The sequence below is a fragment of the Astatotilapia calliptera genome, chromosome 19, assembly GCF_964374335.1.
Source record: "Astatotilapia calliptera chromosome 19, fAstCal68.1, whole genome shotgun sequence".
NCBI classification, from domain to species: Eukaryota; Metazoa; Chordata; class Actinopteri; order Cichliformes; family Cichlidae; genus Astatotilapia; species Astatotilapia calliptera.
In genome coordinates, this window is record NC_137440.1 from 9,216,319 (window position 1) to 9,418,929 (window position 202,611).

Below are 202,611 nucleotides of genomic sequence, written 5' to 3' on the forward strand. Positions count from 1 at the left end.
AATAGCACCACCCCATATTTAAAAATCCACTTTAGGGTCACACTTTTCCTTTAAAGTGTGAAAAGGAAAAGAAACCTAACAGACCCTCGAGGAGCTTCTGCTGTCAGTCGAACAGAGTCCGACTTTTACCCTGAATTAACCTGAGTGACCCGCCTCACCATCTGAGCATTCCCACTCACACAGGTAAAAACAATAAGCCAAGCTGTGGGGTCCTCAACATGTGCCACACCCACAGAAACAGACACCCACAGAAACAGACACCTCTGCTAAAACGCTGCAGGTGAGCAGGTGGAGTGGAGCTCAGCACTGTCTCAATTCAGGGGCTGCGTCCTCCTAAGGACCCGGCCTTCACAGTCTACGTGGGCCGGGTCTTCCAAAGACCGAGAAGGCCGGAAGTGAGAGGCTGTGAGATGGGACGGTCTAGCCTTCAGATTTGAGCCACCAGTGGAGTTTAATAAACGCGGCCGTCTGCTCCTTGCTATCTAAAATATAACAGGACACTGGAGTAAACTCTCAGGCATCTCACACTTCTGTTTAATCAGTTTTCTGTTTGATGTTTATTCAGCTGTGTGAAAAAAAAAATTGGCTGGACCGCGCTATGAATTCTGGGATAAGGTGGGCCACGAAGGACACACCCGACCCATCCTTCAAATTCTGGAAAAAGGAGGATGCATTTGGCTGTATTAGGAGGAGTCCACAGCCTTCGTCATGTTGTCGTTGTTATCGGCAACGACAACAAATGCGGCCTCCGGAGGATGCAGCCTTGGAATTGGGACACAGCCACTGTCTGGGTCTGAGCTTCCTTTACTCAGGAGAGGAGACACAGCAGCATCCTTCTTGAAAGGAGGGGAGAGGTAAGTATAGTAAATTTGTGGTCCTCCTACCTAAACGTGGGACACACATACATACACAGAGGTCTGCTGCTGTGTTTCATAACTGAATCTGACTTCAGATCAGCGGAAAGATGAACAAATGTTTAAAATAAAATCTAAATAAAAAGTTTTTTTATTATTTGTGAAAATGAAACTTAAACTTTGATAATTGTTTACTACCGTTTTTATTCCAAAGTATCCGAGTACTCTTAATCAGGAGGCAGAGGATGAAACTACCTGAACTATGAATCCCACCAGCAGGTGGCGGTCATGCGCAGTGAGTAGACACACAATCCACGTGTCAGTCCAAACGAAACGGCATGAGACTGGAATCACATTTATCCAGTGATGGGATACGTTTGACGTTTAGCGTGTTTGGGGTGTGTAGTTAGTGTGTAGTGTTGTGGATAGTTTTGTGTTGTGTGTCAGAACAATGAGGCGACTGTTGTCTCCAGGTAGAAACAGGAGTGATACACCTGCTGCTGTCAGACCTGCAGGTATCAGGCTGTGATGTTCTCCTTTGGAGTGGCACAAATAATTTGTCTTATTAAATGCAGAACAGCTGATTGTTCTGTAAACAGTTTTAAGTGGTTATAAAAAAAGGGTAAAAGGTAAATTGCTGCAAATAACTTTGTTTGCAAAACTTGTGCATATGATTTTAAAACTGACAAATATTTGCATTTAAAGTTATGAAATATGATTCAACGAACTCTCAGATTTTATGTTTTTTGTCTGATTCTAGATCAATGTTGTTAATACAGTTTGTCAAAATGAAAACATGACTGTAAATTCAGACATGTGAGGTTGTGCTGAAAAGGATGAGACCAAACACGGCAAATAAACAGTTTTTAAAGGTGAAATGTGGAGGAAACATCAAAGTGGTTAAAATGGCCAATTATACCCTGGACCTCAGAGGGTTAAAAGTTTATTTTAAGTAACACAATAGTTACTTTTCAAGTAATTAATTACTTTTAGAATCTTGTAACTCAGTTACTAACTCAGTTACTTTTTTGAAGAAGTAACTAGTAACTATAATTAATTATTTAAGTAACTTGCCCAACACTGCATTTATCCATCAACTGGAAGACTTTATTAAAGAGAGCCGAGTTTACACACAGCAGAACCCAGCAGGCTTCCTTTCACACTCCACCTGATGGAGGTGAGCACCTGGAACATATGGAGCGCCAGGACTGCCATAATGAATTAATTAAATACACCATTAAATAATTAATTAAATGTGGCAATAATTAATTAAAATTGGAATTAATTAATTAAATAAATAGTTATGATACATGTAATTAATTAATTATTGACACATTTAATTAATTATTGACACATTTAATTAATTATTTAATGATATATTTATTTATTTCATTTTGGCAGTCCTGGTGCCTGGCTCTCATCATGAAATAATTTTATCTGTCAGCCTCACCCATCAAACTCAGGGGGCGGGGTTAACGCTGATCGAGTCAAAACCATTGCTTTGGCCTGGTGGCCATTGTTTCTAGCACACAACAACCGGCATGTGGAAGCTAACAGAACTGAACTTTGAAAAACCCTGTTTGTGTGTCACCAAATACCGTTTTAATATTTTTTTAGCCGAGAATGTAGTGGTTTAATCTTCATGTGTCTGGTCGGTTTGTCAAGATACAGCCTCTTTGCAAAAGTGCTTCGATGATTTCGGAGATGTCTGCCCAGTCTCACGGCAAAGCGTGGGATAGACCCGTTCGCCTCGCAAGCAATCCCACCGACAAAGCGCAGGCCCCGGTACACAGCTGTAGTAACCCCCGCTGACTTCTTTTACTGAGGTTATATTTATCGGTGTTTTATTTCCTGAAGTTCTTATGTGTCCTACGTGTTTCAGTCGCCAATTCTGAATTCTAACTAACATTAAAAACATGTTTAAGGAGGAGAGAGAGCAAATAAATCTGTTTAACATCTGATCTTTGGGTTTTTGTTCAGTAATCAGCGTGACCTGTGTATAAACACATAAAAGAGATAACGTTGGTGTTTCTGTCATGTAGTAACTGCTGGCTTTAACTGTACAAAGGTTGTTCGACACTATGAAACACATACAGACTTCATGATGTTCGGCTAATATTTTTATAGTGAATATTAATCATGCTGACCTCGCTCTGTACACCACGCAGCGAGGTCAGCATATCCACGATATCCTCAGCTCCATGAGTTAACACAAAGTTTCCCAGCTGACTATCTAACTGCCAACTATTCCAGAGACGTGAAAATATACAGCATAAAGAAAAGTGTAAGAGACTCGACAGCAGATTAGAATAACAGTTATACATTTAATAAATCACCAAATGAATCCAAGAAATGAGCAAACCTGTTCCGACAATTTGAGTTTGTATTCCCTCAGCTGCAGACTCGCTGCTGTTTAAATGTTTGAAAAGGAAGATTAGATATAAAAAACGTCAAACATAGACTCAGTCTGCCTTCACATTTGATATGAGGCCAGCACGTATAGTGGCTGTGTCCTGTTTTAAGATCATACATGTAAAATTGTCGTCTGACCTCCGTCGATCCAGCCGCTCAGAGTCCGTGGTTACCATGGTTACTGCATAAGCAGCTATAATGTTAACAGCTGGCACTGAGGAAACCTCCCGGCAGCATGGGTGTTTATGTTTTTCATCGCAAAAGAACTGTCTGAATGGTTAACTGAAGTTAACTTGGATAAATTATAGTTAAGGAGTATCACAGATAACACCTACGTGAGCTGTGCGACTGTTCACCACTACACTGAAATCAGCAGGCTGTTACTGAAATACACGTGCTATATCATAAACTATGATATAAATAGGGAGGTCCTATTAACATGTTTAGTTTTAAAGGACACCTTCCTGCCTTTAGTCTCCTTCATGAGCAGTATTAGTTTTCTTCTAACATCCAGAAGTCTGCACGATGTGTTTCATAGTTTGTAACAAGCCTTTGACAGGTAAACATAACATGACCGAAAAAGCAAAAAAAAAAAAAAAAGAGAGAGAGAGAGAGAGAGAGAGAGAGAGAGAGAGAGAGAGAGAGAGAGAGAGAGAGAGAGAGAGAGAGAGAGAGAGAGAGAGAGAGAGAGAGAGAGAGAGAGAGAGAGAGAGTGTTGACATAAGAAGAGAAAATGCTCTCAATTATGGAGACAGGCAAATGGTTCATTTATGTTTGATGTGTGTTTATTCCTCCCTAAATATCGTCGGTGAAGTTCGCCATGCATGTCAGAATTTCCTGCGCATTTTTATACGTCTGCCAACAGAGAGAGAGAAAAAAAATCACATTCTAACAGACAGCTGGTGCTTAGAATACAGTTGAATAACTATTAAAAAACAGATGATATTTAGATGATAGTTCAGTCTAACACATGTGCCAGTGAACCATTAAACGTCTGTGAAACTATGCAGTTATGAAACGTAACTTTAACCTCAGCCAAACCGATTTGCTCAGTTGTAAATAAAACAGCGAAGTAAACGTGACCCGACAGACAGAACCTGAGTGAATGAAGTCCAGCGTTTAACCACTGAGAGCTAAAACTCAGCTGAGGTTTCAAAGCTGTGTGCCGGTGATTGGACATCAGCCGCTGATGAAGCTGGTTCGCCTATAAAGTGCTCTGTAAGGAAACAAGCTCCAGCAGCTCTGCGCTCGGGGAAAACACTATATTTACATATCTTGTGCAGAAAAATGCGCTGACATTGCGTTATATCGAGCACCGGCTGCCCAGTTAAATTGTGACTATCACCAGGTAACGTAGGCGTGTTTCTTGAATTAGCAGCAGGTGTTAAACAGCTGACAGATGAGGAGGATGCAGCATGCAGGTAAACTGAGGGTCTGTTGAGCTGATCGCTGGTTTCGTGAGAAAAATGTCAGCTCGTTCTTTATGTTACAGAAGCACAGAGACACAAGACCAGGCAGAAAGAGACGATCGTTCGGTGAAAATGAGAATCTGCGAATGCAACATGTGGAACACGGAGAGTGGAATATGTAAACAAACCAGTTAACGTAACCCCCTGGGTGCACTCTGCATGCTAATTGTTAGCAGAGCTAGTGAAATCTCTGAAAACATCTGAGCACTTTTGCAAACATGTTCTATGTTGACAACCTGTTGACGACCAGACATAAGGCGCGACATTCGCGGCTAAAACACTGTTAAAAGTGTAGCTGGTGACAGAAAAACGGGGTATTTTAAAACTACACCACCACCATTGCTGCCTGTGATTTGATCTGCATTCTGGGATACCTGGCTGCCCCAAGTCTACACAAGCAATCGATTATCTAGGATCGACCTGTTTTGACTTACTTTGCACGGCAACCAATCAAATGTTAGAGAAGCTGCATGGGCAGCGTTAACCCCGCCCCCTGAGTTTGATGGGTGAGGCTGACAGATAAAATTATTTCATGATGAGAGCCAGGCGCCAGGACTGCCAAAATGAAATAAATAAATATATCATTAAATAATTAATTAAATGTGTCAACAATTAATTAAATGTGTCAACAATTAATTAAAATGTGAAATACATAAATAATTAATTAAATGTGTCAATAATTAATTAATTACATGTGTTATAACTATTTATTTAATTAATTAATTCCAATTTTAATTAATTATTGACACATTAAATTAATTATTTAATGGTTTATTTAATTAATTCATTATGGCAGTCCTGGCGCTCCATAGAAACAGACCAAGTCTGGGGTTCGCAAACCAGATGAAAACAGAAACGTCCACAAACATTAAACCACAATACAACACATGAAACACATATTTATATTTGTCCTATAACTAATTCAATAACACATAGATGTCAACCACACTATTTAAAGTAAAACTCTCCCCTAACTCACACTTTGGTTCGCTCCAGGAGCTCACGAGCAGGTGATTGGGCTGCAAAGGAAAACACCAGGGAGGCGAGTACTGTTAGCACACTGCTCTTAAAACACAAAGAATTTTGGTTACAGACCAATGATAGAACTCAGGTTCTTCTTCCTGACACAAGTATGATGTCCACTCACTCTGTGTATTCACTTAGGCTATGTTCACTCTGCAGGTCTTAATGCTCAATTCCGATTTTTGGATCAAATCCGATTTTTTTTTTTGTCTGCTCGTTCACACTACAAAAAAATGCGACAGCAAATGCGCTCTAGTGTGAACGCTCAAAGCGGCCCGCATGCGCAAAACAAGACGTCACACACAGCGCGCTCTGTTTAGACCCAGAGCAACAGTATGTTTGGTGATGGCCTTAATATAAAGACTTCGGACTTTACGTTTCCCAATTTTTGCTTTAAGGTATAAAGTTATTTTGTTATCTACATACGTCCTAATAATGATCCTTATTGCTGTTTTAGAGGAGCGGTGCTTCAAAGGATAGCTGCAGATTTCTGTCAGAATCTGCAGGTTATACAGTACAAATAAAATGTTCACGTTTCTCCAACGTTGTCTTCCCAACAGTTTCACTGACATCTACACTGGATGGCCAGGAAGCGTTCGCGATGTCTTCTCGGCGCTGATAATCGGCGTCTGTCTTGTGTCAGTGACGTAAAAGACGGATTTAATGCTACATGACCATCAAACAGCAGCCGCTTTATAAAACATCAGATATGTATCGGATTCAGGACCACATACGAAAGTGACCCAGATCGGATTTGAAAATATCGGATTTGTGCCGTTCACACTGTCACACCATGATCGGATATGGGTCGCAGAGGGTCACAAAAGTCGGATTGGATGCGCTTTCGCCTGCAGTGTGAACGTAGCCATAGATACCAGCTAATGACCTAATAAAGAATCACTACCACAAATGTGTTTCTTTTTTTATTTAGTTGTTAAAATATCAATCACTCAAATGAATACAAATACAGGTGCGTGATGGAACCCCTGGCCTCCGTTACACACCTGTATCATCTGAGCTTGTATATGAGGAGCAGGATTTTAAACTCAGGATTTAACAGGGAGCCTCAGTAAATCAGTAACAGTCATCCCAGCAACACTTCTCACCCTCCACTGAGGACAACTGCTTATCCAGACTCGTTACTTCCCCCAGGGAGCAACTGCATTAAAGAAAAGTAAGTCATTATATTACTTTGGTGCTACCGTGTCCATCTCTTCACGTCCACACTCCTACAGCTGCTCCACTATCGCCCTGCCCCTGCACACCACCCAAAACCAGCTGAGTACGTACAGATAACTGAAGAGCCTGTAACTGTAATGTGATTACCTAATCCATGCAGTAATCACATTACTGAAAACAGTAATGTGATTACTGTGATGTGTTCTGTTCCAACACTGTATGAGTAATGAAATTAAATTAAATGAATGTGAAACTGAAGTCACTATTTTTTTTAACAGGAGAATAAAATTTGGATGAAAAAGTAAAACTAATGAAACTAAATGGAAATAAAATTAGTAAAATTAAAAGTGACATGAAAACTTTTCCAAAGGAAATTGAAATAATTTAGCAACTATGATGTCAAAGAAAACGGTAAAAAAAAAAACCTGAAGCAAAAATATTGCAATGAACTGTCAAAATCAATCGACTGAAACACACTGATCATTGATTAAAGCCGTTATTCCAAAGTATCCGAGTACTCCGCATCAGGCGGAAACTACCTGAACTCTGATGTCACACCAGCAGGTGGCGGTCATGCGCAGTAAAAAAACAAAACCCCACACACACCACCGGTATCATCTGTGAAACAACTGAAAGTCAGCTGCACTTCCGGTTTGAATCCCACTGATATGATTAAATATAATGACGCCCATAAATATTTACTAGAAAAGAAATAAAGAAAACAACAACGAAACAAATGGAAAAATGTGTCATAATAAAAATGTTAAAAGAAATATAAGAAAACATGGAATGGGCTGAAACAAAGTAAAACAAAAATTATTTATAGATTAAAAGCAGAAAATATGAACCAAACTGAAGAAAAAGTAATTCTGGTGTTTTTAAATAACATCTGTAAGAATAATGCAAAAAAAGGTGTGTTTAACAGAGTTATTGTAGTGCCTAATTAGTTTTTATTCCGTTTTGACTCAGTTTTCAGTCACTTTTAATTTTAGTTCAGTTTTATTTAATCATAATAACACTGCTATTTAATGAAACTGATTATTTATTTTAGTTAATTAGAATGTGTTTTTATTTTCATATTTAGTTTTATTTAACTATAATAACCCTGCTATTTAATGATAATGAAATTTTAGTTTAGCGTGTAACTTTTATTGTGAAGGCGCATCCGGCCCGCGCGACCTCGCGCTGGGTAAATTGGCGGGTCGGAGTTTGTGGGAAAACAAACGGAGGAGAAGTTTTCCCGGAGTGTCGAGCTATTCTCCTTTGTTTTCATGATCTTCATCAGTCACTCCTCCTCCTCTTGGTCCGCTGGGCAGTGAGGCTCCCGTGACGGACAGACCGAGCCGGAGGAAGAGGAGGATGCGGAGATGAAGCTGCTGCTGTGGATCGTCGTGTTATCCCTGCGGAGCCCCGCGGGGAGCTGTGGGAGCGGTGAGTGTCCCGGGGGTCGTGGGCAGTTAGCACAGGAGCTAATGCGACCGCTTTACATCCGCCGAACTCCGCCCGAAAATTGTCAGATTTAAAGATTTTACCGCCTGTCAGACACTCACAGGGTTAGGCTCACCTGACGCTCCGAGGTGATGGAGCCTCTCAGTAAATCGGCAACGCGAGTCACACCAAGCAGCGTTTATCTGAAGCTGGTTCGCTTTTTTTCTAACGTACAGACCCCTGCTCTGACCCGAACCCGTGACAACTTCACATTTTAACCGAGTTCTTTCTGGTTTGTTGCGTTCGCGACGATTTACCTTCAGGCTCGTGACAAACTAAAGAGGTCATGCCATGAAGTCATTTACAGCACGTGGAGCAGCTCGCAGACACATTATATCGGGCAGTTCTTAAATGGAGTTTGGTGTGGGGACTCGTAAACAGAGGTCAGGGGGGCAAAGTGCAGCTTTCCGGGCTGATACTGAAGCCGTGGGCTTCGGGAAGCTTTTATGGTCCCCGAGTCATGATGTGAAGCTGTCAGTCATTTTATTCAGGACCCACGTCACTGCGGGTGTGTTGCAACTCACCTGTAAACATGCGCGCGCACACACTGCAGAATAACCAGAGTTCCTCAGGTTAAATCATCAGACTTCTCAGCACAGCTCTGAGTTCATGTCCTCAGGTTTCAAGTAAAAAATAATCTAAACTCTTTTATTGATATCACGTCTAAATCCCGAAGTTTCAGGATCACATGAACACCTGTAGCGCCTCACCTGTTTGTGTGTCAGACTGAACCACAGAGTTAGTCTGCTCACAGGGGCGGAGCATTGATTAGTATTGGTTATTGGTATTTTTACTGATGCTTCGCCCAGTGCACCATTACGTCATCCTTCCAGGAAGTGATGACTGCTGCCTTGTGATGTCATCAGCGCATAGAAAGGCTTTCACCTGGCTGCTCTCTGATTGGATCTGATGTTTGATTGGGTTTCAGTCAGACTTTCAAAATAAAAGCAGTTGAACTGTTTGAGCTCCTGTATTTTCATGAACCCTTTAAATGTTCAGATTATTGATCAGTGATCGGGGAGAGACTGAAGGAAGATAAAATAATAGATTCTCAGGCAGCTTCTGAATGAAGTTCTTATGGAGGACGTCAGTGATGATGAGGCTGTTCCAGAAAGTTCAGAGAAGTGTGTTAAGTTTGAGATGAAACACTGCTGCGTGGAAAACACACACACACACAGATCTGCTGATGAAAACGTGTTAAACTTTCAGTATGACAAAAGAAATGATTCAGACTGAAGAGCTTGGGTGAATGGATCAAGCCGACTCCTCCTACTCCAGCAGGTGTGGTGTTCACAAAGCATCCGTCCAATCAGACGGTGTCTCAGGGGAACGAGGTGCGGCTGGGCTGTGCAGTAGAAGGCGTGACGGAGCCGGAGATCACCTGGATGAAGGATGGCGAGAAGCTGTACAGCACAGATCAGGTGTTCCTCACACTGGGAGAGCAGCACTGGGAGACATCACACAGGTGCAGAACACTCAGTCGATCAATGTTTTTCTACTAACGTTTCGTTTGATTTCCTGAAAGTGCTTTTCAGACTGGGGGGCGGGGCTGCCAGAGTGCTGTGATGTCATCGTACTGTCAAACCACATTTGTCTCTTCGTTTAATTATCAGCCAGCGGCGCTCACTCCGCGGCTGCTTCCTGCTGACTCAGCCGGAGGTTATTCCTTCAGTGTGAAGCATCACAGTCTCCCTTCTAAAAGGGAAGAAACACAATATTAAAGTTTTTAGGCTAAATCCACTGTAAGAAAGCAGCTTTGAACTCTATCTCCTTCCAACACCACCTCCTCCATCTGTGTCGCTCCTTTAAAAGGTGAAATGAAAAGCCCACTGACATCTGGCGGAGGCGATCCTAGGTTTGATTCCAGGCTGCAGGTGTTCGGACTCCAGACTGAGCGCTTCCTCCTCCGTGATCTGACAGGACGCCCAAAGAGGAAAAAGTGGGCATGCTGCTGAAATTCAGCACCTGGCCTGATGATGGCGCTGTGGCTGTTTCAGTGACTAAACAAAGACTCAATGGGCCTGATTTGCTTATCGTCACAGTAACACCAACCACTCCACCCTCTGGTCCAAATTTGGTCCCTTCCTGCTACGTGAGGTGCAGATGTTTGAAGCAGAGCCCTCAGCTCGTGGATCCAAAGCTCTCATGAACCTTGCTCTGTGCTGGGCCGGTGCTGTGTGACTGTTATTGGGTCTGATGTTGTGGTCTGTTTCAGTGTGAAGTCGGTCCAGCAGCAGGATGCGGGTCAGTACTGGTGTGAGGTGGAGTTCCACGGCCTGACCTTCTCCTCTGAGCGAGCCTGGATTACAGTGGAAGGTGAGGACCCTGAACATGGTCGCCTCCTCCTCACGTTTCCCATCATGCTCCAGGTTCACCTCCTCTTCTTCCTGCAGGAGTTCCTCACTTCACCCAGGAGCCTCAGGATGTGGCGATGTTCGCCGGCACACCCTTCAACCTGACCTGTGCCGCCATCGGCCCCCCCGAGCCCGTGGAGGTGCTGTGGTGGCTGGGAGGAGTCCAGGAGGGGGAGCCCAGACCCTCACCTTCCATCCTTCACGTCCCAGGTCAGAGAAAAATGACATCCAGGTGCATCATGGGAAAGGTCCTCAAGTATCAACCAGCCTGTGGGAGGAGCTACAGTGTGCCATTTAAATTCAGAAACGTTATTACTGAAATGATAAAACACACACACCTGTTTGATAAATGAGTAAGACACAGCTTTATGACCCCATTATTCAGCAGTTAACGACACGCCAATGCACGCACGCACGCACGCACGCACGCACACACACACACACACACACACACACAAGCTGGATTTAATCCACAGGTCGGTTTAACTGGAGCCAGATCACGCCGTGTTTCTCCAGATTAAAGTTCTCCCACACAGCCTCAGCTGATTCATACCTAAAATATCTCTGATATTCAGAGTGTGTGGTGTGTGTGTGTGTGTGTGTGTGTGTGTGGGGGGGGGGGGGGGGGGGTGTTTGCAGTGGGAGAAACGTCATCAGCTGACCTCTTCAGTTTACAAACAGCACATGTGCAGTGATTCAGGCTACGTCCACACTGGCCCGGATGGATTTGAAAATGGCATTTTTGTCTGAAAGCGCTCCGCCTCCACACTATCAGTCGTTTTCACAGAGTTGTGCGTCCACATTGAAACGGTCGAAAATGCCTACGTTCCAGTCCTGCGCATGCGTGAAACGCAAGAAGACTCGACCTGCCTCATTTCTCTCTGCCGCCTATTTACTTTCCGGCTCTTTTGAAGTGTCGCGGCAAAATGTCGAGGAAAAGCAGCGAGTTTGTTAAATGGACTCGCAATGAGGTGGAGTCGTTGCTGCGAGTAACACAAAGGTACAAAGTTGCAAAAGCGAGTGAAAAGAATGTGAAGAACAGCTCTCTGGAGCACGTGCAGACTGATGTTCATCTTTAACAGGACTGTCAGAGCAGCTGCTGTATAACGCCATCTTAGTTTAATTGGTCACATGACTGCATCACATGACTAACGTGTCATTGTTTTCAAAAAGTCTCAGTTTTCCACACTGTGACACGAAAGCACCGTTTTCAAAACGCTGCGTTGTCCTTGAGCCAAAACGCCGTCTCAGTGTGGACAGGAGGCCAAAACTGAGAGAAAATGATGCGTTTTCAAACGAAAACGTGTTAGTGTGGACGTAGCCTGATACTCGCACCACTGACTCACGATAGGCTGGGACAGACCTTCCCAAAGTGTGGGGCCCGCCCCCTAGGGGGGCGCAGAGCCATTGCAAGGGGGGGCGCGGCATGAAAAGGGAAAAAAAACACAACACAACGCTTGGACACTGCTAGCACGGGACGCCCACACAAACGCAAAGCAGGAGATGAAGCATCGCTGAATATGTTTCCAAACCAACTTCATTCTAAGCCAAAGACTAGAAAATATGGTGAAGCAAATCTTCCCTTTGGCTTCACCTGCACAGGTGCTGAGGTAGGTCTCCCTGCATTATTGGTTTTCCCTGCATCGGGAGCAGCGCTGGGCTGTTCAAATCACAGACAAACAGGATCCCACATTCTTGATTTTTAGTTCACAAACACTTGTTGTAATGACTAACTACTCCTGACATTTAGCTCTTTATACAGTAAAGTTACAGCAGGTTACAAATAACATCAGGCTGATCCTGCCACAATTTGTTCCCCCGGTTCAAATCATGGACTAACAGGATCCCACAGCTGTTATTTTTTTGAACACATTTTGCACAGAGAGGCATTTTTGGAAAATGTATTGATGCAATGTTGAATATTATTACACAGGAAAAAACAACTACATGTAAAATAATCACACCGTGACGCCTCTGCCTTTGTGAATGGAGGGACAGTAACTGTGTGTGTATGTAAGCTGTAAAACCTGCAGACAGAGACAAAATACTGTTTATCTGCTATTCTGCAATTCCTCTCATGTAAGCAATAATGTGGTGCACAGCTGACGTGAAAAAAGGCACATACCTTTGACGTTGTGTGACGAACTCTGTATTCCTCGTCCACACGGAAACGCAAAAAATGAGTTTTAAAAAAAAATGTGCGCGAGCGAGGGGGGGCGCGAACATTTTTCTGTAAAACAAAGGGGGGCCCAGCGAAAAAGTTTGGGAACCACTGGGCTGGGAGGTCAGTTTATGATCACTGATATGCAAACTGATTTATCACTGATCAGTGTCCATGAGTCCCATTCACAGAGAGTTGAATGGCTGCAATCACAGCATGTAAGATGGTGACAGATGGAGCCTTAGGCCCCTCCTCCATTCAGAGATAGTCTTTCCCTTTTCACGTAAATGGCCTCCTTGACTCCGCCCTCAAACCAGCGTTCCTCTCTGTCCAGGATGTTACATCCTCATCACTGAAAGAGTGTCCACTGGCCTGTAGGTGTGAACAGACTGCAAAGTCCTGGCCTGATGAGGTGGCTCTTCTGTGTTGGTCCATCCTCTTCACCAGAGGTTGCTTGGTTTCCCCGATGTATAAATCCTGCCAATCCTCCTGCACTTAACTGCGTACACTATGTTACTCTGTGTCGGGGGACCCGATCCTTGGGGTGGACCAGTGTTTAGGATTTAAAATCCACAGAGATGCGGTGTTTAGAGAAAAAGTGTTTCAGCTGGCACGCACGGGATCACTGAGGGTTTTCAGGCAGGCAGCAGTTGTCCTTCTATCCTGGATAAACACATTTACTAAGGGCCTTCTGGATGTGCTGCTCTCCTGCTGTCAGCTCACGCCCAGTGTTCTCACACTCAGCTTCAGTGTAAATGGAAGCTTTACACACGCGCACACACAGTTTCTTGTGTCATCTGTGTTAAACTACATCACCCATAATGCGCCTGGAGCTCCTCTGTGTGTGCGATTAATGTGTGTGTGTGCGCGCAGGTGTGAACAGCAGCATCAAGTTTTACTGTGAAGCGAAGAATGCCAGGGGCGTCTCCGTGTCCAGAACTGGAACCGCTCACATCAAAGGTGAGGCCACACCCACACAGGTGTACGTTGAGCTCTGATTGCATGGCTATGTGTGGGCGTGGCTTGTAAACAGTGTGCCTTTGTGTCTCAGAGCTGCCAGAGGCTCCGGTCAGCCTGCAAATCGTTGGGATGGTGGATAACAACGTAACGTTGTCATGGAAACCGGGAGTCACTGGTCACTCTGAACTGTCCACCTGCATCGTCCAGGTAATGCACACCTTACCCTCATACCTCACCTGTAGGCCTCAAAAAGGTCCTCACTCCCCCCCCCCCCCCCCTCTGAACCAGGTGTCGAGGCGCTCCACCCGCAGGTGGGACCTCCCACAGCGGGAGGTCCAGGTTCCTCCTCACCTCCACACTCTGACTGGTCTGAGGAGTCATGCCAACTACAGCACCAGGGTCTCCTGTGTGAACGAGGTGGGGGCGTCGCCCTTCTCACCCTGGCTGCACTTTCACACACCTGAAGCAGGTAAGACAGGTGCGCTGACCGTTACCTGCAGCAAACATGTGACCGTGTCATGTGACCAGCTGGTGTCTTACTACCTCACAGTTTAGTCAGTAAACACGAGCTACAGCTGTGTGTGTGTGTGTGTGTGTGTGTGTGTGTGTGTGTATTTGGGAAGATTCCAGTCCTCGGCGTACAATCAGCTTTTGTTTGTGTCCTAAATCCAGTGTGAGGCCTGCAGCAGGGCCAGCGGCGCCTCCTGCAGGCGGAGCTCACACTGGGCCCTTTGAGCCACAGTGACCCACATTCAGCTGCAGGCCTGAGCAGCTGAGCACAGAGACAAACACCCAGTAAAACACGGCAGGAGAATAGAAACCAATAGAATCGATAGAACCAGAGGAATCAGTTGATGTGCGGTCCGAGTTTTTGTTGGCTCGTATGTGCTTTTATGTACATGTGACTGTGAGTCTGTGTGTCCCGCCTCAGTGCCCTCCGCGGCCCCCAGGAATCTGACATTTGACCTCTCGGAGCAGCAGCTGTTTCTGAAGTGGGCGGAGCTTCAGGTGGACGAGCTGCAGGGTCGACTGTTGGCCTACAAGGTGCAGTGGACTGTGGGAGGAGAGGCTCAGGTGAGACAGTCGTACCTGTCTCTCCAATGTGATTGGAGGTAGAAGGTGACGGTGATGATGTCATTATCTCTGCCTGCAGGAGCCACTCCTCTTTAAGGAGAACTCCGCCCACCTCTCTGGAGGTGGTCGTTTCTTTAACGCGTCCTTCCAGGTGGCGGCCTGCACGGCGGTGGGCTGTGGGCCGTGGAGCTCCCCGGTGCTGCTGCTGCCCCCTTCAGGTACTCTCAGACATGACATCAGCTCTGATGTCACCGCGGGGTGTTTGAAGGACATTGATGGATTGATTGTTGCCTGGCTGCTCTCTCAGCGCAGGTCCGGGTCCCGCGGAGCCACATGTGGGTCGGTCTGCTGCTCGGCCTCCTGGTCGCCACCATCGTCGGGCTGCTGCTGGCTGTCGTCGCTCAGCGCCGCGGGAAGGAGATGCAGTTTGGGTACGAACGTGTTCACGCACACCACTGACCTTACTGCAGCACGCCTTCCTGCGTCCACAGACGCGCTGCAGCAGTTTATTTATCCACAGCTGAAAGTAGTCCCAAACAGACGCAACATGTGAACTTTTAAAGATGTTTCTGTACGTTTCCACGTGTGAACCAATGAGCTGCCAGCATCAGGCCTGTGGCTGTTTCTCTCATGTGTTTTCATGCTTCCAGCTCGGCCTTCAAGTCTCCGGGTGCAGAGACCTCAGTGTCCTTCACAGCAGCGCGGTCCTTCAACAGGAACGTGACGGACCTGCAGGAGTCCACCTGTGAGTGTGAGCACGCTCAGTGTGTTTGTTGATCGACACGATGTTGAGTCAAGTGACAGACGATGAACACGGGAATGTGTATCAGACCTCGTTGCCTGTGTCTCCCCCCAGTGGACGGTCTCTGCATCAACGACGAGCTGAAGAATAAACTGAAGGACGTTTTGATTTCTGAGCGGCGGCTGACGCTCGGACACATGCTGGGAAAAGGTATCGCTATGACAACAAATGAGACGTGTAAACAGGAACTGTCAGCAAACTCCTCACCTTCTCTTGTAATCAGAGCGACAAACACTAATTTATGAATTGATGTGGGTTGTTTTGTTTTTTTAAATGAAACTAAATCACATGATTCGCGCTGATGTCACCTGACCTTTTATATAGATGGGTGACAGTCAGGTGGTGGGAACACGACAGAAACACCTGTATAACCTCAGCTCTGTGTGTGTGTGTGTACAAAATACAACAGAGTGCTGAGTGTGAGGAAACTCCAAGAGTCAGGAGGTCACAAGCACACACACAAAATGTTTAAAAATATCAATATTCATTGAACGTGTCAGAAAATAATTTGTAGAATATGTTAAAACATAAATAAAAGTGCAATAAAATAACAAATGCAAACAGAAAATCACGGTGTGTTTACCTGTGCAGGTGAGTTCGGCTCAGTGCGTGAGGCCTTCCTGAAGACTGAGGACTCGTCTGTCCAGAAGGTGGCGGTCAAAGTACTGAAATGTGAGTTGTACTCTTCTTCTTCTTCTTCTCCTTCTTTAAGCAGCCGATGTGTTGAATAACCAGATCACGTGACTTCCTCCAGCTGACATCACCTCGTCAGGTGACATCGAGCAGTGTCTGAAGGAGGCGGCCTACATGAAGGACTTCCACCATCCCAACGTCATCCAGCTCATCGGTAACCCCGCCCACCACACAGTGGTTAACCGGAGGTCAAAGGTCAGGCAGCGTGATTAATGTGCCGATCTGTCCAATAGGAGTGAGCCTCCACCGGCGTCCCGGCCAGCGGCTGCCGATCCCGATGGTGGTTCTGCCGTTCATGAAGCACGGAGACCTGCACACCTTCCTGCTGCTGTCCAGGCTGGGAGACGAGCCGTTTGTAAGACACGCCCTGATCGATAGCTGATCAATAACCGCGCTATGCTTTGATCAATAACCAATGTGCCTCTGCATTAGGACCTGTCTCTGCACACGCTGGTCCGGTTCATGTTGGACATCTCGCAGGGAATGGAGTATCTGAGCAGCAAGAACATCATCCACAGAGACCTCGCCGCCAGAAACTGCATGTCAGTCCGCCAATCGCAGCCAACCAGTCGATCAATGATCTGATTCGCTTCAGATAGTCGTTGTTGTTGTGAGTTTAAATGAGGAGGAGGAGTGGCAGCAATCTTCCACTCCAGCCAAACGTTGAGAGTCTGCTGTTGCTGGTGCTCTGTCATGTGTGTCACATTCAGCGCGTCTACATGGAAGTGAAACTTTAAAGATGAAGGATAAAACTGAGTGTAGGGGGCGCTGTGCCGGCCTTAGCGAGCTCTGTGTGTGTGTTTCAGGCTGAACGAGGACATGACTGTGTGTGTGGCAGACTTCGGCCTCTCTAAGAAGATCTACAGTGGCGATTATTACCGTCAGGGCTCCGTCTCCAAACTGCCCGTCAAGTGGATCGCTCTGGAGAGTCTGGCTGACAACGTGTACACCACGCAGAGCGATGTGGTACGCACGCACACACCTGGGACACACAGACGTCTGTGACGTAGCTGTCCCAGATTACAGATCCTGATTCAGAGCAGAGGACATTTCAGGCTCTTTTCTTTTTTAGTTTCTGCTGATAGTCACGTTCAGACAGCCTGAAAACGATGCCTGGCGGCAGCTCGACACTGTGATTCATAAAAATCCATCCTGACAGATCCATGAGCTGACATGTCTCAGCACTTATTGTAAGTTTGCTGATCAAGCAGAAGGCGAGTGCTGATGCGAGCACGCAGGGACGCTTTGTTCTCTGCAAATGGTAAAAATGGTAAATGGCCTGCATTTGTATAGCGCTTTTCTAGTCCTTAAGGACCCCAAAGCGCTTTACACTACATTCAGTCATTCACCCATCCACACACACATTCACACACTGGTGATAGCAAGCTACATTGTAGCCACAGCTGCCCTGGGGCGCACTGACAGAGGCGAGGCTGCCGGACACTGGTGCCACCGGGCCCTCTGACCACCACCAGTAGGCAAACACGGGGTTAGTATCTTGCCCAAGGATATTTGGCATGCAGCTAGGAGGCAGCCTGAGATCAAACCACCGACCTTCAGATTAGTGGCTGACCTGCTCTGCCACCTGAGCTACAGCCACCCCACTGTAAAGACGATATGACCTGAGAGGAGGCGCCGCTGAGTTTGTGGCATCAGTGAACCTGCAGCAGCTTAACGCTGAGACGGGTTTAAACTAGAGATGGACCGATCCGATGTTACGTATCGGTCCGATACTGACGTAAATTACTGGATCGGATATCGGAGAGAAATAAAAAATGTAATCCGATCCGTTAAATATCAAAAAAGCACCTCACAAAACTTGCAACATGGCGTAACTCAGCACGTCGCAGCAGTGTGCTCACGTGATAGAGCAGCTGTGTGTATTTGTAGCCTCAAACCAGCATTTCATCTCCGAGGAACTTTTCCCAGAGAGAAGTAAAGCAAGTGTGTAAGTTCATCTCTGAATGTTTGTAAAGCATTCCAGCCTTAAGCTTAACAACCGATATATGGAGCGACTGCCTCTCCCTCTCCTGTTGCTACTTCAATCATGAAACTGATCAATGATCAGCTGATCGGCTTTTCTGTCGTGACTCCGTCTCTCTTGATTGTTTTTGGCCCACTTTGCACCAGAAAGAGAGAAACCAGCGGCTGAACAACAGCAGCACGTTTAAGCTTGATCAGCTGTTGTTAGAATTTATTTAATATTACTTTCTACACCAGGATCCTTTTCTACGTAGCTGACGGCTGGTAACTGTGCAGGGGCGGATCTAGCAAAGTTTAGCCAGGGGGGCCGATAGGGCATTAACAGGGAAAAGGGGGCACAAAGACATACTTTTCTTTCTTGTTCTCATTTAAAATGTCTAGCTTTTAATAAATAATTATCTGAATCTTACACCCAAAGTTTTAGTCTGATGTAAAATATATATAAGTCAATTACTGTATATAGTAACTGTTAAGTCTAATATACCCTAGTAAGCTATAGTACTTTTTACTTTGGGAAAGTACCATCTGTGCAGTCTGCAATTTTGTTGAAGAAAGATGTTGAATCTATTTAATTATTCTTGAAAAATAATTTATTTCTGTGCATTTTTTTTTCACACTGCATCAAATTAGAGTTGATTATGTCGATTAAGCATCAGGAGGTGGTATTTTTTTTGCTGGGAGTTTGCAGCCCTATTAGTTAGGTTGCTTAATATTTCTGCTAAGTACTCTTTAAAATACCAGAATAGGGAGGATGGAGCAGGTTTAAGTTTATTAGATTGATCAGTTTTGCTGAACTTTGAAATATTTTGGGTGCTGTGTGTTTTTTACAGAACAGAATAACAGAATAGCTTTAGTGTTGTTGTTTATTTAAACCTGAGTATGAACTTATACAAAATGCAGCAAGATATTAAGAAAACAGTTTGATTAAAAAACACTATATCGGATTTATATCAGTATCGGACATAAAAAAGTGGTATCGTGCCATCTCTAGTTTAAACACACCTGTGCAGGTGGTTTCTGCTGTCACCTCATCACAGCTGTAGTGCTCGTTACTGCCATCTGCTGATGAGGAGTGAAGCTGTGACATAAACACTACCTTACGTCAGCAGACCAGCTCTTTGTCACATGATTAGATTGTCATGGAAACAAACTAAAGGAACATGTTAGGAGTAAAATAATGACTTTAAAAGTTTCAGGTGTGTGCACTCAGCGAATGATGACCTTCTGTGTGTGTGTGTGTGTGTGTCAGTGGGCGTTTGGCGTGACGATGTGGGAGATCATGACTCGCGGTCAGACTCCGTATCCTGGCGTGGAAAATTCGGAGATCTACGAGTTCCTGATCAAAGGAGAACGTCTGAAGAAGCCGGCCGACTGCAGAGACGACATGTGAGTGTGTACACAACGACACAAACAACATACTGAAGAAACAACAACACAGAGAACGAAACCCCTTTCAAAATAAAGCTGATCACGTCAGCTGTGTGCACTCTTTAACCTCTTTCTTCTTCTGTGGTTGTCAGATATGAGATCATGCACAGCTGCTGGAGTCCTGTCCCTAAATGTCGGCCCAGCTTCCAGCAGCTGGTCGGCCAGCTGGAGGCGCTGTGGGTCAGCCTGTTGCCCGCCTCCCCTCAGAAGGAGCCGTTATTCTACGTCAACCTGGAGGGCGACAATGGCGAGCATGGGGAAGGAGCCCGGGCCCAAGGGCCTGAGGAGGCGGCGGCGGCTTCAAACTGGGGCGTCCCATGGCAGCGGCAGGTGGAGCACGAGGAGAAAGACTGGCTGATTGGGTCTGGGGCGGCGTTTGCCATCGGTGGTGACTACAGGTACATCACCGGCCCCTGTGGAGTCTCCGAGGAGGAGGCAGGGGGAAGGTGGCCCACAGACACGTTACAGGAGGAGGCGAGGGACGAAGATGACGACGACGTCGTCATCAACGTGTGACACAGACTGGCCAATCTCAGCGCTCCTCCGTCAGCTGATCAGACTCACTTTAAGGCACGGAGCAGCGGGCGGGTGGAGACGCACTGAGGGACAATCACGACCACTCCTCCCACTACGTTTCAGAACAAAGAGTCAAAGGATCCATTAAGGAGTCGATCAGCAGGTGAATCGGTAACGGAGGGAGATGCTGTTAGTCACCGAGAGGAAACAGAAGGGGGCGCCGAAACGCCTCACATTCATTTCATTAATAAACGTTTTATTTTCAGATCAGTAAATCAATAATTCACGTTTTATTGATCGATCAGCAGCCGCTTCTTTGTTCGATGATTAATCACTTGCTGTTAATTAATCGATTAATCAGCCTGGATATTTTCTTTGCAGCTTGTGTTTTAGAGGACATTACCATTTAGGTCTGGAGCTGTGCTTTTATTTTGAAAGACTGGGGGTTTCCTGAACACACCTGTGACCCTTACATGGGCCGGGAACCTCCAATTGGACAACCCTGCACTGAACCTGTATTAACAGGGAAACATTTCAGGTTTGACCTTCCTGCTGAAGCTCCTCTCACAAAGCATTTTTCTGAAGCGCTTTGATTTTAGTTTATGATGTGTTGAGAAATTATGGGATGTGTGAAAGCTGCTGGACGTGTCCTGTGAGGCCTCTGTGACCTACATGTGCCTTCTATTGGTTTCTTCTTCACGGTGTGTCCCACCCTCTGTCAGTGTCTCTCTGCTGCCCCCGGTGGTGGCTGTTGCTGTAACAGTGAAGCTGTGTTTTGTTATTACTGAATTAACTTGAAGTTTTAATGGTGACAGACTTAACTGATTTATTGATTTGTTGATCCTGGTTCGCGTTCGTGTCTGCAGTGTCTTGTGTTGCTATGACGACACTCTTACCTCTGTGTGTGATGTCTCACTGACTTCAGGTCTGTAAGAAAGTGATAATTAAATAAAGTGTTTCCTGTTTTCTGCGCTTTGTCTTCTGATCTGAGGTCAGATTGAAAACAGCCGTGGTCAGTAAAAATCAGCGTCCAGCTCTGTGAAATCATTTCAGTTTCATCGTTTACTGCCCTTTTTCAAATTCAAAAATAATCAGACAAATATTTATCGACAGGTTTGCAGCTCTTCAAATAAAATGGATCAAAATAAAATCTTTACTAAGGAATAAATGTACTAAAATACGGGGTAAAGATCAAGTCAGGTATTTAAAATGTAAAACGAAAAAATGAGGTAAAAGAGACAGGAAGTGATGTCACACCACAGGGCGGGTTTGTTTCTTCCACATGATTCTTCGTACTTTATTTACCGCATGCCCATCAATAACAGCTGACAGTCATTTCACACCTCTAAACAGACTCGTATTCAGCCGTAACACCTCGAGCTGTGTCAGTGAGCCGGTGATGTCTTAACCTGAGTCTGTGGTCTCTGCTAGGGCTGTGCGATATGACCAAAATCTCATATCCCGATATAAGAATTATATCGTCCGATAACGATATAAATCACAAAAAATAAATTCAGCTCGACTTGCATGAAGTGTTTTCAGCTGGGCGTCGTGTACCTGGAGTCGGGCGTTTTAACAGATGCATGAAATGATACATTTTTAGACATAAGTTGTAACGACTGCCGTTTTCTTTGTATTTATTACACGGCGTGCTGCGGGGAAAAGCCTGTTCTAACGTTTGAGTCTTCCGTTTATTTTTTAGCACCTGGCGTCTTTTTTTTACTTCTCATCCGTAAATAATCTGCTCTTTCACGTGATTCAGTTTATTTTGAAAAGTCTCAACAGGATCTTGAGCTTTATTGTGAAAGGTTTATGTGGAACATAAACAAGCGGACACGCGGTGGTTTTACCGCGTGTCCACCTGTGTCCGCTAACGACAACGCATAAAAACAGGCGCTTGTCCGTCCGTAGTGTGGTTATATTAAATATAAGAGAAAGAGAGAACTTTAAGAAATGAATATAGCCTCTACAGTGACCATCAAAACGATGAAAAAATATTGCCGTAAACAGTTTATTTTGCGACACCACGAAACAAACGATAGCGTAAAATGAAACGATAGACGTTCTTATATCGTCATCCGATATATATCGTTACATCGAACAGCCCTAGTCTCTGCCCCTCCCTGACTGCGGCTCTGCTGGCCAAAATCAGACTGTACATAAAGGATGGATGTAAAAGTAACACCTGCATCCTGTTTAATCCGGGGCTGACTCTGAAGTCTGATTGGACAGAAGCCAGCTGATCTGTGAGCTCGCTGAAGTTTTTCCAGACGCGTTTTAGGACAGGAAGCGGTTAAGATGGTAACCTCTGACCTCACAGTTCAGCTCCATCATTCATTTACAGTCTGTGGTCTGAAGGACTGAGACTTGGTCCCTGGCGTTTATTCACTCCAGCAGGGGGCGCTCTGCTGCAGCGCCTGACATTTCCGCTGCTGACATGTCATGTGACAGGAAGCTGAAGGGCGTAGAGGCGACGGCTCAGGTTATTGATTATGATGTGACGGTAATCTGACGTGTGACACATGTTCAGTGTTAGTGATGTAAAACCTTTTACTGTTGTCAGGTTTTAGGCTTACAAATATTTAAAATAACCTCATATTGGACAGATTTGTGATGTCATTCAGCAGGTGTGTGTATGTGAGTGTGTCGCTGTGATTGTGAACACTAAACCTGCAGGGCAGCCTCGCCGTGTGGCGCCGCTCTGCTTCCTGATAACTGTGATGTAACTGCTCTGAACATGAGTTATGATATCATCAGGGTGGAGCTGCTTCCTATTAGCTGATTGGAGGACCGTGTTGCTTTTGTTTAACATGACATTTAGAGAACACCACACTGCTCCACCTGCGCCTGGTCTCCAGGCGGCGCTCTGATGGAAGCAGAACGTTCCTGCAGGTCGGTGAGAAACGAACCGTGTGAATAAACGGGAAAACACATGAAGACCGTCACACTGAGCTTCAGCATCAAGTGCGGCACTTAGGCCCCGCCCATTGGTTAAGACAGCGATCCCAAGTCTCTGAGACGGGTCGTGGTTCTGTGCTGTGATTGGACGTTTCACTGCTGGTTTGTTCATTGTTTACGTCGGTTGTGATGCAAACAAGAGCGGCTTAACTCTATGGCCAAAGCTATACTATGTTCTGATTTTGGATTTGGATTTAATGTATATAAAGGCTAATTCTACTCACTTATACATTATCCTGTTTTGAATGTAGAATTTTGTTTTTTGTTGTAAAATCTAATATTCATGCAACAAAGTAGAGCGCTAACTTAGCAGCTAGTGTGAATTTGCTTAGGTAGCAGGTTGTATAAACAGACACTATGGGTTTAACACAGGTATAACTATCTGCTAATCAGTGTTAACATGAACTGAAATATCATTAAGATAATTTAATGGGTTAACTTAAAGGGTGAATTTATACCTAAATTCGACCTATTGATCATACTACAGTGCAAACATGCTTATATCTGCCCTAAATCTGTGCAGTTTAGTCCTTTAGTCTATAGAGCTGGCCATCTTCTGGAGCCAGTCTTAAGTGGCAATGCATTTCTTTTCAGCTCCAGAAGTTGCTCTCTGTTTCTCTGTCTATACTAACGACTGTGACTATGCTAACTGGGATAATAAGGATGGTGGCTAGGGTTATAAGGAAGGCCAAAGCAGTCCCTAATGCTATGTCTTAAGTGTAACATTGCTATGTCTTGTCTTTATAGTGCCAGAGTTGGGAGGAATACCTTAACTCTAATTCACAACAGCAAAACTATGTTGGTTTACTACACAAAAGAGAAAAAAAAAAAGCGGCTTAACTCTGAAGGAGCAGCTGAGCGTGCCGACAGACCTGAAGACACAACGACACAAACCATAAACTGACCAATCAGGTCGCTGTGATGACAGCTGTGACATCACAGCAAGAGATGAACCTTCATGGTTTCTTAAATATGAGGATCTGGTGTACTGATGACATCACAGCGCTGCGATTAGTCAGTTTGGTTAACATCGGAAACTCCACGATGATCAGCTGATTACAGCGTTAATCCCAGTTCGCTGTGGTTCTTCAGACTTCACACAGAAACAGACGGTGTGGAGGAGGCCGCACAGGAGGTGGTGCCACAGGAGGCGGCGCCACAGGACAGGAGGAGGCGCCACAGGACAGGAGGAGGCCGCACAGACCTGTGGAGAGGATCAGGATGGAGGTTTTGGGAGGTGTTCAGCGCTGGGACAGAAGCTGGATATTTCACACTTTCATAGACACGCTTGTTCTCAGACTGACCCTCTGCATGTTTCCACGTGGACCTGATCACCTGTCAATGACTGTTATTGATCACTGCTGCAGAAGCTGAAGCCTCACCTGCCACCAGGGACGTTTGAGCTGCAGGTGAAGTTTGGCTAAACTAGAAGATCAAAAATACTAAAATACCTGCTCAAGGCAATACAACCCTACCTGTGCAGAAATGTTGGTCAAAAAAGAAAGAATAACGCAGCAAAAAAGTAGCAGATAGCTGTGCGCACCATCGACGAGGTTAAATCTCAGTTTTCCTCAGGTAAACGCAGAGTTTCTTCTTTAAAACGCCAACATGTGACCAAAGGCCGACGCCCAGAGTGGCTTGTCGTGGGGAGCGTCAGGGAGCAGACTCTGGAGAAACCTCACTGCTGTTCCCGTGCAGACTTAAGCGCTGTCCTGACCTCACGGTTTCCTCCAATCAGGCTGAGAGATGTTTAAACGAGGTGTCAGGTGTTTACCGGCCAATGTTTGAACTCCAGGTAGAAAGTGTGAGCTGAGTTTACCTGACAGGCGCATTTCCCCAGGACAAACACTAACATTGTGGAGGTTCTGGTTCCAGCTACCTGTCACACTCCATAGTGATTGTTTATCCAGGTGTTTTACAGTCTGTCTTCGCAGCTGTGGTTTCCAGATATTTTGTGCTCAAAGGTCTCCAGAGTTTCAGAGCACACCTGTACTCGTACCTGCGCCATCACACGGAGATGCTGCAGAAACCTGAGAATAAAATTCTATACACACACACACACACACACACACACACACACACACACGAGTGTTTTTCTTTTTACCTGTTCTTAACGCGCCCACACAGACCGCGAGATTTCACAGGACGCAAAATTTTGATGAAGCTCAACATTTGGATTTTTTTGCTGTGAATAAACAGATCTGACCAATCAGATCGCTGCACTTGTACTCGTATCCCAAAGCGCGCACCGTCACTGAACACACATGCGACTCGGCAACACTAAAATAATCCTCACTCACCGCTCGCTGCTGCTCCAGACTGAAACGATCCCTCCTGGGATCAAACCAGGAAACCTGCTGCTGAACGCGTGAATCCAAAAATTCTGAATTTCCTGTTATCTTCATCAGGCTCCGCGTGTGAAGCCCTCTGCATCTACACCTTATAAAAGCCTCCACCCTTTACAGTTAACCACAGCCCGCTGAGTCCTTCACTATGTCCATGAAGCTTCACCCTCCTCCTCCTCCAGGCTGCAAGTCCGACCGTGCAGAGCTCTCACACACACCTGATCACCACGCCTGTACTTTCATTCTTCATAACAACGTTATGTTAAACTGCAGAAGCCCGGGGGCAGGTATGCAGGTGACACTGAGGTCAGAGGCACACACTTGTGCTTAAAACAGAGAGACAAAGTAATCAGAGGACTCCTATTAAACACTGGACACACTGTTACCTGCACTACATGTTTTATTGTAATAGATTACTTATTCACGAGCTGTGTCACGTGACTTACCTGTGAGTGTTATAAATGAGTGCATTTATAACGTGCCGGGTGGGCGGCAGCCACACCTGGCTAACTTAGTGTTAGCCGTGAGCTAACGGGGCACCTGGTGAACCCCGTACGCACAAAATAAAGCGCGCACACAGACACAGGAACGCGCAGTATCAGTGCGGGCTGAATGATCCAGCTGTGGTCACGTGAGTAGTGTGGCGGCAGCTGTGGTTCCCGTGCTGTGGCTCGGTTCCGCTTCGGAGTGTGACTAAACAGAGTCAGCTCGCCCCAAGCCCGCGGCCCGAGTCCGGGTCGAACCGACGGCACGGAGCCCCGGGAGGCGGCGGGCTGGCCGCCTGGGATCAAGCCGCGCCGCGGGGTCTCACCGGAGTCATCTTTGTGTTCTCGGAAGGCACGTTCGAGTCCCGCGGTCGCTCACGGGTCTCCGACGGCCGCTGCTCACGGGGATTCCTGCCGTCACAGCCAGGTTGCGGCCCCAAGATGGCGGCGGAGGCTGCGCAGTACTGGCGGAGGTGACGTGACTGCGGAGGACGCCGCGTGCGCTGTTGTTTGCCTCCCACCATTAAAGACTCTCCGCGGCCAGGCCGACCACCGAACCCGAACAACGGATCCACGGAGCCCCTCGGAAGCGCCGGGCGCGCGGGGGCGAACACAAGGTAACGATTGCGTCGGTACCGGAGCGCGTGGCCGAGCTTCGGGGTGACGGCAGCCACGGTGAGCTCGGTGAGGCCTGCGGCTAGCTGCTCTCTGAGGGCGGCACGGAGCACAACGAGCCCAGCGGAACCGAGACCGAACCTCCGCGTCCGCGCGCTGCTTCACCGGAACCTCGGGTGTCTGTGAGCACGTGCAGTTTAAAGGGCAGGTTAGCACGCGGCTCCTGCGGATGTGTTTATATCCAGGAGGCCAGGTGAGGGCAGATGGGTCATGGTTAGGGGCGGAACAAGGCCGAGGGCCTCAGTTTGTAGTTTTTAGTGTGGGGTTAGGGCGGGAAAGTAGCACAGAGCTAGCAGGCTGCACAGTGTCTGCGCCCTGAATGTTTCTGAGATGCTCTGACCTCAGCTCTGCCACGTTCACGGGTGAGTTAAACTAAAGTCAGCAGCTCCAGCGCCCAGAGACCTCCTCAGTGTCCCTCAGACCTCCTGCTGCTACCCAGGGCTTGATGTGGCTGTGTTTTAGAGCTTCCTGTAAGAGTCTGCGTTACTTGTTAAAAACTGACTACTTGGACTTCATTGTAACACCTGCAGAAAGCACACCTTAGTATGCAATCCTGTCAAGACTTCTGTTTTCTTCAGGTGGCATAATAGCTGCAATGCTAACATGTTAGCAGATAGCAGCTAACCTGCCCAGTTAGCGTGAACACTACAGTGCTAAAGTATATGAGACTTAAGATAGCACAGTTACCTGTTACGAAGCCTGCAGTTTGACATTTTTGACCACACATGACTGCGAGTGCTAGCACTGGCTAGCTCACCAGAATTCGTTATTCACTCATTATGACTGTTATACATCTTATGTGGTTAGCACAATGAAATTCAATTTAGTAGGTCGTCAGCAGGTTACACCTGTGTCAGGTAAACATCCTGCAACATGACATCACACACCCTGTGACCATACCTGACTGTATTTGGATGTGACGTGGCGGTAGGCATTATCAGCTAGCACTTTCAGGCTAACGTGATTGCAATCAGGATGTCAGTTTCAGCAATGATAACACAAAATGTTTCAGTAAATGTTCGTCCAGAGTAGAGCAGGGTGATATGACCAAAAATAGTTATCACGATATACATTTGAAAATTTGCGATAACGATATAACTGACGATATAATTGACACGAGACAAAATGCTTTACAACTCCACAATTTTATTAGTGCAAAACCCCCATCAATGTATTTTCACTTAAACAAGCAGCTGTTTTTTATATGCAATAAAGTTATATAAAAATGTAACAGTGCAAATGCAAATTCGTTGCTGACAGTTTAACCAAAAGGCATTTCCAGTGGAAACTGACCGACATATCCTCAGCATAACCATGTATAATATCCACAAAACTTAAAAAGAGGTTATACACACACAATACGGTAATATTATGTTGAAGCACAGTACGTATCACTCCGCGGTACAGCGGTGCGGCTTCGTAGCTCAGCAAAGTCATACTGAAACCTTTGACAGATTTTCGAGCGCCGTGTACATAAAATTGTTTCAAGGTCAGTAAACACAACCAGAGTTCATACATAAGGCACACGGGATTATAAGGGGCACTGTCAACTTTCAGAAAAATCAAAGGATTGATTTTAAGTGTGCCGTATTTTCCAAACAACACGGTAATAACGACGGCCCGCTAGCATGCTCTACCGAAAATAGTGCTTTGTTGTGTATCTGACGGACGAAAACTAAACCAGTTCCACACCAGTGAAGCTGCAGCATTTTTACAAACCAGTTCTGGTTCATCTGTTTCATTCAATGATCCGCTTTCGCTCTTCTCATTCTGCATTGCCGCCATGTGCGTATGTAAACAAAGGCACTGCGCATGCGCGTTTTACACATATTCTATCGCGATATTTCGTTTTCCTATCGTTGCCCAAAATTACACCGTATTACCGTGAACGGTATGAGATAGCCCAGCCCCAGTCCAGAGTATTTTTTGTGAGGTTGAAGCTCAGCCCGCTCTGGCTTCTTGTCGTGTCCTTTGTGATGACGGGACATGATTTTGTGTCACGTTCCTGATTCAGCGTGGAACCCAAACTGAAACACGCACTTTTAAAATGAATGTATATAGAAACATATTTATGCACAGCTATTGATTCACCATAATGTCCACCATGTCTTGTTGTGTTTTTATAGCAGAATCTGTGATTTTGTTTCGTTTCTGTTGTTCATCAGTTAAAAATCATCTAGTTATTGAACTTAAAAAACGTCTTTCCCGTGATGTCTGGTCGCTGCCGCTCTCTCCCCGTGTGATCGCTAGCTAAGCTTACAGAGGTCTCCGCTGCAAGGGCCTGCCTCCACCCAAAAGCTTTAACAGACTCTGGTGTATATGAAGCATACGATGGATAAGAAAACCATGTTTGCGTCTAAAGATTCAGTGGTGATCGTGTTACTGAGGTCAGTGTTTGCTGATTTACAACAAGAAATAAAGGCCTGTTTAATCTGTGCAGCAGAGGAAAGAATAAAAATAACAGAGAAACGATTCCCCTATCAGCAAACTGGCAATACACATGCACACAGATGATGGTGCTTGTCTGATATTTTCATTGGTGCCTGCTCTGTTAAGTAACTGGTCAGTAACCAGCATTGAACTTAACGGTCTGAATTAGGGCTGCCACGATTAGTCAACTTGTCAAGATTACATCGACGATCAAAATCGTCGACACCTCGTTTGAAGCTTTGTAAGATCCCAGAAGACGCAGGAATAAGCAGACGTCTATTACCCACCAGCTCGATAGCTAGCCGAGAGGTCCGAGCCTCGAAAACAGTGTACTCCCCGCACATCGTTTTCAGACCCCCGCGGTCTTTCGCTACTCAGGTTAAACATGATATATAAACAGTGTAGGGACTAATGCGTTACAGTAACTACGTTATTATTGTGGTAATGAGCACGGTAACTAGTTATTATGCCAAAATCAGTAAAGCATTTATTGTTACTGGGATTTAGATGGGGTCGTTACTCGTTACTACTTGTGTTGCGTTCGACTGACCTCGGAAATCGGAACACCGACCTGGGAATGATGTCACACTCGACTAAATAGCGTTTTGGTTAGCGCCAGGGCGACACCCTCAAACATGGTTGTTTTGCTAACCCTCTACAAAAACAAATTACTACTAAACACATATGCAGCTCATCTGCAGTCTAGAATCTAGCTAGACTCATGGCGTCAGTCGACGACGGTCCAGTTGTTTGTTTTAGGATCCACTGCTTCTTCCTAGTGATAGATTAGATTAGATTTATAACACTGCTGCATCAACCCCAAAATGACGTGTTTGCATTTGTAGAGGGTTGAAACAATAGAAATAGATTAAAACAGACAGGAAAAAAAAGTGACACATAAAACAAACATCGTTAATTTCTAATTTAGTTTCATTAATTTCATCATTAACTTGCACTCACACTGCCATTAGGTGGCACAGTGCAGTGTGGCAGGATAGTGCTAACATGTAAGCAAGCTAGAACACTGGCATCCTTGCTGGAAGCAACACATTAATAAGAGAATTCTACGGTGGCCCTGAGAGGCCAAACGGACCGCAACTTCAGAAAACACTTGCAAAAAGAAAAATGCTGCAAAAAGAAAATGCTGCAAAAAGAAAAACGCTGCAAAAAGCACACACAACACAACGGAAATGTTTCTGGGGAGACAATAACCGGACGGACCAGTTGCACGAACCAAAAAATGCTAACAAGTGCACTGGGACTGGGAGACACTTCAAAGAAGTGGAAGCGGAGCAGCCGAAGAGTAAACTTTCAAAAGTAAGTAGTAAATATCATGTCACTTATTTATGTGCAAATGTTTAATAATGAAGAACATTAAAACATTACTGTTGGCCACATGTCGGCAAAGTTATGTGACATTAGTGATGTTTGTACTTTCAGCGTTTACTTTGTTTGAAATCCTGTACCTCGCTCTCTCTCTAGCTCTCTCTCTCTCGCTCTCTATATATATATCTATATATATCTATCTCTTACAGAGAATGTGATGATTTTGTGGATAATTAAAGTCAGTCATATATCCACAAACACAACAAGCTAAAAGTCAGTGATGCTGCTCGGTTTGCAGTCCTGAATATCGCGGCACAAGCAGGATTCACTGCACTGTTAATGTTAGCTATGTTATATTTCTGCCTCTGTTCGGTGGTGTCGAGCCAAACGGACTTTAACATGTGTTTGAACGAGCTGACGGTTCACTCGTTAAGCTGAAAGAAAGATGCTTTAATCACAGGAGTCACACATGTGTCCACTGTACCATCTGGGAACTCTTCTTGTTTCGTAATAACACACACAAATCCTCCTTCTCTGGTGCTGTTTTGTAGCAGTGTATACACCTGAGACTGTCACCTGTCTGTCTGTCTGTCCTGCACTCTCTCTGTTTCTTTCTCTCTGATTGTGGAATAAAAGTATGAACATGTGTTTATAAGTTACACTTGTGTTTGAATCCTGCAGCTTATCACACATTTGATTTCCATGTGTGACAACTGCAAGTGTCCAGAGTGAGGACAGACTGAGGGACCCACTGCTGCTCATCAGCTGTGAGGCTTTGCACCCCTGATGATACACCAGGACAAACTCAGCAGTGTGTGAGGAAGAGGAGGAGGAAGAGCCAGCAGCAGCTGACAGATGGAGAGCATAGACAGACTGTTCCCTGTTTGTGAAGGACTGCTAGGAAAGTTTAGAATAACTAATTGTCTGTCCTGAATCAGTCTTATTAGGTAATGTTCAAATAATTTGATCATTCCAGTGTTTTCAGTGTGGGAGAAAGTACTCAGGGCCTTCAAGTTACACACTATGAAAGGCAGCAACAAGTTTTATATTCAGAAACCTAAAGTATGTATCAGCAGCAGAATGGAGCTAAAAATAAATGTTTGTTTCAGTTCTATGAAGCTTTGAGTATTTTGGATTAGTAGCACTGCTGTGTGTGTTGCATCATATTGCTGTAATTGTTTATATGCTTTATATATTCTGAGCTAAGTTGATCTATAGTGTTACATCATATTCTGTAAGGATGTTATGTGTTTGTAGACTTTCTGCCCAGTTTGACCCATTTAGCAGAAGTCAGCCTGTTTAAGGCTCTGATATCTATTCTGTGTGACTTAAAGCAGTTATGACATGGTCTGATTTTCTCACCCAATAAAGGAATATTTCATACATCAGTCTACTCTTCATTCTATCAGACACAGTTATCACAGCTCGTACATTTCCTTTTTACACATGTATGTAAGCATTGAGCCAAATTTAGTAATGCCAGCATACTGAAGGAACGACATTTGTCTCTTATATACAGTGGGGCAAAAAAGTATTTAGACAGCCACCGATTGTGCAAGTTCCCCCACCTAAAATGATGACAGAGGTCAGTAATTTGCACCAGAGGTACACTTCAACTGTGAGAGACAGAATGTGAAAAAAAAAATCCATGACTTCACATGGTAGGATTTGTAAAGAATTTATTCGTAAATCAGGGTGGAAAATAAGTATTTGGTCAATAACAAAAATACAACTCAATACTTTGTAACATAACCTTTGTTGGCAATAACAGAGGTCAAACGTTTACTATAGGTCTTTACCAGGTTTGCACACACAGTAGCTGGTATTTTGGCCCATTCCTCCATGCAGATCTTCTCGAGAGCAGTGATGTTTTGGGGCTGTCGCCGAGCAACACGGACTTTCAACTCCCGCCACAGATTTTCTATGGGGTTGAGGTCTGGAGACTGGCTAGGCCACTCCAGGACTTTCAAATGCTTCTTACGGAGCCACTCCTTTGTTGCCCGGGCGGTGTGTTTTGGATCATTGTCATGTTGGAAGACCCAGCCTCGTTTCATCTTCAAAGTTCTCACTGATGGAAGGAGGTTTTGGCTCGAAATCTCACGATACATGGCCCCATTCATTCTGTCCTTAACACGGATCAGTCGTCCTGTCCCCTTGGCAGAAAAACAGCCCCATAGCATGATGTTTCCACCCCCATGCTTCACAGTAGGTATGGTGTTCTTGGGATGCAACTCGGTATTCTTCTTCCTCCAAACACGACGAGTTGAGTTTATACCAAAAAGTTCTACTTTGGTTTCATCTGACCACATGACATTCTCCCAATCCTCTGCTGTATCATCCATGTGCTCTCTGGCAAACTTCAGACGGGCCTGGACATGCACTGGCTTCAGCAGCGGAACACGTCTGGCACTGCGGGATTTGATTCCCTGCCGTTGTAGTGTGTTACTGATGGTGACCTTTGTTACTTTGGTCCCAGCTCTCTGCAGGTCATTCACCAGGTCCCCCCGTGTGGTTCTGGGATCTTTGCTCACTGTTCTCATGATCATTTTGACCCCACGGGATGAGATCTTGCGTGGAGCCCCAGATCGAGGGAGATTATCAGTGGTCTTGTATGTCTTCCATTTTCTGATGATTGCTCCCACAGTTGATTTTTTCACACCAAGCTGCTTGCCTATTGTAGATTCACTCTTCCCAGTCTGGTGCAGGTCTACAATACTTTTCCTGGTATCCTTCGAAAGCTCTTTGGTCTTGGCCATGGCGGAGTTTGGAGTCTGACTGTTTGAGGCTGTGGACAGGTGTCTTTTATACAGATGATGAGTTCAAACAGGTGCCATTCATACAGGTAACGAGTGGGGGACAGAAAAGCTTCTTACAGAAGACGTTACAGGTCTGTGAGAGCCAGAGATTTTCCTTGTTTGAGGTGACCAAATACTTATTTTCCACCCTGATTTACGAATGAATTCTTTACAAATCCTACCATGTGAATTCATGGATTTTTTTTTTTTTTTTCACATTCTGTCTCTCACAGTTGAAGTGTACCTCTGGTGCAAATTACTGACCTCTGTCATCATTTTAAGTGGGGGAACTTGCACAATCGGTGGCTGACTAAATACTTTTTTGCCCCACTGTATAATACATCTATAGAGACACTGTCAAAGATACTTGAGTGTCTTTGAGTGAAGATTTAAGGTGATAGGAAATATAAATAGCTGCAACTTGAATCTTTACTGAAGCTCAGTATTTGGCACAGAGTTCATGTTCACTGCTGTAATGTATCGACCGGGCTCAGGGGGTTGGGAAGCGTATCTGTAACCGGAAGGTCGCCGGTTCGATCCCCGGGCTCTCTGTCCTGGTCGTTGTGTCCTTGGGCAAGACATTTTACCCTACTTGCCTACTGGTGTTGGCCAGAGGGGCCGATGGCGCGATATGGCAGCCTCGCTTCTGTCAGTCTGCCCCAGGGCAGCTGTGGCTACAACCGTAGCTTGCCTCCACCAGCGTGTGAATGTGAGAGTGAATGAATAGTGGCATTGTAAAGCGCTTTGGGTGCCTTGAAAAGCGCTATATAAATCCAATCCATTATTATTATTATTATTATTATTATCATAATAATCTGACAATAACTATAATATTGGCCATATTGTATATACATTACCACAGTGAGATGATTTTAGTCTCATGAACAACATCAGCTAATTGTTATTTACTAACTAATCTTGAAATGACTGTTCAGCACAGGAATGAAGCCCAACTATCATGTTTTACAGTCCTGTGGTCTCAGCCTCAGATACTCAACTAATCAAAGTGATGTCATAAAACATGAACGAACAATAAAACATTTTGTTCTCCTTCATTTCTGTCAAACAAAGCTGTATGAAACGTTTCCAGCTGTTAGTATCATGGTTGCTAGGCGACCTGGGCAGCGCAACGGAGGCTAGACCGTCCCATTTCACAAGCCTCGCACTTCCGGCCTCAGCGGTCTTTAAGTACGCGGCCCTTGAGGACTGTTAAGGCTGCAGACCCTGAATTGGGATACAGCCATACATACATGTTTTGGTTTGTGCAACTGGTCCGTCCGGTTATTGTCTCCTCAGAAACATTTCCGTTGTGTGTGCTTTTGCAGCGTTTTTCTTTTTGCAGCGTTTTTCTTTTGCAAGTGTTTTATGAAGTTGCAGTCCGTTTGGCCTCTCAGGGCCACCGTAGAATTCTGAGTAAAACCAAAGTAACGAAGTAACATAGTTACTTTGAAAGTAACGAAGTAACATAGTTCTTTCAAAAGTAAGTTACCCAACACTGTATATACGTCACTCAGATAACTTAAAAATGTTATTGTTGGGCTTTTTTCAGTGTTTTATGTGTTCCTGAGTAAATCGGTTTGGCTGAGATTAAGTTCTGGTTTTCACACAGTTGAATAAACGTCAAACAGAAAACGGATTAAACAGAAGTGTGAGATGGTCGAGTTTACTCCAGCGTCCTGTTATATTTTAGACAGCAAGGAGCAGACGGCCGAGTTTATTAAACTCCACCAAGACAGCGGTGACGTAAATCTGAAGCCTAGACCGTCCAATTTCACAGCCCTTTACTTCCGGCCTACCCGACCTTCTGAGGACCCGGCCCACGTAGACCGCGAAGGCCGGGTCCTCAGGAGCTAAAGTCTGTGTGAGGGGGTCTTTGATATCCTCTCCAGGGCTCACGGTCCTGACAGCTCAGCTTTGTGATCCAGGTGCATCCTGTGGTTCTGTGTGGAGAATTCGGGCATTAACGAAACCATCGGATGATGTTTTAACACATCACCGGACTCTGTTTGAGCATCTTGTGCAGCTGTTATTGACTCTGTGCTTCTTGTTTTCAGGATGCTGTCCTGACCTGTCGTGCAGATGAATAAACTCCAGGATCCTCGTTGGACCTGTTCATGGCTTCTAAGAAGAAGCAGAAAAACATGGTGTTCCATCAGGAAAGGGCGACCACCCCTGCAACAGCAACCGCTGCCAGCAGCCCCCCTTTGTCATGGTGCGTCACCCCGAAACCCGGGAAGGCGAGCGAAGGCGGGGTGGAGCAGGCTGTCAGGAGGGGCACTGAGCAGAAACATCCCGCCAGCGAAAAGCCTCAGTCGGACACTCTGCCACCGGAGAACACCTGCGGGGGCATCACAGTGACCCTGGAGAACCACAGCATGTGGAACGTGTTCTTCAGATGTGGAACAGAGATGATTCTGACCGAACAAGGCAGCAGGATGTTCCCCTACTGCCGCTTCCGCATCTCCGGCCTGCAGCCATCCAGGAGGTACACTCTGATGATGGACGTCCAGCCATTAGACAACAGTCACTATAGATGGACCGGCAAGAACTGGCAAGCTGATGGTAAAGGAACACGGCATGCAAAGAGTCAGCCTTTTGCTCATCTAGAGTCCCCGGCGACGGGCCAACACTGGATGCAGAGTCCGGTGTCCTTTTACAGGATGAAGCTCACAAACAACATCTCAGACCGAGACGGGAACACTATTCTGCATCCGATGCACCGCTACCTACCGCGACTGCACGTGGTCCAGACAGACAAAGCTGCTAAAGACATAAAACTGAGTGATCCCGGTGTCATTACCTTCTCATTCCCCCAGACTGAATTCATGGCGGTCACAGCCTATCAGAACGCTCGGTTTGTTCAGCTGAAGGTCAACTACAACCCGTTCACTAAGGGACTGAAGGAGGACGGGTCTGGTTCATGGGGAGGAAAACTGAAAGCGAACTCTGGGGATCCGTTCCATAAACAAGGAGGATTTGCTGAGCAGTTTCCTGTGAAGGAGAGCCTGAGGTCTTTGCTGGCAAGCCACAAACCTCGAGCCTCCAAATCAGTGGAGTCCAAACCTTCAGTGCCCGGAGACCTCAAAGACAGTTCCACTACAAACAGAGATCCGCCTGCTGCCATGCCCCCCGGGCAGATTTTGGGGTAAGACTTTGATTCTTTAGTTTCTCTGTACTGAGTATCAGGTGTGTAAGAAAGACGTGTTTCCAGTCAGCCAGCGGACTTCCTGTGTTTAGGCTCATGTTAACCGTCGGTGTGTCGTAATCGTTCTTCCACTGACGAGCACCTCCAGAGAAATATCTCTGTGTGCCACAGCAGCTGGGGTGGGTCTGTTAGGTAGTGGAGAGAGTGGATTACCTCTGAGAAACCCACCACCAGCCCAACTGCTGCTGTCCACCTCAGCCACCTGTGTGAGCTACACATCAAGCTTTAGTTTCATGCACAAACTACAAATCGATGGTGACATGAATAAATGTTTGATGGATCTCCACCTTCCTGCTGAAAACTCAAAAACTGTTTGCAGAGATTTTAAATTGGTGGAGAGATGCTGTACTTGTTTAGAACTAAAAGGGCCAGAGTTCCAGAGAAACTAGAAAGTAAAAGTTCTTCAATGGGAGCAGTTTTGGGGCAACGTTTGAATTTTGAGGGTCTTTGGTTCCCCACCGAACCAAGGGCGTCTTGTTCTGATTGTCCATCAGAATATTCAGGAAAGCGTTACACACCGTTTCCTGATCTTTAGTGTCTTACCTTGAACACACTTATTTTTTTATCTGTTCCATAACGACAGCACAAAGCAGTCTGTGATGGTCCCAGTTACTTGCTGTAAATGTTCAGCTCTGGTTCATGAAGCCCAGCAGGTGTTCGCACCCAGTACTTTAGCGTCTGAATTATGGGATGGTTTTTGGTTTGTTTTGCTCCTGGCAGTCTGTGGGTATCATAGAAGCAGTCACACATGACTGAATATCTGTTAATTCAATTCAATTTTATTTATACAGCACCAAATCACAACAGCAGTCGCCTCAAGGTGCTATATATTGTACAGTAGATCCTACAATAATACATGCAGACAAAAACCCAACAATCACATGACCCCCTATGAGCAAGCACTTTGGCGACAGTGGGAAGGAAAAACTCCCTTTGAACAGGAAGAAACCTCTGGCAGAACCAGGCTCAGGGAGGGGCGGGGCCATCTGCTGTGATTGGTTGGGGTGAGAGAAGGAAGACAGGATAAAGACATGCTGTGGAAGAGAGACAGAGATTAATAACAGATATGATTCAATGCAGAGAGGCCTGTTGACACACAGTGAGTGAGAAAGGTGACTGGAAAGGAAAAACTCAATGCAATGATTATTAGGACATCTAGAACCGAGCTCTCCCTGGAATTCTTCCCCTGGATAAATGACTGAACATTTATCTGCAAACTTGAGTTGCTGTGTGACCTGCAGACCTGGTTGTAGATCTAGGTCTGCAACCAGGTGCTAACCACATCTTTGTCCGTGTTCCAGCCAAGGAACTCAGAGACTACCTGGCAGGTTCTGTCCTCTTGATGTCGAGTTCTCCTCTTCACCATCAGCCAATCAGCTAACACAGCGGTTAACGGCAAATCAGACGTGTCACAGCCTCCATGATGGTGGTTGTTTGGTGCATTCAAAACTGAAGTTGGAGGAGATGTTTGTGACATCGTTACACTGCAGGAGAATCATAAAGGCTGAGGTGGCGGGTCAGTTTGCGGTTCTTCTATTCCCTGGAGAACCGTTCTGCATGAGTAAAAGTGAATAAAACCATGAAAATAAGATTATTAAGGGATTTTTAAATGCTTAAAAAAAGAAGAAACAGTGCTCCGAAGCCTTTACTTGATTTATTTTTTTTTAAAGTTAGACAAATACAACATCACAGAGAATCAGAGATCCCAAACCCCTTTGCACAGGAGGAAACGGGCTAATTTTAGCTCCATGTATGAAGCTTGATTGTAAACAGTCCTCTCAACGAGTTTAATGCTGCAGGTTTTGATTGACCTCATAAATAACACCGATGTCACTAATCCAGTGTTTTCGTTTGCTTTGCCTCAGCAGCGTCTCACGTCCAGCTCAGAAGTTGTTCTCGGAGCTGATTCGTGAAGCTCACGTTTCACTGCAGAGATGCAACCTGGAGCAGCTCGGCATCAATCACAGCGCCTCTCTCAGAGCAGAGCAAACCAACACTAAGAACTCGAGTGTAAAAGCTAAAGGACGAGAAGCCCTTAAAGACAGTACATGTGTTAAAGCACCTCCAAGGAAATGTGAAATAAGAGGGACCATTAAGGACGACGGGCAGTCGCTGAATTCACTAAACTGTAACGATGGTGTTGGGAGGGGTGGTCCTGGTCGTGCTGCTCCAGAAGTATCCCAGAACTCCTCTGAGGACTTGGAGCACCGACCTAACCCAGACGCTACAACAGAGACAGCCATGAAGCAGCACAAGCGGCCGGCTCGGCTGCCTCTGCCGGCGCTCGCTCTCTTTCTGAGGCAGCACTCTAAAAAGACAAAGAACAAACCGGACTCTCTGGCCCCGGCAGCTCCTCCTGAGCGCCTGTCCGTATTGGCCAGTTCTGCTGCTTCTTTTGCACATCCGCTTTGGGAAGGTACCGCCGGTGCAGCATATCCCTCCAAGGATCTCGGCAGCCTGAAGCCCGACCTCACGACCTCCGGATGTACAGATCCTCTAGCTGACATGGTTTTTAATGTCTCTGGACAAACCGTGTCTCCTCAGCAGCCCGGTCCAGCTGCTGCTGCACATCTGCTGGGTCCAAGAACTGACGACCGCTCGGCTCGCGTTTCCGAAAGCCCGGGCCCAGAGCCGAGAGGCCCTGACAGTACCCAAGTGTTACCCGGCTTAAACCAGCCATTCTGCTCCCTCGGGGCATCTCTTACTACCTCTTCACTGCCTCCTACTGCCCCCCCGCCCCTCCACACAGTGTTATGTTCCCCGAACTCACCACAAACACCACCTGAATCATCGACACCACCTTTAGACTCCCCCACCCTGAGGTCTTCGCTTCCTGACCCAGAGTGTTCGTCCTTCGGCTATGAGCCGATGTCTCCTGCGAGTTCTCCAGAACCTTTACCTCACCTGCCGGCCTCGATCGCTTTAGAGCTCGACTCTGCGGCCTCTGAAGCATGTGATGCAGCAGGACCTCCTGAAGACTCGCAGGACACCGAAGACCCGTCTGTGTTTAAATGGCATACAGTGTTACCTCCACCCGAGTCCTTCGTAGACACGTCATTCACAACATTTCAGCCTCCACCGCAGACTTTACCTGAGGACCCTGAACCACAGAGTCCAAACACCTCCATGCCTGCTCCTGATCCTCCGGCATCTTTCCCAGAGAGCGAACAGTCGCTGCCCTTCCCCGCAGAGCTATCCCCACTCGCCCTTCAACTGCCTCTGTCGCCAACCTTCTCGTCAATAGACGGCGACGGACTCTCTCCCACGCCTTCACTCGCTGACCTCGTGCAGTTTTTGTCCAATGACGTCGACCTCGGGATGGGGGTGGAGTTTTCGAACACTGAGGCGGCGGCTGTTCCCTGCTTACCTGTGACAGAAACACATGAACCTTCTCAGCAGGTCCATCCGCTCCCAGCCAGAAAACCCTGCAAGCGAAAGAAGGAGGTTCGGCAGCGAAGGCTTGGCAAGAGCGAGGTGGAGCAGGAGGTGGACAACTCCACCTACAGGAGCATGCAGCCGAACCTGGAGGAAGTGGAGGAGCAGTTATTCATCTCTTTCACTTCAAAGGTAACGTTGGATAGATAACTGATCATAAACCACCATAATACAGCATGCATACTAAGGGTTAACACACAGCCCCTGTTTCAGGAGGCTCTTAAGCTCCACCTGGCCGACTCCTCCGACAGGCCGGCTCCACGGCCCACACCTGACGGTCAAAGAACTGCAGACTCACCTGAGGGCGGTGACCGGTTGGACATAAGCGATGAACAAAGCTCCGACTTAAACCCATCCAAACCCAAAGCGGAGAGTCTGGCAGAGATGATCGCTTCCTTCCAGAAGATTCTGCTGAGAGACTTGAAGCTCATGAAGCACAGGCAGGTCATCCACCCTGTGCTGCAGGAAGGTACGATCCCCTGGTTCCTGTTTGCAGGCAGCAGGTAGAAGCTCTCTGTTCTGTCTCTGACTGCTTTTGTTCTTCTCTGTGAAAGTCGGTCTGAAGATGAACCTGCTGGACCCGTCTCTGGCCATTGACCTACAGTACCTGGGAGTCCGCCTGCCCTTCCCCCTGCCGGGCGCCAGCATGGAGCCGCTGTCAACGTCTCAAGGTGAGCATGAGCACGAACAAGCAAAGTGTCCTGACTCACCTGTGCCTGAACACCCAGCCTGAGCAGAACACCTGCGAGTCCGTTTACAGGTAACAGCTCCGCCTGTGTTCTCTTCTGTTTCAGGTGTTTCTGCTGCATTTGTGTCCCGAACAGGAAAAACCACAGACGTCACTCAGATTAAAGGTTGGAGAGCGAAGTTCACGTTGTCTGAGACTCCGCCCACACCTTCAGCCTGCAGACCTGAAGGTGCTTTTCTACGCCATGTGCTCACAGCTGGTTATAGTTTTGTTGTTTTTCAGCTCGGCTCCAGCCGCGCTGGGCCGTGTGCTGGTCTAACTGGTTTGTGTTGAATCCTGCAGCCGGTTCGAGTTCAGAGCCGCAGAAGAAGAACCTGTCGGCGTTCTGCAGCGACATGCTGGACGAGTATCTGGAGAGTGAGGGGAAGCTGATCGACGAGCGTGCCGCCAGCTTCTCCCAGCCGCCGGTGGAGCCGCTGGTGTACGAGCTGCCCACCAGGAGTACCAGCTACGTCCGGACCCTGGACCACGTCCTGAAGAAGCAGACCGCCGACCCCGCCTCCTCTGACCTCATATCTGGGTTCATTCCCCCTTCCAAGAGGCCCCGCTTCAAAGAGCCTAAACCAGGCCGGAGGGGTGAGAGGAAGCAGAAAGGTTCTAAACAGAGCAAACTCAGACCAGAACCTGCAGCTGCTCTGGGTCCTGAACCCAGTCAACTGGAACCTCAGCAGCCTGTGGGCCACGCCCCCTCAGCGCCTCCATCACGCCCAGATTCAAACCCCATCAAGAGGCGGAGGAGGCTCAAACCCAGGACCTCATCTCAGACCCTCAGTCCCTCTAGGGCCACAGTGCCCCCATCGGTTATGTCCAGGGACCTGGCCCCGCTGGAGTCGGACTCTGAGCTGGGGGGCGGGCAGAGCGAGGACGGCGGCAGGAGTCGGCGCCAGCCGATGACCCGTGCTCTGCAAAAACAGAAGGTCCTGGAAGACGGTGCCGTGTGGGAAGGCCTGCGCCGGACCAGCATCACTACGGAGAGGGCCGCCATCGCCCTCACGTCCCTCTTCACTCAGACGGTGAGCATTCATTGGCTGCAGCATCTCCTAGAGGGTGGGGGTGAAAGTGCAGCTCAGTGTAAAACAGCTGTTTGTTTTTGTGATAAATGATCATTTTAATGTTCTCTTTGAAAAATACTGCAGGAACTTTGTGCTGTGTGAGTTTAAATGATGTGAAGGGCAAACTAACAGGTGTTTATTACAGACCAGTAATAACAACCACACACTGTTAATAATCACGGACTATTAAAGATAATTAGACACTATTACAAGGTTACAACCAATGTTCCCTCTAAGCTGGCAGGTGTCTGCGCACAGAAAAAAAATCTAACCTGAATTGAAATTAAAATTAATACGTTAACGATTCTGTTCTTCAGTGTTAGTCAGTGAGTGTCTGGCTGCTCCCGTATGGGATCAGAACGATGCCACCTTATCCCAAAGTCCAGCCGATGATGCGATTCACATTCGTATATACCAGTTTTTAAATTGTGTTGATCGGCCACGTAAAACCAGAGTTACGATAAAAATATCTGCAATGTTTGGTTTTCTTCCTGAATACTGTCGTTGTTTATATTTACTGCGGGAAGAAACGGTAAAAACCGCGTTTTATAGGGAAAACGCTCGAAAGCCTGTGAGCAAAGACAAAACCCAAACTCCTCCTACCCTCCCGTTTGCTATTGGTGCAAAAATGTACCATGTCGACCAATCAAAAAATGATATGGCAACATGGCACTTAGTAGTTTAGGAAGGGGGAAGTTTTAGGAGTGACAGCGTGTTTGAGATGTGAGAGATTTGAGACGTTTAGCGTGTTTTGGTCTAAAGTTAGTGTGTTGTCTTGTGTAGTTAGTGTGTAGTTAGTGTGTAGTGTAGTCAGTAGTTTTGTTGTGTGTGTCAGAACAATGAGGCGACTGCTGTGTTACAGGTGTTACAGCAGTGATACATCTGCTGTTGTCAGGCCTGCAGGTATCAGGCTGTTGTTCTCCTTCATCTCATCATCAATCATCATATAATTAATTGCCCAACATTGGTCATTATTTACTGTATTTTGCAGACAGTTGCAGACTCTCTCCCAGACCACAGACTCATAATACAGTCAGCTTTATACAAAAAAAAGGTTGTTTTCAAAATTGGAGTTAAAGTTATTTTTACTTCCAATAGTGTTAACATGCTACACAGGTCAGTGACTACATTTTTGTTTTACATTCTCATTGTAAGTGGGCTGAAGCAGTTAATTAAAAGTCGTCTAACATAAATGCTGTAATTTGATTATTTTAACCGTAACCTGGATGATTCGATGCCGGCGTGACTACAGCGCACACGTCCAAGAGACCGCTCAGGTAAAGTAATTACAGATTAGTGAGCAGTGGTGCGGTGCTCTCGTGCCGAGCCTTAAACAAACTCTGGGTTATCTGCGTTTATTTAAAGGTCAAAAACTAAAGTAGACATGTTGACTGTGTGACGCTGCTATCAACAGGAAGCACAGATGTCATGTGACAGGAAATCAGTGCAACACAAGCAAGAAAAAAAAACGAATGCGAAACACTCATGAGGAAGTGGGCAGATTTTCACGCACGTTTAGAATAAACAGGTCTGACGTTCTTCTTCAGGGTTTCGTGAGCGAGAACCCGACGGCGCCGATCCAGCTGAGCCGCAGACGAGCGCCGCCGTGTCTGAACGAGTTCTGCCGGCTGGGCTGCGTCTGCCTCGGCCTCTCCCGCGACTCCAGGATCAGCCACTGCGGCCGGCCAGCGTGCATGTTCGGCTGCAGCTGCCTCAAACAGAAGGTGGTCCTCCTCAAGAACCTGGACGGGTCCGACTCCAGCCCCTCCTCACACCACGGGAGCACCAAGAAGAAGAGGAGGATGAAGATGGCCTACGGTGAGTCTCTGCGGTTCACGGTTTAAGCGTCAGAGAAGCATAGATAAAAATAATAACCCCGTGGTCATGTCGCAGTTCTGAAGGAGGCGGACAGCGTCTCCCAGCCTGCCGAGCGGGTCCGGACTCTGTGGAGGAGGGATCTCGGGCGCTCGGATCCAGAGCCGGTACGCATGCCTGAGGCGGCTCCACAGACCCGCCCTGCGGTAAGGACCTGTTTAAACATGGACGTAGCACTTTAAAGGCCGTTCCGCACATTTATCCGCTGCACAAACTACTCGTTTCTTTGTTTCCAGAAGGTCCGAGAAGATCACCGCAGCTGCGCCAGAGTCCGAGGATACTCCAGAAAGATCCGGAAACAGAAGGTAAGCCAGCAGTTCCTGAGGGAACGAGGCTCTTACTGTAAATGTTTGTTCTGCTGTGATTTGTGCCATTACCTGATTCATTGCCAGGTGAAACCGACACCGTCTGTCCACCGGGAGGCAACCAAAGGCACCGTCCGACCTGATCGGCCGAAGCCCCACAAGGTGAAGAAGCTGAAGAAGACCTCTAAGCCTCCTGCAGGTGCGTTCACGCTGCTGCTCTCCCATCAGCCCCTGCTGCCATGTTTTCTGTCCTTTCATGGAGGTTTCCTCTGCAGGTGAAGCCCTTCAGGCTCCGACTCCCTCCGAGCCTCCTCCGAGTCCTCCTGCTGAGCCGACCCCGAAGCCATCGAAGCGTCTCTTCATCAGGGCCGACTTTAAGTGGAAGAGCGAGGCCGACCGGACCCTCGTGCTGATGGAGCTGTGCGAGGCGATGGCTCAGAACCGGCTAGACCGCCCGTTCTGGATCAAGAACTTCCTCATCCATCCCACCGGCCAGTCTGTGGAAGGCAGCGGCGCCGAGCGCTGCATCCAGTACCACGTCAAGATATCCAGATCCGCGCTGAAGGCGAGGAAATCGACAGCGCCGCGCAGACAGGTGGGTGCCGTCGCAGCCTCCTCTGTAATGGTGCATTTTCATTGATAAGTCATAAAGGTGGTAGAAATGTTTCTGATTGGTTGAGTCTGAGTTTCAGAAACAGTCCTGCCAGCTGATTGGTTAGCTGCTGGGCTGTTTCCACCAATCACAGCTGCGTTCACCTGTGAAACAAATGAGCTTTAGTTTATGTGGTCACCATTTCCTGTCATCCAGAAAATGACCGCAACGCCTGTAACCATGGTTACGCGTGTGTCACAGTGATAAACTCGCCTGACGTGTGATGGTTGATTACACCTCATGTCTTTCAGGTGGATGCAGCATGGGTGGGCAGGAAGGTGGAGCCTCTGAAGGAACGTAACATGAAGAAGGAGCACAGAATGCAGGAGGCGGAGCCTGTGGAGGACTGGCAGAGGGAGGTGGAGGAAGATGACATCACAGAGGAGGATGGCTTCACGGATCAACAGGTGGACGATTGGACAGAGAGCAGTGGACAGGAAGTGACGTCAGAGGCGAAGGTCAACATGGCTCTGCCTTTCCTGACGGGAATCTCGCCTGCCGGCTTCCTCTCAGCCAATAGGAAAGCGCCGGGAGGAACGGACCAGCCAATCAAGGTAAGAATGAGCTGAGCCCCTCATCTGGGACTCTCCTCAGCTCTTTCTGGGACAGTGGCGCGGCTGCCCCTCTGTTGGTCTTCCTTGGTCTCTTGTGTTCTGGGGGCCTCTGGATGTCTGGAGTCTTGATCTCCTCCATACCTGCTTCATGCCCTGGTGGACGGGGCTGTGGCCCCCCCACACCCTCTAGCAGATCATTACATGAAGGAACCTTTTAAAAACGAGCGCATCCATGCTCACAGGTGTACACACGGGTGCTCACACACACAAACTACACCCTTTTTGGCTCCTACCTCAAAGCACACTGTGCGCTGTCGATCTTACGTGCTGCACAATAATGTTTAATATTTAGTATTTACTGTTATATTCACATAGATCATTGTGATGTTGTTTATTCTATTACTCTCGTTTTCTTCTGCTTGTTTTCTCTTTTCTCTTTCTCAACAGGTGATCCAGGTGATTCATAGATGTATTTTGTGTTTTTTTTGTTTGTTTTTGTTTTTTGCCCTTTATCCCACTGGGGATAGGTTAATTGGATAACCCAAATTGTCACTAGGTGTGAATGTGCGAATGAAAGTGAGTGCGATTGGTTGTCTGTCCCTGTATGTTGGTCCTGCGACAGACTGGCGACCTGTCCAGGGTGTACCCCGCCTCTCGCCCTATGACAGCTGGGATAGGGTCCAGTGCCCCCCGCGACCCTGAAAAAGGATAAGCGGAAGCGAATGGATGGCCCTTTATCCCCGTCCCTCTGCCCCGCTGTTTTTCTTTCTTTTCCCCAGTCAAGTCTGTCTCATATTTAGCAAGTGAAAATAAATAAAATAAACAATAAAAGGTGAATCAAATGGACCATTACGGCAAAGCTGGGATGGTCCATCTGGTAAAGTAAATCTGTTGGGCATCTTTATTCGCCTTTAGACAAAAATTCTGATGCAAAAGAGCCAAACGGGACAGGTGGGGAAAAAAGAATGAGCTGAGCTTCTTCACACGCTCGTCACGATGTCACCCTTAATTTCTATCTGTGTTTGCTGACCTGTGACCTGGGCGGAGCGTCACCAGCATCACGATTAACCTGCCGCTCGCCACTCACCTGACTCTCCCTCCGTGTCGTCCTGCAGGTGAACGGGAAGCTCTACCCGCTGGCTAAGATCCAGCTGGGGAGGATGGGGGCGCTCCACCCGGCCAACCGGCTGGCGGCCTACCTGACGGGACGGGTGAGCTCATCCCGTCAGCAGCAGCCATCTCTGCGACCCCCCTCCTCCACCTCTGCTCGGAGGTCGGGGCCGACGCCTCTTGACGTCTCCTCAGCTTCCTCTGTGGTCTCTGACCTTGCTGTGACCACCACAAGCGCAGCGGCCACTACAGCCTCTCCCACTGTCACCACCACTGCTTCCTCTTTTGTGACCCCACCTGGAGCGGTCCCACCGCTCACCCTCCTGACCTCCATCACAGGTGAGCGTTTCCGTGTGATAGTCTGCCTTTGATCAATAAATAATCTCTGTTTCTGCCTGATCGATCAATAAAGTATTGATGAATCCGTCTGTGCTCAGAGTCTCTGTCCAGCAGCTCGCCAGCGCCACCTGTTAATCCATCTCCAGGCACAGCGACCCCTAAAGCCCCTCAGGTAGTGCTGATTAAGGTCCCGCCTCCCCCTGGGACGGTTCCTGTCGTGGCCCCTCGTCCTCCGGGCCCCGCCCCCGGGTCTCAGAGGATGCTCCTGAAGCCGGTCCAGATGGTTTCCGGCGTCCAGTTTTACCGCCGACCCGACGGGAAACTGGTCAAGCTGGTCCCCGTCAGCCAGCTGAGGGCGGTCATGCCCACTTCGCCTGCACAGCCAGGTGAGTCTGCAGACCTTGGGGATGGGCGGGGCGTATCTGAGGTTAAACTAAAATCTTGATTGTGATTCTGTCCCTGCAGGTCCTTCCTCCTCCTCGCTCCTCTCCCCTGTGGCCCACACAGTCAGTCCCCAGGCTCCGCCTCTGCCCTCCTCGCCGTCCCTGAGCTCTGGCTTCCTGTCTCAGAAGGGCACCTGTACCTTTAAGATCCTCCCTGCCGACTCCAGCCTGGACCCCATCATTGTCACTTGTGCCAAAGCTCCGCCCAAGACCCCGACCAAGGTGCTAACGGTGCCAGGCTCCTTCACCCTGCTGCAGACACACCCCTCCAACCCCCCCATGACCCCAGTGAAGCTCCTGTCGCTCAAAGCCCCCGTGCCTCATGGCGCCGAGAAGGGTGTCGAAGGCGCAACGGCATCTGTGGTCGCCACGGGAGCAGGGGGGCTGATCTTCAAATGTACACCACCTCAAATCTCGCCCACCATCCAGATACCCTCAGAGGGCAATCCCACATCCCCACTTTCGTTAGGGTTGAAGGTCATGCCTGCGCCACCGCCAGGTCCTCAACCTGAGGCGGCTCAGGACCCAGTGGAGCTGGACATCATCTGCGTGGATGAGAAGCCACATGTTACCACGGAGACACAGTCGTTAGAGGTGACGTCAAGCAGTGAGACGGAAAACTCGTCAGACTTCAGAGAGTCAGAGAGCGACGATGAGAGGGCGCCGCTCGCCAACAACACGGTAGGAAGGCGAAAAGGAAATACACACACATGAAGAAGATCTCACACACTTCCTGCTCACAGATGTGTCTGCGTGTGTGTACTGCAGCGCCTCCTCCACACGGCGTTGGAGCGGCTGCGTCGGGTGCGGCTGCGTGAGCTGTTGGAGCGTCTGAGGAGGACGGTGGGACAGTCGGGGGAGAAGACGTCAAAGGTCTCGACGCTGAAGACGGTCAGTAAATGAACGCTTCTGATTGGTCGGTGGATAGGTGGGTTGGAGGGTAACGAGTGGTGCTGTCTGCTTGCAGGCGGTGGAGGTGATCCAGGAGCTGAGGAGGAAGGAGTCACAGCTGAAGAGGAAGAAGAGGAGGCTGAGGAGGAGGCGGGATGAGTACCTGTGGAGCATCGCGCCGTCAGCAGGTGAGAGGCAGAAAGACTCAGGTGGGTCATGTGACCCTGACAGTGGCCTGGTTATTGGGAACGTCAGCACCGAGCAGGAGACGAGACAGAGCGATGTCATGTTCACGCAGGAACTATACAGCTTAGGGGGCGTGACCAGGACATGCTCTACAGCCAATCATGTGAAGATTAATCAACCGCTGCGTCCCGATAATGAATGAATAGTTTAGTACGCCCCATCAGCAATGTGCGCCAGAGGTCAGCTGACAGCCGCTGGACTTGGAAGTTGCTGGGGGCGTCGCCTAATGACTGACGAAGGATGTGATGCTGACAGCGTGCGCTCTCTCACCTGTAAAATCCACACGATCAATAAAACTGCGGTTAACACGACCACGTGACAGATTTAGCATCATGTTTATCAAAGTGTTTATTTATTCAGGTGTCAGACGGGTCCTCAGGGCGGCGCTACAGGACGCCTCTGACACAGTCAGGAAGCTGACGCAACGATGCTGTGATGATGCCGACGGTGATGATGGCGGTGATGAATCTGTGGCTTGGTGAACCGTAAAGCTGCTCTATACTCTGGCGAGTAGTCGTTCAGTTCTCTGATCGTCCCGGAGCGTTTCTGACAGCGAGCAGGCGGATGTCGCCTCCAGCGCGTGTTTTTTAAACTCTACTGAGAAACTGCGAGACAGGCATGCGATGACTTCCTGTTTGAAGACGCGTCTCTGACTCGTGTGTCTGCTTCTTATTTAGATCCAATCAAACCAACAGCAGCAGTGATGGCGGCGGCGCCAGAACTTTTGGATGAGCCGACAGTTATCTCATCAGATGAAGAACGAGTGGTTGTCACGGACAGCGATGTAAGAAACCATCATGGAAATTCATCTTTAACTCACTCTGACCACAGGAAGCTCCCTAAGTGTTTATTTTTTCAAAATAAAAGCACAGCTTTACAGGGAATAATTTATGGGAAAACGGAGATGAGGAGAGTGAGAGAAGCGAACTTAATTTATATGAAAAAGCAAGAAGTAGCAGGAAGTGAGACTAGGATTAAAAACCCTGGGATTAAATGTGACCCTGATCAGGTAAAGAAAAGTTCAGAATGAAGTTTAAAGAGTTTGATGAGATTTAAAATGAAGATGAGGAAACGAATGAAGATTTCAAAAACAAGCGTCAGGTGGGATTAACTGTCAGACTGTGCTTACAAAGAGCTTTGATTATTGATCGGTTGAACTTGAAGCCCGTCCAGCCATGCCTCACCCAAGGCGTCTGTGTTTGTGCCAGGTGGAGCAAGAAGATGATGAAGGTTGGGGCGTTGCCACGGAGACGGTGGGAGTGAACAGTTGGCTGGCGAGGAAGAGGAGGAGCTCAGAGTAAGAACCTTCCCTCGGCTCTCCGGGGGTCACCTGACTCCAAAAAGAACTACAGTAGAGAAAAAGGGGGCGGGGATAAAACCAAATATGAAACAACAACCACTGTGAGGACGCTGCCCCACGGTGGTGGAAGTTGTAACTGCTCACCTGGTGGAGGTCAAAGGAACTGTAGGTTAGTGGGCCCGTGTTTAAAGTGTCTCTTCATGTTTTCAGGCTGAAGGAGGTGACAGCTCCTCGCGCCGGCTCTGCCCTCCTCGCGGCTCTCAGATCGGCCACGAGCAGCTCAGACTCTCCTCAGGAGCTACTGCTGGAGCAGGTAACCAGGAAACACCTGTAAATCATCAGAGGTGCTCTTAGCTCCTCCTCCTCTGATCAGGAACCTCCCGGGTTTCCTTCAATTTCTCGCTGATCACTGCGATTTAAACGCAGAGGGGGAGGGGCTGTCGACGCTCCGCTGATGAAGACGAGCCTGACGTTTTCTCTGCTTTTCTGTGTTCGAGGCTCGACACGAGATCGAGGCGCTGCAGTCGGAGATGGAGGACCTGAAGAGTCTGAGGACGAGTCTGACGCAGCAGAGGGACGGACACGTCAGGGACATCTGCAGCAGAACAGGTGAGGCGTAGGTTCATCGTGTGAAGCTGAAAACTCAAAGAGCTCTATGAACCCCAAGGCCTCGAAGACCTACCTGCTCATCTGGAGGCGGAGCTCTAACCCGTTGGTGTGTTTGGCTGCAGGTAAGAGCGAGCGGAGGATCCTGAGGAAGCTGCAGCAGTTTTCGTCCGAGCAGGAGAGGCGGCAAGCACCCAATCAGGTCACAGCAGGGGGCGGGACTTCTGCTCCTCCACCTGCGGGCAGCGATGGGTGTGGAGCAGGTGACAAGGTCGACAACATTATCGCGACAACAGCAGCCCAACAGAAGTCCACAGATGCCCCTCCTACTTCTGTTTCTGCCCCACCCACTCCTACACCTGTCCAAGTGTCATCGGCCCACAATGCACCTGTGGACACGAAGCGTTCAAGGACTATTCCGAACATCCTGTCTCGCAGTAAGACTCAGGCTCCGCCTCCATCTGTGATCACAAAGGCCGCAGAAGGTGAGACCAAGACCTGTGAGCTCCTAATGAAATGATGGATTATTCCACTGAGTAATGCAAATGTCTGTGATTGTGTTTGTGAAATATTCAGGTTTAAGTTTTTAAAGGAAATGTTTTTTTATGTGAAAAATGAATAATGTAAGATACAGTCAAAGGTCAGGTAACAGGAGGCAGGCTTCTGTGTCCGACCTGATGTCGCTCCTGTCATTGTGATTGGTTTGTGGAAAAAGCTTCTATTTTTATATTTTTAAATAGTAACGTAATTTAGTAAACAGTGTTTTTATCTTGTTTCACGTTTAAACGCCGAACGTGGTGCGTTAAAAAACAACGTGAGATTTTACGGATCTGGGGCCCGTTCTTCGTACCTCGCTAAGTAAGTTAGCTGGATTTGATTGTTGACGATTTCGCGTGATCCTGGATCGTTCGGTTCCCCGAAGCTCATCCGGGACTTGCTGCCATAGCAACAGAGCCGTAAGCGTAAACCTGCTCGGGAGCAGGTTTACTTTATGTAAACAGGATTAGATCGCGGCCACTCAGGTATGTCCGCTTCATTTATACAAAAGCAACAGCGATATTCCACCACTGTTTCACCATAAATAAATAACATCAATGTAACTAAAGATAATGCAGTACTTGATCCTTGTATTGATGTCACACAGATACATACAGGTCATTTCCTAAAAAAGGGAAATGTACTATTAACATTCTATTACATGTATGTGATTATTACAGATGTAATTCATATTTCAGAGTAGCAATTGCAAATTACTTCGTGTAATCAAGCTGAGAGACCACGGCTATAAAAGCGAAGGTGGATTTGGGAAGTCTGTCGCAGCCATGTCCTGTCCGTATACGCGAGCCACCCATTGCGGAAGGTGCAAGATTGATAAGGAGAGTCCTCAGAATTCAGCGTATATTGCGGGACAGACAGGATCCTTTAGCTCAGCGCGACAGTGTGCTCATAGAGAGATATCGATTTTCCCATGAGGGTATTATTTACTTAACCAACTTGTTGACGAGGGGGTGCAGGACCACCACCTGTCTTTTTTTTGCTCTGCCCTTTTCTTGGTTGCTGTTATGAACAAACAAACAGATTATTTCAGGGTCTCTTTCCAAGAGACTAAAAGCAATATAAGTGATAAATATTACCAGTCTGTAGAATATTCTTATATTTCACTTTTACTTGTTCCCATGTTCTAGTGGGTCCTGTTGTGGCTCTAATGTGTAAGGGGATATAATATAACATAATATAATATAATGTAATATAATATTGGATAATATAGTGTAATATAATAAATCTACCCTACCGCCTACTGGTGTTGGCCAGAGGGGCCGATGGCGCCATATGGCAGCCTGGCTTCTGTCAGTCTGCCCCAGGGCAGCTGTGGCTACAACCATAGCTGCCTCCACCAGTGTGTGAATGTGAGAGTGACTGAATAGTGGCATTGTAAAGCGCTTTGGGTGCCTTGAAAAGCGCTATATCAATCCAATCCATTATTATTGTTATTATTAAATCACTTACGAGTTTAATTTGTCAGCAACTTTCTGCCAGCCCTCTCTCCTTGCTTTTGCAGCCGTTGCAGTGTTCCCTTGCGTTTTAATTAAACTCTGAAACTCCTGAAATCCCTCACTCAAGAGTTCTTGCTCTGCTGCCGAAAAATACCGAGCGCTCTCCTTCGACATTTTCGCCGACCAATCAGAGGGTTGCCGATCAATGTTTCTACTATCGATGCGTAGCCCCTTTTACGACACCCAGTGATCTCACATTACTTCATCCAGCTGTACTAATCGTCAACAGCAGGTGTGTTCGGAGAACCGGAATAGCGAGCTCAAAGTTAGCGCGATGATTTGGTCTTGGATGTGTCATTTGATCTTGGATGTAGTAAGCGACGTACGAAGAACGGGCCCCTGAAGCGTAACCTACATAAACGCTGAGCGTTCATCCTCAACAAACCGACTGGAAAACAACGAGCTGCTGACACGAAGCGACGAGTAAGAAACAGTTTGTGGGTTCGTCCGTTGTCAGGAGAACGGTTTATTGTCCGGCCGCGCTCGTACTCGTGTCAGGATGTCAGGCGGGCAGTTTGAGCTGGGACGACATCAGCGCTCAGCTGCGTGTCTGACGTAAAACGCTATTTTATGATTTCATTGCATATTCAGTACAAGTGTGCGATTTGAGCTACAAGCACGCTGCCAAATGCAGTGATGTGATTGGTCAGATCTGTTTATCTGAAACATCAGAAAAATCGAGCTTGGTTCGTATTTTCCGCACTATAAGGCGCATTGAGACAAACCGCTGTTGCCTTGAGTGTGTAGAGACTGTAGAGACACTTCTACCTGCTGTGAATGTGACTGTAAAGTGCTTTGTGGTCTTTAGGGACTAAGTAAAGCGCTATACAAATACAGACCATTTACCATTTGTTCTCTGTCCAATAACCCACTGTTCAGTTTTGTCCTCTAACTGCGGCCATCGCGCCGTGTTCCCTCAGAAACTCCTCTTGTTCTAGGTCATCTTCTTGCTTCCTCCACTTGCACACCATCGACTCAATAATGCCGAATCGTCTCGCAGCTGCTCTATTTCCATTTTCTACTCTGATTGCTCGGAGTTTAAAATCCGCTTCGTAAGCGTGTCTCTTCGCTGGTGCCATTTTGAAGTCGTCGTACACACACAACACGGTAATGTTGAGTTAAAGCACAGTACGTATTACTCTGCAAGGCTCCTGGCAATGGTAACCGTAACGCTCTGAGAAGTGGCACTACATTTTTATTTATTTATTTTTGACAGATTTTTGAGCATCGTGTAGCCATAAAATCGGTTCGAGGTCAGTAAGCACAAACCAAAACTCATACATAAGGTGCACTGTCGATTTTTGTGAAGATTCAAGGCTTTTACCTACGCCTTATAGTGCGGTAAATACGGTACCATAAATTCGTCCTGTGAACGGCTGCATTAAGAAAAGGTGAGTCTCACCCGGGGGTGCTGACTCCATGTAAACAGGGTGGCTGCTGTCGGCTGATCTATTCAATAGAATAGAATAGAATATCCTTTATTGTCGTTGTACATGTACAACAAAATTATGGGTGCTGCACGCGGCTGTGCAGGAGCAGACAAGAGGAAAGCCCCCAGTGGAGAGTCTGTGTGAGTGACCCGAGTGATGAGGTCACCGTCACAACAAAGCATTGAAGCAAAGACTCGACAGATCGTTGCAGATTAAAACTAATTAGTTTGTTTTTTAAGTTTTCAGATTAAACTTCCTGTTTTCCTTCACCTGTTCGCCCAGGTAATCCTCCAGGTGACCCGTCGTCCTTTCAGAGTCTCGTTCCAGCTGATCTTCTCTCTGTGGTCGGGGCACCGTTACCCAGGCAACCAGTCCTTACCCTGAATGCTGTGAGAGCGGGTTCAATGGTGCTGCAGCCGGCGCCGTCTCCAGGTACTGACACGTGGAGCCTGAACGCTCTCTGGTTGGCTGTGCTTTTATTTAGAAACTCAGATGTTTCTGTTTTGTGTGTAGGCTTGGCCTCAGTCACCCTAAACATTCCCACTCTGACCAGTCAGCAGATCCATCTCACCCCACTGCTCTGCCCACCGGCCAGGCCTCTCGCCGTCACCAACCTGACAGGTAACCAACACTCTCCTCCTCGGTTTTATTTGTCCTCGAGGCCAAACAAACATTCTTGGATATCATTTCCAAGCGGAATGAGCGGTTGTGCAGGCGCCGCCTGTTCGTATCTGTGAAAGACGGCGTGAAGAGAAGTTCAGTCACGCAGGTTTTAAACACGAGTGTGAAAAATTCACCTTGAATCACTCAGCAACGGCGCTAAGAGGACGATAGCGGCGACCTGTCCAACAGCTCTGATCTTGCCGTGACGCCGCGTACAGTCCGCAAAGCTTCGCTCCGAATATCTCATAACAGGAAGCAGGACAGCTTACCGTGAACCGCTGCCCTTTGCGCCTAGCTCACACTTTTTTCTCTCTCTCTCTCTCAGCTCCACCCACATTCACACAGCATTGGTAAGCTCCTCCTCCTTCCGGGTCGGACTCATTAGCATCTGTCAGATGGACAAATTAAACCAAAAAACCCTCCGAGAAATACAAAAACGTTGTTATTGTAACGGCATATGATTGGTTGTTTGGCCGATCAGCTGATCATCTGTTTACTCTTCCAGGCTCCAGCCTCAGCGGGGTGCTGAAACTCATTCAGACCAACACACAACAGCAGGCTCCGCCTCCAACCCATCAGCTGCTCCCTGGTCTTCCGGCTCCTCCTCTAGAGGTCTGCGATGCATCATCTAAGTCCTCAGATCGAATCATACACCAGGACCAGACTCCACCCCTCGGTGAGGTCACACCTGCATCCTGGTCGTATTGCGGCTCTGACAGCCAAACAGAGGAGAGAGAGGCGAAGCCTGAGAGCAGGGGCGAGAACAAGAGCCTGCCGTCGCTCCTCGATGAGTTTGTCTTCCTTAATCAGCAGGTGGAAAAAAACCAGGACGCTGCAGCGGTGGATGGAGCTGACGAGGAAGGACACACCCACAGCCCCTGGATGCTGCAGCTGGACTCAGACTCTGACACAGATGGGGTTGGGCCTAACCTCAATACAGAAACGATGTTGACCACTTCAGGCAGTCCTAAAGGAGGCGTGCTGGCCCCGCCCCCTCTGCTGCAGATGAAGGTGGGCGGAGCCAAAGTGGCAAGCCCAGGCAACAGGGAAAGAGAGGGCACAGTGGCAGGGGGAGAAGAGGGGCAAGGGCACAGGGGCGTGGCCTGGAGGCCGATGCCGAGGCTGGTTCCTCTGGGATTAAGAGGAAACGCCCCCAGCTGACATCACACGCAGAAATAATGATGTCACAGCAGCTGCACCTTCCTGGTTGGGTCCTGATGGGAGTTGGCACATTGGGAGGAAAAAAAGAAAAGCATAGACTGATTGTGGCGCTTCTATGGTAACAATCAGTTATCGTTTGTGGATTACTAAGGATCAATATTCAGGTATTGATTGGTTTGGAACAGGGCGACGGTGTCCTGGTTTTCCGACGCGCTGACCGGAAAAAACGCAGACGCTGCTTCTGAAAAATATGGAAGTGCCTTAAACCTGCGTTCTACCTGACAGCCACCAGGGGGCAACACTGCAGTTCTGTCCTATAGAAGTCTGCAGCACGACGCTGCTCTGACCTCTGTACACGCTTCATGCTGAGTTCATGTATCTCAATCATGTCTTTCAAAATGGAGGATCAGCTGTGGTGTTTTGTTGATTGCTCATTGGCTAATGACTCGTCAGTCACTATGTTATCCAGTGAGTGAGCGGTTTCATGGTCAGACCCGCCCCTCTTCCTCGCAGCCAAGATAGTGGGGATTTCAGTTTTTAAAAATGTCTGTTGAACCTGTCACATCTGTCTTTGAAAGAGTTACTGTAGCATCCTGTTTTCAGTGGCTGCATTCAGAGAAACTTGATGGCGTGCTGAGGAAGAAGCCCTGTCCCCACAGAATGTTCTGATGTTGCGTTCAAATGTCTTCCTGTTTGTATCGGCGCCAGGTGAGCCGAGAGACGCCTTCACAGGTTGCAAGTTCATGTCTGAGAGTGGCGTCCACGTCACAAAGAGAGCGCATTCGGGCTACTCGCCTCCAAACGTTCATACTTTATTCTGAAGGTCCAGCTATTGTTTCCTGCTTTTATTTTTTTTATTTAAAGGAACTTTGTGAAAGCGGTCAGTGTCTCACCATGGTGGAATGTTTCAGTTTCTTCATGTTTTGCAGGAAAAACGCAGTCATCACAGGGGACTCACCTGGACTCACCTTTTCTTTTTCTTAATGCCTATTTCTACATGTTTACCTCAGCTGTCCTAACAGCTGGAAGGAAAACAGGTACCAATAAAAGTTAAATATTTGAGTCTGCATCCTACTTTTATTCAACAAAAGGTTTCCCGGTGTGTTTGATGAGTTTCTCACCTGAAACTTTCAAGTTAAAGCTGAGTTTTCTGATTCAGAGTACCTGAACACATCATCCAGCAAACGAGGAAAAATAAATAATCAGTAAAAAAAAAGTTTCTATCCAGATGAGTTGTTTGAGTTTCTGATTTAAAGTGTTTGATTTATTTTGGCTCACCATCGATTTTTATGGCGTCATTACAGGTAAGTTACGGCTAATATAGGAAAAAAAGAAGCTGCGGTTAGTGTCCGGTGCCGCTGAGAGGCGCTTATGCTCTGCGCTAACAGTGAAGACGCGTCATCCGACTTCTGACACGCGACACCGGACGATGACTGTCAAAGTAAAAGCATCGCATCTTAAGAAAAAAACAACTTTCGAAAGAAAAATCTTGTTTCATGTCAATAAAAGTAAGTGATCAGTAAATCTTGCTTTTGAGGCATTGCTGTGTTCAATCCGAAGTAATGTCCATGCTAAATGAGCTAATGATAACAGCTGTGATTGGACTGTAGCGTCTAAATTATTTGAGAGAACGTGTTTATTTTGAAAGGTGTGACCGGAAGTGCGGGTGTCGCGTGCGGCATTGACACTAACGGATCGCCGCTCTGATCAGTCCGGTCCCGGTCGTCCCGTTTCCTCGCTGCGGGGGAGGACTACGATGCGGAACGGCGGCCCGGAACAGCGCAGAACCGAACCAGGACCGTGCTCACGGAACACCCGGTCCGGCCCGGCTCTGAAGGCATGGCGGCGCAGAGCAGCCGCTGAGAGCCGCAGCTAGCCGGCGGCTAACGGCGCGATGGCCGCGGACGGAACGATCCGCAGCCGCATCAGGAGCCTGCTGCGCTCCCCGTCCATCAAACTGCGGCGGAGCGGCACCGGCGCGCGGCACAGGCGCGAGCTCAGCGACAAGGTGCGCGCGACTGACACACACACGGAACCTATTGTGTTTCTGCTGGAGTCTGGTGGTTTTATTGTTTAATTGTTTCTAACTGATAAATAGAGCTTATTCTAACTGACATTAGCTGTCGTCTGTTTTTATTGAATTTTTTAAAATTGATTGTTTAAAATTCAACATTTTTATTTTCTCATCATTGCTGTTATCGGTGCAAAACACACACCTGAACTGGTCTGTGTGGAAAATAAGGACCCTCCCTGATGACCTTTCCTCTGATGGTCCTCATAAAGACCTTTGACTGGTCCTCATTTTGTTCTCAGATGCCAAACACTGTGCTAAACAGGCTCTCTGTTTCTGCAGATGTTCTCACTGTATGGAGCAGTCTTTGGTTCAAAGTGCCTCCTCCTCCTCCTCCTTTGTAAATATGGTCCTTGCTGTCTGAAAGCATTTTTGTGCACCAAACCATCCTGAATCACAAGATTTGTGCTGTAGACTTGTGCGGACGCTCACATTGTGAGAACCTGTCTGTCCCGTCCAGCTGGTCTATCACCTGCGGGCCCCTTCATCTGTTAGCAGCTTCACTTCCCACAATCCTTTGTGTGCCTGCTGATTTACTGGGACACGCCCCACCTGTTCTGGTCATGTTGTGGGAACGCATACTTGTTCACACAACTGCATTGTGGGGACTTTGCCGTTTGTCCCCATTGAAATTGAAATGGAGAGCAGAGACTCAGCAGTGAGGCTGTTTGTGCTCCTTGGAGACGATCTTTGTTATGGGGACATTGCAGCCCAGTTTGGGCTTCACATTAGAATCATGTCGTGTTAATGCAGTGGTGTCCAGGCTGAGCTCAGCGGCCCTTTCAGAGGCTTATTAGTGTCAGCAGTAAAGTTTACTGGATGGATACACGCACATCCATGGCGTTTAATGGAAGACTAAAAGTTTCTGAGCACAGGCAGGAGTGAGAAGCAGTTGTAGATAAACTGAAATTACACATTAAAACAATATGAGCTCAAACCGAAAGACCGTGGCACCTTTGAGCCACTCGGATGCGAGCCTTTCCTGTCGGCAAGCTCGTCACGTCTCTGACGACTGACGCAGCGTCTCACTGTTCCTGAGTAGTTTCTCCTGAATCGCCATTCAGAGGCAAAGAAAATCACTTGCTACTTGCCCGGCGAGCGGCGTCCTGCAGACTCGCCTGATGATTCATCCTCGTGGTTTCTTTTAATCTGATTGGACGGTTTGGAGGAAAGCGTTCGTGCTGAGCTGAGAGGGCCAAAAACTGTGAAATCATGAATAGAGTTTGGTGCAGGGGGAGGGGAGTCATGTGAGGAGGACACACACACACACACACACTCTCTCTCTCTCTCTCTCTGTGCTGTTAGTTTAGCATCTGGCCGCTCAGCAGTCAGACTGAGCAGCAGGACATTTTCTGGCAGCATGGAGGCAGAAGTAAGTGTGTGTGTGTGTGTGAGAGAGAGAGAGAGAGACTCGGTCTCTGTGCGTTGACGCTGGCGCTCCTCTCTGACCTCTGACCTGCCTAATTTCAGTCTGTCAGTGATCAGTGATCTGATCAATAATCTGATCACTGAAGGCTCTCTGCAGAGCAGTGCTGCTTTTGTTGTGAACAGAAACAGCTTTGTGTGTGTCCCAAAGCATCATGTGAGCTGTAGTGTTTAAATCAGCAGGTGGGGCCTGCCGCTCGCGGCGCTGTCACTCCTGTGAAAGAAAGATCAACACGAACACATTCGCAGGAGTTAACCTGTCACGTTCTGGCCTTTGCCCTTCAGGTGACCTTGGAGAAGGTTCTGGGAATCACAGCACCGGGGAACCGAGCGCTGGCCTGTGACCCCCGGAGTGGACTGGTGGCGTATCCAGCAGGGTGAGAGAGCACTGAGGGCTAATGGGAAAACGGTGACTTTAGTTATGCCAAATTTGGGTTTTTTTCTGTCACAGCTGATGATGATGAAATGATATGATGATGGTAGTCATGGCGATGGCTGACCTGACGAAGATGAGGTCATATACAATAGAAAAGAATAGAATAGCCCTTTAAGCCCTCGGAGAGGTCCCCTCAGGAAAACTGTTCACGTGTGTTTTTTTTACCGGGTTGATGTCGTCCATCCTCCACCCCTCCTGCCACTCCTCCACGTCTCTCCGAGTTGTACAGTTGGCTGTCTCGAGGTACAAAGGAAGAGGCTCCTGCTCCTGAGGAGGAGGAGGAGCCAGCCTGATCAGGCTGTTAGGCTGTTCCTCCAGCTGGTGTTACTGGTGTGTTTCAAATGACTCCTTCATAATAAATACAAGCATCACACTGCTTATTCTTATTGCGTATTTATGAACGTTTATCAAACATGATGTAAAAATCTACATTTGAAAATATTCAGTCAGCCATCAAAAACAAATGTGACTGAAAATAACACGACAGCTGAGAAAAGCAGATGCACTTCGTTTCCGTTGTTCCTGCTCCAGGTGCAGGAGTCACGTTTATGAGTGACGGATGGTGCTGCCTCCGCCTCCTGGCCCCGGATAAACGGAAGAAGATGGATGTTATTATCTATCTGTCTTACTCAGGAAGCCTACAGTGGCTGAGTCTCAGGGACTAAACTCCTTCAGCTCATTTTTGTAGCACGATTTTATTTCATAAACATATTTATTCACGAAGATTAAGGATGCAGGAATTCCCGTCATTTAAACACAGGCGCAAACACTGAAGCCTAGACCGGAGTCATTTTCCAAAATTCATCAACAGTGCTGCACGCCACCAACAACTCCACATTTAGTACCTGCCTGCAGCTCCACAGGACTCCACCCAGCAGCACCTGTCATAAACTCTTCATGTTCTGTGTCATGATTTACTTTTCCTGCCACATGTGCCACAAACCACCTCGACTGCTTACGATCACATATTATCAAATGTCAGTCAGCTCAGGTGAGCCGTGGCGCATCTATGCAGCCTTATGTTGCATATCATTGTGACAGGTGGAAGAAGTATTTTTCACAATAAATAAGTTACTTTATGCTGTGTTCCTCTTAACGATTAAATTCAAATTCACCCCAAATTACTAAAATGCTGATATTTCAATAAGAGCATCGATTCTAGAACGTAAATATCTGACATCGTCCATGATGTTCAGCAGCATGAGTCCAGCTTCTCCAGCCCAGACTCCTGTTTGGATGTACTGCCCTGTGGTGCAGCAGTGCTGCCACCCAGACTGGAGCTGCCGCCCAGACTGGATGTCCTGGTCTCTGTGAGGCAGCTGCCAGTCCGGGTCACCGGGTAGGGTCCAGGAGGAGGATCCTGACTGTGCTGCTTTCTTATCGAGGTGAAACAGGTGGAGGATAGCATCCTCGACTCCAACATTTGCCCGATAGCCAAATTCTTGGGGTGGGCATGCTTAACCTGCGCCCCGAGGACGATCCACTGCACAGGAAGTGTGTGATAACAGGAAGAGGCCTGATGCTGCAGCATCAGCTAGGCTCTGAGTCGTTACCACGGCGTGAGCAGACACACAGAAGAAACAGTCAGTTTGAGATGATCCAGATGATCCTCAGGTGAAACGATCCACTAGCGCAGTGAGGTCATTAACACACGTTTAACAGCTGCTGAGACACGAACAGACTAAAGGAGGCGGTCAGTGTGAGGGGAGAGCTCTGAAAACACTTTTATCATCATCATCATCATTATTGCTTGTTGTTATAGATGGCAGATCTTAGAAGCAGACACAGCGTTCACACTGAAGCGAGCTCACATGTTTATCTGCACTCAGTAAACTGCAGTAAGGTTAACGTGTTCATCCAGATCCTTCTCAGGGGGGTGGAGCCTATCCCAGAAACAACAGTCTCAGCATGTGATTGGATAGTGGGAAGTCTCATCTCAATCTGTGACTTAGCCGATGACATGCACACTAACTCATTTTAGGATTTAGACGTATGTCTGAAACCACGATCAGAAGACCTCGGCAGACGGCGATGAGCCTGTACAAGTGGGTGGAGCTGAGCAGCGGCGACGCCGTGTGAAACAAAACAGAGACGCATTTTAGTCACAAAAGAACCCAGAAAAACTTCCTTTATGAGAACAATCACAGGTCAGAGGTCACGGTGCTCTGTGAGTCGGAGTCCAGAGGAATGATGGGAATGTCACCGGGGTTCTGGGAAGGCGTCCAGTTTCCAGGATTTTATGCTGTGCAATCAGCCGCAGGCACGGGAGGAGGGGCTGCTGATTGGTCCATTTGTGTGGAGCTGCGCTTTCAGGTCACGGCTGACGAAGCGCCGTTTAAACACAGTGACAGGAAGTGGGTCAGTGCAGCGGCGGCGTGAATATGGGTTAATGTGAGGGAGTGCATGAAGGCCGGCGGCACTACAGAAGAAGAACACGCAGTTTGATTCTCTGCATCCACAGTACTGTGTTACTGCAGCTTGTACTGCGTTACTGCAGCTTGTACTGTGTTACTGCAGAATGTACTGCGTTACTGTAGCTTGTACTGTGTTACTGTAGCTTGTACTGTGTTACTGCAGAATGTACTGTGTTACTGCAGAATGTACTGCGTTACTGTAGCTTGTACTGTGTTACTGCAGAATGTACTGCGTTACTGTAGCTTGTACTGTGTTACTGCAGAATGTACTGCGTTACTGCAGAATATACTGTGTTACTGCAGAATGTACTGCTTTACTGCAGAATGTACTGCGTTATTGCAGAATATACTGCGTTACTGCAGCTTGTACTGTGTTACTGCAGAATGTACTGTTACTGCAGAATGTACTGTGTTACTGCAGAATATACTGTGTTACTGCAGAATGTACTGTGTTACTGCAGAATGTACTGCGTTACTGCAGAAATTACTGCGTTACTGCAGCTTGTACTGCGTTACTGCAGCTTGTACTGCGTTACTGCAGCTTGTACTGTGTTACTGCAGAAATTACTGCGTTACTGCTCGCCCACGTACGTCTACTGATTAAACCCAGTTGCTTGGTGCTGTGTGTGGGCTTGACCACGGTGCCACGGCTAACAGCTACACAGCTAACGAGTACACGAAGGCTAAAAAATGTCCATCAGCATCTCCCGTGAACCTCCTACATGTTTCCATGACGATAAACTAAATAAACGCTCTCTGCCGCATCAAGCGCTGCCACCATCAGGCCACACTGAGAACTGCAGCAGCTTCACTGAGGTTTAACTGTCTTTATGTCCTCCTCTATCTGTGAAGGAGGCGCAGTCGACTCTGTGTGTGTGTGTGTGTGTGTGTGTGTGTGTGTGTGTGTGTGTGTGTGTGTGTGTGTGTGTGTGTGTGTGTGTGCGTGCGTGCGCGTGTGTGTGTGTGTGTGTGCGTGTGTGTGTGAGAGGAAGACTGTAACTGGCTGCTGATTCAGCGGCTTCCAGACGAACAGTCAGCAGCACGACATGTTTATCTGCACACACACACACACACACACACACACACACACACACACACACACACACACACACACACATCACTAGCAGGTCCGGATCCGCCTCAGCAACAAAGCTGTTTTGCTTTGATGAACTGATCCGACCAATAAGGCGTCAGCGGGTAGTTGTTCGTGGCTGCTCCTTTAATCTGCTGCAGGCTTCACAGCTGATCTCACACACACACAGACTCACACACAGACAGACACATGTATAATCCCTGTGTGTGTGTGAGTCATCTAGCTGTGTGTGTGTGTGAGCTCTCCTGGCTCTGTGTTACAGCTCACTCGTTGATCTCAGGTCTGTTTCAGAGCAGCCGTCTGCACGTGCTCATTGGCTCTCTGTGGGTTCCACAGTGACTCTACCTGCCGCTGACGTCCGCTGCACCCTGGTGACCTCTTCAGGGTCAAGTTTAGGTGAACATGGAGCTTTTTATAAACACGGGTGACGTGTTTGGAAGCATGAGGTCCTGATGGGGTCTCTGTGGATCTGCTGGATGAAGGCTGAGCTCGGACGCACACAGTCACCAAACAGACGCACATTAGAGCTGCTCTGTTTTACAGGGGAGGTCAGGCAGGTCCACACTGCCTTCGTGTCCTGTGGGAGAATTGAGTGCTCTGCAGTGTGACTGCAGGTGTGTGACCCACATCCATGAGTTTCATTTACAGAGTGTGTGTGTGAACGCTAAGGGTGGTGTGTGCGTGAGGGCGTGTTTATGGATGTCAAGTCTGCACAGCAGGTCTGACCGCCATCTTTAAACCTTCTCTGAAGCCATGCTGACACAGTCCTGTGTGTGAGCTGTGGGCAACCGCTCCCACACAGGTACCATCCAATCGGAAGAAGAGCTGTTCACATGTGAGCTCTTCACACAGGTGTGCCCTGAACACAAACCGCACAGACAAAAGTGTTTTCAGTGAACGCAGACAGAAGCTCAGACGGCTGACAGAGGGGGCGTGAGTGAGGGGAGGAGAATCAAACCTGCTGTTGCAGGTAACCGTGCACGGTAAAATTGATGCTTCTGAGTAACCACAGGTGCAGGGGGGGGGCACTGAGTCTCATTTATTTAACATGAACATAAAGAGAACCACGGCGGGGGGGTTGACATAAACAATGGTCTGAGATAGTCACAGGGAGGAAACACCTGCACAGGTGTCTCAGGACTTGTACCGCCCACTTACTGCAGCACGCTGACCATCTCTGTTCATCAGCTGACAGGAAACAAAGCTGCTTACAGCAGGTGTGGTTTCCATGGCTACCTGTTCACAGGTTGTAGTAGTCTCCTCAGGATCATTGGCTGTATCCCAATTCAGGGTCTGCAGCCTCAACGGTCCTCAAGGGCCGCGTACTCAAAGACCGCTGAGGCCGGAAGTGCGAGGCTTGTGAAATGGGACGGTCTAGCCTCCGTCGCGCTGCCCAGGTTGCCTAGCAACCATGATAGCTGGAAACGTGTGGTTGACAGAAATGAACGAGAACACATTTTGTTCGTTTGTTTGTTTCTACGTGAGCTTTGTGTGATTTAATAAGTATCTGAGACTGAGACCACAAGACTGTAAATCATGATTGTTGGGCTTCATTTCTGTACTGAACAGTCATTTAAGATTAGCTAGTACATAACAATTAGCTGATGTCGTTCATGAGACTAAAGTCAGTGTAAATATGAGATGGCCAATATTATAGTTATTATATTAAATCATTATTAGTTATTACAGCAGTGAGTTTGAACTCTGTGTCAAATACTGAGCTTCAGTAAAGATTTAAGTTGCAGTTATTTATATTTCCTGTCACCTTAAATCTTCACTCAAAGACACTCAAGTATCTTTGACAGTGTATCTATAGATGTATTATATATATAAGAGACAAATGTCGTTCCTTCAGTATGCTGGCATTACTAAATTTGGCTCAATGCTTACATACATGTGTAAAAAGGAAATGTACGAGCTGTGATAACTGTGTCTGATAGAATGAAGAGTAGACTGATGTATGAAATATTCCTTTATTGGGTGAGAAAATCAGACCATGTCATAACTGCTTTAAGTCACACAGAATAGATATCAGAGCCTTAAACAGGCTGACTTCTGCTAAATGGGTCAAACTGGGCAGAAAGTCTACAAACACATAACATCCTTACAGAATATGATGTAACACTATAGATCAACTTAGCTCAGAATATATAAAGCATATAAACAATTACAGCAATATAATGCAACACACACAGCAGTGCTACTAATCCAAAATACTCAAAGCTTCATAGAACTGAAACAAACATTTATTTTTAGCTCCATTCTGCTGCTGATACAGACTTTAGGTTTCTGAACATTAAACTTGTTGCTGCCTTTCATAGTGTGTAACTTGAAGGCCCTGAGTACTTTCTCCCACACTGAAAACACTGGAATGATAAAATTATTTGAACATTACCTAATAAGACTGATTCAGGACAGACAATTAGTTATTCTAAACTTTCCTAGCAGTCCTTCACAAACAGGGAACAGTCTGTCTATTCTCTCCATCTGTCAGCTGCTGCTGGCTCTTCCTCCTCCTCTTCCTCACACACTGCTGAGTTTGTCCTGGTGGATCAATAGGGGTGCAAAGCCTCACAGCTGATGAGCAGCAGTGGGTCCCTCAGTCTGTCCTCACTCTGGACACTTGCAGTTGTCACACATGGAAATCAAATGTGTGATAAGCTGCAGGATTCAAACACAAGTGTGACTTATAAACACATGTTCATACTTTTATTCCACAATCAGAGAGAAAGAAATAGAGAGAGTGCAGGACAGACAGACAGGTGACAGTCTCAGGTGTATACACTGCTACACAACAGCACCAGAGAAGGAGGATTTAGTGTTTGTGTCATTATGAGTGCTAAACAAGAAGAGTTCCCAGATGGTACAGTAGACACATGTGTGACTGCTGTGATTAAAGCATCTTTCTTTCAGCTTAACGAGTGAACCGTCAGCTCGTTCAAACACACGTTAAAGTCCGTTTGGCTCGACACCACCGAACAGAGGCAGCAATATAACATAGCTAACATTAACAGTGCAGTGAATCCTGCTTGTGCCGTGATATTCAGGACTGCAAACCGAGCAGCATCACTGACTTTCAGCTTGTTGTGTTTGTGGATATATGACTGACTTTAATTATCCACATTCTCTGTAAGATTAAGGTCGACTATTGTATTATTATATTTTAATAGCTTTAAAAGCAAGTAAAAGCTGAACGTACAACCATCACTAATGGCAAATAACTTTGCCGACATGTGGCCAACAGTAATGTTTTAATGTTCCTCATTATTAAACATTTTCACATAAATAAGTGACATAATATTCACTACTTACTTTTGAAAGTTTACTCTTCGGCTGCTCCGCTTCTGCCGTCTGCGGCAAAATTATCCACACCGACTGCCGCGCTATGAATTGTGGGATATATGGGACCGCGAAGTCTACGCCGCCACATCCTTAAAATTCAGGGAAATGAAGGACGCATTTGAGGGCCGCATTTCGAGTAGCCTTTGAATTGGGACAGCTTTCGGCGCGCCACTGTGCCTTAAACCCTGGATTGGGATGCAGCCATAAACTGCTTATTGTTTCAGGGTTTTTAATCTCCCAGAATGCTCTGCTCCTTCTTCTTCTTGGTGAATTTTGCTTTAGAAACAGAATCGACGTGGGATTGTTGCTTGTGCCTGACTCCGTCTGCAGCTTCCTGCTAACGCTTGAAGTGGGGAAACTTGGGAGGTTTTTACTTTGAAAACCTGGCATTGCTGAGCATCCTGTTTATTTTATAAAATTAAGTCTGACCTTTTGTTTTGCAAAATTCACATATTTAAGGCATGTTGGTAACAGCCAATAGCTAACTGAAAGCTTTTATTTTGAAACTGTGAGATTTTCCTCCATCTCCAAAAGTTGATTCTGTTCATCTGGATGTTTTCAGTGGGAGAAACGTTTCGTCACTCATCCAGGTGACTTCTTCAGTCTCAGCTGACTGCAGGTTTCCACAATCTTATAAACAGGACATTTGCATAATGACATTGTTCCTTCAGTGGGCTGGTTTCAATAGTTCATCCTATTGCCCCATCCTCGGGCAATCTGGTCATTAAGTCTGATGTCACTAGCCGTGTCTTGGCCTAAACTCCGCTGCAGGTCCATATATCAAACGATCACTATGGCAGTGGTCCCCAACCTTTTTTGCGCCACGGACCGGTTTATGCCCGACAATATTTTCACGGACCGGCCTTTAAGGTGTCGCGGATAAATACAACAAAATAAAACTAGTACCGGTACCGAAAAAAAGAAGATTTATTCATAACACACGTGAAAAGACCAAGGAAAGCCGAGTAAACGATAAAAATGATAACAAAATAACGCTGAAAACCGATAAAAACCCTGAAAACTATACATTTCACACCTGAGCCTCAACTCTCGCAGCCCGGTACCAAACAACTCACAGACCGGTACCGGTCCGAGGCCCGGGGGTTGGGGACTGCTGCACTATGGTATTATGAGAGTTGAAAAACTGTCTAAATCCTTTCATCTTTAATAAAATGATCAGCGTTCTGCTCTACCAGGTGTAACAATTGAGTTTAACATCCAGGCATCAATGAAAACGGAATTTATGACATTTAACGGAGTTAGAAGTTAGCAGGAAGTTAGCTCACTAGCTTCTATCTAACTACAATATAGCATGTCCTGACTGCGGGGTTTTGGAAACAAATTCAAACGTACAGCTCTGCTATCACTTCCAACATAAATGAAGACAGAAAACTAAACAGCAGTGACGTTTGTAGGGTTACTGAAGTTAGGCTAGCTGGTATATAATGATGTGCTATGTGACCGCTAGCGACACAGCTATGTTAGCATAATATAAACAAGCTAACTTTTTTTCCACTCGATAAAAGTTAACGTGAGTGTTCTCGGTGGTCAGGAACAAATGTAATCGCATGGCAGGATGCTGTAAAAGGACCAAACTTCAGCCAGGAGAACAACTGAGATAATCCATCCACAATACGAGGTTAGTCATTCATATACTGCTGCATGGGCTGGGCTGTAGTTACATCCTAAGGTTTTAAAAACTGAGCTTAAATAAATGATTAGCGGTAATAAAAGCCGAGGGAGGTCAACGGTGATCACTGACTGTTTTAGGAGCTTTTTGAGATTAAATAGAAGAAAATACATAACATTAAACATGTTAACAACACAAAAGCCATATTAAACGCAGACTACTTTAGGCCCGGAAGTAGGATTCGTCACGTCATCACTTAACAATCGGATTGAAGGAAAACCGTCCCAGGTCTTTTATTTTGGAAACCAGACAACTTTCTCTGCCTTCCTGTTAGGGCTGCCACGATTAGTCGACTAGTCACGACTAATTTAATAGTCGACGCATCGTTTGAAGCTTTGTAAGAACCTGAAAGACGCAGGAATAAGTAGTAGGATTTAAGAGTGTAATAACGGACTGAAACAGAAGATGGCAGCACTGCATGTACAAGGATGCCAGCTGCCGTTAAACCCCGAAGAAGAAGAAGAAGCTGTGTCCCAGAATTCATAGCGCAGCCCAGCTCAGTTTCCAACAATGGCGGCAGCTAATTAGTTTTAATATTACTCTTATTATTCTTTCTGGGTCACAAAATAAACGTTTAACATATTTTCAGGTGAGAATGTAGCTGTGTAAACCTCAAATATCTGCTCAATTTGTCAAGACACCACATATTTTCAAAAGCGCTCCGATGTTTTCGGAGACGTCTGTTACCCACTAGCTCGATAGCTAGCCGGGGGCAAGGCTCACTAGAGCCGTGAGAACACCGGACTCCCAGCAAATCGTTTTCAAACCCACCGCCGTCTTTCACTATTCAGGTTAAACATGATATATAAGTCACTTAGATAACTTAAAAATGTTATTGTTTGGCTTTATTTAGTATTTTATTTGTTCCTGAGTAAATCGGTTTGGCTGAGATTAAAGTTATAGTTTTTACACAGCTGAATAAACAGCTGATTATCAGAAGTGTGAGATGCTCCAGAATTTACTCCGGTGTCCTGTTATACTTTAGATAGCAAGGAGTTTATTAAACTTCACCGAAACAATCTGCAAATTTCATTAAAATTTAATAAACTATCATCTTGTCTTTATTTTTAGTTAGCACAGACCTTAAACACTTAAAGCTGTAAGCTAATAATAGTTATATAAGAGCAGATGCTACTGGTGCAATAAGCTGTACGTTTTACATCCAATGAATGATGATCTGATTAGTCGACTAATCGCAAAAATAATCGGTGACTAGTCGACTATCAAAATAATCGTTTGTGGCAGCCCTACTTCCTGTGAATGAGTGTTTTGATCATGTTACCTGGCCGTGTCATTGCAGGTGTGTGGTCGTGCTGCTGAATCCACGGAAGAACAAACAGCATCACATCTTCAACAGCTCCAGGTAAGACTCCAGCAGCCAATCAGATCACACTTCTTGTCTGCTTCTGTAAGGAAAACATGGAATAAAGACCGTTTCCTGTTACAGGAAGGCAATCACGACGCTGGCATTTTCGCCGGACGGGAAGTATGTGGTCACAGGAGAGGTAAGCATGCCACGACAGCGCTCAGGTGTTCACCTGGTGCCTCAGGTGAGAGATGATGCTTATTTTTTTCCTTCTTGTCTTCCACAGAGTGGTCACATGCCGGCAGTCCGGGTCTGGGAGGTATCAGAGTGCATTCAGGTGTGCGAGCTGCAGGAACATAAATATGGCATTGCGTGCGTGGCGTTCTCTCCAAATGGGAAGTACATTGTCAGCGTGGGCTACCAGCACGACATGGTGGTCAACGTATGGAACTGGAAGGTGACGGAGGCGTGGCCGAGTGCACCTGAGAGATGCCACCTGAGAAAAGGTCTTCGTGCTCACCTGCTGCTGTCTGTCCGTTTCAGAAAAACGTAGTCGTGGCGTCCAATAAGGTGTCCAGCAAAGTGACCGCCGTCTCCTTCTCGGATGACAGCTCCTACTTCGTTACCGCTGGAAACCGACACGTCAAGTTCTGGTACCTGGACCACGCCAAGACCTGCAAGGTTCCCGCGTGACCGCCCACCTAAAGATTGATTGGCTGGGACTTCCTGTGCGGTTACTGATGGTTTCTGTGTCTGCAGGTGAACGCCACCGTGCCCTTGCTCGGGCGCTCGGGACTGCTCGGCGAGCTGAGGAATAACTTCTTCAGTGATGTGGCGTGTGGGCGGGGCAGACAAGCCGCCTCCACCTTCTGCATCACCTCCTCCGGCCTGCTGTGCGAGTTCAACGACCGGCGGCTCCTCGACAAGTGGGTGGAGTTAAGGGTGAGTGCGTGCGGCCTGATAGCAGGCGTCTACACAGTGGTCGCGTGATGTCACTGTTTCTGCTCTAATGCTCTGCTTCCTCCTCTGCTTCCTGCGCAGAGGGTCGACTCTGTCGCCGTAAGTCCTCGTCCCACCTCAGCCCGCCGCGAATACATCCCACACACACACGCCGCCACCAAACGTGTTTACGTTGTTTCATTTCAAACTCTGCCCTTCACCACAGCTCCTCCCACCACAGCAGCTGACTGTGTGACATCATTATTAATCACAATGTTCATTTGCTATTGATCCTCTCTGACACGGCGCCGTGGCGGCTGAATGGCGAGGAGCGATTTTTACAGCAGTAAAACGTTTCTGGTGACAAAGATCAGACACACCCACTCCCTTCATCTCACCCTCATTGGTCAATTTCAAACGAGGTCCACGTTTAACTACCTCATGGCTGTAACATCACCCACTCTGGCACGTTACCCTCTCCATCGCAGCACCGTCCTGCACTGCAGTAGTATCAGCACTTTAGCGTTAGTACTGCAGTATTACTGCATTCTGTCACAGCTCAGGTGGAGGTGCGTGTACTTACCTGTCCGTGTGTCCTCAGACGTCTCAGGCCACCTGTCTGTGTGTCACTGATGACTTCATCTTCTGTGGCTGCTCCGATGGGACGGTTCGAGCCTTCAGCCCCGCCAACCTGCACTTCCTGTGCACCCTGCCCCGGCCACACTGCCTTGGCGTTGATGTCGCCAGTATGGTGGAAGCCAGGTAACACACACCTGTACCTTATTTTACTACAGCTTACTGTAGTCGGTATGTAGCCCCACTATAGTGCACGTTAGCCCGTAGTAGTCGTCACTGAGAATGCCGTCGCCATGTTTAGCTGACAAACACGTGTCAGAGGTCACATGGCGCCAGTCTGCACATCTTTGTTTAAACACAGAACAGGAAACCTGGTTTTTACTTAGAGCTCAGCTGATCGTGGAAACAGTTTCCATGGAAACCGCAGCTCTCATTGTTCTTCCTCTTTGTCTTCGTCAGTCAGCTGTTCTCCTGCAGGCCGGAGTCTCGTTACCCAGACACCGTGGCAGTGACCTACGACCCCGCCAATCGCTGGCTGTCATGTGTCTACAACGACCACAGCGTTTATGTTTGGGATATCCGCGATCTCCGTGACCCCCGCAAGGCGGGAAAACTTTACTCCGCCCTCTATCACTCATCCTGTGTGTGGAGCCTGGAGGTCAGTGTGCTGGTTTTACTGATGTAATGGGGCCTTGCTCATACATTGAAACCGTGGGGGCGTAACAGTGTGTCATCGATGTCTGTGTTTGTGAGGATATTTTGTGTGGTTAAACCTGTTGTTACTGACCTTGGTTTTAAGTTGGACAGTGATTTTAAATTGGACAACCAAATCAGAGCAGTGGTGAAGTCCAGTTTTTATCATTTAAGGCGACTGGCAAGAGTAAAATCTTTTCTTTCGAGGCAGCACCTTGAAACAGTGATCCATGCTTTCATTTCTTCTCGCCTGGACGACTGTAACTCACTTTATGTGGGGGTCAGTCAGTTGTTGCTCTCACGTCTGCAGCTGGTTCAAAATGCGGCTGCACGAATCCTAACAGGAACTCGAAAAAGAGAGCATATAACCCCCGTGCTAGCCTCTCTGCACTGGCTGCCTGTGTCTTTTAGAGTTCATTTTAAAATTCTTATGTTTGTTTTTAAATGCCTTCGCAGTCTTGCCCCGCCCTACCTATTTGAGCTTCTTCATCCCCACACACCCTGTCGGTCTCTCAGGTCAGCTGACCAGCTGCTCCTGGAGGTACCGAGATCCAGGAGGAAGCTCAGAGGGGGCGGGGCCTTCTCTATTGTGGCTCCAAAATTATGGAATAATTTGCCCTTGCACGTTAGAGAGGCCCCTTCACTGTCCACTTTTAAATCACGTCTTAAAACCCACTTTTATTCCTTGGCTTTTAACCTCAGTGAGACTTAGTTTCTCTTTTAATTGAAGTAGTTATTTAATTAATGATTTCACTCTTCTTTTATTTGGTTTTTACTTATATCTCATGTAATTTTATTTTACAGTTCCAATGTACAGCACTTTGTGTCAGCTGTGGTTGTTTTAAAGTGCTTTATAAATAAAGTTGATGATGATGATGGTTCTCAGACCGTCAGCAGCTCAGACTCGGCTACTCGTTGTGTAGTTTTGTGTCGGACGTGTTCATACTGCCAAACAAAGCTAACGAGTGTGCTACCTCACAAACAGAGCACAGCCTGGCCTCGGTCACGCCCTCCCGACAGGTTAAAGTTTATAGACGTGTGTCGTGAAGCTCAGCGTCTGAGGGGAAACGGGTACAGGTGTGGTGCACAGGTGTGAGCTCTAACCTCGGTAAAATTTTACTCTCCAACCACACTCTGAGCTCTGTGAGTAAATCATCCACCAGGCGGGGATTACTCTGCCTCCAGCTGTGCCGCCTCCACCCAACAGCAGGACCCAGAGTTTGGACAGTAATCCAAACTCTGGATTACTGTGTGTACAAAGTCTGCTAACCTGTGTCTCACCTGTCACTGTTGTGCAGATGTACCCCGAGGGTGGAGGAGAAAAAGGAGGAGGTGGTAAAACGTGCCTTCCCCGCGGCTCCTTCCTGTCCTGCTCCTCAGATAACACCATCCGACTGTGGAGCATTGACGGGCACAGCGCCCTCCACAGGAACATCCTGAGCAACGTAGGACAGCACGCACCTGCACATCGTACACCTACACCTGTGCTACACTGACCTATGGCCTCTGTCCCCGCAGGACCTGCAGAAGGTCGTGTACGTGGACGACAACGTAACTGGCCTCCTGGACACGGAGAGCGTCAGCATTGCTGCGGGTACGGAGAAGGCGGGGTCATCGGTGACAGAGGGGCAGCAGGTGGACCAGAGCAGAGCGGGCATTAGGACCCTGAGAGTCAGCCCCGATGGACATCACCTGGCCTCTGGAGATCGCACAGGGATCCTCAGGTGAGTGGAGGTGGGCAGGTCGCCACGGAAAAGGTGCGTGTGCGTTGGTGTGACGTTGGTGTGACGTCGATGTGTTTTAGGATCCACGACCTAGACGGCATGGCGGAAATTCTGAACGTTCAGGCTCACGACTCCGACATCCTCTGCCTCGAGTTCTCCAAACCGGACACAGGTGAGAAACCATCCCAGACCAGTGCGGGAACACAACGCAGCGCTGGAAACAGTTCAGTTTTTGAAGACAGTTTAAATATATCCTAAAGAAAAGATATAAATACTTTAAAGATATTTTCACTCTGTGAAACTAACGCTGTGCTATAAACCCAACATCCGTTTTTATTCCCTGATGGAAAACTAAAATATTCCATCACCGCTCTTATTTTGAAATGGGTTTTATTCATAGCTTTATTGTAAAAAATGTTCTCCTCATGCTAATGAAGCCTTGAATGTACAGCCAACGATTACTGAAAGGACCCCTTAAAGAAGGGGTTCCAACTCCAGGCCTCGAGGGCCGGTGTCCTGCAGGTTTTAGATCTCACCCTGGGTCAACACACCTGAGTCCAGCCTCTGGACACGAGGTCATTCAGCCATTTAAATCAGCTGTGCTGAATCAGGGACGCGTCTGCAGGACACCGGCACTCGAGGCCTGGAGATGGAGATGGACACCCCTGCCATAAAGGGAGGAAACGTAGACGCTTACGATACCTGACATTATCCCCGCCCCTCCCCCTGCTGGTTTGACTTGATTTTGAAGGTCAGAGCTCAGTCTTACAGATTAGTTGTCCTCTGACTCGAGGTCCTTTGTTTCTCTTCCTCTTGGAAAACAAAAAGCTCGTCCTTTTTGCTGAGTCGACATCTCTTTACAGGAAGTGATGCCACTGGAGCTTGTTAAATTGGTATGTGTGTAATTATGTGTTTCTGTGGTTGTGAGTGTTCCTTTCTGACTTACAGCCGGCTCCGTCTGTGGTTTTCAGTCATTTTGGACCGTTGGTGTCCCTGCAGAGAGAATTTCCTGTGTTCCACCACATAAACCTGCAACATCCAACTAGCAAGACTGACCTCAGATTTTCAAAATAAAAGTACTTGTGTTTCTGTAAATTGGCCCTTATTTTCAGGACGCGTAAAAGTGAGGTCATTTTGCTGTGTGTTTGGTTTTACACCATTTTCTGTTTTGTGTGAAAGGACGCTCTAAAGTTATAAAGAGAGTGGGAGAGTTTTATCTGTGAGAAGAGCTGCTGACATAAGCTAATGTAGTTAAAGTCAGCCGTGTGCTTCCATGATTTACACCCACACGGTGCTCGTTATAACTGACTTTACCATCGCGAACGGCTAAAAGCAGACGCTAACGTGGTGCAGTGGTGGCTGGGCCGCAGCGTATGCGTTATTTTTGTGCCACTATTCTGAGCGCATGTAAAAAAAAAAATTTGCAGGTGCACACACGTACACACACAATGTGTTGCTCGCGCTCTCAACATTTCTGCCCGTGTGCGCTCAACTCTTTCTCTACACCGTTATATTTGTGCCACAAAACCAGCCAATCACAGACTTGGATGCAAAAAAATCTGAGAAAATCAAAACAAAAGGGTTGAGCACGCACAGGCAGAAATGTTGAGAGCGCGAGCAACACATTGCGAGCAGGCGCAAATGCAAAAACTGAGCGAGAGGGGCTGCTGTTGTGTGTGTGTGTGTGTGTGTGTGTGTGTGTGTGTGTGTGTGTGTGTGTGTGTGTGTGTGTATAATAGCAAACACTGAAATACAGTTTTTGCACGCAGCAATGAATTTTATTCACTCAAATTCTTTTCTTTGCTGAAAATAAATTTCTCCTCAAAATGCAACACTTGCACCTGCAAACTTTTTTTTACGTGCACTCAGAATAGTGGCACAAAAATAACGCCATAGCAGCGCCATGCTGGCCTTCAGACATGTCTTCATCCTCCTCCAGAGGTTCATTAGATTATTGGAGTCACACAGATGAAGCCACAGCTGTGTGTGTGTGTGTGTGTGCGTGCACCCGCCTTGGCGGTTTGTGGGGACTCTATTTTTGACTGCAGCGAGGCATTGGGGGAGGGGGCGGGGCTCTTTTGTGCTTTGAGTCAGCTGATTACAGCAGGTCCTTTTAACACCGAGATAAATATCAGCGTGAAAATGTTCACTCAGACTTCCTATTGGCTTGTGTGATGTGATGTCAGACAAGGAGAAACGCAGGTTAGCGATAAAGGGCTAACGTTTCCCTCAGCTTTGTCTTGTAGGCGTTACGGCGATCAGACCGTTCACCGTTGTGACACTTAAGGGCGTTTAAAGAGAACGTTGGTCCAACCACATTTACGCGTCTCTCTCAGGTCTCCAGTTATTGGCCACGGCCGGCCGGGACCGTCTGATCCACGTCCTGGATGTGGGCAGAGATTACAGCCTGGTTCAGACTCTGGATGAGCACTCGTCCTCCATCACTGCCGTCAGATTTGCTGGTACTGTCTGACCTTTGACCTCTTTTACCCTCTACCCCTTGCTGCTGTAAGTTTGCTGCTAGCGTCTAACCTGTGATGTTCTTCTTCCTGTCTGTCAGCCAATGAGGGGAAGGTGAGGATGATCAGCTGCGGCGCCGATAAGAGTGTCTACTTTCGCACGGCTCAGCAGGTGAGACAGAGGCCCGTGTGAGTACACATTAGTACTTCTGAACATATTAATAGTACCTGTAGCGGAGTAATAGTACTGCTGAGTGTCGCGCTCGTGGCTCCGTCACTGATCCGAGGTCAGTTGAATGCAGTTTTCGTTCACGTGTTTCCAGGTGAAATGATGTAAAATAAACTCCTTCTGGTACTTCGTGGTCATGTGGTGCTTCCTCTTCTCTCTGCTCCTCCTCAGACAGGGGAGGGATTGGAGTTCACGCGGACGCATCACGCCGTCAGGAAGACGACGCTGTACGACATGGACGTCGAGCCGACCGGGACGTACGCAGCGGTGGGCTGTCAGGACCGCAGCATCAGGTAACGGCCGACCGATGAAAGGTTGTGACCAACTACAACTCCCATGATGCAGTCTGCCTGCAGGCGTCTAGTCAGTGATCAGCAGAAGCCGTTTCAAAGCTGGAACTGAAAAGTGACTAGCAATCAGCCAATCAGACGCTGGATGAGCCTGGACTTTAATCCACCTTTAGCTCAGATCAGTCAGATTACCCAGCAGCCAGTGGGAGTAGCAGGATTAACCACCTCCTCCTTCTCTCTGGGTTCTTTCTTCCTTCTGTATGTTTACAGCACCTTCCAAAGTATTTCACATTAAAAGCAGCAAACCCAGAGAAGCAGAAACCAAATGACTTTCACATTAAAAGCCCCACTTTTAGGGGAAAGGCTTCATGTATTGATTATCTATCAGTGGGGACGATCCGACCAGTCATGCTGCCCCCTGCACTGGTGTTTCCTGTTCCTGTGAATGGTTTTGATGGGATTAGTTCAGAGTTGACTTGTTCAACCTTCTGCAGCTCCAAACGGAAGCGTTTCTCAGCTTCGAGCTGGTTTTCTGAACATACCTGCGCGTTGTGGATGTAAACACATGAATGTGTACAAATACACACGGGTGTATCACATGTTTGTTTGGATTTAAACCTTTACTGGCGCTCCCATTCACTGCCATGCAAACTTCCGGCAGCTTCCTTCCTGCTTTAAGGTGCGTTGCTGCCACCTTATGGCTGTAAGTGTCATTACATCCAGGAAGTAGTTTTATTTTTCTGGTGAGGTCTGTGGCAGCTGGTCTCCGGTCGCTTCATCCCCTCACTTCCTGTCTGTGGATCATGTTTTTAGTTTGTAAATACTGCTGCCGATGATGATGATAATCACGATGATGGTGGAGTGCTGTGTCTCACCCTGCAGGATCTTTAACATCAGTAACGGGAAACAGAAGAAGCTCTACAAAGGCTCTCAGGGCGAAGACGGGACGCTCATTAAGGTCAGAAAGGTGTGGGTACCATGATGATGTTTCCATGGGAACAGGGACATACAATAACCGACTCCTCTTGCGTCCTCAGGTGCAGATAGACCCGTCGGGGCTCTTCATCGCCACCTCCTGCTCAGACAAGAACATTGGCATCTTCGACCTGTACTCAGGAGAGTGCGTGGCCACCATGTTCGGACACTCGGGTCAGTCGCCGTCAGTTACAGACACGATTAATGACTGCTGACAGCAGAGCCAGTTCTTTCAAAGCTTTATTTAAAACCAGAGCTTTTACACACGGCTGTGATTCCAGTAAAGTTATTTCAAATCTGGCCCTTTTTCTTCCTGTTCCAGAGATCATAACGGGGTTAAAGTTCAGCAATGACTGCAGACACCTGATCACCGTGTCAGGAGACAGGTACGCCTCACCTGAACCCCCCGCACCCACCCACAGCCCTCCACACCTTTATTAACCCTCTGGGTTTGTTCAAAATCACGACCCTTTCAGCTTGTTCGTGGCCAAAAGTGGCCACCAACAGATTAGGTCTGTAATTTTTATTATTTTTATGTTTTTTTGCCATTTTTTCTGCATAAAGCTTTTAACTAACTTCAGTTCTTGTCATAAATATAAAATAATTATTACTTTTTAACCCTTTAAACACCAGTTTGTTTGCCCACTGCACTAGCTGGAAGACAACCTCAAATCTCGCAATTTTATATAATTGCATTGCTACTGAAATTTCTTGTATTATTAATAGTAGAGTCTGGGGCATGTAATTGATTCACATCAACACTGATTATAATGCATTGTTATTTTTGTGCATAAAAACTCCCTCTCAGCTTGTTCGTGGCCAAAAATGGCCACCCCTTGTTTACATTTACAAAATGCTATAAAATTCATATATATTAAGAAAAAATTCCACTTTTTTTTACTTGAATTTTTAGATTAGCATCAGTGCTGTTCATGATAATCTAAATTTTATTCAAATCCGGAATTTTAACCCTTTAAATACCAGTTAGATCACATAATTGTAATGAATTAAATAGGAATAAAAGCATAAAATCCCCATTTTTTTCTAAATAATACATGCAAACTGATTTATTTTCTAACCATGGTGGAGGTTAGATGCGTAGCAATAATTAAAAGTATCAATGAGTTTTATGCATCTTTGTTTTTTTGTGCAGTGACAGAAAAACAAAAAAACTCCCTCTCAGCTTGTTCGTGGCCAAAAATGTCCACCCCCTGTTTATGTTTACAAAATGCTATAAAATTCATATATATTAAAACATTTTTCTACTTTCATTGACTTGATTTTTTAAAACCAAAATATAATTCAAATTCAGATATTATACCCTTTGAATACCAGTCAGATTATGTATTATTATAGTAAAAATAGTAATAAAGTTCACATTTTTAGCATATGAATGATGAAACCTAATATTTTTTTTTATCATCATTGCAGGTCAGTAACAGTGATTTATTTTTACTTTTTTTCTTTTTGGAGGGGGGGGGGTTGAATGGCCAAAAAGAAAATCACACATGGTGTGTTAGTGGCCAGAAAGGCAGTTTAATGACCAAATAACCACTGAAATGACCAATAAAATGATTGAACTTTATATTCCAGTGTGCTTCTGTGTGCATCTTCATTAGCAGCAGGATGTACTAGCCACAGTAGAGTGGTTTTTGTAGGCACACTTTCTGCACCTGGTGCAAGGGGCTGCTGTTCCAATCCTGGAGGTGCACCTTTTGCACCTTCTTCTCATTTCGTTGGTGGGGTGTGGGTCACACTCTGGGTCACACTCTGGTTCAGACTACTGTATCTTGAGATCAATGGCAGAAGTGGCTGAGAATCAGGGACAAGGGTGTCTTGCAGTTGTTGAGGTCACCAGCATGTGTCCCAGCTCTCCCAGGATCACTCTTCATCTGTAGGTTGTAGAGGACTCCCCCACTTCAGTGAACTTGTTTCCGGTGGGACAAAGGCATCGTATCCCGAGACATCCAGGAGATTGGAGAGAAGAGCCATCAGCCATCAGTTAGTTTTCCTGCTACAACTCGAGGTGCCAACACCCTCTAAGTTATCCAAGCAATATTTGTGCCTATTGTAGTCCAGGATTGCCTCTTGCTTTCACGCATCCTTTATTCCCCATCACTGACTGCTGGTTCCTTGTGTGTTGCTGTCAAATGAAGCACATTCCTCCGTTGCTTTGGCATGTGGGATATTGCTGTGGTAGTTTTGGTGAAGCCAAAGACAGACAACAAAATCTTCCTCTGTTGCAACTGGAGGAGCTGGGGAGGAAGCTCTGGGCCAGTTTTCATCTGAGGAGTTCCTCTGCCAAGGTGCCCGAAGGAAAGACGTTGTCCTCGGAGCTCCTCCGTCAGTTGGAGTCTGAACCCCATGCCTTTTTTTACTTGAGAACTTCCAGTGTTGTCATCCAACATGCTATGTATTGCTTTATTCTGGTGTAGGCTCACATCTCCACTTCATCTATAATCCTCCAATCTTCACACCTTCACCTCCCGTGTAAGGGTGCACAGCAGCCAAAAGATCTCCTTTGTTATAAAAAAAGTCAAAAGTAGATCTCAGGCTGCTAATGCAGGAAACGGCATACAGGGCGACTCCTGGTTTGATACCAGTGGGTACTGGATTGTAGAGCAGTCTCTCTTCAGTTGTGGGACCCACATGGTTTTCCTTTCACGAGGGATCCACTCAGTCACCGGCTCCTCGTTCTCAGAAAATGCTCCTATGTTCTTTTCCATCAGCTGCTTGGCCTCCACCTCCATGCCCCTCGACCCCAATCCTCCCCCAAAGAAGAGGATTCAGGCAATGGCTAGTACTCAACATCAGTGGTGATGCAGTCAGCCTCTTTGGAGATTGTCCCCTCATTTTCTGGAGAGGAAGTTTCTTCATCTTGGGCAGATGTCTTTTCTTCAAGGACAGAGGACTGCTTGCTGTCCTTGCTCTCTGACCATCATACAGACAGTGCTTGAAGCAGTGATGACTTTCTTGCCATATAGCCAGAATAAATGATTTCTAGAGTTAATATTTTGGGTATGGTATCTTTTATGAAAAATACAAGAGTAAAAGTGCTTTTAACATGCGCTTCAAAGCTAAGTTTGACTGGGAACCTCAAAGCTCATTGTAATGTAAAGCTATGTAATGTTTGATGCATCATTATTTATTCCAGTCTATCTTGCAAATACATGTTTGTGCTGCAATGTCATGCACAAACACAAACTATTAGATCCTTAAGACCAAACCTATGTCAAAATTGTTTCATTATTCTGGTCCATTGGAGTGTGGTAGGCCATCAAAGGCCGCTACTAGAAACTCTGAATATTACATGAAATCGCTTGATTGGCCAAAAATGGGTAAATGATGTAATTTGGTAAAAAACATTAAAAACTACAATTTTTTTTGTGTTGAGTTCAGAATGAAAGCAATTTGACCTAAATCACATGATATAGTACTGTCAATAACAAGGACTCAATAAAGGTGGTTATAATGGGTTTCAATTGGCCAAAAATGGCCACGATAGAGTCAAGAGGAACAATTTGGTGTACAGTGAATATTATTGACATTATTAAGGAGCTGATGTTGAAAATTAAAAAATCTGAGAAAAATACACACCTGTGGGAAGTTTCATTCCATTAACAGAACAAAGATGGTTGAAAAAAGGTCACAATTAGGTTATGGTTATGGTTATGTTTAGGGTCAGGGTCAGGGTAAGCGGCTAGGGAAAACATTATGTCAATGAGGTGTCCCCACAAGGATATAAATACACACGTGTATGTCTGTGTGTGTGCGTGTGTGTAGCTGTATCTTCGTGTGGCGTCTGAGTCCAGAGCTCACCATCAGGATGAGGCAGCGTCTCGCTGACCTTAGACCCCCCTGCAGCAATCCCAGTTCCCAGAGTGCACCTCAGCAGCGAGCCGTGAAGCTCAGGTAAACGTGATGATGATGTTCAGACTCACCTGAAGAAAACAAACCAAACTCTGCGATCAAACGCATCCATGAAAACAAAAAACCTGACCCACAGTCAGCCTGATTTAAAATAAAATAACCTGCAGTGAGCTTGACCTCTGTGACCTCTGTCCTGAATCCTGGTGTGAGGTCACATGGTCGCGGCTCTGCATGCTGACTTGAACTTAAGTGTTTGTGCGGCAGGGAGGCGTCAACGACTCCTGTGGTCACCATGTTGTCTGACAGTGACAAGGAGGAGGAGGAGGGGGAGGAGCTTGGCTGTCCGTACTCGGACACAGCAGGAAATGTGCAACAGGAAACAGGTGTGTTAGAAATTGAATGACTCGATGGATTTGTCAGAGGTCAGGTGACCTGCACTGACAACGTTTCTTGTTTCTTCCCCTCAGAGGCGTCTGATGAGGTGTACAGCAGCAGGAAGGTTGGTGCATGTGACCTTTGACCTTTAACTGATTATTTCATTCTGTTTCGTTGTTGGGATGAAACAGCTCATTAAATGGTTTTTACCTGAAGGGGGCGCTCTAGCGAGTCCGTCCTCGTGAGAGAGAGTTGTTGTTTTTTTATATATTTGTAGTTTTCATTGGCGATCTTGTACAAAGAATTTACAGAAGGAACTTTACAACATGCAAATAGCCAACAGAATTTCAATTTCTCAAAACTGTAGTAAGATGTAAGTAATAGTTCCCAGTTGTATTTCTCTAATTTATTATTATCATGATTATTATGATGATGTCACCCTGGTTGGGCGGGAACCCTGTACCAAAAGCAAACCATCTTAGCATCAATTCTGCCTTGTTAAGCTTGTTCTCTCGGCACACCTCCTTCCAGATCTTAAAAGTTGATTTTATCCAGGGATCATCAGGATCTTTCAAACGCGACTTTAGTTTACCGTCTGCTACTATGGCTTGGATTGGAGGGCCATTAGTAGCTCGTTCTTCTGTGTCTTTCCACCGAGATTTAAACAAAGAATCACATAAACAAACTCATGGCCGTAGCCGGGCAGAATAATAACAGTCCTTCAGACATGGTAAATATGGACTGCCCCTGTCCTTTGGTAATTGTAGTGTACTGTACTGGGTTTTTTCCCCAACCATAAATAGCGGGAAACTATCTTGTCCCATTCCACGAATTGTTGTTTCGGGATTTCAGTGGGGAGAGTTTGGAAAAGATAAAGCAGGCGTGGTAGATCGTTATTGATTCTGTTCATTAGGCCTAAAGCTCCACCTCGTTAAATCCGACTTCAGATAAAAAGATAGTTTTTTTTTGTTTGTTTTTTGTTTTTTTTAAAGTATCTTAAGCTCATCGGCAAAATTTGCATTTACATATTTATGTCTAATAAGCTCTATGACAGAAACAAGTTAAGCTCCTCTAATAAACATAGTACGTATGTAACAACAGGTGTGACGTTAGAACGAACACTCAAATGTATAACAGACAGCTGCTGGGTTTGAGAACTGAACTAATGTTTAAAATATGATCTGATGATGTAACCCAAGCAGATATTTGAAGGGCTTCTGTTTGTGACTCAGCAGGATGGGGGCTTATCTGGGGCGCGACTCCCTCGCCGGCGCTGGTCCAGGAGGATGTGCGACGCTGACGGGGTTCTGATGGTGAAGTCCATGCTGGACCTGAGACTGCTGGACTCTTTCTGCCCCGACAAGCAGGCGGAGGTCAGGACACTCAGAGACACTATTCAAAAAAAACACCCGCAAGTGATTAACTAGCATTAACGGTCCTGTTTATTCTGTGAAGACACGCCCACTTGATGTTAGCCACTCCCACTGCAGCAAGATGAGGAAGGGTCAAGGTGCGGAGGAGCTTCACAGGACCAATCAGGAGCTTGGGAGCACCATCAGCCTGCAGGTTTGTGTATGTCAGGGGCGTCTCTCACTGTGATCTGGGAGGGGCGCAGCTGGTAAAAAAAATTAATAAGCCCCTCCCCCACACTCTCTCTCTGCCCCACACCCTGTTTCTCTCTCACTCACACCCTGTCGCTCCCACACGCTGGTGTGGGGAGAGAGACAGACTCCCACACCCTCTCTCTGCCGCACACCCTGTCTCTCTCTCGCTCCGCCTCACCCTTCCTGTCTCCCTCCCTTATACAGTCACACACTTCCTGTCTAACATTAACACTCCGATGGATTCAGTATCTTGCCCAGTTATACTTGGCGTGCAGACTGGGATTGAACCACTGAGTAACAGCAGGAAGTTCTTCGTGGGTTTGATGCTGCTTTGTGGCTCCAGCTCTGAAGGGCACTGTGAGCTGAACCTTACTCAGATGTGTGATGTCATCCTGTACATACAGGTACACAGACCAGAGTTTATCCTCCTGTCCAATCAGAGCGCAGACAGAGAGAACCCAGTGCTGTATCCGGACCAATGGGAGGACAGAGTGAGCCTGGCAGGCAGGTAGGACTGCTTCCTGTCCTGAGAATTCACAGATGACGTTAGCTTTTACCAGCAAATAAGCCCCTCCCCCTGCTGTCAGTGAGTTCCAGGTGAAGGAGGCGTGTCCTGCTGCTGAAGGTGCACGGCCGGACAAACCGAGTCCCGACAGCGGCTGCTCGCTGGGATTCAGCTCCAGACTGTCGAGTCCCAGCAGACCTGCAGGATACGGTGAGATGCACTCACCTGTCTGTGAGCCGCCTCGCTGCTGCTTCCTCTCACCTGTCTTTATCAGCCCAACCCTCTTCTTCTGCCCATCAGACTCGGAGCCCACAGAGCTTCTCAGCATGGACGGAAACTCCTCTGAGCTGGAGGACGAGGAAGACAGAGGACCAGGTGGCGGGGAGTGCAGGAAACCCGTACCCCAGACTCCCGACCAGGAGGCGTTCCTGAAGGAGCACTTTGTGACGCTCGCTGACCTTTCTGCCTCAGGTACGGCGGCAGAGCTTAGCAACTGATTTCAGCATTTTTCCTCCCAGTCCTAAGCGACAGGATTTGAATCACAGCAGACTCACCTACACCTGAACATGTGACCTGTGTGTTGACAGGAAGTCCGAGCAGAGCGTCTCACAGCTCCAGTGAGAGTCTGAGCATCTCGTCCAGGTTCCTCACCCAAAGCACAGCCACAAGGTAGGATTACCGTCACACACAGGTCAATAATTACACACACACACAGGTCCATTTAAACCAAACTTTATTGAAAAACGATAACAGCTTCCTGAATGCAGACGTGCAGCTCAGCTATGGGACAGGAGAATACTTGTTGTAGACACAGTGTGGCCTGAACACTGACTCTGTGGGGTCTCCACGCACACGTGTGGTAGATCACTCAGACCTTTTTTCTCTCGCTCTCTCAGCCGGACCGTGCTTCCTCTCCCATCTCGGACCTCGGGGGCTGGTGCGGGGGAGCCAAAGACTCGTCCGCTGGTCTCCGAGGTCCGACCTCTGATGGAAGAGAGCCAGAGGCAGGACGGGAAGGTGCCGTGGACCCAGGACCAAACCCAAAAACAGAACCAGGCTCAGGCCACCTCATTTCAGGACCAAGCCCAGCCTCCCCATGGTTCAAACCAGCTCCGCATCCTAGAGGAGGAGACCCCCTCGACCCAGCAGGTCCACCGACCCTCCCCGCTCAAGAAGAAGGCCCAAACTGCAGTGGAGTGCAGGAGGAACCAGGGACCGACAGCCCGGGCTGCTGCCTCCCATCTGAACTCTGCTGGACTTCGAAAGGCTCAGTCAGTCCACAGCCTGCTGACTGACACAGGTAACACTCAGATCACCACACAAACAGGTAAACAGCACAAGAACCAAAAGAGACTGTGGACCCCCAAGCAGCTGCATACACTGTACACCTGAGTATGAGCGCTCACCTGGACATAAAGAAGCTAAATTAAAGCTAGCAGGCTAACCACACCCACGTTGGCTGTGACTGTAGAAATTAAATGTTACGTCTTTGATTTGAGCCAGTAAAACCAACGCTGTTTGATATAAGTTAGCACTGTGGCTCTGTTAACTTCATTTATGCCACATGTGTCAAAGTCAAGGCCCGCGGGCCACATCACATCCGCGAGATCATTTTATACAGAGTTATTATTATTGTTATGCATGGCCCAGCGATATGAGGCGCTAATAATATACAAACTACAGATCCCATAATGCAGCGCTGCATCCTCCTTGGCTAGGCTAACTGGGAACATTCCCACGTCAATCAAGTCAAACTTCTGTTATTGAAGCTAGCTGCTCACAATGGTGGAGAGAAAAGTTGATTCTGAAAGCAGAGCCTTTCAGCGCCAGTGGGAGGCTAAATATATGTTTACAGACAGGCTGGTAAACCCGTGTGTCTTATTAGTGGAGCTAATGTGGCTGTAATGAAGGAATTTAATTTAAGACGGCACTACGAGACAAAACATCAGGATAAGCTGTCTGTGAAGGTTCTCAGTCATCCAGGTCATCGTAGTCAAAGGAGCTTGCAAAGAAAAGCGTCTGGACGTCTTTAAGTTGCTTGAAGACGTTTCACCTCTCATCTGAGAAGCTTCTTCAGTTCTAAGGTCAAATGGTGGAGAGTCCCAGATATAACCTAGTGGGAGTGACCCCCCACAGAGGGACAAAAGGACCCCCTGATGATCCTCTAATCGCCTGACCCAAGGTGTGAAACTGGGTGTGGGTCCCAATCAGCCAGGGTTTCGGGTGAGTTCATTGTGAAACCTGGCCCCACCCTATCATGTGATTTCCTGAGGTCAGACGGCCCAGGATGTGAGTGGGCGTTAAGGCGTCTGGGAAGGGATCTCAAAACTGGATTATAGATGGCAGAGAGTTGGTGTCGTAAACCCCCGCCTCTGTTCAAAGATGGTCGCTCACAGTGGACATAGATGGATTCTTTCACTCCTCTTTCAAACCATCTGTCCTCTCTGTCCAAAATGTGAACGTTGGCATCCTCGAAAGAGTGACCTTTGACCTTTAGATGCAGATGGACTGCAGAGTCTTGTCCTGTGGAGGTGGCTCTTCTGTGTTGTGCCATGCGCTTGTGAACCTTAGAACTGAAGAAGCTTCTCGGATGAGAGGTGAAACGTCTTCAAGCAAATCAAAGAAGTCCAGACGCTTTTCTTTCCAAGCTCCTTTGACGTCAGGATAAGCTGAAAAACCTAAACGCAGAAACTACAGGAAGTAGAAGAGCTAAAGAAGAATCTGACATTTCAGCAGACGTTTGTCACCAGAGCAAAATAACAAAGTGAAGCTGTCACAAATGCACCAGTGCAACCTGCCTCACTTTCCCTGTTGCAGTAATGTTGAACCAAGTCAGCGCACTTTGCTGAGCTGCACCTGTGCAGATTCAGATGCAGCTGCAGTGTAATGATGCACTCAGGGAAAGTACGACACTGAATGGCCCACACAGTTTATTAGCTCCACTCCTGCAGCAACGCCCAGCTCCGTCTACATGCGGCTCCAACCTTGTGTTTGCTCTCATTTATTTTTTCTAGGGTTTTGGCAGCATGTTCATATTTCTAACTTGCATAATTTTGACAGGATATATTTTTATGAAGAGCAAAATATTTAAAGTTAAAGTTTATTTTTTTAAATTTATTTAATCTGTAATAATATTCCTGTCTGTTTTTATTCACATTTATGTTTAAAAAACATTGTTTTAGTGTTCAATAAATGTTTATCTTCTTTGGCCCGCGACCTGAAGTTGGCCTTGAGTTTTGGCCCCCTGTGCGATTGAGTTTGACGCCCCTGCTTTATGCGTTAACAAGCAGCTCACGTTAGCTGGCAAGAATTTAACACACTGCATAAATTTGGTGGCAGTTCATGACGTTACCTGATGAATTTGAAAGTGTCCAGTTCCAGCTCTCAGGATAAGATGTTACTGCAAAGATGGCTCACAGCTTGTTTCACACTATTTCCTCCGACTCAAGTTTTGAAATATTTGTATATCAGCAACATTTCAGTCTGCAGGATCTTTTACTCTAAACGGGCTGGCTTATGGCTAGTGTTAGCTAACGTTAGCTTGCTGTGTGATGTCAGAGTTTCTGTGTTGTGACTCCAACTCGTTAGCTACTCCGCAGACTGTTGAACCAATCAGAGAAGGTCTCGACTATTCACACACTGGAGATTAAAAACACGGAGGGCCACGGGGGGAAACGGTCTCAGTGTTACTCTGAGTTTACATGTTTTGTTGGACCTAATTACATCACTTCCTGTCTCTCTCATCATCAGGTGACTCCGCCATCTCCCAGATGATCTCTCGTCCCTTCAGAGAGGAGGTGCCCCCTCAGCTGCTCCTTCCCCCTGAGCGTCCCGTCACCCTTCCCAGCACCCCCAGACGCCCCCCATCTACGGCACCTCCCCTTCAGAGACCAAGCCCTGCCTCCCCGAGGTCCCCATCACAGGAAACTGCTGCCGCTCTGGCCGCCACCACCCCGAGGAAGTCTTCGTCATCCTCCCTGACTGCATCGGGGCCGCGCTCCTACATGAGCCCCACCGCCAGCTCCATGGCTAAGATGTCCCGCTCTGTCTCCATGGGCGATGGCCTTAACGTCCCCGAACCCACTGACGACCTGGCAGTGACATCACCGACTCCTTCATCTCAAATCAAAGAGACTCCACCTCCTGTTGTCGCCGTGGTTCCCTCTGTTACTCTGGCCACGCCCCCTCACGCAGCTGTGGTCCCAGTTGTCGTCTCTTCGTCTTGCTCCTCGTTTCTGGGGAACCATGGTAACCAGATGCCCCCACCCACCCGCTGTCTCCAGGCTCGCGTCTCCAGTAGCAGCAGGCCGCTTCCTGACAAACCCTCCCTCCCCCCTTTCTCAACGGTGTCCTCATCCTCCTCGCAGCCTCCTCCGGTATCCGTCTCCCCCCTGACTCCCGCACGACAAGAAGCGGGGCCTCCTACAGACGGCGGCGCCGGGCAGATGGACGACGCAGGTTTGGACTCTAACCCTCCTCCTCTTCATCCCTTCATCCTGTCATCTCTTTGGCTCCTCCTCCTCCTCACCCTTCCTCTCCTGTGTGACGGGTGAGACGTTTCTGTCGTCTCTGCTTTCATCGCATCATTGTTTACAGTCTGTTTTTAAATAAATAAAACGACGCTCGAGTGACCTCACCTGCTGCTTTCTCTTTATGCAGACGAGCCAATCAGTGTGGAGAGCTGCAGGGCTCTGACCAATGAGCTGCAGAGCTGCTTTAAGAAAGCGACGCACCTGTACAGGAGAGTGAGTAACAAACTCCGCCCACCTTACCATCTATGTTTGATGGTCACAGCAGTATTCACCTCTCCTCCTCTTCTTCCAGGTGAGTGGCTCCTCCTCAGATGAGTCCGCCCTCGACCAGCACCAGATGTCCCGCGTCCTATCAGAGGCCTTCCAGGCGATGAAGGCGGAGCTTGACGCCCTGCCGCTCGGCATGCTGGCAGCGGAGGGGGGGCTGGGAGGTGTGGGAGAGGTGAAGACGGCAGCGCTTCTGGAGGAGTACTCGCTGCTACTCCTGCAGGCGGTTCACAGGAGGATCAACAGCAGCACCTGAGCCCCGTCCCTCTAACCCCGCCCCCCTCCGGAAGGATCTGAAGCCATTTTGTTTTTAAACTGATGCAATGATCTTATTCGTTTTTATCAAAGACGTTTCTCGTTCCTCGAACTTCCCAGCGGCCGTCAGTCTGAAGGAGCGATCGGATTATTGATCGCCGTTAGACTGAGCAATACCACACTTTGTGATCTGATGCTAGGACTTTGTATTTATTGTGATGATGAGCTGTTACACTACTGACTCCGCCCCCTCGCCTCACGCCGACCGGCCCTGCTTTTACCGCGGTCGTGCATTTTGATGTCTTCGGGTGTTTGTGGGGATAAATTTGTAGTTTGAAACGTTTTCATGTTTTTTTGTCACGTTTAATAAAAGTTTCAGACTCGCTGTGATCTCAGACTTTACTGCAGAACAAACAAGAATCAGCAGGTCTGTTAAAACTTTATTGATCGATAGACGAGAACGCTATTTCACTGACTGCTACATTCACAGGGGCGGGGCTAAAATCACGCTCCTCCTGAGACTTTTCCATGAAATGATCACTGGAGCAGAAACAGCAGCAGTGAGACTCGTTAAACCTGTTTACAGGATCATTTCCTCCGCTTTACGTTATATTAAAGAGTAAAGAGTAAAGTTTGCGTTATTAAGGGCGTGGCCTCTTTCATCCCACTTCCTGTTCGCTCTGCCGTACAAAGGTTGGATAATCTGGGTGCATCCCAGGACGTCGCCATCACAGGTGGAACAGCAGGAAGCCGGAGAACACGCTGAAGTTTCGCGAGTCGTCATAGAGGCGGTAGCTGGCCGGCAGGCCGAGGTGCACCCGGTCGCCCTCCTCTAGCTGCAGACACACGGCGTTGCTTGTGGAGGCGTAGCCGCCGTGGTCGTTCAGGTCGAGGCTGAAGACGATCGGCTTGTCGTTCTTGTACAGGTACAGGCCCATGTAGCCTTTCAGGTAATCTGCAGCCGTGAAGCTGAAGACGTACAGTCCGCTGACAGGAGCCGTGAAAACACCTGAGGACCAGCACAGGTGTTAATCAGACAAGCACCTCAGGGAGGAGCTCCACCCCCTCCACCTTTGACAATATTAATATAATTCTGCAGTCAAACATATGTTACGTGGAGCTGAATATTTCAGCGTCATGTGGGCGGCACGCTCTACCTGCTGTCTGGTTGTAGGCTTCGCCAATGTTGGTGATGATTTTGGAGAAGATCAGAGTTGTTTCTTCATCAAACGGTCCCACTGACCCTGAATCGGTCAGACCGGCTGAAAACGCCACCCTGAGCTCACCTAGAAGAGACAGATGTGATGTTTAACCCACAACTGGCTGGTGAGGACATCTAAAGTGCCGCAGGCGTGGCTGACCTGCTTCCTCGGACGAGGCGCTCAGCTGGTTCAGCCTGACCTGCAGCTCTGAGAGAAAACATTCAGATGTGATTCAAGTTAATCGGACGCAGAAAGCTTCGAGGTCGTTCGTTACCATCAGCGCGTCTCTGTGCCGCCGTCAGTCGGTCCGAAACAGACTCCAGCTCAGCGGCTCGCACTGAAAACAGAGCGTGACACTGTGAACTCGGATAAACGCCATCAGACCTCCCGACAGTCCGGCAACGTAACAGAGGTCACCTGTGTTTTGTGTCGTCAGCTCGTCCACCTGCCGCTTGGTGACGTTCAGTCTGAGCTTCGTGGCCAACAGCTCGATGTCACGGCCTGAAAACAGTTTTTATTTTAATGACCTGCAGAACAAATGAGACCCCGACCTTCATCTGCGTCTTCAGCTGTAAACATCTGCTCTGCAAGCTGAGCAACAGCAACAATAAACAGTGGTGTGTAGGGTGCTACGCGTCACCTCAGTGTCACTTCATGTCTGACTGAGAGCTTTAATGAGCGACTCTTGAAACCTCAGGTAGGAGCTGATGACGGTACCTGCAGCACGAGTGTCCAGCTGTTCCAGCTGTGTCTCAGAGGATCTCAATCTGACATCCACGGCTGCACAACAAACCACTTTGTCATCGTTCACACAGAATTTCTAAACAGGTTCTCAGTTTCCGCTTTGCTTTAAAATGTCTACAGTTGGTACAAAGGTGTGACGTTAACCTTCGTGTGTTACCTGTGTGCTCAGACAGCAGCTGCTCCAGCTGTTTGTCTCCACGTCTCAGCCTGGTGAACATCTCTAAACAGAAACAGCAGCTGTGAGCGTGCTCAGAGCGATTCTCACTGCGTGCTCTCTGACAGCTGTACCTGTGTTCAGGTTGCCCTGCAGGCTCGCGCTCGCGCTCACGTTTGTCTGCAGCTTCGTCAGTTTGGAGCTTTGATCTGAAACGTGAACAGTAGACAAACAAAGGGCCCTCACACACATACGCTTCCTTTCACCGGAGATTTCATTCACTTACCTGATGTTTCAGTCTGCAGCTCGTGGATCTGATGCTCTGTGGAGTTTAGTTTAAGCTGCAGCTGCTTCACTGAGTCGGTCTGAGCTGGAAACAGCACAGGAAACACATCACAGGTCTGACAGCGACACATCGAGTGTGAATGACAGGTTAGTCTCTGTTTAGACGCAGACGACACTCCGATCTCTGTCCTGGGAGATGATCCTGAGTGTGTCTGGCCTGAATGTTGTTAAACTGAAACGGAGACAGATGCTGCAACAATCACCAGCACGTATGTGTCCACAGAGTGATCAACATGCTCAGTTTTCATCTCAGTCTGAATCGTCAACACCACACAATCATTTTTGTCAGTGTCGACCAATCAAAGCACTGGGAGGAGGAGCCGTTTGTTTTATCTCATCATTCTGTCAGCGTCCAAACTCACTGTTTATACCGACGGTAAATCAGAGGATTTTCAAAATAAATCTTATTTATTCATTACTGAAACTGTTGAAGCTTCCAGGGAAGCATTAAAATTTTCTTCAGTTTCAGCTTCAAAGTTCAGTGTTTGCTACATAAAGTTGCAACACTTCACTCTGTTTGTGTGGATGTAACGTTCATGTATCGCATGAGCATTTGTACAACATGCCAGTCTGAAAGCTTCGTGTGTTACCTGTGTGCTCAGCCTTCAGCTGTTCCAGCCGTTTTTCACCATCTCTCAGTTGGTTCATAATCTCTGCAAAGTAAAGTAAACACGGTTGATGGTTCTTCAGGGAACCTTGTTAGATCCTTACATGACTGAATGTTTCTCTCTGCTCTGGCTGTATGAAGGTTTACAATCAAAGGTGGGCACACATGACTAAAGTATCCCATTAAACTAAACTGATCCAAATAGCAACTTGTTCAAAATCGTTGTTGATCAGTGTGATCGAAGCAGCTCTGAAACAGAAGCGTCTGGACTTCCAAAAAGCTTCTTCAGTCCTAGGGTCAAATGGTGGAGAGTCCCTGAGAGGGTCGTGGACCAACTATTGATCCTCTACCTAATCACACAAACCAAGGTGTGAAAACAGGTGTGGGTCCCAATCAGCCAGGATGAGACCTGGCCCCACCCTATCATGTGATTTCCTGAGGTGAGGATGTGAGTGGGCGTTAAGGCGTCTGGGAAGGATCTCAGACTGGATTATAGATGGCAGACAGATGGTGTCGTAAGCCCCGCCCTGCGTTCAAAGACTGTTGTTCACAGTGAACACAGATGCTTCTTTCACTCCTCTTTCAAACCGTCTGTCTTCTCTGTCCAACATGTGAACATTGGCATCCTCGAAAGAGTGACCTTTGACCTTTAGATGCAGATGGACTTCCATGTCTTGTCCCGTGGAGGTGGCTCTTCTATGTTGTGGCTGTTTGGTGGTGCCAGTGTAGGTCTGAGCTCCGCACAGCTACGTTGCTGAGTTTGTGTTGAACCAGTGTGTGTGTCCGAGTGTGTGTCTGAAGTACACTCTTCTGAGCGTTGCAGCGTCCCTTTAATAGCATCGCACAAACTCTCTGTATCTTTTCAGTTACAGCGCCCAGCCGGGCTGTTTCTGGGCAGACTTTACTGTTCCAGGAGGACGCTTCGTCCTTCTGCACCCCAGCAGGTAACAGAGTGAAACATGGTCAGGCCACGCAGCTTTCACCAGATCATGCTGACGCACGCACGCAGGCGCGCACACACGCTTTATCTATGCAAACACAAATCCTACAGTGAAGTTCGAACAGCTAAATCTAAATGTGAGGATAAACTACAGTTTTCGTACACAAAGTCAGATGTTGGATGAATATGAATAAGACGATATCACCAGACCAGGCAGGAAACTGTGTTTGCCGTACTGCGGCCATGTGAGATGAACTTGGGATCTCGTTTCCTTAGAAATGCTTCAAATATGCGACCGCTCGCAGTCAGCTGCCATCTTGGTGCATCAAGAAGCGCTAAGAGTTGCAATATTCAGCAGACTGAGATGAACTGGAAATAACCTTCACCAGTGTGATGATGACTGTGTCAGTCAAATCACGGTTGCTGGCTCCGCCCTGTGCAGTCACCTTGTGAGGCAAAGTGCTCGCACCGAGGCGGAGCACTCGACCTCAGGCTGACCAGTTTACAGCCACTTAGTGAATGCGACGTGGGCAGCACCAAATGTTCCCAGACACAAAAGAGTTCCGCCTTTTTTACTGTAGTGTGACGGAGCCATGAAGAGTTCCTCTGAGAACCAGCTCGGTTCAGGATGAAGTCAAAGTCAGAGTGTGTTACCTGTGTGCTCAGACAGCAGCTGTTCCAGCTGTTTGTCTCTCAGCCTGGTGAACATCTCTAAACAGAAACAGCAGCTGTGAGCGTGCTCAGAGCGATTCTCACTGCGTGCTCTCTGACAGCTGTACCTGTGTTCAGGTTGCCCTGCAGGCTCGCGCTCGCGCTCACGTTTGTCTGCAGCTTCGTCAGTTTGGAGCTTTGATCTGAAACGTGAACAGTAGACAAACAAAGGGCCCTCACACACATACGCTTCCTTTCACCGGAGATTTCATTCACTTACCTGATGTTTCAGTCTGCAGCTCGTGGATCTGATGCTCTGTGGAGTTTAGTTTAAGCTGCAGCTGCTTCACTGAGTCGGTCTGAGCTGGAAACAGCACAGGAAACACATCACAGGTAAACTGAGAGCAGCTGCATGCTGTCACATGTTGCACCCTCAGATCACCTGACTTGCCTGTGCCGGTCAGCTCCAGCTGCTGCACCTGACTCTTCACAGCCAACAGGTTTTCTTCCCACGAGGCTGTGACAGCTGAGAGGGGAGGAGACGATCCCAGTTATGCAGAAACTCTTCACCTTTACTGGATCAGAGCTCGTTTATGAACACAGGACTGGAGCGCGTCCTTCACACGTCTTCAGCAGCTGTCTGAGGGACACGCTCTCCAGTCGACACGGACGCAGTTTATCGTGTTACAGCAGACAGATCTGATCATTGGACACAACATCTGGATCCAGCCAACACCGATGAAACAAACAGGTTGGTGAACATCTGGAAAGGTGAGCTCTGAGGTCAGCTGCAGCTGCTGCAGGTAACTCACACCTGTGGACCGACTCACCTGAGGTTTGTGTGTGCAGCTCATCCAAGCGGCGTTCAGCCTCACTCAGCCTGCTGCCGAGCGCCGAAACCTCCGCCGACTCCACTGAAATGTGAGAACAAAAGCGATGGAGGGTCGGTGAAACATGTTTGATGACGAACGGCTTCAACAGTAATCTACGGACACGAGCACTCGCAGAGATGCTCTCCGTGAACGTGTTTGCTTCCTCGCAGTAACATAAACACGCTGGCGCTCGTTTCTCTGTGCGTCTTGCTGCATCAGACTATAAATCTCACGGCGTACTTCCGTCTCAGTTTCATGCACACAACGGTGAGAATTAACTTAATTGTGTTTTTCTAATCTTCTCTCCTGGCTCTCGGCGGAGGCAGTCGCATCTTCTCCGGTCTCCTCTCCCTTATCTTCGTCTCATCTCGGAGACGCTCTCCGCGTGTTCTCTAAGAATAACAAGGAATTATGGATTTGATCAACTGGTCTCTAAACACTACTAACACCCTCTCGATGAGAAACCTGGGTGCTGGGAGCCTGATCCTCCTGCAGGAACGTGCGCTGCCGGATTGGCACGACACCGGCGCATCGTGTGTCTGCCAACACTCTCAGAGGAGGACATTGAAGACATCGACCTGTTCTGGGCTGTGATAACGGGCTTCCTGCTGATTGGAGCTGCTCGGCCCTGGCGTATCGACGAATAATGAAAACCTGTTACAGCTGCTCAAAATCCCACGAGCACTCACACTGTTAACTGAACACAGTCTGGATAAAATCATGGAGAAGCTCACAACTCTGCAACGGGAGAGCTAGAATTGATAGGATTATGAGAGCTGCTCCATCCCACTTTGGACACATTTATTAACCCTCATAATGTCCTCCCGATTTCCACACACCTGTGGTCCTCAGGGGTCAAAAATGTCCCCATCTGCTTTGATTGATACTTAATTAATATGAAGTGGATTTTTCCCTACTTTTTATTAAAACTTAATTCAAACATTTTGACACATTTTTTTTTATTCCATTTCAAATTTAAATCTGATAAAAAACCTCATAAAAATGAATTTTTTCTTTGTTTTTGGGTAAAAAATAAATTAAATCATCAGTTATTGTGATTATTGTTTCACAACCAGAGTCGGTTGCTTTAACAGATGATCACAGACGGGTTTATGTCAAAGTTAATTTAGAAAGCTGTTTTTAAACTACTTCAAGTTTTTTACTGGCAGCAAATAATCACATCTGTTGTCCTCTGGGCTCAAAAATGACCCCGTTTGCTTTGACTGTTTATAAAAGCAACAAGTATAAAATATCATCCATCTCTGTGTTTCAAGGTTTTATTCAACTTTATTCCAACTCATTGCCTGACAGTTTTCTATATTTTGGCATGGTAGGAACACCAGGGCATGAGTCTGAGTGAAGGCAAACTTTCATGAGGACAAAGGCGTGTCCATATTTGACCCAAGTGCAGGAGGAAGCTCAGGTTCATTCCTCTGCACTGGTCCCATCATGGACAGCTTTCTTTCTGCAGTTGCAGGCCAAGGGTCATATACAGTAAACAAGCTGTTACTGGTGATTGTTTTCTTTTGGAAACCTGCAATGTTAGGGACAACTCGCGTGTCCTGACTGCAGGACAGACGGTTTGCCATCGTACACGAGCATGTTCCATGTACAGCTGGACCTGCATCACATGCTGCTCATGTTTTTATCTCATAGCTCCCTGGTTTACTTGGATGTTCTGTTGGAGGGGACAGAGTCCTCTGAAGGGGACTTGGTGCTCATACAGTCACATCAGTACCAGGATCTTACATCACAGCAGGAGGAACACCCACTTGTTCCATACACCTCATGGGAGCACGTTTGTGTCATGAACGACGATCATCTATTGTGTCTTTATCAAGAAATTATGTCCTTTTTGTGCTTCTATGATTAATCTTGTGTCAGCATGAAAACTTCTCTACCAGACTCAGGATGTCATAAACTGGCCGTAGCGACTCTACTGGATGCACGGCAGTAAGAATCAACACACCCACATATGCCTACAGCTGCATTCGGTCCATTTTTCTTCCTCTCTTGTTGTCCCTCCTTGTTCATCATTGAGTTGGCTGTAGAGCAGGTCATCTGCTAATTGGATGGTTGTTGGTTCAATCTCTGTGTGCTCTAGTCTGGAGTTCTTACCAAGGTGTCCTTGGGCAAGTTACTGAACCCCAACTTGGTCTCTGATGCATCCATTGGCATGTGAACGTTAAAAAGCAGAATACAAGCAGAATACACTGTGTATAATGCTTTCAGTACTCGAGTAGAAAAGCCACTGAAGGAGTATGGGACCTGGCACATGTGCTTGGACTGTGGTAGATCATCTTTCTCTGAGGCACATGAGAGAGTCAGGCATCGTCTGTCACTGGGAAGGTTAGAAGACCAGATCAGTGTTTCCTCACGTTACTGCAAATATTCCTCTGTCTCAGCTGATTCCTCTTTCCTGCTTGATTCTTTGTCTTCATCATAATTGAAATGGATGATGTGTAGTCCTCTGACACATCTTCTATTTCAGTTTCACATTCTGAAAATTCAAGAAACTTCAAGAAGCCCAGTCACTTTCTCTCCAAGCTCCTCAGACTACCATGTCCTGGATGCCTGAGAACCTACTTGAACATAGTTCAGATTCTTCATCACTTTTCTTCACTTCACAGCCTTCTTCCACTTCTGCAGGTGGCTGATGTGCTTTTTCAGAGAAAGGGTAGCATGTGCTCTAAATATTGACAATATTTTCTATATCTTCTAACCCTGGATCTTCCTGAACATTGATTCTCCCTCCTCATTATACTAGAGGACAATATGTGCTTTGTCCTACTGGTCATTGCTTTGCACAACATGGTAAAAAAAAGTATGCTCATCAAAGTATGCAAATCTCCAGTGCAATGGAGGCTTGTGAGCATACTTTCTGTGTATGTATTATTGTAGAGTCTACCTTACAATACGAAACACTTTGATGCGGCTGTTGTTGTGATTCGGTGCTGTATAAATAAAATTTCATTGAATATAGAGCACCTGCCTCCTCATTGTGCTGCCTGTTGTTGTTGTTATGACCAGTGCTTGACCCCACACATCAGTGATCCAAGATCAAAGATGTATGAAAGCAGTATGTTGTGAAAATACAGCTCTTTGCAACACTTTGTACTTTGGGGTCATTTTTGTCCTACGAGGACCACCAATGTTATAAAATCCAATAAAAATCCCATAAATAAATCAAATTACTTAAAACTTATTCCAATCATGCATAGCATAGTAATGAATAACGTCTGTTATTTTCAGACCATTTGATGAATAAAAAACACATTTTTGATAGCAAAAGATTTCTTTAGAGGACAAAAATGACCCAAGGACAACACCAAACCCCCCAAAATATGACTATCCAGAGTTGGGACCAGGAAGCAGAGTTGCAGTCTTACACGCCTCTCTGCAGCTTCTCTCCTCCTGCTAACCCCCAAAACCCATCTCCATAGTATGGAAGCCCATTTCCGCCACTTAAAAAAAAAAAAGATCCATAACTCAAAATTTCGAGTTGCTTTTCTCAAAATTTTGAGTTAATAAATCGAAATTTCGAGTTAGCGCTGCCAATCAGTAATCTACGTGAATGATGTCATTTCCTTGTTACCTGGAAGCTGAAGCCCTCAGCTACAAATGCTACAGCTAAGCTACCGGTATTACATCCAGTCGTGAATGCAGAGATTGCTGAGTGTTTTCAGCCTGGCTTCACAAATGATGAAATCCCCGTGTTATTAGCTGAATCACATGGTGTTACTATCAGCAAACGTACTCGCGAAAGCGCCAATTTGTTGGGATCCGTTTTTGAGAGCGCGTTCCTCTGCGCCATATGCTTCCGGGTAACAAGAAAGCGACCTCATTCACATATATTTTTGATTGGGAGAGCTAACTCGAAATTTTGAGAAAAGTAACTCGAAATTTTGAGTTATGGATACTAGCTGTTTTTGTTTTGTTTTTTATTCAGTGGCGGAAACGGGCTTCCATACCATAGAGACTGTGTCAGCTCCCAAACAGACGAAAAACAAACTAAAAACCAGCAACAAACAACTTAAACATAAACACAAAGAAAGAACAATACAGTATCCACATCTGAACCAAAGAGTAAAACAGTGAAATGTGGATGATTAAATATTAGGTCTCTCTCCTCCAAGTCTCTGTTAGTACATGACTTAATAATTGATCAACAAATTGATTTACTCTGCCTTACAGAAACCTGGTTGCAGCAGGATGATTATGTTAGTTTAAATGAATCAACACCCCCGAGTCATTCTAACTACCAGAAACCTCGAAGCACAGGCCGGGGGGGGCGGTGTGGCAGCAAAGTTTGATAGAGAGGTTCACTGTGAAATAATGTGTCCTAAACTAGCCTGCAAATTCTTGCACAGTGGGAAACAAAAGTGAGGCGACCGTTGTTGTGAATAACACTGAATTGGGACCAGTGATGGACATGCAGTTGTTCGCCCTAAACCCAAACAATCACGAGCTTCCTCCACCAGCTGGAAGCTCCGAGGCTGAAACTAGAACAACAATTGAGGAGTTTTTCCTGTTCTCCCTTCAGGAGCTCAGTCTGAGTTCGTTTTTCTCCTCGTCTTTCCTCATATTGTGTATTTCCATCATTCTTCCTCTCTGACCGGTCTTCTTTATGTGATGTTTGCATAATGTACGGTCTGAAGGGTAAGGTGGCGCTGGAACGCCGACACCTTAACCCGGTTTCCTTCGGGATCAATAAAGTTGAATGAAATGAAATCTCTCTGAACTCTGATGTGAAATCATTCCCTGCAGGACGAACGGATGCTGCACCTGGTGAGGAGCTGAGCTGCAGCAGCGACTTCAGTCCACCCCGCAGAGCTGCAAACAACACGCCCACCCGGCAGCGTCACTCTGCACATGAACAGCTGATCAGCTGACTCACCTTCAGCGTCAGCGCTCAGCTCCTCCAGACGGGCGCCCAGTCGAGCCTCCAGCTCCAACATGTCAGGCGTCAGAGACGAGGCGTTGGAGGCCGGAAACTCTGCAAAGTGTCGACATGCAACATTAAACGCTCAGGTGGGCGGGGACAAAATGAAATTTTAGTCGGAAAACAATAGCGCCCCCGGTGGTGATGGTTTAAACATTCAGCATCAATTATAAAAATCACCTTTAAAAATCTCAGACGGGAGCTTTTTATTAATTTTTTTAAATTTATGTTTGATTAGTTTTCTTATTTATACAACATGTACAACAAATTCAATTTAATCACCGTGAGGGGGAAAGCAAAACCAAAGCGAACAACAACAGAAGAGACAAACGGACCAAAACAAGACCAAACAAAACACAAGAACAAACAAACAAACCAAGAAATACAATGACATTATACAAAATCGGACCTCCCATTTTGTACATATTTCAACCATTTCAACCAATATTCTTCAAATGAGTCCGCCTGGCACTTTAGCCTAAAAGTTAGTCTTTCTATAACAAAAATATTATATATCACATCAATCCATCCATCTATGGTAGGAATATCCTCTTTAATCCAAAGGCGAGTTATGGCCTTTTTGCAAGCTACCGACAGCACACTGAACAAATACTTATCCGGTTTGCATAGATTAAGACTCTCTAGGTTGCCTAGGTACAACAATGCAAAATGAAATTGTATTTTCTTTTGGAAGATTGTTTCCATGACCTTGTCCTTATGTATTTCCTTCCAAAATGGAACCACACGGGGACCTTCCCAAAAAATGTGGAAATGATTTGATGTTGCATGTCCACAATGCCTCCAGCATGTTGTATTCTGAGATTTTTGGGCTGGGGTAATAAAATAACGAAATACATTCTTCCAGCTGAATTCCCTCCACGAGGGGGAGCTTGTTACTGACCACTGCTGCCTACAAACCCATCCCATTCCTCTCCTGTTAGGAATAGATTGCTCTCCGTTTCCCATCTTCCTTTAACATATCTTGTATCATGACCCCATAGATTGATCAGTGAACAATATAATTTGGAAATAATTTTTTGATAGGGTGCATCTCTATACGCGTTCTCGAATATATTTATAATCTCTTCATTCCCAGTCGATAACTGAGAATTTTTTAGCTTTTTATTCAGGAAGTCCCTCAGTTGCAAATATCTAAATAAAGATCTTGATTTTGCAACCCGAATTTTTTCTTAAGGTCTTGGAAACTCATCACTTTTCCATTTTTCAACAAGGTACTGTATGTGGTGAGACCTTTATTTGCCCATGTTTTGAATGTCGAGTCGATCTTGCTAGGCAAAAATTCTGGGTCATATGCAAACCATTTAAGGAATCCGGCCCTCTGGTTTAATTGGTACTTTTTAAGTACTCTTTCCCATATTTTTATTGAACTTACTATCCAAGGGTTGCCCGGGTCTCCCAGGAGTCGTAACTCTGAAGGATCTCCTATCAGTGCCCCGACAGGAAAATTACCTCCCAAGGACAATTCCACTTCCTTCCATCTTGAACAGTATCCAGGTTTACACCAGCCCACCAGATTTCTTATTTGTGTTGCCCTGTAGTAGTCCTGTAGGCAAGGGAAGCCTAATCCTCCTTTATCTTTGGGAAGCTGAAGTGTTTTGAACTTAACTCTTGGCTTTTTACCCTGATTTTATCTGTTTTGATTTTATATACTGTTTTGTTTGTTTGTTAATTAGTTAAGCTTAAATTTCAAAACTTACATTAACTATCTACTGTTCTGATTTTATCTGTTTTGATTTTACATACTGTTTTGTTTGTTTGCTTGTTTGTTAAGTGGGTTAGAGCTCTGGGTAGCTCCCCAGCTGGGTCTAGAGAGTATTTTAAATTCAGGGAATTTAAAATAGAAAGTAGCTCGTCCACAGAAGGACTGGTAGCTCCCCTTACGATAAGGGTTCAGATCGCGCGAACAGGTGTGAAATGTGTGTGTTTAGTTAGTTAGTTTGTTTGCTTGTTTTAATCAATTTTAAATCATACTTTTTATTTGTTTTTGTTTCTAATGTCTCTGTAAAGCACTTTGAATCACCTTGTTGTTGAATTGTGCTATACAAATAAATTTGCCTTGCCTTGCCCATATAAATCTTGAGAGGGTCCTATCCCACTCTACAAAGTATCTATCAGGGTTTTCTATAGAAACAGACTGGAATAAGTACAATATCTTTGGGAGCATATTCATTTTTATGATGTCCACTCTAGAAGAGATGCTTAGATAAGGGATTAATGACCATCTGCTAATATCTAGCATGATATCTTTTTTAAGTAGGGAGTAGTTGATTTCTTCCAAACTGGTTATATCCATTGATAAATTTATGCCCAGATATTTGATAGTTCTTTTGTCCCAGCTTAGTTTGTATTTGTTGAGCAGATTTGGGGGGGGGGGGGGGGGGGGGGGGCTATAAAAGCTACTAAGAACTTGTGTTTTTTGTATATTCAATTTATATCCCAAGTATAGCCCATACTCCTTTAACACTGACATGAGCTCCATAAGTGATTCGGTAGGTTTTGATAAGTAAACCAAAACATCATCTGCAAACAAGGCCAATTTCTGCTCACTTCCAGCGATATTAATCCCTTTTACGTTACCATTCTGCCTAATCCTTTGAGCCAATGGCTCTATAAAAATAGCAAATAAGAGTGGACTCAGTGGGTCTTGTGGACCTTTCAAGCTTAAAAGCATCTGAAAGTTCACCATTAATCTTTATTTTTGCAGTTGGGCTATTATACAAGGCCCTCAATATAGTGATGATGGACCCATTAAACCCAAATCTAAGCATTGCTTGGAATAAAAATTCCCATCTCAAGGAGTCGAAAGCTTTTTCAGCAACTAGACTCAATAATATAGCTGGTATTTTATTTAAATTAATATGTCTAATAATTTGCAGAGTTCTCTTAACACTATCATGGGTTTGGCGCGACCTAACAAATCCAGTTTGATCTAGGTTTATTATCCTTGGGATGATCCCTTCAAGTCTCCGTGCTATGATTGACGTAAACAATTTGTAATCTACATTTAATACACTTATTGGCCTGTAGTTGGAACATTCTAGTTTGTCTTTATCAGAGCTTTATCGGGAGCTTTTTAAAGGTGATTTTTTAAGCCGACCCTCGAGTCAGCAGGACAGGAAGCGAATCTGACCTGAGATCTGCTGCCTCAGCTCCTCCATCAGACTCTCGGTGTTACACAGTCTGGCCGCCAACACTGAAAACGAGCAAACACACACAGGAAGTTTACACACAACTGCTTGACAAAATAAAATGGTGGAGACTTTTAGTCTGAAATTTTTCTGAGGAAGTACAACTGAATGTCAGTGTGAGCAGCGCCCCCCAGTGGCCACACAGCGTCACCAGTCAGTAGAAACACAACTTCCTGTTTTTCATCATAAGTCTGGCTCACAGCCACAGACTGTATATAAAAGATGTACACCCTTTATGTCCATCTTTAAATACCGTCAGTGGGACTTCCTGCTTCAAAGAAAAGTTGGTTAATCTATGAAATTAGAACTAAGTCACCAAACAGTGAGTGCTTGATGATGATGATGACCTGCGTTCTTCCTCCTCAGCTGCTCCACGGTGCTCTCGCTCGCCCTCAGTCTCGTCTGCAGGAACGGCAGCTCCGCCGCCAGAGCTGCAGACACAGCAGTAACCCAGTGTAAGGTCCACAAACCTGCGAGCCGCTGCTCAGGTGACGACGAGGGTCCGAGACTCACCCGAGTTCTTCTTCTTCAGGTCGTCCGTCGAGCGCTCGCTGCTGTTCAGCCTGGACTGAAGTGTCGACACGTCGGCGGCTCGAGCTGAGGGACGACACAGGACATCAGAACCACCTCGGACTTAGAGGCCGAAGAATCTGATCCAGGACCGAACCCAGGCCAGGTTCGGTCCTGGATCCAGAACGGGACTCTGACCAGACCCAGACGAGATGGCATAAGTACTCACGTTCTGTACTTAAGTAGAAGTACAGATACTGTTGGAAATGCTGAGAGCTCCAGCAGACACCTGGATTTAACCAGATGTGAGCAGATGTTTCGTGAGTTGTCCATCCTCTACACTGACAGTCTGCTGTTCATGCTGTCTTTGTATTAGACTGTGCACCAGTCACACACTGTTCTTTGCTTTAAACCATCGCAGTACAAACTAACCTGTTTATCCTGCAGAGGTTTTGCATGCAGGCTTCAGTCCCTCTAACGCACAGATGTCCAACTCCAGGCCTCGAGGGCCGGCGTCCTGCAGGTTTAGATGTGCCCAATTCAAATTTTTAAATGAACTCCTCAACATGTCCTGAAGTTCTCCAGAGGCCTGGTAATGAACTCATCAGGTGATTCAGGTGTGTTGACCCAGGGTGAGATCTAAAACCTGCAGGACACCGGCCCTCGAGGCCTGGAGTTCAGGTCAGTTCATTTTTATTTCAAACATGTGCTTTCACAATCATTACAAAATATCATTCCATTATTTGTTTGAAAAGGAGCAGAAGTATTTACTTATTTGTCCCCACCCCCTCAAGCTTTACCTCTCATTCATTTAATTTTCTTTTAGTCTTAGGCTACGTCCACACGTACCCGGATATCTTTGAAAACTCAGATTTTTCTATGCATTTGCACCTTTCGTCCACATGTAAACGGCGTTTTTGGTCACTGAAAACGGAGATTTTTAAAAACTCCAGCCAGGGTGGAGATTTTTGAAAACTCCGTTTTTGCATTTACGTGTGGACGAGAAAAACGGAGAAAATGCAGAAAACGCAGCATCAAAGGTGTGCGCCTTTTTTGACGTCACAGTGTGCGCCACGTTATTGTTTGGGTGAAATGAATTTCTACAATACTGTTACTGTTAATTGTACTCTCTGCAGTGTTTAAATGCTTACATATACACACACACAGTTACTGTCCCTCCTAGGGATGGGTATCGTTTAGGTTTTATCCGATACCGGTGCCAAACTGGTACTTTTGAAACTGTGCCGGTGCTCAAACGGTGCTCAAAGAATGGAGAACACAAACTTTGTCCAAAAACCTCTCATGTTCAGCTGTTTTTTGTAAAAAGATAACAATGTTAGCCTTTTCTGCAGCTGTGGGGCATATATGGCATCACTCTTGGCTGGAAGCAGTGCTTAAACAATGGAAAAAAACACACAAACTTTGTCCAAAATCCTCTCATGTTTAACTGTTTTCCACTTTTTCTTTGGTCATTTTAGCCTTTTTGGCCAGGGTGAAGGGAGTATCTGCCATCAAACAAGAAGACAGCTGCATGTAGCTATGATGATGTTTGCTAGTTCACCTTACATGCATTAATTTAATAATAATGGATTGGATTTACATAGCGCTTTTCAAGGCACCCAAAGCGCTTTACAATGCCACTATTCATTCACTCTCGCATTCACACACTGGTGGAGGCAGCTACAGTTGTAGCCACAGCTGCCCTGGGGCAGACTGACAGAAGCGAGGCTGCCATATCGCGCCATCGGTCCCTCTGGCCGCCCCTAGGCGGTAGGGTAAAGTGTCTTGCCCAAGGACACAACGACCAGGACAGAGAGCCCGGGGATCGAACCGGCGACCTTCCAGTTACAGATACGCTTCCCAACCCCCTGAGCCACAGTCGCCCCAACAACGTGGTTAGCCTACTCAACATAAATTACACACGAACAACATTAAGCTACAAGAAGAACGGCTGCTGCTGCCATCGTCATCCTCATCATTTCTGCTACACTGACAGGGCTAGGGGCCAGGACTCTCCTCTTCTGGTTTTTGGGGGATGTTGCTAACTCCGGGTCTGTTAACAGGCAACCCAACCGCAGTAGATGTGCTCGGTGTGAGGTCTCGCAGCAAGCTATCAAATACGGCGCATTTTTCGGCTTTTAAAAAAACCCGCTATGCGTCGCCAGGTGTTTCATCGGATTCAAGGTGTTACCTCCTTTGCACAGTATCACCTTAAAGCACTTGTTGCTGCTGAGTTTGCATCTTTTGCTGTGAAGTACAGCCAGACTTTTGACCGCTTCGCCTTGGGCATTTTTAATCTGTAGCTGTGCTCTAAAAGAACGTACGTACCTGGACCCGCCTACTGTCCTCGGAAACGTAAAATGATTGTGTCACAGCTCAGGAAAATAAAGCACCGAAATGTGCGCTGCTTTTCGGTCTGGTTACTACCGTTTATGTCAGAACCGGTGCCGTCATGGCACCGGATACCGGTACCCATCCCTAGTCCCTCCACACATACAACTCGGTTCTGCTTGTCGCTACCCGATCCGTACCGGAAACCTGATCGGTACCCCGCATGCGCGAAAGGTGTCTACTTCCAGTCGAAGCATTTTACGATAGTTACGGGTCAGAGTATCTGTTAAGATGTTAAGAATAACAAGTATCTCTTAAAATGTTTCCGATAATGAAACATTTAATATAATGTAGACAAAAACAAATAAAAAGATAGCGACAGATCAGAACTCCCGATCCGTACCGCGCATGTGCAGGGGTTTTCTTCTTCTTCTGTTGGTTTAATGGCAGTGTACTCCCCAGTGTACGAGGATACTGCCCCCTGCTGACCGAGTGAATGAACCCTATTGTAAACTGAATTGGCGTCATTACAAACGTGTGTTAAATTTGATTTAGTGATAGTCGAGTTTGTTTATGCTTGTCTGTGCGGAAAGGATTGTTGGAATAGTGATGATAATGTCCGCTATCACTGTCAGTTGCCAGTAAACACTTCATCTGGCTGCTGAATCTTCACGTGACACATTACAAAGTCTGTATTATTAACTCTGTCATTAGGCACCATTCTTCTTGTTTTATGGCGCTTTTGTTTTTTACTTATTTGTCCCCACCCCCTCAGGTTTGACCTCTCATTCATTTAATTTTCTTTTAGTCTTAAATTAAACAAACAACATATGAAACAAAAGTAAAGCAAAACAAACCAAGCATGCAGAAATCAAAACAAGAAATAAGCAAGCCCCACCACAGTACAGTTTCTTTCATATGAAAAAGACAGAATGTGTAAATTTGCAGATTCACAAGTTATGGAAAAACAAACAAACAAAAAGAACAACAACACCATTACCAGCAACAGCACCGTCCTGGGTTAACCCCGTTTTCTTCATTCTTGTACTCATTTAAAATTAGGTTTTTATATTTTAAACTGTTTTATGTTTTTACTTTCTTTTATTTCTTCAGTTAGACTGTTCCATAATTTAACTCCTGCAATTGAGATAGACATCGTTTTTAAAGTCGTTCTAGCACTTTGTATTTTTAAATTCCACTTCCCTCTTAAGTTATACCCACCGTCTCTTTCTATGAACCATTTACAGATTTCTTTTGGAAGCAATTTATTTCTTACTTTATACATTATTTGCGCTGTTTTAAGCTTCACCAAGTCTTGGAATTTAATAGCTTGCATTTTGACAAAGAGTGCATTTGTATGGTCCCTGTACCCACATTATTATTAATCTAATGGCCCTTTTCTGTATTATAGTTATTGTTAGTGTGTTACTTTTGTATGTTTACCCAGACCTCGACACAGTAGCTCATATATGGCAGTAGTAAAGCACAGTATAACATATGTTCTGATCCAACATGTGCTTTGCTTTCCCCACGACGGCCCCGTGCCAGTTTCCCCCGAACATCAGTGCTGTGTGGCTTCCAGCTCGTGGTCAATGATCACCCCAAGATATTTTATTTCATTGACTCTTTCTAAACATACATTGTCAACACATATTTCTACACTGATGTTTTTCTTTTGGTTTTCAAACAACATAAATCTGGTTTTATCGAGATTCAATGATAATTTATTTATATCAAACCACTTCTTTAATATCGTTAATTCCTGTGTGATCATCTCCAAAACCTGTGGCAATTCCCCACCTGCACACAGTATATTTGTGTCATCTGCAAATATTACAAACTTTAACATCTCCGATACTCTGCAGATATCATTTAAGTACATAATAAACATTTTTGGACCCAGTACTGAACCTTGAGGTACTCCACAAGCTATATCCATCAAATTAGATTTATATTCATTTATTTGTACATATTGTTGCCTATTCTCTACATGGATTTTTACCCAGTCCAAAACCACTCCCCTAAACCCGTACTTTTCCAGTTTGTTATTAGAATTTCATGATTAACAGCATCAAACGCCTTCTTTAGATCTAAGAAAACGAGTGCGTACCTCTTATTATCCACACGTTCTGTCATCTCTTCCATTAAATCTATCAGTGCCAAAGCTGTTGACCTGTTGATCTGAACCCATACTCACCATCTGTCATTAATTCATGTTTTTCCACAAAACTGCCAAATCTTTTTATGAAGAGTTTTCCAGTATCTTAGAGAACTGGGAGAGTATTGACACTGGTCTATAGTTTGTAAAGTGATGCCTTTCACCAGTTTTGTAAATGGGAATAACTTTAGCAAAACCGCTGTTTGAAACGACAAGTTGAACATATATTTTAATGGTTTTACAACACCATCAATCTTTACTGTTACCATATCAATATCAGTCCAGTCTGTACTGGTTTTGTTCTCTATGTCATGAATCTCTTTCTCTTCCACTGCGCTTAAAAACATTGAGCTTCTATTGCTTTCAGTATTTTCACCAGTGTCCCATCAACCTTTATTTCTTCTGCCAGTTTTGGCCCTATGTTTACGAAGAATTCATTAAAGCCATTTACTATCTCTTCCATGTTATTAATACTTCTTGTCCCTCTATAAAGTACCCATCGTTATTCCCTGATCCATCTTTGATTACACTGTTTAATACGTTCCAGATATCTCTTGTGTTATCTTTATTGTGTTCCAACCTTTTAATGAAATACTCTGTTTTACAGGATCTCATTATATTAGTTCATTTATTTTTGTAAGTTTTATACTTCCTTTCAGTTTCCATGGTTCTCTTTTTTATCAATGCTCGATATAGGGGATTCTTTTTTTGCTGGTATTTTGTAGTCCTCCGTGGTCTTCCTGCATAGTTGTTTTCCTGTTGATTTCAATTACTGGACAGTTTTTATCAAGTAACGTGTTAAATGTTCTCAAGAATCCTTTGTAAGCTTTATTAACTTCGACCCCCCCGCTCGAACACGAAGCTCTCAACCTACAGCTCCAGCTTTGCCTCTTCTGCCTCTTGTTATGCGACAGCCTCTAGTGATTAATACACGAACAGGTTCCTGCTGTTTAGGCTCAAAACAGTTTGATGTTTTTCGCCTACCTGAGGACAGCAGGACTCACCTGTGCTACACCAGCTAAACTCACTGCACCACCTCTCAGTCTGAGGAGCAGCTATGACACTTAATGTGACGGAGGAGGCCTCACCTTTGCTTTGCTCCTCCAGCTCCTCTACCCTCCCCCTCAGCTCCTCCGCCTGTCGGAGCGCTTCCTCCTTCAGTCCCTCCAGGCTCCGTCTCTGCTGCTCGGCCTGCACCTCTCCATCCCTCAGCCAGCTCTCCACCCTCCTCAGGATCTGACGCCGGCCCACCTCCTCCGCCTTCAGGCTCAGCACCAGCTCCTTCAGCCCTCGCAGTTCATCCCAGAGGATGGGGAGGGCCTGGGAGATGACCGCCGGCGGGGGGACAGAAGCCTCCGACTGGCCCCGACTGACAGAGCAGCAGAGCAGCAGAAACAGAGCAGCAGACCTTCTCGCCATTGTCCTCCACCTGCAGAAATCCTTCAGCACAAGGGCGAGGGGGTGGAGTCTCCCCACAAACACGATTCAAAACAAACAAGCAGAAAACACAAAACTGCAGTTTGTAAAAGTGGGTGTTACTAACAAGAATAATAAGAGCGAAAGCAGAGCAGCTTCACCCGCTTCCTCCTGAGCCCTGCGCTCCATAAGCAGCTTACCCAAAGAAGAAAGGCTGCTTGCACTCACTTGGCATCCAGTAATCATTCGCCTCACAATAAAAAGGCTTTTCAGACCTTTCTCAGTCACGGCTTCCCACATGCTCCAACCCAGATAATCATGCAAAGAATTCCAAGTGTGAAAGAAAGAACTGTGGTTCACCTTCAGCCTTTATGAATCCGAGCACTGTTTCAACAGCTACGCTCTCACGTCCTCCTGCGCGTCAGAAAACAGCTGACAGCTGCAATAACTGCTCACTGAGCCATAATAACTCAACGGTACCAGGGTGGGTAACCGGAGTAACGTTGAACCCGAGGGCGGGTAACCGGAGTAACGTTGAACCCGAGGGCAGGTAACCGGAATAACGTTGAACCCGAGGGCAGGTAACCGGAATAACGTTGAACCCGAGGGCGGGTAACCGGAATAACGTTGAACCTGAGGGCGGGTAACCGGAATAACTTTAACCTAGCATCCAAACGACAGCGGCCCTTACAACTCAAAATCGCAGCTCAGCTCAGGTGTGTGCACGTTGTGTGATTTGCAAAATAAAGTGCAGCTGACAGGAATCGTGTTAAAACCTGATCTGTCGCTGCTCAGGGATTCATCCACATCAGTAAGAGTGTAAATGAATACAGACAAAAGAGCTCTCCATCAAAAAGAGAATGAAAGAGAGGCAGTCAAAGGAGAGAGCAGGGGTCAGTTAAAGTGTAGTTTAAATAAGGTTTAGTTTGTACTTACACCTGCTGAGACTGAAGGCTGCATGGTGCTCTCAGGGACACAGAAAGCAGATCTGGGGTCAGATTCATCTGATACTGGCTAGAAATAAAATAAGAACTGTTTAGTACACTCACAACGAAAGAAAACGAACACATGTAAACTCCGCGTCAGGGAAGGTAAACCTTCACTACAAGCACACCTGAAGGAAGCCCAGGTGGGTCAGGAGGACCGTGGTAACGGATGGTTGCACTCATTACAGTCACTCTGTACAGTTCACGATCCTGCAGGTGGGCGTCAGCAGCATGCAGTGAAGTAAACCTGCAGATGTGACGAATGCCTGTTGGATGAATGAACGGCACCACACATCCCAAAACATTTTCATTAACTTTGACTGTAACAAGCTTTGTTGGCCCCGGGCCGGCCCTGTTGTTCCGTCTCCACCCGTTTTGTTTTTCCACCAACCGTGCTGCTCGCCTGGTCTGACCTGTGCCACGAACACTATGCAGCCTGGGATCCCTGTGACATCACTGGAACTGCTCAGTCGTGTGAAATCATCACCTGTCCGTGCTCACCTTGTGCTTGCTGTGACAGCCTAATAAACAGACCCATCAGCTGGAGCCGTCCAATCAGACAGCCTGAGCTCAGGTGTTCACACCTGCAGAGCACAAGCAGCAGACGCTGACGTCCCGCCAGCATCGGCGGGTGAAGTCTTTAAATCTATCAACACAGCACGCCGTGGCGTGAATCGTGCGGTTACTGTGGAGATGCTGTGAGTCCTCACACACACGGCTATTACAGGTGTACACTCACCTGTGCTTCAATCCACCTGCAGGCACAGGTGAAGCTGCCTGTACAGCATGTGGATGTCAGCACCTCCTGTGGCCCATGGACCCTGAGGTTAAAGGTCAACGCACGCACACTCTATTAAAAACTCAACTTCAGATTCAAAAAGCAGAAACAGGATTTTATTTCAAACGTCACACAAACTGAAACACTTCAAATAAAACATGTTCGTCCATAAACCGCCATCATCATCAATCCCACTTCAGAGTCACCAGCTCAGCGAAAAAGCGTGAGGCGGCTCGGTCTAGGTTTGATTCCAGCTGCTCTGTGATGGCAGCTCGATTTTCTAAACTGGAGCCAATCAGAAGAGACAATGATGCACGCTCCGCCCACAGGAAGAAACTTTTTTTTTTGAATGAGGCTGAAAATGTACAAGAAAAACTGAAAATAGTGTTTTAATAAAAATGAGTCAGGCTTGGAGTGGCCTCGGCGCCGGAGCACAATCCTCCAATCAGAGCGCATGTTGACCTCGTGGCATCCTGCAGTCTGCTGAATGCGAGCGCTTCCAGTTTCTCATCACGACCTTAAAGGTCACAAAGGACACGTCAGGTCACCGTGACGCCGACACGTTGGAGACTGAGCCACGCCTGTGCGTGGAGCTTACTGCAGAGAATTTATTGCAAAAGAGCTCCGCCCCTCCAGACTGCAACAACCTCGTCCAATCAGAGACTGAGCGGCTCCGCGATACGACCTCACAGTAGGAGAAAAAAAGTTAAACCAATCAAATCAGCAGTGACGCGTCAGCAGGACCTCTCAGCTCCTCAAACAGTACGTTTCTATTTGCAGAGTCTGAAGCGCTGATGGTGACCTCTGACCCCTGAGATCCAAACAAGCCCCAGGACTCCGCAGGGTCAGCGCTGGCCGGTGTAGGTTCTGAGCCAGGAGCTGACTGAGGCGGCGGCAGACGAGATCATCCCTCCGGTGTTGGCGGCGGGCTGCGAGACCTGCAGGGCACTCTGGGAAAGATCCATGGACTGCAGGAGGACAGAGGAGGAAGAGGAGAGGTTAGAGGTCACGAGGCGGAGCCCCGTAACTCTTCTGCACTGATGTCTGACCTATGGAGGTCAAAGTGACTCCTCCCCTCAGGCGCCCCCGCCCGCTGCTGCTCTAAGCGCGAGTCGTCCTTCACACCGAGTTAATAACCGATCGATAATAAGGGTTACGGATCTAAATGATCGAGCAGCTCGGCACAAACGCCTCAGGTGTGTTTACCTGTGAGGGGATATCACAGAACCGCGGGCTGGGCACCGTCTCCCAGTCCGTCCCCAGGTCTGTCTCGTCGTCCGTCACCGCTTCGTCTCCGCTCTCCTCCGCCGGCCCCTCCGCCTCCGGCTCCACGAACTCCATGGACTCCTCCAGGTCGGCGCACACCTCGAACGGACCCGTCCTGAAGCACACGGGTAAACACTGCGTCACTCTCAATCAGCAGATCGCACCCACATTTTCCTGAAATCAAACACTTCACCCCCTCACCTGCCCAGGCTGTCGTTGTCAGGGGCAACCAGAAACACGATGTTCCTCAGGGTGTGATGGAGGTGGAGCTTCTCGCTGTCAACGTGCTGAACACAGAGAAAGGGGGTGAGAGGCGGGAACACAGATGGATCAATCAATCAGAATCAGTCCTGCTGCGTCTCAGAGTCCTCTCGACACAGAAGACGGACAAACAAACAGCGTGCGAGTCTCACCTGAGAGAAGCACAGGTGGAGCACGTTGGTGTTGAGCTTGCTCAGAGCTCGGGTGAAGCGGTAGCGGCTCAGATTGTCTCCGCAGAACTCGCTGAGAAAACAAACAGCACAGAGCGAAGATTAAAGATGGACGCCGCGACATCGGCGAAATCGACCTACCGCTGAGTGGCGCCACTTTTCAAACGTTCCCACCTGTTGCAGAGCTTCTTGGGCAGGTTGACGTCCAGCATGTGGGACAAGATGGTGACGAGCTGCGTGGTGTAGCAGAGGGCGGCGCTGATGGTGTGAGCCGGGTTAATGTGGTCCAGCTCTGTGGCAAAAGGAGGTCAAAGGTCAGGACAGGGTCACCTGAAACCTTTTCAAATGAAAGTTTTCTGAGCACCCACATAAAAATACTCATTATTAAAAAAATTACAAGTAAATTAAGTATTTTAAAATAATTTTAAAATAAAAACAGACGAGTTATAATAACCATGATTTATATTATTATTATTATTATTATTATTATTGGGCGATCGTGGCTCAAGAGTTGGCAGTTCGTCGGAAGGTTAATCGGAAGGTTGCCGGTTCGAGCCCCGGCTCGGACAGTCTCGGTCGTTGTGTCCCTGGGCAAGACACTTCACCTACCGCCTGCTGGTGTTGGCCAGAGGGGCCGATGGCGCAATATGGCAGCCTCGCCTCTGTCAGTCTGCCCCAGGGCAGCTGTGGCTACAACTGTAGCTGCCTCCACCAGTGTGTGAATGTGAGAGTGAATGAATAGTGGAACTGTAAAGCGCTTTGAGGGCCTCGAAAAGCGCTATATAAATGCAATCCATCATCATCATCATAACAACAACATCATCATCAGATAAATACAAGAACAAACTTCTGGCTGAGAAGAAATCTGAACTCAGGGAAAAAATGAGATCAGTTATCAGTACGACCACTAAAGCTCCGCCTCCTCACTCTTCACCTGGGCCCTGATTGGTGCTCTTCTCCTCCACCCAGCTGTAGTAAGCGGAGCAGTCTCCGTTGCTGGGCAGGGCCACAGGGGGCCCCGTGATGCTGATGCTTGTCTCTCCGTTCTGGTCGTCCCAGATCCAGCGTCCCGACAGGTAGGTGGTCCTCCGGGCCTCGGCCAGCTCGCTCACCGTGCTCGAGGTCAGCGGGTCGCACTCAGCCAGGACGTCCGCGGGGTCTCTAATAGATACACGTAGGGGCAGAGAGTGGGATGACAACACGTTTGCTCCATCAGTCCCATCAGAGCGGTTCCTGAAACTCAGAAGGCTCCACCCCCTACCTGCTGCCCAGTTTCTCCTCCTGCATGGGGAAGATGTGGGTGGTAAGGTCGCGGATGTGCTCCCGCCGCAGTGCGGCGAGCTGGCTCAGTCGGCTCTGCAGGTCTCGACTGCGTTTCTCCATCAGCTCACCGAGGCGCCGGTTGTGGCGCTCGATCTTGTCGCGTTTCTCACCGTGGCGAACGGCCCGGCGCTGCAGCCGCTGGACGTCCTCCTGACACCTGGAGAGGCGCTCATTATCTGCGGCAGGAGGGGCAAACGGGTCACGCGACAGCTCACGAACCGTGTCAGTTTTAAACCTGCTGACTCTCACCGTGCCTCGCCTCCTCGTTGCCCCAGGCAACCGCCTCCTTTAGCTGCTCCACCTTCATCTTACACGACATGATCTTCCATTTCTGAGGACAACACACAGATACATCAATTTCTTCCGAACTGGCTTTTAATCAGATTTGAACTTTAATCTGAATGTTCACATTTTTATTTATGCAAACAAGTTAAAACATCTGAATTTATTTCTCTCGTTTCTGCCTCTCAGCTCTCGGCCGATGTTTGGAGGTCAGAGGTGCCACACAGATGCACCTGACGTGCTCTCGGAGAGGATGGGAGGAGCTACAGCGCATTAAAAACTGCAGGTGAGCTCACTGAAGGTAACATTACAGAGCAGAGGAGCGATAAGGAGGCAGCCACGTGCCTGAACGCACACCTATGCAGCTGTGAACTCACCATCTCGTCAGCCAGCAGCTTCCTGTTCATGGCCTGCACAACGCTGTGAGGACAGAAGATGTCACAGGTTATCGCCACAGCTGCTGTTACCAAAAAAACACAAACATCTGCAACACCTGCACAGGTGCTGCCTCAAACAGCTTCACTCGCCCTCCCTCAGTCCACAGCCGTTTGTGACATCACCTGTACCTGTGAGCAGCAGGTTTTACCTCTGCTGCAGCTGCTCCTTCTCCCCCTTCAGCTTCTTCAGCCGCTCAAGCTTCTCAGTGTACCTGCAGACAAACAGCAGATGAGTTCACCTGCAGTAGATAAAGCCTCACACCTGAGAGGATTTTACAGTTTCAGAACCAGAAGCTTGTGGGGATAGGTTAATTGATAAATCCAAATTGCCACTAGGTGTGAATGTGCAAGTGAATGTGAGTGCGAATGGTTGTATGTCCCTGTGTGTTGGCCCTGCGACAGACTGGCGACCTGTCCAGGGTGTACCCCGCCTCTCGCCCTATGACAGCTGGGATAGGCTCCAGCGCCCCCCACGACCCTGAAAAGGATAAGCGGAAGCGAATGGATGAATGGATGGAGAACCAGAAGCCAGCAGAACCAGACAGTCTGATTAAACCCAGCACACCTCTGCAACAGCTGCAGTAACAAAGAGAAGGGGGGCCTGAGGTCATCTCACTGACTCCAGCCTGGGAAACGTCTAACCGGAGCATATGACCTCACTCCAGGGCTCGCAAAATCGCTAGCCCGACGTCCCGGGGCTAGCGATTTTTCCAGTCGGGCTACCAAAATCTCTCTTTGCCCTGCCCGTCGGGCTATCATAGGAAGGAAAAATATATGTCAATGCTTTTGCATTCTTTCGGAAATGTAGCTGGGTAATTATGTCATTGGCATCGGTGAGCCACTGTCAATATGTGACATATTGAAGTCGCGTTTGAATTTGCGCTTGTTTTTTGCTTTCACTTTGCAATCGAGCGAACTGTGTATAGAGAGCGACAGCACTGATTGGTGAGTGGTGATAATTTCGCACCAATTCCTCTGACATCGTCTTATCAATCGTTAGCTTACTATGCAAACATGACAAGTGAAATCTCACGCAGCAAGCTTAAACATGTGAGAGGTTGATCGCGCAGAGAATCGCTGAGCGTTATGTGAGTGCGTGTGTAAAAGCAGCAGATATACACTGAACAAAAATATAAACGCAACACTTTTGTTTTTGCTCCCATTCCCCATGGGATGGACGTAGAGACCTAAAATTCATTCCAGATACACAATATAACCATCCCTCCCAAACAGTGGTCACAAATCAGTCCAAATGTGTGGTAGTGGGCACATCTGCTATATTGAGATAATCCATCCCACCTCACAGGTGTGCCACATCAGGATGCTGATCTGACATCATGAGTAGTGCACAGGTGTACCTCAGACTGCCCACAACAAAAGGCCACCCTGGAATGTGCAGTTTTTTGCGCTATTGGGGGTCTGGGGACCCAGAACCGGTCAGTATCTGGTGTGACCACCATTTGCCTCATGCAGTGCAACACATCGTCGCATGGAGTCTATCAGATTGTCAATTGTGGCCTGTGGAATGTTGGTCCACTCCTCTTCAATGGCTGTGCGAGGTTGTTGGATATTCGTGGGAACTGGTACACGCTGTCGTATACGCCGGTCAAGCACATCCCGAACATGCTCAATGGGTGACATGTCCGGTGAGTATGCTGGCCATGCAAGAACTGGGACATTCTCAGCTGCCATCTGCCCTGAACAATGTGAACCATGATTCATCCGTGAAGCGCACACCTCTCCAACGTGCCAGACGCCATCGAATGTGAGCATTTGCCCACACAAGTCTGTTACGGCGACGAGCTGGAGTCAGGTCAAGACCCCAATGAGGACGACGGGCATGCAGTTGAGCGTCCCTGAGACGGTTTCTGACAGTTTGTGCAGAAATTGTTTGGTTGTGCAAACCAATTGTTCCAGCAGCTGTCTGGGTGGCTGGTCTCAGACGATCTTGGAGGTGAACCTGCTTGATGTGGAGGTCCTGGGCTGGTGTGGTTACACGAGGTCTGCGGTTGTGAGGCCGGTTGGATGTGCTGCCATATTCTCTGAAACGCCTGTGGAGACGGCTTATGGTTGAGAAATGAACATTCAATGCACGGGCGACAGATCTGGTTGACATTCCTGCTGTCAGCATGGCAATTGCACGCTCCCTCATTGCTTGTGGCATCTGTGGCATTTTGCTGTGAGACAAAACTGCACATTCCAGGGTGGCCTTTTGTTGTGGGCAGTCTGAGGTACACCTGTGCACTACTCATGATGTCAGATCAGCATCCTGATGTGGCACACCTGTGAGGTGGGGTGGATTATCTCAATATAGCAGATGTGCCCACTACCACACATTTGGACTGATTTGTGACCACTGTTTGGGAGGGATGGTTATATTGTGTATCTGGAATGAATTTTAGGTCTCTACGTCCATCCCATGGGGAATGGGAGCAGTAACAAAGGTGTTGCGTTTATATTTTTGTTCAGTGTATATTTTAGTTCTGCTGAGCCAAATAAGACAGGTCAAGGTGAAGAAGTAACAGCCAAAGAAAAGCTTACCACAAAACGGAAAAGTTATGACAAATCAGACTATAAGGCAAAAAGAAAGTGCAGCTTTATGGTTTCATGGACAAAATAATTTCTGTGGCTGCAACATGACGAGCTAAATAACCAGAGCTGCACATAAGTGGTCCGCAGGTGCGCATTCAGAATCAGAATACTTTATTGATCCCTGGGGGAAATTTTTTGTTACAGTGCTCCGTTATAAACAAACATTAACAAGACAGACAATACGCTAACTAAGAATAGTACAATATATACATATATACACGCACACATAAAGTCACTTATTAATAAATAGCTGAGAAAGAAACATGTGTAGCTATAGCAGTAAACAGTGTGTTGGGTGGAGGAGTTGTACAGGGAGCCACAGGCAGGAATGATTTCCTGTGTCGTTCAGTGGTGCATTATGGGTAATCTCAGTCTCTCACTGAGCGTGCTCCTGTGACTGACCAGCATGTCATGGAGAGGGTGGGAGGTGTTATCCAACATTGTCTTTATCTTGGACAGCATCCGCCTCTCCGACACACCTTGAGGGAGTCCAGCTCCATCCCCACAACATTACTGGCCTTACAGATCAGTTTATCGAGTCTGTTGGCATCTGCGACCCTCAGCCTTGGTGCAGAATGTGCCGTGAAAATCCCACTCTAGCGGACAAAAACACTGCCTTTTATATGGACGCAAACGCGCGTTGCAACTTCTTATCTGGTGCGCGTCTTTTATTTTGACAGCGAATGCGAACATGTGGACCGCTTATGTGCATCCGTGTAAACAACATAATGTTCTGCCGAGTGTGTTGTTGGTTTTCCCTCGATTTCTGAGTCGACAAGCGTCTTTGTTACTGTGACCAGTCATTTTAAGAAAGGCCCCCATTAGAACCCATGAGAAATGCATTATTGCTCAGTCTGCAATATCTTTCCCGGAACAAACACCAATTGCAAATAGAACAGCGTACTATGTTGCAAAGAGTGAACTACCACTGGCAAAATTTAGCAGTCTTTGCAAACTTCAAAAAGCAAATGGCCTAGATCTTGGTTCCACTTGTCTCTTACCCGTGACTTCAGTGGAAATTTCAAATTCAGGATCTGACACAGACTGATTCATGTCCTACACAGTTCTTACAAGTTCATAGAAATTTCTGTTCAATTAGAACCAAGTATTTGAGTTGATGATTGTAATTTTTATACAATGTTGTTTGTGTGAATTTGTGTTTCAACAATTTTTTGATTAATGGTTTGTTTCCGTTACAATATTATACTTTAATGTATAATATTGTAACGGAAACAAAACATCAATCAAAAAATTGCTCTTTTTTTATTCGGGCTACTTAAATTTATTTTGGGCTACCAAAAACTGAAGAGTCCCTGCCCGAAGGGCTACCAGGGATTTTGAACTTTTGCGAGCCCTGCACTGTAACACAGCAGCTAGCCACCAGGCTAACAATACCAGAGCAGGTCAACACACGATAACCTGAGACCTAGCAGACTTACAAAACTGAGCTAACCGGCCAAATAAAGCTTAAAAAGGCTAACAGGCTAACCGAGGCTAATCTAGCTGAGCTAACAGTAACAAATGTTGATACAAAGGCTAACCGAGCTAACAGGCTACCTGAAAGTTACTTAGCTAACCACCGTTAGCTGCTAATGCTAAGCGCCGTTTTCAGGTTAGTTTACACCTTTTTAAAGACGAGACGGTGCGACTGTGGAGTATTAGCGTGTCACACCTCCGGTCATTACACCGTAACTTCTGACGTTTGAGAAAATAAAGAAGAGTTTCTGATTTTAACAATAATCGCGCTTCGATTTAGCTGAAACACCTGTTTCACCACAGCAGTGTTATTTGGGCTCCAGGCTTCGGCTAATGTCCCCACCAACAGAGCAGTCAGACAAAGAAAGCCGTAAAAAGCGTTTTTTTAAGACGCAGTCGGTGCTCACAACGACGCCGAACGGCACCGACAGCTCCCGTTAACCCCAGGCGAAACGGAGCAGCTCCCCGGTGCTGCGTGTCCGCAGAGGAACGTAGGAACGGGAAACTTTGAGCGTGCGTCGGTGGAATTCGGCTCCGGTGTTTACCTCTCTGTGTTCCTGCCGTCGAAGTACACAAAGTCTCCGGCCTGCACGCAGCGAGCGCAGGTAAGCCTGCGGCGGGAGGTGCTGCACAGAGGGCAGCGCTCCACGGCTACGTACAGCCCCTCCGCGTCGTCCACGGACTCCAGCATAACGCAGCCTTGCGCGGAATGGGCCGAGCAGCCCTGCGCGGAATGGGCCGAGGCCGGCAGTGGAGGGCGCGGTGACGGCCGGGCCGCAGAGGCTGGAGCGGGCCGGGCCGGGCCGGCGGAGGACGCCATGCTAGCTGCGCTGTCTGCGGCTCCGCGAAGGTCGGCCTGCCGCTAACGTCTCATAGTTTAGAGCCAACGCACAGCTGTAACCCGAGGACAGACCGCCACTTCCTCTTTCTAACAGCGTGACGGGTTTGTTTATCTGATGGCGTCACGGGTGGGCGGGGTCAGGCATACGTCACCATAAAAACATGGGAGGTTGTTAAAAGTAATTCTGCTCACAGAGCTCAACGTGAACGACTCATCAGGTGATCGGAGAGTTGGTGGTTCGATTCCTGGCTTCCACATCTGCATGCCAAATATCCTTATAGAGGATACGAACCCCGGGTCACTCTCTGATGCTCCGTCGGAGTGTGGATGTTGTACAAAGCACCGAGTGCTGCATAAGAATCAGTCCATTTATTCTGTGAAGTTTTCATGAACTCTGCAGCCCCCACGGAGATTTAAACACGAGCCTCCCATTGGGTCATTACTAGGTCATTACTGCAGGGATTAATAGGTTTAACAATTTCTATGACTCTGTGGTGGCCTCAGCCATCTTTTATGGTGTGGTCTACTGGGGCGGCAGCATCTCTGCCGGGGACAGGAAGAGACTGAACAGGCTGATCAGAAGGGCCAGCTCTGTTCTAGGATGGCCTCTGGACCCAGTGGAGGTGGTGAGTGACAGGAGAACGGCGGCTAAGCTTTCATTCCTGTTGGACAACATCTCCCAGCCCATGCAGGAGACTGACAGCACTGAGCAGCTCCTTCAGTGGCTGCAGCACCCACGGTGACTCTACAACAAAGACTCCAACTGATCAAACACATCCACACATGTGCAATACTCTTTTCTGACAAAGTTGCATTTTTACTCAGTTGTTTAAAGCACTTGAATTTATTTATTTTTATCCTATTGTATATTTTATTCTATTCTGTACAGTTGTGTATAGTATATTATTCTTATTGTATTCCAGTGTTCTTTAATTTTTGCTATACAACTTTGCACTGTCCACTTTTTGCTGTGACAAAACAAATTTCCCACGTGTGGGACTAAAAGTTTCTTTTCTTATCGTAACTGGGAACAGCCGAAAAGCTCCCAAACTCAGTTTCATCATAACAACAATTAACTCACAAAAAAAGTCAGCTTCAGTGAATAGGTGAGGATCTCAGAGAGGAGCACTCTCAGATGTCTTAAAAAAAAAAAACCCAAAAAAAAATAAATAAAAACCTGTGGGGCGACATGTGCTGTGACTGTGGGAAATTAGAAGGATCCAATTATTGGTGCTCTTCGAGCAAACAAAATCACGAGTGAAACGTGGAAGGACAGAAGTGAACCATCATCTCCGATCGTCTCCAGGCTGGGAAAGGTTGCGTGGGCTGATGAGCTCCTGGCCGAGGTAACTCGTGCCTCAAGTCTACAGCGCAGGTTATGATCCAATCAGGTTTTAGTTCAGCCACATCATATGACCTACAAAGTTATTCGTCTGTGGGGTTTAGTTTACAGATGACAGACAAATGAAACGATACCACAGCAGTGCACGCCGTCCTCACAGCTACAGGTGGGCCAATGAACTGTCAGCGTGAGACTGAGGGTTTGTTGCTGCTGCGTGTTTGTCCAGGATCGTCAAAGACTCGAACCTGAGCCCAGTTCACAAAACGAAGGCCGTCTCTGAATGTCTGATCAGTCAGGTGAAGGCCTGCCCTTCAGAATAAAACCGCTGTAATGTTTTTCAGAATAAAAGTTTGAAAGCCATCTTGAAAGGTTATGAAGAGCAGTTTGTTGGAATAACGTAATCCAGATGAGACTGTCTTTTTGTATCTGGTGTGTTTCCCACAATTACAGAAGCTCAGGTGTGAAAAGCTCAGTATTAAATTTGGGGTTTTGAGTGACACCTTCTTCCAAACTGTTCCTGCGCTCCAGCTTCAACCGCTCAGTAAAGATGGTTTTAAGGGCCGTACAACGTACACAGAAACCTTGATTATTTTCAACAGCTGATGTCTCCACATTTATTCACTCAGTGGAAATGTGTGTATGAAAACACTGAAGTCACATGACTCTTAGAAAACAGATTCTCAGGATGGTGAACTCTTGAGCACAGACTAAAACATATCCCATCCCATAACTCTGCAGAGCGACTCAAAGTAAAACATATTTAGCCCAAATATCGAATCAGATATGTACACAGGAACAGGAAGTGCCGCTCTCACTGCTTCCTGAAGCCCTTCAGGATTGGATAAATGTTCTCGAACGCTTCGTAGATCTCGGCTCGCTCTTTGGCTCCTGGAAGGCAACAGCTCGGTGATTAGCACGGTGTCATTCGGTCCCATTTCATGATTATAAGAGTCACATTTCTGAGACATTTTCAAAATAAAATACAGCATGGATAGAAAGCAGCCGGTGTTACGTCATCATTTAGTCATGTTTCTACAGTTTTTTTTTTTGCAGGAAGTCGTTTTTTTAAGATCAGATCCACATTTTGGACTTAGCAACAAATTGAAGACACGACAGATTTTCAGTTTACTTTGTATTTCAAAGATATTTTAAAGATCATATCATTTTCTTTAAATAGGATCGTTTTGGCCTCTTAATTGGATAGAGACAGTGGGCACAGAGCACAGGTCGGACTTGAAACCCAGCCGCTACTTTGTGGCCACGCCCCTCGCCGGTAAAGGTGAGCTGGTGCCCTTTAAGATCATGTGACTGCAGTCATTTTGTAAATGAAAGGCCTGTTTGCAGATCTGTGTTGAACGACAGACTTAATAATGATTTCATACGAAGAAGAGTTTTGTCTGTAATCTGGTGACAGATCAGTGCTGAAGCTTCAGTTTGTGTCTGTGCTGATGAACTCGGACGTGTGGAGGCGATTACCCGTCAGAACCACCTTCCCCGACACAAAGATGAGCAGGACGATTCGAGGCTTCACCATCCGGTAGATAAGTCCCGGAAACAGCTCCGGCTCGTAACTGTGGAGGGAATGCAGCGCCGGTCTGAGGAGCGCTTTAAATCAAGGTTAAACACCACGGGGATCAGGTGCGCTTCTTACCTGCTGAACTGCTGGTGGGTCAGAACCAGTCCTTCCAGTCTGATAGGGAAGCACACGTCACAGCTGGCCACCATGTTCTGGATCTTGAACTCCAGGAAGCGGGCGGGGAAACCGAGTTTCTGCACCACCCGGGCGTACTTCCGGGCCGCCAGGCGCGACTGCTCCTCACTGCACGTGCTCAGACACAGACGTGAGGGAGATTACGCTTTAACACAGCATGCTGCTCACACCTGAACCATCTGCGTGATGGACTGACCTCTTGGCTCCTGTGCACACCATCTTCCCAGAGCTGAAGATCAGAGCTGTTGTTCGTGGCTCGCGGATCCTCATGATGACCGCAGCGAAGCGCTGAAATGACACGAGAGCGATGAACCCCGCTGAATGGCGTGGGATTCAGATCAGAATTTTCAGCGATGTCAGTACCTTTGGGTTGTACTCTGCGTTTCGGGCCTGCAGGGCGATGAACTTCAGATCCAGCGGACAGCCCAGATTCACCGTGGAGACGATGTTCCTGCACAGGAAGCAAAGCAGGAAGTGAAGGTTAACCCGTGCCCCATGTCTGAAACCCACCACTCACACGACAGTTCGGACGCCTGCGAGCAAGATTAGTTTAAAGGCACCTTTTGTTATTATCACCACCAGGGGGCGGCGTTTCACCTGTGGGCGCTGCCTCGGTGCTCTGTCACAGCAGTTATTTCTTCACTTCCTGCTGTACTCAGGACTTTACAGTCATGAGCTTTAACCTTGTCACTACCCGATCCGTACCGGAAACCCGATCGGTACCCCGCATGAGCGAAAGGTGTCTACTTCCGGTCGAAGCATTTTACGATAGTTACAGGTCAGAGTATCTGTTAAGGGTGGCTGTAGCTCAGGTGGCAGAGCAGGTCAGCCACTAATCAGAAGGTCAGTGGTTCGATCCCAGGCTGCACCCTGGCTGCATGCCAAATATCCTTGGGCAAGATACTAACCCCGTGTTTGCCTACTGGTGGTGGTCAGATGGCCCGGTGGCGCCTGTGTCCGGCAGCCTCGCCTCTGTCAGTGTGCCCCAGGGCAGCTGTGGCTACAATGTAGCTTGCTATCTCCAGTGTGTGAATGTGTGTGTGAATGGGTGGATGACTGAATGTAGTGTAAAGCGCTTTGGGGTCCTATGGAAAAAGCGCTATACAAATGCAGGCCATTTACCATTTAAGATGTTAAGAATAACAAGTATCTCTTAAAATGTTTCCGATAATGAAACATTTAATATAATGTAGACAAAAACAAAAAAATAAAAAGATAGTGACAGATCGGGACTCCCAAACCTTACTGCGCATGTGCAAAGTCGGACCGTACAAATCGGGTCTACCCTGTCACTACCCGATCCGTACCGGAAACCCGATCGGTACCCCGCATGCGCAAATCTTACGTCACTTCCTCTCTTTGCCAACATTGCGACATTCAATATATTTGAATGATACGGTTAGCGCCCAGTTAGCTCCTAGCATTTCTCAACAGCTCTGCCTCCTTTTCGACTACCGGGACATTTAAACAATGGATAATCCGTATCCGCAACAAATTTTTGCTTTTTTCCTCAACAGAGAGCGTTCCCCGATTGAACAACAGCGCCATAAAATAAGAAGAATGGCGCCTAATGACAGAGTTAATAATACAGACTTTATAATATGTCACGTGAAGATTCAGCAGCCAGATGAAGTGTTTACTGGCAACTGACAGTGATAGCGGACATTAACAGAATCAGAATACTTTATTGATCCCTGGGGGAAATTATTTTTTGTTACAGTGCTCCATTATAAACCAACATTAAGACAAGACAGACAATACACTAACTAAGAATAGTACAATATATACATATATATACATACATAAGTCACTCATAAATAAATAGCTGAAAAAGAAACATGTGTAGTTATAGCAGCAAACAGTGTGTTAAGGGTTCATTCGCTCAGTCAGCAGGTGGCGGTATCCTCGTACACTGGGAGTACACTGCCATTAAACGGTACGGATCGGGTAGACCCGATTTGCACGGTCCGACTTTGCACATGCGCAGTAAGGATTGGGAGTCCCGATCTGTCACTATCTTTTTATTTTTGTCTACATTATATTAAATGTTTCATTATCGGAAACATTTTAAGAGATACTTGTTATTCTTAACATCTTAACAGATACTCTGACCTGTAACTATCGTAAAATGCTTCGACCGGAAGTAGACACCTTTCGCGCATGCGGGGTACCGATCGGGTTTCCGGTACGGATCAGGTAGTGACATACCTGATCCGTACCGTGCATGTGCAGGGGTTTTCTTCTTCTTCTGTTCGTTTAATGGCAGTGTACTCCCCAGTGTACGAGGATACCGCCACCTGCTGACTGAGCGAATGAACCCTATTGTAAACTGAATTAGCGTCATTACAAACGTGTGTTAAATGTGATTTAGTGATAATCGAATGTGTTTAAGCTTGTCTGTGTGGAGAGGATTGTTGGAAAAGTGATGATAATGTCCGCTATCACTGTCAATTGCCAGTAAACACTTCATCTGGCTGCTGAATCTTCGCGTGACATATTATAAAGTCTGTATTATTAACTCTGTCATTAGGCACCATTCTTCTTATTTTACGGCGCTGTTGTTCAGTCGGGGAACGCTCTCTGTTGAGGAGAAAAGCAAAAATTTGTTGCGGATACGGATTATCCATTGTTTAAATGTCCCGGTAGTCGAAAAGGAGGCAGAGCTGTTGAGAAATGCTAGGAGCTAACTGGGCGCTAACCGTATCATTCAAATATATTGAATGTCGCAATGTTGGCAAAGAGAGGAAGTGACGTAAGATGTGCGCATGCGGGGTACTGATCGGGTTTCCGGTACGGATCGGGTAGTGACAAACCTCAGTGACTGTTTTTCTCTTCCAGTTGTCATCAGACCAGGTGTGGATTAATGACATCACAGCCACACCTTTCTGATCCAGATTGTATTATTGCACAACTGGTTTTCAAAGCAATCCTGTTAATCATTTACTGCACTAAAATTCTGCTTTTTTGACCGCGTCACTGGAAAGAAAAACACAGCGCACCTATGCAGGTCACCCTCAGTTCTGATTGGCTGTCTCCTGGAAGCCTTCCGAGGTGCTGGGATTATGGGGAGTTTTAATACTGTATGAGAACACCAGATGAAGAACGGCTTCCGTGTTGTTCAGCAGTGACTTACTGTAACTGCGGGATGATTCCTGACCTCTCTGTCACAGGTGTCACGGGGGTCATAGGGGTCATGGGGGTCATGGGATAGAAGGGGGAGGCCCTGGTCCCCGCTCCTGATGTGGACACCTCCTGTGTGCCCTCGGTGGTTGTGGATTCCTGGGAGTTGTGGTCCACACCAACACCGCTGTCCTGAGACACGTCCAGAGCTGCAGACCCGCCTTCCTCTCCTGGAATAACATGGCGTACAGGTGAGACACTAATGTCACTGGCTGCTAGGTCGTACACACCCACTGTCTGCTGATGTCATACCTGATACGTCATGTCTCGGTTCCTCCTGTGTGCTAAGTTCATCGGGAAGGAAACTGAGGTCAAGCTCATCACCGGCCTCACCGCTCACTCCAGACTTCTCTGATGGGTAGGCGGGGTCCTGTGCCAATTGGGAGGGGTCCTGTGGAATGAGGGCAGGGCTTTGAAGACCAAGCCCCTCCCCCAGCATAAAGCCAGAGTCCTACAGGAGAAAGAAGCCTGAATAAGAGTTTGATTATACATTTGTGTTTGAGTAATGCCACCTGTACCATCTGTCATTTTTTCCAGGTTCATCTCTTATTTAATTACCACCAGTTTCATTAATGATTACTAGGGATGGGTAAAGGTATCCGGTGCCATGACCAGACCGAAAAGCAGCACATTTCGGTGCTTTATTTCGGTGCTTTTTTTTTTCCTGAGCTGTGATACACTTCTAGCCAATCATTTTACGTTTCCGAGGATAATAGGCGGGTCCAGGTACGTACGTTCTTTTAGAGCAGAGCTACAGATTAAAAATGCCCAAGGTGAAGCAGTCAAAAGTCTGGCTGTACTTCACAGCAAAATAAGCAAACTCAGCAGCCTGCAACAAGTGCTTTAAGCTGATACTGTGATACTGTCAAAGGAGGTAACACCTCGAATCTGACAAAACACCTGGCGACGCATAGCGTTTTTTTTTAAAGCTGAGAAATGCGCCATATTTGATAGCTTGCTGCAAGACCTCACACCAAGCACATCTACTGCGGGTGTAGCCGTAGCCCTGCCAGTGTAGCAGAAATGATGACGGATGATGATGGCAGCAGCAGCCGTTCTTCTCTGCGTGAGTAGCTTAATGTTGTTCGTGTGTAATTTACATTGAGTAGGCTAACCACGTTATTACATTAATGCATGTAAGGTGAACTAGCAAACACCGTCGTAGTTACATGCGGCTGTCTACTTGTTTGATAGCAGATGCTCCCTTCACCCTGGCCCAAAAGGCTAAAATGACCAAAGAAAAAGTGGAAAACAATTAAACATGAGAGGTTTTTGGACAAAGTTTGTGTTTTTTTCCCCATTGTTTAAGCACTGCTTTCAGCCAAGAGTGATGCCATATATGCCCCATAGCTGCAGAAAAGGCTAACATTGTTATCTTTTTTACAAAAAAAAAAAAAAACAACACAGCTGAACACGAGGTTTTTGGACCAATTGTGTGTTCTCCATTCTTTAAGCACCGGCACCGTTTCAAAAGTACCGGTTTGGCACCGGTATCGGATAAAACCTAAACGATACCCATCCCTAATGATTACATTTACTGATTTGTTCTCAGATGACTCGCACTAGTTTTTTGATAGTTGTGCAGCTCCTGTTCACTTTGAATGGGTTTGCACGTAAGGGTGACGTTCTTCCTCTCAGTTCAGGACTGTCTGCAGGATTTTGAACACACATTAACACTTTTCACAGATCTGAGATGTGAGCCGAACGAGCACAGACGGGAAACAGTCATTCAGTACAGAAGCTCAGAGGACCCAGAGCTGGCCTTCAGTACCAAATCTACACTCGACTGCTGGTTTACTTCATGTTTCATGGCTTTCGTTTTTACAGATGTGCGCTGAAGATCGGCTACTCTGGCTTTCACTGCACATTTTCTGTTTTAATGAGCAGAACAAACTTTTTTTAGAGGCTCAGGCGGAGGACTGAAGACCAGAGAGAGTCCAGACTCACCCAAACCTGCTGACATCACCTCTTTCTCACACTCACGTTTGCAATGGAGTCTTCAAAGTAACGCTCCAAAGCCGACTCGTCCATGACGCCACAGCATTTGACCTGATCCAGGTAACCATCGACAGCCTGATCCAGACCGGATCTCAGCACAGGTGCGTCCAATCAAGCACTCAGCTGCTGACAGCTTCCTGTTTGCTGCTCAGACTCAAACAGGCTCAGCTCCCAGGATAACAGCATTCACAGGCTGCTCCTGTCTGTCAAATTATCATGTTTATTTTCACCTGTGGGGGGTGGAGCCTCACACACAAACTTCCTTTTTGTTTCCTCTCACTTTTCTGCTTCTCCACTGATTTTTCTGATGAAGCAGAAAAAAAGAGAAGACACCCCCGACAGTGATGCATATTTCACTTCATTTTTGAATAAAGGTTTAAAGAAGATCACGTGGTGTTTCACTACTCTGCTGGGGGTCGTGCACATGCTCCCACCCAGTGGCACTCCTAGCCCCCCCCCGAAACCCTCAAATTTCTTGATATTCACTTATAATCCCCTCTGTTAGTCCCTGATATTTATAATTGAGTGATCTCTGTATATTAGTGCTATTGCTTACATGTGTAAAATCTGTAACATAATGTATTGTTTGGAGTTTACTCTGTTACTGTTGCTATTTTTACCATTTCTTCTTGGAGCAACTGTAACACATCATTTCCTTAGGGATTAATAAAGTATTCTGATTCTGATTGTTTCAGGATGACCTGTTATTATCCAGTCACACATCTGCTTACCTGCATCTGTTGCTCGTTTCTCCGCCTCTTCTTTTCTCTTTTTTTTCTAAACTGAGCTCCTGATGGCTTTGAACTTTTCTTGTCCATCTTACATTGGTTTAATTTTGCACTCCAGTATGAACACCCATCATTGTGTGTGAGACTTTAAATCATCAAACTGTAAATTATAAATTTTAAATTGTTATTGATCCCTTTACCCCGAGTCATAAAGTGTATGTTTATTTTCTTACTCCTCTTATATTTATTGTTTGTTTACTTGCACTGCTGTAACTGGAGCCTCGTCGTCTCGTCTCTCTGGACTGTATGTAGCGGAGATGACAATAAAGTTTACTTTGACTTCAGCAGCGAGCAGGCGCACCGAGGAAAAACATCGGTGCAAATGATAAGTCTGCATCATGATGTCTGGTGTTTTCATGTTTGTTGGTTTGTTTTTATTTTGTTTTATATTTGGCCTGGTTTGAATCCTATTTGCATGAACGATGCTTTTCTGTGGCTACCTCTACAGTTCCTCTTCTACTTTTTCTTGCCTATGGTGTGCCACAAGGTTCAGTTTTGGGGCCTTTATTGTTCTTGCTGTATTTACTTCCTCTTCAGCACTTATTGAGGACTTTTAAGGACATTTCTTATCACTGCTATGCCGATGATATTCAGTTATATACAGTGTTGGGACTAACGTGTTAAGTAACACGTTACAGTAACTACATTATTATTGTGGTAACGAGCACGGTAACTAGTTATTAAGCCAAAACCAGGAACACGTTACTCGTTACTGGGATTTAGATAGGCTCGTTATTCGTTACTTCGTGTGGTGGCTATCGCATTAGCATTAGCATTAGCAAGTGGTGGAGGCCAGCAGGTGGATGAGGGAAAAGGGAGGCAAGAGGAGAGACCCGAGGGATTCAGAGAAAATATTACGCGTTTCTTATTGAGGTAAAAAGGAACAGTTTGTCCCGGACTTCAGCTACAATGAAAAAGACACAAAGCTGGAGTTATACTGTGTCTTTGCTGCACAGCTGCCTCTTCTCCTCCTGTTCTCTCCCCTCCCTCTCCTGTTTCTACTTCAATCATGAAACTGATCAATGATCAGCTGATCGGCTTTTCTCTCTTGTTTGTTTATCGCCCACTTTGCGCCAGAAAGAGGAAACCAGCGGATGTCGCGCTAAACAACAGCAGCACTTTTAAGCTTGATCAGCTGTTGTTAGAATTTATTTAATATTAATTTCTAGTATCAGCTGATGTTTGCTGGAGCCACAGCTGTAAACCTGCTGGTCATGATATCGGTTTGGTTATGTGATGAGAGGGAAACATGAAGATGAAACCAGGAGACGTCTTTACTGAATCATCAGAGCTGAACAGGTGATGGAGAAACAGGTTTACCTTTTAGGTGACATGAATGAGTTGAAGTTATGAACTGTTTCTGAGAGACAAATAACACCAGGATCCTTTTCTTTGTAGCTGACAGCTGGTAACTGTGCAGGGGCGGGTCTAGCAAAGTTTTGCCAGGGGGCCAGGTAGGGCATTAACAGGGAAAGGGGGGCACAAAGAAATACTTTCTTATTCTCATTTAAAATGTCTCGCTCTTAATAAATAATTATCTGAATCTTACAACAAACAAGGTTCAAGGTTCTTTATTTGTCACCTTGAACCGATTGATAGATTGATGCATATATACCATCAGAACAGTGTACATCACTGTCACAACAGTGTTTGATTTCATTCAAAGGCTTTATGATTTTTCCTATAATGGCGGCCGGTCTCTAGTCAAAACGCCCGGGACTATTTTTTGTCCCAGTCCAGCCCTGTATGCAGCTCATCTGCAGTCTGGTGTTGCCTACATCTTCCTATTCAGAAGGCAGAATTTCTGAGTTCTGAGTACAATCAAAAGCACCACGACTGCAGTTTTTGTGTTGGATGTAAAAAGCGCACATGACGCTGTGACGTAGGCTAGAATCATGGCGGCGGTCAACGATGGTCCAGGCGTGGGATTTCTCTCGTGGAAATATGAACATTATCTTTTCCTTTCTGTTGGTAGGTGGCACAGTGCACTGTGGCAGGATAGTGCTAACATGTAAGCTACAAGACTGGCAGTCTGGCTGGGTATCCAGTTACGGAGGCAACACATTAACAAGAGAATTCTGAGTAAAACCAAAGTTACTTTCCCTAGTAACTAGTTACTCTGAAAGTAACAAGTAACTTAAAGTAACAGAGTTACTTTTGATAGAAGTAACTAGTAATGTAACTAAGTTACTAATTTAAAGTAACTTACCCAACACTGGTTATATATCTCCTTTAAGCCCCAAGATGCTTCCAAGCTACAGATTTTGCATAAGTGCATAGACTCCATTAGATGTTGGATGGCTGGAAACTTTCTTCAACTAAATGAGGAGAAGACTGAAGTCCTTGTTTGTGCTTCTAAAAATTTGTACCTAGAGTTATGGAAAACTTGGGTCCACTTGCTACATTTGAATAGAATAGAATTCAACTTTATTGTCATTGTACATGCACGGGTACAGGGCAACGAAATGCAGTTTGCATCCATCCAGAAGTGCTTTAGTGATATAGATATATTACAATATATATTAGCAATAATATAGATATGTAAGTATATTACAGAAATGGGTCTATTATGGTATGTTATAATGTACACGGTATGAAGTATGTTGTGAATATTCTATAACTATAAGTATGTACAGGCTATGAACAGGATATAAATATGAAAAACTATACAGAATATGAAATAAATAACTTTGCAGAAATCTGAGATATACAGTTATACAGAAATGGGAACTATGCAAGTCGTAAACAGTTGTAGGGTTAAAAATTATCGTATGTACAGAAAGATTATTTACACAGCTATACAGTAGTGCAGTTAAGATAAGTGAGGGTGTGGATAATTTCTACAGAGGCTATATAAAGTGCTAGTGGTTGTGAGTGGTGGTTCAGTCCATGTTATTATTGTGTGTTTGAGGGTACAGTTGTCCATTGTGGGTGTGTGTATGTTCAGTCCATGTGTTAACGTGGGTCAGATGTCAGGAGGCAGAGTTCAGGAGTCTGACAGCTGTGGGGAAGAAGCTGTTCCGGTACCTGGTGGTCTTAGTCCGGAGGCTCCTGTAGCGCCTCCCAGAGGGCAGGAGGGTGAAGAGTCCATGTGATGGGTGACTGGGGTCTTTGATGATTTTCCCAGCCCTTTTCAGACACCGCTTCCTGTAGATGTCTTTTATGGCAGGAAGTGGTGCTCCGGCGATGCGCTGGGCAGTTATCACGACCCTCTGCAACGCCTTCCGGTCCGAGGCAGAGCAGTTCCCGTACCAGACTGTTATACAGTTGGTCAGGATGCTCTCGATGGTGCAGCAATAGAAGTTCACCAGGATGTCTGAGGACAGGTGGTTCTTCCTCAAAGTCCTCAAGAAGAAGAGGCGCTGGTGAGCCTTCTTGACCAGCTTGGAGCAGTTGGTCGTCCAGATGAGATCCTCGGAGATGTGGACTCCCAGGAACTTGAAGCTGCTCACACGCTCCACAGCGGTCCCCTTAATGTGGATGGGTGGATGTGGGTCAGCATTTCTCCTGTAGTCCACGATGAGCTCCTTGGTCTTCTCGGTGTTAAGCAGCAGGTTGTTTGTGTCGCACCACTCAGCCAGACGATCCACCTCCTCCCTGTAGGCGGCCTCATCGTTGTCACTGATGAGGCCAATCACCGTGGTGTCATCTGCAAACTTAATGATGGTGTTGGTTGCTAAACCTTCTATCAGGAGCCTTGGTGTTACCATTGACTCAGCTCTGACTTTGGACGCTCATGTAAAATCTCTGGTTCGCTCCTGTATTTATCACTTGAGAAACATTGCTAAGCTGAGTCATATTGTATCGTGCTCCGAATTGGAAGTTGTCATTCATGCATTTGTTTCATCTCGTCCGGATTATTCTAATTCTTTGTTTACTTGTTTATGTAAAGCCTCTTTGGAGCGTCTGCAAGTCGTTCAGAACGCTGCTGCAAAGCTTCTGACCAAGTCCTCCAAGTCCTCCCATGTCACACCCCTGCTGATCCAGCTGCACTGGCTCCCCGTTAAATTCACAATCCACTTTAAGGTTTTGACCTTGACTTTCAGGGCTCTGCATGGACAAGCACCAACATATATAAGTGAACTTTTACATCCATACATTCCCAGCAGGTCCCTGAGGTCATGTGACTAGGGCTTGCTGGCTGAAAACACACAAGGCTGAAAACAAAAGGCGACTTTTGTGACTGTGGCCCCCAGACTGTGGAACTGTCTCCCTTTGAGCCTGAGATCTGTGGACTCAGTGGTCGCTTTTAAAAAACAGCTAAAAACTCATCTTTTTAAACTTGCTTTTGGTTGATTTTTATGTTTTAGCTTCTGTGAAGCACTTTGTGATTTTTATCTTGAAAGGTGCTATATAAATAAAATTGTACATACTTATTTTGCGAGTTGGTTATTAGGCGCTGCTCCAGCCACCCAGAGAACCCCCCGCCGCCTCGCCCTCTCCTCCCTGCAGCGGGCGCTCCTCGCAACCGGAGGGCGCCCTTACTCCCAGCAAAAGGCCGTAAGAACACCGATGGGTGCCATTCCCAAAATTCGCTGGCATGACGTCGGGGCAGCATCAGTACGAGCAACTTTTTTTGGCCGATGCCCGTGATGCCGCCCTGGGCAAATGCCCATGTGGCCCATAAGAGAAACCGCTACTGCTCCCACCTGACAATAAAGTGTCTCAGGCAGCGAGCCTCAGCCTGAGCCACGGAGCAGCAGCTGGGACTGAATATTTTATGCCTGATTATTATCTGGATCATGATCAGCGGATTTATCGGCGCTCTGGATCAATAACTGCTTATGTGCTGCTGCAGTCCCTCCTCCCGCCAGCAGGGGGAATCCTGCTCTCACATCAAACAGCGCAGGAACCCTCAATCTCTGCGCATGCTCACCGGAAGTAAACAAATCAGCATGGCAGCACGCTGCTTGGAAAGAAGCGATCGGCAGTATTGATGATAAACGTATCGATACAGTTATTGTCGCTGCTGAGGGGAGGAGTTGATCATCGATCAACTGATGGTTTAATCAGTCAGCTGCAGGATGGAAGCAGTGAGGAATCGACTGGCCGAGTGTTCACAGGAGGCTCACGGTGAGGCTCACAGAACCGATCCGAGCATTGATCACAGATAGGTGACAGCTTCGGCTCTGGGACTATTTCTTTTGCCACAGAAAGTAGATCCGACTCAGAGCGGCTCACAGCGCATGCTCGTTATCGGGCTGAATGTTTGATGTTTACCTGTTTGGTTGAATTACACATGTGACACACCTGCCCTGCTGTGAGGGGAGGGGTCATAAAACTACAGACTGTATATCCAGACCCACCCATCAGCAGATTAATAACTAACCTGGCCGTCTGCTTCCTGTCACGTGATGCCGTTGGTCTCTTAAACACACCTGACAACATGCAGATCCTTCCACTGCTGAGAGGCTGTGCAGAGGTCAGCGAAAGAAGTCTGGATGATTAAAAATGGAGGGCAGGGGCTGAGGTGGGGCCTCCTTTTGCAGGGCAGACTTTGCTGAGTGAGTGGGTAAGATGTGTTTTTCATTCGTTTCCATGGTTTCAGCTTAAATGTCGCTGTGGTGACCCTTGCTGTCCTTACTGGTCTGTGTCAGCTTGTGAACCTGGAATATCATGACCAACCACGTCGAGTGTGGGCGGGGCTTTAGAGTTCTCCAGACTGTCATTAGAGGTGTGATCATGTAGTTTTACCGAGCAAACAGGAAATAAGCTCACGTGATTATAATATGAATGACCAATGCTGACATCAGTGCCCCACCCACCCATGTATCTCAGGTGTTTGCTTATCAATCAGCATTGCTGATCACTGATTACTTTTCAGATCTGTACCTGAACCAATCGGTGCCCTACCTGGACGGGCCACCTGAGCCGCTGCAGTTCCACCGTGACTGGATCGCTCCAAACAAGCCCTGCATCATCCGCAACGCCTTCAGCCACTGGCCAGCCCTGGCCAAGTGGAGCCCTGACTATCTGAGGTATGCAAGCCCCACCCACCCTTGTCACTATGGTAACAGGTCAGCTCCTAATAAATGAAGTCAGGATTAGTTCATCCAGATAAGAGAGAGATATTCTGTGGAGCTCGTGCATCATCATTTTCAGGCTCGAAGGCGCTCAGCTGTCCTCGTCAGGTGTAGATGTCACATGATTGTTTTTTTTCTCTGCAGGGAGAAGGTGGGGTCAAAGGTCATAAGCGTGGCAGTGACTCCAAATGGCTACGCCGACGCGGTAAATGGAGATCGATTTGTGATGCCTGAAGAGAGACAGATGAGCTTCTCCTCTGTTCTTGACATCATCGAGGGGAAGGTGAGACTGCACGCTGCTGTCCGAATGGCCCTGCATGAATGCCACCTTACTAATAAAGTTGTCTTGATTGAATGTGCAGGTGGACAAAGGGGGCGGAGTCTTCTATGTCCAGAAGCAGTGCTCCAACCTGCTGCAGGAGCTGCCCGAGCTCACTGCTGACGTACAGCCGCACATTGCCTGGATGAGCACGGCACTTGGTGAGCTGTTAGTCTGTCTGCGATGTTGACCAATCAGAGTGTCTCTCACAGATTTGCAGAATCCACAAACATCGCAGGAAGTCGAGAGCATCACAATCCAGTCTGTGAAAATGATGTGTGCGTGATGACGGTGATCTTCACAGGAAGCAGTTTCAGTGCGTTTCCTGTCAACTGGTCTCTCCATCTCCACCTTTGCGGAGAAAACAGGTCCAGCCGAACTCCATAATTAACCTCAGTGTGTGAAGAGGACTCTCCATTTACATGCACAAACTGGAGTCTATTAGATAGATATGATACAAACCACTGCAGCACAGTACCTGTAATACCTACAGCATGTTCTAATCGCTCTAATGGGATATTATGGTCGACAGTATCGAACGCTGCACTGAGGTCTAGCAGGACAAGCACAGAGATGAGTCCACTGTCAGAGGCCATAAGACGATCATTTGTAACCTTCACTAAGAAATTGAATTATTATGATATAACAATTATTGAATGAAATTAAAATCAATTATTAAATCAAAAAGCTCAGCGGAGCAGATCCAGCAGCTTCTGTTTTGATTAAAGAGGAAAATAAATCATCATGGTAGGGAAGGACCCCCCTCCCCGCTTTTGAATAACACACTGCCCTCCATGTTTCTCCTCCTGTCGTCCTTGCCGCAGTAACTGTGTAACCCAGAGGGGGACCCACCCCAGTTTGACCACCAGCTGATCTGACTGTTATCCTACTGTTTTCTCCTTTCAGGAAAGCTGCCGGACGCTGTGAACTTTTGGCTCGGAGAGGCGAACGCCATCACCTCCAGTGAGACCCACGCCTTGATCTCACTCTCTCACTCACACGCGAGTTGCGGCGTGGTGATGCTGATGCGTATTTCTGTGTTTCAGTGCACAAAGATCACTACGAGAATCTTTACTGCGTCGTCTCTGGAGAGAAACACTTTGTTTTGATGCCGCCCACAGACCGCCCTTTCATCCCCTATGGTAACCACCAAGTCTTCTCTACAGCAATAACCATCCACCTGTGGTAACCATGGTAACTATCTCCGCAGGTTTGTTCCAACCAGCCGTTTACCATCAGAGAGATGACGGCGAGTTCGAGGTCATCGATCAGAGCGACTCAGAGATGGTGCGTTCAGGTTTTCTTGTAAGGCTACGTCCACACTAATGCGTCTTCGTTTGAAAACGCAACGTTTTCTCTCAGTCTTGGCCTCACTGAGACGCAGCATTTTGAAAACACGACAGAGCTGTCCCGTTGTAGTTGGACACAACGCAGACTTTCTAAAATCACTTTGTACATGCTGCATAGCTTTTCTTCAGTTCCTTTAATTCTCACTCAGTTTTGTGCAGGACTGGAACCTAAGTGTTTTCACAACCCTCAAATCTATCCGGGCTAGTGTGGACGCAGCCTAAGTCTCAGCACCTAATTTCAAACCACACACCTCCATGACTCCCCCTCCCAGGTCCCATGGATCCCTCTGGACCCACTGAACCCGGACCTGGAGCGGTTCCCGCAGTACCGCCGGGCGCGGCCGCTCCACTGCAGCGTGAAGGCCGGAGAGATGCTGTACTTGCCGTCGCTGTGGTTCCACCACGTACAGCAGTCACACGGCTGCATCGCAGGTACCTGAACGTACCACGCTGTGTTTAACTTTACTTTGATCAATAATGGACAGACACGAGCAGATAATCGATCAGATAATCTCAGTGAGGCCTTCACACTAAACACATCCGCTCCCGTTTTGTCTGCAGTGAACTTCTGGTACGACATGGACTACGACATCAAGTACAACTACTTTCAACTGCTGGAGGCTCTGTGTGAGGTCACAAGGTCCACGTGACATCACAGCGACAGTGCCACATGGCCAATGAAGTTTTGTTTCTGTGGTGTTTGCAGGTCAAAGTTGGTCAGAAAATACATTTGACTAAAGCTCCTCTCCTTCATCGTTGGAGTCGTCATCAGCAGCCCAGCCATGGTTTCCCACGATTCTTTATTCACTTTGAGAATAAAATTTATTGTTCTGTCACTGAAAACTTCATCAATAACGTTCACCTGGCGTGGATTGATTCCACTTCCTGTTAGTGCCTTTGAACGAGCTGCGGATCAATAAAAATAAAAGTCAAACTTTCTCTTTGTGAATTTAACATTTGAATTACTGACAGTTTCTTTCCCTGAACGGCCGCTGCCTGCGGAGGTCGAGAAGTTAACGAAGGAAGGACCGACACAGACCAGAAACAATGAAAAAAGCTCTTTATTAAAGCACAGAAAAACGGAGCAGACAAACGACACACTCTAAAACTCTCAATCACCGACTCCACGCTCAAGGCCTCGATTCATCAATGATTATCAATCAGCTGATCGCACAGGAAACAAACACTCAAATGTAAACAAACAAGGTGCACAGAGAGGTCGTCGACCCCTGAAGCTCCACCCACTCACCCATCTCTCAGCCTCCATCAGTCAGGTGATCATCAGGAACCTCTGCATCTCAGAATCAAAAAGATGAAGCTTAATCAATAAGCCAATCAGCTGATCGATCAGTAAGAGGGTCAGATAAACCTGCAGAAAGTTCAGGAAGCCAAATTTTATTTTAAACAAGTCAAAACAAGGACCCGCCCACAATTATTCCTGAACAGCTGATTGATCAGCTGGGCCAATCAATCAGACATAATGATGATCAATAAACTTCTTCTACTGTGATAAAACAAAGTTTCTTTAAAAACTGGCGCATGACCTCAGAGGGAACATTGACCATGCAGCTGTTTTAGGCTCCGCCCCTGAGGGAGGGAGGTGGAGGAAAAGTTTAGCCATCCTGATTGGTGCAGACGTGGAGGTGTCGGGTGGATTTCCGTCATGGTTACAGACGTCCGACTAATAAAGTTTCATCTGTTTTAAGAAATATATATTTATAAGTTTCTGACAACAGGAAACGGGACATGGGGGCGAGACGCGTGATGACCACCTGCTCTGCTCCCACCAGACGCTGCTCAGACGGACAGCTGCTGAGTCATATTTTTACTTTTCATCGCTTTGATGCTGCTATCAGATAACTCTATGTGCCCTTATTTTGAAAGTTCAGCTGTTGCTAACCAGTTAGACCCACCCCTTCCTGTGTAAAAAAAAAAAAAAAAAAAAAAAAAAAAAAAAAAAAATCTAATTATCGGGTCATACATCTCTGCAAAAACATGAAGCAGTCTACTTAGCTTCTGTTTTCAAATTAAAAGTTGAAGGAAACCCACAGTTAGGACGTTTTTTTTCTGTTGGTGATCGTGATCAATAAAGTTCAGGATTTCAGGCCTTTTGACCAATCAATCCCTCTGAGATGCAAATTGTTTTTGTTATTATTTTGCATTATTTTGGAGGTACGGCTCCTGTTTGTAAAAATAAATGAATAAAGGCTGAATTTGAATAAATATTATCGATAACTCAGCCTCATCAATACGATGATCAGGAACCAGCCAGTGAGGAAGAGTCCTGGCTGAGACCCCTCCTCCAAACCTGATCACTGATCAGTGAGTGATATCGATCTGCAGATCAGAGCATGGAGGCTGTGGGGGGGAGGGGTGAGCAGCAGGCGGCGCCGCAAGGCCAGCGCTCCGTCAGACGCAGGGAGATGCTCAAACATCTAATCGATCAGCAATCAATAATCAGAATCAGTCACTACGTCTGCCGGAGCACCGATCTTTAACCTAAACATCATCCAGCTTAAAGTTCCATGGCTTTTTGATTTGTGGGCGTGGTATCCTGCGTGAAAGCGTTCTGATTGGACGCTGCTGACATCACACACAAAGAGCACAAACAGCCTCTGCCCGGCACACACTCACAATCAGTCGTCATGGTTACTCCTGCGGTAGATGGGCACATTAATGCTGTGGAATGCCGGGACCCAGCGGTTGTCATGGAGACCCACATTGCAGCCAGGCGTGTCCCTGCGGGCGCCATGGCAGCACATCCAGTACCCTGGGCCATACGGCAACGCCTGGCAGTACGGCTTGTGGTGCCAGCGGCACAGCGACACATCGCCGCGCCCGTAACGCTTCTTGCACTGCTTGCAGGGATCGTCACGGTAACGGGGGTCTGACACCCACAGCGAGTCAGCGGGCCGCACGCCGTAGTTCTCGATGATGAACTTGAAGTAACTGCAGGTGCACTTGAGCGCGGCAAGGCTCTGCGTCGGCAGCAGTAGGAAGATCTTGACGAGCAGGTGGTGCGGCAGCGCTGTCAGGTACGGCTGCGGCTCCAGCAGCTGCTGCAGCCGCTGACGCTTCTCAAGGAAGTCCTGCGACGCCGACGCACGCCACACCAGAGGCGCCGAGGCAGGGTTGCTAACTACGCCAGCATCCTCAGTTCCTCTCCTCCTAGTCTTCTCTGATTGGCTGTCAGTACTGCAGGGGGAGGGCTTAAAAGGTTGAAGCACATAGGTGGCTCTGTGGCATGGGGGGTGGTGTGCCGAGTGTGTGGGGGAGGGGGTGGAGTCTTCGCATTTCTCAGGTGTTGGAGACAAAAACAATAAGCCAGGCACAGGCTCCTCCTCCTCAGAGGGCGGGGCCTTAAGGTGAGTCTCTGTTACAGTGCGCTCCCTCTCCACACCTGCAGCCTCCTCCGACTTGACCAGCTCACCTGAAAGGGGCGTGGTCAAAGCTGAGGCCGGAAGACAGCCGACTGGTTCCCTGCTCAGACACTGAGCTGCAGGTGATGATGGTGACGCAGGCTGGCTGGGGGTGGAGCTGTGACCTGTGGCAGCGGCGAGCAGCACACGCCCCGCTGTCCTCCGCAGGCTGTTGCTACGTGACAGGTTGCCCTCTGCCCGCCGCCTAAGACATTTAGACTCTAGTCTCGCCACCATATCTGACACTCTGATGCTTTCTGGCTCCTCCCCCCTGTGCTCCGAGCCGTCCCTGAGCTTGGTGGGCGGGGCTCTGGAGAGCATGATAGTGGTGCAGCTCCTCTGGAGAGCGAGCACAGGTTTGGAGTCCAGCTGCTGCTCACTTACTCTCTGCTCCAGAAACGCCACCATGTCCACCACTGACACTTTCAGGTCCGCCTCCTCTGCTGTCCCCAGTTCGCCACCACACTGCTGACCGGAGTTCGGGCGCTGCGGAGCAGGTCTGAGGCCACAAGCACTCTGGTCTTGCTGAAGGTTTTGGGTGTTTCCGGACCGGCGGCGCCGTTTGGCGGTACAGTTTTCATCCCAGCTGCCCTTTGCCTTCACGGCTCGTGACAGCCCCGTCCCAACGCTGTAGTTGGTGCATGGTGCCGGCGCCCTGTCCCTGCTGTTCGCAGCACACTCGCCACCTCCGGCACTATCTTCTCGTCCCCTCTCTGAAACAAAGATGGCGATCTTCTCGCGGACGTGTCCGGGTTTGATGACGGTCCAGACATCCAGCGGCGTGTCGGCATCCTCAGCGGCAGTCTGGAACAGTTTGGGCGTGTTGTTCTCGCAGCCTGGCGGCAGCAGTGGGAAGTGCTGCAGGGTGGTGCCGGACTGCGTCTTGAGGCAGAGCGACGTCATGCTGCTTGTGATGGCGTTTGCTGGGCATCGCAGCGTGTTGGCGGAGATTACACTGAATGGGAAGCGGCTGCTGCTGCCATGGTTACCAGTGTACGTCCTGAGCAGCCCCCCCTGCTGGCTCACAAACAGACTGCTCCGCTGCGTCCCCGTCTGAACGCCGGACGCATCGAGACGCAGCTCTGAACGCACGAGCTTCGGGTAAGACTTCAGGTGCATGATGGTCCTGTGGGGAGACAGAGAGGTCACATGATTAAAACCCAACCGAGATATTGACTTATCAAAATAAAAAGACCCCAGGAAATTATCGACATGTTTGGCATTCAGATTTTCAAAATAAAAGTCAGATAGAGGTGTTTCCTGTGGGTGCGTCTCAGATCAGAGCAGGTCAGACTCTCTCCGAGGTGATTCTGAGATATTTCATCACCCGATCGTGGTGTAAACATTTCAACACGAGATCACGTCAGAGCTGATCTGAGGTCAGGCTTCCTCTCCTCCTCATGAAGAACGCCTTATTAGTCCGAGGGAGGGCCACACTGGTTTTACTGGAACACTTTACCTCTGCTCGTAAAACTGGGATGTGGAGGAGGCCCATGGACTTCCTGTTACTCAGGTGAAGGCGGCACCTTTTTGCCTCAGTAATGAACAAACTCATGTGTGTTTATGGTCAGCGCCCTGACAGACTGCAGCTCCTCTCGCGTCCACCGGGGGCTGCTGTAACTCTCCTCCTTCAAGCGAATAAGAAAAGCTTGTTGCTTATGTTTGGTGGTGGGGGACAGCTGATATGAAAGGGGGGGGGGGGGGGGGGGAGTCAGTTGCAGAGACCAAAAACACACATGTTCAGCTCCCTTTGATGTGCACACTGCCTCACTGTGGGCGTCACAGGAACTGCAGGTTTAAACCGGATAATTTGGATTTGTTTGTTCTTCGTTCTTCACTTGCCCTCCTCATGTTTCTTGACCACATGTACCGAGCATGTGCAGAAACGCATGTTTTTAACGTTTTGGGTGGTGGATGCCATCATGACGAAGGCTCGGTGCAGCAGCATTACCTCAGCGCTCGGCTGGGCCCGAGCCCGCAGACACGCCCGCACAGATGTGGAGGAAACCACGACAGCTTCATGCTCTCGGCTATCAGTCGCATGGACTCGCATGTGTGTGACGTGTTCAGGACACTGATTATGTTTATGATCGGTTATTGATTGGAGAGGACAAAACGATCTGTGCGCTCAGACACAGACAGAGTGAGAAACTTTGACTCTAATTTTGTCTGAATGTGTTTAATGAGTCATTTTACTTCACAGGGACTTTTTTTTTTTAACCTCCTAGGACCTGCGTCCACATATGTGGACATCACATTTTGGGTTATTTAGACTAAAATACTCAATTTTGCTCTACAAGGGCCTGATATCCACTTACAAGGACATTATACTGCCACTGTTCTATCAACATTTTAAAACGAATATCCTCATATGTGCCTCTGATTTTTCTTAGAAACAAAAATCAGGTTAAAAAAAAAACAAAAAAAAAAAACAAACAAACCTTGTAATTCTTTGTTTTTACATTTATCGGGTCCCAATGAGCCCAAATATCAAAAAGAAATTAAAAATTAATTAATTAAATTTTAAAGTTAATTTAATGAGGATTTTTTTCTTTTTCAGTGATTTTATTCTGTTCATTTCATTTTTTGTGTTTATTGAACATTCGGGATAAATAAAGTCAATCTCACCCGGCGCTGATCATTACTTGTTTTCAGTGAAGCCATGTCACCTGGCCAACAGTCACATGACCGGCAGAGTTCCCTGTCACGCCTGCGTCTCAGCCGTTCAGGGTGAGACACAGGGTTTTAATAGTTTTGCAATTTTAATTAGTTTTTATTTTGATTTAGTTTTGACTTCAGATTTTCAATTTTATATCAGTTTTAATTAGTTTTTACCAATTGTTTGCTAGTTTAGTTTAGTTTTTATTTTTTGAAAATCCTTAATTTCAGTTTAGTTTTGATTAGTTTCAGTTATAGTTTTAGTTGTTTGCAATAATTAAGTATAACAAAATCGCAGTTTCATCATATCAGTCATTCTCTTCTGCTTATCCTTGGGTATGTTGCTATTCCAGCTACTATACCCTGCACAGGTCGCCTGTCTGTCGCAGGGCTAACACGCAGAGACAGACAACTCACATTCCCACCTATGGGTTCTTTAAATAAATAAATAAATAAATAAATAAATAAATACATAAAGGCAGATGAACAACCATTGATACCAGGCAACTATAAAATGTATATCTTGGCCCCAATGAGACTATTAACTCTTGCACCACCGCGTGTTCGTAATTTTGGTTCAAGTGAATTGATAAACTTTTTGAAGGCAATTGACTCACACAGTTATGTAGATATCCCCGTCCTGTTGTCTCGGGATGCATCACGCTGCCTTGCCTGGGGTTAGCTTCTGTTTTCTGGGGATGAGGGTTGAGTGTGCTCCCTTACCTTCTCAAGGTAAGCTAGGTTAGCCTTCTTGTGTGAGCTTTTCAAGTGCACTTTAAGGTTTGTGGGATTTTTCCCTTTAGAAATGTCCCTCATAATTTGTCTCTTTCCACTACAAGACACTTGCTTTATCCAAAACACAGTCATACTCAAAGTAATCCCAAATTGGACTCTGGCGCTTTCTCCTGACTTTTCCTGACACGATTCTGCACGTGGACAGAGCAGCAACACAGAAACACTGGAAACTAAACTTCATTTTCACCCTTGACTATTGTAGGACACGCACACATCAATGAAAACTAAACACATTTTTGCTATAAATTCAGTTCATTTTAGTTAGTTTTCCTTTTTTTGTTTTTATTTCCGTTAACGAAAATGTTTTTTCACTTCTAGTTTTCGTTAACGATAATAACCTTGGTGAGACTAGACAGATTAAAGGAGCGCCATCAGGTTTACAGCTGTGAGTGAAGGAGGACCTTCCTGCTCCCCGACGGCCGTGTCAGGTTCTTTCTGGGAGAACATAGTCTTCCTCGGGCTCAGCTGAGGGAACACCGAGGTGTTCCCAGACCAGCTGAGAGACATTATGTGTCCAACGCGTCCTCCCAGTAGGACATGTCTGAACCCCTCAGCTGGACTCATCTCTGAACTGAACCCGCACAGGTGACGAGACAACGCCCGCATTCATGAATTTAAAGCAGGATTTTAATACTGCAGCAGCAGCATCGCCGTAAGAACAGCTTTCCCAGCAGATAAAAGCTGTTTTAAAGCCCATTATGAATAAAGTTGGCTTGGATAAACCCTGCAAATACCAGCCGGGCCGTGCAGACAGCTTCGTGTGAAGTGTCCCGCGTGCACAGAGCTTATACAACCTTGTGAAGCTTACAGAGGCAGGACGCACTCAGAGCTCTGGGTTTGCAGGATGACCTCAGTGATGATGTAACCCGTGAAAAAGGTGTGTTTGTACGAACACATCACAGTTACACAACCGTGCTCAGAAACAAAAAGCCCGTTTGAACACAGTAGCAGTGAAGTCGGCTCTCATCCAATCAGATGCGGATCCACAGCGAGACGAGCTAAGGTTTCTGAGCGAGAGGAGTTTGGTTTCCAGGCCGTCAGCACTGCGCCTGAGAACAATTAGGATTACACAAACCGCAGCAGGGCGGCCAATCAGAGCCAGGTATAAAACACACTGGGAGCACACGGAGGTCAGAGGTCACACGCATGCAGCGAGGGATGAGGCACAGCTGTGTCATCAGCAGCGTTTCTGAGGTATTCATGTCCTGGTCAGCTCTTTAGATTCAAAACAGCCGCCCAGTGGTGTTTCAAGATGGCTGCCGAGGTGGTGATGTGAACAAACTGATCCAGAATCAGAACCCGGAGCTCTGATCTGTCGCACAGCATCTTGGGAGTTGTATTCATGTGTTTCTCTACGTCACTTTTACACAATGCTAACTGTGTTTACCTCCACTCTGTGTGCTGATTGGCCGGTGGTGGTGCTGGGGGGCGTGGTACTGGTTTGAGTGACAGCTCCGCTGATCCTTCAGCTTCACATTTCTCAGACGTTCGCCTTGACTCCTCCCACACAGGAAGCTAAACCAGGCGCTGTTTCTCCTGCGCCAAGGTCTCCAAAGGAGTCAGGATGTGACCGCACACACACACACACCCTGCAGGAAAAAACAAGCACACACCAACACATCAGTGACTCACACACACACACACACACCTGAGGTCACGGCCCAGGTGTATAATCCTCACACCGTAAGCAGCTTCATAATCATCAATATCTTCAAAATGAAATGAAAACATGTTCTACAACAGCTGGATCAGACATGCAGACTCAGACTGGGAGGACTGGGAGTGAACCAGCAGGGCCAGAAGTCAGTTTACGACACGCGGAGCAGCAGCGAGCTCACAGCCTGCAGGAAAAGCTCACCGTTCATCAGACAAACCTGCAGCTTGCGTCTATAGTGAGACACCAGCTCATGATACCTGACAGCCAATCAGCTGCCAGCTCTGTCCTCTCTGTCTATATAAGGAGCCGGTCACAGTGTGTTCAGTACACACACAGGCGCACAAACACAAGAGTGCGCACTGGTGTGCGTTTGTGCTGTTGAAGCAGGAAACTGTAAATATTTCAAAATAAAAGCTGACAGTTTAGTGACCAGCCGTTTCTCCTCACAGCTTCATAGCTGATTAATTCCCGCCACGTCTCCCAGCTGAGACGATCTGCAGGTGCTTCCTGCTCCCACAACAGGAAGAGTTCAGGAGAAACCTGAATGACATGGACCTGCTCACCTGCACAGGTGTGACAGGACTGCAGGTGTCCTGTAGCCTCACGTTTTCACCCCTTTCTGCTCAACACGTAAAAAAAGGACGGCAGGGATAGCTCAGTAGGTAGAGTGGGGGGCCCATGATCAGAAGGTGGGGGGTTTGATTCCCCTGAAGAGCTACCCTGAGGCATCCCTGAGCAAGGTACCATCTCTACACACTGCTCCCCGGGCGCCCAATGGCTGCCCACTGCTTCACTGAGTGAATGGGCTAAATGCAGAGAGGAATTTCCCCACGGGGATTAATAAAGTACACTTTGTTCTTTTTCTTTCTTGACTCTGTTCCTTCAAGCGTCAAAGATTATGATAAGAAATGATTACCGATCAGCTGATTGATTAACCACACACACACCGAGGAGCCCGAGCGGGGGATGGAGTGGAGGCATTTCCCTCCTCCCTCTCCTGAAACCACCTCCTGCTGCTGGATCTGCAGCTTCCTTCTCTTTTGTTTGACGTGAACCAGTCAGAGACATCCTGATCAGGATCAATACACAAGCCGAGTCAGTCTAAACAGGGATCATTTCAAAGCTTTGTTAATGCTAATGAGCCAGATGCTGACTCTGATTAAAGAACAGACAGCGAGCTTATGCTGGAGCACTGCAGGCCTCATTATTTACTGTGTTAACAGGAGATTATTGATTGTTTGGGGATTTTACGATGATACTGAAGTTTTTATATTCCACCTTCCCCTGATGGAACACTGATCCAGCAGCCTGAGGCCGTCAGGTCTGATCTGACACGGGCGAAAGTAAAGATAAACAAACACCAACATCTGCCTATGGTTTCATCTCTAAGACATGCTGCCGTCCACCGAGTGGCGTTCTAACTGTGTCCCAGCCTGTCCGACGCCTGTTCCCTTCAGGGTGAGCAGGAGCACTCAAGCACGTGACCTCATTTACATTTGTAACATTCATGATAATAATCTGTATGACATCTCCACAAAAAGTTGATTAGAATCCAAATAAATTGTGTCACACTGCAGATCTGTAACTCTGCAGTGTCCTGAGCCTTCAAATTAAAAGCTTCTTTAGATCAGTGATTAATCATTAGCATCTTTAGTGCTGAGTCACTGATCAGGAGCCTAAAACATTCTGTACAAATGACAGAGGTCTGTGTTTCAGGCCACTGATTCTTCTATTTACTTAACCAGGAAACCCCTGAGACTAAAGTCCATTTACAGCCAAGAAAGCACCACATTAACAGGTTATATGAGTGGTCAGGTTTAACACAAGCAGAGGAGGGAGCTGCTGAGGAACAAGGTCCTGATGGCTTCTCCAGCAGAGGCTCAAAGTCCTGTGAAGACCCCGAGGATCCTGAAGAGGAGCGAGTATCACAAAAACTGTGTTCACTCACATGCTGTGATCTCCACGGGCTGAAGACAGAGACACCAGCTGATAACGTCCACACACACACACAGACAGAGTGTTTGTGGGCTCTGACTCATCTCAGGGTGTGACAGAGTTTAGAGGAATGTGTGTTTCTAAAGTGATTTTATAATCATCATGAGGACATTAGACCCTGTGGGAGCTCAGTCTCAGATCAGACCGGGGCAGACTCGGGCCAAACCGACCGCCAGCTGCTGAGTCTGCACTCCGAGGCTAACAGCTAGCAGCTAACAGCCTGTAAACTTCCCACCCTCCTGGGCCTCCGCCCTGCTAACGGCGAACATTAATCGGTAACCCAGCTGGGAGCGGCTTGGAGCTCCGCCACACCCGCAGCCACACTCGGTAAACAAAGTGTCCTGCACAAGTGCGCTGTTTACAAACAAACAACCGAGCTACACGAAAACAAACTTCGCTGCCGCAGCGCTAGTTAGCATGCTACTAGCTGCAGCCGCTCGCTCTCATTAAACACCTGGCTAACTAGCTAGCGTCTGCAGCTAACTAGCGGGGAGCAGAGGAGGACGGAGCGGCACGTCGATACTCCAGAGGACACGGAGGAAGTTTGAGGAGACGCTGCGGGTGGAGATCGGATCGTTTCCACCCCCACACCGACACCCAGCAGCGGCCCCGAGCCGCGGACTCTCGGAGAGGAGAGGCCGCGGGTCGCACTGACCTGAAGGAGGAAGCTGAGTCCGTCCACTGGGGAGCTCCGCTGGCAGCGACCGCAGACGGTGCAGTCCTCCGGTCCGGGGTGTCCTGACTGTCCGTAGCCCAGCTGCTGTCGGTGCCTTCGCTTCGCCGGTGCGTGGACCCACTTTTAAACTGTTTAACGCTTAAACGCAGCACGGAGGTGCGCGCTCCTCACCTAACTACATAGTAAAGCTCCCGATCGAGCACGCGCACGTCAACCTGCGGCTGTGCGTAATGACGTAGCAGTCCTAGCCTGAGCATCAACAACATGTAGGTTCGGTTTTAGCGACACCCAGAGGGCCGACACGCTTCATCAGTATGGACGATGATGGCTCAACGGCACGAAGGCAAGAAGGTCCCGGGTTTGAATCCGAGCAGGGTTCCAGGTCTGTGCTAAGCACCTCACAAGAACGGACTTTACACTTTACGTGTTGAGACTGAAAAGCCACGGAGTTCACCCGAAATAACCCAAAAGACTAAAGGTGTACATCCACAGAGACAGCAGGTCAGCTGATCACAGCCTGCACACCAACACAATCCTCTGCAGCTCTCAGTAGAAATGATCGTTAGTTTGATTGTTTTCCCCACACGGAATCATTACACTGATCTTCGGGTTGCCGGTTCGAGCCATGACTCGGACAGTCTCGCTGGTTGTGTCCTTGGACAAGACACTTCACCTACCGCCTGCTTTGAGGGCCCCGAAAGCGCTATATAAATGCAATCCCTTATTATTATTAAAAGCGGTTTCCAATCAGTGCATCATCCATAAAAACATTTTAAAAAATCTTTATGTATTAGAAGTAAAGAGAGTCTGTACTTTTGCCACCTCTGTGAATGACTCAGGTAAACTCTTCCTCAGAGTTACTGGCTGTGCTGACACGCTAACTTTAAAGTAATTCTATATTTTTTCGAGTGTATGTAGGAGAACTAGGGACACATTTGTTCCTGAATGTAGCTCTGACAGTCCGTCATAGATTTCTTTCTTTGTTTGCATGTTTTCCCACGTGTCTGCACGGCTTCTCTCCGGCTACCTCCAACAGTCAGTTCCACACTGCTGGTCAGTGTTTGTCAAGTTACTTGAAAGAAGTAATCCTGATTACTTCCCCAAAAAAGTAATCCAGTTACTTTACTGATTACTTATTTTCTAAAGTAATTAATTACTTAGTTACTTTTTAAAAACACGATTTACAACCTGAAGAGGTGATAAAGCGATAGATCTTTCAGCCCAGTTCTACTTTTTCTACATAATCCATCATACAAAATGTAATCAAATGGAAAATTCTCTTTTTTTAACTTGTTTTATCAGTTTTAATCTTTTAACTTTATGCATCAAGCAAAAATTTAATTATATGCAACATTCTCTGAGTTGAATAAATTAGTTTAACATTTAAACCTATTTTCTGCACATTCCAGCACATAAAATAAAATATTTTTTATGTTTACACTCAGTCTTTCAAATAGATGCAAGTAAAACACAGCAGAAAATAGGGCTGGGCGATATGACCCAAAATTCATATCTCGATATTTTTTAGCTGGATGGCGATATAAGATATATATCTCGATTTTTTTTTTAAAAGCCATAAGTTAAGAACAAAAAGAGAGTTCCTAGTCACACTGTGTCCCAGATGTCACACGGGCACTTTTATTTACATACAGCGTAGATGTACATGAAGAAATTACTCAAAAATAAATTATCAGCATTTATTAAATAATCATGGTCCATAAATAAAAGAAAACAATGTTGTTTTTGTGCATAACAAAAAGCTCACAATTGTGCAGTCAAAATGTAAACTAATAGACGCTGAGCATAATAACAAAGAGACAGATTTCAGAGCTGCACCACGTCTCTGAACAGGTCCTTATACACACACAGTACGTATCACTCCGCGAGGCTCCTCCTCGGTAGCCGTAATCCTCCGACAATCCATCAAGTGGTGCAGCTCCGTAGCTTAGCAAAGTCATATTAAAACATTTTTTGACAGATTGCTGAGCGCTGTGTACCACATAAAATCGGTTCGCGGTCAGTAAGCACAACCAGAATTCATACATAAGGCGCACTGTCGATTTTTGAGAAAATGAAAGGATTTTAGGCCGTGCAGCCCCTCCTGGCTGCATGTCGTTAGCGCGGTTAGCTCGCTAGCGCGGTTAGCTCGCTAACACGTTGACGCCGTCCAGCCCCACGCACGGTAACTCGCTAACGGAGATATTCCGCTTTCATCTTGTCATTGCCTGTAGTGATGGGCAGATGAAGCCCCATGAAGCACTGGAGCTTTTCATCCAATTGGTTCACCCCAACGCGAAGCTTCATGAAGCTTCATTTGCTCTAGCAGGACACCTACTGGACGTAAAAATAATAGCTGGCATGAATTTGAAGAGTGTGGCATTTTGCACACAGCCTGTAAATGTCAACAACAAAAGGAGTGTGTAAAACATGTATATTGTAGTGATGGCAGTATACTGTGTATATTTATGCTGGCAGTATGGAAAATGATTATTTGCGGCAAAGTTCGAACCGCTTCATGAACCAGTCACGTGGTACAGCCGGGCAGCGAGGCTTCGGACGTCATCATTTTCAGCTCCTCCCATAAATGAAGCAAGCCTCGATACGCGCTTCGCGGAAACGCCCCCTCCATTACTCGACACACGCTCCGAAGCCTCGATACAGAACGTCCCATCACTAATTGCCTGCAGGTGAAGCTAAGGGGGAGGGGGGAGTTGTGTTCAGTGAAGGAGAGGTGAGGCCGAGTAACGTTGCGTAGAGACAAAAGTGGACGAAAGAGAGGTATACCTGCGGCTCCACAAGTATAATTATAACGTAACATAGACTATATCGATATAAACGATATTGTCACATCTTATATCTCGTATGAAAATATATCGATATTTTTAAAAAACTCGATATATCGCCCAGCCCTAGCAGAACATAAATAAAGTCAAAGACTCAGTGGTCCTGTTGCTCTATTTTCATCTGTAAAGCAGGACTGCTGTAGGCGGAGGTTTGCCCTGATGCAGGTGTGCCGCGGTCAGTTGAAGAATCCGCGAGTTTTTCTGTGAGTTTCCCATTACGTCGTAGCGCACTCGGTGCCTGCTTGGAAGTTTAGGGGGTCTTTCGCTGTAAAAAGAAGTTTTCTTCCCACGCACGATGGACGCTAACGTTTTTGTCACTTTTTATGGAATCAAACTCAAAGTAAGGTCAGTACTTCCACGCTTTAAACGCTGCATGCTCATACTCTCTCCCACAATCGATATATGATCCACTGTTGATCTGCACACAGCTGTTGTTACTAACGGCGCACTCGCTTACGTCACTGTCGTGAGACATTCTCGCAAAAAAAATCACAGTTTTAGTAACGCAGCGTTCCTACGGGAAAGTAACGGTAATCTAATTACCGTTTTTGCAATAGTAATCCCTTACTTTACTCGTTACTCGAAAAAAGTAATCAGATTACAGATTGCAGTAACGCGGCCCATCTCTGCTGCTGGTAGGTGTGAATGTGAATACCCACGGCGAACCCCGCTTCTCACCTTATGGGGTCGAGGATGGGCTCCAGGCCCCCTGAATTGGATAAGCTGAAGTAAATGGATGGAAGAAAAATGAATTTATTTAAATGTGAATCCAAAACCTTTGCTTGTCACTAAGCTGCCAGGCTCTGAAGCCACGATGCCATTCTTCCTCTCTGTAGTTGTTATGAAGGGGAAACGTCTCTGGACCAGTTTCTTACATTAGGCTGTAAACATGTTTATTTTAACATGGGAATCTGAAGGGACGACTCACCGCTGGACAGTGTTGGGGAGTAACGGAATACATGTACCGCCGTTACGTATTTAAAATACAAAATATGAGTAACTGTATTCCCTTACAGTTACCGTTTAAACAGGTGGTATTCAGAATACAGTTACTTTGTTGAAATAAATGGATTACACTGCGGTACTTTCCTGTTTCATTTTGTCGTGGGTCAGGACTGTTTGGGTTTTGTTTGACAGCTACGTTCTGTTGTTCCAGGCGGCAGCGTTACGGTTGCCATGGTTACAGGGTGACGCTCACTCTCTCTCTGCGACTGTGTGTTTCCTGGGTGAGAGAGCGCCTTTTCGTTGTTGTTGTGCTAAGCTAACAGGCAGAATGCTACTAGCATAGCTCTAAAGAATGTAGCATCATGGGCAGTGTAGTCCGTGCTGCAGGGAGAATGGACTGCCATACACGTTATGTGTCTGTGAGCGCGAGGAGGGAGAAAAAGGGGAGTGGAAAGGTACGAGTTGTCATCGAGCAAAAACGGGAGCTGGAAGCATGTAAATATAATAATAACCACTGCAGCCAAGAAGAGTGCCTGACGAGCCCAGTTGTAAGTAAGCTATTAAGACTCGACTGTACACCGTGTTCGTGTTTTCCTCCGAAAACAATAAGTTCCGTTGGAGCAGTCTTTCAACGCCTCTCTCTGTCTCTCGCAAGAAAAGTTGACCCACACAACAAAGTAAAGCTATTTTTCGGCTACGAGCCGACAGGGACCCCGCCGTATTAGTCAGAGGTCCCTTTACTACAGTTCGGAGTCGCGGACCTTCAGTAATAGTAATAAATCACACAGCAATAGTACATTCACGTTGTTGTAAAAACCATGATAATATATTAAGTAATCCAAAGTATTCAGAATACGTTACTGTCATTGAGTAACGTAACGGAATACGTTACAGAATACATTTTGGGGCATGTATTCTGTATTTTGTAATGGAATACATTTTAAAAGTAACCTTCCCAACACTGCCGCTGGAGCCCCTGCTGGACATTAGAGGAACTGCAGGCTGAACGTTTCTGTCAGGTGATAAATAAAACTGGGTATCATCCGCACAGCAATGAAAAATATGCAGTGTTTTCTAAAAGTGTTGTTCCCAGAACATAACCCCGTGGAGCTTCGTGTAAAAAAACATTCCTTGTTTACGTGAACAAACTTAAGCAAGAGGAGGAAACAAAAAAGTGTCAGACTTTTTTCTCAGAATTCTGATTTTGAAAAAAATACGTCCACACTTTTTTTTTTCCAGTGGCCCTGATCCTCGTCCCTATAAACTGGAAGATTCAGCCACTCCAGTGCTTCCTGTAACACCAACGCTGTGTTGGAGTCTCTGTTTGAAGCTGCATTAAATGCTGCACTGACATCTCTGCTGTCAGAGGCCATAAGACGGTCTCTGGTAACGCTCACTCACTCCTCTGCAGATGACCCCAGCTGTTTTAAAACTCCTGTTTGAAGAGTTTGTCGTGGTTTAACTAGGCTCATCATTTTCAGGCATCCAGGCAGGACACAGAAATAAGCACAAAACCCAGAATATGAAGTCTTTATTCATTAGACACCTGAACAGAAACATGTGGAAGAATCAAAGCATCTGCTGATGATCACCTTCAAACATTCACTGATAATTTCCTCCTGACTGATCTCTGCTGGGTCAGCAGCCTGTCTCAGGGCAACATCTCCAAGTTGACCCTGGACAGCGTGAGGTCGTAGTAGATGTTGAGTCTCTTGATGTCTCTCAGGTTGGTGATACGATGCTTGAAGTCCAGCATGTGAGAGTTGTTGACAGCTACCTTTAACTCCGTGTTGGTGCACAGGATCTTGATCTGGAAGAGAAACATGAGAGACTGTTGTTGGTGTCATCTCCGCCTCACAGAAATCAAACTGAGGATTTTTTTTTAAGCTGTCTGACCTCAAAATTCTGCCCCGGCACAAACGGGAAGTGCTGCAGCTCCCTCTCCTCTTTGCCCCACTTTTCACCGATGCAGCTGTTTCTGATAATCACCTTCTTGCCGCCCTCGTTGAAGCGAGGGTTGAAGTGGAAGGCGATGTCACGAGCTGTGGCCAGGTCCACCGTGATCCTGATGAATCACAGAGACCTCAGTGAATTACTGACTCTATTAGAGCTTCTCCTCCATCAGGATCTGATTATCTGGATCAATCGTTTCTCTTTTTGGCCAATGTTAATGCGGCGTTAAGCGAAGCAAGTCTGATTTTGCTTCACTGAAACAAGCAAACGAATGCAAACAAATGAAAGTGTAGCTGATGCCTGACCTCGCTCATCCTTGTTAAGGTGAACGAGACACCAGCTGTCCTCACATCTCTCGTTGTTTTTTAATCATGTGTTCACAGCAAACATGAAGGTTTTGTGTGATTATACCTAAAGTTTGTCCAATGAGGTGACATGAGTGCGTTACTACGGGTAACAGCTCACTGTCTTCTTCTACTGCCCTGCTTTCATTACTGTTACTCAGTAATGACTGGATTTAACCACTGTCAGTTTATCGCTCTGTGCTTCCTGTTTACTCTGCTCTACACCCGCCTGCTCGCTTCGTTAGTCTGACCTCTGCTCTCTCGTCACTATGTGACATCACAGCATTCGTACTGACTTGTCAGCATTGGGTTTGATAGTTCCAGCGATGGTGATCAGCAGCTTGTCGTACACTCCTTGAGGCAGAGGCATATTGAAGGGAACCGTCTGTCAAGAAGAAAACAGCTGTTTACTACATCTGTCCTTCTGCCTGTCCTCTGTTTCCGTCTCTGTTTGGCTCACCAGATTCTGCTGGGGTGCAACAGGAGGAGTGGGTCCAGGTCCGGGTGAAGGGCCTGGACCTGGACCCCAAGGTCCGCTGGGCTGGCTGGGGCCTTGGGGCCAGGTAGGGTTAGCAGGCTGACCTCCAGGCCAGGCTGGAGCAGTGGAACCTCCGGGCCAGGTGGGCTGGTTGGGCTGACCTGAGGTTTCAGTGGAGGCAAAAGTCATTTCCACAAACATTCACCTGTTTATTTAACCTGCGAACATCCACCTGGGCACCACAGGCTAACGTCCACACATAACCCCAGATGGAAGCTGCGAACGGCAATGGCAAAATAACTGTAGGAGACTGTTTGACAGGTGACACCCCACCCTAACCTTAGACAGGTAGAAGGTGACCTGGTGGATGTAAAGAGGCTGCTATTAATGAGGCCTCGTGAAGACTGAAGTCCCTTCAGAGACGTGACTGTCAGAGGTCAGTAAAAGTCTCATTTCTCTACAGCGGAGGGTTGGGCTTGTGCTTGGGTTGATCAAGTCAAGTCAGGTGGCTTCATTGTCATTTCAACCATGTGCAGAGTGAAAGGTGTGAAACTCACCGTCAGATTTTCAAACCTCTTACCTGGCCACGCGGGTGCATTGGGCTGTCCGGGCCAGAGACCTCCTCCTGCTTGGTTGTTTCCACCACCGGGCCAGAGACCTCCTCCTGCTGCTGACTGGGTGGTGCCACCATCAAGAGCGTCTGAGAGCTGCAGACACCCAGAAGCAAAGAAACCCTGAGCTCGTTTTGTCCTCGGGACGGTTTCTGACTGAGCACAGTCCCTGAAACACGCAGGGCTAAGGTGCTTCCTTCATTGCCTCCTTTAGCAGAGGGGACATTGGAGCATCCTCTATGAGAGGAAAGGAGGTCATTCCATCCCATAATTCATAGCAGTGCACCGTCAGACAAGGACTGAGGTCACGAAAGTGTTATTAATGGGGTGTTTTTCATTTCATGCCGTTATTGTTTCACCTGTTTCTGTGAGAGGGAAATCATTTCAGTTTCAAAAACTTTTAGTCTAAATGTCCACAGAGTCAGGATTTGTACTCTTCAGCCTTCTTCTTCATCACCTCTGCAGATTCTGAGCCAAATCCTGCCTCACAGGTCTTAGCCGACTGACCACAGATTCTGGATGGGATTAAGATCTGAGGAGTCTGTCTCTGCCAACAGTCTCCTCCCAGTGCTTTAAACAGTAAAGACCCGAAAACAGTAGGAAATAACTTCAACAACCACACTATGAGCAGGTGCTAGGTGATACCGGGAAGGAAGAACTGCATTTTAACAGGAAGAAGCCTGTGCTGGAAAATGCTGGACTTTGTCAAACTGCTCTGGGATCACTGGGAGAAGAAGTCGAGGATGAATTCCACCGAGGGCTGCAGAGGTTATGAACAGGAAGAGTCAACACTTCACAATAAAAGTTTGTAAAACATATGAAACAGTGACTACTCTTCAGTCCGCCACAGAGACAATGTGTCTGAAACACGAGCTGAGACGCTGCCAAAGCTTTGCTACGACCCCACGTCAGTGGTCCAGCTTCACCTCACCGTAGCAGCGCCCGCAACGCCAGAGGGACACGTTTAAGAGACGCTGTCTGACCTTCAGGCCAGAAGTGGCCGTCTGAAGTACCGAGTGCAACTGAACGCACCACGGTTCACACTGAGGGTGTGTTCAGTGACAGACTCTTCTGGAATGTTCTGTATGAACTCGCTCTAAAGAAGGAATAATAACGCCCTGTTCTCACACACACACACACACACACACACACACACACACACACACACACACACACACACACACACAACCCCATTCAGCTATCTTAGTGAGGACCTTCATTGACATAATGCTTTCCAGAGCCCCCACCCTAACCATTAAAGATGAATGCCTGACCCTGACCCGTACCCTAACCTAATTGTAACCCTGACACTAAAACCACATTTTGAGCCTCAAAAACACTTCAAACTTGTGAGGACCGGGTTGTGTGTGTCACAAGTGCCTGTTGGTTCTCACAAGTATAGTAGTATGCATGTATCGGTCCTCACAAAGATAGCTAGACAGGAACACGCACGGACACACACACACAAGTTTGAGTTTTTCGTTTAGATAATCAGCTGCTGCCTCGTGACCACATTAACAGGACCGTGCTGCACGTTCCACCTAATGTAACCGAAGCATCGATAAAACCTGAAAGCTGCACATCAGGAAACATCCAGGTGAAAGTTTGTGAGAGAAGATGAAAGAGAAGAAAGTGACTCACGTCCATTCTGGTCTTCTGCAACCTGAAACACACAGACAGGAAGAAGCATTAAAACCAGAAGAAGAAGAAAATGAGGTCTGAGGGTGTGGTGGTGCGAGTCGTGACACGGAGCGCAAACAACATGACAAAAAGCTGAAAGTGATACACAAACTGCAAAAAAACGCCGCCCTCATCACCATCCTCTCCTCTCTCCTCTCTGCTCGCGCTCACAGCAGGCGCTACACTCAGGTTTTGGTTTTTGGGGATTCGGCCCTTTAAGGCTCAGCTGCAGCTCGTTTGGAGTCCCTGAACTCGACCTTTGAACCGTGTTCGTGTCGTTTACATGGATCCCAGAAACAGACAAACTAACAAACCTTCACATTTAAACTTGTTTAAACATAGCCAGCTGACCTCAGAGTGGCTTCTGAATGCTGAATTTCTGAATGCAGAAATACGACATGATCAGAAATCAGTGAAAAGCAGCTGCTGCGTTAGTCACAAGGGGGCACCACAGCTAGCAGAGCAGCATGTCACATGATCTTGTCTCCTCCTGGTCTCAAACTGGGAACAGAACCACATCACCCAGTTTACGTTCTCTGAAGTCATCTGGAAGTTAAATGCTTTCTGTGTGTTGGTATCGATGTATTAGTCTATGCTGTCACTTGGTATCAAAAGGTTGCTGGTTCGATTCCAGCAGGAGACGCAGATCCCTGCAGGACTCTGTCAGCGAGGTGTGAAACCGCAAAATCAGACTGTGCAGAAGTGCCCTCTGAATGTTTTCCAGATGTTCCTGTGGTTTCCTGCTGCTGGGGGGTGGAGCAACGTTCTCATGCTAAACAAACAAACATGGCGCCTGCAGCAGGAGCAGACGCCGCCCAGGATCACATGGCTGTCAGCAGACCTCTCTGCTGCTCCTGAGCTCGAGTCAAAGAGGCGTCTGTTCCTCTGTGCGCTGCTCGGTGTAAATAAAGTTTGAATGAAAGCACTCACAGTCAAAGCTCCCTGAGTAACAGACACGAAACCTCACAGTTCAGCAACTTCCTCTTCTTCTGAACAACGAACCGAATCGGGGGTCTCGGCAGCTTCCTGTTTGTCTGCGTGCTTTGATTCAAGCATCAGAGGAAGAGACGCCGGACCGAGTCCAACCTGCAGGCAGAGAGCACGAGGACGGGAAGGAGACCTACCTGAGTTCACCTGAGCGCTGCTGATCACACAGACTCTGAAACAGGAGACGTGCTTTAAGTCCTGAGCCTCGCCCTGCTCCTGTATGCAGACCACACCCACACCGCGCGCGCGCACACACACACACACACACACACACACACACACACAGCTGGGTGTGTTTTTATTTTGAACCCTGCTGTTGTTTGCTGACAGCCGGATTTAGCACATAGTTATTGATGATGTTCTTTGCAGGTTTGATTGGTCTGTTTTTATGTTACCAGGAAACCTGAAGAGCCAATCAGACCACACCCTCACTACACAGAACACGATTGTTTTGGACAATATCCACCTGTTACAGCAGCACAAAGGGGACGTTAGAGATGTTACAAAAGGATAAAAGCAGAAACAAATAAGAAGAAACTGCAGCGTGTCACATGGTTACTGCACACGCAGAAACTTTCCATGTGGCGGTAATAACATTCCTTCGCTCTTTCCCAGGATCAGATGAGCTTCCCAACCCTGATTCCTGGAAGTTCCCGCCCACCTCGTGTCATGGCTGTTTGTTTTTTTCCACTTGGTGGACCAGAGAGTCGAACATGATACTGATTACAGCGGGCCGTTGGAATACTCAGATTACTTTTTTGTTGTACTTAGTGATTTAAGTTTAAGTGAGATTGAAGTAAACGGGTGTTGACCCTGCTGTGGAGGGTACGACCCACAGAGGACGACGGATGTGCTTCACATGTGAAAGAAACACTCGGTTTGACGAGCTGGTCCCTCTGTGACTCAGCAGCAGTGATCGGTCTGCGTCTGGACGAGCTTTGGTCGTTGAGGTTTGCAGCATTCGTTCATGCACAGCTCTCTGAGCTCTGCAGCAGCTCCGTTCTTTCCCTTTTCAGCCGTTCTGTTGGATCTTTGTCCTGCTGATGACCCAGTTTGGTCCCAGCTTTATCTGTGGGACAGACGTCCTCACACTGACTCTGGGACAGTTTGGAGTTCATCGTCCCTCCTCCACCGTGCTCACAGCTGCTGTCAGGTGTTTGGTCAGAATAGAGCAGCCCTTTATTGTTATTGTACAAAGTAATCATGGGTGCTCCGTGCCAGGTGTGCAGGAATAAACAACAGACAGGAGAAACTGCACATTTCCTCCAAACGTGCTGCTGTGCATGAAGAATATCTGCTCCTCAGTCTCGTCTGACAGAGCACAGGAGGCTCTTTGTCCTGGTGCTTTACAAACCGGCCGTACTGGTTCCACCTGTTTCTGACTGTACAGGGTCAAAGGTCACAACAGTAGAGAGTGAGATGGAGCTCAGGGTTCTGACCTTGGGGTGAATTTTCCAGGACGTCCACTCTTTGAAAGACTGCCTCATTGGTTTAACACGGCCGAACGCTCCATACCTGCAAACTGGAAAGACGTCAGCTTTCATCGAGGCACTCACACTGATGAGTCAGTAAATGCACCTGGCCGCACCTCACACTCCTGTGGAAGCAGTGAGGATCAAAGCCGTCCTTCTGTTAATCTTCTTCATCCTCGCCTCAAACATGTCTCCTTTTTTATTGTAATGTTAAAGTTTCCCCTCACACCAGGGACATGGGTCTCACCACACCTACACACACCTGACACCGAGCACCGAGCAGGTGTGGTGGAGTGACTGCATGTCTGAAGCACTCAGGTAATCCTCCAGCAGCTCCGCAAACACGTCGGTGAACACCTGCAGGGACGCCCCCACACCATCCTTTACATTTGAACCGCAAAGTGCACTTTTTTTTTTAACCAGGGGTGTGTTCAAAATGAACCATTATATAGTTGTCAGTGCACACACAGCACAGAATCTGCGTCCTTGTGTCCACTTCCTGGTGGAGCAGTATCAGCAGGAAGTGACCTGCTTACTGCCGACCGATTACTGCTGCACCGTCTGAGTCACAGCGTGCGCCACAGCATGCGCCACATGATGCATTGGGTGTTTCTTCTTCACTCACTATGTGTTAATAGACCTCTCTGCTGAATCATATCTGTTATTAATCTCTGTCTCTCTTCCACAGCATGTCTTTTATCCTGTCTTCCTTCTCACCCCAACCAATCACAGCAGATGGCCCCGCCCCTCCCTGAGCCTGGTTCTGTCGGAGGTTTCTTCCTGTTAAAAGGGAGTTTTTCCTTCCCACTGTCGCCAAAGTGCTTGCTCATAGGGCGTCATATGATTGTTGGGGTTTCTCAGTATTATTGTTGGGTCTTTACAATATAAAAGGTTGTTTTTTAGTTAATGATATTTAACGATGATGTTACAGTTCAAGATACAGAGAACGAGAACACATCTGTGACAAGTTCAATGGATTTATTCACTCTGTGTGTGTGTGTGTGTGTGTGTGTGTGTGTGTGTGTGTGTGTGTGTGTGTGTGAGAGAGAGACATGAAGCAGCAGGCTTTGTCACAGCAGCTGAACGACAGCAGGGGGAGCTGTGGATCTGCAGATTCATAACACCACATTTCCTGTCCTTGTTTTTCATAATAAAACCAAAAGCTGAAGCTCTGGTTTATTTTCAAGGTTAAAGCAGCTGATTTCCATCAGACTTCACCCTTTAACACCTACTTCCTGGTTTTCTTTAAAGAGCTTCAGTGATGTTAAATCATCTCACTGGTTATGAGAGCAACATAAACTGAACATGTGACACATCAAGTGGAAAAACTTTCCTTAAAGACAAGAACAGTTCATAGCAACACAGAACTATAACTGGAGCCACTAACAGAGGGACATGAAACACAATAAACACACGACTATGACGGGAATATCCAGAAATCAGCTCAGCCTGATGGTGAGGTCATGTTTGCATTCTGTTTTCTTAAAATGAAAGTAGTGAAACGTGTGTGTGTGTGTGTGTGTGTGTGTGTGTGTGTGTGTGTGTGTGTGTGTGTGTGTTGCCTGCAGACTGGGATAATCCCATCTGAGCTGCTGACCTCGACACAAAACCAGTCCAGCAGGAGAGTAGAGACCCAAACAGACAACCACTCTGTGTGTGTGTGTGTGAGAGTGAGTGAGTGTGTGAGTGAGTGAGTGAGTGAGTGAGTGAGTGAGTGTGTGTGTGTGTGTGAGTGAGTGAGTGAGTGTGTGTGTGAGAGATGATTTAGGTTACAGACTGTTTATGATGATGATGCTCGTCTTATCACCGCACTCACATAATAAACGGTATTTAAGCCCCTCCCCCCGTAGTTTGATTATTTTTGTATTTCATCCTTAAAGAATATCGAGGTTGCCATGACAATAAAGTTTATTATTGTTTATTATTACGTCGTCTGCAAACTAAGTGTTAGCTGTCAAACATCAGGATGAAGGACTGACCCTGAGCGAGTCCTCTTATTCCTGTTTCTCATTTTCTTTTCAATATAAAGTTAGCCGTAGCTAACGCTAACAGCTAGCAGCCAACGATGGAAAGCTTGTTCATCCTTACGCAGAGTTACGTCATTAATCTGAGCTCAGTCAGAAACGTAAAATTACCTTTAAGCCAAAACTCTGTTTTTATTAAATCATTACAATTTCTGAAAGTTCATGAAAAGACCTGAAGAAACCCGTCGTAGTGTGAAACGCTGCACTTGGTAACGGACGGGTCAGTGTGGAGAGAGCGGAGGTGTACCTGCACACACACCTGCGGTTTGTGGCTCAGCCACGCAGAAACCTGCAGCGAGGAGCCGCAGATAAACCTCCTCACAGCGAGGCCCCTGGCCCAGGCCTGCAGCTTATCCGGTAACTAGCAGGAAGTGGCTGTTAACTCTTGTGTGACCCTTTAAAAATGCACCCCTTCCGAGCCCTGGGGACCATAAATGGTCCCGCCCCAAAAGTGCAATAAAAAGATTATATATTCATATTTTTTTCCACTTTAAATTGGTCAGTCTTTTAAAACTACTTCTCCCTGAAATATTCATATAAAGTTTTAATTATATTTTCGTTGTTTTAACCCTTTAAATCCCAGTTTTATTACATGAGCGCCGTTTTTTAGCCCCAAAAAACAAAAAACTAAATATTTTCCAAAAAAAACATTTGAAGTAATATTTCTTTGTTATTATAATTAGGCCTTTAGATGGACTAAAGATTGGCACGAACAGTCATTTCGATCGCCTTTTTTTTTTTTTTCAGGACCAGAAAATGGTCTCCAGGCGGCAAATGCTCCTCCTCTAGGCCGAAATAAGTGCATGTTGCCGGGGTAAGTCGCGACGATCACCGGGGCACGATCACCGGGGACTGCTTTTTCCAGCCCACACGTCCGATACCACGTGACAACAAATACGTCATTTCCTGTTGACTAAAAAAAAAAAAAGCACCCTCTAACGGTCCTAGGGACCGAAAAATGGTCCCGCCCGATCAGCGGGCGAAGCCGCTGCTGCACGCCGGAAATGAGGCTTCGTTTCCCGCAGGTCTATCCAAGCAGCCCGCTGTTTTCCAGCAGGGATCAAATGTGGAGCAAGGGCGCCACCCGGTGGACAAATAAAAAAATTACAACTCTAAGGCTCATAGACCAAAACGAGACGGAGACATGAGTAATCACCAAGACATTAACGGTAATAATTCTGCAGTGAAAAATAGCGTTTATAATGCAAGTCAATGGGGACCAAAAATGGTCCCCAGGGCTCTAAGAGGATGTGTATTGTTAGCTTAGCCACTGAAGCTAATTTAAGGAAGTCAGACTTGAATTTTGAAATGAAATTATGCCAAACTTTTTTTTAGAGAATTTGGCTATATTCCATTCAACACAGTGCAAATGGCTTGTAACTGAAAACCTAAAGGGACCATTTATGGTCCCAGGGCCACACAGGGGGTAATGAGTTCCTCGTCGGTGTCTCACGCGTGAGCGTCTGACAGTTTTTCACCTTGGAATGAAAGAACAGTGAGATGTACTGATGATGGGTCAGCGCGACCACACAGGGCCTGAAAAACAACAGCATCAAAATCGGCCGTGCAGGGAAACATCACTGTAAAGAATCATGTGGCGTAAACGAGGATCCTGCCCTGCTGGAGGGGGTGGATGTGTTAAATACCGCAGGCCCAAAGAGCTGAACGCAGATCTGATCTGGTCTGAAGCCGTCAGCGAGGAGGATGAGATCTTCATCACAGTCGTTATGTTGGTCTCAGTCTTTACTGCGAGGAAACCAGACTGAAGAACAAAAACACAGAAATCTGCCGAAACCCTGCAGATTTTATTCACGATAAAGCAGAAAAAAAGTTTTCCAATCATTTATTTTTCATGTTGACATCAAACACGCATCAGCTGCTGAACACAGAATAATCTGCGTTTCCGGTCTTTCCCGCTGACGCGTAAAAGTCTGTTCACATCAGGCCGCTGCGCTCTGTATCTCTCTGACGTTATGTCCTCTACGACGCTTTGTGATGTTTACTAAGTATCGCTCACTCATAAACAACAAACAGCTGTTGGAGGTCCCCATACATGCATGTAAACCAGTTCACCAAACTGGGACACAGAATGATTTTCTTCGCCGTGTGTTTGAACTCAGCGCCTCGTTTCTATTGGTCATGTGCAGAGATGGGCAGTAACACGTTACTGTAATCCGATTACTTTTTTCAAGTAACGGGCAAAGTAAGAGATTACTATTGCAAAAAGTAATTAGATTACTGTTACTTCCCCATAAGCACGCAGTGTTACTGCGTTACTAAACCGTGATTTTGTTTGTCACAGTGTCTCATGGGTGATGTACGAGCGTGCGGTGGCCGTGGTAACAGACGTGTGCAGATCAACAATGGATCATATGGCGTGATGGAGAGAGTACGATCATGCAGCGTTTAAAGCGTGGAAGTAATCACATTACTTTGAGTTGGATTCTGTAAAAAGTGACAGAAACATGAGCATCTGCTGTTCACTCTGCGTGGGAAGAAAACTTCTACAGCAACAAATGAAACTTCAAATCTGAGCGAGCAGCGAGCACGCTGCCACGGGAATGTGACATTCGCAGAGAAACCCCCGGATCCTCCCACTGACATGACCGCTGTGGGCAAACCTCCACCCGCCCCACTCCTGCTCAACAGCTGACAGTAGATTTAAGAGCTGCTGAGTCTTTGATTTTATTCATTTTCTGCTGTGTTTTACTTGCATCTATTTGAAAGAGTGCAAACACAAAACGTGATTTTATTTTATACGCTGGAATATGCAGAACATACAGTAGCTTTAAATGTTAAACATTTCTTCCAGTCAAAGACAGTTGAAATAATTTAATTCGTGCTTGAAGCATAAAGTTAAAAGATTAAATCGATTAAAACAATTTTAAAAAGAGACTTTTTCATTTGATTACATTTTATATGATGGATTATACAGAAAAATAGAACTGGGCTGAAAGATCTATGACGTTATTACGTATTCAGGTTGTGTATCAAGTTTTAAAAAGTAACTAAGTAATGAAGTAACTAATTATTTTTGAAAATAAGTAATCAGTAATTAGTAACTAATTACTTTTTTCAAGTAACTTGACCAACACTGCTCATATGAAAGTACGTCGGAGCGAGTAAACTGTTATTGAGCAGCACATGAACGGGCTTCAGAGGGTTGCACGTCTGTGAAAGGACGCCTCAGTTCAGCCTCACTGGGGAGCAGGGCTGGGTTATATCGATTTATCAATTGAAATCTAGCTTGGATAACGTAAAATCGATTAATTAAAAGCCTGAATCGATTTTTAAATATAATTTTATTTTGCCAGAATCTCAGGTTAAACCTCACAAAATTTCAACAGTGTCATGGCGAGTGGGATGAGCTGTGTGGGGAAAAATAAAGGAGGATCCAAATGCAGACACTCGCTGATATATGAAGGTGGTTTATTGAAAATATAAAGCACGGGGTGAACAATGACAGAACAGAACAAAAGCTAAACTAAACTGGGAAAAAACTAAACTACAAAACTGCAAACCTGAACGTGAAGGAACGTAGACGAGGGTAGATGCTGGTTGATAGCAGGGAAAACACGCAGTAGATACGCAGTAGATTCACAGACAGACCAGCAACTACAACATAAGAAGACACGACTTAAATACACACAGAGGAACACGGGGAGATTACACACAGGTGGGGGACACAGCTGGAAGTAATTGACGAGACGAGACAAGAGAGGCAAATCTGAATACACTCACATGAGACACAGACTTTCACAATAAAACAGGAAACAAGAAACCACCACACAAAGACGCAGACTAGACACAGAACTGAACCTACACTAAACATGAGACACAAGCCCTAAGAACTAATCCCTAAACACGAATAGAACAGAAACATAGAATTCTAATAATAATCAACAAAGCACAAGAGGATCAGAAAACAATCCATAATGCAAAAATAAACGAAAACCTAAGAAACTCAAAATGCTGGGTCAAAACGGCCCAGAACCGTGACTGTGTCTGCTTTGTTTTTATAGATATAAAAATATGGAAATGTACTGATGCATGATCAGAATTATAATATTTCTGTCTGAGGCAAAATTTCTCAGATTCAAATCAAATCGATTCTAGAAATCAGTGACGATACCCAGCCCTACTCTGGAGCCAAAGCTGCAGTTCCTCTCCTGTCCAGCAGAGGCAGCAGTGAGACCGTCCCATATAAACATGTTTACAGCCTGACACACAATAGTGGTTTTAGATACGTGCGACCCGGGGGTAGCATCGTGGTGGGGGGCAGCATCACGGGCATCGGCAAAAAATTGCTCGTACTCATGCTGCGTGACGTCAGCCCGCGCATATTGGGAATATCACAGGCACCGATCGGTTTTCTATCGCCCATTTGCTGGGAGTAAGGGCGCCCTCCGTTTGCAAGGTGCGCCTGCTGCTTGCCGCACAGAGAGGAGAGGGCGGGGCGGCGGGGGAGTCTCTGACCGGCTGGAGCAGCATCTAATAACCAACTCGCAAAATAAAACAATAAAAACAAACTAATAAACACGAAAACACCAGACATCATGATACAGACTTATAATTTGCACCGGTGTTTTTCCTCGGTGCGCCTGCTCGCTGCTGAAGTCAAAGAAAACTTTATTGTCATCTCCGCTACATACAGTCCAGAGAGACGAGACGACGAGGCTCCAGTTACAGCAGTGCAAGTAAACAAACAATATATATAAGAAGAGCAAGAAAATAAATATACACTTTAGGACTCGGGGTAAAGGGATCAATAACAATTTAAAATTTGTATTTTGATGATTTAAAGTCTCACACACAAGCCGTGGAAAGGGGAGGGGCCTGCTTCCAAATAGAGCACATTTCATTCATAATGTTGTAAATCCAAGCACATTATGTATTCATGATTTGAATCCTGGGTTCAAAGCCATCAGGTCCTCAGATTAGAAAAAAGAGAAAAGAAGAGGAGGAGAAACGAGCAACAGATGCAGGTAAGCAGATGTGTGATTGGATAATGGCAGATCATCCTGAAACAATCAGAATACTTTATTAACCCCTAAGGAAATAATGTGGGTTACAGTTGCTCCAAGAAGAAATGGTAAAAATAGTAACAGTAACAGACTAAACTCCAAACAACACATTATGTTACAGATTTTAACATTAATTAGTCATTGTCAGTTGTCGATTTGACCTGTTCTCATTGTATGACGAATTATGATGGCTGTTTGGTAGGTTTACTCTCTCTCTTCATATCTGTGTGTTTCTCTTGTGAAATTCAGTGTGGTTCCGACAAAAATTCTGTGTTAATGTACAATCCTGTGTGTCTGTGTGTGTGTGTGTGTGTGTGTGGGGGGGGGGGGGGGGGGGGCGCAAAACAGGCTAGGACCGCCACTGCTGACTAGGGATGGGTATCGTTTAGGTTTTATCCGATACCTGTACCAAACCGGTACTTTTGAAACGGTGCCGGTGCTTAGATGGTGCTCGAACCGGTGCTTAAGGAATGGAGAACACAAACTTTGTCCAAAATCCTCTCATGTTTAGCTGTTTTCCACTTTTTCTTTGGTCATTTTAGCCTTTTTGGCCAGGGTGAAGGGAGCATCTGCCATCAAACAAGAAGACAGCCGCATGTAGCTACGACTGTGTTTGCTAGTTCACCTTACGTGCATTAATGTAATAACGTGGTTAGCCTACTCAACGTAAATTACACACGAACAACATTAAGCTACTCACGCAGAGAAGAACGGCTGCTGCTGCCATCATCATCCGTCATCATTTCTGCTACACTGGCAGGGCTAGGGGCCAGGACTCTCCTCTTCGAGTTCCTGGGGGATGTTGCTAACTCCGAGTCCGATAATAGGCACCACACCCGCAGTAGATGTGCTCAGTGTGAGGTCTCGCAGCAAGCTATCAAATATGGCGCATTTCTCGGCTTGTGTTTCATCAGATTCGAGGTGTTACCTCCTTTGCACAGTATCACCTTAAAGCACTTGTTGCAGGCTGCTGAGTTTGCATATTTTGCTGTGAAGTACAGCCAGACTTTTGATCGCTTCGCCTTGGGCATTTTTAATCTGTAGCTCTGCTCTAAAAGAACGTACGTACCTGGACTCGCCTACTATCCTTGGAAAGGTAAAATGATTGGCTAGAATCCAAAGTGTGTGACATCTCAGGAAAAAAAGCAGCGAAATGTGCGCTGCTTTTCTGTCTGGTTACTACCGCTTATGTCAGAACCGATACCGGTACCCACCCCTACACATCATCTGTTCTGGTCTTTATAGATTATTTTACCTTTGTAACATTTTCATATTCACATTCACATTAACACTTTAACATTAACACAGTTTGCATGATTAGGGGCGTGGTCTCACAGGTGCATGGTTACACAGGTGGCTCTAGCTGCTAGCTGTCTGCTAGCTTCACCTGAACTGGACCTCTGGACTGTGTTTGTGCTGTTGGAGCCTTTTATTTGTCATTTTTAAAGACAGAAGGAACTGATGAGGAGTAGACTTCCTGTCTGAATAATAAGCACACCACGTCAACCCCTCAGGTGGAAACAGGTTTAATTAAACGCTCTGTGGTCAGACTTTGTGGTGCGTGTGTGTGTTTTAATCCGCATTTATTTAACACTACAGACCCTCATACACATTTAATTATCCCTGCAGGGACTGAGCACACACACACACACACACACACACACACACACACACACACACACACACACACACACACACACACACACACACACACACACTGACTCAGAGTTATTGGGCTTTAAATCTCTTGAATATTAATTCTTCTGTTCATTGAGTTTTCGTTTTATTAAACTCGTTTAGTTAAAAATATAAAACCTGCTCACGCGTCTCAGTGGGGGGAGAAGCCTGAGTCTTCATCACTTCATCTTCATCCTCAAGCCTTCATATTAAATTTTAATGATCTGCATTATGGGGATATTATCTGTGTGTGCGTGTGTGTGTGTATGTGTGGGGCATGAAGATAAACCTGCTCCACGGGCTCATCTCTGCAGGACCATTAAATCACATCGGATGGAGCCCGGGGCCACCGTCTCCTTGTGGCTCCTCCCCCTCTGCCACATCATATAGACCCTCTGAGCTACAACAGCTGACCTCATCATGTTTGTGTGTAAATCTCACCGAGGTGTCGATGCAGTGACGGGGGGGGGGGGAGTAAACCACTGAGAGAAGGATGCCATAAATCAGGGGAGATGTAATGAAGCTAATGGAACAGAGCAGGAACTTCATCTGAGCAATGAAGGGCATCCAGCACAGGAGGTGTGAGCACACCGTTAAAGAAGTTCTCCTTCCACACCTGGCAGGTTGAGTTGAAGCTGAGGGTTAAAGGCTTCCCTGATCACAGTGGGCGGACTGCTCCTCCTCTTATTTTGAAGGTTTGGAGCTGGTAGCGTGTAAATCACAGAGGCGTCACTGCAGCTCGGTGAGGACGGGGAGAGGACCAGAGTCCCAATAAACACCAGAGCTCACCTGGACCTGCTGCTGCCACCTGAGCGACGCCACCATCAGCTGTGAGCGACGCCCTTTATTATTACAGTCATCACTGGGTTCATTTAAAGTGATGTCACTCACAGTAGAGCAGGGCGATATGGCCAAAAATATTTATCACGATATATATTTGAAAATTTGCGATAACGATATAACTGACGATATAATTGATGCGAGACAAAATACAACTCCACAACATTACTAGCGCAAAAACACAACCTTCCATTTATTTTCACTTAAACAAGAAGCTGGTTTTTATGTACATTAAAGCTTTATAAAAATTTAACAGTGCAAATGCAAAATCCTTGCTGAAAGTTTAACCAAAAGGCATTTCCAGTAGAAATGGGCTGACATATCCTGAGCACAGTGTTGGGGAGTAACGGAATACATGTACCGCCATTACGTATTTAAAATACAAAACATGAGTAACTGTATTCCCTTACAGTTACCGTTTAAAAAGGTGGTATTCAGAATACAGTTACTTTGTTGAAATAAATGGATTACACTGCGGTACTTTCCTGTTACATTTTGTCGTGGGTCAGGACTGTTTGGGTTTTGTTTGACAGCTACGTTCTGTTGTTCCAGGCGGCAGCGTTACGGTTGCCATGGTTACAGGGCGACGCTCACTCTCTCTCTCTGCGACTGTGTGTTTCCTGGGTGAGAGAGCGCCTTTTCGTTGTTGTTGTTGTGCTAAGCTAACAGGCAGAATGCTACTAGCATAGCTCTAAAGAATGTAGCATCATGGGCAGTGTAGTCCGTGTTGCAGGGAGAATGGACTGCCATACACGTTATGGGTCTGTGAGCGCGAGGAGGGAGAAAAAGGGGAGTGGAAAGGTACGAGTTGTCATCGAGGAAAAACGGGAGCTGGAAGCATGTAAATATAATAATAACCACTTCAGCCAAGAAGAGTGCCCAGTTGTAAGTAAGCTATAAATCAGGGGAGATTAAGACTCGACTGTACGCTGTGTTCGTGTTTTCCTCCGAAAACAATAAGTTCCGTTGGAGCAGTCTTTCAACGCCTCTCTCTGTCTCTCGCAAGCAAACTTGACCCACACAACAAAGTAGAGCTATTTTTCGGCTACGAGCCGACAGGGACCCCGCCGTATTAGTCAGAGGTCCCTTTACTACAGTTCGGAGTCGCGGACCTTCAGTAATAGTAATAAATCACACAGCAATAGTACATTCACGTTGTTGTAAAAAGCATGATAATATATTAAGTAATCCAAAGTATTCAGAATACGTTACTGTCATTGAGTAACGTAACGGAATACGTTACAGAATACATTTTGGGGCATGTATTCTGTATTTTGTAATGGAATACATTTTAAAAGTAACCTTCCCAACACTGCCTGAGCATAACCATGTATAATATCCATTGAAGTTAAAAAGAGGTGCTTTGCAACATTAAACTGCAGTGTGCAGTACGTATTTTTCGGACCATAAGGTGCACAGGATTATAAGGCACATTAAGCGAAACAAAGCAGTCAGATAAATCAAACTTTATTAAACTCATTCTTCTTGCTTCCTCCACTTCTGTACTATTGATTCATTAATGTTGAATTCTCTGGCAGCTGCTCTATTCCCATGTTGTTGCAGTAGATTAATAACTAACCTTGTATTGTGGATGGATTATCTCAGTTGTTCTCCTGACTGAAGTTTGGTCCGTTTACAGCATCCTGCCATACGATTGCATTTGTCTATAACTATCAGGAACCTTAACATTAATTTTTATAAGTGGAAAAGTGTTAGTGTTCGTCCTTCATCTTCACTGTTTATGTTATGCTAACATAGCTGTGTCGCTAGCGATCACGTAGCACATCATTATATACCAGCTAGCCCAACTTCAGTAACCCTACAAACGTCACTGCTGTTTAGTTTCCTGTCTTCATTTATGTTGGAAGTGATAGCAGAGCTGTACGTTAGATTTTTTTCAGAAATCTCTCAGTCAGAACATGCAATATCATGCTTAGGTAACTAGCGAAACTAGCGAGCTAACTTCCGCTAGCTTCCTGCTAACTTCTAACTCCGTTAAATGTAATACATTTTGTTTTCATGGATGCCTGGAAGTTAAACTTCATAGTTACACCTGGTAAAGCAGCAATGCTGATCATTTTATTAAAGATGAAAGAATTTAGACAGTTTTTAACTCTCAGTGATGCTGCAGTGTTCGTTTGACCTGAAAAAGACCGAGTTTAGGACCCAATTACTCCCAGATTTAAGAGCATCTTAGTCCGACAAATACGACAATAACGACGGCCGCTTGCATGTTCTGCAAAAAAATGTGCTTTGTCGTGTATCTGACGGACAAACACCAAACCAGTTCCACATCACTGAAGTTGCACCATTTTTACAAACCAATTCTGGTTCATCTGTGTCACTACCCGATCCGTACCGGAAACCCGATCAGTACCCCGCATGCGCAAATCTTACGTCACTTCCTCTCTTTGCCAACATTGCGACATTCAATATATTTGAATGATACGGTTAGCGCCCAGTTAGCTCCTAGCATTTCTCAACAGCTCTGCCTCCTTTTCGACTGCCCGGGACATTTAAACAATGGATAATCTGTATACAAAGAAATTCATGCTTTTCTCCTCAACAGAGAGCGTCCCCCGATTGAGCAACAGCGCCGTAAAATAAGAAGAATGTGCCTAATTACAGTTAATAATGCAGACTTTGTAATATCTCACGTGTAGATTCATCAGCCAGATGAAGTGTTTACTGACAATTGACAGTGATAGCGGACATCATCGTCACTATTCCAACAATCCTCTCCACACAGACAAGCATAAACACACTCGACTATCGCTAAATCAAATTTAACACACGTTTGTAATGACGATAATTCAGTTTATAATAGGGTTTATTCGCTCGGTCAGCAGGTGGCGGTATCCTGGTACACTGGGGAGTAAACTGCCATTAAACGAACAGAAGAAGAAGAAAACATCTGCACATGCGTGGTACGGATCGGGTAGACCCGATTTGTACGGTCAGACTTTACACATGCGCAGTAAGGATCGGAGAGTCCTGATCCGTAACTTTCTTTTTATTTTTCGTTTTTGTCTACATTGTACTGAAATGCTTCATTATTGCAAACATTTTAAGATATACTTGTTATTCTTAACATCTTAACAGATACTCTGACCTGTAACTATCGTAAAACGCTACGACCGGAAGTAGAAACCTTTCGCGCATGCGGGGTACCGATCTGGTTTCCGGTACGGATCGGGTAGTGACAATCTGTTTCACTCAACAATCGGCCATGTGCGTATGAAAACAAAGGCACTGCGCTTGCGCGTTTTACTCATTCTATCGCGATATTTCATTTTCCTATCGTTGCCCAACATTATACCGGTATTACCGTGAACGGTATAATATGGCCCAGCCCTAACTCACAGGTCAGGTGCACACAGCCACTTAATCAGGTGTAAAGACTGAGCACACGTCTCAGGGTGACCTGCTGTCCTCCAGCCAATCAGAACGTGACGTCTTGGGCTCTCTTCATTAAAGGGCGTGCTGGCTCCGAGGCGTGCTGGCTCTGAGGCGTGCTCTGCATTTTTAATCTTCTTTAACTCCGACTTAGTTTGAATTTCAGGGTTTTTACTGAAATCAAATAAACATTAAATGACCTGCTCAGAATCAGTAGATCGCCCAGTCCAGGTCCGTCACATGACTTCCTGTGTGATTCCAGCCTCATTTATTATCTGTTGTATTGATAAGTTTGTAGCCGACCTGCTTCCTCTGTCCATCCTCATCTGTTCTGCTTGGTGTGAAGGTTAACGTGTGATTGGCCGATTCCTCCCGCAGGGATTGGTTCACCTCCTTGGTGGGAGGGTTAAAGCGTCTCCTCTGGTTGCATAACGAGGTTGGGGGGTCATCTGAGACTCTGAGCTTAGATCCTCCCTGATTCGGACTCTCGGTATCTCACACTGACGCAGATCTGAGCCGAAGCCTCCCGAGGCCCAGGCTCCGCCCACACAACCTGCATCTCATTAATATGCATGAGACCAAAGCACCACCTGGGACCACGCCTGGCAGACATCCTTCCTGCTCCGCCCACACACTGTGCTCTTCATCATCATCATCATCCTCCTACTCACTGTGGATGAAGACATCATGTCTGAGCCGGACTCACTGACCCTCAGTGACCTCTGACCTCTGACAGTCCTCCTCTGGGACTCCCTAAAGAAGAGGAGAGATATACATGTGAGCACAGCTGAGCGGCCCCCTGAGCTCTGAATAAATCACCGTGTTCATCAGCAGGAGCGCGAGGTTCCAGACGGCTGGATCTATTTCTCTGCTGGTTTAGGCACTGGAAACAGACTCTGTGGTGTTTGCTACAGGTTGGTGTTGATGCTCTTTGGGTGAAATTGGCCTCTTTTCATCAGGAACCCTGCACGCCAAGCTGGAGGGAAGCCCGGTGCTGTTGCCACGACAGCAGCGGGTCTGAAGCTCTGCAGCATCCCTCCAACCTGGCGCCAATTAACGACGCAATGAACCGACAGGTTCGTCAAAGGTGTGTTATCAGCCGAGGTCGTTACACACACACACACACACACACGCACACGCACTGTACTGACAGGGACTACAAAGAGAGAGAGCCTGGTTCTGCAGGTTTCTTCTTGTTAAAAGGGTTTTTGCTTCCCACTGTCACCTGTAGGGTCCACCTTATGAAGTGCCTTTATGCAACTGTTGTTGTGATTTGATGCCGTATAATAAAGATTTAATTGAAGCTCTGCAGCTGCAGGTCATTATGAAACCTTAAGGTGGAATTTCTCTTCTGTCGTGCCTCCTTAAACACTCGCAGCATCCAGAATAGATGACCTGGTTTGTGAAACAGGGGCAGAGGAAGTGTCCTCCAAGTCTGAGCCGTCAGGCTGATCTGGGGTTAGTTTTCGTCTTTCTCTTCCTGTTTCTTTGTGTTGCCTGCTGCAGATTAAAAACGTTCCTATTGGCTCTCTCTGCTGCCTGTCAGCCAATCAGATAATTAACCTCGATTCTTCATTTTCTCCTCTTTCCTCCATCAGTGCGTGAGTTCATTCTTTCTGTCTCTCTCACACACACGCGCACACACACACACAGGGTGTTACTCCACTGTGATGGGCGGAGCATCAAAGTGCCTCTCTCACCTCTCGGCTGGACTGTCACTCATCCCTGCTGTGCAGGTGGTTTCCATGGAAACGGGAGGAAACTGGACTCCAGGTCTGTGATGATGAGTTTTAAAGCCTCACTACAGCCCATTAAATACAGAAATCATGAAGAAAATGTTTTATTTTGGAAAAAGTTTTGAACCATTTATTTATTTAGTGATTATTATTATTAAATAAATTATTTAAAGGAACTGTGGTCAGTAGTAGGACCCTACATTCTGTTTCTCTTAAATACTTTGTTGACAACTGGAGTCTTCCCTGAAAGTTTTAAATCAGCTGTGGTATGCTATGAGGCGCGCACATAGTAACATTGTGTGGATTTTCTAAAATGTTTTGTTATATTAATTATGTTTCTCTTTCTTTGAGTTACCTGGGTTTGGGCGGTGGCTGTTTCCTGTCTGGGCAAAAGGCGTGGCTTAGGACTCTGGGAACAAAATGCCTGCTCTGCAGGACCAACCATGGGCTTACCAGGTGCAGGGGTGTTTTAGGTTTAGTTAGGTTATGCTGTGCTTAGTTAATATTAGTGTGTTTTTGTTTTTCCCCCCTATTGTGTGTAAATGGTTTGGCCAAATCATTATAAAAGCTACCCTCATGTGTCTTTGTAATTAGGTCAGTTTGTGAGTTAAGTTGTGTCTCACTTTGTTTTGTTTAAGTTTCTGGAAATTCCTTTTTGTAGAGTTATAGTTAGTTGGCCAGGACTCTGGCCTTCTAAAGGTTCCTAGGGACAGAAAAAAGACAGTTGGAGAGCTTTTACTTTTCGTGCCCCGTTTCTGTGGAACAACCTCCCTCAAGATATTCGGCAGGCTGCTCTGTGGAGGTTTTTAAAACTAAGCTGAAGACACATTTGTTCACCCCATCCTACAGGTCTTAATTCTGTGGCTTTTAGTTTTTAAATTCTTACTGTTTTTAACTTGTATAGTATTTTTTACTTGTATTGCTATGTATCGCTTTTATTTATCTTTTTAGTTTCAAATAACCTTACAGTTATTTGAAAGTGCTTTTTATAAATAAAGTTATTATAATGGCAGGGCTATTATTATTACCAAAAATTACTTTATTTTGAAAGTATGCTATTGCTTCATGCTATTTTTAAGTTTTACTTTTCAGTGTAAAAGTGTTTGTGTGCTTTTAAAATTTAAATAATTTTATTTTGAAATGTTGTGCTTTTATTTGAGAAACAAACACAATCAAATCTAAAGATAAACAAGTGAAACTCTGATGTCGCCATTCTCGCAATGTAAAGTGACTCATTAACTGTCATCAGGTCGTTTGGGCGTGATCACTTATTAATAGTTAATCAATAATCCCAAAGGACACAGTAGTGCTGCTGCTCACCCCTCTGTGACCTTTGACCCCGTGGCTGTGAAGCAGCTGATTTCATTTATTGATGGTTCGAGCCTGAGCGGCTGCAAAGCAGCCAGAGGCCAGTCAGCAGACTTCCTGTGATGTCAGCAGATCTGAGGTCAGATTAATGCGACATTTGACCTTTCACCCTGCATTTAGGGCAGAGGTACAGAGTAGTTCAAGTCGGATCCATGCAAAAAAAACAGAACATAAGCTGTTCAAACCGCTGCCTTCAGGAGGCGCTACAGAGCGCCGTTTGCTAAGAGTGACAAAGCGGCATGAAGTATTGCTCGTTATTTTACAGATGACCGTAATGCTTTGATTTAGATGCTGCTGGTTAACACACTATCACGGGTTTGTCTGTGGCAGCAGTCGTTACATCCATGCATGTTTTTAAAGCAAACACTACGAACCATCAGGTCATTTCAATTTTCTTCTGTTCACAGGCAAAAGTCTCCTAAATGATGTTTCTTCACGTTTGGTTATACTCACCATGTTCGCCCATTTATTCAGGTCCTATATTTAAACAGGTGTGTGGGAGGGGCCGCCCCAGTACTTCCTGTTTATATAGGGTCATGAGGTCACGGATTGGCTCATTGGGTGCAACCAAATGAAGGGTTTTTCATTTTGTATAGTGTTGTTTACTTTCTTTAAATTAGCCTTTTGAGTTGTATTGCATGCAGTGTTTTACTTTTCAAAACATTTAGCCGAGTAAATGAGTTTCATGCATAATCTTATTGCTGTTCTTTGTATTGTTTGACCTGTTTGTTTCAATGGTAGAGCCTAACGAGGCTCAGGTGTATGTCGAGTCCCGTACAAAGCAAGTGGGACCAGGTTGGTTGTTTTATGGTCGAATGGAAAAATAAAGAGAAACTTGACTAGTATGCTGATGCTGGCCACTTATCACCTTCTGTGGTAGGACTCGACTTAAGCGGGCAAAGAAGTGCAGGAGACTGATGCTGTCCAGTGTAGCCAGTGATTTATTTACCATTTTGTGACCCAAACAATATTTACAAAGAAACAAATAAGAAACTCAACTCTATAATTAACTCAGTCAAATAAACATAACTGAACTTAAATCAACGGAAATTAAGGTCAAACTGCACACAGCTACACTGACCTGAACCTCTTGAAACACCCGAGTTCTTCTGCTTAAATCGTCCACTTAACCAAACACTTTCTCCTCTGGACTATTTCACTCAGTAGGTAAGATGAACATGATTATATTCAAACCTCTGCTACTCCTCTTTACTGGCAACATAAACTCTGTGGTGTAATCAATACATATTCAATACACTATTTCTCCATAAACCCTCTAAAATCAACTTGATTAAATTATAAGAGTTCTTCCCCTTCTCCACTTGGTCTCTTCCTGTGACCTCAGATGAACCCAGAAGCTATAAAGCAGGAAGTAAAACTACATTTCCTCCTTTTGTTTCTGGAAGACAGGTAGGTAAGGTAAGTTTAAACAATACAAATTAACAGTTGAAATAAATAACATGTTAACTTAACAAACTTGTAGGGATTGATTTAAACCAAGATGTTATATAATCTGTTGAAGTGCAAAACATAAACAAACCCGGGATAGTAGATGTTTGCCTGTTGCAGACGACATGTGAAATATGGTTCAATCAAAACAAGAATGTTAACTAAGAATATGGACAAATGCTCTTCTCACCCACTTTGTCACACCTTCCTTGCTGCGTGTGTTACCTTGCTGTACGCTACCTCACAGGAGACTGTTTCTTCCCTCAGGCTGTTGCTCGGTGATATCAGACATTTACATTCACACGACTGCTCAGTTACAGCTTCATAAGACTTGGTGCAGCTTGTTGTTTCTTACTTGTTATCTCTCTCTCGGTCTGTATCTACCTCTGGAACGTATGCACAGCTGTAACTGATCTCAGGTCAGCAGCCAGCGTGTCCCAAAGAACAGAGCACTGAGATCTGACCCCAGAACAGTTCAAAGAACTGCAGCTGATGGCCTGAGAGGTGAGATGTGCTGAACCACTCACAGCTTTCTGAACTAACAGAAGGATTTAAAGGTAACTCTTCAACACCGGGGTAGTGTGGTCACATGACTGTGGTCACATGTCATGCACCTGTGAGGTCGACCGGCTGATGAGTCTGAGGGTCCTGCAGCGTTACAGTAATCTGAGCTGTGTCAGAGGCAGTGTGACGTTAGAATTCGTAACCTCGGACATTTTGAAGTGACAGAAAGCAGTTCTGGCAACATCACCGATGTGATCATCATAACTCACATCATGTCAAAGTGACTTAAATATAAACAGATTTACATCAGAGGAAACGATAAGTACGCCTGTGTGTCATCCTGAGGCACTGAGCATGAGCAGCGTGCCTGCAGTCAGAGGAGCGTGTCACAGTCTGAGGGGGCGGGGCCAGACCTGCTGCTCTGCGTGTGCGTTCAGTCAAATCAGCTTCACCTTTACTCTGAATTTGAATGAAAACAAAGCAGAACTTAAAATACCAGCATGACACACACGCACACTCACGCACGCACGCACGCACACACACACACACACTCTGCAGGACACAAGTGAGTATTTCACTGCAGTTTTGTTGTACTTGTACTTTGATTTCTTATTCTGTACTTTTGAAACATGAAGTTGTTCTGCTGTGTACGAGTCACAATCATCCAATAGGACTTCCTGTGAGTCCACGGTCTGATTTGTCTCTGTGTACTTTGTGAAGCTCGTATTAACCAACCCGGATACCTGCGATCCGTCTGTACGAGCCTCATGTCTCTGTCCTGGATTCCTTCCTGCTCAGATGTTGTGGTTCCTGTGGACGCCCTGATGTGGACGCAGGCCCCACTCACAGGTCATGAACTTGAACGTGGCTGTCTCCTCACTTGGCAGCCGTGGGGGTAAAGCCTCTGGGCTCTTATTTTGAAGGTAAATGTCTGATGTGACCTGCAGCGCATGTCTGAAGGTTCAACCTTCGCTGCTCAGGCTGCACCTCTGATCTCTTTGAGGACGCGTCTCTATCAGACACATGCTCCTTGTCTCCATGGTGACAGAGTCACGTGTTTGTTTGTTGAGCTGAAATATAAAGTGTGTGATGTCATCGTCTGGAATCTGACTCCATCTCAGCCCACAAGCACCGGAAAACATCAGGCCCAAACTAAGTGCCCCCCACAAGGTATCCAACTCAAATAAATCCTCTCTCACACACACACAGACACACACACAGCTGCTGTGAAGGGCAGCAGGGATTTGCTGTATGTGATGGTGTTGAGGGAGGCGAGCAAATGGTTGGAGAGGGGGTGTGTTTCTGTGTGTTTCTCTCTCTGCGTGCGTGTGTGTGTGTTTAAGGGCACTCTGAAGGATTTTCAGTGTTTCCTGTGAGCAACACTGCAATGATTTATTTCTCTGTTCCCTCTGAGCCGACAGCCTGATCCTCTGTGTGTGTGTGTGTGTGTGTGTGTGTGTGTGTGTGTGTGTGTGTGTGTGTGTGTGTGTGTGTGTGTGTGTGTGTGTGTGTGTGTGTGTGTGTGTGTGTCGTCTTGCAGCCAAACCTGCGGCTCAGATGGAAAAACAGGGAAAAAAAGTGAGCTGGTGCATTCAGGCTCCTCTGGAAAGCGTAGCATCTTCTTCGTGCTGTCAGTGAAGCTGCGGTGCAGACTGATCCGTGATAGGTTCATCCTGGGGACACTGTTTTCAGCATCAGTGCTTCCTGATTGTTCCCCCGGGAAATTCTCCAGAGTCCAGAGGGAACGTGGACAGATTAGCTCGAGTAATTTCACACAAAAGAGACGAAATCTGCTCGCCTGCGAAAGCATCAGAGGGGAAGAGCGAGCGCTTCTGCTGCACCTTTGAAAAGACGCCCGAACGTTTCATTTTACCTTCTCACAGCTGTTTCCTGCAGTTTAAACATGATTAGTTGTGTTTTTGTAGATTTGACTTGTGTATACAGTTTTATGTAACATGAACTACAGCCACCTACGTCCCCGTCCGGCCGTCATTCAATGAGACCACGCCCCTAAAAACTTAAACTTCAAGCCTTAATGTGAGTTCTAAAACCATGGTGGGCCCGTGATGCCGTGACACCATCTGCAGTTTGTGTATCAGGCTGTAAACATGTTTATTTTAACATGGGAGCCATGAGGACCGCCGGAACCCCCGGTGGACATTAGAGGAACTGCAGGTTCTGGTGATTAAATAGTTAATTTGTTAATGATTTAATTTAATGACGTGAAGCAGCTTTAACGTGAATCTGCAGCTGGACTGTGTGAGCGTGCTCGCTGTGCGTGCACGTTAATGCAGTTCTTATCAGCCGAGTCTTCAGCAGTCGACTTCCATTACAGTAATGATCAGATAAAAGCCATGAGTAATGACCTCACACACACACACACACACACACACACACACACACACACACACACACACACACACACACACACACGGTAAGAATAACAGTAATGAGGTCGACCCGCCCCGTCAGCGTGCAGTGTTTGAACACGTGCACGCTGCCCTGAAAATGCAGACGTGTCTGGACATTCGTCTTCATTTTTCCTGGCATCTGACTCAGCTCTGCACACAAAACCAGAGGTCAGCACACACAGGCAGGAGATGTGCGGACACGTTCAACTTCAGGCTTTTTAGACCTTTTAAATGAAATGTATACAAATGCTTCACCTGCCTGTGTCTCACCTGGAAGCCCACAGGCCTCAGTCTTTCACAGTCAGTCAGTGCCGCTGGACTCCGTCTCTGGCTGTGTGCCCGTGCAGAGTCTGCAGCGGCAGGATGATGATCCCGTCAGAGTCAAACAGAGCCTCAGTCTGCACATAGACTAAGTGCTGAGGACAGCGGTTGCATGGAAATGAGTCTCAGGAGAACACACACAAAACTCCGCCTCCTCTTTACGTTCAGAGGAGGGACCAGCAGGAAGTCTGCAGACTGATGACGCCACGAGGAGAGACAGACGGACGTTTGCAACACGACGTCGTCACAGAGAGGAAATCAGCTGAAGCATGCAGACTCTGTGAGACCATCTGGACAACCATATGTGTACACACACACACACACACACACAGACCTGTGTGTGTGGAGCTCCATCTGATCCAGGATCAGAGAGCAGAGCGTGAAGAAACCAAACTGAAACATTGACTCACACCTGTTCTGGTGTCTGAAGGTCTGAGGACGAGACCTCGGCGGATCCTGGTTCCTCGCCGTGTCGAACGCTCAGTGAGCACGCCGACGACTCACTCAACATGTCACGTTTCGAACCACCAGGACGGCAATGACAAAAACACAAATCAGCGGGTCCAGTCCATGGATCTCTTCCTGTTAAGATGGAGTTCTTTCTTCCCACTGTCACCATGTGGTGCACGCTCACGCAGACTTACCCAGAGTGCTTTGCCCCTGCTGTACAGACCCACATGATGGCTTCTCCTGCATGGCTGTTATATTTATTGTTTTGAGCTGCTTTCTTACCCGGCTGTGTAAATAAAGCTGAGTCTAAATGAAAGTGTGTGTGTGTGTGTGTGTGTGTGTGTGTGTGTGTGTGTGTGTGTGTGTGTGTGTGAGAGAGAGAGAGAGCAGAACAAAGGTTTGTTTGAATAATGAAGCTCAGATCAGACGACAGCGCCGGAGTCGACATCAGAAGAATCAGATCAGAGCTGCAGATTAAATTCTTCAACTTTCTCTTGAATCCACGCACTCAGCTCTCGCTTACATAACCGATTCATGCGGTGGAGAGCCGGCGTGTGTGATGTGACGAGCTGAACTCGCTCTGAACTCTCTCTGAAAACAGCACGAAGATTTGTGGTTCCACTAATTACAGCCATTAGTCATCGCTCTGAAAACACGGAGCTGGTTACAGCCTCCGTGGTGAGGAACAGTCAGGCAGAGCCACGGCAGCTCTCTTTAACCAACTGATGAGGCATCCCGAGAGCGAGGAAATCCTGCACAGCCTTCAAATACGGTTCAGACAAGGATGCATCATAAGAATCAAAGGCGATGAAACAAACCCGGACAATGACGCTGTCTTCATGTCCACCTGGCGCTTCACAGGTGTCTGCGAGGAATCTCTGACTGCAGCCGGAGATTCTGCAGAAACAAAACGTCAGCGTTTACAAAGAAACAGGTCAGAGATCAGTTTGAGGAAGGAAATGACACAAAAATATGGGCATCGACCGGTTGGCAACAGGTTGCCGGTTTTCTCCGGGTGAAGTCTGCAACCAACATGTTTCAAAAGGCAAAATTTCCACGTCTCGATTCTCAGTTTCACTCGTCAGCGTCTTCCATGCAGACGTCAGGCGACCGCACCAACAACCCATCAGGGAATACAGCGACCGACTTTCTTAACGTTAGCCGGCAACACGAAGCCACAAACTTGTCACTGTGTAAACGGCACGCTCACTAATAGCAGAGCAGGACTAGGACTACCCACCAAGCCACGTATGCACATCCTGGGACGATAACAAAGCAGGCCACGAATAGTCTTCATCGCACACAGTGTGAACATTGCATTACTCACATTAAACTGAGGCTCTGACCCGAGTCAGACACGTTAGAGATCTGCAGAGTTCAGCTGTTCAGCTTCACAGCTAATTTAATTTTTTAGCCATTCACAAGTTTCCACCTTGAAGGCAGCTTCTGTTGGCAGTGCCGCCGTCAGTCGCACAGACACATAAAGCAGTGTCATCAGTGTAATGATGAAAACATCCCACCAATACTGACAGCTGCATCCTGCCTGTGAAGCCGGACGTTATCCACGACGTATGCTGCATCGGCGTCAGCTCATTGACGAAAGGTCCAGAGCTGCATCAGGATCACACGCTCCGTCACGTGAAGCACGGAGGTCGTTTACCGTCACACTTTCTGTGCTGAACAGACTGAAATATCTCAAGACGCGTTCGTTTTTAGTGATCCTGAAGCAGAGACGCTGCCGTCCTCTCCAGGACGTTTGGAGATCACAAGAGTTTCCAAAAAAGCTTTTGGCCAAACCTTTTCTTACTTTAGCTCATGTGTCAAAGTCAAGGCCCGCGGGCCACATCTGGCCCGGCGTACATTTATATCCGGAGATCATTTTATACAGAGTTATTATTATTGTTATGCATGGCCCGGCGATATGAGGCGCTAATAATATACAAACTACAGTTCATGGACATGTATGATGCGGTGAAGGCATTTCACGTGAAGCTGTCACAAATGCACCAGTGCAACCTGCCTCACTTTCCCTGTTGCCAAGTAATGTTGAACCAAGTCAGCGGACTTTGCTGAGCTGCACCTGTGCAGATTCAGATGGAGCTGCAGTGTAATGATGCACTCAGGGAAAGTACGACACTGAATGTCCCGCACAGTTTATTAGCTCCACTCCTGCAGCAACGCCCAGCTCCGTCTACATGCGGCTTCAACCTTGTGTTTGCTGTCATTTATTTTTTCTGGGGTTTTGGCAGCATGTTCATATTTCTAACTTGCATAATTTTGACAGTATATATTTTTATGAAGAGCAAAATGTTTAAAGTTAAAGTTTATTTTTTAAAATTTATTTAATCTGGAACAGGGTTTTAATAGTTTTGCAATTTTCATTAGTTTTTATTTTGATTTAGTTTTGACTTCAGATTTTCAATTTTGTATCAGTTTTAATTAGTTTTTACCAATTGTTTGCTAGTTTAGTTTAGTTTTTATTTTTTTGAAAATCCTTAGTTTCAGTTTAGTTTTGATTAGTTTCAGTTATAGTTTTAGTTGTGTTTGCAATAATTAAGTGTAACAAAATCCCAGTTTCATCATATCAGTCATGCTCTTCTGCTTATCCTTGGTATGTTGCTATTCCAGCTACCATACCCTGCACAGGTCGTAGAGACAGACAACTCACATTCCCACCTATGGGTTCTTTACATAAATAAATAAATACATAAAGGCAGATGAACAACCATTGATACCAGGCAACTATAAAATGTATATCTTGGCCCCAATGAGACTATTAACTCTTGCACCACCGGGTGTTCGTAATTTTGGTTCAAGTGAATTGATAAACTTTTTGAAGGCAATTGACTCACATAGTTATGTGGATGTCCCCGTCCTGTTGTCTCGGGATGCATCACGCTGCCTTGCCTGGGGTTAGCGTCTGTTTCTGGGGATGAGGGTTGAGTGTTCTCCCTTACCTTCTCAAGGTAAGCTAGGTTAGCTTTCTTGTTTGAGCTTTTCAAGTGCACTTTTAAGGTTTGTGGGATTTTTTTCCCTTTAGAAATGTCCCTCATAATTTGTCTCTTTCCACTACAAGACACTTGCTTTTAGAGCAGGGCGATATGGCCAAAAATATTTATCACGATATATATTTGAAAATTTGCGATAACGATATAACTGACGATATAATTGATGCGAGACAAAATACAACTCCACAACATTACTAGCGCAAAAACACAACCTTCCATTTATTTTCACTTAAACAAGAAGCTGGTTTTTATGTACATTAAAGCCTTATAAAAATTTAACAGTGCAAATGCAAATTCCTTGCTGAAAGTTTAACCAAAAGGCATTTCCAGTAGAAATGGGCTGACATATCCTGAGCACAGTGTTGGGGAGTAACGGAACACACGTACCGCCGTTACGTATTTAAAATACAAAATATGAGTAACTGTATTCCGTTACAGTTACCGTTTAAAAAGGTGGTATTCAGAGTACAGTTACTTTGTCTAAATAAATGGATTACACTGCGGTACTTTCCTGTTTCATTTTGTCGCGGGTCAGGACTGTTTGGGTTTTGTTTGACAGCTACGTTCTGTTGTTCCAGGCGGCAGCGTTACGGTTGCCATGGTTACAGGGCGACGCGACTCTCTCTCTCTCTCTGCGACTGTGTTTCCTGGGTGAGAGAGCGCCTTTTCGTTGTTGTTGTTGTGCTAAGCTAACAGGCAGAATGCTACAAGCATAGCTCTAAAGAATGAAGCATCATGGGCAGTGTAGTCCGTGTTGCAGGGAGAATGGACTGCCATACACGTTATGGGTCTGTGAGCGCGAGGAGGGAGAAAAAGGGGAGTGGAAAGGTACGAGTTGTCATCGAGGAAAAACGGGAGCTGGAAGCATGTAAATATAATAATAACCACTTCAGCCAAGAAGAGAGCGTGACGAGCCCAGTTGTAAGTAAGCTATTAAGACTCGACTGTACGCTGTGTTCGTGTTTTCCTCCGAAAACAATAAGTTCCGTTGGAGCAGTCTTTCAACGCCTCTCTCTGTCTCTCGCAAGCAAACTTGACCCACACAACAAAGTAAAGCTATTTTTCGGCTACGAGCCGACAGGGACCCCGCCGTATTAGTCAGAGGTCCCTTTACTACAGTTCGGAGTCGCGGACCTTCAGTAATAGTAATAAATCACACAGCAATAGTACATTCACGTTGTTGTAAAAAGCATGATAATATATTAAGTAATCCAAAGTATTCAGAATACGTTACTGTCATTGAGTAACGTAACGGAATACGTTACAGAATACATTTTGGGGCATGTATTCTGTATTTTGTAATGGAATACATTTTAAAAGTAACCTTCCCAACACTGCCTGAGCATAACCATGTATAATATCCATTGAAGTTAAAAAGAGGTGCTTTGCAACATTAAACTGCAGTGTGCAGTACGTATTTTTTGGACCATAAGGTGCACAGGATTATAAGGCACATTAAGCGAAACAAAGCAGTCAGATAAATCAAACTTTATTAAACTCATTCTTCTTGCTTCCTCCACTTCTGTACCATTGATTCATTAATGTTGAATTCTCTGGCAGCTGCTCTATTCCCATGTTGTTGCAGTAGATTAATAACTAACCTTGTATTGTGGATGGATTATCTCAGTTGTTCTCCTGACTGAAGTTTGGTCCGTTTACAGCATCCTGCCATGCGATTGCATTTGTCTATAACTATCAGGAACCGTAACATTAATTTTTATAAGTGGAAAAGTGTTAGTTCGTCCTTCAGCTTCACTGTTTATGTTATGCTAACATAACTAAAAGCAATATAAGTGATAAATATTACCATTCTGTGGAATATTCTTATATTTCACTTTTACTTGTTCCCATGTTCTAGTGGGTCCTGTTGTGGCTCTAATGTGAAAGAGGATATAATGTAATATAATAAATTTACCCTACCGCCTACTGGTGTTGGCCAGAGGGGCCGATGGCGCGATATGGCAGCCTCGCTTCTGTCAGTCTGTCCCAGGGCAGCTGTGGCTACAACCATAGCTGCCTCCACCAGTGTGTGAATGTGAGAGTGAATGAATAGTGGCACTGTAAAGCGCTTTGGGTGCCTTGAAAAGCGCTATATAAATCCAATCCATTATTATTATTATTAAATTACTTACGAGTTTGATTTGTCAGCAACTTTCTGCCAGCCCTCTCTCCTTGCTTTTGCAGCCTTTGCAGTGTTCCCTTGTGTTTTAATTAAACTCTGAAACTCCTGAAATCCCTCAATCAAGAGTTCTTGCTCTGCTGCCGGAAAATACTGAGCGCGCTCCTTTGACATTTTCGCCGACCAATCAAAGGGTTGCCGATCAATGTTTCTACTATCGATGCGTAGCCCCTGTTAAGCCACCCAGTGATCTCACATTACTTCATCCAGCTATACTAATCGTCAACAACAGGTGTGTTCGGAGAACCGGAATAGCGAGCTCAAAATTGGCGCGATGATTTGATCTTGGATGTGTCATTTGATCTTGGATGTAGTAAGCGAGGTACGAAGAACGGACCCCAATTGTGGTTCATCTGTTTCACTCAACAATCGGCCATGTGCGTATGAAAACAAAGGCACTGCGCATGCGCGTTTGACTCATATTCTATCGCGATATTTCATTTTCCTATCGTTGCCTAACATTATACCGGTATTACCGTGAACGGTATAATATGGCCCAGCCCTACTTGCTTTATCCAAAGCACAGTCATATTCAAAGTAATCCCAAATTGGACTCTGGCGCTTTCTCCCGACTTTTCCTGACATGATTCTGCGCGTGGACGGAGCAGCAACACAGACGACTCGACTAACGTACTGCCACCTGCTGGCATAATGAGACACAGCAAGAACAAAATCTGGAAACTAAACTTCATTTTCACCCTTGACTATTGTAGGACACGCACAATAGTCCGTTAACGAAAATGTTTTTTCACTTCTAGTTTTCGTTATTTCGTTAACGATAATAACCTTGATCTGGAATAATATTCCTGTCTGTTTTTATTCACATTTATGTTTTAAAAAAAAACATTGTTTTAGTGTTCAATAAATGTTTATCTTGTTTGGCCCGCGACCTAAAGTGTGCCTTGAGTTTGACGCCCCTGCTTTAGCTCATCTGGACCTGAGTCATCTGATTGTGTCATCTTTGCCTCATAAAGCACCTCAGAGCGACTGTTGTTGTGATTTGTTGCTAGATGTAGAAAGCTGTGTTGTCTGTCCGGCTCAGCGATCCGCAGGCCGAACGGTGAAAAATGTGCCGATAAAAAGGTTCGATGCAAAGGTCAGAAGTGTGACGCAGCTTAAAACACTTGTGATCAGGCTGAGCAGCAAACAGGAGCTTACAGCTGGGACAAAGCCCTCACGGGTCAGAGGCAACACAGAGTCAGGACACGGGCGCTGAAAGTCCACATTTAATGAAGCATAGAAGGTAAAGCACCATTGTTGCCATACACAGGTTTTATACACAAATCAGTAACAGTCGTCTCCAGCTGCATATGTGAACATTTACAGAGTGGAGGTGGTGCAGGAAAAAACAAATAGCTCAACACAAAGGGAGAACAGCACATGGCAGCTTTAATGAGCTTTATATGGCTTTTAAAAGCTGAGGAGCTATTTATATCCTGAACATGTAAACTGTGGCCCCGACCAATGAGAAGAGAGGACTGGAAACTGAAACCTCTCGAATATCTTATTTGAATCCTCTTCGTTCCGTCATCGCAGAATCAGATGAGACGACGGAGGAGAGTGCGTGAAACATCCCTGCAGGACACGTTTAGCACAAACACGTCCACAAGCAGAGCTGAAAACTGACATTCAACCGACGTCCACAGACCTCACACACTGATACTCGTGTCAGAGTTTGATTACAGGATAAAAACGGGAGAAAACCACAGAGTTTCCATTTCTGTGTCTACATCCTTAAACATTTCCTGCTTCCAGCTGAGCTCGGTAAACACGCTGCTGTGTAACTGTTAGTATAAAAAACAGATGCAGTAGAAACATTTGTGTTAAAAAGTTAGACTCGAGTATAAAGTCATAAAAGCCCAGATCAGAACCTGTCAGTACCATGTCGGCTTTTCTCAATGCACCAAGCAAATATATTAGGCTTTAAATAGATTTCATCAAAAACATCTCAGGACCTGAAAAAGAGAGAAGCATTTACAGGCATTTGGCGTGCTGCGCAACAGCAAAGGTCACGTGATAATAAATACAAACCAAGGCTACATACAAACAACAGAACACCAGCGTTACGCCGCCGCCCTGTCCGCTGACAGCTCATCTCAAAGTGCAGGAAATAAAAAGGTTACTGTGGTGAGAACCTCCTCAAACCTCACACCAGGTTTTAAAGGAGTCCAACAGAGCCGCAGTGACGAAGAACCACGGCAGGAACCACCGTGGGAACCACGGCTGGAACCACCGCGGGAACCAGGGTCCAAATTAAGCTCAAAGAGCCAAAAAGTCCAGAAGTCTGACGGCAGAAAGTTCTAGACTAATTTCCTGCATTACAATCAATTTTTTAAAAAGGCAAAAAGGTCCAGCGTGAAGCTACAGGAGGAACCTGCTGACAGTCCACGCCTCGAAGTCGGAGAACCCCAAAAATGTCACTGTGTTCCTCATTATTTTGTCCTGACACACATAACAAACCGGAGGAACTCTGACTGCCCGGACAGACCCTGGACAATCAGTCCCTTCAAGTTCTTGGACTTTTGGTAGAACGTTGGAGAAACTCTGAGGAACCAGACTAAAGTTCCACTTCTAGAACAGATCAGAGGACACAAGGCTCGAGTCCAGGTTGCTTCTGACAAATATGTCGTCCGACCGAACCGCCGCCACCGGATGTTTCCACACATTTGCTCTAAATTATTTCTGGTTTAATCAGTGAGTGACGCTGTTGTCAGTGAATCTATCACGACTCAGGTCCACTGCTTGGCACAGACCGAGGAACCAATCGGGGAAGCCAGACGGTGGTGGCGAAGGCGGCCTTCAACGCGTTTGAAGCAGTGCGGTTCCGGGTTCAGCCGAGTCACGTGTTGGACCAAAGTAAGGACAGTAAAGTGATTGGCTGGACCCAAACCACACCTTCACGTCATTACAGAAACAAAGCATCTCATGCTGCGTTTGAGGGAAGTTGGAAATAGAAAACTTTTACAATCAAAGCGTTTTTAGATTTTTGGATTGTAAGAACAGTGAAAGGATGAAATTCAAAGATGCTTTTTTAAGTTTAAGAAAATTATGCTTGTTTATACATTTCCTACTTTAACCGATGTTAATTTCTTTGATGTCCTGAACTATTGTACCCAGAGTCCAGGTGAATCACTCAGTGTTGACCTTCAGGTTGCTTCCCTAGATTTCTGAAGAGTGGGACCAGTAAGCAGGTGGTGTGGTTTCCAATCAGGTGGCCTGGTTTGTCGCATTTAAAAATGACAGTGAAGACCACAAGCAGGGGAAGAAACACATTTACTAGGTCACCGAGCTGAGCTCGACTGTGTTTGCCTAAAATGTACTTTAATTACAAAAGATCCAATCAGAACGGTTTATTTGTAGGGAATCAACAGATAAACCAGGTGAACCAAACTGTGCCGCCACCCTGCGTCTGTCCACCGGGTTAGTGTTGGAAAGAGTCGGGTCTGGGCTGGGTAAACTGGGTTTGGGTCAGGCCCACCTGAGGCACGTGGGTAAGGCAGGTGTGGCTACGGTCCAGTCTGGGAGGTTACACGGTGGTCATGAGCTTCAGCGAGCCCGACCTGAATCGCAGGATCTTCTTCTTCAGGTTGTGAGATGCCTTAATCTTAACAAAAGCCTTTGCCTGAGCTGACATAATTTCCTGCCCCGTCGCCCTGACCCCAGCTCCCCCCAGCTGGCCCCGCCCCCTGCCCATGCCTCCCCCACCACTCTCCTCCGTATCGCTGGTGTTGGTGCTCTCCTCCACGCACTCCTCCTCACTGGACTCGCTGTCTCCAAAGCAGTTTGTGGTGTAGTTCGACCTCTCGTCTTCACTGGTGTCCACGATGGTGGAGTGAAAGAGTGAGGCGCACTCAGCTGAGTACTCGGAGTCACTTCCTGCTGTGTATGAGTACGGGCTGGTCAGCCGCGCTCCGGCGGGCGGGTACACGCTGCTGTTCAGCAGCTCCTTTCTCTGACGCCGCTGAGCACGTCTAAACGCCTCGTCGTACGGGACTTCCATCATGGCTCGTAACCGCCGGTAATCGTTCCTTTTGTACTTTGGTTTGGCCACGACCACGACCTGGTTGCGTCCGTGGTGATGGTGGTGGTTACCACTGCAGCAGTGATGGTTTCCATGGTGATGGTGCTTGGATATGCTCGGTCGTGCGCCGTGTAGTGCCGATGGGGGCTGTCTGTCCAGCACTCTGCCTTCTGGGATGGATGCAGGTAGGCGCTTTATTCTTGAGGAAGCAAATCTCTTGGAGACTTTAACGTGGGCGGAGCCTCCATCTTCCAGGAGGCGGGACCTGTGGCGGAGTTTGTCCTGTCTTCTCTCTGGTGGAGGCTCGCTGTGCTCAGAGACATGACTCGTCTTCATCAATGAGCTCCTCACCTTCACATTCTTGAAGCCGCCCTTGCGAAGTCTGTGCTGGTGGGCGGGGACATACCTGTTGGTAACCGTGTGACAGCTTCCTCCTTCGGCGGCTGCTTCGTCCTGACTCTGGGAGGAGGACCCCACACTGGTGAGCTCCAGTGCTGACCTTCCTGTTCCTGGACTATTCCTGGGAGTACTCGACTGTGTTTTCATGACTGGAGCAGATTTCAGGAACATCTCCTGGTCCGGGGGGCAACATGGCGGTTTGACCTCATTGGGGGCGGGGTTAGCTTTGGGACTGCCCAGGTCCCTGAAGTTTTTAGGGAGAGTTTTGGCAGACAGCGTGGCGTGAGGAAGATCTGCTTTGCTCTTCTTTCTCAGACTGTTGGTGCTGCTGTCATGGTTGTTGGCAGTGCAGCTGCTCTGTACGTCGTACCGAAGAGGAGAGCCGGACTCGCCGCTGCCCCTCCTGAAGCCATCGTGCGTCGCCTCAAAGCCGCCATCCTTCAGTACGCTCTGGGTCTCCTGCTCCTCCAGTTTCCCGTCCACAGACCACTGCCTCTGTGGAGACGAGGTCCCAGCTCCCTCTGCCGATGTTCCTCTAGCCGTCCACAAGGCTTTAAATTCGGATGCACTCAGAGTCCCAAAACCAGAGCCAGGGCCGGACACCTGCCTCACACACAGACTAGCCTGCCTGAGGATGCTCTTTGAGGGGTCGGTGCTGATGCTGGTCCTGGGTTTGCTGGTCCTGATTGGCTGGGCCTTCCTCTGGAGCAGACTGTAGATGTAGCTGTCCAGTCGCTTATGGGAAGGAGTCTGTGAGGAGGAGGCCGGCCAGGAGTAGCTCTGAGATACATGGGGGGCTGAAACAGAGGGGGGAAGAGCTGAGGTGTCTGCCTCATCTCTGCCGGGACCTCCGAAACCCAACATCTGCAGAAAGGCGGGGCTTTGGACCACCACGGCGTGCAGAGGACTCGGGTAGCGATAAACATCGTTGCCATTTCGGGCCACCAGGTCACAGTGGTATTTAGACTGAGGCTCAGTGGAAAGAAAGGACGAGGCTGCATCCACAGTGGGCGGGTTTGGAGCCGAGAGCGAGCGGCGGACCGTGCCAGAAGACGATGACTCATCACAAAGCCCTCCAACCAGGACGTCACACTCCAAACAGCTGGCCAGCTCATCTGCAGACAGAAAGAAGGCGACATTAGCGAGCAGTCGGGGATGTTCGTTTACATGGCGAGCGCGTGTGATGGTGAGCGTGTGCCCTCCCCTCACAGCTTCAAACGTAAACACGGTGAGCTTATTTTAACGCCGCTGTGTTTGCTAACAGCTGACAGGAAGTTCAGGGAGAGCGGGCCGTTTCCAGGCAGCGCTGCTCTGACGAAATGCTCGGCTGTTTGGGTCGCTGTGGAAGCTCGGGCATTAGTAAGTGGAACATTCTTTCAGTGGAGACAGTGTGCTGTGAAACGCTAACCCTCCACACCCACTGCTCTCCCTGCAGTGGAAATCAGACTGAACACAGCGTAACCGCATGGGCCGCCTCACGGCCGAAAACGCCGTTTATTCAGCAGCTGAAGTCTGAGAACAAAGCCGAAGCTCCGCCGACCTCGCGGGGCCAACGAGAACGCCCACGCTCGCACATCAGACACAAACACGACCAGCGGCTCGATCAGCTTCACAGCAGCTCTGAGCTCCCACAGGAAGGATGGCGGAGCTACGAGGCATCCACACACACACACACACACAGAAAACACACACACACACACACACAGAAAACACACACACACAACACACACACACACACACAGAAAACACACACACAGAAAACACACAGAAAACACACACACACACACACGCAGAAAACACACACACACACACACGCAGAAAACACACACACACACACACACACACACACACACACACACACACACAGAAAACACACACACACACACACACACACACACAGAAAAAACACACACACACAGAAAAAACACACACACACAGAAAACACACACACACACACACACAGAAAACACACACAGAAAACACACACACACACACACAGAAAACACACACACACACACACACACACAGAAAACACACACACACACACACAGAACACACACACACACACACACACACACAGAAAACACACACACACACACACACACACACACAGAAAACACACACACACACACACACACACAAAAAACACACACACACACACACACACACACAGAAAACACACACACAGAACACACACACACAGAAAACACACACACAGAACACACACACACACACACACAGAAAACACACACACACACACACAGAAAACACACACACACACACACAGAAAACACACACACACACACACACAGAAAACACACACACACAGAAAACACACACACACAGAAAACACACACACACACACACACACACACACACACACACAGAAAACACACACACACACACACACACACACACACACACACACACACACACACACACACACACACACAGAAAACACACACACACACAGAAAACACACACACACACACACACACAGAAAACACACACACACACAGAAAACACACACACACAGAAAACACACACACACACACACACACAGAAAAAGCACACACACACACACACAGAAAAAGCACACACACACACACACACACACACACAGAAAAAGCACACACACACACACACACAGAAAAAGCACACACACACACACACACAGAAAAAGCACACACACACACACACACACAGAAAAAGCACACACACACAGCTTCCACAGCGACCCAAACAACACACACACAGAAAACACACACACACAGGTTGTTACTCCACTGTGATGGGCGGAGCATTAAAGTGTGGCGGCGCTCTGGCAGGCGTCGGTCAGCTGCAGCCGATAACGTTAATGAAGCGTCGCTGATGTCTTTCTCGCTGTGATGCGCCGCGCTCCGCAGCGGGGTTGGGTCTCACGCCGGCACTCGGGGGCTTCGTGGACACAAATAATCAGAGAGGCAGGAATGAAAGAGAGCGTGAAGCGGACGTGCAGATGGCCCGCGGTGCCTGAACATGACCATAGAAGGTGACGCTGCAGCGTCTGGCGGTGCGTTCGGGCTGGTCGTGGAGTACTTGTTGCTGCAGATCGGTCGCACAGAGACAGAAATGCGTGGGCGTGTTCACGCCGCTTATCTGATGATGTGTTAGTGCCAAGTATGAGCAGTGCCTCAGGAAGCCTGCAGCGCTCGAGGTTTGTTTAAAGGAATCTTCTCTGTGCTGCCAGAGGAAGCCGGCAGACTCCCGCTGGAGGTCAAAGGTCACAGAGTGGCTCATTTTAATGCAGACAGACTGGCTTTGGGGCGCTTTTTCAGCGTCCTGTGGGATCTGCAGGCTTTGCTCACGCTGAGCAGCGAGACTTTAAACTGATGTTAGTTAAAGTGCTCCACGAGGTCTGCATCTTTCAGCCTCAACAATCACAGTCCAGCCTCCAAACATCCCCAGCTGTGACCCAACACATCCTTAGAGACATGCATCTCGAGGACATCTTGATGAGCGCGAGGAGGCTGCAGGCCTGCTGTAACCGAGGACCGAGCTGGTCCTCCACAGCTCCACAGCCAGCCGCTTCTAAACCAGCTGCCATCATCAGGAATCTAACACGTCCACCCAGTAATCTGAAAGCTTTTATTCTGAAAGTCCAAGTCCTCCTCTGTGTGTGTTTGTGTTTGTGTGTGTGTGTGTGTGGGGGGGGGGGGCGGTGTCAAGTCACTGTGTGTGTGTTTATACATCAAAGTGACCAAATGGATAGTTGAGTCATGTGACATCAAAGAGCAGAGGTGAGGAGGGGCTGTGTGTGACCTCACAACAATCAGCTGTTTGGCAAACAGCTGCAGCAGCTGCAGCAGCGCACATCTGGACGCCACGCTTGTTGCCTTGAACGAACGTTTTAGGGTCCGCGGCAGGAAGTGGCACAGCAGATTTTGATCGGACGGTTTTCATCAGCACGGGTCTGTGCGAGGTCACGGCAACTTCCACCATCTTTTACATACAGTCTATGAACAGAGTGGCGTTTCCGCCTAGAGGGCACGGGTACCTGTGGACGGCAGGCGTCCGTCGGCGTCGGCCGTCGAGCAGAAACATTCGCTGAAGACCGAGTTAGACGAGTTGGAGAGCGAGCCGGACACGGCGTCGCTGAGGTCGTAGAAACCTGAGGGAGGGAGGAGGCGGGATTAACAAAGCTCAAATTTACATCTATCGTCATGGCAACAGTTAAAGACCTCACTTTCAATCTGACATTTTTTATTTTGAAACTTTTTCTGCTCAGCTCAAAACTTCTGAATCTGAAAAATCATCTCACTTCCTGTTTAATCAGTTTAACCTCCACCAGTCTCAGCGTGCACACACACACACAGACACAGACACACAGACGCGCACACACACAGACACACAGACGCGCACACACACAGACACACACACACACACAGACACACACACACACACACACAGACGCGCACACACACACACACACACGCACACACACACAGACGCACACACACACAGACACACACGCGCAGACGCACACACGCAGACGCACACACACAGACGCAGACACACAGACACAGACACACACACACACACACACACAGACGCACACACACACAGACACGCACACACACACAGACGCAGACGCACACACACACAGACGCACAGACACACACACGCAGACGCACACATACAGACGCAGACGCACACACACACACAGACACACACACACACACAGACACACACGCACACAGACACACACACGGCGTACCTGAGCTCGGTCGGCTGTCGGGCTCATGTGACGTCCCAGTGTCCAATCGCAGGTCACTGATTTGTCGGTCGAGCTCCTGCAGCTGAGCAATGAGGCCGGCGTCCCGCCTCCTCAAACAGTTCTGACACACAAACAGCTGAGATCGCACACCGCCGTGACAACAACACACAACAACAACCACAGTCTGAATGACTAACAGAGAATAAAAGGGGACAATCTGGACTTTTGATTTATGTTATTCACAGACGACCTTTGACCTTTGTATTAAAATCAGTCAAAAGTATTTTTCTTCATTTTAAAAACATTTTTATGGTTTTTATCTTTGAGGTTTCTGAACTTTTAAATCTGGACTTTTGTGTTTTTGTCATCACGTGTGCAGCAAAAGTCAAACTCAACTTTTCTCTTTTCACGTATTTCTAAAAAAAAATTTTTCTCTTTATTCTCAGGTTTTTATTTTCAGGCTCGAACTTTTTTCTTGTTTTGTTTTAACTGTCAAAAAAAGACCCTCCATCTGAGGGTTTCCTCTTCATCGCCGTGGGGTCCGCTGTTTCCTGTTTCGTCTCTGCTCCGAACAGCAGAAGAAGAACAGGAGCACTCATCCCAGAGAGAACACACCTGAGATCAGCTGAAAGATCAAACTTCAGGAGCACGCAAGGGAGGCGGAGCTGATGTGAAGACCTCAGACTCAGAGCAGTAACGCTGCCCCTGATTGGTCCTGCTTATAAAAATAAAAGCTTTGAGCACAAACAGAAGAAAACCAGAGACTCTTATCAGTGTGAGACCAGACACTGAAGGTCAGAGGTCACAGAGACACCAAAGATCCTGGATGGTCATAGGACAGACCACCGGGCCTCAGACCGTAAGATTATTGATTACTGATTATTGATGGAAGAACAGGAAGCAGCTCAGACTTCAGACAAATCAGCGTCGACTTCACAGGAAGTACCAGCTGACTCTAACATCCAAAATCACCTCAAACATTTTTCACATCGAAACGTCCTGAAAGGCTTTAAGGACAAACAGGAAGTCATGTGACAAAACATGTCGCTATAAACAGAGACCGAAGGTAACAAACTGACACACACAAACACACACACACACACAGACACACAGGCTGAAGCAGCCCCTCCCCCGCTACAATGGAAAACATACGGGCTATGCGGCGCTGCTGCGGGTCATGTGCTGCATTCCTGCAACTGAACTGCAACACACACACAGCTGCTGCCACCAATACATCATCAATAGTCGATCAATAATAAAGGATCATGTGTGTGTGTGTTACTCTGTGTGTGTGTGTTACTCTGTTGTGTGTGTGTGTGTGTGTGTGTGTGTGTGTGTGTGTGTGTGTGTGTGTGTGTGTGTGTAACCCATCCAGCTGTTTTCTCTATCAGCTGCCTGCTGGCTTCAGTCTCCACGTGGTGATATTTTAAACCAATCGGGACGAAGCGGCTTCGGTCAGATCGATGCTGAGGCTAAACACTACCTCACACACACACGCAGCCGTCCTGCAGCACTGAGCATGCTCCAACTATAAAACACACATAGAGGACTTAAAGGTTTAAATTCACTATCTACCTGACACCATTCAAAAAACACGGATTTTAGCTCAGAGTGGCTTCAGTGGCCCAGTTAATGCCCGAAAAGACACAAAAACACAAACGAATCGGGACAGCCCACCTGTTCGCCCAGGTAACACTGTTTCTACTCGTAGCTTGCTGTATGTCTGCTCATTCAGCTTTACGAATTCACCCTAAGAAACGTTTAAAGGACCTCTGTGAGCCTTCAAAATAAAAGCCTGCCTCTTCACCATCATGCTGTTCCAATAAAGAGCGAAGAGCTGACCTCATGACTGCGTCGGTCCTCAGCGCTTTAATGTGCAGCAGCACGAGCTCCGTTTCAAGCCTGGAAGCTCCTCCCTGCTGCGTTCAAACGCTCTGCAGCCCACCACAGAGCAGCCAATCAGGCGCCAGCGTCGGTCTGATCGTAAAAACAGAGCTGATGTCACAAATCAATCAGCTGTTCCAAAAAGAACAAAAACACCATGTTTAACGACACTGATGTCCCTATAAAGTTACAGGTTACTGTAATCAGATTACTCTGTTTCGACACCTGTGCAGCGATCGGCTGGTTTCAGTGAAGAAGCTCGAGCGGCACTGCTGCCGACGGTCTGCACAAGCCGACAGCGAGCGGCATGAGCCACGGGCCAATCAGAAACCTCCAAACAGCAACATGGCGCCCAGCCTGACGTCACAGCAGTACATACTACAGTACAGTACACACAGTGCTACTGCACACAGTACACACAGTACACACAATACTACTGCACACAGGACAGTACACAGTAGGTCAGAGGTCAGAGCAGCCACTCGGTTCAGAGTTTGTGGACATTACGGGTCGGACCAGAATAGCTGTGAGACACAGAGCGTTCTGAGCGCACTCAGTCCGTTCTGAGTCTGATTTTAGAGAATGAGTCAGCCGCCTGGTTTGTGTCTCAGCTGAAAGTCGAGCTGCAGAGTTTCCAGCCGCTCGCAGGAATCTCCATTTGTTCGTAAGGGGAGGGGCAGGGCTGAATGTGGTGGGAGGTGGGGGGTCACTAATGCGATCCAGACTGCGAGGAAGAGCTTCAGCTGCAGGACAGACAGCAAACAAATGCTCGACCAGCTCAGACATGTGAGCCGGGAGCAGATCTGAGGTCAGATCCTGGACAAGAACACAGCGCCCGCATGTCCAGGCTTCCCAACGTGCACCTGAATGCGCCTTGACCGAGCAGATGAAGACGAGGAGACTCTTCCTCCCCTCTGTGCGCCTCCATCCTGTTTGACTTCACGCCCACACTTCAAAGCTCTTACTGACACGCCGGCGTGTGAGGAGCGGCACCTGAACGCAGCACGGGGACAACAGCTGACGGTCAACTGACAGGAAGTGCTCTCAGTGGAGATCCAAGTGAAGGCCGGGCCCGTTCCAGCGTTTCCACATCTTCAGCTTCAGCCTGACATCAACCTCGGTGTGACATCACTTCCTGTTTTTCTTCTTCCCAACTTGAAGCTTCCTTGGTCTCTGACCTTTGACCTTTTTGGTTTTAGCTTCACGTCAGCCTGAAGCTGTGTTCGTGCGCCTGTGTTTGGGTCAGTGAAGCTCTGGATTGTGGGAATGAGGCACATGATTGGTTGCAGCCGTCCACGTGATGCCGAAGTTTGAGCGACAAAACAGCCGATTTAGATGTGCCTCACACCTTCACTTCCAGCTCCGCCCTCAGTGAACACCTTCCTGATATGTTTCTGAACTCAGTCGCTCATTTCAGGTGACGCCGACTCAAACAGGAAGTCCAGGTTTGTGCAGGTACGCAGATGTTCTCAAGTCCGACAACAGAGCAGGAGACATTCAGCCACAGAGGTGTGACTGTCCCACAACTGATGTAGGAGGCGTGGCCTGACAACAGGTGATTTTCCAATCTGATGGATCAGCAGCTTTGAGGCCTCATAGAAAATCTTCGGGAAAAATCAGAAGCCTGTTCCTCTTCCTCTGATAAATTATCGCCATGGGAACCACTGCTCTAGCATACCTGCCACAGGTGAGCTGATCTCAGGTCAGCCTGAGGAGTTCCTCAGGGCTCTGTGCTCAGTCCTCATCTCATCTCTGTCTGCTGCACACCCACTGTGAGGTTCCGCCTCCTCGTCTCTGCTGTTACCGATCGATCGATCAATTCTGTGTTTTCGCTGATTTTAACCTAAAATTTAAATTTAATAACTCGATTTTCTGAAACCCGCCCAGCAGGTTCAAATTCACCAGAAAGAAATAATTGATTTTGAATATTTATTGATGTAAATAACAACATAAAGTTATTTCTTTATGATAACATAATGATAAAATAAGTTTGTTTTACTCATTTTAATATAAACGTATACTTTTAATTATTAATGAACGACATTTTTCTTTCACAAACACATTTTTAGTGTTTTTCATGTAAAATATGGAGAAGTGTAAATATTAAATGGTTTTTGCTCACATGTCATGGGAGATGATCAGCTGACTACCTGCAGCTCTGCACGTGACCGTCAGGCTGACCACTCCCTGCACCCTGACCCAGGCTCACAGAGGTCAGAGGTCATAGACAGACACAGGTGAGGACCTACCAGCTGTTTCCGGAGCAGCAGGATGTTCCCCTCCAGCAGTTTCTCCTCCGAGCTCAGCTGAGCCTCTCGCCGTTGCCGCTCCTCCTCCTCTCGCGGCTCCCGGAGCTCCAGCGCGGCCCGGACCAGCACCTCTTGCCGCCGCCGCAGGAGCTCCAGCTCCCCAAGCCCGGACACGGAGGCCTCCAACCGCTCTCGGACCGCCGCTTTGTCCCGCCTGGAGGTCCCGGACGGCAGCATCTCCCAACAGAGCTCAGGGCGGGAGCATCCCGCGGAGACACACCTGCCGAGCCCACCTGGACCTCACCTGAAAGCCCCGGAGCGCGAACCGGGCCCTCAGGTCTCCGCCGGTGCCGTCCGCAATACGCTGCGGGGTGTCCTCGAGCGGTCCGCAGGGAGCTCCGAGCCTCCCCGGAGCCGCCGCACGCACAGAACCCGAGAGAAGGCGCAGAGATGCGGGCAGAGCTGGGAGCTGCTGGCGCCACCGAAGCTCCGAACACACTGAACCTCCGCTGCACCCTCTACCGCTAAACCCCGCCCCCTGTGTACAGACAAGCCCAGCAGACAAACGCGCGCTTCCTTTCCTCTCCTTCAAAATAAAAATACCTCAGTTTCACTTTTTATACTGCAGAAGAGCTCATTCCATACCCCTAAAGGATACGCACGCTGTGAACCAAGAACACGATTCAAGCTTTCATGTAGATTTTGAAAATGTGTTTTGAGACTTGATTTTTGAAGAAATTCAAATTCAAATTTTATTTGTCACGTACACAGTCATACACAGTACGATATGTAGTGAAATGCTTGGACAACTGCTCGTGACCTAAAGAAAACAAAAAAGGAAAAGGCTATGAATAAGATAGGAAATAAATATGAAAAATTAAAAAGGGTAAATTTAACTAGGAAGGAATAAAATATAAATTAAGGTTAAAAATGAAATAACTGTACAACACAAATTAGAATGAAGGGTAAATTTAACTGGGAAAGAATAAGATAAAATATATAAATTAAAGTTGAAAATAAAATAACTGTACAACAAAATACACAATATAGAACTATATAAGAAATCTAAATATAAATAAATATATACACAATAACAGCAGCTGTACAAGTATTAACCGGAAATGAAGAATGTAGTGACCAGTGTTGTGCAATCCACATTATGTCTTGTGCAGTGCAAATATGCTTAAAGTGATTTAAGTGATGAAGTGAAAACAATGTCCAGTGTGTGTGTAAGAACTATATGTGTGGGTCAGTACTGTGTGGTGGTGTGATTGAGAGACCGTATCGCCTGCGGGAAGAAGCTCCTCCTCAGTCTCTCTGTGTTGGTCTTCAGGGAGCGGAATCGCTTTCCTGACCTCAACAGAGAGAACAGTCCATTGTTGGGATGGCTGAGGTCCTTCACGATCTTCCTGGCCTTGGTCCAGCACCGCCTGCTGTAGATTGAGTGCATGTCAGGGAGCTCTGAGCGGATGGTGCGCTCAGCTGACCGCACAACCCTCTGTAGAGAAACGAGGCCCAATCGTCACAGTAAATATGAACAAACACAGTCATCAACATGAGCATCAGGACAGATGATCAATAATATCAGTCATAAAGTTCATTAAAACTACAAACACATTCGATCCTTTTCAGGAAATGAAGCATATAAAAGAGAAACCGTCCCAGTGGATAGTGAGCATGCTGAAATATGAATTTATTATCATTTACGTTTGTGTCTGCTGTCCTGATCTCTGCTCAGCTGTTTGCAGCAGAAACGAGTTTTTAACTTATGACTGGAGTCGAATGACTGCAGACGAGAGCAGCAAAAATACTGAACCACTGTCAAGGCTTTTATTTTAACATCGGACCGAGCATGGGGTTTTATTTTGGAGGGCGGAGTCAGGGCACTTCCTGCCTGATCATGTTAATTATCGTTGGCATGATGCGCTGCAACTCAGGCCGGTCTGTTCTCTGACGGTTTCCCGCAGGTCCTAAAGCCGTCAGCTATGCGATGTTATTAGAACCGCTTCGTGGTTTTAATAAACCACAAAATGGAAACATTTAGTTTCTATTTTTTATGTTACATTAGAATTTATTGTCACTAAAAAAGGAAATAACTGCAAACAACAAACAAGTTCTACCAAAACCAAACTTTTTATTAGAAGCTTTTATTTTTCTACCAGTTCATCTGCAGAGGCGGGGGGCGTGGCTGAGAGCTGAAATCGTGTTTGTACGCGTCATTACTTTGACTAATCTTTATTGTTCTCCTGCAAACAGCTGAACAGACAGTGAGAGGTCCTTTGTGTGGTTTTTGGGTCACAACACTCTCAGTCAGCTAATGAGGTCATGCTTCATTAACACGTTAAGGAGGCGCTCACAGCACAGCGCCCCCTGCTGACCACGGTCGGCAGTCACTCACTGTCTGACAGGCCGAGACCTCGTGAAGCTGATCAGAGATCAGACAACATAAAACAAATCATCAAAGTGTAGCGAGGCAAGGAGAGTGTCTTGGAAACCTCACAGTGCCAGAACGTGGCCTTTATCTCAGACTGGGCGGGGCTATGATGGCGTGTGAGGTGTTCCTCTCACAGGTAATGATGATGGGTGGATGATGTGGACGGCGTACCGGTTTGTCGTGGTGGAGCGAGCTGAGCGTGAAGGTGAAGTTGACCTGTGGTAGGACACGCTACACTTGACCAATCAGAGGTCTAACAATGCTGCGCTGAGAAGCCTTTGTTCTTCTGTGCAGCGACTTCCTGTTAAGCTCCTGTGATGTCCTGGCGTCGGGCCTTTTCATGAGGAATAAGTAATCTGCTGAGTCTGAGACCCAGAAATCCTCCTAAAAACCTGGAGCCTGCTCTCTGCTGCAGCTCGGGACAAAACGTCCTGTTAGAAAAAACTAATCGGCTTGTCACCTGTCGACCAATCAGGCGAGCCGGCAGGCTCAAAGACGCCGCTGAGCCGGGTACGGGAACACAAAAAGGCAGCAGAACGGTGCTCCTTCAGGTTCAGCCTGAAGGTTTAAAGGGACGGGACCAGCTGCTGATGGGGGAGCAGGAAGTGATGCGTTGCCCTGACGACCCTGCATGTGTTACCTGGTGATGGTTCCCGGAGTCCTCAGGGGGATGCAGACTTTAACGTCCAAATCATCCACATCTTCAGCTCCAGCTCGCTCTAAGGTGGAGCACTTCAGACATCTTGAAGGTCACGAGAACCTCCTTAAGCCGTCCTGAGCCCCGCCTCCTGCGAAGGACAGCCCCAGTTTCAGTCAGCTCAGACAATCTGTCGATGAGCTTTAGTTCCTCAGATTTTTACAAGACAAACTAATTTTTAACCATCAGAGCTCCAGACAGAGGGCAGCACACGATGACCACACGATGACATCTCATCTTCTGCTTTGGTGGAGCTGAACGTCATGACAACAAACTTCTGTTTTACAACAAAAAAAACACAGGATGGAATATTGATCAGGACCAGAGGAGCAAACGCAGCTCCATGAAAGTTTCTGTACATATTTATGGATCAGTAACACACACGCACACGCACACACACTGTTCTGCTCAGTGCAGCACTCGAAGCATCCTTGCTCTCATGTTTGTCTTTAATCCCTGCAGAAAATCATTTTTTCTGATTATTTCTCAGCTGACCTGAACTTCAGCCTCGTTAACTGTGAAATGAGATCTTTGAGTCAGGGCTCAGCTGATCAATCAGAAACACGACTGCAGGTAGAGAAGCAGTGTGTGTATGTGTGTGTATGTGTGTTTCCTGTGGCTGGAGATTCGCTGATCATCTGCAGCTTAGTTAAACCTGCACAGAGTTCAAGCCTCTTTCTGAGAACATCGCTCGTCACACAAACACACGGACCCTCAGAGAGCCGATTGATCAGCCTGATCGATACTCTCTCTCACACACACCAGCAGACGTGCTGGATTCCTCACACTGTCAGGATCGTTTCACTTCTGATGAAATCATAAAATATTTATTTCGTTTACATAAAACAAATTTCTGTATTTTCAGCTCAGCTTTTATTGTGAAGAGCTGACTTTATCGCTGAGCTCTTATTGTCGTAAATAACAGCTTCCTGCGGGGTTTTCTGTGCTGGATTCCTCACACTGTCAGGATCAGTCTGCTACCACATGACCCAGAGGCCCCTGCAGATCTGTGTGTGTGTGTGAGAGCCCTGGTCAGTGTCAGTCTCACTGTCTCCCTCGCTGCTTCACTAATCCCATTTCCTCCCCATCATCCTTTTATCTGCAACACAGTCTGTGTTTGCTGAGTGTGTGTGTGTGTGTGTGCGTGCGTGTGCTGTGTAATAGGAAATGTTCCCATGGTTTGGACTTGCAGGCTGACTCTGTGATTTCGAATGACTGATGAGTGAAATTCACCGTGAAGGTGAAATACAAAGAAACACATTTTCCAATACGGCGATGCCGGGATGGTCCATCTGGTAAAGTAAATCCGTTGGGCATCTTTCTTCGCCTTTAGACAATAATTCTGATGGCCAAAGAACCAAACGGGACAGGCGGAAAAAAATTAATAAAAAGAAACATTTTCACATGAAGGCGACACCTGGAGAGTTTGGTTTACGTCTTTAAGCGTCGTCATGTCACAAAAGCAATAGAGTCAAACTATCGCTCTTTAAATTCCATGACAGATGTGACACGAATCCTC

At 46.7% G+C, this 202,611-nt stretch overlaps 10 protein-coding genes across 32 annotated transcripts; 4 read left to right on the forward strand and 6 right to left on the reverse strand.

Moving 5' to 3' along the window:
* The first annotated feature begins 8,124 nt into the window (after positions 1 to 8,124).
* Positions 8,125 to 21,368, forward strand: tyro3 (TYRO3 protein tyrosine kinase). 4 transcript variants are annotated; one of them, XM_026152412.2, is made up of 19 exons: positions 8,125 to 8,368; positions 9,707 to 9,890; positions 10,641 to 10,741; positions 10,819 to 10,989; positions 13,814 to 13,900; positions 13,992 to 14,107; positions 14,189 to 14,378; positions 14,832 to 14,974; positions 15,054 to 15,192; positions 15,282 to 15,405; positions 15,625 to 15,719; positions 15,831 to 15,926; positions 16,368 to 16,448; positions 16,531 to 16,623; positions 16,703 to 16,824; positions 16,902 to 17,011; positions 17,276 to 17,435; positions 19,702 to 19,838; positions 19,973 to 21,368. In XM_026152412.2, the coding sequence occupies exons 1-19, from the start codon at positions 8,305 to 8,307 to the stop codon at positions 20,394 to 20,396; spliced, it is 2,637 nt and encodes an 878-aa protein (XP_026008197.2). In that variant the 5' UTR covers positions 8,125 to 8,304; the 3' UTR covers positions 20,397 to 21,368. The 4 variants fall into 4 exon arrangements, with proteins under 4 accessions (XP_026008197.2, XP_026008199.2, XP_026008196.2 ...); XM_026152414.2 differs by having other exon boundaries at positions 14,189 to 14,369; XM_026152411.2 differs by having other exon boundaries at positions 8,146 to 8,368; positions 9,704 to 9,890.
* A 5,101-nt stretch (positions 21,369 to 26,469) lies between these two features.
* On the forward strand, positions 26,470 to 56,541 carry mgaa (MAX dimerization protein MGA a). 6 transcript variants are annotated; one of them, XM_080293509.1, is made up of 27 exons: positions 26,470 to 26,801; positions 35,465 to 36,555; positions 38,481 to 40,182; positions 40,264 to 40,519; positions 40,605 to 40,721; positions 40,845 to 40,967; positions 41,081 to 41,811; positions 43,398 to 43,668; positions 43,744 to 43,871; positions 43,962 to 44,030; positions 44,118 to 44,229; positions 44,306 to 44,625; positions 44,934 to 45,236; positions 46,352 to 46,685; positions 46,784 to 47,071; positions 47,151 to 47,809; positions 47,897 to 48,019; positions 48,096 to 48,207; positions 48,943 to 49,049; positions 49,474 to 49,562; positions 49,776 to 49,878; positions 50,063 to 50,174; positions 50,297 to 50,656; positions 53,938 to 54,087; positions 54,169 to 54,276; positions 54,644 to 54,668; positions 54,824 to 55,091. In XM_080293509.1, exons 2-27 carry the CDS (start codon positions 35,525 to 35,527, stop codon positions 54,948 to 54,950), a joined length of 7,860 nt encoding a protein of 2,619 aa, XP_080149635.1. In that variant the 5' UTR covers positions 26,470 to 26,801; positions 35,465 to 35,524; the 3' UTR covers positions 54,951 to 55,091. The 6 variants fall into 6 exon arrangements, with proteins under 6 accessions (XP_080149635.1, XP_080149638.1, XP_026007037.2 ...); XM_080293512.1 differs by having other exon boundaries at positions 54,209 to 54,276; positions 54,824 to 54,851; XM_026151252.2 differs by lacking the exon at positions 54,644 to 54,668 and having other exon boundaries at positions 54,824 to 56,541.
* Positions 56,542 to 57,165: 624 nt separating this feature from the next.
* Positions 57,166 to 88,934, forward strand: mapkbp1 (mitogen-activated protein kinase binding protein 1). 5 transcript variants are annotated; one of them, XM_080293513.1, is made up of 32 exons: positions 57,166 to 57,487; positions 59,261 to 59,352; positions 69,251 to 69,313; positions 69,398 to 69,455; positions 69,543 to 69,713; positions 69,800 to 69,937; positions 70,016 to 70,198; positions 70,298 to 70,315; positions 70,797 to 70,957; positions 71,231 to 71,429; positions 72,763 to 72,909; positions 72,983 to 73,188; positions 73,269 to 73,360; positions 75,525 to 75,650; positions 75,749 to 75,819; positions 76,048 to 76,169; positions 77,049 to 77,124; positions 77,204 to 77,315; positions 77,464 to 77,527; positions 80,925 to 81,053; positions 81,276 to 81,394; positions 81,479 to 81,510; positions 82,619 to 82,759; positions 82,842 to 82,952; positions 83,395 to 83,498; positions 83,578 to 83,705; positions 83,796 to 83,966; positions 84,083 to 84,164; positions 84,392 to 84,795; positions 87,246 to 88,044; positions 88,155 to 88,240; positions 88,320 to 88,934. In XM_080293513.1, the coding sequence occupies exons 1-31, from the start codon at positions 57,374 to 57,376 to the stop codon at positions 88,195 to 88,197; spliced, it is 4,476 nt and encodes a 1,491-aa protein (XP_080149639.1). In that variant the 5' UTR covers positions 57,166 to 57,373; the 3' UTR covers positions 88,198 to 88,240; positions 88,320 to 88,934. The 5 variants fall into 5 exon arrangements, with proteins under 5 accessions (XP_080149639.1, XP_026007026.1, XP_026007027.1 ...); XM_026151241.2 differs by having other exon boundaries at positions 87,246 to 87,953; XM_026151242.2 differs by having other exon boundaries at positions 82,622 to 82,759; positions 87,246 to 87,953.
* A 42-nt stretch (positions 88,935 to 88,976) lies between these two features.
* LOC113011646 (uncharacterized) lies at positions 88,977 to 108,943 on the reverse strand. 6 transcript variants are annotated; one of them, XM_026151248.2, is made up of 20 exons: positions 108,831 to 108,943; positions 108,303 to 108,654; positions 102,729 to 102,812; positions 102,563 to 102,646; positions 102,158 to 102,220; positions 98,962 to 99,060; positions 94,023 to 94,106; positions 93,644 to 93,718; positions 93,473 to 93,556; positions 93,321 to 93,395; positions 91,585 to 91,647; positions 90,936 to 91,019; positions 90,784 to 90,858; positions 90,653 to 90,715; positions 90,469 to 90,531; positions 90,169 to 90,252; positions 90,026 to 90,088; positions 89,911 to 89,958; positions 89,707 to 89,835; positions 88,977 to 89,558 (listed from the first exon to the last, which is right to left on the reverse strand). In XM_026151248.2, the coding sequence occupies exons 2-20, from the start codon at positions 108,631 to 108,633 to the stop codon at positions 89,278 to 89,280; spliced, it is 1,932 nt and encodes a 643-aa protein (XP_026007033.1). In that variant the 5' UTR covers positions 108,634 to 108,654; positions 108,831 to 108,943; the 3' UTR covers positions 88,977 to 89,277. The 6 variants fall into 6 exon arrangements, with proteins under 6 accessions (XP_026007033.1, XP_026007034.1, XP_026007032.2 ...); XM_026151249.2 differs by lacking the exon at positions 108,831 to 108,943 and having other exon boundaries at positions 108,303 to 108,783; XM_026151247.2 differs by lacking the exons at positions 93,321 to 93,395; positions 108,831 to 108,943 and having other exon boundaries at positions 108,303 to 108,783.
* Positions 108,944 to 110,488: 1,545 nt separating this feature from the next.
* Positions 110,489 to 119,148, reverse strand: atg14 (autophagy related 14). Its single transcript, XM_026152409.2, has 11 exons — positions 118,747 to 119,148; positions 114,283 to 114,345; positions 114,074 to 114,116; positions 113,664 to 113,745; positions 113,353 to 113,590; positions 113,026 to 113,252; positions 112,266 to 112,383; positions 112,074 to 112,164; positions 111,862 to 111,947; positions 111,601 to 111,775; positions 110,489 to 111,362 (listed from the first exon to the last, which is right to left on the reverse strand). Exons 1-11 carry the CDS (start codon positions 119,019 to 119,021, stop codon positions 111,240 to 111,242), a joined length of 1,521 nt encoding a protein of 506 aa, XP_026008194.1. The 5' UTR covers positions 119,022 to 119,148; the 3' UTR covers positions 110,489 to 111,239.
* Positions 119,149 to 120,015: 867 nt separating this feature from the next.
* tbpl2 (TATA box binding protein like 2) lies at positions 120,016 to 127,509 on the reverse strand. Its single transcript, XM_026152410.2, has 8 exons — positions 127,259 to 127,509; positions 125,528 to 125,726; positions 125,229 to 125,445; positions 122,459 to 122,546; positions 122,292 to 122,383; positions 122,036 to 122,203; positions 121,861 to 121,955; positions 120,016 to 121,272 (listed from the first exon to the last, which is right to left on the reverse strand). Exons 1-8 carry the CDS (start codon positions 127,304 to 127,306, stop codon positions 121,196 to 121,198), a joined length of 984 nt encoding a protein of 327 aa, XP_026008195.1. The 5' UTR covers positions 127,307 to 127,509; the 3' UTR covers positions 120,016 to 121,195.
* Positions 127,510 to 132,921: 5,412 nt separating this feature from the next.
* Positions 132,922 to 136,690, forward strand: jmjd7 (jumonji domain containing 7). Its single transcript, XM_026152059.2, has 9 exons — positions 132,922 to 133,134; positions 133,886 to 134,039; positions 134,229 to 134,367; positions 134,447 to 134,564; positions 135,310 to 135,366; positions 135,450 to 135,545; positions 135,614 to 135,690; positions 136,025 to 136,184; positions 136,314 to 136,690. The coding sequence occupies exons 1-9, from the start codon at positions 133,086 to 133,088 to the stop codon at positions 136,400 to 136,402; spliced, it is 939 nt and encodes a 312-aa protein (XP_026007844.1). The 5' UTR covers positions 132,922 to 133,085; the 3' UTR covers positions 136,403 to 136,690.
* Positions 136,691 to 136,795: 105 nt separating this feature from the next.
* Positions 136,796 to 147,168, reverse strand: fbxo34 (F-box protein 34). 3 transcript variants are annotated; one of them, XM_026152058.2, is made up of 4 exons: positions 146,932 to 147,168; positions 144,012 to 144,213; positions 138,387 to 140,297; positions 136,796 to 137,121 (listed from the first exon to the last, which is right to left on the reverse strand). In XM_026152058.2, the coding sequence occupies exon 3, from the start codon at positions 140,288 to 140,290 to the stop codon at positions 138,389 to 138,391; it is 1,902 nt and encodes a 633-aa protein (XP_026007843.1). In that variant the 5' UTR covers positions 140,291 to 140,297; positions 144,012 to 144,213; positions 146,932 to 147,168; the 3' UTR covers positions 136,796 to 137,121; positions 138,387 to 138,388. The 3 variants fall into 3 exon arrangements, with proteins under 3 accessions (XP_026007843.1, XP_080149650.1, XP_080149651.1); XM_080293524.1 differs by lacking the exon at positions 136,796 to 137,121 and having other exon boundaries at positions 137,882 to 140,297; XM_080293525.1 differs by lacking the exons at positions 136,796 to 137,121; positions 144,012 to 144,213 and having other exon boundaries at positions 137,882 to 140,297; positions 146,932 to 147,135.
* Positions 147,169 to 152,254: 5,086 nt separating this feature from the next.
* Positions 152,255 to 158,266, reverse strand: lgals3b (lectin, galactoside binding soluble 3b). Of its 3 annotated transcripts, XM_026152566.2 has the most exons (8): positions 158,233 to 158,266; positions 156,931 to 157,009; positions 155,768 to 155,789; positions 154,096 to 154,222; positions 153,498 to 153,676; positions 153,334 to 153,422; positions 152,637 to 152,805; positions 152,255 to 152,550 (listed from the first exon to the last, which is right to left on the reverse strand). In XM_026152566.2, the coding sequence occupies exons 3-8, from the start codon at positions 155,771 to 155,773 to the stop codon at positions 152,392 to 152,394; spliced, it is 729 nt and encodes a 242-aa protein (XP_026008351.1). In that variant the 5' UTR covers positions 155,774 to 155,789; positions 156,931 to 157,009; positions 158,233 to 158,266; the 3' UTR covers positions 152,255 to 152,391. The 3 variants fall into 3 exon arrangements, with proteins under 3 accessions (XP_026008351.1, XP_080149652.1, XP_080149653.1); XM_080293526.1 differs by lacking the exon at positions 158,233 to 158,266 and having other exon boundaries at positions 156,737 to 156,958; XM_080293527.1 differs by lacking the exons at positions 156,931 to 157,009; positions 158,233 to 158,266 and adding an exon at positions 156,158 to 156,253.
* Positions 158,267 to 185,865: 27,599 nt separating this feature from the next.
* On the reverse strand, positions 185,866 to 199,507 carry dact1 (dishevelled-binding antagonist of beta-catenin 1). 2 transcript variants are annotated; one of them, XM_026152298.2, is made up of 4 exons: positions 197,962 to 199,507; positions 193,829 to 193,964; positions 193,109 to 193,222; positions 185,866 to 190,187 (listed from the first exon to the last, which is right to left on the reverse strand). In XM_026152298.2, the coding sequence occupies exons 1-4, from the start codon at positions 198,196 to 198,198 to the stop codon at positions 188,179 to 188,181; spliced, it is 2,496 nt and encodes an 831-aa protein (XP_026008083.1). In that variant the 5' UTR covers positions 198,199 to 199,507; the 3' UTR covers positions 185,866 to 188,178. The 2 variants fall into 2 exon arrangements, with proteins under 2 accessions (XP_026008083.1, XP_026008084.1); XM_026152299.2 differs by having other exon boundaries at positions 193,829 to 193,949; positions 197,962 to 199,503.
* Between the last annotated feature and the right edge of the window lie 3,104 nt (positions 199,508 to 202,611).

Excerpts from the sequence above, each read along its gene's own strand:
- mapkbp1 (XM_026151241.2), top strand. The coding sequence starts at position 57,374 with ATGGCCGCGGACGGAACGATCCGCAGCCGCATCAGGAGCCTGCTGCGC. Across the intron at positions 57,488-59,260 it reads GGCGCGAGCTCAGCGACAAG|GTGACCTTGGAGAAGGTTCT; the intron begins GTGCGCGCGACT and ends TTTGCCCTTCAG. Across the intron at positions 69,456-69,542 it reads AGTATGTGGTCACAGGAGAG|AGTGGTCACATGCCGGCAGT; the intron begins GTAAGCATGCCA and ends TGTCTTCCACAG.
- atg14 (XM_026152409.2), bottom strand. The coding sequence starts at position 119,021 with ATGGCGTCCTCCGCCGGCCCGGCCCGGCCCGCTCCAGCCTCTGCGGCC. Across the intron at positions 114,346-118,746 it reads GACGGCAGGAACACAGAGAG|GTACACTGAGAAGCTTGAGC; the intron begins GTAAACACCGGA and ends GTTTGTCTGCAG. Across the intron at positions 113,253-113,352 it reads GAGGAGAAACTGGGCAGCAG|AGACCCCGCGGACGTCCTGG; the intron begins GTAGGGGGTGGA and ends TGTATCTATTAG.
- LOC113011646 (XM_026151248.2), bottom strand. The coding sequence starts at position 108,633 with ATGGCGAGAAGGTCTGCTGCTCTGTTTCTGCTGCTCTGCTGCTCTGTC. Across the intron at positions 102,813-108,302 it reads GCTGGAGGAGCAAAGCAAAG|CTCGAGCCGCCGACGTGTCG; the intron begins GTGAGGCCTCCT and ends GTCGTCCCTCAG. Across the intron at positions 93,396-93,472 it reads GCTGCAGACTGAAACATCAG|ATCAAAGCTCCAAACTGACG; the intron begins GTAAGTGAATGA and ends TTCACGTTTCAG.
- mgaa (XM_026151252.2), top strand. The coding sequence starts at position 35,525 with ATGGCTTCTAAGAAGAAGCAGAAAAACATGGTGTTCCATCAGGAAAGG. Across the intron at positions 45,237-46,351 it reads GAACGGACCAGCCAATCAAG|GTGAACGGGAAGCTCTACCC; the intron begins GTAAGAATGAGC and ends GTCGTCCTGCAG. Across the intron at positions 50,657-53,937 it reads GATCACAAAGGCCGCAGAAG|GTAATCCTCCAGGTGACCCG; the intron begins GTGAGACCAAGA and ends CTGTTCGCCCAG.
- fbxo34 (XM_026152058.2), bottom strand. The coding sequence starts at position 140,290 with ATGCACCTGAAGTCTTACCCGAAGCTCGTGCGTTCAGAGCTGCGTCTC.
- dact1 (XM_026152298.2), bottom strand. The coding sequence starts at position 198,198 with ATGCTGCCGTCCGGGACCTCCAGGCGGGACAAAGCGGCGGTCCGAGAG. Across the intron at positions 193,965-197,961 it reads TGCTGCTCCGGAAACAGCTG|CTGTTTGTGTGTCAGAACTG; the intron begins GTAGGTCCTCAC and ends GTGCGATCTCAG. Across the intron at positions 190,188-193,108 it reads CGGACGCCTGCCGTCCACAG|ATGAGCTGGCCAGCTGTTTG; the intron begins GTACCCGTGCCC and ends TTCTGTCTGCAG.
- tbpl2 (XM_026152410.2), bottom strand. The coding sequence starts at position 127,306 with ATGGACGAGTCGGCTTTGGAGCGTTACTTTGAAGACTCCATTGCAAAC. Across the intron at positions 125,446-125,527 it reads ACCGAGACATGACGTATCAG|GAGAGGAAGGCGGGTCTGCA; the intron begins GTATGACATCAG and ends ATGTTATTCCAG. Across the intron at positions 121,273-121,860 it reads GGGGAAGGTGGTTCTGACGG|GAGCCAAAGAGCGAGCCGAG; the intron begins GTAATCGCCTCC and ends GTTGCCTTCCAG.
- tyro3 (XM_026152411.2), top strand. The coding sequence starts at position 8,305 with ATGAAGCTGCTGCTGTGGATCGTCGTGTTATCCCTGCGGAGCCCCGCG. Across the intron at positions 14,975-15,053 it reads CTGTGGGAGGAGAGGCTCAG|GAGCCACTCCTCTTTAAGGA; the intron begins GTGAGACAGTCG and ends CTCTGCCTGCAG. Across the intron at positions 15,406-15,624 it reads GGGAAGGAGATGCAGTTTGG|CTCGGCCTTCAAGTCTCCGG; the intron begins GTACGAACGTGT and ends TCATGCTTCCAG.
- jmjd7 (XM_026152059.2), top strand. The coding sequence starts at position 133,086 with ATGGAAGCAGTGAGGAATCGACTGGCCGAGTGTTCACAGGAGGCTCAC. Across the intron at positions 135,367-135,449 it reads GGCGAACGCCATCACCTCCA|TGCACAAAGATCACTACGAG; the intron begins GTGAGACCCACG and ends TCTGTGTTTCAG. Across the intron at positions 136,185-136,313 it reads GTCACACGGCTGCATCGCAG|TGAACTTCTGGTACGACATG; the intron begins GTACCTGAACGT and ends TTTTGTCTGCAG.
- lgals3b (XM_026152566.2), bottom strand. Across the intron at positions 153,423-153,497 it reads TTGCACCCCAGCAGAATCTG|ACGGTTCCCTTCAATATGCC; the intron begins GTGAGCCAAACA and ends TCTTCTTGACAG. Across the intron at positions 152,551-152,636 it reads TGCCGGGGCAGAATTTTGAG|ATCAAGATCCTGTGCACCAA; the intron begins GTCAGACAGCTT and ends TTTCTCTTCCAG.